This window comes from Sinohyriopsis cumingii, chromosome 8 (genome assembly GCF_028554795.1).
Source record: "Sinohyriopsis cumingii isolate HCF-2022 chromosome 8, ASM2855479v2, whole genome shotgun sequence".
NCBI classification, from domain to species: Eukaryota; Metazoa; Mollusca; class Bivalvia; order Unionida; family Unionidae; genus Sinohyriopsis; species Sinohyriopsis cumingii.
The window spans coordinates 35,182,667-35,471,024 of record NC_142968.1 but is presented as its reverse complement, the minus strand read 5'-3'; the positions used below and the strand labels follow the sequence as shown (position 1 = coordinate 35,471,024).

Here is a 288,358-nt window from a genome sequence, read left to right as displayed (position 1 = left end):
TTCACATGAAGGCATCAAAGACCGCTGTAAACTCAGCGCATGATCAATTACTTACATATATCAGACCTGCCTACTTATATGAATTTCGAGCCCAAAATTACAAAGCTACACATTTGCATGTCAAATTAAATATTGAGAATAATATTAGAATAATCTAGGTGTGTCCCGGTCTTCGAGCCATAAAATGCTAGGTCTAATTTCAACCGATTCCGCTTAACCTTAACTTCAGATCCTCGTGGCTTCTTGGTCCATTTGAGTAGGTCCTTTAGCCTTTACTTCATGCATGAATATCCCTTTATTGCGCATCCTTGTTCTTATGGATAACAGTCCCCCGAAAAAAACGAGTGAAGCATTCAGAAAGTAATACAGTGATGAGTGGCCATTTTAAGGAATGTAAACTGGAATCTTACATTCACTGCATGATAGGCAATACCTACTTAGGCTGAAACGATGATTCTTTTGTCATACGTTTGAGCAATTTCGCCATTGTTCTCTCCCACTTTATAAACGGCCTATTATTTTCATTGACCATATAACCGGTCTCCGTTTTCATAACTATAGAACACGGGTCGGCAACGTACGGCACGCGCTTCACAAGGTGGCACATCAAGGTGCTTTTTATTGCACGCGAAGGCCATCCAAATTATTTTATTTAATCTGGAAAAATGTGGCACGATATATAAAATAGGTTGCCGACCCATGCTATAAAACAAGTTTATCGAATGGTTGCACGTATTACGCACCGTGTTATTGTCAGGGATCTAAATAGAACAAAAACCATTCCTTCCTTATGCACACCACTAAGTATACTTTTCTCTTAATCTGCAGCGATTACATAGAACCAAGTTCTATATATAGTTGAATCAGACGTACAATAACAATGATATAGAAGTCTCTAACATGCATATACACACACACACATACATACATACATACATACATACATACATACATATTGACTGTGTGTGTCTGTGTGTAAGCAAGCGATCACTTGTATCCAGGATTTAATTGTTTTGGTTTTGTGGCGTTTAACGACATTTTTGAGCATATGATAGGCTGTACATGGCGGCAGGAATATGGTTGGTGGAGGAAGACCCCAGGTCCTGATGTCGACCCACGGGAAGCTGTTGGCAAAGTTTCTCACACAACCATATGAGTAATCTGTCAAATCTAGTTTGTCTTCAACCACTCGACTATACAGAGCCACGGTGAAGGATTGGTTAACATTAATCAAGAAAGGAAACAAAATTACAAAGAAGGCATTTAATTACACAAAAGAAACCTACAAGACAAACCAAGTTGCGTTCGCAAAAGGACATTTTAATGACAGTAAGTCAAACATTTGTTTTAAAAGATGTAATTTTCCATTTTCTAAATATGTTTCTCTAACATATTGATAATTTTGCACATGTAAAATGTATTAGGCTCGTCTTCTGAAAGAGACAATATATTCGTATCTAAATTAATTCTACTTTGCACTGTTTATTGACAGAAGACAAAGAACGTTATAGACAATATAAGAAATACCTAGCAAGCAATTAACCGCTATACTAGACTAAACGCATGGAAATGTTGCAATAAAATGTTGCAGTAGTCCTTTTTGTTAAGTTATATCTCAGATTACAAGGATATATCATGAAATTAATGTTCAATTCGAGACTTGTTAATAGTTTCATATGTCACTTGCTTTAAATGTGAATATTGGTGCATAAAGAATTGGCGCCGCTCGAAACCTGCAAATTAGATATGATAATGGCAGTATGTTAAAATCTATTTTACTAAACAAAAGTATTATTTATTTAATTTATTGCTCAGATAGATAGGCAGACAGACAGACAGACAGATAGATAGATAGATAGATAGATAGATAGATAGATAATAGATAGATAGAGGTAGATAGATAGATAGACAGACAAGCAGACAGATGGATAGATACATAGATAGATAGATGGAAGGATGGATAGATAGATAGATAGATAGATAGATAGGTAGATAGATAGATAGTTACATATATACATACATACATAGATACATACATAGATACATAGATACATACATACATACATACATACATACATAGATGAGTGACTTTATTAGATATCATTTGTAAATTCTTCTATTCAAAATGTATCGACTTGGTGAAGTATTTCGCAATAATATAAAATGATAGCCTCTTTCCATATATTTGAATGTAAACAAATACTCCATAATCTGTTAATAATCATGTCGTTTATTTACGTTTGAACTATTCTGAATTCAATTCATAGCAGGATGGTTTGAACCATACAGAAAATGAACGTTGATTTTTTATTATTAAAAAAAATAATTTTTTTTTTTACTTACCATTGAAACTATAGAATTCATTCACGATTAATCAATAATCGTCATTTCTGCATCCTGTCAATTCCTTTGTACTTTTAGCAACTCTGTCATTTGGTTGCAAACACACATACAATATTCTTGGATATCAAACAATACAGCCAGCATCACAAATCTGCTTATGTTATTACAATAGAAGCTGCAAGACCTTATTGTGCTCTAGCAATTCGTTGCTGGGGCACCATTTTCCAAGCAAGTTCTAAGTCTAAGCCCAATCGTAGCGATAATATCGTGAATCAGATCATTGGAGAAGACCATCCTCAAGCAGTTATATGTCTCTTCCTTCTGGTAGAGTAGTAGCAATTGTGAAAACCTAACAACAGCTCAATTTAATTATTAAGAACACAACAAAGTGATTCTTGGATCTGGTGATTGTGGTTAAATAGATTTACATCCATTTTATCCAGATAGAGGACTGAAGCGTATATTTCCTGGTTTGTCGTCAGTTAAAATCATATTATTAACATATCACCTAGACGACAAAGCGAATGAAAGATGATAAAAACATTAAGCATGTTCAGTGACACGAACTTTCTAAACACAGTTTCAGCTCCTTAAGCGTTTCCACTCCCAGATTACAAATTTCTTTCATTGATGAATTGCAGCCATTATATGATAGGAGGACACGGTATTTAATAGTGGTTTATGGGAAACTTCGGACATCCGCATTGAAAGATAAATTTAGACTTTCACATACTTAAACAGTTTCTTCAAGCAGTTCACTTCAAAATCCTTCTGTTTCACAAAGTGGAAATCGACACACTTGACAAGAATATGCTCCCATTTCCTTGGACACTGGCAGGTAAATGTTCTGCGTTGGCACTACATAGCCACTTTCATACTAAGTTGACATTAACTGATACTTCAAAATTCGACCTTGTATGTTTCTTGCTATCCTAGTATCGTCTTAAAAACTGAGTTATCCATTTCAGCCTGGATGCATATCTACAACAAATTTAAACATTGATTGATGATTTTCTCCAGTTATCATTGTTTGCTGTGAAATACAGCTCGAAAAGTAAGTTGATGCTCTATTAGTTAAGGAAACAAATCCAAATATTATAGATCTCGTGTGTCTTAAACGTTAAACAAAACATGATTCCCTGCTATTCACTACTTTCGTAAATGTTATTGATTTTCCCTAACGTTGATTATCCTCACTAATTGAATTTCATTTGTTGTATTTTACACGCTTTACCATAAAAACTTTGATAGTCCAGATCTAAATTTGTTTGAAAATCTTCTTCCCCGCACTGAATGCATTTTCAATGAATGCGTAATTGCATCTGCGTTGGAGAGGGTTCCTAGTTTCATTCTTCATGAGAGTAAAACAATCTAATGGCGAACGTGACCGATATTTAGCTTCTATATCATTCAACTGAAAACAATTTGTATGGATCGTTGATGATGTTATAGTTCATGTTTTGTTATATAGTCACCTTAAATAGTATCCAAAGATATTTTAGTTTAATCAGAAAACAAAGTATTCCAGTTAAATTGTGATTTCGAAAATAAACAATAAAACATCGATGTTCCGTAATTGTAAAGAAAATATGTGATGGAGATGAAGTCAAATAAAATTTGTCCCAAATAAAATTCACTCAATAAAATTGTTCCCATACCTAACGTCCACTCAATAAAATTTGTCCCATACCTAACGTCCACTGAATAAAATTTGTCCCATACCTAATGTCCACTCTGGTTCTTCTAATATATTTTAAAGGTCTTATTCCTGGTTAACTCTTAATCTCAATTCGGTTTGTCCCATTGAAGGAATACAGTAAACGATGATAATATTAATTATGTAAAGCAATACAGGGTTTGCTGGGCTATATTAATATTAAGTTTGAAAAAATATAAGATATGTTCGTTTGGCTCTTGTACCCCTACCTGAGAAGGTAATATTAATTTTATATAGTAGAAGGTGTGTTCGGGTCTTCTTGTACCATTTAACGAAATGGTGATATTAATTGCGGAAAATAATGCATGGCGTGCTAACTGTCTAGCATATCTTTAACTCTCTTTTTACACCCGTGTTCCTCCTGCTATCTGTTTTTCTTCATATTCGTCTCACATCATTACTAGTATGGTGATGATGATGACCATAATTGTGCCTGCTGTTGTTTGTAGCATTTATGACGCATGCTTTGCATAATATAAACAGTCAAGCCTGACATTCTCTTTATTTTGAAATGTCTCAAATGGACTAAATGAACGTGTTCAAAAAGAGGAATATAAGGCACTGCAAATTCGACTCATTGTCAATTTTTCTTAAATGCCAAGTTTAGTTTCATAAGGTTTTTTATTCAATCTACAATGCATCTGTTTGTCCCATTTGTTCAGTACCCTCTACTATATTTAGTGATGTTTCTCATGATTTACATGTTGCTCTTGGCTCTCTCTCTCTCTCTCTCGATCGATCGATCGATCGATCGAATAAACAGTAACACAAGAACGAGTGAAAACAACAAGCTTTGAAAAAAAAATAATTTATTTCCCTTGGAAAATTCTGTAAAAATGAAAAAAATTTATGAACATACGGTATTAGGAAACAGATCCAAAAACAATCCAAGAATAATCCATGAATAAATTTTTTGAAGTCCTAATAATAAAATTTTCTAATGATTTAAGGTTCGAGTCCCGACGAAGAATCCAAGATGGGAGACGATGACGAATGCTGTAATATGCAGTGTTGAAGTCTACAGTTCCTTGTAGAAACAAGAAATTTCACTCCGCTTTTGGAAATCTAAATAAATTTTTATAAAAGCTGTCCTTGTTCAACAATTTCACATGACAAACGTATTTTCCAGGAAAAAAATTAATCCTTTTGAATCCAAGTAATTTGAAATAACTTCAAACAGCACAACATACAACTTCCAGAGTAAAGAAATGATGTACTTGTTTAAGATCACGTGCACCCAGTGTGGCCCTGAAGAAAACCAATCATTTTATTCTAAAAAATAAAAAAATTTAAAATAATTGTATACATCTTTAATCAGTAGTCACATCATGACCTCGACAACAACCAATCAATTTAAAATAAAAAAAAGAACTTATTTACGTGTTAGCTACTAATTTTGAATTAAGGTCAGGATCTCTGTCAAAACCAAATGTTTACTTAAACAGTCAATTTCAAACTATTTTATGGTAAAAGTAGCATTTCCAGTGAATAAATTTACATTACAATAGCATGTAATTAAAAATATAAAAAAAATTATAACTGACAAACAATTAATTTGAAATACATATATATTAAATCAGATATAATTAAATCAAATATATATATATATATATATATATATATATATATATATATATATATATATATATATATATATATATATATATAATCCTCATTCTCTGTTAATGGTGATACATGAATGTGTTCAAGTAAACGTTCTATCCTGCATGTTAATATTGAGAGAACATAATGCACAGATATGGCTTGTGTTCATACTCAAGCAATACAATGCACTCCTGTTTCTGGCTTACATCAGAAATAATTTGAATCTTCACCTTTTGCAAAGTCACTTAACTCGCTAATTTGGCAGTTTTGTTAATTTGGACATCTTCCATCTTTTGGACAGAATTTTTTTATTGTGCCAAGATGTGACTATTATCTGCATTACTTGTGTGGCTCTGATTGTGTGTGTTTACGTCCTTCATTGTTCACAAAGGAAGAAGACCTAATCCGAAACGTTATGAAACATTTTCACACGCCGTACACACACACCATTACATTTTCGTACATGTGCGAAATTTTCAATTTGAATTTAAGAGTTATGTTTACAAACTTTTTACATGCCTTTTATACATAAATTGTTTGAGTGATCCTGAACACAAACCTGCATGATTTGTCATCTTCGGCACAGATACGCTGATTAACAAAGTAATAAAATAAAATATGCACTCAGTAACAAGAGAAGGAAACTGTTAGATCTAGAAACAGCTTAAAATAGGTTAGTGACATTGGACAGTTAGCAGAAGGGCCTGAAATATACTTACGATTAACTGCTTATATTCTGTAACTATTCAGATATACAAAAGACTTCAGTTTAATTCCAGTTCATGCTATACCGTATGCAAAATGACAACTTGAGAGTGATATGTGATTGAACCTTTCTATTAAACCCTTTGATAATACCGTACGTTTGAACACAATTTTCATTTTCTGAGTCAATATATTTCATATACTTCTCAACCCCGAATCAACAGCCACAACATAGATAACTCTATGAAGGAGTTTCCCTACTTGCACAAGAATATGGTTCCTTTCTATGCTATTTAAACACCCCAAAGCCATTAATGCAAACAAACTTTAGGAGAGAATGTTTAGTATGTGCAGCTGCAGATGATATGAAATGTGAAAATATTGCAACTATGTGGATTTTTTAAACACATGAAAACACTTTTACGTCCGCAAAGCCTGGTAGTTATTAATATTGATTCCTATGTTCTCGGATTGAAATCCTGTTTTGAGAAAATCATGTAACAAAATAGCATGCCTTCCACAACAATGACATATTACTTGATTGAGGGAAAGCAGAAAATGTGGCAAAAGTATTAAGTTTGCTGGATTTTCGCTTCATTTATCAAAAGACCGCGAGCTAATAAAAATGAAACAATATTTTAGCTGATCCCCAACAATATAATGTTGATGTTTATTTGCACTATCGTCATAGATGTGTTTATTTAGAATACATGTGAGTGAATTTTCACCAAAATGAGTTCATAACATGTAGATATCTGTAACTGTTTGAACCATCAAAAGAAATTTTCCCAACGTTGCCTACGTACACAGCGGGCAATTGGTTAATGATGGAATATAAATACTTTTTTCATATTTTTAAACGTCGTAATCCTGTATATTGCATACATTTTCTGCGATATCAGATTGCGAATGAGTAAACAAATAATTAGAAAATTTTATAATGAATTTGACATCAACTTTCATCTCTCGATAATTCTGGGGAAGACATTTTAAGTTGTTAGAGCAGATCAATGATGATCCCTGTCACGTTTTGTGTGTCGACGGGCGCACGGTAATAAAACTGCTCTAGGCAAATCCTTTCATAATATAAGTAGCTGAAACTCATTTCTGGAAAAGTATAAAATTTCCAAGAGACGAATATCTCTCTCAGGCTATACACAACACATTCAAACTGCGATAAATGCACCACGTTTGATGTTCACTGAGTGCAGCTTAGATACTAAATTTTGAATTTACATTCAAATTGAGATCTCATTTTGTATTCAAGCCACGTTCTAAATATTTTGCATCAGTAATAGAACAATCACTATAACAAATTTTTGGCTACTCTGTAATGCCATGTTAACAACGATGCTATACGAGAACATCGCTAAATGTCTGTTTGATTAATTCACTTTCAGCTAGCTTTCCTTTGATCATGCAGAAAGTGGGAAAAAAACATGCAGTACTATAGAAACGAAACGGTTCTCGAAATTTCAACTGAAATAGAATTACCTACCAATCGCTCAGGACAAGCGTATCGGTACATGTTTGGTCGGCTTCGTACTGTTTCTGCGAAACTTGCCTTGCTTTTGTGTGACATTGCAACAAACGAAATTTAAGGTAAATATTCACAAAACACAATTGCAGATAATCAATCAGTCTTTGGTTTTACTCCCTGCGACATTAGTTAAATACTTTACTATATCCCTACTGATGAAGGTGACATTTCGAAAGGATATATGCCGTCAGGCCTTTATTACGCAATCAATCATTTATATGTGAATAGAGTGTAAATATGTTCCATGCCAACAATGTATTACGTGTTGACTTTACTTGCTAACTACCAAACCGTCGAACAATTGTGGCGGGTATCTATTGATTGATTCGGCTTGATATGTTAAATTTATGTTGGAATTCTCATTAACAATTTATCCTTAGGTCTTGCCCGCAAATTTCAAAGGATCGCTGTGTACTATTGTTTTGTCCATGCTAAGGCAACATGTTATGTAGAAACTATCATGACAAAATTGAAATTCGTGCAAGCACCTAAATATTATTTGCTATTGAAGGACACAAAATTAGCTTTCACGCTGATCCCTGGTGGTTGCAGTGTACTATTAAAGCCCTTGTATGACTGCCGAAGAAAGTAATGGGTTAATCTTCCTCCAGACATTCAGATTACGATCTGGCATGTAGAGGAGAAACAGCAGAAGTCTTTTAGATTCTCCTTACGTTAACATATTGACCGAAGATTTACATCGTACTTAAAGACATGCAAAAATTCAGTTCAGTTCCATTAGAAGATTTTACTTATGTGCTATGAAACTGTGAACAATATTTGTGTTCCCTCTTCAAGATCAAGGTCACTGCTTTATATCGGAAGGTTCTTTGTTCTTTCATACTTTTGTGTCCACTCTAAAACTGTAACACAGTTTTATATTAGGTCTGTTTCTTTCGAACTACCATTGTAGTGATATATCCTCCTTTAAGGATGAGCACTACGTTGGGAATAAGATTTCCTTTTACACTCTATTTTATTCTTTATCACTGTGTTTCTTGCTTATATTGTTTTATTTGATAAACGAATATATCATATTAGAAATAGAATTGTCATGCATTATGACCTATTCTCTTCAAATAAGGCTGTTGTATAGAAGGCACATACCATTCCAAGTTTTGTCTAATGTTTCAAAATAACACATTTTGCGGGGATCTCTTTCCTAATTTTATTTTTAATAGATGTAAGAAACACGTGAATCAGCTTACCACACTTGACTTTCTGTAAATACATAATTCACAGGTTATGGGATGGAATATACTTAAATACGAGAAACTAAGGAAAAATGAAAACTTGTAAGCGCTGTTGTTTTCTTTGCATGATTCGAAATTGGTAATTACGAATCACACTAACTAGCATCAGGTGATATGAAAATTGAAAGAAAGAGCAATTGCATGATAAAATGTATCTCTGCCATACAAAATATTCTTGCTTTAGTATAACATTTTGCTGATACTGTCAACATAAAACTTTATTTACATTTTGTTATTTAATCAAACTTTCCTGAGGGCACAACAAAGATAACTGAAACATCAGTGGTATAATAGATATTTATCAGCGATGTAAAAGTACACTCCTTTACACGTCATTTAATTAAAACGACGGTTGAAAAACAATGTGTCGTGTATCAGTAAGCATGTATATATGAGTAATGTAATGACTATTCGAGTTCTTATTATCCTTGCAGATGGACCGAGATGGTAAGCAGATGTATAGTTTGCGTGGGCACTGTCTCGTTACGGGCTGTCTTTTACTGCGAAGAAAGAAAACAATTTTACCTGGAACATTAGCTTTTGTTTAAAGCTCGGTCGTTTTATAGTCAAGGAAGGAGAGACAGTTAATTTGGTAGAACGTCAGACTCGTAAAACCAGTGACCTATACTCAAATCCATTCAAATTTGACAATAGGATCTAAAGGTCACTCAAACATGTATACCAACACAGAATGTCTTTCTCTTATAGAACAAATCCAGAATGGACAAAATGTAATATTTAACTATTTAATAATTTTCATTTCTAAATGACTTTTACAAACTATAACCATGAAAAGTAACACGCTATACATACATACATACATATATATATATATATATATATATATATATATATATATATATATATATATATATATGTATGTGTGTGTGTGTGTGTGTTGGAACGTTAAAGGACTGATTAATGTGAAGATCGGTTGCAGTGGGTTGATTGTATATGAAAGTGATGAATAAAATGCATGCATATGCTGCGTATAAAGAGCTCGGTAAATATTACATTGCCATACCAGTGTAGATAAAGTAAATAAAATTCAATATTATTTGAATACAAAATAAAATCTGGAAGCGGTATATAAAAAACAAACGATGCTGGAGGTACAAGCAAGGGCAGCGGGGTCAGGTGTGTTGCAGTAAATTGTGGGAATACAAATGCTGATTGGTTTTCCATGCATTCCTTCCCGAAAGACCCAGTACTTCGTCGTAGGTTGGCAGATTTTGTAAAAATCAAAAGAGCAAGCTGGGATGGTCTGACTGAGTTTTCTGCCCTCTGCTTTCATTTCACACCAGAATGCTTCCCATTTATGTATATATTTGAGGTTGAGCATATGGGTAGGGCACCAAAGAAAGTCAAACTCAGTGATGATGCTGTCCAGTCTTTCCACTGTGTGAAGGAAACTGACAACCAAGCCAAGGTAACTGTAAATGTATCAGAAACTTCAACACCAAAGCATCAGCTGTGTAGGCTTGAAATGTTGTCACCATCAGAGGAAGTAACTTGTCAAGTGTCACCGCCAAAGAAAATAAAAAGGGGTTATTGGAAGAGAGAAGCAGCAAGGGTGAGATTTTAATGACAAGTACCAAATTATTATATATATGATATTCAACAGATCAGTCACCACATCATTCCATTTATACCCTGTAGAGCGTTCTTTCTTAGTTTTCAAAACAAATGCAGTAAATATATAATCAATCAGGAACTGAGATACAAACATTTGATAAACATTGTCATAATTTTCATGTTGTCTTCAACTTTGTTTGACCATGTGAATAAAAAAAATCATTCTTCTGGTAGATTTATAAGGCATACATATAAATTTCATTGCCGGACTAATGTGTGAATCAGATTACATATATTTACAAACATGATGAGGTTCATTCCCAACCCCAATTGATACAAATCTCTGTAAAACAATATGTAGTAGAAATAATAACATATTGTGTTACGATTTTTTGGTGGTGGTGGTGATGTCATCTTCAACAATTTTTTAAGTCGTATCTTGGCAACAGTTGTGTAGGTCCATCTAGTTTGTTCAATTAGTAGATCTGTTTCTTACTGATCAGTGATATTTGGTATGCAAAAGCATCTTATTGAGTACATGTCATACAGGTATGTGACTTTGACTTACTGTGTTTGTCTAGTAATTTATTGAATTTAGATACATTTTTGTGAGTGCACACTTTAATTTTCATGCAAGATATCATAAAACCAAGCTTTGATGATATATTTTATAACTTATAGGATCTATAGTATTTGAAAAGCTTGAAGAGATTGTGACAGCAGACAAATGAGAAAATATGTACCAATACTGACATCTTGACAACAAGCTTCAGCACTGGCGGGATACAACTCCATGATCAATCATTTTGCACCAAAGATGATTGGTTTATCCTATGATGGAATGCTTTCAAGGTTAACCTTAAATTATTGCACACAAATTATACTGAATCAATTTTTTCAGTTTTATATTTATAGTCAAATTTATTCATATTCAAATTAAAACATATATATCAAGATCTGATCTTTTTACATCCTGCAATGTAAAATTGTATAACAGTTTTTAGTGTTTTGGAATATTTGCAAATAAAGTATCTATCAAATTAAATTATCTGGTTTTTGATATAATTATATACTGTATTTTGCATCTTTATTTACTTTGAAATAGGCCTTGGCTAGCTCCGTTGAATTTTAATGAAAACAGCCAAAGTGAGCAAGCATGTACTAAGCATGGGTGATTCAGATATAAAATAGTGTATACAAAGTACAAGAAAGGAGAATACACTGTCAGGAAAATCCTTGTTGACTCAACATATGGCAAGAATATACATTAGTAATTAATGAACAGAAAGGAATATATCACTTAAAGATATAAATACTTGTACTGTTGTACCAAGTGTAAGTACCTATATTATTTTTGTTTAGTATATTCAAACGGTAAAGGCAAAATATTTGTTAAAGTTTACGTTTAAAGGTCATGATTTTGCCCTGTGGTGTGTGTGTGTGTGTGTGTGTGTGTGTGTGAAATATTTGTTAAAGTTTACGTTTAAAGGTCATGGTTTTGCCCTGTGGTGTGTGTGTGTGTGTGATTTGGATTTTTAACGTAGCTTTAACAATTTTTCAGTCATATAGCTACGATGTCTGCAGTGTGACAGTTTATAGTGATGTCTTGCACTGGGGCATCATGCCGCAGACATGTAGCATGACGTCCCACCCAGCCACATTATCCTCACACCGGGCCGACCAGTCCTAGCACAAACCTCTTAATGCTGAGCGCCAAGCGAGGCAGCTGTTAGTACCATTTTTGTAAGTCTTTGGTATGTCTCGACCGGGGATCAAACACAAAACCTCCCGCATCCGAGGCGGACGATCTAAACACTAGGCCACCTGAGCGGTTTGCCCTGTGGTAAAATAAAATAAAATATGCAAAGAATTGTAAAGACAAATACTTTTAGTTTATGTATTAACTTCAACAAAATGTAGCAGTGATGGCTTGTACAATACAATGCATATTAAATTTACTTTAATTTACAGATTATGTTGAATGTCTGATGAAAACAGCATTCACAATTAGACAGGTGTCTCACGTGAATGATAAAGGAGTAAAACTTCTGCTAGATGTTCCACCACCATTATGTAGTCTGTGTGAGAGGCCTGATAAGGATATTGCTACTCAAAATCTTCTTAGCAGGTCTAATAGCTGTCAGCCTCATGAAAGCCAGTGTAGTTCAGGTTTTGATCAGGAAAGGCAGTGTGAATCCTCTGAACAACATATGATGGAATGATGACCCTCACTTTCTTGCCCAAGAAGTGTCAACACAAGCAAGCAAATTGTCTATATGCTGTATACCGATGTATTCTGAAATAATAATTTGAAAATTAAATTGAAATAAAATATGCTTTATGCATTAGATCAAATTAGAAAATCAAACGTTTTAGTAGATATTATTAGTAATGGCGAAGTGTGATTGATCTTTATTTTGTATATCAATAAAATTAAATGATTCTAATATAATATGTGCATATAAGGATATATATATATATATATATATATATATATATATATATATATATATATATATATATATATATATATATAAATCTATGTTATGGTTTGCACCGAGACAAGGAAATCCCAGTCAATAGGTTACATTATTTGTCTGTGTAACCCCACAACTTGGATTTCCTTCTCTCTGTGCAAACCCCAACGTAAATTCTTTTTCTTACCCAATCATTTCCTTTAAAGTGAAAACGAACTTCTCACTTGTGCAATATAGTTCACGCGCAAATGTTTAGATGAGGTGCATTAATACAAATAATTTAATGAGGACATTGGAGTGACCGTGTCATCCGAAGTACACAGATTTTATACGTGAGCCAAATAAATAACAACATAAAATGTTGCATATTAATGTGGTATTATCACATTTAATGTATGGATGTTATATGAAATTAACAATAAATAGTTAATATTTATTACTATAAATGTTTCATTTTCATCAGTTCCAGTTTAGAAAATGATATTGTAAATAATGAAACGATACTGGGCCCACAACCATGTTGTAGTGTGTAAGCTATTATTATAACGAAAAGTAACATGTAGCACGAGTGTCCATGCTTGGGTTATTCCCGGGTAATTAGTGATCTGTGTCGCTATCGTATATAACTCTTCTTTTCATTGGAGGAGGTGAACCTGTTTGTGACATACTTGTGTCATCCTTAATATTGATTGTAAAATTACCACCGTGTATAAAATACCATCCAAATACGGACCCTAGCGGATAACCATGTACTAAACTTTCAAGTTCACGGATTCTTTGAAAAATTATTTTTCTGTCTTGGAAATATGGCAAGTTCTACAGTGAAATTTGGTTATGGATTCATGTGTTGATGGATAAATGATTTCTTCTGGCTGGTAAGTGCATTATTTGTCCTTAAATATTGTAGGTATAATTTGTATTCAACTGGTGCACAATGGACGTGCTTAATAAAATTAGAATAGAGCATGTTTGACATAACACATTTCTGGATCTTACTAAGTTTCCGTAGTTGTTAAGAGAGTTGGGAGGCTACGACGTGTATAGGACTATAGTCTATGTGCATGGATCAGTGTTTTCTGTCATAGTTCATTTCACATAGCATTGAAAATTTTATCCTACCTGTAGCACAGTCAATTTTCACGTCAGCGTCATTAAATGTAGCTAACAGTATATAATGTGTTTCACACGAAGCATTTAAAACTAGTTAGGTAGCTTAAGCTACTTTAAATGACACTGACATTGACCTGAAAATATACTAAGCTAGGCCTGCATATAGGATAAAATTGACCATGCTGTGTGGAACGAACTAGCATAATACCAAAAGCTCGATATCGTATGCATGTGTCTTTGTCTCTCTCGAAATGTTTTGTATGGTGTGTTCTCAAAGATGGATTGTCCATAAGTTAATATGTTTTTGTTATATATTTATTTTTTTTGACTTTAGAACAACTACGTCAGGCACAGCAGAAGACAACAAGGGTTTCGTTTTTTTGAAAGTAGTTCTGAGCACGTGGACACCTTGACTGAAACGACTGGTCTGAGATGACTAGACTGAGATACGAAAAGTAAGGTTAGCAAAACAGCTAGATTTCTCTGTCGCATGGGTGAGAAATATATAACCATTTTATTTTCTGTCACAAAAAAAAAGAAATTAAACAATATTTGTACATGTATATGTGTTGCTTTTTGGCATGATTTATTAGTATCACTGTGTTATACAGGTTAGACACTGTAGGCCTCCAGAACTGTGGTTCAATCCAAGAAGGTGTCATAAAATTTAATAACCCCAATACTTTGCGGTCATGCATAGATCGTGAAAGCAAAAGAACATTATAAATTACTCAGACATTTTACTTATTCATTTCCTTGTTCTGGACATTCTCTAAATTGTTGTCTATACTGGTAGCATGCAACTTTTAAAACATGGATGTCAAGACAAAGTGACTGAACCCTGGATGGTGTGTTATGCATTGTATCTCCTGGTTTTCATTGTGGTCACTTGTGACCTTCTTTATGTCACAACAACATACACATTCCCTTGCTGTGGCCATTTCCAAACAATGTCCACGATTACGCCTAAAACAGAGTTTTATTCTGTAATGCTTAGTGGTGTGCTGTGTATGATATTAAGTAAAACGTTTGACAGGGATACACAGTCGAATGCTTGAGCTTAATATCGGTACCAAATTTATTAAGCTACGCGAAAGCGTAGCTTGAAATATCAGCGTTTATTTTTAAATAGGTCGCGCAAGCAAGGAGAAGTGTCGTCTCTTGTAGCTATTATATAGTACATGTATGACAGGTCAAATTTAAACAACAACACGAGCCCCTGTGGTTCAAACTGGTACGGATTAATTTGGGTGCCGACAGCCGCTTCTACACCATTATCAGAATTTTCCGAGCTTATTACCTCCCAATCTTCGAATGGCGAAGACCCGCAGGACAGTGACAATTCACTTCCTAAAGAATCGCAGCTGTCATGTTGAGTTTCTGAAGACTTTTCCATAATATGACAATACCAACTGGGCATTTGTTCACAACAAGGGTTCAAAATGTGACGTCACACTTTGTTTTCACTAAATACCGGAAGTGGTCGGCGGTTGCATTCGGTTATTATCGTAAACAGGTGCGAACGCAATAATAGGTAGAAATAGAAAACAATTAATTTTAATATATGTTCTCTGCATTTGTTTCTCAATACTGGCTTTTCCACTGTGTGACAATCAATACAAATCATATGTTAATCTAAAATACCATCAAAGATGAATTCACGGTGAAGTTCTTGTCAAAGGTTGACCTGCATTTTTATTAGAGGCTGGACTGTCAACAGAGCAGCATGTAAACAGAACACAGATTTCACTTAAGGATAAATCACCAAGGTCTTATTACTCACTGTGCATTGTCGCCGAAATACACACGAAACACCACACCCTGAGCTTATATTCTCAAGAATAAACAGTTACTTTTAAATCCCTACCAAAAATGCATTAATATAACTCTTCTATCACCACCAAAATGAGAGAGGAAAAAATGTTCGAAAAATAGACTAGAACTACAGTTGCGGGTACTGAACTGGAAGTACTAATTGTGGCCTGATTCCAGGCAGGCTCCTATGCAGTTATTACTGAAAATTTTTCAATCGGATTTTTTACATTCGTGTTTTGAAATAAAATGAATAAATGTAGATACACTGTTATGGCACATTAAAATTTTTGTTCGATGCCTCATGTTCCCTGATAACTGTACTTGCAACAGATATTGTACCTTTTACTGCAAAGAAATTGTCACAGTCACTTTGCGGAAGTGTACGTATATCTCTTTTCCTTTTTGTTTATTGATAGACAACCCGCTGAGTTGTATAACATTCTTTCACGTTAACACAGAAGAGATCATCGTGATTATCTAATTTTAGCAGCAACTGGCTCTCCCTTGTATCTTGTTTTGATTATTAACAAATTAGATTATCTTTCAGACACAAAGATGGTGAGTGTAGTTAGCGTAATTATATTGGTTTCCTACGATATTTATATAAAATACATTTACCATCATTTTTGCTGTGAACTTTCTTGTTTTAATTTTACACTACTACTATTAGTGCTAATGCAACTTCTACTACTACTACTACTACTACTACTACTATAACTACTACTACTATTAGTGCTAATGCAACTACTACTACTACTACTATTGCTACTTCTACGGCGTCCGCCTCGGATGCGGGAGGTCGTGGGTTCGATCCCGGGCCGAGTCATACGAAAGACTTACAAAAATGGTACTAACAGCTACCTCGCTTGGCGCTCAGCATTAAGAGGTTAGTGTTAGGACTAGTCGGCCTGGTGTCAGGATAATGTGACGGGGGGGGGGGGACATCATGCTAAATGTCTGCGGCATGATGCCCCAGTGCTAGACATCACTATAAACTGTCACACTGCAGACATCGTAGCGATATGACTGAAAAATTGTTAAAGCTACGTTAAAAAATACAAATCGCACACACACTACTTCTACGACTGCTAATAATAATAATAATAATAATGATAATAATAATAATACTAATAACATTATTATTATTTTTATTATGATAATAGTAAAATCTACCTAACTTAATTAGTAACTTAACAGAACTGATTTACTTAAGGCCCCTCTAGCTATATGTAATGACACAGAGAGTGCAATACACACTTTCTCGCGCAGTTCTGCACACACTCAAGCACATGCGCGCGCACAGCCTTTTACACATGTTACGAACCCAAACTAATTACTACATATGTAAAATTAAAAACGATACTACTGCTATCAAACTCCACCGTCAATGATTACATCGGGCATAAAATCTACTAACATTTGCTAACCAATAGATATATAGCATGACTAGGTAGAAAGGCCCTGTGTCATTAAGCAGCAGGACGAGATAGAAAGGCCCTGTAATATTAAGGACAAAAGGAGGTAGAAAGGCCCTGTGCTATTGAGGGGCAAAAGTTGTTGGAACGGCCCTGTATTATTAAGAAACAGGAGGAGACAGAAAGGCCTTATACTGTTAATGAGCAGGAGGAGGTAGAAAGGCATCATGCTGTTATGGAGCAGGAGTATGTAGAAAGGCCGCATGTTACTTTGGAATAGGAGGAGGTAGAAAGACCCCGTACTATTATGGAGCAGGATGAGATAGAAAGGATTCATGTTATTAAGGAGCAGGAGGAGGTAGAAAGGCCCCATGCTTTTAAGGAGTAGGAGGAGGTAGAAAGACCCCATACTATTATGGAGCAGGAGGAGGTAAAAAGATCCCATGCTGTTAAGGAAAAGGAGGAGGTAGAAAGGCCCATGCTTTTAAGGAGCAGGAGGAGGTAGAAAGGCCCCATGCATTTAAGGAGTAGAAGGAGGTAGAAAGACCCCACACTATTATGGAGCAGGAGGTGGTAGAAATGGCCAATGTAGTTAATAGCAGAGGCGATAGACACTCACTGTGTTATTAAGGAGCAGGAAGCTTTATATAGACTCTATGCTATTACGTAAGGATCACACATTTAATATATCTTATGTGCAAAAGTGAATTACCAAAAGATATTTGTGCTATATAATATTAATTTGGTGTTGGCATTCGAACGTTGTTGGATATCATTAATGTAACAATTTGAGGCGTGTGTGAAATTTCCATGTTGAAAAGCATTTTTGTATTGAAAATAGTAAACGACTTTAGAGAAGGTTCATACAACATTTTGGCTTTTAGATTGTAAAAATCGTTCTTGAAAAATACACTCTTTCAAGCAGCCGTTACCTCTTCAACGTTTCCAGTTTGCTAATCGAGCATCATTTTACTTGCAAGCAAACACTTTTTCTGAATATTTGCATTCGACATATGATCTCGTATTATAATACAATATCCAAAAGATGTGGAATATATCACTTGCAGACTGTGCTGCGATATTGATTTGGAAATGAAATGCTTTATGGCGCTTGTACTGAATTCAACTATTTGCTAAAAAATAGACCATAACATCACTGTGCCCGGCTGCCGCCACGTTGTTTTCGGACAAAGCACCGAAAGATGCTTAGAAAAACTTCGTAATTCATGACATATAGGCGAAAATAAAGTTGTTTTATTTGTTCCTCCCTCACTATGTAATGTATTGATATATTCTACCATACTATATGAGTGTATACAATAATAATTTTGTACATTTTATTTCTTTGTCATCCTTTTAAATTGTTTTCAAATCTACGTCGAGTAAAGCTGTTGTATGTACACATTAAAGGAATATATATATACATATATATATATATATATATATATATATATATATATATATATATATATATATATATATATATATATATATATATATATATATATATATATATATATATATATATATATATATATTGTTATGTATGTTTGATTTAATTATATCTGATTTAATATATATTTCAGTTTAATTGTTTGTCAGGGTTTTTTATTACATACTATTGTAATGTAAATTTGTTCTCTAGAGGTGATACTTCTTTCAGAAAATAGTTTGTCCTTGACTGTTTGTTTTATAAACACCAGCTGTTGATCTAAATCCTGGCCTTTTTTCAAAATTTGTAGTGACCACGTAAACAAGTTCTATCTTTATTTTAAAATGTCGAGGTCATGATGGACTTCATGTTTCAGATGTAAACATTTTTGTAATCTTTTATTTCTTAGAATAAAATGATTGGTTTTCCTCAGGGTCACACTGGGTGTTCGTGACCTTTAACAAGTACTAATTTCTATAAGCTTCCAGAACATGATCACGTGACCCCATGTTTACGTTTAGAATACGATATAACCTATGTTTTGGAGAAGTATTATCAGTAGATGCTGCGCTGTTACACTGGACGTTGAATGTTGTGCTGTTTGGAGTTATTTCAAATTACTTTGATTGGAGTTATTTCGAATTAATTACTTGGATTCTAAAGGATTAATTCTGTGTTATTTTCTGGAAAATACGTGTGCTCATGTAAAATTGTTGAACAAGGACAGTTTTTTTTTATAAAAAATGTATTCAGCTGTCAGAAACCGGAGTGATAATTCTTGTTTCTACAAGGAACTGTAGAATTCAACACTACAGATTAAACAACACGTCATCATCTTCCATCTTGGATTCTTCGTCGGGATTCGAACTTGAAATCGGTAGAACATTTTGTTATTAGGACTACTAAAATTTTATTCTTGGAATATTCTTGGATTATTTTTGGATTTGATTCTATAAAACCGTAAGTTTGAAGTTAGGAATTTGTTTTCTTCGCATTGAAACTTCTATGATCAGGTAAAGGTGAATGTATGTGAAATAAATTCCAATAATGTTGTCCTTAGAAACCACTTTATGTTTCATTATTATTATTATTAGAAATAGTAGTAGTAGTAGTTGTTGTTGTTGTTGTTTTAGTAGTAACAGTAACAGTAGTAGTATGTAAATGATTGAAGTATTCTGTTTATAGTTTAATTCACTTTTGCTGTGTTGATGCTAATTAAACCTCTGTTTTATCTACATTTGCATCCACGTCATTACGCTGATATTACATTTAAAGCCTCTTTATTGCCATATAATTCATTTTCTTGTTCGGTTTTGCGGTTGCGATCGTCATAGAGATTAATATCATCAGCACAGATATCAGTTGATGATACGATATTTCCTGTCTCATGGAGAAAGTCTTCGATAAAAGTAACAAAAAAGGATATAGTATTTAAATTCAGTCTCGTGGCACACCAAATTATCCAATACCTTTTAGATGCATGCCCATTTAGAAACACCCTTTAAAACCAGTTATTTTAATATAACACCAACTGTTTGCGACGTTTGTCACTACACTGATAGAACTTGGGTCTTTCAATGAGAATTTATTAATATTTAAGATCAAACGCATCTCGAACTCCAACATTTAAAGTTCTGTAATATTCTTTCGGCATTTAAATCTTGCAGCCAAGAATGAACCATTGATAACAATACATAAATGCCTTCGCTCAAGACTACATTAGTTATCATAAAGTAATTTGTAGTCACTGAAAAACGTCATAATGTTTTCCTTCACATCCTTTTCTAAAACATAAATAAATAACAAGTGTTCGAGAACATATAAATTTTGCGAATATTGTTTATGTCATCTTACGCTGTTATGTTTTCCATAAAAGAAGTTAGCCAGTCTTTACATACTTGCTGCATATGGATGTGATGTTTTTATGTCTTGTCATATCATGTCAGGTCCTATTTTAGTTATTCTAAGACGCCACATTTACCAAACAAAGTTGTTAGAATATTTGTCAATTGTACCTGTACATCGGTGTTTGGTAGACCAGTTATGCTCTTGTATTGTCCAGATGCTCAGTCATTAGTACTATCTGGTAATCTCTCATATGTTAGCTTTTATTCGTGTTGTTACTTTTTTCTCCACTTCTCAATGTATGTGAGCTGAGGATGACCATTTTCTATAGGCAATTAGAAATGGTTTGGAATTTTTTGGCGTTATTGTATCGACTCTTTTTATATTCATGATCTTCACATCTTCTTGCGACGATACCGTTTCTCGCATAAACTAAGGAACCGCCGCCTTTTGTTCTCCTGTCAATACGGAAAGGTAGATAATAATTATTTGCGATACAATTCTTTTTCAACAATGTTTCAAAAATTCTTTATCCAATAGGCTTGTTTTCTAGTGGCTTTCAGTATACGTCTAAATTCATATATTTGATCTCTTATATATTAATATGTCCAATATTAAATCTCTGTAAATTAATTTCTAAGTTTAAGCTACCAGTTCTAAACATGATCTGTAAATTGACGTTGATGATGATTATTATCCTCGCCATTTTTCTCATTGTAGAACATGTCAACATTGCCGTTCTCATAAATGAACACTTTTGTAATTTTCATCAGTATTATCAGTTACCTCATTCTTCAACACATGCACACTGATAGCCATATTTATAATGTTGTCATTACAGTCATTAACACAGTATAGACAGTCTGTCCAATATTTACAGAACGTGAGCCTTTGGTATATTAGCGATCATTCGTGTCGTGATATTCATTTTTTACATTCTCAAGTAATATTAATAAATGCATAACAGATGTATGACAGAAGATTATTAAAATTTCCAGAAAAGGTATTTGTTCTCTCTTGGTCATTAATTATTCATTTTCTTGCACGAGCCTAGAGACACATCACCATCAACAGTAGTGACATTAATGTTTTTCATAGAGACATTTACATTTCTGTAATTGCCATCACTACCGAACCCCTCTTGTTTATTATTAAAATAGAATTTAGTCTTATTGCTCAAACCATGACATACTAATTATTAAAATTTCCTATCAGGGTCTTAATTGGAGTCAGGTTAATTAGCCTCACTGCAGATGCTGTACCCTTAATAGTAATGTATCTATCCATTCAAATAGTCTATTGGGGGATTGCTTTTACGTGAACAGATGTAATAGCTCTTCTACATGTCGTATGGCTGTAGATTTCAACCATGTTTAAAACTCTTTCAATGGTTCTCACAAGTGTTGTTTTTTTTTTTCTCCTCTGCCCAGGTATTATAGATGGATGATTGCGGCCGTACAGTTGTTAGAAATTGCCGATAGTATAAAACGTTGCAATGTCACTGCTTTATCAAATGAAGGATTCACTAATCTATTATACAACACAATCTAGAACCGCTGTGGTTAATTGGTTAGCGTGCGAAAATTGTTACCGAACGGTTGTGTTGGTTTGAATGATACAATCGGATCAGCTCTCATCTGCTACCTTAGTGTGTATTGAGCATAGCACCTCGTTTCATTGTGTCGTTGTGCAGCAAAACATCAAAATATACTTTTCGTATCAAAACACATGTTCTTTTCAAAATAGTTGAGCCATAAATTTGCGTGCATTTTAAAAGTAATTTTAGTTCTTTTTTATTTATGCGTGCTGTACTCAGTCTGATTAAAATCGGATCCTCGCTGTCCTATGTAAAAATCTGACGACGGCCGCTTTGGGGTCACGTTCTAGTGACCTTTGAATTAGCAAGTGGAAATGCAGCTTTAAAAAATCTGAAAGTGAATCAAATCGTTTGGTACACATTGATGCTCTTCATCCACGCTGCTAAGTCTCCAAGCACTGAGATATAAGACTTCATCTGATTGGTTGATAAAATTAGCGATTATGGTAATAACATAGGTTACCAGAACATGACCACTAAGTGGTTGCTGTCAGGTCTTCAAGTAGGACAGTGGATATCTTATTTTAATCACATTGTGTTGAACTGAGCTCTCATTCAGTATAATATTATCTTCCGTTTACGTTTCATCTCAGAACCCTCTCCTTAACAAATTAGGGTTTGTAGAATAGTCCAGATGTGCCCTCGCTGCATCTCTAACAGGTGATTAAATAGAGGCAACCTGTTTGCCCTGAGTTGCGTCCCATGTCGTTGGATGAGATAATTCTAGAAGTTGGGTAAAGGAGAGGACGACGGCTGCAACACCTGAACTTCACACCGTTTCGGCCTCCACTTCAGACAGCCATTTATTCTGACGGAACTGATCAGATCAATCGGCTAGTTACGTCAAGCTTCAAGGGCTATGTTTACAACATTCAGTTTCACTGTTCTCCATAATTCTCAAAACCCATAATTGTATTCAAACAAACATTGTTGTTCTTAGCATCTCGCAAGAACTAATTACCTCTGCAAACAGTGGAAAAGGTCAATTAATTTCTTCCTACGTTGTATATTTATTGCTCTGAGCAACTCTGATATGAGAGGCTCAATAAATTAGCGTAAATTTATCGTGCCTTGTTTGGGCTCAGACATGGATAGGGAGCACAAGCAACAGATAATTAAATATGCCACTATGGGAATAAAGATAAAATATTTAACAATAGTATGAGACCTGGCCTGAAAAAAGACTACGCATAATTCACCCATTGCCTATGAAGAACAGAAGAAACCTTCCATAAATAGTGCATGTACCCAAACGATTTGCACTAATATAATCCCAGTCAAATCCAGACTAAGAAATCATGTTTCGACTCTATGGTCTTAAAATAAGTAATAAGAAAAAGCAAAAGCCAACAAGGTTTGTGTAATTGAAAAATAAACTATATTTCCTTAAAGTCAAAGACAAAGATTTAAAATATTAACTTACAGTATGGCGAATGAAATCCTAAAGCCATAAATGTTCTATCAATTCCAAACGTATATAGTAATCCGAATCAGTTGAAAAGGTTTTCCGAATGGCCAATAATGAATCAACAGTACAGAATAATCACTATGATATAATTCCAAAATGTCTTTAATTGAATTCACAGTAATTACTTTCAATAATTATGCATGCATACATAGTATGTAAGCCGTATCATTGATATACCACGAGATCTTTAAATTTATCACTGAAAGAAAACGAGGCTTGCCGAATTTCATTTTAAGGAAAAATTTATACAACAAGATTCATTCATACAGCGTACATACTATACATATATTTTATTTATACCACATTCAAGTTTTCATTGCATATGGGAGATAAAACTGATAAACAGTGCTCTTTAGGGGAGTGAACTCCTCACAACCCCTCGCATGTATGTACGCTCAAAAAATAAGTTATGTAGTGATTCATAACTTCCTGAACACTTTATTCATATTTAATTGCTGTGTTTCCTTAAGCAATATTAAATGAAATGAAAACACAAGGCTGTTAGCTAACATTCAAATTTTGTTAATAATGTGCGTGCAAACATTGTATTTTCAGCGTTCGTTTTCATGAACAGTTAGTAATAGGGTGGATATTTGCATCTAGAGCAATACTTCGATTCGAGCCAGAAACATCAAAATAATGAAGGAACAAGAGGTAATTAAACAATTTAACCCTAACTACATTTCATTGATATCGTTTTTGTCCATATTTCTCTATTCCTACTGACTATTAGTGTCACTTTCAATAATTATCCTACGTTTCGGCTGTGGGCCCCGTTTGAGTATTCGTCTGTTGAAAGAAGTTGACCCAGTTATGGATCTCATTCAAGGCTCATAACAAGCATATTTTGTAGGATGATGTTTGATCCGTAGAATGGGTTGCTGATGATATCAGTCTGTTTAATACTACACGTTTGGGAACTTGATATACTACAGTCTGTTTCTGTGCGGTTTGAAATATCTTTGTTGTAGTGGTGGGTGTTGACAGCATCATTACTTGGGTGGCCGGTGTTGCTCAGGTAAATGGAGTACGTCTGTTGTTGTTTGTCACTAATGTTTGAGTAGCTGTTTATGGACTGTACATTTTTGTAGCCTGAAATTTGCACGATATCAGTTGGGGGAATGTTTTTGTCTCTTGACTTCTGAATTAGGTACTTTCGGCTACTAGTGTTTGTTAATTTCTTTCTTTCTGTAATATTTGCCTTTTCTTTGTTTTTTTTTTTTTTTTTTTTTTTTCATGATGCTTCCAAGTTTGCTAATTCCAACGACTTGTTTCCTGAACTATTTTGGGTTTGTCGCTGAGATTGGCATAGTGTTGGGCGCAATATAGAAAGGATCTTAACGTTGCCAAAAGTCTGCTAGTCTTAGCTCAGCATGCCGTTTATAGATAGCAAGTGGATCTCTCTCTTTGTTGTTTTTGTTTTCATACATCTTAGGATTAATATCATTGATGTCCTTGACATTGTCTCCTGTTCTTGTTTTTATCTGCCTTTGATTGAGTTCAAGATACTCGAGGTCATTCACGTCATTCTTTAGTGTAACATACCCCCATTTCAGATTGTAATGTTCAGTCACTCCCCTCAAACCAAAATGCACAGAGTTGTTAAACCACAATGTGTTAACAATGGATTCAGGTGTTTCCATCCCCATTAATGTTTTGCTATACAAGGCATTTTTTTCTTCGTCCGTGATCGTTTGACTCCGATTGGGTTTATTTCCTATTCCTTTAGACTTTAAATCATTTTGTTTAGCCCGAAGAGCTTCCCTTGTTAGTGCAAGATTTGTGTCTGTTCCTCTAATGATTGTACTTGCATATTTCTTGATTTTAAGGTGGCAATCAATGAAGATGATGATGTTTCTTAAGCTGTTCGGTTCGAACTCAGATCCATCTTTTCTCCTAGTATTGGGTATAAAACCAGCCAGATGCTGATCCAATTCAGATGGGTGTATCTCGTGTAAATTTCTGAATTCATTTTTTGACTGCAAGAATTCTGTCACTAGCTTACATCAAAACGTGTCTTTTTAAAGTGTTTGCATCCTGTTTACTTTCTATAAATTTCAGTATATCATCAGGGTAATTGTGTACAAATCTGTCTTCCCTAACAAGGTCATACGTGGACACAAAATAATCATTTTCATTTACAAATGACTCAGCCATGTCTCTATCAAACTCTCCAATTAACTCACAGTTTAGTAGATTAAATGTTGCTTCATCATCTTGCTCCTTATCTGATGTCATTGTTTTCTGTTTTCCAGAGTTGCAAAGGGGAAGAGGCTGGAAACAGCAGTGTTGACAGAGATGACAGCAGTGTTGACAGAGATGACAGCAGAGCTCAATAATATGTATTTCCTTGACTGAGTATGGTTGTTTTGATTTTTGTAAAAAATGTTAGTTTCTATATATATAAAAAAATATTTTACATGAAAATCATTTTCTTGTTATTTTCTCCTTTTTAAATGTAATATTCCAAGAAATTCATATCCATGTTTAGAGAGTATAATAGCTATAAAAACATGATCATTATGCGTATTCATAAGCCATGGGCAAATCACAATAATATTGGTATATCGAGTTGCTTTATACCAACACTTCAAACCATGTTATTTTTAATGTATGTGTATATATGGATAAATATTCACCATTGGGTGTTTTCTAGAGCACACTCGATTGCAAATCATACAAATATATTAAATAATGCTCATGGTGACTTAGTTATTGGTTTCTTTAGAATTTGATGATCGCAGTCAGAAAGGTTTAATCATCCGTGTGAATTGGAATTTTGCCTTTAAAGTGTCCTCTAACAACTAGATCACAAAGAAGCCCAAAATGACCCGTCACTGCTTTATGATCATGACACTCGTGTGTTTTCTAGCAGTGTAATTAAAAAGATGTCTGTAACATTTTATATTGTCCATTCATTCAATTATCGATACAAAACAATGCTAGAATTGAATAGATTTTACATTACAGGTTTTGTATCAATTACGTTCCAGATACTGGCACAAACACGCGCTTGATTATGTCTAGCGCCTCTTCATTGTCGCTATTAAACATGTTATACATACATATAATTCCAGCATATGTCACTGCGAGAAATAATTTCGCAGGATGCTATCACTGGCCTAGACTTGAAAATAGAATACTAGTATGCCAAATGAACTATTTTACTGCGTGCAAGATGTGAAGTCTATATATTCCACCTTTATAGCTACATAAAGGAAGCAATGTTTATTTCATCTGTCTTGATAATAGTTGGTATCAGCACTGAAATAAATAATAGATGTGATTTGTAGGTTTCGTTAGCAAACCTGAATTGTCATAGACAAAGATAAGCTTTTCATAATTTATGAAATACAAGAATCGTAAATGCTTTCAAAAATTTTCCACCACGTTATTTGCTAATTGTTAATTATTCACTAAATCGGCTCATTACTTACAGCTTCGAAACTTTATGTGACTTTATCCTTATATATGCAGTGTCATTTTTTTAAAAAGCTAAGACTGATTATGCGCTGGGCTTATTAATGTAGCAAATGTTTTCCTCCTCTTATTATGATTTTAATCAAACAAGCCACCTTATATACCATTGCGTTATATGATGGCATATCGGGATCTGTGTCGCATTTATTCATTAGAGCGTTATAAATGGATAAATATGTAGCTGATTTAACTATTGTTGATTATCTTGTTGATATATGAAACTTTACTGTTCAGAGGCAGTTGGATTGAAGTGCTTGCTTTGCGACACACCACGATGGCTGACCGTGACTGACCTGATAGTAGATTTCTAACCTGTACCATTCTTGTAGAACGACCGACACCTTGACAACTCGGCCACGGTGGCTCTTGACTTAACTGAGTTTTTGTACAAGCTAAAACTTACAGGTGTACATTTATTTTCATTTCTCACTTTTTCAAGACTTCTACATATCGCCATCTGATTTATATGATGGAATATTCAATTTAGATGTACAACAATAAAGTTCAAAACTTTCAAAAACTTTTTAAGATCTAAAATTGTATGCACCTCTGCCAAATCCAAAATTCTATCTTGACGGTTTTCTTTTCAGTATTATAAAGAAACCAACATGTTTATGACTTGGATTTGAACGAAAATTAGAAAATAAGCTTTTCTTGTATTTCATATTTCAAGGACATCATTCAAAATCCCTATATCAATAGGATGTTGTAAACACAGATTGGGGAGCAGACTAGAACGTCGTACTGTAGTTATACATGACTTGGTGACGTCTCGATTGGCTCGACTGTCTACGGACCAGCTTGTTAATTTTGTTGATGTTCAGACTGGTTCGATTATGTACGGACCAGCCTGTAAATCTTGGTGATGTCTAGACTGGCTCCATTGTGTACGGACCAGCTTGTTTATCTTGGTGATGTCTAGACTGAATCCATTGTGTACGGACCAGCTTGTTTATCTTGGTGATGTCTAGACTGGCTCCATTGTATCCGGAGCAGTTTGTTAATCTTGGTGATGTCTAGACTGGCACAACTGAGCATGGATCAGCCTGAAATCGTGCCAGCTGTTTTGATTCACTACACAATGAGGGGCTTCGATTTTGCCTGGAAACGTTTATAACTTGCACTTCATAAAGAGGAAAATAAACCGTAACTTTATCTCGGACTAAGGAAATTGGCTATTCGGTGAACGACCAAACTGTTTTCTCACTAAGGAAATTGGCTATTTAGTGAACGACCAAACTGTTTTCACACTAAGGAAAATGGCTATTCAGTGAACAAACAATCTGTTTTCTCACTAAGGAAATTGGCTATTCATTGAACGACCAAACTGTTTTCTCATCCGCCTAACCCAGCATATGATGTAACATTTAGGTCCAAATAGCAAAATTTATAAGCTTGGAATCCAAAATTTCATTTCTTCTTTAGACATAGGAATTCGTTCTCATCTCAAAGTTGCAAATCTCACTCTTGCCAAAAGTACAAATGTTTCAATAAAAAAAATACTACTTTGGTTATTAAACACCCCAAAGTAAATTGGCATTTGCTTTACACAAAACGGTATCAACCAATCTCCTTGTGTTTGGAATACATACAAGGGAATCAGATCTACCGTAGCCATGATCCCTGTATAGAAAAGGTTCGAACGACGGAAACAATGTTGCTGCTGCTGTTACAACATCTGCTGTCACCCTCTCAAGACGTATAAAGCCTTTCAACCTACCACATAAATTAAATACGAACAGATTTATTTGCACTTGAAGCTATCTCTCTCTATCTCTCTCTCTCTCTCTCTCTCTCTCTCTCACACACACACACACACACACACGCACACACACAAACAAACAAACACACACACTGTATGTGTTTAATTTTCCATTTTTGCATTGAAACCCTTATAAAGGCATTACATTTAAAAACCGGCGAATATCCAAAATCTTGTGGCAACACGATTTATTTATATCCCATTCGAATCAAATACAAGAGTTAAACGTTTTAAAAAGCGTATTAGACCTAATAGTATTTTTTATAACAAAAAACGCTCAGTGTTTTTGTTTTGGATACAATACAAAAAATACATTCGCGATTAAAAAATCATGCCAGCAATCAACGTCTTCAGAATGCTTGAAAAGACCCAAAAAAGGGCGGAAAAGGGTGTTAAACAATTTCAGCACCAGCTGCAAATCTGAATAAATACCAGTTATGCAGAACTAAAGTGTGTCGGTCTGTCAACGAGAGGGAAAAATGAATATACAATATAATTAGATAATACTCTTGCGTTTACCTTAAAACAATATCGAATATAATTTCTTTTAAAAACAAGCCATTGACGAAATCATTATCTCAGTTTCAGATCAGCTATTGATGAAGAGTACAATAAAAGTTTCACTGCCAGATAGCTAGAAGGCTGACTTGTTTAAGCCCATGACACGTCAGCAACTCCAGATTTTATCCACAATCAAGTTTTGGAATACTTACCTGATTCATCATCCAATATACTTCAACGCATTGTCCCAAAAATTGATAAACCGGTGACTTATCGTACTCTTGGTTAGACGCAATGGTTATAACGTATGTAATCCTGGAAAGGACCAAACCGTCGCTTTCAACTATCGTTCCATATAATTAACATGCTGCAAGACAAGTGCATGGACTGTAATGTCAGCTATAGCTTTTCATAAACAGAGTTTAAAAATAAGCAGGGGAAAACAGGTCAAAGTTTTCTAAATCTAACACTCTGTCACTCTGTATATGAACTTCTACCGATTACAGACAATTAATGAGGAACCATAATCTGCAGAGCGACTGCATTTCATTCCGCCTACTAATTTGTCCCAACTAGAAGCAACAAACGACAATTTTGCAATATTGCAAAATCTTGTATTCCCAAGTCACCGCTGTGGCTACAAAACCTCCCAAGAAAATCTCTGATCTTCGCAAATTTAACGTTTTCTACATATCATCTGATATCTCTAATTTCAAGAAAATCAGATTATAATATTGTGACTGTAAGTCCATGTATACAGTGGCTTCGAAAGATGGAAACAGCACTGGAACACATTTGTTTAATACTTTTTGCAATGCTTCTACATCGATATGTTTTATTTTTCATCTTGTAATACTTGAAGTCAATATTGATTTCGACCGGAATGTCTTCCAAAAGGTTTAAGGCAATTCATATTCGTATTTTTATAACTTTGCTTTTAATCAAAACCATATTGCTATTATTGTTTTTAGATGCCACACTAATACATACATACAGCAAGGCGAGTTTGCGAGCCTCGTGTACTTCCAGAAGAACATTGATACCCAAAAGTACGAACACTGGAATGTGCTATTTACACCCATTTGTTATGTATTATGGACAACCATTTGTAATTTAATAACATATTCTTCACAAAATTAAACTGAATATAAATGCGTTGAAAGAAATTTTAAAACCTTCGTGTAACCGAAACGCTCAAAAATATGTATTATAAAATGGCGAATTTTTCGTGCTTCTCCGCTATGATAGGGATGACGTGAGGTCTTATTTTCTCACCAATGCGACAGTGAAATCTAGCTGTTTTGCTAACGCGCTCAGAACTACTTTTAAAGAAAAGAAACCCTTTTTATTTTCTGCTGTGCCTGACGTAGTTGTTCTAAAATCAAACAACATCAAATATATAACACAAACATAGTAACTTAAGGAAAATCCATCTTTGAGAACACGCCATACAAAAACATTTCGAGAGAGACAAAGACACACATGCATACGATGTCGAGCTTTTTGGTATTATGCTAGTTCGTTCCACGCAGCATAATCAATTTTATCCTATATGCAGGCCTAGCTCAATACATTTTTAGGTCAACGTCATTAAATGTAGCTAAAGCTACGTAACTAGTTTTAAATACTTCGTGTGAAACAAATTATATACTGTTAGCTACATTTAATGACGCTGACCTGAAAAATGACTGCTACAGCTAGGATAAAAAATCTCAATGCTTTGTGAAATGAGCTATGACAGAAAACGCTGATCCATGCACATAGACTATAGACCTATACACTTCATAGCCTCCCAACTCTCTTAACAACAAAACAAAACATAGAACAGCCAGAAAATGTGTCAAACATGCTTTATTATGATTTTGTTAAGTATCTCCATTGTGCCCCAGCTGAATAAAAAAAAAAACCTACAATATTTAATGACAAATAATGCACTTACCAGCCAGAAGGAATCATTTATCCGTCAACACATTAATCCATAAGCAAATTTCACGGTAGCTTTTGCAATATTTCGAAGACATAAAAATAAATTTTCAAAGAATCCGTGAACTTGGAAGTTTAGCACATGGTTGTCCGCCAGGGTCCGTATTTGGAGGGTCTTTTATACACGGGGGTAATAATTACAATCAATATAGATGACAACACAAGTATGTCACAAACAGTTACACCTCCTCCAAAGAAAAGGAGTTATACACGATAGTGACACAGATCACTAAATACCCGTGAATAACCCAAGCACGGACACTCATGCTACATGTAACTTTTCGTTATAATAATAGCCTATACACTACAACAGAGGTGTGAGCCAAGTATCGCTTCATTATTTACCAGACAATTTTCTAAATTGGAACTGATGAAAATGAAGCATTTTCTTGTAAAATATATTAACTATTTATTGTTAATTTCATATAACAGTCATATATTAAATATGATAATACCTCAATACTATGCAACGTTTTATGTTGTTATTTTGTTTGGTTCACGCATAAAATCTGTATACTTTGGATGACACGGTCACGCCACAGTCCTCATTAACTTAGTTATATTAATGCACCTCATCTAAACATTGGCGCGTGAACTATATTGCACAAGTGAGAAGTTCGTTTTTACTTTAAAATTATTGGGTGAGAAAAAGAATCAACGTTGGGGTTTGGACCGAGGCAAGAAAATCCCAGTCGTGGAGTTACATTATATGTCTTCCCCCCCCCTCCCCCGGCAAGCCTCGTGGGGAGACAAATAATGTAACCCCTTGACTTGGATTTCCTTGTTTCGGTCCAAACCCAAACATAAATTCTGTATGCGTCATTGTACGTTATCCATTTAAAAAGAAATTCACAATCTGGAGAAATTATTGCCTCGGTAAACATATATTATTATCACACTAATAAGATCAGGTAGACACGAAGATACAGACTTGATTATAACTCATTAAACAGCTGATATGTGCATGTGGATTAGTTTTGTCACCAATTTTCACTATCACCGTTAATAACACGTACTTTTCGTCGCATGGGGGCAGCAGACCCATATAGACGATTTACAGCTATCATGCAGTTGCCTAAGTCTCAATCACTTAAGGTACCATCAGCTGAATTAGATATGTATGTCTCCGAGTACGTTTGAGCTATTGGTGGGAGGACAATGTGAGAGGTTCCGACAGGGGACTTGGCATGGTAATGGCATTATTTGGGATTGAACAAACTGTTGGAACTTGATAATACGCTTTGTTAAAGAGAATGTTACTCATTTCCGTTGTCAAGTGATGCTACGCTAGTTCATTTGGAACCAAGAAACCTGGAGGAAAAGGTTGATAGTATGGTAATACTGAATCAGAAAATGAGAGTATCGTTTTCCTACTTTTGGAGATTTTACTGCAAAATACTGACTTTCTTGGGTAGCAAATTAATAGGCATGTAGTAAGTAGAGTTATGGCACATTACGTAATACCTGGTCAAGTTTTGAAAATAAAAAACAAAAACAAAAACCATGTGGTTTATGTTATATAGATCATTTAGTGTGCACAAGCTTTGCGGAATTTTGGTTTAGGAGTCACCAAATCAACACCAAAAAAAATGGTAGCATCAAAGCCAGTTCACATAACATATTTTCGGTGTGTGCACGTTTTATAATCTCTTCCTTCCTAGCTTATCTTTTCAACACATGGACCATGCAATTAATGTTAATACTCACCGACGAAACACTGGGAGATATTGTCTCCTAGAAAACACGCACTTAAGATAAAGTGGATACATTGTATGCCATAGTTAAACAGAACGTAAGAATCGTTTGATAGCAATATCATCTTGAAAGTAACAGAAGTAGTACGCAATTATTGTTTAAAAATTAAACGTGTGTGGATATAAGCGATAAAATCTAAAAAGGTGAATAAAACAGCTATAACTTGATTTATTACAAATATTGAGATAACTACTTCCGATGCCTACACATAATGTTTAGTTTGTTTTTTTCGATGGGCGGGACAAGATATCTTGTTCAGAAAAAAGCTTTCAGAAATACAAATTCATTCAATGTATTCTGTACCTTATTCCACCATACTAAGTATAAAAACGAATGGTTTGAAAGCAGTAAAGTTTTGCATAGTGTTATATAACGTGTACTTGTTGAATAAGTTAGCACCTTTTCTTGGAAACTGTGCTAATACTAGCAATTTTAATTTTGTAACTGCTGGAAAGCAAATTAAGTGTTTGTCTTGTTATTTATTTTGTTCATAAATAGGTCAAAGATGAATGGAGTGATATATATATATATATATATATATATATATATATATATATATATATATATATATATATATATATATATATATTCCCCATTACTGTCAAACACCGTCAATTAGCGAAGTTGCTTTGATGTACCGAGTTAATTGTCTTTGCTTTGCTGACGAAATTAGTGTTTTTACAATCAAGTAAATTAAATTGATGGACTTTCGTGCTTTTGAAATACTTTTTTCTATCATGATCTATGATATATAGTCTATAATTATCAGTCTACCCAATAAAGGCTATTGGCCATCAACTAGTTGAATGTCATTGGTGTTAATAGCGCAGTGTTTATCTGTGGTCAGACCATCGTTAAAGTTAGTATATTACATAGATACACTTCGACAAGCTAATCTCGATTCAAAATTTCAAACGTGAAACTATTATAAGACGTGACAGCGTCATTAGAGATTATTGCACATCAAAATGTAACAGCACTTGCAACAAGGCATAGCGAAAAGATAAACTCTTATTTAGATCTGAACTACTTCATTGCGTACTGACCTGGAAGTATTTTGCACTGGTCTAATCCCATCTTGAGGAAATGTTAACTGATACATTATGTCAACTGAAAATGTGCGGAATTGCACCCAGTATTTGATTGATTGTATATCTAAACAAAAATGTTTCATGCTTTAATATTTCACTGTTGGTTTTATATATATATGAATTGATAATATCGTGATAGCATTCATATGACATAACGTATGTGTATTTGATAAAGTGGGAATAAATATAGCATTCTAAAGTTGTATCTGCACTACAGAAGATGCAGCCAGATCGATGAGACTTTCATCAATGCCCATTAATCATCACAACCATATTAAGCAATCTTTTGGTCGTAACACGAAGGCTAATTGGAAGCTGATGAAAGGAAACCTTTAGACGTAGAGTCCATAACTGACAAACATTTATTGGAGTGTTCTGGGCCTCAAGACATATCCAGCTTTTCTGCTGAGGACTGACTCGATAAAGGACGAATTACTGGAACCGAGACAACCACTCCTATTTATCTCCATACTATTTTCTTTTGAAGATGTTGTTTTATAAGAGATATATTTTCGGTTGTATAAGAGATATATTTTCGGTTGATAGTGAAATTTTCATGGAATTTAAATGAAACATAATGTAGTTATTAATTTTTTAGATTTTATATAATTAAATCTGTCCAGTGCATCCGTTAGGGCGGTATACATACAGAGAGGCATGGCACAGAAGTTGTCATTATCAAACTGATCGCACGTTTTGGCCGGGACAAGATTGGATAGCTGCCTGTCGGAATGTGAGATAAAGAACAATGAATTGACACCTCGTTGTATATATGTGAAGTTTGTGGATACGGCACTCAGTTAAGGAGTTGATGACCGTATTTCGAAAGATATTACTTGGGAAGACATTTCCGAGAGCGGAACCAGCCAATAGAATTTGGTAATCATGGGTTTTATCTAGAAATTAGTCTGTGTCTGGATTTTCTTGGCTGTCACTATTTTAGTCTGACTGTCGTTATGTCGCTGTTCGGGTTTCGCACCTGCACCCGGAAATGACTAGGCTAATAACATATTGTGCTATAATTATCTGCCTTATTATGGCTCATTGAAAGCAATGATTTTGCACGATAATGCAAAAACCCAATAGACTTTTCTATTACAAACAAAACGAGGGTGAATCAGGAGTGCTTATTGTCCGGTTTAAAAGCATTTACAACTTTACAAATTGATTTCCTTCAAATATAGTGCGATAGAGGAGCACCTCATGCGGTGTGGTAGTAATGTCACTTCATATGTTGCTCAGTAGCTAGCAATCGGAAGCATAGTAATCAAAAACTGCAACCAAAATCACAATAACAGTTATATGAATGAACTGTTTGGATGGATACCTACAGAGATGGATGGACGGGCGAGCGGATAAACAGATATATGCATACACGTACACATACATACAAACGTAGGTCGGTACGAAATAATATACGCGATTAGATATTGTGTCGAAGAACTTCATTATAAAATGTAATCAATATTAAATATTTGCTTTGTAATTAACTTTATGCAGTTTAGAAGGAATAATTTTGTTTAACGCGCGCGTGCTTGTGTGTGTGTGTGTGTGTGTGTGTGTGATTTTGGACTTTTAACGTAGCTTTAACAATTGTTTCCATATCCAAGGCGGATGCGCTAGCCACTAGGCAATCCGGATCGGACTTTGGTTAATTTTTTCTTTTATTCACTCGATACTAATTGCATCGTCTTTTTGTGTACCCTCAAAGCAAAGATTAGTTTATCAGTACCCCCATCAACCCCCTCCCATGTTGCTGGACCACATTCAGTACTTCAGCATGGGAACAGAAAGAAAAACACTGCAGTCCCTGAACCATAGCAGTATTTAAAGAATTGCACCGCCAGCAAAATGAAAATGTACCCTCCCCTTCCTAAATCACGTTGTTTTTTATTGTGCAAAATCACAACAAAGTTTTTAAATTCTTTATGGAAGGTAAATGATGGAAGAAAGCTCCATTGTGGCAAACTTATTAGTCTTAATATATGAGGTAAAGATAGTGTGACTTGAGTTTAACATGAATGCAACATTCTTGGTATCAAGGGATAATACACTTTTCTTTACAGGTTTGGATAGGATAAAATATGGTAAGAGTGAGTTGTGATACAAAACAAGGATCAAGCGAATGTAAATGCTGATTTCTCTAATTTACATTTATAAAAAAAATTCTGTAATGTTTCCGAAAAGATGCAGTTTACTTAGTGAATTAAATTATGTCTGCTTATCAACCAGATGTGTCAAAAAACTAAACGGGAATAAAGAAAAGAAATTGTTCTATCTTGAAAGTATTAAGTCTCTTTGGTATAAAACTATGTAATAGAAAAGAGCAAAAAAAAACACGTTTAGTAAAATTCAACTAATAATCTATTTCCATTGAATACAAAAGTGAACAGATAAAATTAATTTACACGATTGCTAATTTAATCCCACATAGTCATACAAGATGTATCACAAGTCCAGATGTATAAAGTTCCTACTGAATTCAAGTGGTATTCCAAATACGTTTCAATATCGAACACGATGTGCCTGTAGCCTAAACTGTGGCGGAGTGCTAACAGCCTTTTGATGTGTCACAATAATATAATTCAAAAATGCTCTTGTCTGAAATCGCTATAATTCCATGGTAATTTTCCAGTCCAGGAATATTTTTGATGAGTACTCTATATTTCCAGTGAATAATAATTTGAATAAATAATTCATTCCAAATGAAAAACTCATCACAACAATAAGATTGATTCTGCCGCAGATGTTGAATGCAAAACAAATGAGTAATTTCTCAAGCAAACCATATTATAAACCCCGCTACTTGACCTAGCTCGCAATTACTTTTTTCTGGTAATACTCTGTCATTTAATATAATTTTCCATTCTAGAACATTCTATGCTTTTATAAGATAAAATATGTAATACAATTATAATCATTAATTTGGTAAACATCATGTACACCATGTTATTTTATGGGGAATTCCAATGTCCCAGACTAAGACTAAGAGAAGCATGTTTACATTAATAATAATAATCTGAATAATTAATCCACAGTCATGGGAAAACTATTAAATATGCATTCTGTTGTCCACAAGTCAAGATGTTACCGGTCAGGTAAATGAACTTTATTTTGGACAAGGCCAACCCCAAAAATACAATCAAAGATAACAAATAGTCATGGAGAAAAAATTTAACAAGCAATACAAATTAAAAAGAACAAATTACTGAAACTGCTGTTAAAACGGTGCAAGAAGATATAGGAAAAGGAGAAAAAAGATATGTGTTTAGAATGGTCTATGTAGCATATGAGGATATCATGGAATATTTGCAGAAATGCGGTTTATACAGCAAAATTTAGTCTTGTTGCTACTGTCAAGCTTTCTCACATACACACATCGGCCGAACTCGAGACTCGAACCCACGCAGACAGAGGTTAGATGGCAGTTGAGCGCTTTAGACCGAGTGCCACTCGGGACCCCTTGTTATCTCTGCCAAATGCAGTTCCGAATACCTTTATACGCGTATTCAAAGATCTTTATACACGTATTCAAAGATACTTTCTAAGCATTAAATGGAAAACGCGTTATCCTTAGAAACACAAAAATCATGTTTGGATAATTCTAATTACAGATTGTCGTTGCAGACAGCTGAAAACAATCAAGCTAAAATTAAAATTCAATTTGATTTTAAATTCCTTTAAATTTATCTTGTATTGTCTATATTATATATTGTCAACATCGAACATCTTCCTACCCCAACCCACATTTTGGCAAACAAAGGTTTCCAGTATCAGCAGATCAATCAAGAGTGACATAAGCAACGGATAGCTATGTCATCCTATGAAAACATGAATTTAAATTTCACCAAATTTGCTAGAAAAGTGTCTGAAATATATGATTAGATAGGCCATGAAAATATATGTATATGACAATGTTTTGTTAAGTGAATTCGATTTAAAAACATAAAATATTTTATGCAGAACACAATTAATATGACTAACCTATATTTGAATCGTGCTTTGCAACCTGAATGCTCCTTTCTGATTTCTTCAAACAATTAATATGACTAATCTATATTTTAATCATGCTTTGCAACCTGATTGCTCCTTTCTGACTTCTTCAAACAATTATTTGCAATGTTTGTAAAAGCTGCAAATATCATAGAAGGATTACAGAAACCAAAACTAGCTGTGGTATCAAAAGCCTTCATCTCTCAGAGAGGAAGCTTGAAGTTCGTGGCAGTTTAATGTGTGTGTGTGTGTGTGTGTGTGTGTGTGTGTGTGTGTGTGGTGTATGGTTTGGAATTTTACGTAGCTGTAACAATTTGTAGTCATATCTCTACAATGTCTGCAGCGTGGCAGCGGATAGTGATGTCTAGTACTGGTTCATCATGCCGTAGACATGAAGGATAATGTCCCACCCATTCACATTATTCTGGCACCAGGTCGAGCAGTCCAAAACAGTAATCTCTTAATGCTGTTCGCCCAGCGCGGCAGCTGCTAGTACCATTTTTATAAGTCCTTGGTATGACTCGGCCGGGTTTCGAACCCACGATCTCCCGTGGACGCTCTAACCACTTAGGCCACCGGGGCGGTCAGGCGGTTTTATGTAAAAGAAATATGTAACAATTTGTGTTGATCAACACATTCGACCTACTGATACCAAAGAAAGTTAGCCTCGAAGAGTGTTTGTAGTACCGTTTTTGTATTAATTTTGTCTCACAATACACACATATTCAGGCTTGAGTACTCCTAGCGTCTCGTATTGATCGTGATTAACATTTGCTATTTGTAAACGATTCAATCAGCTATCAAACCAAATCTTGCTTCTCTAATTACTATCACTTGCGATAAATCTTAAATTTTAATAATGGAACGTAATATGTATCCCTTTTGTCAAGCATGCTTGTCCGTGTCGTGGGCAACGGCGAGTCATCTGATTAATTCCCAGTCACCAAATGAGTCAAGCAGGGCAGTGCATTGACCCCACCTCTTCATTCAGAATATTGTTCTCTGTCAAGTATACTTATGCCTTCCGGGACTACGATACTGGGACTGACATTAGATACCGGACTGAGGGAAAGCTCTTCAATCTGAAAAGAATAAAGGCGAAGACGAAGTTACAGGAAGTGACTGTTTGTGATTTTTTCTTGACGGCTGTGTCCTGAATGCCAAATCTGAGCCTGACATGCAACGCAGCATGGACCTTTTCTCTTCCGTCAAGATATTTTTGTTCTCACAATCAGTATCAAGAAGACAGGGGTTGCGGCAACATGAACCACTGAGCCAACCGTCACAGAAAATTACAAAACCCTCCTCGTAGTAGATAAGTTCACCTATATCGGCAACACACTTTTACGCACATTCCCCATAGATGATCATCTCAACATTAGAATTGCTGATGCACATATGGCGATTGGAAGACTATGTGTAAAAGTATTTGAGCACACAGGGATCAGTCTACAGACAAAACATAGGATCAACATAGCCAGTGTTCCCCATCCTGCTGTATGCTTGAGAAACTTAGACGGTGTACAGACGAAAAATCTGAGTAGTTCTGGAAAAGGATAAGGTTCTCACGCGGACAGGCATTCCAAGCATCCACTCTCTACTGATGGAATCACGTGTGAGATGGGCGGGTCATTTCGCCAGAATGTCAGAAGTGTGACTACATATCTTCCACTGCGAGATGAATGATTGAAAACAATCTCATGGTCATTAGAAGAAACTCTTCAAACATTCACTCATGTCATCCCTGAAACACTTCAACAGGTAGAAACAGGACATGTGCGCATGGAAGGAATCCCGACCTTAACAAGGCGGCTAGCCACTCTATCATACCTGCTTCTATACCAGGTGGGAAATATGGTCACCTACACCCGATACAGACGCCCATAAAAATACAGCTACCCAGACAAAAAATCAGCAGGGAAGGGGAAAGAAACCAAAGGATGTAGCGACGCAATTTTAAATTACCAACACAGATGCCACTACCATCACTGAGATACCGCTAGATATAGAAAGAGAAGAGCACTCAGAAGATATAGCAACGGAAGAAAAAGAAACAGCGGAAGAAGAAATGACTGGCGAATATAATATAGTTACAGTTAAGGAGCAAGCAGTAAGACTAGGTTTGCAGACAACTCTAAGTGACCCCCCAAAAGCCAATAACTTTATAAGCTATGGAAAGTATATGGCATGGCGGTCACTTAGAAAGAAGAGGAAACCCACCCCCCAGCAATGGCTGTTCGCTCAACGGATACTGTCATAGTACTACCCAGCGGCTTATGAGGAAACCACGCTCACTGTATTGGTGGACTAGGCCAAAGCAATGACTGTAATACATGGAGTAGCAGAAGAGAGTCACAGACCTTAATTTCCAACGAAATTAAAACCTTCTATGGAGATAATTTCCTAGGAGACCTTTATTTTCACTTTTAAGGGCTGCTACTGGGGCTTATTTTCGTCATTTTCAGACCATATGCTTTGGGTATGTATACAAAAAAACATCTGTGCGCGGGCAAATTGTTTTTGAAGATAAATTAAAATCACTTGTGCATAAATAATAATGAGCGTCGGACAGCCACATTCTGCTAGATTAGCACTTGAAAGATTAGCTGCATTAAAAACATATATTCCTGTGAGAGAATCTCTCAAGAGAAAAATTCGAGCATATGAGGACGCGAAACGTGGATTTGGCGAATTATCTGCGGAATTATTCAAGCCTGTCACCGAAACAACAGAGAAAGTTTTACTCGGTGATGTTAAAGATCCTGAGGTAAGAAAACGTGGAATTCTTCCCGTACTAAAGCGAATTGAGGAACAAACTCGACCGGTACCCAGACCAGTGGCGGCAGAAATGGCTGTGCAAGCGGAAGCAGAAGAAGAAGAAGGTGCTGTCGGTGGAATTCGTGAAATTGATAAATTTACCGATGATGGTGTAACTAATATTAGGCGATTTAAAAATTACAGAGCTTTGGCTACTGTTGCTTTGACGACTTATAAATCACGACATGCTGTTTTAAAACCTGAATATGCCGATAATCCTGTATCTAGTAATACCTGGCTAAAATGGATATTTTATGTTCATCACGACATTGATAGAATCAAAAATGACGACCCTAATTTTGTTGAATATCTCAGCGAAGTTGATTAACTTGAAGAGGACATAAGACTTGGTAAAAGAACGCTTCCACCTCTGGTGGTGCAACCTCCACCTAAACAAATTCCTCCACCCGTAAAAATTCAACGAAAACAGATGTTAATTGAGCCCGAAGGAAAAACATCTCAACCTTTTCCTCACAAATATTTTCTTGAAGATGCTCTCGAGGCCCTCAAAGATGAGGATAAATTAATTAATTTTGCCAGGTTTGGTTTTGAGCATAAAGACGATCTTCTAAAACCAGAACACGCCGGTAAAGTAAGAGAAGACAATTGGATTCCGGTTTTATATTTTGCCTCCAGGAGAGAATCTATCAATACCAAGAATCCAGATCATATAAATTTTAGAAAAAAAATATCTCGAATAGAGAAACAAGAAGAAGAAGCTGGGAGGCAGCGAGAAGAAGAAGAATCTAGGCAACAGCAAGAAGAAGAAGTTAGGCAACAGCAAAAAAGGAAGAAAAAGCTAGACAACAGCAAGAAAAAGCCAGGCGACTGCAAGAAGTAAAAGAAGAAAAAGCTAGGCAACAGCAAGAAGAAGCTAGGCAACAGCAAAAAAAAGAAAAAGCCAGGCAACAGCAAGAAGAAGAAGAAGATTTACCTGTAGACAACTCGACGATACATGGAGCTGATGCCCATAAATTTTTCAATAAAAATACTATCAAATCTATCAAAGATCCTGGAAATTTAGAATCCATTGCTGTGTATGGATATCAAGAAAAAACAAAATACCTAAAGGAAGGACAAAATATCGGCGATGATGACTGGATTTCTGTGTTATATTTTGCCTCTAAGAATCGAAAAGTTAATCTTGAAGATGCGGGATATAAAGAATTTAGAAAAAATATACTCAGAACGAGGAAATTAATTACCCCAAAGACCGGCAGCGGCTATAACACAGTCTGCCCAGATAGTGTTGTCAACGACGTATCTCGACTGGAGGTACTTGTTGGGGGGAAACGAGCGGGAAATAACTCACGTGAAATAATAAATGAAGCCTCGGATATTTGTCAGCGATTATTTCGTGGTGGTATCATAAACGTTCATGAATATAGAGAACTCGTTGAACTCGTTGACGAACTCATTGATTAGATCATAGCAAATAAATAATGATAGTTCACAAATATCAACGCAGACCAGCTCAGGTTCGCGTAGTGAATTCTCGATTGCCCGTATATAAATACATTCACGGCGACGGATTAGGCAGTTTTGTTAAGAGCCTCGTTACAAGAATAGCTCCTAAAATTGGGCCAGCCGCTAAGCAACTCGCGATGAAAGCCATAGGAAAAATTGGTGAGACAATTGTCTCTAAGATCGGTGATTTGGCTGGTAAAGGATTTGATTTTGTCAGAGGTAAAATATCAAAATTATTGAGCTAGGGAAGAAAAAACCGCCACCTGCGCCGGTCAAATTGCCAAGCACAGATGTGATGCCTAGCGATATTGGTAGGATAATAAACGGCGCAGCAAATAAGAAATTGGCGGAATTAGCAGATCAGGAAGTCAGTAAGGAGGTTAATAAAGAGATTAAAAAAGAGATAACGCGTCAAGAATTAGCAAATCAAATAGTAAGTCAAGAATCAGCGCGTCAAGAACCAGCAAATACAAGCTTTATATTAGGTAGTGGTCTTCGTTTTAGAAGATGATCTTTATAATAATGTTTGCACGGGCATCTAACGAAGCATTCGACATGGACGAACCCGTAAGTAGGGACACTTCTGTGCGCGATTATCAATATTATTCGTACGACACGGTAACTCCAAATTCAGCGGGTCGTATTGAAATTCAGGTTCATGATACAACAAGATATTTTCTTCCATCTGAGGCGTTTATTGAATTTGTTGGAGAAATAATAAAAGTGGACAATACCCTCTACGGAGATGGTTTTAATGTCGGATTTGTCAACAACGGTATTATGGCGTTATTCAGCGGTATCAAATATATGATCGATGGAAAAGAGATTGAGACAATTAATACTGATATTGATATTGCGACGACAATTATTGGTCTAGCTAGATACTCAGATGATTTTACCAGATCAGCCGGTCCCAGTACGATGTTCTCCAAAGATAATACTAATAGCGCAATATAGGACGACCGAGGAATCACGCTGGTAACGATAACGCTGATATTGCGCCAGTGACGATGAGCGTCAATCCCAATTATAATCCAGGATTCGCCGTACGAAAAGCTATGTTAACAGGAGGCCATAGAAGATTCTCCTGCGCAATTCCGTTATCACATATATCTGGATTTTGCAGACATTTTAGAAAAGTAATTTTTGGAGCGAAACATACGATCGTTTTTGCTAGAAAAGATAACAGCAATGACGCTATCTGGCGAGAAGGTGAAGCTGATGACGCCAATGATTTAGCCGCCGGTAATAGCGGTAAAGTAAAATTGAACAAATTTACACTCTGGATGCCAGCGATAACTCCATCAGTATTCGAAGATCAAAAATTACTATCATTTATGGAACAAGGCGGTAAATCGATTATGTCATGGCTAACGACTACCACTGATTCTATCATCACTAATATTAACGGCGAATTTACTTGGCGTATTGCATCCCAACAAGGCGTCTCTGCACCAAGACATATTTTTATTGCCCTCCAAAATAATACCAGATATCATCAGAAGCGTAGTCATATGATATTTGATCGAATCAACGCAACAAATATATCACTGAGGATAAACGGACAGCAAGAACCATCCGAGGAAATATCGATAGATTTTGGTAACAATTCTACAGCTCGCGCATATCATCGATTATTAAGCTATATGGGACGAGATCAAAATATCGATACAGGATTGCAAATATCACAGTTAGATTTCAACACTAATTACCCTATCTATTATTTTTCATTAGAACATCTTGATTTGATAAAACAATCCGTCGTCGATATACACTTCAAGGCTAGAATTGATACGCATGGAATCGATCACAGAGCTATCGCGGTGATACTCAGCGACAGAACGATGATTCTAGAAGGAATTAGCGGTCGAATGAGAGTCATTGACGCACCAGTGGAGAAAATGTAATCTAAATTTAGATCAACGAATCAATATAATGCCATACGATTATGTTAGTGTGACTTTGACTCCGGGTCAAATAAAAAAACTTCAATCGCCGACGACGAGAAAAAACGGCGTGAAATTAACGTTAAAAAAAACAATCAAATTCACGGCGGATCAAATAAATTATCGTTGACCAAAACGCAACATACACGATTCACCAAGGCCAAATCGGTAAATTCGGGCGTCCATGTTAATCTTAGCCCCGGTGCCATCAGAGATATGATTAAAATTGGTGGATTTCTTGGTTCTTTGTTGATGAACGTACTTCCAGCCGCTATAGGCGCAATTTCGAGTTTATTCTAGGCGGCGACGTAAATTTAGATCAGCGAATTAATATAGAATGCCATACGATCATGTTAGTCTGACTTTGAATCCGGGTCAAATAAAAAAAAACTCCAATCGTCGATGACAAAAAAATGTGGCATGAAATTGACGTTGAAAAACAATCAAATTCACGGTGGGCCAAATAAATTATCGTTAACTAAGACGCAACACGGACATTTTACCGCGGCTAAATCAGCAAATTCAGGCGTCCATGTTAATCTCAGCCCTGGCGCAGTCAGAGATATGATTAAATTCGGAGTTGGAATTTGGGGTTCTCTCGGCAGCTTCGCTAAAAGCGCATTACCGGGCATCGGTAGAAGTTTACTAGGAGGAGCGGCGGAACGCGCAGGTAGTAAATTGATAGATTTAATAACAGGAGGACAATATGGAAAAAAAGGCGGCAAAATAGATCCGAGGATATTAAAGACGATGGCAGTTCGTTCGCCAGGTCCTCAACGGGCCGCCGCCGAAAGATTGTTGGCGAGATATCAAGGTTCAGTTCCGCTAGCGATGTCGGAGTATATCAAAAAAATAACAGAGAAACAGGGAAGCGGCGTCTACCTGGGACGACCGAAATACGGACGCGCCGTCTACCTGGGACGACCGAAATACGGACGCGGTCTAAGGTTAGCATGATTCCGATGTCAAATTTAGATCTATCTAACGAGGCAGCGCGTAAAAAAATAAAATTCTTCAGAGGCGTATTTATGCGAGATCAACTTCCTGACAAACCAAATATTAACGAAACCGGAATAATAAACCTCGATTCAAGTATCGGCCCAGGAACACATTGGGTCGCTTACGCAATAAATCCGCGAGAAGCCATTTATTTTGATTCATACGGATTAGCGCCGCCAAAAGAATTTCTCAAGTACACATCAAAGTTAAAAATTCCCGTTTATTATTCAACGTTGCCAACACAAACATTAACCGATCCACCGATATGTGGGCCAGAATCAATTAGTGTTCTTGATGCAATTTCACGCGCGGTCGATCCATATCGAAAAACATTACTTAAATATACTTCTAATAAATATGGTTGACATTTATGGCAGATCCGTGCTTAAAAAAGGCGCAACTGATATTGATCTATCCAAATACGCAACCAGAAATGACCTTAATAATCTCCTATCGATAGCAGGAATAGATCCCGACGATGTTGTTATCTTTCAAGATCAACACGGGAAATTGCGAACTAGCAACGTTAAAATAGGCGATATAATCAAACGAGCTGAGTATGACGCTCACGTAAATGAATTTAACGCCATCAAGAAAGTCAGCGAGGACGTTCCCGTGCTGAATGATTTGATAACTAATATCAACACGTTGATACGTAACAAAGTTGATATGTCATTGTATGACGGAGAAATTCGTGATTTTAACGCAAAATTTAACGAAATTAACACAAAAATAGCCGAAATAAAAACATCCGCTGATTTAGTTGGTGAAATTAACGTATTAATCCTCGAAATTATGACTAAGACAAATCTTATTAAATTTCCGCCAGCAACCACGCCGAATCAATTTATAAATTTAACATTCACAACAATGTCGGGATTAGCAATATGGACGCCAGAAAATAATACATTCACATGCAAGGCGCCAATTACAGGTCTATATCAAATATATGTATTATCCAAGGTGAGATTTAGACTAATATCTAAAAAATACAAATGGCGTCACATCAGTGATAGATACCTCGGATTTTTAAATATTCCGCTAGAAAAAGATATCGAAGAAACACTGAGTTGGAGTCGGTTGATCGCGCAACAACAACGCCGGTCGATTATTGGTGGTGCGCGGAATTCATCGCCGAAATACCTTCATCATTTAGTTGGACGTAAAATTAATAATGAGCGATTATAGATATAATCAGGCGCGCTCATGGCAAGATTCGCTGAAATTATCCGTAGATATATATTCGGCAAAGGTAAAAAAATATCAACGCAGATTGATCGCTATCGACGTGGCTGTGTATACGGCAAGGGCAGTCATCGTCGGTATTGGAATAATATTATCCGCGGTAACAATGATGGCTCCGGTCGTCGTAACTATCGCTGTTTCTGTATGAACAACTATAGCTGGTGTTGCTAGCATTATTGCAAGGAAAATATCTTCGTGCGCGAATGTAAAATTGACCTCGTACGTGAATAAACTAAATACAGCAACGATCGCGTATACAAAATTATCATCGTTGCTTTCTGAAAGTCTCAATGACGGAATTATATCCGATCATGAATTTTCATTAATGTTAAAGATTGTCGATATTAATAATGTCGGAGTTATCTCAGATTGCAACAAATACAACTCCGCCAACAACAACAATGATATCGGCGAGCTCGACTAAGCCGGAATTTAACGTTAATTTTCCAACACCAATTCCCGTCAACGAAATTGCGTTATCACAGTTGCGTGTTTATTATAGTTGGCCTAATATCAGATCGGAATCATTCGGCGGATTATTATCGAATAATATGCTCGTTTTCGCCAATAAACATAAACCCGACGGCACTCCAGACTGGATCACAGTTGGATTACCAACAGGCAGTTATGAGATCGAACAAATAAATACGGAATTTACCTACAAAATAACAAATATAACCGGCGATAAAGAACCTGGCATAAAAATATCCATACACGAACCAGCACTAACTTCGATAATTGAATTAAAATCACCATACATCGTCGATGTTTATAAATCTTCGATCAGATCCATATTAGGTTGGCCTGAAAATATGCCGCCAGCTCCACCAGCTCCACCAGAACCTAAAAAATCTGATTACGTCAGCGACAAAGAAAATTATCACGGAATTATTCCAACGTACGAGAAAGATTTAGATAAGCTTAAAAAATTAATAGTCGTAAGAGCTGAATATCTTATAGATTTTGATAATACTGTAGAAAATTGGATTTTCCGTGATAAAATCGGTTATGGACCGTTTGCCGGCGTTAATTTTACATATAGGGGTATTGTGAAAATTTTCAGGGAAATTAATGATAAACATCGGGAACAATTGCAGCGATTGCGGCAATATCTTCAAGAATGTATTTTTAATGTGTTAATTTCATGTGGCGAAATTATTAAGATTACGGAGATATTGAATCAGCTTGCATCCGATATGGAATATTTGCACGGAATATTACTTCAGGCAATAATTGATGATAAAGACCTTTCACTAGGGATGATGGATCATTATAAATTAACCAGGGAAACGTTACCAAATTTTAAAATCGCCGACTATAACGCGCCGGAATTAAGAAAATCCGTCACTGACGCCGTTGATGAATTATTTACGCAATTACACAACGCGTGGAGAAAAAAATTACCGCCAGCGTCAATACTCAGACACGACAATAATCCGGATGGACAAGGAAGGCATATTTCACCAGGCATCGTGAATATAAATAATGTTGTCGCGGTTAATCTTCACGCGGATATAATCGACGGTAGCTATAATATTGACGCAGATATATCGGAGCGAGCACAGCAAGGATTTGTCCTATATTCATTCTTGCCTCGTGTTTCTCCGGGCTACCTAATCATAAAAGAACCGGTCAACTTATTTTACCTGCGATGTCATAATCGATTATTGTCTAGAATTAATTTCAGACCGACAGATCAACACGGACGATTACTCGATATTCGCGGAGAAACATTAAGCATAAATTTGTTAGTGAAATCGTATCCTCTCTACCGGGAAAAAATAACACAAAAAAATAAATAAAATACGGCAAAAAATAAATAAATTTAATTTTTTTTAATTCTCAAGAAATTTCTATTTTTGACGGGTAAGTTGGTACTCAAAATCGAAGAAATTTGCACAATTTCAATAATTTGAGGGGTAGATTGGTAGTCAAAATCGAGGAAATTTGTACAATTTTCTTATTTTTGAGGGGTAGATTGGTACTCAAAATCAAGAAATCAATTTGTACAATTTCGTTGTATTTTATAAAAAAAAATAAAAATTCAATGAAAATATTATTTTAGTAAATAAAATTAATTTATCAAAAATAAGAATAATTTGGCAAAGTGAAGAATTTCTTGATTTTGACTACCAATATACCCCTTAAAAACAAGAAATTTGTACATTTTTCTTGTATTTTGTGAAATAAATGTTGATTTTTTTTCTTGTTTTTAAGGGGTAGATTGGTACTCAAAATCAGGAAATTCTTCACTTTACCAAATTATTCTTATTTTTATTTATTTACTAAAATAATATTTTCACTGAATTTTTATTTTTTTTACTAAAATCAAAGAAATTTGCACAATTTTCTTATTTTTGAGGGGTAGATTGGTAGTCAAAATCAAAGAAATTTGCACAATTTTCTTATTTTTGAGGGGTAGATTGGTAGTCAAAATCAGGAAATTTGTACAATTTTCTTCGATTTTATAAAAAAAAAAGAAAATTCAGTGAAAATATTATTTTAGTAAATAAAATTAATTTATAAAAAATAGGAATAATTTGGCAAAGTGAAGAATTTCTTGATTTTCACGGGTAGATTGGTACTCAAAACGAAGAAATTTGTGCAATTTTCTTGTATTTTGTAAAAAAAATATCGATTTTTTCTTATTTTTGACGGGGTAGTTGGTAGTCAAAATCAAGAAATTTGTACATTTACCAATTTTTTTAGTTGCCTGGCGCGCGTACTAATTATTTTTCTTGATTCATATTCTTCAGATAACTCTGATCTGATTTTTTCGACGGCCGTAGATAACGCAACAAAGTCTTTGATCTGCGCCTCGTCGACGGATGCCAATGATTGATACATCGCAGATTGAATATTTTTTATGAATTTATATTCGGACGGTAAAACGTATCTATGGTCGATTTTATTCTGAGCGATAAGTTCGTATTCAGAGATAATTTTATCTGCATCTAGATCCGCGTTCAAATTTATATTTTTATTTTTCAAATCTTCTATAGCGTCGATCATAATTGTAATATTTTTCTCGTTCATATTATAATAATATGTATTCAATAAGTAAAAAAAATATTGTTTTTGTGAATAAAATTATTGTTTTTGTATTTTTTAATCGTCAAGTATTAACGGAACGTAGTAAAACTCAATCCAGTTATCAAATTCATATGAATATGCCAAATTACGTATTTTATTTACAACTCTATGTATCGACCCCCGATTAATGTTGAAATATCTCGAAGCGGCAGTTAGTGATTGAAAATATATTTTCTCGCCAGTTTCGACATTTATTGATTTGACGGCTTTAGCGTGTTTGGGATGTTTACCAGTATTGCCACGTGATTAATTTTCACTATGAGTAATTGCCTGAAGGTTTTCTATGGAATTATTTAAAATATCTCCGTCGATGTGATCAATTACAAGTTTATCTTTGTTGAGGCCGTGAAAACATTCGTAAATAAATCTATGATTCAGATAACATTTTCTATCTTTTCTGACTCCAAATTGTATATAGCCACAACTACCAACGGTACCAACAGGATTTTTTGTCTTGATATATCTAACAATACCATCTCGTGACGCCTCGTAGCCGCTAATCGTTGGGTGAGTCTTGAATTCCTTCTCCATATATAATATTCTGTTTGTTTAAATCATATTTTGTTTGAAATCTATTAAGATAATCTTCTTCGCAGGTTATTACGTCATTGATAGATTTTTTATCATAATGTCGCTTTAGTTCTCGATAGCGCTTACCGCCACATCTTAGACACAGTCGAGTTTTTCCTCGCGTGCCAACCTGACATTTCATGCAACGCTGTGGTCCCGAACTTACTTCCATCTCGAACAGATTGCATATGATATCCACAATATTCCCTCCTACATAATTTATCACAATAAATTGCTGAGCCAACTGGTAACCATTTGCAGTGATTCATTATTATTTAGATATTTGTCTAAAATATAATATGAAACTATTTGACCTTGATGAAGCTGAATACGAGATTTCTGAAGCTAATCAAGCCAAAGATGAATTTTTGAAGGACGGAGCGATTCATGCATGGTCGACTTGGAAAACAAATTTGATCGATAATGCGATGACGAATGAACGAGCCAAGAAAATAATTGATTATATCAAGAAAAATCATCCTAATGAGAAATTTATCTTTGGAATAAAGTTTATTGTGCAAATGCCAGATGGCGTATGGATTATTCGTGATAAACGAGATCCTGTGATTGGAGGGAAAAAAATGTTATTATTGATGCAAATAGTCGGCCTGGATTATTATTAGGCATTGATAAACCGTATTATGTTAAGGCTTATCCAGTTAGCGCCGTTGTTTATGGAATTTATTTGCTGAATGATAAACCGGATGTAAAAAAAAATTACCTCCGATGAAGAAATCTTCGGTGATAAATTGCGTTGCCGAGCGTGTAATAGAACATATGAAAAATTCAAAACGCGGGTCGGGATTGACCGAATTAAGATTAGCGAAAATAAATACATGGGCAAAGACCGTCGTTGATGGCGCATCGGTAAATGACGTAGCTGCGTTGTCAAGAAATTTAAAATTTCCAATCGCGGTCAAGACATTATCGGGTGAAATTTTATATGATTCACCATATAAATCTCGCGGATCGTCGATAGTGATTGTCGATCATAATTCACATGCGTGGTCGAGCGTGATAACGATATTTCCACGACAACGTGAAGTTAAATTTTTTACTGAGGACATATTTAAATTTACTAACTAATTAAGTAAATCAGATCCAATTTCAGTTTGGTTATTCTCGAGTGAAGATAAATATGACCAATTTGTGTTACCACGCGGCGATATTTACAGAAATAAATCTCTCCATCATTCGATGAGTGAATTAGCGCATAAATACTCAACAAATCCCGAACAATTATTAACGACTTGTTTTACTATTCCGTCCGTTGCTGCTCACGCCGCTAACGAGAGAAATTCGTGGAGGCCAGTACGAGGTGAATTTCTCAAAGATATCCAGATGAGTTGCGTTGAATATGGCCACGGAGGATTATGGAATACTAAATATGATTTTACAAGTAATATGATATCTATCGATATGTCGGCGTGTTACCCAGGAAGTTTCTTAGGATATGGTGATTGTGCCGAATATTTTGCTAAATACGGCCATCCTTGCAGTGAAATGACGCGAGTTGCAATAAACGGACCATTACCTAGTTTTCCTTTGACGGGATTCGCACGTGTTACATCATTCAAATTTGCGGATAATTTACATAAAATCTGCTATATTTGGTTCGGCAGACATTTCTCACAACGACGTTGGGTTCATATAGCGCTATTGCAATATATGCTAGATTCAGCGATGTTGACAAAATTAACAGTCAGCTACCGACGGATTGTGATAACGCTAAAGATATAGGAAGAAAAATAATAGGTAAATTTACTCAAGGTGGCTCTGTTGATCATAAACGACGTCACGCTAGATTGTTTACGAACGGTGCGGAATTAGATTTTATTCTCAATGACACAACATCGAGAGGTGTATTTTGTGGCAGAGAAAATATTTTCGTAGATGGAGCGAAGTTAGGCACTGTAGTTAGTTATCTCGACGGAGAATCCCCCCAATATACGCATTTAAGATCGTCGATGTTAGCTTATGTAAGTATCAACTTGCTTTCGATGATAAATAAATTCTCCGATATTGCAGTACGAGTAGCGACAGATTCATTCTATATCGAAGGTAAATATCTGAATTTGGTAGAAAAATATCTCACCGAAGATGGTCCATGGGGAACTTGGAGAAAAAAAGACGAAGATATTCTTGATTATTGTGAAGACGCGGACGTTGAAGATCGTGATGAATTTCATCATGGAGATATCGAGGAAATATCTGCAGAAGTTTCTGTGAGCGATCCAATTTCAAGACATAAATTTGTGTATCTGAACGGTCCTGGAGGCAGCGGTAAAACTTCGAGAGCAATAAAATTATTTTCAAATTCAGATATGATCGTATTAACGCCAACACATAGATTAGCGTGAGAAATGAAACAACGCGGCGTTAAATCTTGCACATATCACAGTTATTTCAAATACAACGGTGGTGCATGGGATCCTGTACGGATGGGCGACAAATATATAAATAAAATCATAATCATCGATGAAGTTTGCACAATAAATTTACCTACGTTAAAATTATTTTTATTATGGCTATCGCAGAAAAATACCGCAGTAATAACGTGCGGAGATCATGGCCAACCAAATCCGATAGAAGGTGAATCGCCACATAATTGGCTTAAAAACGCCGTTGATTATTATGAAGAAATTGACGCAGATTATAGATCTACGGATAGATTATTGACGGAATTCAAGAAATTAATTCGACTGCAGTCAAATGAAATTCAATGTACCGTCATGAGAAAAATAATCAACGAAACCTCGATGAGTAATTTTCTTGATTTATGGCGTCCTGATCATCTCATCGTAGCTAGCAGAAAAATAATTCGTGATGATCTTCAGGCGAAATTATTTAAGTTGCATCGTGAGAAATTTCTAACGTTGTCGGTACCGTTATGTTATAGGCCTGCGGATACTCGAAAACAAAATATTGACGTGATTGTTTGTGGAGAAGAAAAGAATTTAGTGCTAAATGATATTGTTAATGTTTATATTAATTTCGTCAATGATATGCTAAATGCAGAAAAATCTCCATGGAAATTAGGATATGCAACGACGATACATTCTTCTCAAGGATTAACTATAGAAGGTCAAGTTTGGATCGTCGATGATAGATTAATGTGGTCAAATTTAGTTTATTTAGCCGTATCTAGGGTTAGAAAACTATCTCAGTTAGGACGAATTTTACTTAAGTGATTTTGGCGGAAATTGAGTATCGGCGGGAAATATTTGTAATTCTTCTCTAGTAAATCCGCGTTGAGGAGCAAATTGATCTAACGTGTACATAGCTGGCCTTCCGGACGATCTTAACACGGAAGATATTTTATGTGAAGTGACGCTCCAAGTTGGATCCGTCGCTCTTTTTCGGCCACCTTCAGCCTCGCCTTGTTTATACAAATATCTGACTATGATACTACCCAATACGGGCTGTATCGAGAAATCTCGTCGTGTTGGTATATTTGTTTTTGTAATAGCAACGGCCGGTCTCATTTTTATTGGTCGAGTTATTTCGTTATTTATCGCGCTAATTATGCCTGGCAATCTCGATACCCACTCGTGAGATCGTTCATCGGTAATAAATTCTCGTGCATATTGGTATCCAAATAATCGCTCGGCTAGTGTTTTGTTAAATCGCTCAACGATAGCCTGATCTCGATGAATTCCTGCGTGACCACGTCGAATATTAACGTTATTTTTTTTTTCATAAGTGATAATACCGCACCAAGAAATTCCTTGCCTGGATCAACCTGAAGTAAATTTGGCCATGTTAACGGCGATCGTGAATAGATGTTATTAAATGCGTTAGCAATTTCTTTGGCTGTTTAGTCGCTAATGGTTCCGCTTCTTTATATCTGCTAGCAATATCGACGACGGTTAGTACATATTTGTATGTAACTCTGTCAACGGCATCGTGCGGAAGAAACATAATATCGGCCTGATGAACCTCGTTGGGAACACTAACTTCGAAATGCGCGTAGGGAATTTTCTTAGGCGGAGGAAGATAAATTTGCCAGACAGCTTGTTTTGATAACCAAGAAGCAGCGACAGGTATTTTTACTTTAGCGGCCTTAGCATGTTTAGCAATTGCAGATTTTCCTCGCCAAAATCCTCGTGGTGAATAATATATTTCCTCCATTATTTATAATTCGCACCGAACATTAATTTACCCTTCATCGCGCCTTTAATTATCCATGTTGCTAATTTTGGTCTAAAAGTTTTATTAGGGACGGCGTTTATGGCATGAATCAATTTTACATCAGCGAGATGCCTTTGTTCTAAATCTTTGCTGCGATACGCGAGGTCATGAATGTAACATGCATGATCGATAGCGTTTATTGGATCTTCGTCGGGTTTTCGTTGATCATCTTCGTCAAGTCTGATATCTAATCGCGTCCCTGGCCCACAGTAATTATATCCGGGGACGTGTTTTTCTCCAGGATATTTTGCCCAGGGTAATCCGGGGAGATTTCCAAGGGTTGCGGCGATGTCACCTCCGTATCTTTTCTTTTAAAAATCTGAATTTCTTCGTGCCACATTTGACGCACGTGCCAGTAATTGCATTTTTATTGTTGCGCGTTTTGAACTCAGATAGATTCTCCGTGCCGGTACGCGTACGACATTTCACACAATATAGATCCATAGTACATTATAACATGGATGTAATTGATTTTTCGGCCACGAAAAAACGCGAACAAGTAAAACATCACGCGTCATTACCAAATTCAATCAGAATGATAATAATTGGCCCATCCGGATCAGGTAAAACACAGTTACTGCTAAATTTGATAATGAGATGGTTGAAATGGGACAAGTTATATTTGGTTGCACCATCGGTTGACGATCAACGTTGTTATCAGGTTTTGAAAGATTTTAGTGATAATACGTCAGAAATTAGGGAAAACATTATAGAATTCATAACAGATATAGATGAAGCGCCATCCGTGTACGATCTTGATGGAGATGAAAATAATTTGGTCGTATACGATGATGTAATGCTGGACAAGCAGGCAAATCCAGCTAGAATATTTTCTCGCGGCCGGCATAAAAATACCGACATTATTTATGTTACTCAGCGATATACACAAATTCCAAAAGTAATAAGAGATAATTGCAATATTTTAGCGGTATTCAACGGCGTAGACACGCACACGTTACGTAATATTCATCAAACTTGGTGTAACGGCGACATGGATATAACAGCGTTCAAGAATCTATTTAGTCGTGCTCAGTCAACTCCACGTGGTTTTATTACGATAAATTTACACGATCCACGATGGAGATATCGAATCGGTCTTGATAAAATATTTTAATTTATCTTCAAAAACAATTTGCCCGCGCACAGATGTTTTTTGTATACATACCCAAAGCATATGGTCTGAAAATGACGAAAATAAGCCCCAGTAGCAGCCCTTAAAAGTGAAAATAAAGGTCTCCTAGGAAATTATCTCCATAGAAGGTTTTAATTTCGTTGGAAATTAAGGTCTGTGACTCTCTTCTGCTGCTTACATGGGTTCGAGGCAATACCCACGGACACGTATGAGGAGCTACATACAGCAGCTCAAACTTGGGACTGAAAACAGACCGAACACCTTCGAACTGCTGACATAACAGACTTCTTAGGGCTATCAAATTGCCTTTTTATTTAACATTCAGTTATCATTTTGGCTTGATAACTGTTTTGGAAAAATCTGTATCATTGTGTGACTTAATCTGATCATTTCAGCTGCCGTCAATTTTTTAAATACTTAATTAAAACATCTTTCTATGCGTGATACAAACCTCTTGAGTCATTCTGACTTACTCTGATTGGTATTAATAATTTAAGAAAGTGAAGTACACCTTGTACACTAAATTCAAACTTTTATTAAGTAGGAAAATTAACAACTTATTGCTTTGGCTAACTGCACAGTGGCATACACATTATTGATGTTAGGGAATGTCTAATAAAATAACTGGATTTAAATTTGACTATTCCCTAGTTTTGCCCGCCCGGACATTGTATTGTGTTCCATTGTTATATAGGCGGTGATAGGAACAATTTCCACCATCCAGAATTAGGTGTCCCAGTGTGACATCATAGTCGCCGGCCAGTCGCGACTGACGTTGTATACTGCTTTGGTTGACACCCCACTGATTGGTAAACTAGAATTTCCTTAAGAAAATGAGTGCGTGGGTCTAGTCCCAGTCACGAAAGCCCTCCATTCTGACCGTTAGTGTCCAATTTGGACTCACAGCTGAGGCTAATTAACAGCGTACTTTGTGCACATAAACGCCTGGGGGATGAGGCACTAATTCCTTCCCGCAGGATTAATTAACAGCTGCTGTGCAGTCATAAACCCGTGGTGCATGTACAACAGTACGAAAACCACGTTAATTCAACTAACAAACTAACTTCAACAATGATCCTAAGTCGTTGGAAGATCTCGTAAAGGGTCTCTCCACCTGGAGGAGCCTCGTCCATACTGGAGCTGCAGACTTTGAAAGGAGAAGAATTGCAGAGGTGGTGCAAAGCGTGAGCAGAGTAAATCTAAGAACTGCAACACGTCTTATGTTATTCAAGCCAACCAAAGCGGCATCTCATGTCAAGTGTGCCACAAGCAATTCAGAGCACAAATTGGATTGATCAGCTATTCACATGCTCAGTGAAGTCACAAACGTTAGTGATATCATGGTCATTTTTTAACTCAAAGGACTAAAAACAACCAAAACAAAGTTTGTTGGAGATCCCTCTGAGAAATCCTACACCTCCGCCGCTGTCATAAGTATATATCAAACCAAAATGCAATGCAATTGCTCTAGTTGAAAGATGACTGTTATGCGGAGCGAACATGAGCCAGCAGCTATCTGGTTTCTTTAAACAAACAAAACGAACGATAACGTTAGTCTAACATGTTTCATATCCTACAACAACAAATAATGATAAGGCCTCTGGGGGATCATCCATCATCTTAAATAATAAAAATTGTCACAGCCAAATTAATACGAATTAATACTTTTGCCATCTGTGTATCACACACGGAACTCTAGCACAATAATCTGTATAATTATTAAGCACTTTAGTCAAAAAATCTGATCTTGGATAGCATACTGAACCAGCTCCTTTTATTTTACCTGGCGATTTTACCTTGAGTGAACCAAATACTGGATCCACGTGTTTCTGTGGCTTTATCCATTGGGAAGATAACTCGATGACATAACTCATTCCTAAACATATCAACAAATAATGGTTGGTAGATACATGCAAAGACAGAAATCTTGAAAGAAGGTCAGTCCTACAGCATAAAAGCTAATAAATAGAATATGTCCCAAATTGACTTTCTCACGATTTTTATAATTTTACCGTTATGGTTCATATTCTATATATGTTACAGAATTTTAAGATAGTTATATTTTGTCTTGTGGTATATTATGTTTGTATGTTTTCGTAAGGTATTATTTTCTAAACGTTTTTATGCAACATTCTCAAGTAGAGCCAGATACCACTTTTACCCCTGAAATTACAGGTAAGCTTAATTCTTTAGAACTACACTAAAACCGCTCAATAAACAAATTTTATATTTACTGATTCCTTTCCACACAAAAATAACATTATAAAATTTGAAATTTGATAACCTTTTAATATCCAAAATATTTTCTCTAAGTGCAAATCTAATCAAATTCACAAGGAGGATCAGAGAAATAAATACAGATTAGTTAAACCTTCGGTTGAATTCTCAAACTTGTTTTCTACCCAGTTTAGCTTACACAGAAAATTTGTTTCTTTACAATAATAGGTGGAGGTGGGCGGGATAATAAAGATACATGTATACAATTATTCCAGTGTGAACTGTGCTTAACTGTTCTTTTAAACGGTGTTAATTGTTTATGTTCTCATCCGTCTGTTTTTGGTTAGGTCTGAGATCGTGTCAGCTACTACATTACTACATAGCTCTAAAGATATTAGCTAATTCTCAAGGAGCAGCGAAGCTGGTAGAGCCTCGGATTAGTAATCCATGGGTGTCTGGTTCGATATTCACTCATTCCAGTCCAAATCAACTGCCTCAGTGTGTCCTTAGGAAACGGTGCTTAGCTTAGATTTCCTCTAACTGATATAACCTGCTCGAAAGTGACCTTAAAACCAGCAAAACCAAAAATATAACTCACGTCTGTGTACAAACAATATTGTGCTTACATATATTATTGTAAAATCTGGAAACTTCTTTTTATCGATGTAGTAATGCAAGTATTAATTGCATTGACATGGAATGGAGAAATCTCAGGCAAATCGACAACTTTTGCCGTTAAAAATATGTCATGGAAAGAACATGTAAGGTTTTGAGTTGACATATGCCACTAGTAACAATATAAAGTTTCGACTTCGCTCGTGAACTATTTCCGTATATCTACTCCTAAATTGTAGAAATCTTCTAAAAGCATATATAGCATTATAGTTAAGTGACATAAGGCCGTATGAAGAATTTGTTTTCTTCATTTCAGCATTGTTAAAAACAAAAGAACAGACGCCATCAAAATCATGTTTAAGATTTTTTAAATATGTCAGAGGGACAGAATGTGCGCTTTCTATATTTTTTAAAATCATATAACTCAAAATTTGATTTAAATAAACATTTTAAAGCTAACAGAATACAAAACTGAAACTCACTAGGCAATGAAAATGATAACTATATGTCATTATAACAATCTCCATTCTCATTTACGGGAACTTCAAATGTAAACTATAGATGAAAAGACTGGATTTTAACTTCCAGCATGACATAAATAACTGAAGAAAAAAAATACATACATTTTAAAGGGATTAGTTACATTACTATTAATCAAGAATGGTTGATATCCATGATAATTTTTAGTCATTTCAGTCTCCATAAGAATGAATAATTATTCATTGAAATACCAGAATAATTAAATTCCTTCAAATTAAATTCCTTCTTAATCCACGAAAGCGAGAAGCAGTCAAAATTTTTAAGTGAGAACCGAATAGGATTAAAATAGAGGCCCTTCGTTTCAATCGTCTGTTTCACTGGTTCAAAATGTAAATTTTTAAGATCATCTATCAATGACTGAAATAAGCCGAGCAAGTTATGACAGCATTCTTTCCGATTAGACGCTTGTTGTGTTTCGTTTGTGTCTATAAGAAGACTGAGTTCAAAACAATTGTATTTTCGCATTTACTCCTTCGCGTAAATTGTGGCGAGGTGTGAAGGATATATAATGAAGGACCTGATTTAATTAGACTGGCTGTAAACGATGACACGAAATTTATGTCTGTGGAATTGACCAGTGAGATGTGTATAGAATGGTGACACGATGTTGATGTCTGCCGGGTTGACCAATGAGATGTGTATAGAACGTCTCTCGGGTTGACCAATGAGATGTCTATATAATGGTGACACGATCTTTATGTCTGTCGGGTTGACCAATGAGATGTGTATAGATTGGTGACACAATATGTGTGTCTGTCGGGTTGACCGATGAGATGTGTATAGAATGGTGACACGATATTTATGTCTGACAGGTAGACCAATGGAATGTGTACAGACTTGGATTTTAGGCGGATGAGGAAATACATAACAGTACGAAATTTATAAATTAGGCAGAGAATTTTCTTGACAGAAAAAAGATGTCGGATGGAGATTTAAAAGGGGATAAGAATTGGTTTTCGTATCTAGCCAAATGTGCCAGTAAGCGATGATTTTTTTTATACCTGTTGGCATCTGTCTGTACTTGATACAGTAATGTACGAAAAAAAAATCACCCTAAATACCTAGTTTTGCTTCGTTACATAATGTGAACTTTGTATTGCACATAATTTTCCGAGAAAGCGTACTTGCAAATTGCAGTTGTTTGCCTATACCCAATAAGGTGGTGATTTGCAATGTTGTGTGTTCTATAGTACGAATTATAGTGAGGTTTCCTTTACGCGTTCGGCTTCTATAAAAAAAAAAAAAAAAAAAAAAAAAAATGTCGTGTCACTCCTCTTGTAAAGAGCTCTACTGTTAGGTTCAAGTTTGAAGTCACATTAAGTTCAAACATGAATAGGACTCATAAATGTTTATATAGTATGCTTTTTATCCAATATTGTAATCTCAAAGAATCTGCTCTTACAAGGGAGGATACTCTCTAACTCCTTAATACATTTGATACAATTGACGTCCCTTGGAAACACAAAAGTACTTCAGGTGCGTTGACTTCGCGTGAATTGTTAAGATCAAACACAGTAGCTTAATAACAGGAATATAACATTCCACGTCCGTGTGCTGAGCGCCACCAAAGATTTATCGAACTTTAGGTCAGAATTACTTGTACAATAATTGTATGTGCCTACATAGTTTCATTTAGACCACCACTATAAACAATGTACTTATTATTATTATTATTATTATTGCAACATTATTAGTATCATGCAAAATTTTTCATTATCATCATGGACCTATTTAAGTATAGTTTGTTGTTTTGTTATTATTATTATTATTATTACGAAGAATTATATGTTACTGCATTTGTATGGGAAAATATGAATACGTTTTTCCGAGTAATACTGCATGACCTTCCGAGTGCAATATTAGCCCGAGAAAGAAAAAAAACTGGTTCATAATTTCCCATGCAAATGCAGTAACCTTTTTATTATATACTCATTTCGTTTTTCTACCTAAGGCTTAAAAATAAATGAATTCATTACATGAAACAAAGTAATTGAAAGTATGCTGTATTCCAAAATAATTACACAGCCAAAGATTCATCAATACATAATAACAGTATTAATTCACATAGCAACGCCCAGCGACCTTTGAGGTTCGTCGCGCGCTCGACACTGGTTTTAAAACAAATACTCGTTTTGGTCTAATGAAAATTGGAATTTAGAGTCAAATCGTGAAGCAGTGCTCACTGAAACCAATTTTGCAAATGGTCTGGAATGGATGAATTTTGTTTTCCTGTTGATTCAACTCAATTTTGCTTTTCTGCTTGTGATTGGATTTATTAAAAGGGTCAGTTCCGTGCGAAGCACATGTGATCTGGGCAGTTGTCTGGCACTGAATCAACTGCACCTCTGTTCCGTCAATGATTGATTGGAATCATAATGTGCGAAAAATAATACTTTTTTTGCTTGAAATTATGAAAATACGCTCTGGAATATCACATTCATTTCGTTTTGAGTGCAGTAAGGAGAATGTAATTTTTGTTGGAAATATGGTTGAAATTATAGTACAATTTTGGAGTGTTTATCAAGACTTGGAACCCATCACATGGGCCATGTGAATCGGATTTGCAGATCTAACTAAGAAAGTGCATTATCAGGAAATATAAATTGAAAAAATTAAGTATAGCTTGTTACTATTTTCATTACCGCTTTGGAAGACATGTTTATGTCCTGTTACTTACATGCTCTCTGTTAGAGGGACTCCATCTTATTACCACTAAAAAAATGTCATGTTCATGCCTGTCCGATAAATCAACCCCACAAATCTGTGTTGATACTTATGGACGATTTTGTGTGTCTGATGTCATCTGTTCATTAAAATATGCAATTTTGCTGCATGCAAATCATTCCTGAACAAATCCGCGTACGCGTTAGACACATACCGCGCGAAATTCAAAATGGCCACTGGACAGATGGTTTTGCTATTCCAGGTGGGTTTACAAGTCACAAAACACATGATTTGCTCAGAAAATATAATCTACATGTCACCAAAAGAACCCTTCAGCGAACGGTAGCTGCACAGCCACGAGAAATACCGGTAAGTGTATAAATATACACAGTGGTGTCGCTGGGGGGGGGGGGGGTGAGGACTGCACCGGATGACACCATCTCAAAGGGGTGACACCAAAATGAAAAATTGCAAATTTTACAGAGCACACACTGCTCGGTCTAGTCGGATTTCATAAGCGGATAACCGATCATAGTTAAATACATGACTAGCAGGCACAGGGTGCCACCATGCAGTCTGCAGAGCGTCTGGTACTTATTTGAATGAGATTCAGAGCTGGTCGGAGCAAATATGGAGTTATTTTAAGAAGAAGAAATCCATGGTGGAAGTCAGGAGGGGTGACACCATGAGGTTACCGCACTGGGTGACACCAACCCAAGCGACGCCGCTGAATATACACCGATGTATGCAGTCAAATTTAGATGGAGATGATTGCAGCTTTTAATGAATACGTGATATCAACCCCTCACCCAAAAATCAATGTCATCACGGGTGAAGGGCTGATTTATCGACCTAGTTCATGCCATGTTACTTGCCTGCTCTCTGTCACAGGGACTCGTATCGTTCCTTAAAATCGACCTGTCATACATGTACTATATAATAACTACATGGGAGGACACTTCTCTCCTTTCTCGCGCGACCCATTTAAGAATAAATGCTGTTATTTCAAGCCAAATTTCGCGTAGCGTAATAAATTTGGTACCGATATTTAGCTCATGCATTCGAATGTGTATCCCTATCAAAAGTTTGACTTAATATCATACCTTTAAGGAATGCCAAATCATTTTCCCACGGTACCGCTCGACATGTACTTGACCGCGCCCACATAATATGCAAAAACAACGCCCTGAATGGAATAATGCCTTCTCATTGGCCAACTGAAAATAAGTTATAAATAAACACAAGACGTCATTTTCTTTTAACCAATGAGAGGACAGTATTCAATTCAGCGCTTTGTTCTGTGCTCTCTGTCGGAGGGACCCCATCTTATTACCGATGAAGAAGATATGTTTATGCCCTGTTACTTGCATGTTCTCTGTTGGAGGATCCCAGCTATGTACATGACCTATATGGCGTCCATCGCTACTCTAAATCAAAACAATTGTATCCCAAAAAAATAAACAGGGAAATTGCGTGAAGGATAGCGGACAAAAGACTTCATCGTCATGGTTTATTGGCTCTGAGGCTCTTACTTTTCTACCAAAACCTTCGTTCATCTTTTTCTCGAATTTAGTGTTTTAGCTGACTTGTAAAATGGTGCGTATCTGATAGATATGCAATAGCCCTTGGCCTCAATGTGCTTTTCTATTCTATTATTGTAGAAGACTGGTCATAGTTTGAATCATTCTGTTTGCGGAAAGTTAAGAACATTTGTCTTAAATAAGTGATCAGAATGGCATTTTCAATTACTGTGTCCCTCACGTTTGTTGTGGACATTGCGAATATCACGTTCATTCGTCTGTTTGTATGCAGGGGATTCACTTGGGGGGGGGGGGGCGCGTGGAATGCGTACCGCATCGGGTGACACCATCGGGGGGGGGGGGTGACACCAAAATGACTGTCTATAAAAACTGTGTGCAGTGTTTAAGGAGAATTTTTTTTAAAAATATCCCTGTCGTTAGTTATAACTAATAAACATTTTGCCATTACATTCAGTGATATACGGGAATTACGATTTACGAGTATCATTAGTATAAAAAAAAACATTACTGAGGATTATGTATGGTCTGTTACGGAATATGGTCCGTGAGGGTGACAACATGAGTTACCGTACTGGGTGACACCAACCCTACTGACGCCGCTTGTATGAAAGTTTAATTTGTGACACGGTGAACTCGTCCACATCGTTAACTTTATCATCTCTGCTTTCAAATAGACGAAACAGGTTGCTAAGTTCATTCAAAAACAAATCTAATCAACCAAAATCTAAAGTATCTACTACATGAGCGTACATTACAAAGTAGTTCCTATTACACAATAATATTCTTAGACAAACGCGTCGTGCAATATATGAACCCGTGCAGTACACGATTCTCGCAATGTAAAGTTAACGGAGAAAAATATAGCATAAAATAATAGGTTACTGCATTTGTCTGGGGAAAATATGAATGAGTTTATGCACGACAGTCCAATAAAGAAGTTCTCTTTTACTTCATAAAACAACAACCCCAAACACCGGTTCTCTAACAAATGCTCTCGACCAGCGGAGAGCAATCTGTAGAAAGCGTTATGTTTAGTTGGCCAGGGTTAAAACTAAAATCTATCTAATTAAAAAATAACTTTATCTTGACATAAGATATTAATAGCACAATTAAATTTTCATTTGTATTTGCCAATATTTTTTTATTTTGCTATAAAACTTTATTTCATAATTCAGTCCGATTTCAAGAGTACAGAACATAATATCATAATATACATCTATTTCTTTCTCTCAATCTCCACTGTCCTTCGTGAGGACAGGGAAGGTCGAGGAAGAATCAGGATGACCGGAAACTACTCATTAAAGTTTGCTAGGCTGAGAGCACCCGATGTATCTATATTATACAGCTAAAAATGCACGGTTTAGATGACATGTGGCCTTTTGTAACAGACGAACTTTCACTATATGAGCAAACACCTCGTTTAATGAATTACATTTTTGTTAGTTTGAAGCAGGTGTGTTTAATGCAGTTCTGTAGTTTGTAGTTCATGCAATTTAACAGATATTTTGTGTTACACATTTTCGCTTGCCAAGGTTCCAATATGATAACCCTATCTACACCTTGGCTGATCGAACATATATATATATATATATATATATATATATATATATATATATATATATATATATATATATATATATATATATATATATTGGTACTTAGTTCTAGCAACATCTGTTGGATTTCATGAGTTGCCTCCCCTAGTTTGTAATGCCAAACAGCAAATAGCTTGGTGCATTGTACATCGGACTAAAATGGTGGAGGCAATTCAACTAAAAAGGATACTTTGTACGTTTAGCATCGAAAATATGACTATGTATCATAGGGAAGCCATTATAGATCAATTTGATTGAAATAGGTGTCATTTATTATTGTTACACTGCCGGGTTTTAAATGGTTTCTTTCGTGGTTTTGTAGTTTTATCCATACTGTAGAATTTCAAATGGTAAAATGTATAATATGAAGTACAAAAAAAAAACCCTATCATGGAAATCCTGCTGATTTTCCAGAAAATCGGACGAGAATAACTGTCCGCACAGCATGTATATTTTCCCTAACTACGTGGAAAGGAGTGACGTCATAACAGGTGTCTGTCTCGCACCACCTTTAAAGGTAGAGTATTGTAGAAAGCGTTATGTATAGTTGGCCAGGGTTAAAACTAAAATCTATCTAATTAAAAAAGAACTTTATCTTGACATAAGATATTAATAGTACAATTAAATTTTCATTTGTATTTGCCGATATTTTATTTTGCTATAAAACTTTATTTCATAATTCAGTCCGATTTCAAGAGTACAGAACATAATATCATAATATACATCTATTTCTTTCTCTTTATGTGGAACAACGTTAACGACAGTAGCAATCTGTATCCGACTACCGTAACAACTTTACAATCAAGAATGTACACAATCTGAGCATTTCTTAGAATTATGTGGAGGAGACAGTACAAGAACTAATTTGACTTTTTTGTTTAAGGGTTGGGGTTGGGTGTTGGGTGGTGCGTTGTACATTTTATCTGGGTATGAGTAATTTACTTTGATTGAATCTGGATTGAGATTGGCTCTAAATGAACTGCTCGTGTTACTGTACAAGACCAAACCAAACCAAACCAGGTGGTGACTTGAACATTACCGTATAATCAGATCAGAAACACTTAGGATTAGCCATTTGTGCATTTGGCTCTATCACTGGTCCAGTTGGATATGCAGTTAACATTAATTAGTAAACTTTCTTGCTCGTACCATCAGTGATAAATCGTTTTGCTTTCCTTACAAAATAACGGTATGTGATTTGCTAACAACATAACTCCCTGGATAATAGTCTTCCGTATCATTTACTGATCTGGATTTTGACGTAAGTAGTCCATGTTGTTTATATAACCCAAGGTTGTGTTTTACTAAACATGCTTTCCAAAAACTCCTGCTTTGTTCTTATTACATGTATTTTATTATGTTCTTCTTACTATCAGTAAGTTTTTACGGTAATTTTCATATATATCCTTGACTATCTTTGTAACACAATTTGCTCGTACCTTATATTTCAACCATATAATTAAAAAAACAGAGTTTCAGTAAAAAGGATTTGTTGAGCTAGTCTCCACTCCAAATAGAATCAACAAGAAAGACAACAAAATTTTTGTTTTGAAAAGAAATATTTTGTTGGGTTTTTTTCATTATTATTTTGGTGGTGTTGGTTGTTGGTGTGTGTGTGTGTGTGTGTCGGGGAGGTGAGGTACAAATATCTGGCACAAGTCTTTAATGTTGCCATGTTTACAAATATATTTATTTTACTGTGATAACAACTGTATGCCTGAAACAGCGCATAGATTCAAGCATTGCAGAATATCACCAACCTTTAATTAGCACACGTTAATATTTCTTTAAAACCCTTAACATTAGCTCTAACAGCCTTCTTCATACTGAGTTAGCTGATAGTTCATTCAAGTGAACGATTAATTTATTTTGATTAGAGACCCTTACTTCAGTGTACTTAATGCATTTGTACAAAGCGATCCACATTTTTCAACACACACACACACACTAAATGAGATTTTGTAAGGTAAAAAACCATTCTGATAAAGCAAAAATGTGTTTTGGTAGGCCGACCCTCCCTATTTTCGATGCCGACACTAGCATTTGTTCCTCCAGGGTAAAAAAAATTAAACACATTTTTAAAATACTTCCCGAAATTGATTTTTTGGCACCTAAAATTTACATGTGCATATATATATATATATATATATATATATATATATATATATATATATATATATATATATATATATATATATATATATATATAAATGAATGATGTTTCAAGTCAAAGCCTAGTCTAATTTTACAACCAGTGCAATAAGAAATACGACACTTGGGGGGGGGGGGGTAAGTATTCTAGGTGTAAGTCAACTTATTCATGAGCGACCCAGTTTGACAATTAGATACTGATTATGATGGCGCTCTACAGTTTCGTATTTTCATTGGTTAGAAATTTAAAGAAAAAGAATTTTCACTGGTTATACTGGCTATTTGCAAAAGACTTTGTATATCTTAGGTATTGTTCAAAGAACTTTTAATGCCTTTATTTTGGTGTACGATTAATGTGTGTAATATGGGTCAAATAGTATACGGCTTGGCTTTACTCCAGATGTGCACCTCTTCAAAAAACCGTTAGCTCTACCTAGTCTTTTTCACTTCTGGACTTCTGAGTGAAATTGTACCACCACCACCACCAAACGAGTCGATAACTGTACGTTTTATAAATTTGATAATTCATTCACTGCACTTTCAGCAGCTAGTATTTTCTAGTCTGGCAAAATTCATTTTTCTTATGTTAATAACTGCTAAAAATAGTGTTCTTTAGACTAATTTAGACGTATTCTTTTAGCACGAAGGATGTCATTTAAGTTAGCTGTGTGTTTGAATCATGTACAATTTCCACAAGTACGAAATGCAAAGAACATTTTAGCCACCGTACGTGAAAGTAACAATGAGGTATACCAATATTCTCGCCATTTTGCATGTTGCAAATGTAAGTACCTTACATGCAACACTCTCAGAAATTCATTATGTATCTAGAGCGCCACCTATGTCATAAACGACCCAGCTGGAGATACTGACTGATGTTAAAGTTAAAACAATCAACAAAACAACTTTCACACTGATGACAGACAATTCAGTGTAAAGGTCTCGTCGTAGACTACCTTAGGTTGGGGTGGGGTGCTCCCAGTGTTATCTTTAATTATTACAGTAGACTCACCCTGGCTCGTTTTTGTTGGAAATTGACGTAGTGATAGAGATGCAAAGCTCCGAGCCCCCAGTCAGCGATGCCGACAGTTAAATTACTGAATACACAAAGGTGAAATTCAAATAAACAACACATTTAATGCCATTCAATTACAGATAGTCCTTCCCCAAATGAAATTCAATATTCAAAACCCTATCACTCGTCTTTCACTCGACCAAGTGACGGCCTATTTCATCATCTGACTTAGTATGATAGATTTTCCTCCTGTCCTGTGTTTCTACTCATCTGTAGACTTTCTTGACTGGTACCCAGTACCCTTCATTCCAACAACCACGTCCTTCACCCTTCCACTTCCTCCACTTCCGTTCTCTCCTTTACTTGTTTCCCAGAGACTCGGGACCAGCTGTACCAGGGTATTTACATTCTCTGTCTCCTACTGCTCCTCCGGTCCCTAAAAGCTTCCTGTCCGAACTCACACAAAGACATTAGTATATTCTATCTAGTCTCACACTAAACAACAATATATCATCAGATAAGCCATTACCTTCTTTGGTCACACATTCGTGCACATCGAAATACCCATACTTTCGGGTATGGTATACCCGGTATCAACTGCTTATCATGCATATATCAATAGATTTCATCACATCGGTATGTATAGATTCTCAATCTTATTATACAGAACAATATCACATAATCAGACGCATTTCTGTACATTGCACTTCTACAAAGTGTACACAGATAGTCAAATACCCCTATTAACTGATGTTGCACACTGCAACCATTATACAAAGTTATAATTCAATTCACCATTTGTAAATCTTGAATATCACACGAATAATTGCACGAGGTTACTACGAATTAACCAAATAGCGAATTACAATATTAATTCTTTACATAAACATTGCTCATGTCTCAAAATATGCATGTAGATCAAACACTACAAATGAATCAAACCCTACAAATCGTAATTATACGTACTAACAATTCTAGTAATGAAGTATACATACTGCACATAATTAAAGTACAATTATCTTGCCGTAATAGATTGCGACAATCGAGCAAATAAGTCACTGACCTTTCCGAAGTTCCTTTGTAATTCCCAGAATAACAATGTTTCCCGCCAATTTCGAATGACGTCGGAGTAGCTTATAACTTCCTGATGTAATTCCCGCAAGATGGTTTAGCGACTACTGACGTTTAGTTTCAAAACACTAGATTTAAACTTGCGATTCCAATGGTGGCCACGCTTTGCTCAATTCCGAGAGGATGTCGATTCACCCATGGTCTACATAATTAGCAGACATTGAACACTCACCGGCAGTATGTCAAGTGTGGATTTACGACCCCCACCTGATATTCCTTTGAGTCGAACACCGGTAATTCATGCCACTTACCTGTGAATCGCACGCAGCCAAATAAGGCGCCAGTAACAAGTTCCTATGGCCTTGTTATATACAACTGGATTCTCACCCGTCTTTTTGATGTCGGCTTACACTCGCAACATTTATGAAGCGAATAATTAGCCTCAGGGTCTAGCATATACATGTTGCAATCTGGCTCTTGTTCCTTACTTATAACGTGACATTCAGCAACTTGAATATTTGAGAAAGTTAGGAGATGCAGTTGCTCAGTGGTTAGCTTGTTTGATTCCCCACCGAAAAACCACGGTTTCGAATCCTACTATCGGATCAGCCTGGGTCGGCTAGCAGCAGAGAGGGCGATCAGACCACTTGTTTTTAGACAAAAAAAAAACAGTGACCCTTCATAGAGGTCAATACCACATCTACGATTATTGTTTGTCCCAAACAGAATTGTAGTCGGGCCCTCTCTGCTGCTCAATAATTCTGGGAATCTTCATCTGAATCCTGGGAATCTTCATCTGAATCCTGGGAATTTGTTCTATGTTTCAAGTAATATTCAAGTTCTGATGGTGGTTTTTCTATTTTTGGATTTATGTTCTTTCTTTTTCTGTAATATATCATCAAACTTCTGTATCAATCTCCACCGCAATTTTTGCAAATCTGATATAGTCCTCTAACGCCGTTGTTACATCCAACACAACTTCGTGGACCAGCAAGAGGATTTTTCTTTATAAGATAATTATGTTTTTTTACAATATTCTCCACGGCATTTTTTATCACATTTGTTAGTGGTTCCTTGACGCAGCCACGCACAATTGTTCATTATATGAATGATATCTTTTTAATTAAATTTACACCCCTTCTGCTGATATTAATTAAAAGATTTTATCAAGACCCACACGATATCTTGTTCTTGGATCATGTAGATTTATTGTTATAAATCCATGTGGAGTAGCTTGCGCTCGTGAGAAGAAATTTCTGAATTTAATTATATCCATGTCACCACCACACCAAGTTTGATGAATATTTCTAAGTGTGTGTGTGTGTGTCTACGCCATTAAACACAACTAAAATGTTGCAGTTGTCTCTAATCACCTTCGGAATTGTGTATATCGTTGAGTAACATAGATCACGTCTGTATTTTTATGTCTGCCGCGAGAAAATATTCTGGCTGGATTTGATTGGTTATCTAGCATCACATCGTCGTATACAACTAAATTATTAATAAATCCGTCTAAAACATCTACGGACGGTGCTTCATCAATATCGGTTATAAACTCTATAACATCATTACCTTCATCCAGTAATCGCGCGTTTTCATTGAAATCTTTAAGTACATCATAACATCGTTGATCATCAGCGGATGGTGCTACTAAATATAATTTATCCCATTTCAACCATCTCATTATCAGATTAAGTAATAACTGCGTCTTACCCGATCCAGATGGTCCTATGATAATCATTCTGATGGAATTTGGTAACTCAGGGTGGTGTTTAACTGGCTCTCGTTTTCTTGTTGCTGAGAAATCAATTATATCCATATATATTATGTCATGAATGTATATTGCTTACGCTGTAGATTTAAAACTCCAACTACTGATTTTGCTACGGTTACAACAAAAAATAAAAAAATAGCGTATGGTGGAAAATGTTCTGTGTGCGGTAGAAAGAAATTTTCGTTTTTACCTAATAAGCGCGGTGGTGATATTGCTAATTTGATGTCAAAGTTTCCAGGTACTCCATGGGCTAAATACAGCGGAGAAAAACATCTACCAGGATATAATTATTGCGGTCCTGGTACCAGACTTGATATCAGGCTCGATAATCAAGATCAACCAAAACCAGGCGAGGAACCAGTAAACGCTATTGATCGAGCTTGTCACGCTCATGATGTAGCTTATAAAAGTAAAAATCTACAAGATAGACATATTGCAGATGTGAAATTAATTCACGCACTAGATTCTATAAAAAAAAATAAAAATATCAAAGAAAAATTAGCTAATTGGTTAGTAAGATCCGCGATGAAAGGTAAATTAGCGTTTGGGGCTGGTAATTAATAATGGAACCGATTTATTATTCACCAATTGGATATTGGAGAGGCAAAGCAGCAATTGGTAAACTTGCTGATGCAGCAGCGGTTAAACATTCTACTGCTAAAAACGTGGTTATCCAAACAAGCAATATGGCAAATTTATCTACCACCACCGAAACGAATTCAGTACGCGTATTTCGATGCCAGTGTTCCTAATGAAGTTCATCAAGTTGATATTCTGTTTTTATCGCATGATACTGTACGTAGAAAAACACGCGTTAACCGTAGTTGATGTTGCAAGTAGATATAAAGAAGCAGAGCCGCTATCAACAAAAACATCATCTGAAGTAGCCGATGCGTTTGAACGAATTTATCAACGAGGTGGTCTGCGATGGCCACAATTATTACAGGTTGATCCTGGTAAGGAATTTCTTGGTCCAGTATCATCGTTGATGAAACAACATAATATCAAAATACGACGAGGTCATACTGCAATTCATCGTGATCAGGCAATTGTTGAGCGATTTAATCGAACACTCGCTGAGCGATTATTTGGATATCAATACGCGAAGGAATTTATTCAGGATAAAAGATCTCGCGAGTGGGTTGCAAGATTACCAAGCGTGATAGCTGCATTAAATAATGAGATTACACGAACAACCAACATGAAACCCATTAATGCAATTACAAAAAAAAATATACCAACACAACGAAAAGATGTTGAAAAACAGAAAATATTGGGTGATGTTACAGTTAGATATTTATATGAGCCTGGTGAACTTGAAGGTGTAAAAAAAAGAGCGACTGATCCTATTTGGAGTGTTACCACACACAAAATATCCACTGTGACAAGATCCTCAGGTAGACCTGCAATCTACAGATTAGATTCTGCTGCTCCTCAACGTGGATTTGTACGTGAACAACTACAAATAATTCCCAAGGATACACAACTACCACCGCGATCACTTAACTAGCGCCAAGGGTGCCAGCACCCCGACGTCGATTACACTCAAGACAGGTCAACATGGTATTTTCTCGTGTATGACCGCGGCTATTATCTTTTCTATCTACGGTAAATTGTCTTGAATCATTACTCGAATACCTCCACAGCATTATACAATTGCAACTTGCGCAATGATTATTCTGCTGCTGTTTTAACTCAATAATAAATTCAACATCAAGATCAAAGTCACGTTTATTTTTTTTATCAGATTGTTTGTATCCGATTAATTTTTTTCTTATTATATCATCATCGATGATGTTAAATTTATCAACGATTTCAGGAATTATAATTCTACGTAATTGAGATATTTTTCTGACCCTCGATACCGCTAAATAAACTAAATTTGACCACTCGATACGATCGTCTACAGTCCAGACTCGTGTGTCAGAAATAGTTAATCCTTGAGACGAGTGGATCGTCATGGCGTATCCCAACACCCATGGAGATTTGTCAGCGCGTAATGCATCTTCGACCACACTGATATCAACGGCGACAATATCATTTAATACAAGATTCTGTTTTTCAGTCTGTCCTGGAATATCAACATTAATATTCTGTTTTCGTGTATCTGATGGTCTATAACACAACGGTATGGGTAATTCTGAGTATTTTTCTTTATGTAGTTGAAATAACTGCTGTTGTAAATCGTCTCTGATTATTTTTCTGCTTGCTACTATCAAATCGTTGGGTCTCCATTAATTTAAAAAATCACTCATTGAGGTCTGAGATCACTCCACGTATTATTTCACACTGAATTTTGTTTGATTGTAATCTGATTAATTTTTTAAACTCCTTTAAATTTGCATCGAGAGCTCTATGATCATCATCTATTTATTCGTAATAATCAACGAAATTTTCTAACCAATCATGTGGAGATGGTCCAAGAAAAGGCGGCTGTTGACCATGATCGCCACACATTATTATAGCGGTATTTTTCGTCAACAACCAATCAAGAAACGTTTTTAATGTATCCAATGACACCGTACATATCTCGTCCCAAATAATTATTTTAGGTATATATTTTTCTCCCATTCGTTCAGGAGTCCATGTATCCCCGCGCCACCGAAAGAAACTATGATACGTGCACGATTGTACTTGCCATTGTTTCATCTCGCGTGAAAGTCTATGTGTGGGTGTCAGCACGATCATATCTGAATTTCTAAAAACATTAATTGCTCGAGTCGTTTTGCCGCATCCACCAGGTCCATTGAGATATACTGTCTTATATCTAGTTATTGGATCACTCAATGATGGCGCTTTCGACATTTCTGATATTTTATTACCCTTACGATAAAAATCTCTCATTGGAACATCTGCTGATTCTGTGTAATTGTGTAATATTTCTTTTTTTATCCTCCACGAACTCCATCGTTCATCATTACTTGTAAATTTCATAACAGATTCTAAATATTTATTTGAAATATAAAACGAATCTGTTGCAACTCTGACTGCGGTCTCAGGAAATCTATTAATCATCGATAATAAATTTATGGAAACATAAGCCAACATGGAAGATCTTAGATGAGTATACTGTGGGGAGACGTCATTTATGTAACTAACGATCGTACCCAATTTTGTTCCGTCGGATAAATAAACACTTTCTCGATTTACAAATATATTTCTCGATGTTGTATCAGCGATTATAAAATCGTACTCGGCATCATCTAAAATTAATCGTGCGTGATGTCTTCTATGATCATATGCACCACCTTGAGTAAATTTACCTATAATTTTTCTGCCGAGATCTTTTGCGGTTTTGAGTTTAATCTCGAGAATTTTAGGAATATCATCTTCGGAAACATCAGGATATTTTTCCTTAAACTCGCTAATAACTTCATCGAGATTGATAGAATCTGACATGGGCAACCAAACTTTGGTCTGTGCATGATATGATATAATCGCCTCACTGACTACCAACGATGTCAGTATCGCACAATCTAGCATATATCGTAATAAAACTATAGGTACCCAACGTTGTTTACAAAAATGTCTACCAAACCAAACATAACAAATCCTGTGAAGATTTTCATTAAACTCGAATGATTCAATACAGGCGAATCCAGTCAGATCAAAATCAGGTAATGGTCCATTAATTGCCACTCGCGTCATCTCGTTTGTAGGGTGACTAAATCTTTTAAAGTACACAGAACAATCTCCGTATCCTAGAAAACTTCCTGGATAACATGCAACCATATCAACCGAAATAACATCATTGTAATTATATTTGGTATTCCATAATCCACCGTGTCCGTATTCGACGCAACTTGCGCGTACGTCCTCGAGTAAATCAAATCGTGTTGGTTTCCATGAATTTCTTTCTCTAGCGAAATGACCCGCAACAGATGGAACAGTAAAGCAATTAGTTAGTAATTTGTCAGTATTTTCCGCGTGCTTGCACTCTAAAAACTTCTCCGCGAGATTTTTCATCTCGTCATGGAGGGATTCTGTTCGATATATTTCACCATTTGGTCTAACAAACTGATCAAATTCACCTTCCTCATCACTTTTAAATAACCATACCGATACAGGATCGTTTTTACTTATTTCGTTGATAAAATCAAACAAATCTAACAGTTCGATCACGTGGAAATATTGTTACTGCGCTGGTCCATGCGTGCGCGTTATGATCAATAATATTTATTGGAGCTCCTTTCGATTTATATTCCGATTCGTACAGTACTTCTCCCTTTATTGTCGCTACGGTTATTGGAAATTTTAATATTTTTCCTAATTCAGCAACATCTTTTATTGTAGCACCGGTATCCTTAACTGAATCAGCCCACGAGTTTATTTTTTCACGCCTTAAATCAGTTAATCCATTTCCACGCATCGCGTTTGTAAAGTGTTCTATTACTCGTTCGGCTACACAATTTAACCTTGAAAATTTCATTGGTGCCAGTTTATCAACGTTGGGTTTTTTATTTACCTCATAGATTCCATAAATAACCGCTGTTACAGGATACGCTCGCTCATAATACGGTTTATCAATACCCGTCAATAGACCCGGTCTGGAAATTTTACTTAATATGACAGTTTTATTATTACCAAGGACAGGATCATATTTGTCACGGATAATCCAACTACCTGTTTCTGTTAATACAATAAATTTTACTTTGAAGAAATATTTTTGATTGCCCTCGTATTCAGTGATGTAGTTAATGATAGTTGCCGCTCGCTTGTCATTCATTGTGGCGTCCTTGACAGTATTGCGTATTATCTTGAACGTTGACCATGTATGAGATGCACCATCCGTGTAAAAAACTTTCTTGGCGTCGTGAATTTTCGAGATCAAACTTTTATTTTTCGAATCAACCAAATCTCGCACTGGCAAGTCTGGATATAATCTGTCGAGGTTGAATTTATATTTAACAGGCCTAGTTTGGGATAATCTCTCAAACTCATTCATATAATTAAAACAAATATTTAAATAAAGAAAATCATATATATACAATGTCTCAATGCAAATGGTTGATGATCGGCTCAGTAAATCGATGCAACAAATCCTGCAGAAAGGAAATTTGTTGGATGCACTTATAAAGTATACGACGAGGAAGTCTAGGACCAATACCGTGTCTGCGATGTGGTATTGGAGTGCGAGGAAAAACAGGATTATGTGGAAAGTGCGGTGGAAAACGGTTCAGAGAATTTAAAAGATATTATGACAAAAAAATAATAATGGTGAAAACGCTATAAAATCCATGGAGGATTATATATCAAGATTTCAGACAAACAATGATTTAAACAAATAATATTATTGTATAAATGGAGCAAAATAAATTTGTCCCACATTCCACAATAACAAACTATGCATCAGATATTAATGGTGTGATCAGACACTGCAGGTTAAAAAAACAGTTGGTTATATTAATAATCATGGTTATCTAATGTTCACATACGAGGGAGGAAAGAAACATTATCTGTGTCATCGATTCACGTATGAGTGTTTCTTCAGAGTGACCAATGACGGTCTAGTGGTCGATCACATTGATGGGGATCCTCAAAACAATAATTTATCCAACCTTCGTGTTGTCACGCAAAGCGTGAACTCTGCATGTGGTAATACAGGAAGATGTAAGACAGTTTCTAGAAGGGCGGTAAATTCCACAAACAGAGAAACTAGCGAAGTAATTATATTTCGTTCAATATGTTCTGCTGCGAAATATTTTGATATTCACCCGCATTCAGTACAAAAAGTAGCAGAAAATATATATAAAACCACTTTCTCGAAAAAATATAAACAGAGAATCACCTTCCGATATCAATAATTATCATCTCTACCTCGAATTATATTTATTAACTATCATCACCACCTTGAATTAATTTTTTTAATTTATGTCACAGTATTTCCCCCATACACTACTGAATTTTTGATTATATAAAGGGGAGATTACTTTGTAATATATAGTTTTCTTCGTAGATTTTTGATTTTTTATGATCGTAATTAGTCAGTTTAACTAATTACGTCGTGATTAATTACTCGTAGAAGTATATTTATGGTTTTAAATATTTCCCATCATACAACATTACGAGAAATCAGGGCAATTTTACAACCGCTGTTATTGATCCGCAGGTAGCTGTATATGCTGCATTTACAATCAGCTTAGAAACCGTTGTTATGGTGTACAGGTGTATTTCACAATCCATTATTGATTTCACAGGTTTGTATTTGCAGTCTGTTTTATAATACAATATATTCAGAAACCGTTATTTTAATGCAGAAATAGTTATTGAAATGTAGAAAGTATTATTATTCAGAAACCGTTGTTTTAGTGCAAATATATTTGAAATTAGTTCCTTAGCTATATATTAACTTCCGAAACATATGTTTGTAACAGGATTCGATGGCTCAATCGGTATCGTATTGGACTGTGACGCTCGCGGTCCAGGATCGAATCCCCATGGCTGACAACTTGTCGGTGGTGTACGCATAATTGCAATTTTTATAACAATTGGGGAACTGAAAAACCCCCGCTCAGCAAAATTCAACCACCATATCGACCGGTGGTTGATACATATTTTCGTATCACCCACGGGATTGATTATTGTGGGTGGGATTTTGCTGAGCGTATATGTTTGTACTGTCCTTCATTCATTGTATATATCCATTTCATTGTATATATACATTTCCTTAATTAAGTTATATGTTTGTGCTGTCCTGAGCTCGCTAAGATACTCGAATAGGGGCTCGTCATTCATTGTATATATCCATAATCTGAGCTCGCTAAGACACTCGAATAGGAGCTCTTCATTCATTGAATGTTATGTGCATATTCTCTAAACTTAGTAGAATGTGATGGCAATCTGCGAGTTTAATGAGGATTGTGTGTCTTCACCAAACATACCTTCTTGGGCCTCTAGACCATTGCTTGGCGGGTTAGGGGCTCTCATAGAGGGTAGTGTTTCGTGTATCCTCTAAACTTAGTAGAATACGGTGGTAATCTGCGAGTTTAATGAGGATAAATATGTTGTGCCGTCCTTGAAACATCCCGACGAACTCGCTAAAGACTCGATAGGGGTTCTATAGGGATAATTCTTTTTTATTTTAAAGATTTATATATTATATAATGAACCATGAAAATATCAAAGACATTATTTCTGCTATCAAAAAACTAGAAGAAAACGGAATTAATATATCTGATGAACTAAATCCTGAAAAAATAATATCTGATTTTGAAACGTTAGAAGAACTTAAGAATGAAAATAAGTATGTTCTATCATCTCAATATAAGTTCATAAAGCGGATTCAGGCAGCTATGTTTCAATCACTAGCTATGGTGAGCGATGATCAAGTAAATAAATTTGTTCCTCTTTCTGTTGCCGTAGAAAAGGTCAGATTGGGATTATCCAGCGAGTACGAAACGAATAAAACAATCAGTACCCGCATAAGATACTTAAGAAAAATGATGTCAGCAGGTAACGACCAAAGCAACCCTGTCTGAGATTATATTTATTCTGAGATTATATTTATTTATTCTGAGATTATATTTATTTATTCTGAAATATTTTATTTATTCTGAAATATTTCATTTATTCTGAGATTATATTTATTTATTCTGAAATATTTTATTTATTCTGAGATTATATTTATTCTGAAATTTTATTTTTTCTGAAACTGATGGGTTAGTTGGTACTCAGATTTATGTAAATCAATCAAATTTATAACTCTGATGGGTTAGTTGGTACTCAGATTTATTATTTTATTTTATTTTCTGAATTATCCATCAGATCGTCGGGTAAAATACCCCTAAAAAAACACGAAATTTGTTGATTTTTCACTGAAATTCAGAAAAAAATAAAATATTTCTGATAAAATAAAATAAAATAAAATATTTCTGATAAAATAAAATAAAATAAAATATTTCTTAATCCGCTCCTTATTTTATTCATTCTGGAATATTATTTTTTTAAGTTGATCGACTTTAATACAGGAGTGTGCATAATTTAGGATCTGATCTCTGCTACAAATGATCTCGATAATACGTTTTTGACAGAGCTCATCTAACTGTTCTTGTGTTAATAAGAAATCCTCGTTTCCGTATTTATCAATAACTAAATTAACGTTAAATTGTTCTGTATTTTGTGAAAACGCTGTTCTGATGGCGTTTTCAAGTACTTCTTTGTCATGTATAAAAACCCTCACGTGCTGGTACATTATATAATATTTAAGATTTCACATACAGATTTATCACAAGTTCTTCTCCACGTATGTCAATTAAGCGATTAAGATGATCTGTGAGCTTAAAATTTATTCGTGTTAAGATATTATTGTGACACCGCAGATACACAGGATTAGTTGGTTCTTGCACGATTAAACTTCCGGGGGAAACTTGTGGTGTAAATGTATATAAAATATATCCTTGTTGAGATTGATTTGATTTTCCGAGATCTATTTGATAGCTGCCATCGACTACGTCACAAACCAGATTGACCACGATTGTCGATGTTATATTAACGATTCCCGGAGAAACGTGTCTGCCGCCGCCATGTGGATCATTATTATATCTAAGAACAGTTGCTGGTAGTGCTATTTTTTTCCACGCATCGAGTATTTTAGGAAAATATTCATCAATGACATCATTGACAGATTTTCTTAATTTATCTGGATTATAATCAGGAAACTTAAACGTTACAATGTCAGCTTCGGGTATTTTGTATTTGGTTGCGAAAATTCTTCTATGATCTCCCGATGATTCAAAAACCAGGTTTATGATTCTATTATGAAAATATTTAATAGTATCAGCTATATTATTTAAAATTTCTACTCGTTTAATAATTTCTTCACGCGTAGATGTCAAATCAGACAAATATTCTCGAAAACTATCACGTAAATTGTCTAGTTGTTCTTCGTGATCTGAATTTATGATATGAATGACATTACTGATATTTATATCATAAAATGAATTACCACCATCAACGTTGTGCAAGAGCCAGTAGTACTCACCAGTTCGCTCGACACGAAATTGATCCCGTTTATCCCATACACGTTTTTCTATGTTCCACCAGAAACTTGTATAATTCATTTTAATATTATGATGAAAACTTTTCGATGATGTAAAATCATCCCGAGTTGGTTCTGGTGATCCACGATATTCTGGCGCAATATCAGGCCAGCCTAGTACGGATCTGATTGAAGATTGATAAATATCAACGACGTAATCAGGAGAGTTTATTTTAATCGTCGAGGACAGGGTCGGCTCATGAACATTAATTGATATTTTTGCTTCTTTTCCTGTTATTGATTTTATTCTACGAGCAAATTCATCATTGATTTGTTCGACCTCATAACTGCCAGTTGGTATTCCAACAACAACCCAGTCAGGTGTTCCATCGGGTTTATTTTTATTAGCAAATACAAGCGAATTATTTGCTGGTGTACCATGAAATGATTTTGATCTGATATTTGGCCAGCTGTAATATACCCGTAATTGTGCTAGTGCTATTTCTTTTACCGGAATTTCAGTAGGAAAATTAACACTAAATTCAGGATCAGATGAACTTACCGAGATCATCGTTATCTTTGGCGGAGTTGTGTTGGTCACGATCTGCTGAAGTAATTCTGTCATTATTAATACTTGTATCTTTAATACCGATACCTTCGTCGTATATTTTAGTTATCATTGAAAACTCGAAATCAGATATAATTCCATCACTGAGACTCGCTGATAACAACGAGGATAATTTCGAGTATGCTACCGTCGCTGTGTGTAATTTTATTATGTAATCTGATAATTTTTCGTTCGTGCAAGTACATATTTTTTTGCGATGATATTAAGCACACCTGCAATAGTTGTTGCTGCTGAAATACAAATAGTTACAGCTACTGGTGCCATCATTGTCACCGCTGATAATATGACACCGGTTCCAGCAACAACAGCGGATACTGAATAAACAATCACATCAACGATAACTAATCTTCGTCGATATTTTTTTACTTTTACTGTATATTGATCGACTTGATCTTTTAGCGCCGCCTGCCATTCACGCGCTTGATTGTACCTGTATTGTGCACCATCCATATATTTTTATGCAGTAACCAATTGAGGTGTTTCAGCTACAAATTCCAAACACCACCAGTAAGATGTTGCGGTTAATTTCTTATCAGCTGCTTCCAGAATAAATATTTCTTCGGTTCCGCTTTTTAATATAACAGATACAACCCCCGAAAACCTATCGGTTGAATGACGCCATGGAAATGTTGTAAATATCTCAAATCGCGCAGCACTGAACACGGACAACCTGTACACACCAGTGACTGTTGCGGTATATTTGATAGTTTTATTTTGCTGCGACCATGTTGCAAATCCCGATGATACCGTGTATACGATGTTTGTGATATGTCCGGGAGTTATTCCAGCTGAAATTTTAATTAAATTGGTTTTGTTAACGATCTCAGGAATCCCCGCTACGATGTCTTGCTGTGTTCGTTTGATCGTGTCTAGGTTAGTTTTGATATCAACGAGTTTTATGTCAATGGTGTGCGGAGTGCCGAAGAATTCTTCTGCGGTTCTTTGATGGTTTCTGCGAAATCTTGCAAAAGCGCCCACGTGAACATCACACTCGGCCCGCAGCGTGGATAGTTTTCCATCCACTTTGTCGACGTATTTTTTTGTTGCTGCGTCTTCGTCAGATGTTGGATCTCTTAAAACTACTATTTTATTTCCGTTCATGCTGAGTTCACCCGTCATTGTGTCGCCGGTGTTTTTCACGCGATTAATACGCTTCTTGCAATTTCATCTCTAATTGTTGTAAACGATATACTTGAATCTCTGATTTTGCCGCTGTCAGTAAACACGGGAATATTATCCGTAACTGCACCGAGTACTCGTCGAACTATATCATTCCATCTGATGTTGCTCGTTTTTAGTTTACCATATCGATCTTGAAAAATAACAACCTCATCTGGGTCAACTCCAGCCAGGTTCATGATATCAGCAAGTTCATCTTTAGTCGCATACTTCGACAGATCAACATCGCCGGATGTTCTCCTAACGCGTGAGGATCTTCTTCCGTAAATATCAACCATTATAATAAGAACTGTTGTTTAAAACGCTTTACGCGCAACGAATCGGTTACTTGTATAATCATGCACAACTTTATGTGGTGGTTTGGATGATTTTGATATAGCGTCGAGTACATTAATTACTTCACGGCCACATATTGGCGGATCTGTCATTGTTTGTGTGGGTAGCGTTGAATACCAAACTTTATAACCAGAGGTTCTTGCGTGAAGTGGTGCGACATACTTGATAAATTCAACGGGTGGAACTAACCCGTACGAATCAAAATAAACGATTCCACGTGGATCAACCGCGTATGATACCCAATGAGTACCGGGTCCTGAATTCGAGTCTAGATTAATAATACCTGTTTCGAGTTTGTTTGGTTGTTTCGGTAATTGATCTCGCATAAAAACACCTCTAAAGGCTTTTATTTTAAATTTTTTAGCAGCATCAAGTAAATCAAAATTTGATGCTGGAACGTCTAACGTGGAAGCCTTAGACCTCTCCCCCAACGAGATCCTGGAAATCTTAATCCGCATCCCTTTTTTGTATCCATTTCCTGTTGCTTTCTTTAGAGCCATTCCAGCAGCTGTTCCAACAGCACCTAACGCGGCTGCTTTTGCTACGGCTGGAGCAGCAGAAGCTATTAACGCTGAAATAGCCGCAAGAAGTGGAAATATACCACCTATTTTAACCATGTCTTTGATGGCGCTCGGGGAAAGATGAAATTGAACTCCAGTTTTTGATTCCAGGGCTTTATTGAAATGTTTAATCTGATTATTTGTCAACGATAATTTGTTTGGACCACCACTAATCTGATCTCGTTTCAGTGATATTTTAGTTCCGCATTTGTTGGCGGTTTTTGATTGAAGCTTTTTCACCTGACCAGGAGTCAGAGTAACATTAACATGACTATACGACATTTTTATATAAATAATATTTTTTCTGAATAATTAAAGATTTTCCACTGGTGCATCAACGACTCTCATTCGACTACTACCACCTTCAAGTAACATGGCTTTATCGCTAAGTATGACCGCGATTGCTCTATAATTAACATTACCCGTATCTAATGTTGCTTTAAGATGTATATCAACGACAGATTGTTTTGATAGATCAAGATGCTCCAGTGAGAAATAATAAATCGGATACAATTTTTTGAAATCATATTGTGATATTTGCAACCCAGTATCAACATTTTGATCATGTCCCATAAATGACGTCAAACGATGATATGCACGTCCTATATGATTTTGTGCATAATTTAGTTGTATATTCTCTGTTGGTTCTTGTTGTCCGTTTATCCGTAAGGAAATATTTGTGAGATCTAGTTGGTCAAATATCATATGAGAGTGAGTTTGTGAGTTTAAACGATTAGTTTCCTGAAACGCAATAAAAATATGCCGTGGTGCAGAAACACCTTGTTGTGATGCTATATGCCATGTAAACTGACCGTTAACGTTGGTTTGCATACTACCTGTGCTTGTTATTAACCATGACAACAAGGATTTACCACCTGTGTCCATGAAAGAAATCAATTTTTGTTCTTCTGCGATCGTTGGAGTCATTACCGGCATCCACAGTGAAAGTTTAGACAATATTACTTTACCAGCATCACCTGCAGGTCTCCACAGAGCATCGTTATCATTAGCCTTTCTTACAAGAACAACCGTGTGTCTAGCTCCAAAAATAACCTTTTTAATGTTCCTGCAAAATCCAAAAATGTGCGATAGTGGAATTGCACATGAAAAACCTCTATTGCCTCCTAGCAACATATTTCTACGTGCTGCAAATCCCAAGTTGAAATTTTCATTAGAACCATGAACCACCGGCCACACAGGAGCATCAGCGGTATTGGTATCGTTTCTTGGTCGTCTTATATTATACGGATCGCTTTCAGGGTTATCAGAATTATCTTTCACAAACATCATTGTGGGACCTGCTGATCTTGTATAATCATCAGAATATCTTGCCAACCCTATTATTGTTGTAGCAACGTCGACATCTTTCTCAATCGATTCGATATTTTTTCCATCAATCATATACGTGGCGCTATCAAATAATGCCATGATCCCGTTGTTGACAAAACCAATTTTTACTGGATCTAATTAATTAGTATCATCCGTTTTTATAATTGTACCTTCTACCTCAATAAAAGCCTCAGCGGGTAGAAAATATCTACTTGTGTCATGAACTTGTAGTTCAGTTCTTCAACGTTGATCTGGTACTCGTGCTTCATAAGAATAAAATTGATAATCACGTACCGATTCATCCTTAAGGACGGGTGCTTCCATGTCAAATGCTGTGTCGGATACGCGGTTGAACATTTTATTATAATTATTTTCGTCTAACACGTTGATTACCGCGTTCGGAAAATTCCACCTCGGGAAATTCCACTTCCGGATATCAAACTTGAGATATTATTTCCCGATTCACCGAGTCCTTGATCTGCTAACGCTGCTAGTTTATGATTTGCAGCTTGATTTATTATTTTGCTAACATCCGCGGGCATAATATCAGTACTTGGCAATTTTACTGGTGGTTGTCGTTTTCGTCGCAATAATCGTGCTAGTCTTTCTTTGATCGCCGAGAACGTCTTACCAGCAACATTGACAATTGCACTAGGAGCTTTATCACGAACAATATCAATGGCTCTCATCGATAATTGTTTTGCAACGGGTGCTACTTTTGGAGCTATCCTTGTAAATAATCCCTGAATAACATCACCAAGTCCATCTCCGTAAGTAGCTCTGTAGATTGGTAATCGTGAGTTTACCGCTCTGACCTATACAGGTTTGCGATGATTATTATGTATTATCATCTTATTTTTATTTACCATTTATTTAACAACTAGTCATCAACAAGTTCATCGATAAGTTCTCGGTAAACGCCGATATCCATGATACCACCTTGAAATAATCGCCGACAAATATCAGATGCTTCATTAATTAATTCTGGTGAATTATTTCCGGCACGTTTTCCCCCTATGAGAACCTCTAACCGTGACACATCATTAATGATATTATCAGGACAAACAAAATTATTTTCTCCTGGTACTGCAGTCAGAAAACCACTTCCTACAGCGCCCGGAGGATCATCATCATCCTTTTCTGCCAACATCTGTTCTCTTTTTTCTGTTGTTTTCTTAAATAGTCTTAAGGGTGATTTTTTTTTCTTTTTTAAGTATCTTCTCAGACTTCTCAAGTTCCAACATCAACCTTTGCTGCGGTGAAGGTTCTTCCTGCTGCGGTGGAGGAAGCCGATACTGGGAGAGTTGTTCTTGTTCTAGTTGTTCCAGTCTCTCTCTATAAAGTCTTTTTACTTCTCTACCAAGACTTTCGTATTCTGAACCTCAAGCTTGTTTTTTGTTGCGATATACGCGATATATATATTTAATAAGATTATCATCATTTACTTTTTCATAATGGGTTTTAAAATACTAGATTTATTAAATAGTATATTTAATATTGCTTCGGGTAATTGTTCTTCTTTACTATTTCTAATTTCTTCAACAACCCCTTTCCTAAATTTTGCAATTAATTCTACATTTTTTTCTACTAGTTCGGTTTCAGGTGTAAGTTCTTTTCTCACGTCGGCGACTTCAGTATGAAGCTTTCCAATATCTTCAAGTATTTCCTCACCAACAGGTGGAGGTTGAGCCGCAGCTATATTAGTTGGAAGATCTCGTAAAATCTTCCTTGTCTGTTTAGTTCTTCTTGCTATATTTTCAGCTTGTGCCGCAGTTTGTTCTAATACCGGAAAAATACCCTTTTTCCTCTTCTCATCTTCCTCCGCAATATCTCCCCATATAGTTTTTTCAACAGCCGCTGAAACTTTCTTAGTAGCTGCAGTGACAGGTTTAAACAGTTTTTTAGTATCTTCTTCGTACTCAACTTGTGCTTCTTGCTGCGCTTTTAGATTTTTTCTGAATGAATCTCGCACGGGAAGAAATTTTTTAATTGCTTCTAGTCTCTCTCGTGCTATTCTTGCAGTATGAGATTCTGGATGTACCATTATTTTTAATATAGCAATTTTTTAATTAACATAGCAGCAGAGAGGGCCCGTCTACAATTCTGTTTGGGACAAACAATAATCGTAGATGTGGTATTGACCTCTATGAAGGGTCACTGTTTTTTTTTTGGTTTTTTTTGTCTAAAAACAAGGGTGACCATTCCCTAAAGTGGTCTGATCGCCCTCTCTGCTGCTCGGCTACCATGGTGCGTCTCCAGGCAAGATATATTAATCCAATTGCCTGGGCACTAAGTAGCCTACTTGTCTCGATGTACTTGTAGACACAAATCAAATCCAAACAACTGCTAATTTGACAAGCAAATATAAATCAAAATGTTGTATACGCATATGTCTGTCCCTTTACCAGTTATGTCGTAAACTTTCATTTTTCAATATTCACACATGAGAAACATCAACGATTACCTAGTGCAGTTTTTAAAATCTTAGTACAATCTGACATGAGCCCCCGTACACAGGTGCGGCGTGGCGCCTAGATTTCACGTATACATATATTTTGGCCAAAGTAAAACATAATATGTAACTACTAAATTATGTCCCCCCCCCCCCCATAAAAACAAAATCATGCGGGCGCCCCTGCAATCTGAATAAAATCGGGATCTACTTGTAAAAAGTACATCCGACAGGCGCCGATAAAGGTTCGTGTTTAGCCGAATATGTGTTTATGTTTAGAAAACTAGCACAATAAACGTTGCATTTCGTGTTGCACGGAGTTATCTTTGGAAACGATACGTTCCGAAAGATGTTTTTCACTTGCAAAAATTTGAAAGCTATAACTAGATTGCTGATTAAAGGTTAACAAAGCATGATTTTGTATCGGTGTATGTTAGGTCTGCACTATGACGAAGATCTCGATTTATTCAGATTATGCGGGTATAATAATGAGCTTTCATCCACACTAATTTGATTTCATTCACACTAATTTGATTTTATCCAAAGTAATCAAGATTGTTTACCTTAAAAAGCAAATGTTCAAAAATATGTCGATATTGCATTTTTTTTAAAAATTTTGAATTTGAACATTTATGTAATGAACAAAAATAGACGTTATATGGGATTAGTTATATCAGACTTGTCAATAAAGCTGTGTATGTATCTAGTGGCTTGTTAAACTTTAATAGTATCATGCGTAAATTCATTGTTTTGTTGAACTTGTATAGTGGAATGCGTATATTTCAGTGACTTGCCAGATGTTATATAATATGATCGCACATTTAGTGGCTTGTTTTTATTACATACTATTATGTGCATATTCAGCGACTAGTTACGCTTTTATGGTGCCAAGGGTATATTCAGGGACGTAGTGACTTGTTATAATGTTGTAGTATGTCAGTACTAAAGCTGATATTCAGTTCTCCCATTAGTAGCTGTTTCAACTTACTGGGTTAAACAAATTAGTATTAAGGCACGGGTTGAAGTAATTGGTCTAAACATCTGAATACCCCAGGGTTGTCGTTTGGATCACGTGACTGTGCGATGATTTCCTCCCAAGGCAAACATAATCAGTTAGCTCCATCAAAGTAAAGTGCAATTTTATGGAGTCAATCAAACTGGTAGCAAGAAATAGAACGTAAAGCATTTCGTTAAAACATTAAGCACCTCTGTATTCCAGATTCCCAAAGTGCTCTGAAACAAATATTGCATTTATGTATTAAAGCTAACGGTCTATCAACGTAGTAATGATTATTACGGTACAAAATCAAAGTGAAGTTCTAAATATACATTAAAATGAAGAATTTACCAAACACTTTTAAGTACACTATGATAAAAGATAAAATGTCAACATGTTTTAATTATGTAAATTTTTACTGAAAATTTGTAATCAAAGACTTTTCGTTATTCTACTATATGACTACATGACGGTATGCAAAAGACATTAATTTTGTCCAATGGTGTTTTCTGCTGTGGGGCATATATATATATATATATATATATATATATATATATATATATATATATATATATATATATATATATATATATATATATATCTTCTGAATGAAGTAATTAAGTAATCAGTAAATGTTTACCTTATTTTGAAACGTGTTTAAACATCGTGATCTGGTCCGCTAATTTCTGGACTAAAATTATTCTTTTATAAAACAAAACACTGACTGGCTATTTTATATTATTGTCCTTTGTTTAGTCAACACATATTACTAAGTTTACTATATTTTGTTGCTACTTTACGTGTATTGTTCTTTTGTTCACAACAGGAACTAGTTACCCCACTGCTTCACGGTATCATTCCCTTATGAAATATGGGGTAAAAATATTCAGAAATGAACTGGAGGACTGCAACTTTTTGTTCAGTACGAGTTTTCCAAACAGCTATTTCAATGAAGTTCATGTAACCTCGTGAAATCCACTTCCGAATACAAAGGGAGATAAATCGGTCCATTTTACAGAACTCCTACAAGAACCTTCTCGCCAAGTTTAAAAACTACAAAAGAATTTGCATACTGAAAAGACGGGAAAAGGCGCTTGCGGCCTTCGTTAATGGAAATCACAATTTAAACGTTCGAATGCCAGATGAAGCATCAGTATTTTCCGGAGAAATCAAGGAATAAATCTCTCTCAAAAATGTTTCGAAACCAAACATATTTTAAAGTCTGTCATCTTCCATTCACTGTCATTAATTTAGTCACAACAATAGGAAGTTGGAAAATCAAATATTGACAAATATTCTCATCAAACATACCTCTCACAATATATTATGCTGTTGGTTACCCAGCCATTTCGGTATTGAACGTAATTAGATAGCAGACCGCGGTGCCAAAACAGGTCAATCTCTACAACCATTTGATTTTAAAATATCATACAGTTATTGTAAACCTAGCATTAAAAAAAATCCGTATCTAGAAAGTGGAATGATTCTGTCAATAACATGCTCCATGTGATCAAATCTACCTTTGTCGAAAGGCCTCCTTTCTAAAAAAAAACATCCGTAGAGACGAGGTATTCTTCGCAAGAATTAGAATCGGTCATACCTATATAACCCTCCCCTACATATTAAATGGTAATGACCCAATTGAGTGTGATTCTTGCAATTTATCCTTTGTCGTGAAGCGCTTCATGATAGATTGTTTAGAGCTATTATCTACATGCTATCGTTACAAGAATGTTCAACACATGAAGGAACTAATTGATACAGTAAACATCTCTTGTATTTAAAGTTCTTGAATGAAGTTAACATTTATTCTAAATTATAGTTTGCAACCCTATTTCCTTTGAGTTTTTTTAACCAACATGTATACTAATCACCCTAAATTTATCTTTTATTATCTAATTACCCTTTATACATCCCACGTTGATCTGGAACCTTCATGTACTATGTTCACAATCTCTTCCTTGGATTTCTGTACCTTTATCGCTCGCAAGTGAAAAAAACTTTTTGATACACATATTTTCTATGGCTGTAAAAAAAGATAACATACAGTGCTGGTTCGCAGTAAAATCCACGATCAACCAACCAATACTACTGCTACAAGTAGCCGTTGTTAACAATGGGCTAGATGACAACGTCTGCTTTTTAAGTGAACAAACTATTTTTTTAAAAATAATTTAAAACTGCTCTCTGGGGAAATATTGTATTTGTTTATATATTTTGGGTGCAATTAGTAGATGCTATTAGTAGATGCTCCCTTAGGAAGTGTTTGTTGGACTCTGGAAATCGTTTCAGAAATACTTCAGAGATAAATTCATACCAACGTTTCATCAGTGCATGGTTTTTGATTATTTTAAGAAAGTTACAACCGTAAACTACTTCATGCATTACTGATTGTTTTTGGAGAAGTTTATATTGGCGCTTAAAAAGTTAAACTTATATACTATTCGTAGTAGGGATAGTATTTTAAATATGCTGTACGGTTGCTGTACAAGTACGTTTTTACAAGTGAAGCTTTTACAAAGTTGTCATTTAAGATGATACTTTTCAGACCATATCATGTAGCGAGTATATTAATATAGTGTTGTACACTTTAAAATATTGCAAATGACTGCTAAACAATGTAGTTTTAATATTTTCTTATTAGAAACGTTTATCAAACGCTTCGTAACACGCATTTGAATTGGTTAAAAAAGTGCATCAAGTGTCGCAGAAAATTATACATTACTCGTTCGAGAGGAAATGCTGTCACTACTGATTTTCCAAGTTTCTATATCAAATAATCGAATGCTCGAAATGGTTTCAGGTTATCCAAAATGATGTATTTTTGCAAACATTTAAAAATGTTAGGTTACTAGATTCCCCTGACGATCTAAGGAAGTATAACCATGCGCACTGTTTGTGTGCTTTGACAATTTTAGGAAACCAGCTTATGGTATAGTTCTGTTGTTTATTTATTGAGTTTCGGATGTTCACACGACATGTAATCGATTTTCAAGTTTCCTAACTTCATGCATTTTGTAAAAAATGAAGTTTAATGCTTACATTTTTTTTGGGGGGGGGGGGTTGGGTTCATCCGGTGACTTAAATAACAACGATCAGCAGACTTTCTCCATGAGAAGAACATTGGTAATTATATACTCTCTCTCTCTCTCTCTCTCTCTCTCTCTCAGACGCCTACACTACATTTACTACACTCAGACCTCTGTCCATCAGGATCAACATCGATCTCTTTCCAATCACACAAGGGGGCCTCGAGTGGCAGAGTGGTCTAAAGCGCTCTCCGTTACGGATCACTGCCATCTCACCTCTGTCTGCGTGGGTTCGAGTCTCGGATTCGGCTAATGTGGGTATGTGAGAAAGCTTGCCAGTAGCTTCTCGTGGGTAGGTGGTTCTTTCCGGGGTTTTCCCGGGTTCTTCCTCCATGGCCGCCATGTATAGCCTATCGTGTGCTGAAAAATGGCGTTAAACCCTACAACAACAACAACAACAACCAATCACATGAGTGAAGTTTCTAAAATGGAACCTTGATTGCTTGAACAAAATGGACGTAATGAGGGTTATATATGTAAGTATTGCTTCTGATACTGAACTGGAATCGAAATACGTTTCCATTTCACAAAAGGGATTAACTATCAGTCTTCGATAACATTATCTTGGCTACTCTTTCACCAACACTGATTTTTTTTTTTTGAAATTTTATTTATTTATTTATTTATTTATTTATTTATTTATTAGGGTTCAGGTCTATCACGTAATAAATAATTTGAAGTGGCAAGGATATAATAGACATTTATTGTTATTATTAGAAGTTTATTTCGTTGGTTAGATCGTTCAATAAATTCAATTTGTACAGACCAAGATTCGCACTGAAATGTGTCGAAAGCAAACCGATTTTATACTCCGTCATCTTCTCCGATTCACTAACAGTACTTCAGTCTCTTTACAAAAGAAAGTTGGAAAATCCATTATTGACTGACATTCTTCTGAAACACTCTAAGCTGTGTACCTCCCACAATATAGTATAATGTTGGTTATCCAGCCTTGTTTTACCATACCACACACTGATTTTAAACCTAGTATCCAAAAGTCTTTAAGCGGTATGTGGCAGGCATCACATAATGATGCAGTAAGTAGCAAACTTCATGCTATCAAACCAACTCTAGGCGACTGGGCTTCTTCCTACAAACCCATCCGTAAGGACGAGGTAGTCAATGCAAGAATTAGAATTGGTCACACTTATATAACTCACTTCTGCATACTAAAAGGCGACGACCCACCCGAGTATGTTTCTTGCAATGAACCATTCACTGTGAATCAATTAATAATAGATTGTTTCGATCTCCATCCTACACCCGATCATTGCTACAATGGTCAACATATGAAGGAAATTTCTGATAAAGTAAACATAACTTGTATCTTAAATTTCTTGAAAGAAATAAACATTCTAAAACATAACTCTTAGCATTTTACATATACACTGTCGTTCATTTGATTCAAAATACATTTTTTATCTAAGTATTCATTGACAGTTATATTCAACGTTTATCGGTAAGCCTCATATGTTACCTTCATCATCTCGTCGCTTTCCTTTCCCCGAAGGATCTAAAACTGATTGTGCTGTCCATGAATTGTTTTTTTTCTGTCGTTGAGTGTGACATAGCTTTCTTCATCGCAAAGAGAGAAAAAATGCATAGAAAGAACCTTGGCATCCTCATTTTAGGCTACTCTTCAATACTCCAAATTTCAAGCAATACTCATTGACATCATAAACATTTTGTCCCATCTCATTCAGTGCAGTGTTACTTTTGCTTGTTCGTAGACTGATTGCTTTGTTTATTTCTTTATTCGTAATACTGTAAAAACTCTTAAAAACAATCGGATTACGACGCACCAAAGCTGATGGGGCTGTAAATTTTGAAAAAGTGGATCATAAGATGAGTATGATGCCAATGAATAGGAAACTGGGAGGACAAAAGTTGGGTACCCAATCAGCGGAACTGAAATTCAAATGCCAACACTCCCACCGCATCTTAGACCGATAAATATAAAAACAAGAATGTAAAGATATGTTATTACTATGATTTATAATATGTAAATGCTGGCATCAAATTATTACTTGATGACACTTTTGCATTTCTTATGACTAGCCGGTCAAACACCAGAAGTCGACAACGCCATTTTATTGGAATATTTCAGCAAGTGTGTTGCCTCCCACTTCGACAAGAAGAGACCGTTTGTCTCTATTCACGCAAATTGACCACAGTGTTCCCTCCAGTTGAACATTTATATCACCGAGTACTGCACCCTGTTTAGAAAACGTTACTATCCTCCTCTCCCTGTTATCTGTAACATACAGTATTCCACGATGAATGTCAAGGCTCCACGGGTCATAGTACTCATTGGAGTACCGCCAAATTATCTCCCTTTTCTTCATATTTAATGCTACAGTCTCGCGACCGTTAATGATGTAAGCGACATGTTCGTCCTCCATAGCGATGCTGGATACAGGACCCATCATATCAAGCTCTACTGAATATTCCTTTTTCAACCCATCCAATCGATATACCGCTACTTCGCCATCTTCTGTACCAACAAAAATGCACTCCTTTAAAAAACATAAAGATGCGATAGACGATTCTGTATTAAATGTCTGAACGTGTCTGAAGCCATCTTTCGTAATTTCAATCTCAGATACAAGACAATTTTTGCTTAGAGCAACGAGAATACTATTGTTACGTGATTTGCAAATGGCGTCGGGAGCCTGGTCAAATTTATGCGTTGCTAAATAGCTGTAATTTCTACTGTATAGAAGAATACAGTGTCCAGTTAAATCTCCAACAACTAATCTTCCATCGTGCAAAATCACTAATCCCTTTGCCTCCTTACAGTGCTCCATACTGTGAATTTTAATAAGGACAGGTGGGTCGTGACATTTATCTATATTGTTTGTTTGGGACAGTGACAAATCGTCTAATTGCACCTGTGGTAATAAATCCTCATTTATAGATATTTTGCCGTCTATATTGACCGGTATTTCTATTTTCCGATCATTGCTCATACTGGCATTTGTTTGCTTTCCTTTAATGTCGTATTGGTTATCGTGTATGTATCTCGTTGTCCTTGGGATTGTTGGCAACATTCTGCGATCTTTTCGTTCTTGTGACAAGTGGAGTGAAGCCATGCATTGATTTTCTATCGTGTTATTTTTATCTTCCGATAAACTTGCTGTTTTTGTTGCAAAGTTTCTGTTATGTAAATGAAGTTGATCATTTTGTAAGGCTGGTGTTTTAATAGTCTCATCTGCATCGGTCATAAATTTATCAATAGCTTCATTTGATTTATTTTCCACTGAACTTTCACAAACTCTTTTGTATTTATTTATTGAATCTGTGGCTATCTCTTGCCTTGGATTACTGTGTTCGCTTTGAACTGACTGTAATAATAAATTTTCGCACTTGGTATCAAGGCTAACTTCTCCCAATTTAAAATTACTTGTTAGAAAGTTCAGAATTTCTTCAGACGGCGTAAACACTAGCTTTGAATACATCAAGCTTTTTCCAATAGTTTCTACGACATTCTGTGCCTTTAATACAGCTGACCTCATGCCCTCGTTTTCCTTTCCTTTGCAGCCATTATCAGCCTTTACCTGCCTTGAGTTAGTGATAACAAAATCTTGAAGTCTGAAATTATTCAACAAAATAAAGTTAAACAATTAGAACAGATATATTATTCATAAATAACATCTCTCATTCAAGTGCAGATGACGTATTATAGATCTGTACAAATATGATAATATGAATTCAATTCAATATTTTAATTGTACATATTAAGTAACTTGAAACAATCTAATTTTCTTCTTACTGTCTACTTTCCTGTTCCAACTCCTTGATCTTCATTTCAATTGTGTCCTCAATGACAGAAGCTTTTTCTCTGACGAATCCTATTGCAGATTGTTCGAGGTCTTTCACTTTGGCTGTGATTCTCGAGCACACAGATCGGACTTCTCGCTGAACTTCATTCTCAGATACGTGAAGAATTTTCAGGTGGTGCAGAAGCTCCCGGATGATGGAGCTACATGTCGTTTGTATGTCTTGTTGGCTGGATAGCAAATCGTTTAGATTCGACAACGGGCCAGATTCGGTGCTCATCTGAAGAAATAATAATAATAATAATAATACCCTTGCAGTGGCGCCCGCACATAGAGGCAACTGGGGAGCACTTGCCCCCAACCACCACCAACATCACTGCCCGGATTTCACCCCTTAAAGATATTTTGGCCTACATACGTAAAACTTAATAGCTGACCACTGCATGTTTGCCCCCATCCCCATGAAATAATTATGTTGGCGCCCCTGTACCCTTGTTATGGTTTTAGTGCTAGAAGTATTGGACCAACTGAGTGGCATTGCCCAAGGATGGAAGGTAAATTTGGATCAGTGTTCAACGGGGATGAATATTTATACGTAATGTCACACGCACACATTTACGTATGTATAGGTCAGTGCAATTCACACACGTGGATAGGTCACGGCATCAAAAAGAAAACAATTCCTTTTTCACAAATCATTGGAATTCATCGACTCCTAGTTGTGAATACGGCCGTCTTCACATCATGGCCAATTATGACATGAACACGGCCATCTTCACATCATGACCATTTATGACATAAACACGGCCGTCTTCACATCATGGCCAATTATGACATAAACACGGCCGTCTTCACATCACGGCCATTTATGACATAAACACGGCCATCTTCACATCATGGCCAATTATGACATAAACACGGCCATCTTCACATCATGGCCAATTATGACATGAACACGGCCATCTTCACATCATGGCCAATTATGACATAAACACGGCCATCTTCACATCATGGCCAATTATGACATGAACACGGCCATCTTCACATCATGGCCAATTATGACATGAGCACGGCCATCTTCACATCATGGCCAATTATGACATAAACACGGCCATCTTCACATCATGGCCATTTATGACATAAATACGCCATTTTTGGGACAGTGTGAATGAGATCGATAGATAGATATTAAACGTTGCAACTCTTTCGAATGGAACCACTATGGCTGATATGAACATGGTTATTAAAAGATAGGTTTTCCAACCAACACATAAGCAAGATAAAAGGAGCTGTCCGAGCCTAATACATGTTTGCATATTAACGATCCCTAAATCCAATCGATACCAAATGTAAATTATTGTCTGTAACATAACCCTTAAAATGCAACGTTCAGAAATCGATGAATATATACCCTGGTTATCTTCGCTCTCCAATGGTCCATCCACCTCTTTCCACCAAAATCCTTGGCATATTTAACTTGCTGAAACGGTACCAACTGCTCTGCTATCTGCTTGAATGCAGATGGAGAAGAAACAGCCCCCTCCCCCCGCGGATCTAATGTAGCGTTTAAATTGGCAGATTCTTAGGAATAACCATAACAGCCTCCATACACTACGACACGTGTCGTACGTATTTAAAAGTTTAGGTGTCTTCTGAGTGACATGTTATGCGAAGTTTGAGATGTTTTATACATTACTATTTTTGTTCCAGTGTAGATTCTCTCTCTCTCTCTTGGACTTGTGAACTTTTCAGACATGAAGATCGTGCCATTCTTTACAACATGGACTGTATAAAGTACATTGCAGGATTAGGGTACCAAGATTAGGCGTGTAGATTTTTGGCATCTTCTATGTGAAACAATATTTTTAAATAAATTCAAATTTTCAGAACTTTTTTCAGCGTGCTTAACTATATTATCAACTCTGTTAGGAAATTAACCGTCATTATCAAGCAGGATTTACTTTTAATTTTTTTAGAAACATTTCCAGAGAACTTAACTACTTTAAGATATGTTCGTATCAATATCAATCAGTCGCCGTCTTTCTGTATGTCTGCTTCATTTATCCCCGATCACTGATTCTAACCATTATCTCATGACATTAATGATTAATGATATATCCATCTATAAATTTGTATATATTCCAGTCTTCTCTTAGTCATTGCTGTTATCAGTCATGACTATTTAGTTGTACATCTCCCAGTCTTCTCTCAGTCATCCATGCTTTCAGTCTATAACTATTCAGTTGTATGTCTATCAGTATTCTCACAGTCATTGTTACCATCAATATATGACTATTTAGTTGTATATCCCCCAATCATCTCTCAGTCATCCTTGCTATCAATAAATGAAGTTTTAATTGTATATCTCCCAATCTACTCTCAGTCATCCTTGCTATCAGTAAATGGCTACTTTATATCTCCCAGTCTTCTCTCGGCCATTGTTGCTATCAATATATGACTATTTAGTTGTATATCCCCCCAATCATCTCTCAGTCATCTTTTTGATTGATGAATCAATGACTATTTAGTTGTATATCTCCCAGTCTTCACTCTCTCATCATTGCTATCAATCTATTACGGTTTAGTTGTTTATCTACCAGTCATCTCTCAGTCATCCTTACTATCAAACGATGACTATTTAGTTGTATATCTCCAAGTTGTATATCTTCTCTCAGTCATCCTTGCTATCAAACAATGACTATTTAGTTGTATATCCCCAAGTCTTCTCTCAGTCATTGTTGCCATCAATTTATGACTAATTAGTTGAATATTCCCAAGTTTTCTCTCAGTAGTCCTTGATATCAATCAATGATTTTTATTTGTTTATCCTCCATTCTTCTCACAGTCATCCATGCTATCAGTCTATGATTGTTTAGTTGTTTATATTCCATTCTTCTCTCAGTCATCCATGCTATCAGTCTATGATTGTTTAGTTGTTTATATTCCATTCTTCTCTCAGCCATAGCCGATCAATAATTATTTAGTTGTATATCCCCTCCCCCCCCCCCGTCATCTCTCAATTATCATTCCTATCAGTATATGACTATTTAGTTGTATACCCCCTCCAGTCATTTCTGAGTCAACCTTATTATCAGTCTATTTTTATCCACTTGTCCCTTTCTGATATTAGAATGTTGAAGTAAAGATCAAAAATGAATAACACACTGCTATAAAAATTAAAGTTATTCAAACGTGTTTTATCATCTCACTTTGAAGTAGAGAACTATTTTTAAATTTTCGTTTGCACTACAATACATTACATTACTGGGCATACATTTTAGCAAACACTGTGGAAAAAAACTTGCAAACTTAAATTTGAAAATAATAACAAAAGAAAGCACAACACATGAAATCAGTTAAATAATTTTAGTAAAAAGAGTCTATATTATACTAATGCGACTATTTTGTATTTATTTATTCGGTTATTCCTTTAATAATCGGATTTAAAAACTTAGTATGTTAGTTTGAACATATATTTCTTTCATCATAGACTATTCTCTCTCTCTCTCTCTCTCTCTCTCTCTCTCTCTCTCTCTCTCTCAGAGCTTGTTCCTTTACAGCTTCCCATTAACAATTTCTGACTTGTTCACTACTAACACTCCTAATGTACACTTATTACATATGATGCAGTGTGAGTCCCGCTAAGATCGGCAGATTGGATTAGGCAGGTAAAGACAGATTTGCAACTACTCATGTCTGATTATAGAGCCATAGTGTCAATATGGATGCGCAAAATCTTCATTAAAAATGTAAAATTTCCAATGAAAAATGGGTAACGACCAAGAAGCATGTAACTATCTTCCTGAATCATGTGCCATAACATGTCGATTCAAACCTGCTACGAAAACAATTTACTCCTTCGCGAAAAAGTTACTTTTTAACGTGAAAAAAGTTCATTTTTAATGAAGAATGTAACTTTTTCATGAATAAGGGCGTATACAAGTCGTTGCAACTTTTTCACGATGAAAAGTTAATTTTCGTGAAAGATTGATCCTTGTCACGAAAAAAGTAACAATCTTCATGAAAATATGCAATTTTAAAAAGATAACTGATTGAAACAAGTTTCTTCAGGAAAATTCATTTTTGTCTTCATGTTTAGTCAGGGTACACATCATTGACGTGAAAAACATTATTATTTCGTGAATATTTTGATAGCGTTAGCTAAAAATAAATTCGTGAACAAAAACGTTTATTCAACATAAGAGTTGGATTTTTCGCAAGTAAGATACATTATTCAGAAGAATAAATATTAATCGTGAGAATTTTTCTTTGCAAAAAGAAAAACGAAACATTATGTTAATGACACGAAAGGCCTTTGATAATGACATTCCCTACTTTGCTTTGTTATATCGCTTGCTTTGTTCTTTGATACACCAGATTATGTCGCCAAAGGACCGCTCCTGTGGCATAGTGGTTAGAGCGTCCGCCTCGGAAGCGGGAGATCGTGGGTTCGAACTCGGGTCGAGTCATACCAAAGACTTACAAAAATGGTACTAACAGTTGCCTTGCTAGGCGTTCAGCATTAAGAGGCTAATGTTAGGACTGGTCGGCCTGGTGTCAGGATAATGTGACTGGGTGGGACATCATGTTACATGTTTGCGGCTTGATGACCCAGTGCTAGACATCACTTTAACTGCCGCACTGCAGACATCGTAGCGATATGATTGAAAAAATTGTTAAAGCTACGTTAAAAATCCTAATCACACACACACTACCGCCAAAGCCAGCTTGACTTGTGTGCTAGGTATATGAGAGATTTTTGCATTTTATCGAACACAGTGCTGTAGCCAGATATTGCGTGCTATCAATGCTTCTCTAATCTGTGATTGATCAACCTCGAGACACCATATAGGTAAGGATTAAAGAATGCGTATTACCAGAGATTATAAATATACAAATATTTAAATACATTTCCTAACACCACGTGATCATGGGCCTATAGGATACGGATTATCTTCTTTAATCGGGCGTGAGGGTGGGGAAGAAGATGACTAATGCATTTTGTCGTCACGAGTTAAAACTGCATTACAATAATAGATTTTAGATTTATAATTAGCTAGCTTTAGATTTGTAGTATTGAAGATGAAGACACCCCTTGAGTTGTGATCCTTCTGTAGTACTGAAGATGAAGACACACCTTGAGTTGTGTTCCGTTTGTAGTATTGAAGATGAAGACACCCCATGAGTTATGTTCCGTTTGTAGTATTGAAGATGAAGATACCCCTTGAGTTGTGTTCCGTTTGTAGTACTGAAGATGAAGACACCCCTTGAGTTGTGATCCGTTTGTAATATTGAAGATGAAGACACCCCTTGAGTTGTGTTCCATTTGTAGCATTGAAGATGAAGACACCCCTTGAGTTGTGTTCCGTTTGTAGTATTGAAGATGAAGACACCCTTGAGTTGTATTCCATTTGTAGTATTGAAGATGAAGGCACCCCTTGAGTTGTGATCCGTTTGTAGTATTGAAGATGAAGACACCCTTGAGTTGTGTTCCATTTGTAGTATTGAAGATGAAGACACCCCTTGAGTTGTGTTCCATTTGTAGTATTGAAAATGAAGGCACCCCTTGAGTTGTGTTCTGTTTGTAGTATTGAAGATGAAGACACCCCTTGAGTTGTGTTCCATTTGTAGTATTGAAGATGAAGACACCCCTTGAGTTGTGTTCCATTTGTAGTATTGAAGATGAAGACACCCCTTGAGTTGTGTTCCGTTTGTAGTATTGAAGATGAAGACACCCCTTGAGTTGTGTTCCATTTGTAGTATTGAAGATGAAGACACCCCTTGAGTTGTGTTCCGTTTGTAGCATTGAAGATGAAGACACCCCTTGAGTTGTGTTCCGTTTGTAGCATTGAAGATGAAGACACCCCTTGAGTTGTGTTCCGTTTGTAGCATTGAAGATGAAGACACCCCTTGAGTTGTGTTCCGTTTGTAGCATTGAAGATGAAGACACCCCTTGAGTTGTGTTGCGTTTGTTTCATTTGACCTTTCTTAAATAATAAAATAAAAACGGAAATTCTTATCCGTCTCATTTGTGTCTTTATTGCGCTTTAAACCACCGTTTGTTTGTTTGTTTGTTTGTCTGAATTTCAACTACACCGCTATGAATGAAGCAATATTCTCCAGCGAATATTATGAAAAACTTAACGAAAATGGGATGAAAAATGTAGAAATTATCAATGACTGAATATGTATATGTTATATCGTATTTTTTATGTTTTCCCTGCTCAATTTGGAAACCTTTTGTCCGGCCATCCTACTGGATAACGACTCTTATCTAACTTGCAATCGAAGCTGGTCAGCTGTCCGTTGGAATGTCTGTTATGCATTAGTTGATTGACAGATACCGCGCGGTCCAGTGGTTTACAAGGGCTCACAAATAACCAGACTGAGCTGTATAGAATTTACTGCATAACAAGTTTGCATAAAGTCTCATTTACTGAATGCAAGGAGCGGTACTTACAGCAAATATTTGCTGTAGGAAATCTATAATGTATCACTGCCTTTCGTAAAACACCAAAAGAAAATCATGATAGTGTAAATAATTTCTGGCCATTTCTAATAGTTATCTTTTCAAAAACATGTTTTAAAAAAACTACATCAATAAACGATACATTTGCAGCGATGCAGAACATATCAACGTTCTTTCATCGGTATTGAATCAATAATGCCTGAACGTGACAGATTGTTCTTAGGGGTATTTTCGTATGAAATTGTTGGTTAGATGGTTGGTGTTTAACGGCACAACATCATATAAACATGCAGAGTCATTTGGCTTTTACTGTTTCCAGCGACACACCACAACAGTGATCCGGTCTGGTCTGAGCAGCAGTCGAACACGCGACGTTTGTGATATAAATATGGCACTCTGCCCTGGTCATCACACATCCCCGTTCCAACAGAGCTCTTAATTTCCATATGGTTTTCATTATGATTTGTGTTGAGGACACCACGTTACACTTGTCAGCACAGAGGTACGACATGCTTTAGATAGCTTTTTGGTTATCCTCGAAAAATGTTGACACAGTTATATCGAAATTGTATTTTTCTAACATAAATATTTTGTTTTCTACTGATACATTTTCATGTTACTCATTTAAGTGCTCCCGATATGCTATCGAAATTTACTTTATATTTGGCCAGATATTATTATGAAGTGGTGTAAAACGCTGCTGCGAAATAACACATGCATACAAGACAGGGGCCCCGAGTGGCCGAGTGGTCTAAAGCGCTCACCGTTACGGATCACTGCCATCTCACCTCTGTCTGCGTAGGTTCGAGTCTCGGATTCGGCTAATGTGGTTATGTGAGAAAGCTTGCCAGTAGCTTCTCGTGGGTCGGTGGTTCTTTCCGGGGGTTTTCCGGGTTCTTCCTCCACCATTAATACTGGCCGCCATGTATAGCCTATCTTGTGCTGAAAAATGGCGTTAAGCCCTACAACAACAACAACAACAACAGCATACAAGACACGCACGCACAGATTAACAACAAGCATTTAGGTGTAATTTATGGCACACAGATTATAGTTTATAGCATGGCGTGAATGTATTGAGTTACCTAACTGAAGGACGAGATAAATATGTAAAATAATCAGATATAAATGTGCATGTACTTACCTTGCCTGCTTTTGACCCACTCGACAAAGACGAATCCTTCAAATAACATTAGGAACTGCAAAATTTGTAACTAAATTGAACCATGGGTAATTCTGACTCCGGCATATGTTGGCAAATTGCTGGCAGCCTTTTGAATAAAAAGCAGACAGAGCCAGTGACCTATGTGTCGAATACGGTTTATGTAAAAATGAAACTTAAACAAATAAAAGACACTCTAACTAAATAACTGATCAGACTGGTGTTAGGATCACTGCACCATGCACGCTTTAATAGATGAAGATAGAGTTGTCAAAATTTTCCGTATTTTCTTCGCCTTTTTTTTAAATTATTCAATATCCCGTCCATGTACCCCGGAGAGACAATGGACCTTTGATGTATACTATGCATCTATTGTTGGATGGGCACATATCATTAAAGACAGTTCTTAAAACGCGATCACCATTATTCAGCTTTTGTTCCAGCATACTAGGTCATGACACATGGTTGATCGAATTTCTACCAACGTGTACATTTGTCATTCTCATTTGGGGTCAAGAGAGTCAAATTCTTTACGTAGGTCTGGATAGATCAACAGAGTTATATTTACCGTACGTAAGTAGATCCAACTGCATAGTGCATATAACGAGATATGTTGGTGCTTAATGAGAAGTCATGTCTGAGTCTATGAGAACGGGGTGGTGGTCTTACTTTCAAAAACAAATATCATTACATTATATTAAAACTAGTAACTGATAAAGTCGCACAATAAACATCAATGGAAATAAAACAGCTCGGGCTAAATTTAAATGAGCGCAAGAACTGATCATTGTTCCCGATTGCTCATGGTATCAATGTGCCAATAATGTGATTTTACTCACTGAATTCGGGTATAATTCAGATTTTGGTTGTGCTTAAAAATGTCAAAAGAGTTTCTATTATGCCTGACGTGACCAAGATTGTAATTATAGTTAGTGTTATGAAATCCTTGGTTGGATGTTTGATATTTAACGGACCAAAAGCACACCAATCTAAAGAGGGCGAGGTAACGGGGCTGTATTGCCTTGCCCAGCGACAGATCACAACAGCTGAAATGGTCTGGGTAGGATTCGAACAAGCTACGCTTGTGATATAAACCACTGGGCCGCTGCGGTTCTCTTCATATTAAATCTGGTCAACAAATGTTCATGATGTTTTATAATCACCATGATGTTGTCATGACTTATAACGTTCAGAGAGACACTTTGTTTAAGCAAACTCTGTATCTTTGCCCAAAGTTGATAAACATGTGTGAATTTTACTGAGCAAAGAAATTTATAGTGTTATGTATATCTGATTTAATTCATATTTTTTTAAAAATTTTATTGTTTGTTTATCAGCTTTAAAAATTTATTTTTATTGTATATGCTATTATAATATAATGTTGTTTACGTGATTTGGAAAATTTTTTGACCTTGACTGATTCACTTGTAAACAGCTAAGGCTGACCTAGTTCCCGACCTTACGTCAAAATTAGCAACAGTTACGTGAACAAGTTTTTTTTTTTTAAATTTATTTTTATTGTGGGAATAATAAGGCTGAGATCGAGGCTGTGCTGGGTACGTGACCCTCGACTTGTAAATAGTTTTATTGAAGTAAACAACTTTTTTTATTTTATTCTTAGAGTAAAATAATAGGTTTTCTTCAGGGCCATGTTTTGAGTACCTGATGTAAACATGATCATGTGACCCTCATACGGGCACCCATTCTGCGCCTCAGAATGACTGTATAACCATTCTTTAAGAGAAATAATCTCAGTCTGGGCTTATAACACTTGATGTCAATGTGTTCTTTTGTTGTGTCAGTTTGGAGTTACTTTAATGCTTATTCGAATTATTTTGATTCAAAAGGATTCATTCTTTTTTCCAGGAAATATATGTGCTCATGCAGAATTCTTGAACGAAGACATTTGTTAAACATTTTATTCGGATTTCCAACACCGGAGGGTTATTTTTTGTGTTTCTACAAGGAACTGCAGACTTCAACACTGTACAGGATACAGCATACGTCATCGCCTTTCGTCTCAAACTTTATCTCATTAGGACATTTCAGTATTAGGACTTCTAAAATTTTATTCGTTGATTATTCTTGGATTACTTTTGGATTTGATTCTTAAAACCGTAAGTTCCTATTTTTTCATTTTTGCATTATTTTTCCAGGGAAATAAATAATTTGTTACATTTTTCAACGCTTGTTGTTTTCACTCTTTCTTGTGTTACTGTTTATTCGAGCCTAAATACGTAATGTAAGAATAGCCCAATATCAAACGGAACTTAGTATTCATCTAACATGAGGATTATACCTCTATATGACCAGTATTGCTCTATCAATGTATCTGTAGATACAACATAATCAAATTACATCAGGAGTTTCAAAAGTGTTATTCCATGAAGTTAACCTAATATTGACAATATTTATAATCAGGGAAGCCCCCAAAGAGAGAGAGAGAGTGTGTGTGGGGGGGGGGGTGGGAGTAACGGGGGGGGGGGGGAGAATTGTCCCTGGTGGGTGTCCCGCCAGATTTGGTTTTCGTTATCTAGGGGTTGACCGCCCTCGATGTTATTGCCCGGTTCGAGTAAATATAAATATGTGGTGAAACTTATATGTGAAATAGATAGAGATCTGAGCAGGTATATAGAACAAACCAACACGAGCCCCCGTACATGTAAACAAACAATTTAATCAATTACATAAAAACACTGTGAAAATTCATTACATCAGCAATATACTCTGCTTTTAGAAATTTAACTTTCACCGAAATACAAAGAAAACGCAATTAGATTTAAATAAAATAGCCGATGTGTTTACTGATAGATTTAGTTCATCATAGGATCGAGTGAACAATCGAACTCAACGTCTTGTACGATTGCATAACCTGTTCGTCTTCAGTTTGTTCTGCTGCCACTGTAGCTGTTCAGACCCTTGGATCACAGGATGATACTTTCCACCATCGGTCTCGGGATACTCTCATAATACGTTTCAGAAATTAATACGTCGCATGATTGCGTCACAGGATTATACGTCTCAGGATTATACGTCTCAGGAGCTATTTTCTCCCTTTTAAATAAATATAAATAGAGACAACCTAAATTTCCCGTTATTTATGAAACAGTTAATTCTTCATTCTTCTCCCTCGTTATCGGATTTTACTATCAGTGCTAAACCGATGCTAATGCTATCAATCGACTCCACATGTTCTATAATGACCCTAGTTAGTCAAATGGCTAATTCGTTACGCCTTGACCTTACACATTAACACATACGCGAGGACTGGGGTTCTGAGCCAGCCTCAATTTACACAGGGAATAAATAGGATACATCACATCAATCGATTACTAGATCATTTCAGTCAATACACACTTATTCTTAATCATACGTGAAATCTTCTAAATTCGGCGAATTCACACGGATTCTCGTAATCCTATTAACTAATGTAATGTATTAAATTCGTAGAACATAATTCTTATGCAAACAAGACTATAAATTCAAACAGTTTGTCAAACTTATCTAAAGAAGATTGATGTACGACTTCCTATGCATAAACTCAACACAGTTATACTTCATAAAGCAAATTATTACACGAATGTAGAAAAAAGATTCATGCAACTACAAGTAAATAACCTCAGCAAAGCATTATATATGGCATCAACAAATTACATGGAATTGTCACACTACCTTTGCTTTCAACGTTCCTCCCTCTAATCGGCAAATTATTTCGTCGGTTCCTTTCAACAATAGTCCCCTTTGGACAACAGTTCTTTTTTATTACGAGGAATTTCTTGCAAATCCCTCGGAGCATACTCTATTTTCTCTCGTAGAAAAGCTTAGACTGATTAAAATTTCCGACGTGCCAATTTTTAAAACCTAGAAAATTTTGTGTGGGAAACACGCCCCTTATTTAACGTAACCAATCAGAATCAAATATCTCTGCCGCCTTTTTCCAGAGGCCCAAAGTTAGGTTCAGCTTGACCTGGTAGTTTGAGTAACAGAGTTTCTGCGATTTCTCAACTGTGACAGCTTTACCATGAAAAATGAAGTTTTCCTTGTCCCTAATAGTCCGCCTGGCTGATGTATAAATAAATGCTTAATAAGGAACAAAATTCTCCCTCTAAAGGACATTACCGTACACGGTAGTATGGCGGTATGATACGCGCCTGCCTCCATAAATCTAATTAATGGTTCTCTGGTCTCAACTAATGTATTCTTGTTAGATCACCAGAAATTTGCCACTTCACATATTTCAGGGACCTACCAGGTCCATCGCCACCCTCGAGAAAGGTTCGTCAATCAGTGGGGTGGTTCCTAGTGGCACCGGGCGATGGCAGGTCTTGGGTGCCACCCGCTGACACTTGTCGCACGACAAACAATACCTCCGAACATCCCCATACACACCTGGCCAGTAGAACTCCCTCACTAACCTATCTCTGGTCTTCGCCACGCCCATGCGGCTTCCAAGTAGACCCTCATGTGCCAGCCTAAGCACTTCCGTTCGCTTCGCTCTGGGCACAACAACTCGCTTGAACGTATCGGTCCCTTTCTTGGCGTACCGATACAAAATACCGCGTTTCGTCGCGAACTTCACCTCGCCGTCTGGCATTCTCCGTATAGACCCATCCTTTGAATACATGCGTACCTTGTTGAGGGACAAATCTTCCTCTTGAAGTTTCCTCAACTCGCCAGGTAGCAAACTGTCTATGGGCGAAGTCGTGGGTCGTAGCGGCTTTGACCAGGACCTTCGCTTCATAGCCCTCGTCTCAACAGACCCGACGTATACAGGTGTACACGTCATAGGGTTAGGTTGCGGCAACACATACCTACACCCTGATATTACATCATGAGACAGTCCCGACAAACACGCTGCTTGAATTCGTCCCTTTACATACGGCGAATCAAGATCAATGCTGACGACCGGAAGCGAATCCTTCGTCCGGTTAGCAAACTGGACCTCAACCGTCTAGCCTGTATAATCCCCAGGCTTGACATACTTACTATCCACCAAGCAGGATAACTGCAGCCAGTATCATACAGTACGGTTGTCCTCTCACCGTTGACCGTAGCTACCGCTGTATTAGTCAACTCCACTGTTTCTTGTCTCTTAACAGTATTCGGAATTACCGAATTAATCGTTGTCGGACGATACTTCCTACAATCCTTAACGACATGGCCTCGTCTGTTGCAGCCGTAACACGCCGGCTCACCTTTCCTCCCCGTGGCATCTTTCTCTACCCCCTGAGTCTTCCCCGACCCACGGAAATGTTCTCGGCTGAGATTTCCGGCCCCTGGCCTCCCACCATTCTATACATTCCGTCTTTGGGGTGCCACCTCAGTGGTCTTTCTATGCTCGCCGATTCCAGGTCGGTCCCTGCCACCCCAGGTGGTTGGACGCGAGTGCACGCTCTCATAGCGCTCGACCATCACGCTTATATCATCCAAGGTCGAGAACTCACGCTCCGCTAAGAACACTATTAAGTTCTTCTTGTAATTGCTTAAGACGTGCTCTTTCAAAATTTCTTCGCGTATGCCTTCATACGTTAGCACGGTACCAGATATTTTCATCCATTTATAAAAAATTACGCGTACTCGGTTATGGAACTGCGCGTGCGTTTCGGTAGCTCGCTTCGACGATTCTCTAAAGAGTTTCCGGAACGTTTCTGCCGACAGCTTATAGTGCCGAAGTAGCGCTTTCTTCAGAGCGTCGTAGTCGTCTATCTCCTCCGGTGTCATATTGTGGTAGACGTCTTTCGCGGCTCCTTGTAAGAATGCTGAATAATTGATAGCCCACTGGTCTCTGGGTAGCTGATGAACCAGTGCCAACTTTTCGAACTGTGTCAAAAAGTTGTCAACAGTTTCGTCCTTGTCATTGAACATGGGCATGGTGATCTGTATTGGTCGTCTGTCTTCAGATCGTCTACATGCGGACCCTGGACGTTCGTTCAGATCTTCACCCCTCATGAACTCGGCTTCGATCCTCAGTCTCTCCATGGCTAACATATGTTCGCGTTCTTTAGATTTCTCCTCGGCCTGCAATCTGGCTAATTCGAGCTCTCGTTCAGCTGCTTGTCTTTCTCCCGTTTCCTTTCCTCGGCCTGCAATCTGGCTAACTCGAGCTCTCGCTCACGCCCAGCTGCTTCTCTGTCTTTCTCTCGTTCCGGGGCTAATTGCTTCTTGTGTTCCCTAACACTTCGTTCGACAAATTCAGCTAACTGGGTCCTATCGTAATCTAACTCTTCTTTTCCTATTGACTTAAATTCCCTAACTAATTGTCTGTCTGTCGCCATCCTGGTCTACTTGTAAGGTGACACAAGAATTAAATCTTTTACCTAAAACTTAAGTTTTACTGCCCTATTTGAAAATAGCCCCTCACGTATTTATCGTATGCCTGACTCAGTTAAACCAGACGGTCCCTGTACCAATCAATCAATAAATAAAAGGGCAGTACGCAGCTGCAATGCCTCCCCAAATCAGTGCAGCTGGAATGCCTCCCCAAAAAGGCGTAATTTATTACTGCGTGTTTTACCTAAATATCTCTTCTCACAAGAGAATCCAAAGGAAATTTCCCACTTCACTCCACAAATTTAGAATACGACTTGATAGCAAAGGTATGTGTTTCAATTCTTACAATATTCTCATCACGATATGAAAAGAAATAGCAAGAAATTAGCATGCACTATATATATATATATATATATATATATATATATATATATATATATATATATATATATATATATATATATATATATATATATATACATGTATAAACAAAAATGCAGACAAAGACTCGATTCACTCTGATCCTTATTTCTTATAGTAAAAATGGAATTATTACTATCTAGATACTGATTTTGTTCTATATTTGCTCAGACTCTTTTACTCGAATAAAAATGTTCTGATATCCCGGACGAAAGCTCCCAACTTGTAATTGGGGGGGGGGGGGAATTGTCCCTGGTGGGTGTTCCGCCAAATTTGGTTTTCGTTATCTAGGGGTTGACCGCCCTCGATGTTATTGCCCGGTTCGAGTAAATATAAATATGTGGTGAAACTTATATGTGAAATAGATAGAGATCTGAGCAGGTATAGAGAACAAACCAACACAAGCCCCCGTACATGTAAACAAACAATTTAATCAATTACATAAAAACAATGTGAACCTTCATTACATCAGAAATATACTCTGCTTTTAGAAATTTAACTTTCACCGAAATACAAAGAAAACGCAATTAGATTTAAATAAAATAGCCGATGTGTTTACTGATAGATTTAGTTCATCATAGGATCGAGTGAACAATCGAAGTCAACGTCTTGTACGATTGCATAACCTGTTCGTCCTCAGTTGTTTTACTGCCACTGTAGCTGTTCAGACCCTTGGATCACAGGATGATACTTTCCACCATCGGTCTCAGGATACTCTCAGAATACGTTTCAGAAATTAATGCGTCGCAGGATTGCGTCACAGGATTATACGTCTCAGGATTATACGTCTCAGGAGCTATTTTCTCCCTTTTAAATAAATATAAATAGAGACAACCTAAATTTCCCGTTATTTATGAAACAGTTAATTCTTTATTCTTCTCCCTCGTTATCAGATTTTACTATCAGTGCTAAACCGATGCTAAGGCTATCAATCGACTCCACATGTTCTATAATGACCCTAATTAGTCAAATGGCTAATTCGTTACGCCTTGACCTTACACATTAACACATACGCGAGGACTGGGGTTCTGAGCCAGCCTCAATTTACACAGGAAATAAATAGGATACATCACATCAATCGATTACTAGATCATTTCAGTCAATACACACTTATTCTTAATCATACGTGAAATCTTCTAAATTCGGCGAATTCACACGGATTCTCGTAATCCTATTAACTAATGTAATGTATTAAATGTACGACTTCCTATGCATAAACTCAACACAGTTATACTTCATAAAGCAAATTATTGCACGAATGTAGAAAAAAGATTCATGCAACTACAAGTAAATAACCTCAGCAAAGCATTATATACGGCATCAACAAATTACATGGAATTGTCACACTACCTTTGCTTTCATCGTTCCTCCCGCTAATCGACAAATTATTTCGTCGGTTCCTTTCGACAATAGTCCCCTTTGGACAACAGTTCTTTTTTATTACGAGGAATTTCTTGCAAATCCCTCGGAGCATACTGTTTTCTCTCGTAGAAAAGCTTAGACCGATTAAAATTTCCGATGTGGCAATTTTTAAAACCTAGAAAATATTGTGTGGGAAACACGCCCCTTATTTAACGTAACCAATCAGAATCAAATATCTCTGCCGCCATTTTCCAGAGGCGCCAAAGTCAGGGTCAGCTTGACCTGGTAGTTTGAGTAACAGAGTTTCTGCGATTTCTCAACTGTGACAGCTTTACCATGAAAAATGAAGTTTTCCTTGTCCCTAATAGTACGCCTGGCTGCTGTATAAACAAATGCTTAATTAGGAACAAAATTCTCCCTCTAAAGGACATTACCGTACACGGTAGTATGGCGGTATGATACGCGCCTGTCTCCATAAATTAATGGTTCTCTGGTCTCAACTAATGTATTCTTGTTAGATCACCAGAAATTTGCCACTTCACAGTGGGTGTGTGCTTGCGTGCGAGGGTGTGTCCTTCTTTACTTTGCTTATTAACTTGCAAGCTTTGCCACAAGATTTTAGAAGCCTGTCGTCAATGTTAAGGTGTACTGACGTCAAGGTATTTTAAGTTATATCTTGGTTTATCACTTCATTCACATTCATATGTAAAGAACACCTCGCACCCTCATCGGCATGTCATTAGAGGCGACTAACGGACCGACCATTTAAAAAAAAAAAATTGAGGCGGGGGGAATAATTCTGGTCGATAAAGACGTAACAAACAAGCACACACACACACCTTCCACTCTCGAAAATTAATTAAATAGTCAGTTCCACAATTTAAGTAGGACCTCGTGTGTCTCAGTAGTTAGCGTATGGGACTCGCAACCAAAATATGCCAGCTCAAATCTTACTATGAGATCAACCAGGGTCAGCTACTGCTTTGTCTCCTTGGCAAGATACTTAACTGCAATTGCCTCTGCACTAAATAATCTAACTGTGTTGATATGCCGCATTCAGACTGTTTCTGAGAAACCAAAATATGTCGGCGAAGCAGTTTACAGAAATATATATATTTTGTTCGCCAGAAATGTCTTCCAAAAATTGAATCGCAATTTATTTCATCAAAATAGATCCATCGTATGATGGACCGAGGTAATGCTAATGAAAAAAAACTTTTGTAAATAATCGAGATGGTCGAAATGGCAACTAGCTGCATACATTCAAGGTTCGATCCGTATGACTGACCTCGAAGTTTCAATGGCTACGCTGTAGAACACCCAACTAAATTACACCTTGCATCGTAATAGGTATCCTCCTTTAACCATGGCAAAGCATCATATTATGTGTATCTATTTTGTAAGTTTAACTTTTGTCCATGATTATAGATTGAAATGATCATTTGTAAACAACATATTACATAGCTAACTTTTTCCATGATTGCGGATTAAACTTCAACATAATCATCATTTATATACAACATGTTTATTTGGGTTTGAGTTTAGTATATTGATATATCCTTTGGAAAATCATGGTCTACCTGATCTTTGTCAGGTAGTTTGCTAAAATGTAAGTATATAGTACATGATTTCGTTTACGAGTGTTTTGGAAATTTCCATCCTAAATGGCCCAAGTCCAGGGCAGTTTTGATGTGCCGTAGATCAGGTGATTGCATGTAAGATTCTAAAGTAGAGAGACATCTTCAGTCCTAAAATTGTTGTGTTCAGGTATGATTTGAGAGGAATAATTTATATAACAATCAGTCATTGGAATTACAAATTGCTCATGAACATATTGTCTTAAATCACTATTTTGGGATTATTATGAATTTATTACTTGGCAATGTGGATTATATCATTGTGATACATCAAGACTTTTGGTACATCAGTTGAGCCAAGACTATTTGCACACCATCACATTCAGTACTGAAATTCATTCGAAACGCAATAGTCTTTGATTTGTGATAGATCTTTTAGGATTTTTCGGATTTAATTGAGAATATTCTATGTTGCCTTTCAATTTATATGTATGATAGATAGACAGATAGATAGATAGATAGATAGATAGATAGATAGATAGATAGATAGATAGATAGACAGATAGATAGATAGATGTTGTTGTTGTAGGGTTCAACGCCATTTTTCAGCACACGATAGGCTATACATGGTGGCCAGTATTAATGGTGTAGGAAGAACCCGGGAAAACCCCCGGAAAGAATCACCGACCCACGAGAAGCTACTGGCAAGCTTTCTCACATACCCACGTTGGCTGAATCCGAGACTCGAACCCACGCAGACAGAAGTGAGATGGCAGTGATCCGTAACGGAGAGCGCTTTAGACCAATAGGCCACTCGGATAGATAGATAGATAGATAGATAGATAGATAGATAGATAGATAGATAGATAGATAGATAGATAGATAGATACAGAGAGAGATAGATAGATAGATAGATAGATAGATAGATAGATAGATAGAGAGATAGATAGAGAGATAAATTGGTAGGCATGTAGGGAGAGAGAGAGAGATGGATGATTATATATATATGCAAATATAAGTATTAGAATACTGTACCTCATGTGACAATTTATCAATAATTACTCAATCAATTAACGACAATGGACAGGACCACAACTTCAGCCAAATGTGGAGCAACGGTAGTTCAGTTGGTAGAGCGTCATATTCACAATCCAATGGCCGCGGGTTCGATACATGCCCAAGCCAGCCCTGATCGTTTGACTCAGCATGTCCTTGGGAAAAGCTTTTATCCCCCATTTCCTCGGAGTTTTAAGGCCTATTATGCGTTTAAAGTGCCGGTGAAGGTGATAATAACCCAAATGTATACGAACGTTTAGCATTCAAAGGCACTAATTGTTCCAAATAGAAATGAATGTGATTTTCCCTAAAAAATGACTATTTTTAATGGCTGCTATGGACTTAATAACGTAAAGCAGGTTAAAAATATAAAAAAAAATTACATTGTCAAAAAAACTCTTGGCAACCACACAATGATGACTCCCATAACTGTGGATCATCTTTTCGGTAAATTAATATTTCATTTGTGGAGCAAATGTCCGTTAGGAGGATCAAGTGTTAATCGAACGCGGTTTTACTGGATGGAAACAGCTTTCGTTTTACTGCCTTAAGTATGTTCGGTTTATGCTCCTGCAAAGCTAGCAGTAGTGACCTCGGTTTCTTCTAACAAAACAGCAAATATGCATGTAGAGATTCATACAGCGGGCGAGAGAGGTTATCGTAATGATTCCTGATACAGCTAGCTCTGTTTCATCCACACCCCTTAAGAGGATGAGAGATGCCCCGGGCCACTTCGTGAATTTGAGGCCCCATGGCCCTGGTTATAGTGCATTGTGTGTGTGTGTGTGTGTGTGTGTGTGTGTGTGTGTGTGTGCGCGAGAGAGAGAGAGAGAGAGAGAGAGAGTGATCTGGATTATTCCGTACCTTTAACAATTTTCAAATCACATCAAACGCTTCGATCGATTATGTAGATTTAGCCCATTTAGTTCGTTAGCGACTGTCTTCGTTCCAAGAGATCGGTGTAAGGAATAAGCAGACTCCGTTCCAGCTGCAAGCCAAAAAGAAAAGTCGAAGCCAAGAAGTAGCAAATGCCCTGCTGAGTGAAATCCTTTAAAGCTCAATCAGCAGGCGTAATCTGCTTGGTAGCACGAATTGACAATCGCAAATGAGGTCGCTAAACTAACATCTTATCGACAATATGACCCACTTGATGTCTTGAAAGCGCATTATCTCCAATAGTTCGAACACAGTAAAAGACACTGAAAGGTCCATACGCATTTTTTGACAACGTATACAACTACGAAACAAAGAATGTTCCGTTCTCTTGTTTAAAAATACATCAGATATCATTATATTATGACTGTAGCAAACGCTAAATATGGTAAAGTCAATCGAACACCCTGTACAATTCACATGACACCATGCATATGTCTAAATTTCTTTACAATTCTATAATGGCATATAATTGCCGGATGATTCCGGTTTTTTTTTCGATAATGAAATAAAGTTAAAAATGTAATTAGAAAAATGAATGCATACAATTAATGTCCAAAAACTTTGAAAAAGGACTTTAATAATGTTAATAATGTGACTGACGTGAGTAACAAGGGCATTTAGAGTGAAAATATTGAAAACTGTTAATAAGATATCAAGAGAAAAATGTACATACAATATCATAATATCTAATATATATTTATAAGCATATATAGCAGAATCATGCTAATGTATGCACGAAATACCACCCACCCACCCACCCAAAAAAAGAAGAAGAGAAAATAAAATATAAAGAGGGCCTTCATAGTTTATTACATGACGATATTTTCAAACACCATTTGTTATTTAGTAATAAGTTTTCTTGGCAAACCAAAGATCATTTTATCTTAGACTGTACACAATATCTTACTATCATAAACCGAACAGAAGGAATTTAGGTCGATAATAATAAATAAAATTTAAACATTACTGGATAAATTTTTGCAGTAGCTTGAGGTCGAGGAGGACATTTCAGGGTGGTTCAAAATTACATAATTGGAACTAAGAGATGTGTTTTATCATTACTAATGTTTTCAAACTAAGCTGGTATATACCTGATACGTATTTAGTCACTACATATATATCACCTGAGATGAATCTCTATGCATATCCACCCACCCAACCACCAGCCCACCCCCATTCCACTCTGCATCATCGCCACAAAGGAAGCATATCTCCATTCTGGGGAGTTACTGTCTAGATCTGGGTATTATCCCTACGCCAACTTCATCGAGCGGAGAAAATGGGAGCCAAGTGTCTTTTCTAAGGGCAAACTAAGGCAACCGGCCCCGGTCCGGGCATGTATCGAATCCACGTCCCCTGGATTACGAGTCTGCTAGTGACCTTATCGGGAAGCATCTTAAAGAACGAGTATTTGTTTCCATGAGTGTGTATTAGAGGTCACAGTATATCCCTTCTATCTCTTTCATTTGTTTCAAGGATCCAATAATTTGCGTTGTGTTCGTTGTTTGATTCATCATCAGTCTTCATCATCATCAGTCCCGTAGTCTGGAAGACCATTGAGGCACCGCACAAGACCTAACAACCAGCTTCCTCTTTGATTCATTTTTTTTTCTTCATATATTCATTCACTCCTATATAACACAGGGATATTGTGGGCCATGCTTACATTCTCTTTTATCCCCAGATAAGGACACACATATTCATCCTTTTTACAAGCACAGACACGCCAATAGCAGTTTACCACAGTTGGTAGAGAATAGGACTCGTAATCCTCCGTGGCGTGTTCGATACCCTTGTAAGCCAGCCCGAGGCGACTGCGTGTCACTGGGAAATGCACTTATCTCATATTACCTTGGCATTATATATACAATAAATGTCCTTTCATTTTTCTCCGAGAATAAAAGCTGTTTACTTCATTAAAAACTATTTACAAGTCGAGGGTCACGTATCCAACAAAGCCTCGACCTCAACCTTATTATTCCCACAATAAAAGTAAATAAAAAAAGAACTTGTTCACGTGATTGTTACTAATTTTGAATTAAGTCAGGAACCAGGTCAGCCTTATGTGTTTACAAAATGAATAGTCAAGGTCAAACTATTTTCTGGAAAAGTATCAAGTTCCTCAGAAAATAAAACTAAATTAATTAAAAAATAAAAAGATTTTAAAACTCACAAACAATTTAATCAAACATAAATTAAATCAAATATACATACCAATATATGTAGAAGCTTTTTACAGCATCGTGTCAGCACAATAGTGGCTATATAGTGCCAATTAAAGATAACGTCCAAAAAAGGCATAAATTAATCTTACAAACGTTTACATGGATAAACCATTCCAAATAAATGAAAAAAATGATTACAAGGTCACATACAAATCATCAAGCTGTGTATGTGACACTATTTTCATTTAGGATCAATCAGGCATCATAAGAAATGTTCTGATCACAGCTGTATGCTGAGGTGGCATTCTACAGTTTTGCATTTTGCATAGGGTTAGAATTTTAAAGAAAAAGAATTTCCCCGGCTTTCCTCACTGGTTATACTGGCTATTTAAAAAAGACCTTGTATACCTTATTATGCTCACAATAAAAGTAAATATAAAAGAACTTGTTCACGTGGCTGTTACTAATTTTGAATTAAGGTCGGGAACCAAGTCAGCCTTATGTTTACAAAAATGAACAGTCAAAGTCAAACTATTTTCTGCAAAAAAGTATGAGTTCCTCGTAAACAGAACAACATTATTTTGACAAATAATGAAATTAAAAAATAAAAATATTTTAAATCAGATATAAATTAAATCAAATATACGTTATGAATATTGCTAATTCGCTGTATACTACATTACGACATGTTGATAATTCAGCTATACATGGAAGATCAAATTTCTATTAAATTAAATGGACATAATAACGTATAAATCTTACAACACCTAGTTAGGAAGTGAGACAGATTCGGGCGAAGATATTTTTACCTCAGAAGTTCCTAGACTAACTTCCCACTCTTTTAAGGAGCGCACAATTTCGGCACTATGAACGCGGTCTAGTGTCTCCAACTTCCATACGATCTGCTCTCGTCAATGTCCAGACGTGCACTGATTCTTTCACAGTGGATTAAACAAAATGATGTTTGGCTGCGTGAGACGGATGGAATATTTACCCGACTTTGTATATATATATATATATATATATATATATATATATATATATATATATATATATATATATATATATATATTCCAATTAATAAATTGGTAGTGAGGAATCTGGCATTGATTTTTAACGTAAAGATTTATACATTTTAGCTGTATGACTTGTAAGCATAATAATAATAAAACCCCACGTTGGAATGGATTTGAATCATTTAACCCAGTTTGTGGTTGTATCTCTGGAATATCTTGAATTATATCCCTTTAATAACCTTTCGCAAACAAATATTGACCAAACATAGTATGTAGGTATATCTTAACACTTTATGAAACAAACTCAGTGATCTTCTATGAATGATACAAGGTAAAGATTAAGACAACACATGTTGGACTACACATACAAATATCTTGTGAACATATTAAATCAAATACCAATTTCGATATGCTATAGTTTTTCAAGAATTTTAGAGACGGTTTCACTACTTACAATTAAGAAGAAAAAGACTCCTCATACATTCCTGGAAATTCTCTTCGGTCAGTAGATCGCCATTTCCTTTGACAGAATCTCAGGGTCGGGTAGGAGGGGGTCCAGTGTTGTGTCCGGAACCCCCCCCCCCCCCGCTATAAAAAAGTAAAAAAGGTACATACAAACATGCAGTCACTATTCACTTAAAATTTGACCATCGTAACATTCTTCTGCGCTTTTCTTGGGTAGTATACACATTTTGAATAAACAGACACATATACTTTTGCTTTGGTGCTCTTTCGAGGAAAGTGAGAGCCTTTTTAAATTTTTGTATAAAAAAAAGAACAACACTTTACCTGACCCAGCCCTGGATTATTGTTGTTTGATCGGCACTAAAGAGGCTTTCGTTTAAAAATAAAAACAAAACAAAAAAAAACAAATGTCTAGCCTGAAATCTCTTTCGATCATCTATATATGGAGGTCTCTGCAGTTCAGATGGTAGAACGTCTGACCGGTAATCCAAGGGTTGCGGGTTTAATACTCATTTTGACCATCCTCGGTCAGGTGCACTCAACTCCGATTTCCTCGGCACGACATAACAACTAATGTCTAGAAAGCGCCGTTAAAAACTAAAGACAAAAATCTAGCATCTGTCAGTATAAGCATATTAAATAAATTCCATAAGATGATTAGTTAGTGAAAATGGTGAAATATTGTCATTTTGACGTACATTACAAGAAGTAAAACAAGTTTGTCCTTGGTACTTTAATTTATTCTTGCCTCCAGGACCAATTAATATCTTACTTAAAAACATTTCTTAGACTTATGAAGTTTTCCAACGGACATATTTGTGAAAAGCAATTAAGTAATTACGTAAGATTTTATTACTCTCGCAAATTACGAAAATTGTGTGCGTTAACTTACTGTAATCGGCTTGAGAAATATCTCGGTGCAGTTTTAATTTGGTGTTGATTGGAAAAACGGCCCTAAGAAATTGAAAAGCCAATCTGAAAAAGTCCGATCTTTACTGCCCATCACAATGTACATTGGAGATCTGATTTTAGTCGGATTGCAGAAGAGCATGAGACTGACGGCATGGTGTGTTGCGTCGTATTGATTCGAATTTACTACGAACCAAATCGTATTGAAACGTACTCACCTCGTTTTAATTTCCAGCGCAAACTCACTTACAGTTAGAGATTTACTTCCTGTTTCTGGACTTCAGCAATCCTTAAAATGAAATCTTTAATTGGTCGCAAAGTTATGATGTACCGGTAATGTAAAGATAGACGTCTGATAGCAGATGAAATCCCCGTAGAATTATGGCTTGTTACATTAGCTACTTATATGTGAAGAAACTATACAGCTATCCAAGATTATCGAAAACGTAAACTATGAATTTGAAAAAAATAGGGGATTTATTCTAATCTTCAACTGTCAATAAATAAATTGATATAAAAGAATGTACATATTCTATTATTATGTTCCCTCTATTTCATCACATGTATATATATAACCAACAGTCTACAAAAATTGTATTGAATAACAATACTGATCAAATGAAATTTACTATTAAGATTTAACAATATTCATAGGGTTAACATTCAAATCCCAATGACAAACGAATGCAAATAAATATAAGTATCATTCGAAATGGATGACCAGTTCTTACAATAAAAATACAGTCACACAAATGTACTGAAATAAATCATTGGCTTTTATTTTAGTTATTACCGAAATTTACAATATTTAAATTGCAGAAAAAACAATGTATTCTAATATGATTTCTTTGAATTCATTTCTATTTAGAGAATGATGGCATTCCCAATTACTTTTGGAAACCGATTGTATAGTATGTGACGCGTTCCTTTGTTGACACCTCTTAGCCTCATCCCAACATATGTAATTGGTTAAGACTTAGAAGTGACACCCTCGTTTCCACAAAGTGTTGTGTGCTATGGGTTTCCCTGTCTACCCACTATTGGGTTATAAATGGTATGCGTCCCCAAAAAGAATCCCATACCAATGCCGGATGAAGGGAAACTAACGGTGTGCCCGACCCACGTATGTATAACCTTCTGTTGTATTACTCAATGTAACAAACCGCCAAATAGTACATATTGTTAACAAGCATTTAAGACAAAATAAATACTAAACATCGTTAAAATATCGAGATTCAAGATAAATGCTGAATGTAAAATATATTATTGCACTTTTAATTAAAAATGTATAACAAAACATTTAATTTAGTCAGACGTATGACAGTTAACATTGGCCTCGAAATGAGTTGGTGGAGCGGGAAAATAAGAACAAAAAGTATGCTGATTGATATCAATGCAGGAGATGGTAAGGGCATTACTTTATTTTTAAGTATAATTTATTCAACGTAAAACCCGTTATATAACTCTTCGTTTGTGTTCAGTTATGATTGTAAATACAGAATAGTGAAAATCTGATGTGCCTTCAATACATAAAATTTATGTATTATAATAAATTTCCTCCAAAACAAAGATGTCAACATCGTAAAATGCATTGAAAGTTGATTTGTACATAGTTTCAGTCATACAGAATATTCTTTGGCAAAACATCGTACTTGGCATAGTCTCAGAATACTCATCTGCACATGAAACTATTATCTTTGTAATATACAGCATTCAAACAATGTAAACAAACGATGTGAAACACTGGAGGCGCATCCAATACATAAATCTGCGTCCGGATCAAAGATGGCGGACATCGAAAAATATATCGATCGTTGTACATAATATCAATAATACAGATCATACTTTGGAAAACATCTTACTTAACATAGTCTCAAATTGCCCATCTGGACATGAAATTAGTATATTTGTAATTTATAGTATTCAAATAATATAAACAAACGATGTAAAACGAAATTCTTTCTATGCTTTACATATACACCGCTGATCGTGCTATTCTGCGCACGTAAGGTTTCCATTACCAATATTGACGCAAAACGCATACCGAATTCGGCATATTGACAAAAATAAAACACTGAAATGCTTACCATTTCAAAAGACGTAATTCTCACCAGAATATTCTGTTCAAAATAATATTCATTTTGGACACACGGGATACCAGCACTGTGTTTTCATTACTCGCAATGTCGGCCTATTCTACGCACAGCTTTGAAAAGATGTACTGTACTGGTGGGCGTAATGTTTATGCATTGGGCTATGGAAATTAAATATATTTCTTTGGACTCTTTCTGTCAGCATTTCAGTCGAGTAATTATGTAAGGTTTATAGCAGGTTTTACAAAATTCAACTTAACAATGCCGAATGGCAAGAGATATTAAGCAAACCAAACCGATCTTACAATGTTTGGTGACTTGTAAATCCACGTGGAATAGCACAGCCATCTGTGACCATTTTAAAATTCGCGCTAGATATGGCTCTTACCAATTACCGGTAAATGTCTAAAGAGTACGCAGATTTGTTCCGGAAAGATTTGCATGGGGCAAAATTCCACATTTTAATGAAGAGGTCAGCTGTTATCAGACCTACATATTGTACATCAACATAGATTGATGGTTTGGTTGATTTATCGGGCTAGTTGGATAGCAGACGATAAACCAAGTGTGGGACGTTTCTCAAAAATTAGAAACTTGCAATAAGATGCAGTATTTTTCTAAGGTAAACATGTCCATATTTAAATAATGTATTAAGTTGTATGATTCTAATAGGTAAACATTAGGTAAGTTTTTTCTGGATTACAAGTTCAAGGACATGGAAATCGTCTTCATGTCTACATTTAGAAATCACATTTTCATATGCATTTAGCCTAGAAATGTGGGTTATCTTGTACACTATGAATATCACTTTCCTTAATTAAAGGACGATCGTTCTTTCTTGATACAAATTTGATTTTCGACCCAAAATAACACGAGATCCAATATTTATAGAAATGTCGTATCGTTGCGCACAATTACCTGACGCGTAGAATTGGCCGACATCTGAGACGAGAGAATGGTACATAGCAATAAATCTCTCCCAAAACCTTAAATAGTTTATATTTATATAAGACTTGTAACGGTATAATACAATTAAAACAAATTACCTTTGATTAAGTTAAATGAAGGCTGTTTTGTTCTGCTTGAATTAATGATAATGCGCAGTTTTTGTTTTGTTCATCTGATATCATATGGTCTCCCTCCCAACCCCTACTCACCAAGAAACAAACCAAAAAATGCCCCAAAAAACAATGACAACAACAAACAACAAACAATGACCAAAGTGTGGTCATAACCATGAAACAATTATGGGGGGAGGGGTAAATATTTGTTTAACCTTTTGGATTGGACTTTTGACAAAAGTATAATATATATATATATATATATATATATATATATATATATATATATATATATATATATATATATATATATATATATATATATATAACAACACATTCTCCGCCAGCCCTAAAAATACAAATATACAAATCTCGCGAGGTTGACAAATAAAATCTCATAAGCATATTTGTATTAATATGTAAATGAACATTGAACTGATTACAAAATCAGGCCATTAAATAACATTTGAAATTTTATGAAGTTTTGAATTTGCTGGACGTTTGTTTCTTTTTCTTTTCTTCTTTAAGACCTTATTAGCACAAATAATTAAAGACCACTCCAGACAGATACATGACATTCGGTATCGTTCATATAATGTTGATGACGTGGTTACATTTTTAGATCATTATACCAGTTTCATTTTTGTCAAACGTTTAGAACAGCTTGAACTTTTTGGACTGCAGCGATGGCATACGTGTTTTACAAACGTAAATCTAGTTTGTCCTACATCGACCTGAAATATGCACAAATGCGTTTTCATGGTAATAAACTTTATTCCGGCGTCCATACTTATTTATAACCTATTATAGTAATCATTCATGGTAAGTTTATTGGTGACATTAGTACAGTTTCTTAGATGTCTTTCTATCATAGGTTACAAATTATCTAAGAGTTTAACATCATCGGATAAATCTTCATAGATATTTCCTCGTCTTTGCACTTTTTCGGTTTCAATCGTATTTTTCCGAGCAAAAATCTTTATAATACATAATAAAGCACACGTCGACATGCTAAAAACAATCTTTATATTTTTAAACTAATAAACTTTTATGGATTTTATGGTGACTCCTCAGTGACATAAAGCACACATTCTGCAAAATTCATACAGGTCATATATGCGATTATAGTGCCGACCGTTTCAGTAACTTTTTTATACTTTTATTTTTTAAATTTTAAATAGAATTTGATTTCACGATTTGGCGATTATTCACTTTATTTGGATCCTCCTACATCCATATTCCTTTGGAAGTTCATTACTTACACGCCCCGATAAACACATCCGGCAAAACTCAAATGTTAAATTTTTGAATGAAGTCAACCGAAAGATGCGATCCAGTACAGATCGGTTTAATATCGCGGGCCGTGACGTCAGAATGAAAGATATGCATCTTGAATATAAAATTCGCAGTATCGTATACTGTTATGATTAGACCCGATGTTTTCGTTTCTTCACCCAAGTTAGTACCTGGCTACCACTGAAAAAAGGCCATAGCGATGAAAAGTTCCTTTTGAAAGTTTCTTGATGGCAGTTGCGGTGCAAAGCCTTAAATAATCAGGATTGAATATACTTTGTTTAAACTATATTCGTATTGGAGTTTTAAGCAATAATTAATATTTAAGACAAGTAAATGCGCCTGCAGGACCACTTTGACATACAATGTACGTACATTGTTAGCTTCCTGCGTTTTCGTTGGTTTTATGGTATCATGGTATTTGAAGTTGTATTTTTTCTGCATAGCATCACCTATCGTGGATATATCTTATACAGGGTCGGCCTTAGGCCGATTAGACTGACGCGCCTTAGTAATTTGTAAAAATATATCAACAGAGAGAAAGTAATTCTAAAGCTGTGGAAGAAAAGTTTAAGTTTAATATCATATCAAACTTGTTTACAAGATTATTTCCAAATGCCGTGCTCACAGGGGGGCCTGCCAAAATGATCCAAATCGCGCCTCGCGTTTCAAAGCTGTTACTGATGTTATATTCACTACACGAGGATAAGGTACTAGTTCTGCATCACCACTTGATTTCGAGAAAATGTCGAGATTGTTGACGATTACACCATTTTAAATCTACACACATAAATATCACTTGTTTCCAAATAATGATCGTACATTATGCTTTCAAATATATTCTATATCTTCTTAAAATCGCCATCGCAGTAAGAATCGGTTAATCAGTTTGTCGTCTTATGTCCAGTGATGATATGCAAGAGTTACATAACATGATTACCGTATTTGTCAAGAACCAAGCGATCGCATCCATGGTAGTAAATAAGAGTCAAAATGCGAAGTATGGACGGTTGTTGTTTTCTGATGGCTTTCGCAGTTGGAAGGTATTGACTTTAAAATTTTGTTGTACACGATTTATTACATTTCATTGGAACACTGGTAATTGTTTAAACAGGCCAACATGTACTTTCATGCTCATGTTGGTCGCCCATTGTCAACGACAATCCTGGCGCTATTCCCTCAGTCACAGGTGGTTATAATTGCATTTCTTAATTGTCTCTGATACGTTTCTGCTGGATGGCGCTCGTGGCAGAACGAGTGCCATGGAAGTAGAATGCATATTTCAAGGTGATTTACACCTTGTGCAAGATATACACCAAGTTTCCAACATTAAGACAAACATATGCCGTCGTAAAAGTATTTTTTTTTTCCTCCGGTATTACCTCGGTATCAGAATAACTCCCTTAGCTTAACCATGAATCTACATGACGTCTTTGCATCGATAGTTTCTCGCAGTCATCTGACTTAAAGTAGAAATTAAATGCATTTTAATACAGAGCAAAGAACAACAAATATACATATTATATCTTGAAAGTTATTTTTTTTTATTTCCTTATTGGCGGAGAGCAAACTTTTAACCCGCGATACCATAGCACTCCGGTATACTGAATGCTTCATATAAATGAACAAGGGAAATGCACCCCTAAACCATCTAATTTGCAATAATTTCAACAGTTATTTACGTATTTTCATACCTGTATAAACTCACTGGCCATATTCATGAAATTAAATATTGTGTCGCATTACATTAAAGCTGCTACAGAATAGGATGTATGAGGACTTTGATGAGCACGAAATATTGTCCGCGTAAGAGGTAGGTTATAGTTCGTGATGAGGTTTAGGACAGTACACTACACATAAATTTGTGACGTATTACGTGGCAGAGCAGACGAAGGAAAGATGAAAAAAAGATGTTGAATTCAGCGATATACCTCCTTTGGATGGAGTACTGGTAAAACATGTGCAAAGAATAGGGATGCAGAAAAATTATGTGCAGTTAAAGTCTTATGATGTCAAATCATCGCAGCGAGATGTACACATGCGCTATGTTTAGTTAAATGTTTTGTGAAGCTGGACCTTCACCGACTCGTCAGGAATCCACCGTGCTGCTTCTCTTATCAGGCGTCTCCTGTTTCAGAGCATACTCGGTTCTGTGTCAGGACTGGAGATGATGGTGAGTCCACTTTGCATCTTTCCCCCCAGTATTTGGTCTGTCATACATATTATGTGATTGTGAGACAGTTTGCTGCAGGGAAAGGTGTGTCATGTACTAATATTGTAAGTGGCATGTTCTTACCATTATTATGGGACACAGTCATTGAGAGAAAATACGTCACATGTTTTCAATTTATTTATAAAACTTCAAAATGACACCGAGATTGACACTGTAGGTGAAATTCGTATGAAAATTTTCAGGAAATAATCTAGAATAAATTTGATCATACTTTGAGTGTTTTGCATTTGGGTCAGTTAAACAAACTTAAGGTACCAAGTGGAAGGTTTTGTACTGAGGGATTTGAAATACGATGCAATACTGTCCCTTGTACTAAAAATATTATGCATGAGATTGAACCATTTTTGCTGTAAACAGGCTAAGAATTAACAAAATTTTCAACACTCACAGTTTGTAGACTTCTGAGCAGTTGGGGCATACACGTCTTCTTTTGCAGACTTTGTATACTTTCAGGTTAATGTACAATCTGTACAGGTTATATTTCAACATATTCTTTGCAGGTAAGTAATTAGCAGCCTTGGAGTTGTGTCTTTTTCCAAAAAGCTGCAAAATTTGCACTGTTTCTCAAAGTTGAAAACCAATGATGTTGGAGAGGCATTGGTCCATTCTTTATATCAAGAAATAAAAGGAGTTACTTTAAGTTCTGTACTTAGTTAATGTGATAGTACTGAGTGTGTCATCATTACAGAAAATATTCAGTCTGTGTCAAAACAAGTTTTGGCTACCAACACTTTGAACTAAATGCATTCAAATATAAGCTAATTATCTCAGTTCATTGAAAACCTTGTACTGGGGGCTTTTATAAGTTGGTAATCCCCTAGCTTGGCTTAATTATTATGCAGGTACTGATTACATTACTTGCCTAACTATGCTTTGCCAAGTCATTGTGGCAAGGGATAGCTTGCTTATTATTATTTATGCAGTACAAGTGGGTGCTACAGGGGTCAAAAGCTATACTTGAGTTTTAGGGAGAAGTGACTTCTCCTTTTTGGACAGAACAGGACGTTAGAGCCCAACAGGGAGAATTGGATGTGAAGAAAGAAATGTGTTCTTTTGTTTGAATTAAGCCTCTATTTCCCAGTATGCATATTTGCATTTAACATTAGATTTAAGCCATACTTTATTTTCAAGTCGAAAATTATCTGAGTTATTTTGGTCATATGACTCAAAAGAATAGAAACTACACTGTAACAAATTTTAACAGTAACCAGATTATTTTATTGCAATTGTAAGTTGGTAAAAATGCATAATCACCTTCCCTTTATCAATTTAAAAAAATGTCTTTATTTTTTTTAAACATATTTTCTCATTGACACATTAAAACCCTGGCAACTAGTTTATGTGGCAGGAGGTAGTAGCCTACTGTCGAGCTCTGTAGCGTCAAAGTCATGTATGATACACTAAAGTGGGTGGTATTATAGAAAGGTAGACAGATGGAACTCTACAATGATACCAAATAATCTGGAGGTGCACTACAGAGGTAAAAACCTCATATTTTGGACCCGATTTTTTTCCACCCAAAATTCGCCCTTGGTCGGAATCCGAATTTGTGTTAGGGTTTTAGTCTCGGATCTAAGGCAGACATGTATGAACTGCAAACAGACAGATGAACCTTTGCAAAATGTAGGATAAGATGGGCATTTGGAATAAAGAGTGGTCTCGATACAAAAATAATAGGTCAGTTAAGCACACAAAAAGAAAGAACTCCCAACTTGCTCATGCATGAGCCAAATAGCCAATGAAAAACAATGTTTCTAACACAACTAGGCATTAGGTTATTGGAAAATCACCTGGAAGTTAATGCATTAGGATGTATTCAGAAATAGCTTTCAAAATGCGTTTCCTACTCTTAATTTCAGGTGAAAATGACAAAATCATCCAGTGGTTAATGTGTTAATGGGTGCATTTTGATGACATCACTAAATTTGAATATTCCTTGCGTATTTAATCACTTGTGCATCAACATTGCACATAAATTACAAATTTAGCCATTCCTTGATGATTTGTAAAAAAATTAAAAAATCCTTGTTAACACATTAACCCCTGGCGATGAGTTTACATAGCAGGAGGTAGTAGCCTACTGCCGAGCTCTGTAGCATCAAGGTCATGTATGATACACTAAAGTGGTGGTATTATAGAAAGGTAGACAGATGTAGCTCTACAATGATACCAAATAATCTGGAATTTCTAGTTGCACTACAAAATACAGAGGGAAAAACTTAATTTTTTGGACATGATTTTTTTCCACCAAAAATTCGCCTGTGGTCAGAATTTTATTTTTTGTTTGGATTTTAGACTTTTTGGACTCAGATCTAAGGCAGACTGGTATGAACTGCAAACAGAACCTTTGCATAAAGTAGGATAAAATCGGCATTTGGAATAAAGAGTAGTCTCAATACGAAAATTATGGGTCCGTTAACCCTTTACCTCATGGAAGCAATTTGGATGCCTCTGCTCCATTCGCATGGAAGCGCCTTTAGACGCCTCTACTCCATTCACATGGAAGCGCCTTTTGATGCCTTTACTCCATTCACATGGAAGCACCTTTTGACACCTGCTGTGAATATTGGCCATTTTTTGCAGGTTTTCGTATCGCCACCTTCAGGGAAAACCCCTATTAGATACCTCAGTCATTGTTGTGAATGACAGATCATGAGGTCGCTGGTTATGCTCTGATCGAAATGTGCTATTTAAACTAACTGCGTCATATTCTCCACTCTCCAAAATGGAGGTTGCGGATTTCGTTCAGTACTTTTCACGATTACAAGCACAACTATGAAAGCTTCAATAACTTAGGTAAAGGCTCTGATATTGATGTAGGTAGCAATTAGTTTTTATAAATTATCAAATTCAGATGACTTAGTGATACAGATGCAGACAAAGAACTTGTAAATTTTGAGTATGAGAAATGGCAACTATCGCGGCTTCACTGACTTGATGGTGAATACGTTATGTCCAGATTTTAAAGCACATAAAAAATTCTTTCATGAAAAATAATTACACAGCAATAACATTCAGACTTTACTCTTAAATTTTTCCATACATAATAGATGTGTACCAAAAATGTAAAGTGGTTAAAATTGCTGTTAAACGTAACATACACTACACTGCTTTACAGTTAACAGGCAGGCCGATGTGTATGGAGTCGAATAGGTAACGTGTTCTTTTTATAGCACACTGTACTGGGTAACTTAGCTACATGTGTATCAGAGGGCTAAAAAGACATACACTCTATGTTTCTTTGAGGTAAAGGATTAAGCAAGAAAAAAAAAACTCCAACTTTTACCCTTTTGCTCATATGCAAGCCAAATATCCAATGAAAAGCGATGTTTCTAACACAACTAGGCATTATGTTATTGGAAAATCACCTGGAAGTTGATGTATTAGGATGTATTCAAAAATAGCTTTCAAAATGTGTTTCCTACTCAAATTTCAGGTGAAAACGACAAAAACCTCCAGGGGTTAATGTGTTAATGGCACTTTCAGAGATTTCTAAATGTGTTTGAAACAATCCCTGTACCATGTATATGAGGGCTAATGCAAAAATGTCTTAAATCATACTGTTCTTCCTAATAAAACATTACCTTATTATTCGTACATAACACACTAAAGTGCACAAAATTCCAGACATGGCTCTTTTATAGTCAGTTTGTGAACTAAACTCTTCTTTCCAACTGAATCAACACAGATGTGAGTGCATTTATTTTTTGAAGGAGGGGTTTTTGTAATGTGTAATCACTCACTTTGTTTCATTACAACGGTCCATTGATAGGATTGCAATTTTATGATTTAGTTTTTTGTCTACCTACTTGTAGTAGTTTTAGGCATTGGTTAAATAGTTTCTCCTTTGCTTCTTTTTCAGTATTTTCACAAATACGAGAACAGCTTTGACCTTACAACACTTTTTCTGTTCTCATGTCCCATATGCTTCTGACTGACATAGTTGCGTTTTGTTAAATCTTAAATAACATAATACCTAGACTTTGCTTTCAGTGAATTGTATATTTTTCTGAATACATTTGCCTGATGATTTACGTAAACACACAGTCTAATAAACTGGTACTTCCCAGACATAGTGGTATCCATCATCATTTCCCTGTTACTCATAGTTTCAAACTAATTTTATCATGAAATAGTGTACAAGAGGCAGTTAAAATATCCAGATCACCTATTCTGAACTTAAAACTTAAAACACAAATTTCTATTTACGTACTACTGTTAAAGCTTCAGAACACAAGTTTGTATGTTTTATCATCGAGGGATAACTTGTGGAAATCAGGCAGTGATACTGCTGCTGACTTACTCAGGGGAAGGGTAAATGGTAAATCAGCTATCAAAACACATGCCTGTGAATGTGCAAGAGTATGTTTGTCAGCGTAATTGATATGAAAACTAGGCCTAGCTACAGTTGGCTTGATGAATACGTTTCGCTAAAACGCAACACTAGAACTAACCTGCCTAAGATGATGGAGCATCTCAAAAAGTATGGTCAGTCAATGTACCTCTTAAAACAATCACTGGGCAAAGTCGGTTTTGCTTTCCAAACAGATGAATGTGAAGTTGACATTTTCTGGCGACTTAGTCGCCCACTTTGCCTGGTAGCGAGACTCCTGGTGCTCCTTATATGTAACCAGTGCATTACAGAGAATAGAAGTTACACTGTTCCCCATTGATACGTCATGTACTTCACATACACAGAGTTTTTAGCTTTTGATACAGTTAAGAAATTGTTCATGAGGTGGAGTGACTTGTAAATGGAGCCCCAGCAGGGGAATCAGGGTTTGACACTACTACGGGTCTGCTGGCCTGAGGCCACCTAATTTTCAGGAGGACCACCAAAGCTGGATGGTCCATTGGGCCTGCTATTCTAAGTTGTGGATATTAAAATTATATCTGACCCATGTTATAGGATTGTATAAATCTTTCTTTTAATTATAAACATGTCAAACACAATGAAAATCAAAAGCTAAGCGAAGTCAAAACGAAAAAAAGATCATACTGCCATTTAAACCGAATTAGCATTGTCATTTGGTCACTGACCATAAATTGTCGTTTGGGCACATACTTCGTTTATCATATAAGAACATCAAAGACTTTCTCATTCACATCATTTACCTAAGCAATAAATATCAGCAACACCAACATTAAATTCACACAATCAGTACAAAACCTAGATGTTACTCTGGACAGTACTGTCACATTGCACCAACATGTCATGAATGTATGCAAGGCTGCATATCTTGAGCTGAGACGCATCAGCTCCTTTCGCAAATATCTTTCAGTTGATGCCACTAAAACACTTGTGTGTTCATTAGCACTTTCAAGACTGGACTATTGTAACTCAATTATGTCTGGTTCATCTCAATATCTACTCCAGAAACTTAAAAAATTTCAAAACACAGCTGCTCGGATCATACTTAGAGTACCACGATCAGAGCACACCTCCCTGCTGCTCTGTACCCTACACTGGCTATCCATTTGATCCAGAATCAAACACAAAATTTGTTCTCTGTGCTACTTTTCACTATCGAACTCTAGTCCAACATACCTATTTGACCTCACCCATGTGTACACACCAGCAGGATACTTACGCTCCTCTTCTGACAATCATATACTCGTTATTCCCACTATGAAAACAAAGTCGTATGGACAGCGTTCTTTTGCATACCAGGGCCAAGCAATGTGGAATGAATTGCCCACTGAACTTAGACACAAAGACACAGTGATCCCATTCAAGAGTGCTCTCAAAATTCACTTATTTTGACTGCAAGAACAAACTTAAAGACCTACTAATGTTTCCTACCTTAAATATTCTCAGCATGTTTTTTTCCTTCTATGTTTTCTAATTTCATGGTGTTTGTGTTTGTAATCATATCATTATATGCTTTTTATCTTATAGGTGTTGTCTGTTGTTGTAAAGCGCTTAGAGCTTCTAAAGATTAGGCACTATACAAAGTCCTCATTATTATTATTATTTTTATTATTTAGGCTATTGATCTTTTGTTATGTGTTTTCATGTGTTTGAAAAATGTGGAGATTTCTTGATAATGTCTCTCCACTGTCCAAAAACAAAACAAAAATGGACCAGAAACTTGAAGTACTTACTATATGTACAATAAAACCAATCAGTTTGGCCCTGCATATCATATACTTCAAAACCATATATAGCCATATCAGGGTTAAAATAAACTGAAATAAGGATGTTAAAAATGAAATTAAGAAGTAAAGATATTTATTTGACTACCTCTGTCTGCACAAGCAGACTGGCATTGATGAACTAAAAACCCTAATACAGCAATATGGAACAGATAAGAAATCTGGCATAGTAGTCAGTAAACTACTGAATCATGAAAGTAAGTTTATGTTAGTGAAAAATCCTATTTTGGAGCAGATGTATCTTAAAGTTATTTCTGAGCTCAGGGAAATTGTACAGCCATAAAGATCAGTTTCCTTACATATTCAAGCTGGCTACATGGTATGTATATGCCCCTTCAGAAGGAAGCACAAACACTATTCATACACAGATAAGGAACACTATGCTCATAAATAATTAAATGATTAATGCATATTAAACAAGATGTGACAGCTTTTAAAGATTTTGTTTTTCAGTAGAGATCAAAGAAAGTGGAGCAGGAAAAAAAAGATGTTGAAGTGTTAGGTGAATATTGAACTATGGCCTGTTCCTCCTCCTCTCCTTTTTCTACACCCCCCTCCATTTATTTCGGTGATGAAGGGGGAGGTCCCCATTTGGGTAAATCCTGGCAGCATATCTCCTTAAATTGTACATGGGGAATAAATTGGAATTTCTCTTTATGTGGAGATATTTAACCTGTGAATGAAGATGTTGAAGGAATAAATAAAATTAGCAAAGAATCAGCGAGAGGGCAGATCTCAAACCACTGAAGTGTATCACCTTGTGTAGATTTTTTTTAAAAGTATGGAATAGGGCTGGGTGTTTGTCAGTAGTTTTCCTTCTTCACTAACAAATACGGGGGCCCAGAGTGGTCTAAAGCGCTCTCCGTTAAGGATCACTGCCATTTCACCTCTGTCTGTATGGGTTCGAGTCCAGGATTTGGCTAATGTGGGTATGTGAGAAAGCTTGCCAGTAGCTTATCGTGGGTCGGTGATTCTTCGGGGGGTTTTCCCGGGTTCTTCCTCCACCATTAATACTGGCCACCATGCATAGCCTATCATGTGCTGAAAAATGGTGTTAAATCTCACAACAACAACAACTAAAAAATACAAGTACCTGTGGCCACAACAGTCCTTTGCATCTGCAGGAAGTACATTGTGATAGATTTTGATGGTATTATTGTTGTGACGAAATAATTTTTTTACTATAAAGAATTTGCTTCTTTACTAAGTAACTAAATAGAATGTTAAGTTAAACATTATTCACGTAAATTAATGATTTTATTTACCACTACAATAACACAAAAATTAAAAAAAATAAACCACAACAAAAAAATAAACCATAACAATAAAATCGTCCACAATTAATTTCAGTCCCAAGAATGATCACTACGAATGCTGTAACTCCATATACTGTATCTCTATTCCCATGAAAGAAACTTACACAAGTGAACACCTGGCATTTTTATACCATATATACCAATGGAATAAAAGGCAATTACACATCAATGTATTGGTATAGTTACCTGTCAAAATTCCCTCTTACCACTAGCCAGTTTCAGGGTTTTAATGATTAACTGGCCTGTACTGCTGTAACAAAACGAATTTGCCGACTATCAACATCGGAGACACCGAAACATCAAGCTTGTGTGGAAAGTTATGTTTGTTCAGCTAAAACACAAAACTAAAATTGATTGATCTTGATCTTAGTTGATCTCTGTGAGAATTTTAGGCTTTATTATTACCACTCTTCGTGAACATGTAAATTATGATGGTTATGTGCCTTGTACAAATAAACATGCGTAACTTTTTTAAAATATTACCTCAGTTTGCAGGATCGCTTATATCATTGAAAATGAGTAAATCGTGAGCGCGTGATACAGTGTAAATGAAACAGCTATTAAGGACTAGATGAAATGCTATCTGGAAGAATGCAATTTGTTCGAAACAATGAATAAAGTAAAATCTGCATCTATGTTTGGGAATAATTAAGTTTTTAAGTGACACTGTGCACGCTTGTCATTGTGCAAGTACTGTACGTTATAGTTCAGCATGGTCTCCCTATTAAGCTCAACTGGCCCATGAATTATATTTACCTTTATTTAACTTTGTGGTGGAGAAATCAGAAAATATGCACAAATCATAGTACTTTATAACAGTTTAATAATTGTCGGGTCATCGAAAGTAACTTTTTCTTTACATGCATATGTCTTAGGACATGGAAAAAATTATTGTTTCGTGTCCCAAGATTTACAGCCATTACAGTAGTCAACAAAAAGACCTAAAAGCTGTCAAGTTTACACATTGATCTGCGGATAAGCTGATCCCCCTTCTTCCAGGCCTTTATTTTTTCCTAAATTGTTTGGCTTATATGCGATTATATACGGTAATAATCAAGCATTTGTAGTTAATTGTATTGAGATGTTCTTTATTTATCAACTAACTTCAAGTCATTTTCTATAGGTTGGAGGCATATACCTCCATTAAATCTGCTGCTGTATTTTCTGCTATTTATTCTTAGAGCATCTCCTTCATGAAACTAATCCTATCAGTCCAGACAGTTTTCCCACAAAGCATATTTCCTCTTCTAGGATGTGGGTCTTCAGTTCGCTAATGTTTACATGGAGTCATCAACTTCTTTGGCAACAGCCACAGTTGTCTGAATATGTATACGTGCATTCCAGTGCACTGTATAAAAAGCTCGATGCTTTTCAAAATCTGAAAGTTTGACTTTGATTATCTATGCATACCCAAATGTTTCACAATACTTTATGGGTCAGAAACGTTTTGCAAGGACTACAATTCCCAAAAGTTGAATGAAATTTAGATTTTTTTTGTTTTCTTCTTCATATTATGTAGTAGTTTTTTTTAAATATTATCTAAGCTCAGTTCTGTCATAAAGCTCCTGGCTTTTAGATCAGCTGCCATAATTAGGTTGTTACGAGGTGATTATTTCCATCTGAGCATGAGATTATTTCATAGATTATCTAATTATGAAAAGTGTTCTAATGGCTACACCTGGCAATGTTGTATAGTTGCCGACATCCAGGTTCTGGTATTCAGTGATAATGTCTCTGCTGTTACATGCATATAATGTAGTGCCATTGTTGTAACGCATGATCATTGCTGCTCTGAGGGCAGTGAAGATAAGTGGCTTTAGTTCAGTCTTATTCATAAAAGCTATTTATCATGTGTTTGTTGGAACACACAATAAGGGGTCTATCCGTAGATACTTTTCATATGTGAAAGCTGACACACTTAAAGCTGAAAATGCCCCAATACTAACGTAGCAACTCTACTTCAACAATTACTAATAACAACACTTTTTTTGTGTCATTGCAACTCATTAGCAAAATATTGGCTGATCTTCCATTATGCCTTGCATGGCATATTAATTTTATCATTGTACACACATTTTATAAATGCAAAGAATGATTGTATTAACTGTAGGTTAATTTGACATGAATGTTTAACTTGTGGGCTGTGCATACATTTTCATTATTTTACAGTTTTAGAGATTACTGAGAAAGCATGACTACATACACACTTGGAATCGTGCAGAGATCCTCAGAAGGAAATAAAAAATGAAATTGTTCTTCACCATGTTTGGAATTCACATTCAAATCATAAGTATTATGTTCTAAAATCAGATAAATTTTATGCCAATCTCATGTTTCCCACTGTGTTTGAGTTTGCAATCAAAGTACATGTCCATCCATGTGTTGACCTGACTCAGGATACATGTCCTAATAAGGTAGCACTAGTAGAATTTCTGGTGCAGTTTTCAGAATTTGTTTATTTGCTTTAGCATCAGAATGATACAGCTCAGAATCTTAAATAATTATAGCAGTGACTGGAAAAATTAGCTGACTACAGCAATCTGTGCTTATTTTTTCAACTGTCTGTGCTAACTATTAGTCATGGTATGATGTCATATGAAATCCATGGTTTTTGTTGATATTCAGACAGAAGTCTATTACACCTTGTTTCTTGCCAATGTTGCTTATTTGCAGTTGGCAATATGTGTTTGAATTTTTGCACCAAAAAGATGGAAAAATAGTTACAAGTGTGGCGAATGAGTTCAATATATATGGTATTTTGCGTTCAAATGTCATTACTGGCTTCCAAGAATTTTAGTTCCTGCTGGATAACCATTTTCATTGATGTCCAACACATTATACATGTTCTCGAAACAGGTAATATTGGAAGATTATATCTGATCCTTTTTCTTGCCAGCAAAGAGAAATGAGAAATTAATAGGCACTAACTTAGGTTTACTGATCAAACTACCTTTCTCTTACTTATACTATGTAAATGTAAGAGCAGATGCAATTTTCAATCCACATAATATTTTTCTGAAAATGAACAATGATGACAACAATCACAACTTTGACTACTGTTGCTACTATAAGAAATAAAAATATGATATTGTAATATTGCCTGAGTAATTGTCCCCACCCCGACCATCTCACCTATTCATAACTAAGTAAATGTAGATCTGCACCCATATTTAGCAGTATGTGAACTTTACAATATGACCAGCAATTTTAACCCAAGGATTTGAAGTCTTCCTTTCAATGTTGAATCCTGTCCTTCATTTATCAAACTGTCTGCCTTGGAAGCAGGAGGTTGTGGGTTCGAACCCCAGCCAAGTCATATCAGAGACTTACAAAAATGGTACATGTACTAACAGGTGCCTCGCATGGCACTCATCATTAAGAGGTTAGTGTTAGGACTGGTCATCCTGGTGTCAGGATAATGTGACTGGGTGGGACATCATGCTACATAATATTAATAATGTGGACTTTGTATAACGCCTAATCTTTAGAAGCTCTAAGCGCTTTAAATATTAGACAACACCTATAAGATAAAAAACATAATAATATGATTACAAAAACAAACACCATGAAATTAGAAAGCATAAAAAACATGCTGAGAATATTTAAGGTAGGAAACATTATTAGGTCTTTAAGTTTGTTATTGCAGTCAAAAATAAGTGAGTTTTGAGAGCACTCTTGAATGGGATCACTGTGTCTTTGTGTCTAAGTTCAATGGGCAATTCATTCCACATTGCTGGGCCCTGGTATGCAAAAGAACGCTGTCCATATGACTTTGTTTTTATAGTGGGAATAATGAGTATATGATTGTCAGAAGAGGAACGTAAGTATCTTGCTGGTGTGTACACATGGGTGAGATCGGATAGGTATGTTGGACTAGAATCCGACAGTGAAACGTAGCACTGAGAACAGATTTTGTGTTTGATTCTGGATCGAATGGATAGCCAGTATAGGGTACAGAGCAGCGGGGAGGTGTGCTCTGATCATGGTACTCTAAGTATGATCCGAGCAGCTGTGTTTTGAACTTTTTGAAGTCTGCAGCATGACACCCCAATGCTAGACATCAGTATAAACTGCCACACTGAAATTGTTAAAAGCTACATTAAAAATGCTAATCACACACACACACACACATTTGTTAAGCTCTCTTTGGTGAGTTCAAGCTACTTAAATCAGAATCACCAATCTCTGATCTTGTTAGCTCAGCCAAAATGGGCTAGCTGTGTGCTGGGTAATTTTATATTTTTTTATGATGATGTACCCATCTTTCACATGAATTTGCATGACTTTAAATGTGTTATTTTTTTATAGCTGGTAGTGGAAATGAACACACACACAAAACCAGTAGATTCCATCAGTACTGGCCAGTCATGTGACTTTTTCAGTGCAAGGATGAAACATGCATCAAGGTCATGCGCTGGCTGACAGGCAAGCTAGGTACAAAAGATATTTTCTGAATGAGAGAATAAGTATCCTGGATTACCTTAATTAAATTCTCAAAAAGACAGTGATGGGGCTTTGAATTAGGCAACAGGATGTTTTTTTAAAAGATTTATTTTATATGGATAGCAGGAAATAATAACATAGTGGCACAAGCTTATAGCATAGCAGCAAGGTCTCAAGTGTAGCAGGCTGAAATGATAGCATATTGGAATTCCTACAGTAAAAAACCTGGGGGGGAGGGAACACTGGCGGATCCAGTATACTCTATATAAATGACTCTTTCAATGCATTAGTTCATGAATTTGTTAGTTTTAAACATAGGTTTCATGCTGTTCTTACAGAAGACATAGAGGTAGTATTTCTGGTTTGGACAAGCTTATCATTCAGGTAAAACGATCTAAATTAAGCAAGTGTTTACTGTTTATAAACCAAAGTTTGTCTATAATATATAAAAAAAATTCTGTGTTATTTGGATTTTTATTGTAGCTTTAACAATTTATCAGTCATATTGCTACAATGTCTGCATTGTGGCAGTTTATAGAGATGTCTAGTCCTGGGGCATCATGCTGCAGATATATATAATCCCACCCAGTCACATGATGCTGACACCAGGCCGACCAGTCCTAACACTAACCTCTTAATGCTGAGCACCATTGCAAGGCAGGTGCTAGTACCATTTTAATGTCTTTTTTATGACTTGGCCGGGGCTTGAACCCGTGGACTCCTGCATGTGAGGCAGATGCTCAACCCACTTAGGCTACCGGAGCAATGATGTTTTTTTTCTCTCTCTCTCAAAATGAAGCCATTATAAAAATATCAGTATTTCAGAAGATGACGCCATTTGACTGCCATCAAGGAGAATCCTAGCTGCATGCATTTGAAGCTTGATTATATGATTACCAGTTAATATTGGGGTCCTGAGTGGCCAAGTGGTCTAAAGCCCTCACCATTATGGATCATTGCTATCTCACGTCAGTCTGCATGGGTTTGAGTTTCAGGTTCGGCCAATGCGAGTATGTGAGAAAGCTTGCCAGTAGCTTCTCGTGGGCCGTTGGTTCTTTCTGGGGTTTTCGCAGGTTCTACCTCCACCATTTATACTGGCCACCATATATAGCCTATCTTGTGCTGAAAATGGCATTAAACCTTACAACAATAACAACAACCAGTTAATATTAGTTTGTGTACATGCATACTGTGCAGCAGTAGTGCATGCATGAACCATATAGTGCAGAAGTAGTCCATGCATCCAGTTTGATTAATGTCAGATCTCCACTGTCCTAGTGAAGATCTGACAATGACAGCTTAGGGGTTATGTTTTGGCGACCTTTTAATTAGCCAATGGAAATGCAGCTTTTAAAAATCTGAAGTGAATCAAATTATTCAGCACACACTGAAGCTCTTCAGCCACACTTCTGAGTATCCCAAATGTGGAGATACAAGACTTCATCTGATTGTATGATACAATCAGCTATTATGGTAATAACAGTGGTCACCAGAACATGACCCCCTAAGTGGTTGCTGTCAGATCTTTATGTAAAGCTGTACCAATGTCACTTTTTGCCAATTATGCCGATAACGTGTATAGCCGATTATTAAAATTGCCGATACCGTTTACGAGACCGATTATTTCGTTTTAATTTGTTTTATAACAATGACTGGTTCAGAAACATAAAACTATTAGTGTAATGCAAGCAGGTATTTTGCCGTGTGAGTTAAAACAAGGTTGTTTATGCGTCAAGTGAATTTGAACTTCTATACAAAAACAAACAGAAACCGGATAAGAAGTACATTGCTCTTTATAGAAAACAATGATCACACAAACATAAAGCTTGAAAAACTTTAAAACTAACACTGATAAAACTTATGGTTTGCCAATTCAAGATATAAATGAATGAAAATATGTTAAGCTAGTCTTTTAACTTACGTTCAGTGATACATTTCGCCATTACTAGATTTCAGTAAATGACCTAAAAAATGTTAATAACGATAGCCCAATAATAATTAAAATTAAAAATATGTATGCTTTAAGATTAAAGTTAGACATCACTGTACGCTGGCTGCAGCTAATACTGAAAGCCTAGTTGAGGTAGGTTGTATTTAAGCAGCACTAACATTTCTCCTTTCTCACCAAGTAACGATCCATGACAATCCGAAAAAAAATCTGGTCTGCTCCACTAAACAGCTGCTCGCTCGAAATGCATGAAGCTGGTGCAGACCAATAGTATCCAGCTAATTTGGCCAAGTAGGGGAACTGAAACCTGTGAGCGTTCCACCAGCTGTATATGTCTTCTTCTCATGGCAACAGAGGGCTGGCCAGATACAGTTCAAGCATCACATCAACAGCGTCATTCACATGGGTTGTTTCATTGACGGTATGGACAGGTTCGTCACAGAAAACAAATCCCAGAGATGTGACGTTGGTCCAGTGGTGTTTCTTTCAGTTTCAGTTCTTTTTTTGGTCGGGGGTTCCTACTGCTTGGTAGCTGATAAAACTATGATGCATTATGCTCTAAGCCATTCTTCGTATCTGGTCACAAGTAATTCTTCGCTGAATAGGCAATGTTTGAATCGTGGATTCAAGATGGTGGCCAAGAGAAGCTTCTTGTTGCTGGCAACATTAGCAAAGTGTGTGTTCAGTGATGTCAGCATATCACAGTGCATTGTCTGAATACCTTGACTTTATGCTCTCGAGCCAGTACATTTGGAGCATTTTCAGCATAGGAAGAATGACGGATACTGATATTTGGCTATCACTTATTTGTCCACAATATTGTTAATCAAGACCCACTGTTGGGTTGCTAGGCTAGGCAGGTCACAGAGTTTAGCTATAACGAAATGAACATATTGTATGTAGAATTCCAGCGTGTCTGGACATCCTGGACGAGTTACTTTTGGGCAACGCCAAATTTTTCCTGCTGCCCTTTGAGCTGCTATTGTGCCAGGATGGAGTGCCAGAACTTGCTGACTCTGGATTGCAAGATTGCCAAAACATCTTTGACAGCTTGTTGCAACAGAATGCCATCACTGACAATGAGCTGCAGCATGCGTGTAAAACAGCTGCTGCTGTTGATTTTCAGCCAGATGCATTGCTTTAACCATGTTTGCTGCTCCATCATGGAAAAGAACATGGATATGAGTTTTGGGAATGTTGTATTCCTAGCATAATTTGTCCAGTTTGCTTGCCAAATATTCTCCTGTGTGATTCATTGAGAGGCATTGCTGCTAAAATCACCTGTTTCTGCTGAAAGTCTTCCGTCAGCCAGTGTGCCGTAAGACTCAACAAGGCTATGCTGACACATCAGAAGTCAAACTGAGGTCAGATTGGGCAGAAACTAAGTCATGCACATTGCTTTGTATCGCCTTATGCATATCAGGTATTAAAGCTGTGGAAAAGTACTTCCAACATGGAATTTTATAGCGTGGTTCTGCCTTGGCCATTAGTTGTCGAAATTCAACGTCTTCAACAACGGAAAATGGTTACACGTCTACTGCCATGAACTCTGCAATAGCTTTGTGCCAACTAATAGTTCTTGGGTAATCAGATGCAAATGGCAGCTTTTGGTCCAGCGTGGCGTCAATAGCCAGAGTATGAGGAGTTGCTGCAGCTGTTGAGGTTAACTGCGCAGCATTCTTTTCTTTTTTTATCTGCAAGAAACAGGCCATGTTCGATGATGTGCTTGCAGTGCAAATGCTGGACAAGATTTGATGTTGAATAGTTTTTGGAATCCTTTCCACTTCTGGAAATGCATACTTTGCAAAGTGTGCAATTTGCTTTGGACTTGTTGACTGCATTTACTTTGAACTAATTCCAGACTAAACTTGAGTGTTTCAAGTTTGACATTATGCATAGGCTTGGTTTATATTTAATAGTGTACAATCGCTAGTCAATATTAATAAGCCAGTCGATTCACGCTCTTGAAACAATGTTTTAAATCAAGTAAGTTACTGCTAAGTTGTCCACGTGGCTGGCTGGTTGCACGCACCATGCTGCAAATCGCGCGCTGAAGCAGCTCAGCAGCTGGGGTATCCTGGGGTAACATTGCTGGTGCTGGCATTCCAGTATCAATGCTGGATAATACTTGTATGTTAGCATTCAGCTGCTTCAGCATGTGACCACTATTCATTGATTATCAGCATTGCTAAAGAACAGATTAACTATAGTAAGTCATAGTTTCGTAGTAGTTGGAAATTTCGCTAGCTATCTAATCTGCCTAGCTATCTGCTAATGTGTATGCTGGAAGTTCAACAGCCACATGAGGCCTCATTGGCTGGTTGGCTGCTGTGATTGGGATGTGGAGGGTTCATGAAGAGAGGGAAAAGTGCCTCTCTCTTCATGTATTTAATATGTGCTATGCACGTTTATTAATTTAATGACCGGTGGTAGTGAGGAGGAAGGCACCTTGGTTTATCTAGGGTATACATTGTTTTACTCCCTTGCCAAAAGGTTAATGAATTGTTGTCTTGACGGATTTGTGGAGATATATTCTGTGCCATTTTTATTAAAGATAGTACCTCACCAGTGACTGCTTAGTGATAGTTTGTAGCGTTATTTAAACTTTATCTACTGCGTCTGATTTGGGTAGGGTGGTTCTTGGTTTGGTTTCACGCTTTTATGTATGGTTATTTAAACTTTCCTAGGCTTAATGGTGCGCCGCTTTGTTCAGCTGGGCCTGATGATCCTTGGGGTTTGGACCACCTCATATATTCTTAAGTTTTGGGTCCTAACTAGTTTCCCTAGGTCTTGCAGTGGTCTTCTTGGTAAATATTTATATACATTCCATTATCTTGACACCAATTACTGATCCATTTACTGATATGATTAAGATCTGGCTGCAGCTGTTCTAGGATTGTGTTGCTGTCTTGACCCAGTGTGTGGAATGTTGCATCATTAACAAATACTGATATGTCAGTTTCAGTCTTCTTTGTATACAGTGGCAGGTTATTAATGTACAAGAGAAACCAGATAGGTTCTAGGATTGAGCCCTGAAACACACAATTTATTATGTGATAAAGTAATATTGAATTGGCATTTGCTTGGTTATGTCACTAAGATGAGATAGTATTCAGAAAAGATTTTTTTCTCCACATAAATTGTAATAATAGAGTTTATCAATATGTTATGGTGAGCAAAATCACATTCCTTTTTTTAAATTGACAAAGATGTATCCTTTTACACTGCCCTGAGTTGTTCAATCATATCACTTATAACTGCCCTTATTTATGCCCTCAACTCGTTTATAATTGCCCTTATTTATGCCCTCAGGTTGTTTATAAATTATTTTTATCAGTGCAGTATGACAGGAATGATTTAATGGAAATGTCAGTGTAGGATAGTTGATTTGTTTTAATAGATTTTTCTCAGTTAATTTGGGGCTGTAATTTTCTGGCAGATTTACCCAATCCCTTTTTTGTTGATCCAGCTAGACAGTTTTTAAGAGGAAATTAAGGGGTTCTGCCCCTCCTTCATATTTTGCCCTCCCCACTGCCCTGCAAATTCACAACATTGATACCACCAACACCCATGCTAGCAGCCAGCCATACTGAAAACAAAGTGGACAACTCTGACAATGTATGACTTTAGAAACCTAATGCTGCAAAAGGAAAAAAAAAAAAACCACTTAGTCCAGCCCATGAAAAGAGCAACAAACATCTGGCCATCATTAGTGGTTATAGCATCCACCTCAGATGCAGGAGGTCAAGGGTTTGAACCCCAGCTGAGTCATACCAAAGACTTATAAAAATGGTACTAATAGCTACCTCGCTGGGTGCTAGGTATTAAGAGGTTAGTGTTAGGACTGGTCGGGCTGGTGTCAGGATAATTTGACTGGGTGGGACATCATGCTACATGTCTGCTGCATGATGCCTGAGTGCTAGAATCAGTATAAACAGCCACACTGAAGACATCTTAGCCATATGACTGAAAAATTGCTAAAGCTGTCTTAAAAATCCAAACAACGCACATACACTTCTCATCGGAAGCAGGAGACAACTGAAAATGGCAATGATCACTTTCCAATATACAAGATGTGACACCAGAATATTTCTTTTGACCCAGATTTGGATCAGCTTGTAATTGTTTATACCTCCAGATGTTTGATTTAATATACAAGCAGAGACTTTGGGTATATTTAGAACTTCCCTTCAGAAATCCTCTTTGTTTAGGCAAATTAACCATCACTTTTTTCTCAGATGAATGAAATTGGCTCTTCATTATGCTACCAAGCCATCTAATCCTGCATATGATGTAGCCTTTACACTCCAATAATAAACCTTGTATGTTAACAACCTAAACCTTATTCCACATACAAATTTGTCCTCATTTAGAAATGACAAAAACCATAGTTGTAAATGCTGCAAAATTCTGCGTTTCAGTGTTATCACTTTGGTTATTAACTCCCCATGATAATATTTGATCTTTGCTGGTCAGAAAAGCCCACATAAAAAAATAAGTTCTACGTGAATTCAGTGACATCAGAGCCTAAAATTGTAGCTCTATTTCCTGATATACAGACCATCAGAAGATTGAGAGAAAACTGGAGCTATCTTAAAGGTTTACCACATGTTATCTTGAGCCAGTTTTTGAAAAAAGCTGAATTTTTTTGCCATACTCGAGTCAGTGAGTCATATTGAAAGCTCAAAGAAATCAAGTTTCATCAACTTTTTATTTTCATATACCCTTTGTAGATTGAAAGCCTTGCAGAATCTTAAATCCGATAACCCAATAATATCACAGATATTATAAAAACATGATGTGCTTATGCAGTCTGGGAAAAATATTCTGTAATGTTGGCTGCCTGATTAAAATATAGGAAAGGGTAATGATAGGGCAGGTAAGAAAGCTAAAGCAGTCCTTCACTCTCCTATTTATGATTGGAAGACAGACTTGAGATATTATTTAAATCAGCATGTGTGTCATACTTGGTAAAACATGTAGAATGAAAAATTCTCAAACTTAAGAACATCAAACACTGTTGGAAAATGGCATCCCTTGTCTAGAATAAATTGGAGAGATGAGGTGGTATTGTGCTGATTGCAATATCAGACACATACCCTACTTGTGAACACCTCCTGAATGCATACCATTACAGTATCTACTGACAGTGGATCAAATTCTTGTAGAGTGTGTCAATTTCCATCTTGTCAGTCTGGTTGATTTCCATCCTGTCAGTATAATTGATTTCCATACTGTCATTTGGGTCAATTTCCCTATCAGTTGGGTTGGTTACCACCCAAGAAAATTGTAAGAGAGTATAATAGTTTTGCAACAAATTGTTATGCTTTAAGGATTTTATGTTACCTTTATCTGTAAGTTTATGTACATTTTACACAATTTCAACACCTGTACATTTTATGTTTTATTATGTAGTACATGTTTACATTTGTTTAGAAGTGTTTATCATTTTTATGCAGTGCATATAAATATATATATATATATATATATATATATATATATATATATATACACATATATATTAAAATTTACATTTAGCTGGCACTACTTTTGTGCTGAGGTGCCATCAAACACGACTACCAGTACATATATGTATATCATGCCCTCATTAAAGCACAAAGAAGTTTATTGCATTTTAAGCTTAAGTTTATTAGGTTTGCTTTTGTCTTTGGTATTATGTTAGCACCTACTTTGAACAATTTAGGGCTATATCATCAATCCCTGTTGTTTTTTTTATGCTCAGTATTAAGGTTTGTGAGATGGTGCCATGCAGCACTAGTTGTTTCATTACTCTGCACAAATATCCAGATGCAAAAAATGATGACTTTTATTTCTGAAAAATTTGTGTACTAATGAAAATGGTCAATTTTTCCAAATATTTTGTCCAGAAAATTAATATCATCCGGAAAATATGATGATAGCTGTAAATGGTCAAGGTAGGTAAACTAAGTTGCATTATATCAATAAAGAACACCTGTATGATTTTGTTTCAGTGTTTTATTTTCTGAATATAATTTTGTTTTACATTTTTAGTGTTTTTCTGTTCATTGTGGACATACGTACAGCCATTGATGCTTGTCATGTGCCCCATACAGAATTATTACAAACCCTGGACAAGGATGGACAATTTAAAGGATAATTAGCTCCAAGCCCCCAGTCAGCAAAGCCAACTGTCTAGCTGTTCAAATATAAAATTAATAAGGTGAAAGGTAAAACAATTTAATAAACTATATCACATTATTCCACAATTACTGGACAATGTTCAATGCAATTGGTTCCAATCAATACACGACCTATTCAAATTGCCAATTATTTCATCCCGTGAAATTAAAGGTAGCTTATTTCCTTCCTGTGTCCCTTCTATGTTACTCAATTACACTTCTGCCTTGTATACCTTTCTGTACTTCCAGTACCCTTGTTTCCGTTCTCTCAGCACTTCTTGTTGGTACTTCCAGTGCCCTTGTTTCCGTCTATGCCCCTCCTTCCGCGCACAACTGCCTATTGTTATGTAATCACTGCATCTTCTCTCTAATCTTTGGGTGGCATGCGATCCTACCCGTAAAGTTTCCTATGGATTAGAAGGGATGTACAATGGTGCCTCCTTGTTCTAACACAGGAGAATTAATACACTCTCACAGATCTTTCATCAGCATAATGGCAATTAAATTATTAGGTCAACTCATACACTAACATCGAAATATTCCATACACGCTTGTTCTGTAATAAAGGCTATAACAACAACAGTAATATCACAACTTCTGATACATACATACACATCCCTAATTCTCTATATTTTAAACTATCAACAATATTCCTACGCATTTCCTACCTTACAAATGATAAAAGACACATACAAACATAAATGCCTAATTTATATACATGCATAAGGCCAGCAGGGCCTAACTCTGCACAATCCACGGCTGTATATTCAAATACAAACAAGTATTAGGTCTAACTACTCACTGTTAAATTCACTTCTGTACCATGATGCAAAATCATAGCAGATTACACCATCCGTTTCAGTTTTATCCTAACAACTACATACATTAATCTTGATTATTACTAATTCACTGTATACTACATTACGACATGTTGATAATTCAGCTATACATGGAAGATCAAATTTCTATTAAATTAAATGGACATAATAACGTATAAATCTTACAACACCTCGTTAGGAAGTGAGACAGATTCAGGCAAGATATTTTATCTCAGAAGCCTTTGTTCCATTCTCATCCTAAGTTCCTAGAACTAACTTCATGCCCTTTCAACAAGCACACATCTTCAGCACTCAGAGCGCAGTCTAGTGTCTCCAACTTCCCTATGATCTGCTCTCGCCAATGTCCAGACGTGCACTGGTTCTTTCACAATGGATTAAACAGAATAATGTCTGGCTGTGTGAGAAACCCACCCAAAATTTGACTATCTTAGTTCTGAATGGATACAGGTTGTCTCTTAGAAAATGGTATGGGGTGGTATCAATGAGGTGTTATAATGTTGGGTTTCTGGCCTCCAAGCCTAAGCTGACCAGTGACATCAATGCTAATTGCAACAGAATTTCTTGCCCCATGGCAAATTTCTTCAAAGGAAGTTACGGCAAATTTGAAGTTAACACAATGGCTAATTCATGGACAGGTATTTTTTTGTTTCAGAATTGGTCTAAAGTTGTAATATTATATAACATTACCCAAAGTACTTTGAATTACGAGTTCTATCAGAAGACATTTATAAATATGAGCAAGAATTGTTAACAAATTTTCTCACACAACATGACAATTCTATGGTTTGGTCTCTAGAAACTCATGTACAAATGTGACCCAGTACTTATATTTCTTCTTAATGTAAAGATTGTTTTTGACGACAGAATGTATCACTGAAATATATGGTGCATGTACCTGTATTCATATTATTTTTTGTATGAAAAGCTGAAAGATAATCCATATTTTCCTTCAAAATTGCTTGAAGATATGGTGATAATTTCCTTAAATAGCCAGATCATTTAGACTGGTTCAGGAATTTAATTGTGGATTACTATTTCTTGTATTGGTTTTATCTGATTATAGCCATAACATCAAAATGATTATGTCCAATATTGAAGATATGCAGTTGAATAATACTGATGGCAAGAAATATGTGAAAATCACCTGCCAGAGATGTTGACTGCTTTATCCCAATTAAATGTTAACCCATTTACTGGAAAAAGGAGAACAAAGACAACTTGAATGTATATTTAAACACATTATATTACACCAATTAATTCACTTTAATGAGAATAGAAATTTTCTACATCAAGTTCTGGGATTCAGAACCTTTAAACCATTGTTTATCACTGGAATCAGCATCAAAAAGTGATTTTAAAATGTTATAATTTCTGAATACATGTATATGGTTCTCACTCCCATTAAGGGCACTGATAATATTATACACATCTTGAAATGTGACCTCATGGTGGTGGTGAACTTTCTAACTCATGCTGGTCATAAATTATTCAATCTTTCATCTGCTGCTTGGATGGAAGAGGGATCCTCTTGGGGGGTGGGGTGTCCTCACCTTTTTCTTCATCATTGATAAGCTTCTTTATCTTGTCTTGCATATGAGACAGCTATTTGTGCATGAGGATAGAGTTAAATGGCTTATTGATATAAATGTCAATAGGCTGGTTTACTTGTGCTGCCTCCTGGTATAAAAGCCATGTGGGTTCTTACTTTTCTCATTTCACTCTATGACATTAGCTCATTCAGCCCCGATCCCGTCTGTAGGCAGGCTCCGGTTTCTGCATTAAATGACCAATCACGCCTGTAATCGTGGTTTGTTTACTGCATTCAGTGGCTGATCCCGCCTGCAGTCATGATGAATGTGTGTTAGATACAACGTCTCTGATTGGTTACAAATAGTTTTTTTCCAAGAACTAAACAATTATTAAATCAATCAGAAATGATTTTACTTACATTTGTGTAAATTTCAATTGTTCAGAAGCCAAGGGTTACTGTTTGAGAGCAGTTTCACTACACGTTTTGTTCATGAATGGTGGACGTAAGAGTGATTTTTGATGAGAGCAAAATGAGGAGTTTCTTGGGTTTGATCTCGAAAATATTGAGCAAGCTGAGGAAAGATATGTTTGGCAGTTGGATATTTTGCGAGATTTAAGATTCAGACATAGAAGTTTCTGAGACTGACTCATCAGAAGATGAGGATGCTGACAGCGATGATGATAGAGTTCTTGCGGATAAATGTTGCACATAATTTTGTAAATAGTGTATAAATAAGTTGTGAAAGACTTGGACAAATAGGGAAAAAATATTACATCACTGTGTAGACAATTTCATTTGGAATAATTGCTGAAAATTTCATGGATTTCAATTTGATTTAAGAAGAGAAATTAATGTAAGAGTGGATACATGTGCATGATGTTTTCAAAATTTTTCAAATGGGTGAAAACTCGGGGGCACATGCAGCTAGACACAGCTTAGTGCTTCTGGGGCATAGCAGCAGAGATACCGATAACAGTGCTGGGGCTGAATAAGTTAATACATTGCCCACACAAGTCTAACACAAGCAACGAGGGGATTATCTTCATGTGTCTCTTCCTTGTTTCTGACATTTTTAGTTTCTTAAAGTCCTTGTTCTTCCAGCTTTACTTTAGGTATTACTTTTTTAAGATATTTCACCCATGGGCCTTTTTTCTTTTCTTTTAAAGATAATAATGGGAGGAAGAAGATTGTTTCTTGCTGTAATGTCAAAATTATGTTTCTTGTTGTAATGTCAAAATTACCATCAAGTGTTGCTTTTCTCCACCTAAGTATCAAATTTGGACCTACTCTGACAGAACCATTTTTTTTTTACCAGTAACTAAGTCAAAATAAACTTGTGTCATCCCCTATGTAATGATCATGAATAATTCATGAACTGTTCTTGAAAGTTCCTCAAAAGATTCATGAACTATTCGTGAATGTGCATGAACTGAAAATGGCCAGTTCATGAATTTATTAATTCATGAACTGTTCATGAACTAACACTTTCACACTGTTATTGATTCATGAACTGAATTCATGAACAGTTCACAAAAGTTCACATATTGGGTCATCATTATGCATAAACATATTATTATGTACATTTGATTTAATTTATATTTGATTTAATTTATTTGTTTGTTTGTTAGTTTAAATTTTTTAAAATTCCATTACATGCTATTGTAATGTAACTTTATTTATTGGATTTGATACATGTATTGTTCAGTTCAGGATGGTTTTAATGTAAACAACTAATAATAGAAACTTTGTATCAAATTGTGACCTTGATTCAGATAGTTTTTAGTAAACAGCTTTTTAAAAATATTCTTTCTCAGTGTAAGATTCATAAAGTGGAATCGAGGCCATACTTGGTGTATGTGACAATAACATGTATCAGTTAGGTTTTTCCATGTGAGATTAAGGGACCAAGCTTTGTATAGTTGTATATCATTGTTAACACATTAACCCCTGGAGGTTTTAGTAGCTTACTGCTGAGCTCTGTAGCATCAAGGTCATGTATGATACACTAAAGTGGGTGGTATTTTAGAAAGGTTGACAGATGTAGCTCTACAGTGTTACCAAATAATATGGAATTTCTAGTTGCACTACAAAATACAGAGGGAACAACTCATTTTTTGGACCCGATTTTTTTTTCTCCCAGAATTCGCCTGTGGTCGGAATCCGATTTTGTGTTTGGACTTTAGACTTTTTGGTCTCAGATCTAAGGCAGTCTGGTATGAACTGCAAACATACAGATGAACCTTTGCAAAAAGTAGGATAAGATGGGCATATGGAGTAAAGAGACATCTCGATATGAAAATAATGGGTCCGTTAAGCAAAAAAAAACAGAAAAAAAGAACTCCAACTTTTACCCTTCTGTTCATGTGCGAGCCAAATAGCCAATGAAAAACGATGTTTCTAACATAACTAGGCATTATGTTATTGGAAGATCACCTGGAAGTTGATTTATTAGGATGTATTCAGAAATAGCTTTCAGGCGAAAACAACAAAAACCTCCATAGCAAGCTAATTTAATTAGAAAACTGTTTATACACGTTTTTTATGGTTTTGTTGTTTTCAGTGGTGCATGAAATTTTTTTTTATTGGATATGTCATGCTGAGGAATATTGTGGGCTCTAAATGCCTTTTTGAATAATAATAATGATAATAATAGTGAGGACTTTGTATAGCGCCTAATCTTTAGAAGCTCTAAGAGCTTTACAACATTAGGCAACACCTATAAGATAAAAACATAATAACATTATTACAAAAACAAACACCATGAAATTAGAAAGACATTAAAAAATAAAAAACATGCTGAGGTATCTTAAAACCAGACTGGCCTGGGCAGGTATCCAGCCCACAAAGTTGGAATTCACTGCTCTTCAATGTGAGCTACTGCCACTCATGCACTTTAGGCACTAACCATTAGGGATAGGGGAGGGGCTGGGATTTTTTTTTGTTGACAAGAACTTATGGCTTGCTCAGAAATAGCTTGAAAATATTCTTGTTCTCTCCTTTTGCAGACCAAAATTCTGTTATATCCATAATATTAGCTGAATACCCCCCCCCCAATTATTATGAGGTAGAAGAACTATCCCAGCTTGAGAAAAAAAAACTCAGGTTACCATATTTACCGTATACGCTAGGACACCATGTCTGTTGCAACATCATAAATTAAATTTTTAAGTACTTTTTTTCTGCACTGAATGTTATGTGACATATCAGTTTTTTTTAGTCATGAGTTGTGGGACACCTTTTAAATCATTCAAATATTACATCGGAAAATGCACTTCGACTGAAAGTTTATTTTAAAAAACAAAACTTTGTACTAGAGATAAACTCTTTAATCCACTGCAGCAGCATCTCATCAATCCAACCCTTCTCAAGCACATTTATGATCCAGTCTTTCGGTGCATGAATATTTTTTCAGCTCTCTCATGCCCTGAAAAGTTATTATTGGAGGCAACATATATAATCGCCTGAAGTGGAAACTGCAAGGACTAAAGGCAAATTTTTTTAATTTGTACCAATTGTGCTAATTCGTACACTGTTAACCCCCAACTTATCGACAGTCTGTTCAGTAATGAGATCAAATTACAATGGAATTTCATTGATGTTAATGATTGTATTGTCCGTGAAATCATCTTCTCTCCTGGTCTTCATGAATTTATCAAATGATTTTATTTTCTCCAAATCTTCTGGGTGACACTTTAAGTCATTATGTCCCATGCATGAAGCATTACATTGTTTCACTTTAAAAATTGTTCCATTGTTTTAATTTGTTTTCAAAATTCCCGGAATAATGGTGAAAAGACCCAAAGATAGCTTCCCTATGTTGGCCCACTCTGTATATTCAGTTTTTAAAAAAATCAGCACACTTAAAAGAATCCTAAAGTATGCTTTCATGGTCAGCTTGCTTTGTAATAAAATAACCTTTTCATTGATGTCCTTATTTAAAAAAAAACTTTGTCTTTGATATCCTATTGGTAAGTTTAAACAGTGAGTTTATTTCTCACTACCAGTTGTGCTTTTTCACCATCCGAGCTTTTATTTGCTTGGCATTTATAGTCATAATTAATACAAAGGGGCATTATCAACTGCAGGTAAATAGTATACACAACAGTAACTTGCTTTAATAATACTTTTTGTAATCCATGCTAGCGATAAGGTTGTCATTTGCACTGAAGTGAATGTATTTTCAAAACTGTAAACATCAGCCATTTTGAGCCAGTTTTCGTAGCGCCACCTTCGGGGAAAACCCCCTATTAGATACTACATTCATTTCTGCGAATGACAATTACATCAGATCACGTGGTCACTTTTTATGCACTGGTCAATATCTGCTATTTAACTCTTTACCTTCTGCAAGTACTTGCTGCCCTGGCTACTAAGGCTGATTAGCAGCCTGCCTTCTAGCAGCAGTTTGTAGGCTGAACCCCAGAGCATCATAACAGCTGCCTGAGTGAGAACTTCTTGAGTTATTTACATGCTGTCTACATTTTCTGTATCAATTTTGTCCCATGCAAACTATGTAATTTAATGGAAAATAAAATTTTAAACACTTACCAATGTTTTGTGCCACTCATTTCCACCAACAAGTACATATAATCCACAGGAATCAATATTTATAATAAAAAATTATATCTCAATATGTGTTTAAAATGTATATTAGATTACTTTTCTTACCACTATTTTGCACACCAATGTGTTCACTATTTTATTGCAGATTTGGTAATTTTTTATGATACTGTCTGAAGCACGTAAAAAGAAATTATCTCCCTTGCATTTTCTTCTAAAATAAATGCTGGCCCTGAAACTGCTGTGAAGTCGTCCACATTTACCGGTCTCACGTGTTCCGACCAGATATGATTGTCTCGCGTTTCAGATAAATCTGAAATGTCAGGTGTCAAAACAGGACTTACACTAATGTCCAATCCTTCATCTTGAATCTGGTTAAAATCAATATCATCACTTTCAAATCCTTCAAAACTTCCATCAGAATCGTCGTCGGAATACATGAATGTTAACATTTTGTTTTACTGTCACCATTGACCTCGTTTTCAATAGAATTTTCCGCTTATATGGTGTAAAACTATTAATAGAATACGTTCATCATTTTATATAAGGATTATTTTTATTGGCTAAATATTATAAAAGAGAATGGATGTTTGTAATTTCATCCAATACAAAGCTTTAATATGAAATGTGTATATGCGTATCTGGGGTTTCCCAACCCTTGGCCGGAAACGCATGTATGAGCTAGCCAGGACAGAGAGAGTATTATTAGCAGCTTGTATATGCGTCTCTGGGGTTACAAGGCTATTTTTATGGTCGCATATATGCATTAGCAGAAGGTAAAGAGTTAAAGTAACTGGGTCGTAGTCTCCACTCTCCAAAATGGCTGTTGCGGATTTTATTCAGTACTTACAAAGTTGTCACGATTAGAATCACCACTATGAAAGCTTCAATAACTTAGGTAAAGGCTCTGATATTGATGTAGACAGCAATTAGTTTTTTTTAACAATTATCAAATTCAGATGACTTAGTCATGTAGACGCAGATGAAAAAATTTTAAATTTCGAGTATGAGAAATGGCAGCTATGGTTGGTCATGCGGCCTCACTGACATGACGGTGAGTGAGTTCTCTCAAGATTTTAAAGTACATAAAAAAATTCTTCTGTGAAAAATAATTACACAGCTGTAACAATCCGACTTTACTGTTTTAAATTTTTCCACACGTAATAGATGTGTACCAAAAATGTAAAATGGTTAAAATTGCTGTTAAACGTAACATACACTACATTGCTTAACATGCAGCTAACAGGCAGGCCTACGTATATGGAGTCGAATAGGTAACAAGTGTTCTATTTATAGAGTGCTGCACTTTGTAACTATGCTCTATGAGGTAAAGGGTTAATAAGAAAAGCATTATTCTGTTTAGGCCTCCGCGGAGTTGACTATACTTCCTTAATCTGGAAATTTCAGATTTTAAGAATTTTGACTAAGGTTGTCACTTTAAAATCTGATTGTTTCTAAAGTGTATGCCTTAATTTATTCTACCCAATCTTAGACAGTGGTCCCTAATTTTTCCCAAAGAAATAATTCCTTTCGTCATATTTAGACAGCTCGGAATCTGTGAACAACAGTGTGTAACAATTTCCCTTTGAAAAAATGATAAGTGGACATAGGTTCCTACCAAGCGGTTATGGGTTGGTAGCTCAAATGTTTGCTTTCTAAAGACCGTGTTAAGATACCCCAGTCAATTTCACTGAGTTGGAATGCTGCCCCTTTTGAAGTTACACTGACATGGGAGGGGACGAATGAAGAAAGGTCAAAGTGACCCTTCGCAAAGAATTTTCTGGCTTAAATGCCATAAAATTTTAATGCTCAATGCATTCAACTTAAAAGTTCACTGCAATTCAAAATTCGACACTTCACAATAAAGTTAGTTTCTTTCATTTTACTATCAAATAAGGGTTTTGTTTATCTATTTTATTGTAGATTGCAGTGGGAGGGGGGCAGATTCAACACAAATTTATTTCATTTCTTAAGTTATAGGACAGGAATTATTTTTGTTATGTCTCAATATATACAGTAAATACAGTACCACACAGACACAAACACACACACATGGGTGCCCATACATAGGAGCAAAAGGGTTTCTTGTCTCCCTTCACCGTTCATTTCGCTCGTTTGATTTCTAAACATGTTTTGGCCCACATCTGTAATACGTGTACATGTACTTAATAGCTGACCACTTCATGTTTGCTCCCCCGCCCACCTCCTCTGCATACAAACAAATGGTTGGTCTCTTACAATAGGACTATGATGACTTGTCCACCTAGCTTGATTCAAAAGAAAATCATGCCTATGAAGAATTTAAATTGGAGAAACCTACAGGTAACGTGTATCAGTAGCATGGGCTGGACTGATTGTTCTAAATTGTCTTGTTATGAAAATGTAATGAGCAATCGGATTGTATCAGTTTTATTAAGCTGCATCCAGTCAGATAATTGTACCTGAGGTCAATGTTTACCAAGTAGATCAATGATCCTTGTATAGATTTGATGGCTTAGTGAGAGACAAAAATTCAGTGAATTTTCTTTTTGACCAATTTTTAGCCAGATCCTCTAGACTTGTCATGTGATAAATACTGTAATAAATGTGATAATAATAAAACTTAAAGCAGTATATGATATCATCAGTGCTCTGGTATGTCAACCAAGATGTGGCTCAAACCTGCAAACTTCAAAGCCTTGCAGAACCAAATACTCAGGAAGGGAAAATTATTACCGGTAGTCGTCAAGACTGTGGAAACTAGACTGAAAGCAAACAAATCATGCAAATGATTTAGGGTTAAAATTCTGATGAAGAATGAGGCCACAGTAGAGGTATGTCAAAATACTGTGTGCAAGAGGCACATGATGCCTTTCTGAAATGAAAAAGGTATACTAAATTGGATCAATAAAAAGATAATAAATTTGTCATATTCTCCAATTACAATGAACCTTAATATATGAACACATCTGAGGCATTTAATTGAATCACCCATTTTGCTTTGGTATAATATAGTCAGAAGCTAACTGGTGAGTATGTACAATAGAAACTGTAAGATGATCCATTTTGAACTGAAACAGTATCATGTTATTCATTGAATGAAACCTTTTTGTACTAAAAGACACTATACCTTATCATTATAACATGTCCTTTGCATTCATTTTTCTTGAACAGTCTTGTCACAAGCAATCTGTTATGACTTGATCAGGAAATGTCCTTAATTCATCTTGTCATTGAAAGGCAGTAAGGGTTATTTTATGACAGAATATTTTCATAGCTTGCTGTTATGTGTATTTTGGGAATGTGAGTTCTTAACAAATTTGATGTTGTTTTCTAAACTCCAGGTATTTGGTCGCAGAAAAGTCTATTTAAATTTTGAAGCATTGTTCTGTAGCATAGAATTTATTTTTTACAGAGGGGAGGGCAAGAAGTGCAACATGAGGAAGAAAGTAATAATTTGTGCTAAAGAACTTGGTACAGCTTATAAAATATAGGATTTCATCTCTTTGGATGTAGAAACAGATAAAAACTCCTTCTTGTGTTGTAGTACAAAAAAATAAGTAGAAAAGAGTAAAACAGAAAATGATACAGTTTAAAGGAGGCTTTTTTATAGAGCTCTGGTGAGAGGCAAAGGGAGGCTCAAGAAGGGCTGAGGGATGGGCTGAAAGGGCACTGAGGGCAAGGTGGGGAAGGGCCACACATTATTGTGCTAGATAAATTTTGACTCTTGTAAATACATGTACATGGAATAAGCATGCCACAAACTTAAGTTCATCAGAGCAACTATTGGAAAGTGGCATTTCTTGTATAAAATAATTCAGAGAGATGAGGTGGTATTGGGCCAGTTGCATAGTGGACATATATGCCTGACTCTTGCAAACATCCTCAAGCGTGAAGCTTATCCAGAAATGCATGCCCTGGCTGTGTCCAGTAAAAGTTGTGCATATTGTTGTCTGTTTCCATATTTGAGATATAAATATTTTGAAAGTAAACTGGACTTTTTTGGTAAATGTGGTGTATATAACAAATTTAAATTGATGTTTTATGTTTTTACAGGTTATCTTTATCTGTTATTTTATTTACATTTTACAGATTTTAACATTTTGACATTTTTTATTTTATCTTGTTGTACATACTTAATGTTTGCATTTATTTGGAAGGGTTTATCTTCTTCCTAAATATAATTTTTAAAATTTTTTTTATAACTTTAACTTTTTTTGGAACTACATATGTCAGACACTTTTGTACTTAGATGCTGAAAAACACTACTACCTTATATACTCACGTATAAGCCGAAAAATTTAGGAAAAAAAAAAGGCCTGGAAGAAGGGGGGGGTCGGCTTATCTGCGGGCCAATGTCCAAGTATGTTTTTTTTTTTACTCTTTTTTTTCCTCGATTTCCAGTATTTATTGTTTCTGTCGATCGCCAAAGATGAGATCACATGCCTAATGATGCCACATGGCTCATAAGATTTGTGCTGTCGTGAAGTGAAACAAATATTTTTTTCTAACTTAAGTGGTAGGATAATGAATGAAAAACGTGTTTTAACGTACTTGACGTCTATTTGACAGATGTCCATCCGCCAGAAAATGCAGCCATACGTGTTATTTAAGCCACGGTGGTATGTGTATTTTCCAAAAGAACTGCCATATTATAAATCTCCAGTCAAGTATTTAACCCTCAGCTAATCAGTAATCATTAAACTCTACGGTATCGTACAAATGTACGCTAGCTTATTTCAGTGTAAATATGAAAATAATCTACATAAAAAGATAAAAGAATTACGATACTGAAGGTATATACAACAAACATTTTGATCGAGAGTAGAAATACATGTACAATAGTCTTAACCCTTTAAGCCCCGATCCCGTCTGTAGGCGTGATCCGGTTTCTGCATTCAATGGCCGATCCCACCTGTAGTCGTGATTTTTTTACTGCATTCAATGGCCAATCCCGTCTCCAAGCGTGATGAATGTGTGTTAGATTCAACGTCTCTGATTGGTTAGAAATGGGTTTATTCCAAGAACTAACAACTATTAAACCAATCAGAAATGATTTTACTTTCATTTGCGGAAATTTGAATTGTTCAGAAGCTAAGGGCTCCTGTTTTGAAAGCGGTTTAACTACACGTGTTCTGGTCATGAAAAATCGTAAATGATGGCGGACATAAGAGTGATTTTTTTATGAGAGCAAAAATGAGGAGTTTCTCGGGTTTGATCTTGAAAATACTGAACAAGCTGAGGAAAGATATGTTTGGCAGTTGGATATTTTGTTAGATTTCGATTCGGACATAGAAGTTTCTGAGATTGAATCGTCCGAAGATGAGGATGCTGACAGCGATGATGATCGAGTTCTTGCGGATAAATGTTGCACATAATTTTGTAAATTCTGTATAAATAAGTCGTGAAAGACTTGGACAAATAGGGAAAAAAAATACATCACTGTGTAGACAAATTCATTTGCAATAAATGGTGAAACTTTCTTGGATTTTAATTGGATATAAGCAGAGAAATTAAGGTAAGAGTGAATGCATGTGCACGATGTTTACAAAATTTTTCAAACAAGTAAAAACTCTGGGGCACACGCAGCTAGACACAGCTTAGCGCTGCTGGGGCATAGCAGCAGTGATACTGATAATGGGTCTGGGGCTGAATGAGTTAAAGGAACAATAGCGAGAGGCTCCATAGGGGTTTGTTGCGCACACACTTAGAAAGGGTAAATAACAGGGCAATATACGAGTCAGCGTGAATAATTGTAAAACAATATAATTTGTGGGATTTCTTTGACAGGTGTTTTAGAAGTAATCGGCAGCCACAGTTTATATACTACTGTTGTTTAGTTGTTTGTTAAGCAAAGTGGTTTGTATGCAGTAGAGTGTTGTACAATAACTACCATATGCTTAATCTGTGGTAAATGCCTTGGGGTTAATAGGCTTGTTTTGTTGCACAATGCCAATGACTTTACTAATACATGCCGACTCTCAGATGTATTGTTAGTGAGACATGGTTGTGGACATGGTTTCTGCTCAAAGTTATAAATTGTCACAATGCTTGAATAATGTCCACGCTGAAACCAATCATATTTTGTTCAATTGAATCACACCTTCCAGAAGTTTAAAAAAAGCACACAAATAAACAACAATGATAAATAATTATCAAATACAAATTGATAATCAACCACACATGGAAATAATTACAGGATAAGGTATATAAATAGTATACTACCACTATAAGAAATTATTTCAGTTTAATCTCTCTAGAAGTTTATATTCAATTCAATCAGATAAAATGAATAGTGTTGGAAGTAAAAGAAAGCGTTCTGCTTATGATGCAGCATTCAAACTTAAAATTATTGAATATGCAGAAAGCAAACGACAAAAGGCAGGAATTTAATGAGGCTGGACATCGATATGGTCGCCAAGTGGGTAAAAGAAGTGTGGGACTCATTTCCATCGGAAATGATTGCAAAATCATTCAGGAAGTGCTGTATCAGCAATGCCATGGATGGAACAGAGGCTGATGCTATATTTCAATCCGACAATGATGAGGAGAGCGAGAAGGAGAACAACACACTATCGGATGACCATGATGACAATGACGACACATATGATGAAAGCACACCCGTAACAGAAGCCGAGTTTCGTGAACTGTTTGGAAAGTCTGATACAGAGCCAGATTTTGAAGGATTCTAAAGTGATAGAACTTTTATAATTCATGATTTTAGAATGAGGATTAATTAAATTTCCATTAAGACTTAACACTTTAGAATTGTTTTTATTTCAACATATAAATTAGGTTTCTTACTTTCATTTTATTTAATAATGTGATTTGCCTAAATAAACATATTTAGAACTCACTTTGTGCATCTTGTGATGTACCGGTAGTCTAGAAATTATGGGTCGGCTTATATGCGGATCATGCACTTTATAACAGTTTTACCAATTCAGTTGGTGGGGGGGGGGGTTGGCTTATACGCGAACGGGCTTATACGTGAGTATATACGATACATCAATGCAAGAACAAGATGTTCTAAAGAATACTTTAGTTGATTTTGTGTAGCTTATCAGTGGCATTGTTCTATTACATTCATCATGTATCACTTAGTTTTATTGATTGATTGATTGATTCATACCAGTGCCTTTCCATGTCAAGGATCATCCATTATTCTGGAAGTAGAAAGAGCATATTGACAATATTTATGTATTCACACCATAAATTCGCCTGCATTTGCACAGGTTTTATGGCAAACAACATGCCTTTAGGCCAGAATATATTATTAAGTCTTTCCTGTGACATTTATATATATATATGTAAATGAATATACCACATGTAAACTGTTAACTACTTATCATGCATAGCTTATACGTGTTTCTTGCAAACATTGCTGCAGCTGATGTTTTGCTACAGAACTTGTTAAGGATCCACTGTCTCTAGTGAAAGAGTAGTCATGTGCAGACAAATGGATAAGTATGAATTAATTATTACATGTTAATATCGTGACTTCCAGTACCATGCAGCATAGTTGGACCACATATTGGTTATGTGTTTGATCCCCAGGTGCAAGATTTATATACATATTCTTTTAGTCACATTCACCTTGATGGAAGCTTGACTTAGCACTCACTTTAGAGTGCATGGTGATCCATCTATGTGCAGACTCCTTCACACCCTAGATGAAACTCAGTGTCAAGTTTACCAGATTAAACTAGGTAGTTTTTACTTTTTTACCAACTGTATGTACTCTTTGATATGTCAAGTCCAACTGCAAACAAGCGAGACCGCAATCTGCTGTCTCATAATTTGCTGTCAGATCAGGATTTGTGCTGTGTGTTCTGCTGATTACTCCCAACAAACTGTAGTCAGGTCTGCTTGTGCATGATGCAACAGTAGATCTGGGTTTGTGCACTTTGCAGCGAGATTTGATTAGGCCAAACAAAAAACATGTTTCTGGCCAGCTGATCATCCCATTGTCTTGTGGTAAAAAAATCACATTACATGTAAATATATATGTTTTTTTTCACAAAAAGAAACTGACCTGACCTTATTATGAAACTAGTGCAGCCAGCAACACATTTATTTTTTGCCTTACATGTACTGCAGATAAGAGACAGGTTCAAAGGGGGTTTCTTTTGAATGTACTGGTTATGCAGACAACTACTGTATATACTTGGCTAAAAGTCAGATACAAACTACACAGACCCAGATAAGCCATATAATGTGACTGGAGAAATGGATCTATGCAGTTAGGAACAATCAGTTAAAAAAACAAAACAACATAGACCCTGATCAGTTGGTGTATTATGTGACAGCAGATTAGTGTCTGTGTTGTTCACAGTTGGACTTATAAGTGAGCGTAAATATTATTTTAGCTGATGAAATAAATATTCAGGCCATATAATGGGCATTGTACATTTTGTGTCTTTGGCAGGAGGGATTTCTATGATTCAGCATTCTATTCCTCTTTGTGACATGGTCCCACCTATATCTATGGAGGTAGTATATATATATATATATATATATATATATATGGTGTTGAACCCTGAGCTCATATACATGCTTTTTGATTAGCTTCATGAAAAGTTCTCCCAGGTGGAATTCGTGATGGTCTAGAGAACCATTATTAATATCAAAGATCCTCATTTGCAAAGGTAGCTCTTCCTCTAGTGGAATATTTATGTGATAACGGTTGGACATATTTACAGTATACAAGGGAAGAAATTGCCACAATTTGGGTTGTCCCTCAGACCTGCAATTGATAGGTTAATAAAATGGATGTCATTTAGGTGCATTAAATAAAATACATCTGGCTAAAATAAATTTTATATCGAGTGTATGTAACTAAATAAAAGTAATGAATAGGAATAGAGGAAGCAGTAACTGCCTTGTATTTGAAGATTCAGGATTAGTAATGGTTTTGCTGCAGCAAATTGTATTTATAAATTTAGCACTGACATACTAGAAGTCCTAGAATTTAGCATAAATATCTTTGTAGCCAGAAGTTAGATTCAGAAATGTATTTGTCCTTCTGATTCTTCATTAATACTTTCTGCAAAATAATGTCACACACATAATAAAGATCAACTAGCTTTCATTCTATTGTAATTATGGAAACTGCCTGTCAGGTCAGCAGCATACCATTAATTTCAAGTATTTAATGGCTATTGCAGCCAATAACTGGATTTTTGTGACAGTAAAAAGGTAAAGTCAATATTATCGTTCTTAAATCTTTGCATATAGGTTTATTGCCTCCATTCAAATTTTTGCCTAGTTTTTTCCCACCAAAATGGACATTCATATAAACTTAATTCCACAGTGTAGGATTTCTCTTGATCATAGTCCATGACCAAAGTATGTTGAAAACTTATTTCCATTTCCCACTTCTTTTTTTTAATGTGGCATATAGGTAACATTGAGACTTCCATGGGAAACCAGTTTTGAAGCCATAAGAAAATTTCTGTCTGATGTGACAATGGCCTCTCTGTTCCTATTACATTTTTGTGTAGATTTTATGCTGCAGTTTTCATGTTTAGCCAACAGAGGTAGTGTGTTGCATTAACATACATGTTATAATGAAAATTACAGCTATGTATGTCTTTATAATGTAATTCTGAAGGCTTTGAACATAAGTATACAGTACATGCAGCTATAAAATGAGATATCTGTGATTATTTTTATTTCTCATCATTATCTCCCCCTGCCATGAAAATATTTACTTCTTTAGTGAAGAATTTAATAATTATATGTAAACAAGTCAGCACTTCATCTGTCAGTAGCCATGTACTTTGCTGAAAAGAAGTAAATGGAGAAAATATTACATCCTTTTTCCATCCGGTTTCTGGGTATACAGGTTTCTCAGCAGTTGTTGAAGTAAAACCTTGATTCCATAATGTTTCTTGAAGAAATCAACTCGGTCCACAGCACAGTTTGGGAACTGCATGTTTAAGTAATACCTCAAAAGCTAGAATAAAATTGTTTTAGAGGTCAAAATACCACCTACAATAAAACCTGTCTTGAGAGACCACTGTTATGGAAGACAATCTGCCTTGATAGTCCAGGTTCTCCTTGAACAGATTTATTGAATATATAGTGTTATGACCTGTCATGAGAGACCATCTGTCTTGAGAGACAATTATTTTTTGGCAGAAAGGGTGGTCTTTCACGATAGGTTCTACTGTAATGTGTTCATGTACCTCGTCTCTAGTTTATGACTCTTGTCGTTACAGTGTCTCATAAATTTAGAAAATGGGTATCAATAGAAGAAGAGTACTTGTTAGTAGTCTTGTCCTTGTTTGTTAATATCTTAAAAACTGTTGACTGATGTACAAGTACATTTTTAACGATATATCCTGGGAGTTAACTTGATCAAACCTAAAGCAACTGTGACCCATTTTTGTATGCTTAAGTGATGTTTTTAGTTGTTGAGTAATTTCACCCATGCCTCCAGGCTGTATGGGCCAAAATTGGTCTTCATTATCAGTCTGTTTACTTTGATAGATCAATATTTGATGATGCTTTTAAGTTATATGGGTGAGGTTGGATGAACAACTCCAGTCATTCCTGTGCCATATCATCAAATGATATGGACAAATATTCAGCAGTTGTAATATTTGTTTTATTGAAGTGGAATCAACCAGATTGACTACCTTAATTGTATTTCTTTGGAATGAACCCAACTAGTTCACTTTAGTTTAAGAACTTCTGTGCACAAGACAGTTTATAAAAATGTATCCCATAACTTGTTCACTGGTATGGAACAACATTCCCACTGACATAGCATTTCATTTTTTCATAATCAGTGTATTAAATGGATGAAATCTGTAGAAAATTGAACAGTTCTAGTACCAAAAATACTGCCTGCTTTTCTGTAATTTTGCATCATTTTCTTAGCTGAATTTGTCAATGCAGGATGATATTTTATGTTTTATATATGTTTATGTTTTCAGTGATGCCTGTGTATGTGTTCCATGCTTGATACTTTGAATTTTAAAATTACTTAATTATTTAGTGTCAAGTCAGACTCTTCACATCAACGATTATGTACTGTGTACATTGTACATAACAGATAGAAGGCCTCAAAGTAGATTAGTTCTGTAACTGAGTTACTTTCTCTAAATAAAGTCTTTATTATTATTATTATTATTATTACTTCAATACCTTATGTATGAAAGTGACCATGTGACCATGTAATTGACTGGTCTCTTGTTAAAATGGAAAGCCTTTCGAAACCTTAAATTTAGCAGCTGGTTATTATTCCACTTTTCATTCAGAATCTTTTGTAAACATTAGAAAAATTATTCAGAAATATTGGTGGTCTTTTCACATGGGTATTAATGATAAAGAACATATAAGGCAGGCAAAGAATTTTTACAGCTTTAGCTTTCATCTTTCTTCTAATTTCTTTTAAACCATAGATATAATGGTGCCAACATTGGGTAGCCTTGAACTGAGTGTTTAATAGAAACTGCATATTGAAAATCACATATATTGTAAATTGTAAGATCAATAAATTTTGCTTATACCTTTTGTCTTAAATTTTAAGGAAGACAGCAGAATAATGAAAGAAATGAAAGAAAAAGAAAACAGATATTTAATTGTTAAAAATAATATTTATACATTTATCAGATATCTATAAAGATACATGCATGTTTAAATCAAATCCTGTTTCTGTACATTCATGCATCCATGCAACATACATACATAGATGCATGCAATGTACATACGTACATGCATATATGTAAAGCTGTACCGATTAATTGGCCATACTCATAATCGGACCGATTATTGGAACAATCGGTATCAGCAGAAATAATCAGTGCCAACAAATTTCCAAAATATAAGTTTGATTATGACATTCATCTTGACATGGCTTGAATTTTAAATCAGAATTAAATAGTGGAAATTAAGGAATAAACATTTGATTTGGGGGTTGATTGAAAGACAGTATATTCTTAAAAGTAAATACTTTTTAGCACACTTGCTGTGAACTACTGCTGCTTGTCTGCTCACAACAAATTATCAATACCATGCATGCACTCATCCCAATCACAGCAGCCAACCAGCCAATGAGGCCTCTTGTGGCCGTTGAACTTCCAGCATACACATTACAGGGATGGTCCTGGCTTTTAAAAAGTTGTCGCCATAAAAAAATTGCCAATCTCAATATTTTGTTGCCAATTTTCAAAAAATGTCATCAGAATAAGTAGTGAATATTTTTCCAAGACTATTAATGTAATAGGCAGTGAAAATTGAAAGAGATGGAATAATTATTACTTTATTGACAACAAGCAATACAGCCATAATATTACAAAATAAATCATTACATGACTGTTTTGCACAACTTCCATGGTCTTTGCATTGTGCATCACCCAACTGTTGTCACCTGAATTGAATGCATTATCAAATGTAAAATATCTACTTTCCTACCGTCTCTCTTTTTTTAATAGAAACATCAGGTATTAAGCAAACCTATATTATGTATATTATTTTCCAAATAACAGTTTTGTAAGAAACTTTATTTCGATAATTACATTTTAATACTAAAACCCTACGATCATACTTTGCAATGTAAGATAAGTGATGTATAATGCAACTGTCGATTTCACGCATTCAGGAATTAAATGCCCCGAACCCATTTATGGCTAGCTTCACAAAGTACATCTCCATCAACCAGGAGTTCAGAAATTTATTTTTGACATGTTTTACATGCTTTGCTTGTAGTGAATTGCTTCTTAAATCCCAAGAATGATCACTGAATGCTGTAGATATTTTCTCGACAAGCAAAGTATGATCTCCATTTCCACCAATGAAACTTTCACAAGTCAACTTGACCTGTACCATATATATATATATATATATATATATATATATATATATATATATATATATAAGCATTGATTACCATCATTAAGTTAAAAGAAGGAATGAAGAAACATATCACAGCTTATGTGCCCCCCGAAAACTAATTTGGAATAAATATGTTATTTAGTAAAGAGTTTTATTTGCATATATATGAGTTAACAAAAGAAATAAGGTGGGATATAAAATGTGGGAAATAGTTATCTCATGTATGGTAGCTTGAGACCACATTTTAACTGTTAAAATAAATCCGCACCCATTTTAGGCATTGTTAGTTATAACAAAAATTAGGGTATGGTTTTACTTGTAAATCAAATCCTAGTACTTTTCCTAATTGTAGAACAGGCGGTTTCTTTAAATACTCGGTATCGGCAATTTTAATAATCGGCTATACATGGTATTGGCATAATCGGCAAAAAGTGACATTGGTACAGCTTTACATGCATGCACACACACACACACACAGGACCAAGAAAACATCATAAGAACTTTTTGATGAAAACTGGATGTCAATATGGCTTTGCCTTTAAAAGGAGTAGCGAAAACAAGATTTTGAGGATGGTCACATATTGGATGTCAGACTATAGTACCATTTATGTGATAAGATGAACAAAACTTTATACAAAATCTTTTGGAAAAACCCCATGATGCTATGATTATTTATTCAGGAGAAGTGATGACATTAGACCCCATTCAGCACTATTGTCATTTTCGACTAAATTAATGGAGATCACAAGAAGTCTTATATGAAAACCCCAAGTCAGTATGACTAATGCCATTCTAGAGGGCTGCTGTAGCAGTCAGATTAAATGTCAACTTGTTATCATAGGAAGTCTTTTAGTTAAACTTTCTTTTTGATATGACCAATACTGTAGGAGGAATAGCAGTAACAAGATTTTCAATGTGGGTTGTGTGGTTGCCATATCTGAACCAGCACCATTTTCATTTACGACCAAGCAGACATTGTTACGTATATTGGATTTAATTTATATTTGATTTAATTTAATTGTTTGTAAGTTTTAATTTTTTTGTATTTTCTTTACATGTCAAAATAATGTAGTTTTGTTTACTAGGAACTTGATATTTTTTCAGAAAAAAGTTTGACCTTGACTCTTCAGTTGTGAACATCTAAAACTGACCTAGTTCTTGACCTAGGTTTAGAAATCAGTGAGAGAAGTAAACAACTTTTTATTTTTTATCTTATTCTTAGAGTAAACTGATTGGTTTTTGTCAGGGTGATAGTGGGACTACATGCTTTAGATGTAAATACTTCTCGAAGATTCTGGAAAGTTGACCCTCATCCGGGAATTTGTTTAGCGTTTCAGGTTACTGTATGATCTTTGTTTATATAGATATTTCATCAGATGGGCTTCTAAACGCTGGAACTTAAGGGTTTTTTTTCTTCCAGTGAAATAAATTATTTGTTACATTTTTTAAAGTTTGTTGTTTTTACTCATTCTTTTGTTACTGTTTATTTGAGCCATAACGTGTAACATAAGAACATCACAATAAGTCTGTTTTTTGAAAACCCCATGATGATATGACCGTCCTTCATTCAGGAGTTGAGTAGTGTTGAAAACATTTTCAAGAAGGCTGTTGTGACACCAGATTGGCACCAGGTTTGTTCAGGACCAACAAGACACCATAAGAAGTCTTTTAGTGAAAACTGCATGATTATCCATTCATCATGACTATTTTTTATCATGGAACAAATAGACCATGAGATGAATGAATGTGTGTGTGAAGTTTTTTAGTAATCCTCCAAGGACAGTGGTTTAAGAGGAGTGGTGATAAGAATGATAATGGATAAACAGTCATTAGACAGTTGACAACAGCATCCAATAAGCTCTTATGGTCTATGGTTGAGCTAAAAATCTTGTTATCATTGAAGTATTTTTGAGATAGTTTTAACCCACAACAGTTTAAAGGAAGAAATAGTCTTGTCTAGAATTCATGGAAATTCTTTACCCACCAGTAGAGCATCAGACTCACTTCAGGTGACTGGTTTTAAAAGGTTGATATCTTTAATAAGCTTAGTAATTGTTCTGATTGGCCTTGTCATCTTTTCCTGTATGATGAACATCATAGCATTATCTCATATGTCCAAACAAATGATTTAATTAAACAACTGATAATTAATAGAAAACTGAACTGAGAATCTGGTACAATTTTATTATCTGAGACCATTTTCAGACAGATTTATTGACATTTATAGTTTCAGAGTATCTCTCTAACTACAGAGACAAATTTTTGATACATAAAGAGGTAATAAATGTTGACATTTATTGTCTTCTTTTTTGTGTATAGTTCGCTGAGAATAGTTAGCTTTATATCTTGTTCTGTAATAATATACATGTATAAGATTTAGTCACAAATATAAAAGTTTGTTCTGGTTAAAGAAAAAAAATCAAATCAAGCCTAACTAATTGAGTTGGTTGTTATCCATTGGTCTATTTGAGTATCACATTCTCTCCAGATATCAGCCGGGTCATATTCTTCATATGGATCAAGAACTGTCTCTGTTGCACTGGGATTGCTTATTGTTGTTTGATTGCATCATAAAGTATATTATCTATATCAAGATCAATAGCCAAATTTAAAAAATCATCCTCAGTAATTGTGTTATCATTATTAAATTAAACTTTACCATATTTTGTTTCTATATTTAAACCCAAACTTTGTTGCATCCATACAGTATTTATTGATTTTTCTGTAATTATGAGTTCTGAATTCATATATCAATAATAATTTTATTTCCTATATCTTTCTTTTCAGTAACCTGAAAATTATTGTTAGGTAGTACATATACGAGTTCTCCCAGTATATCTGTTATTGTGTATGGTGCCTTGTTATTGCTTATTTTGAAAGATTTTGTTTTTTACATGTTTTGCAGCTTTTTTATCTTGTGTTGTTATGAGCATAACTTTTGATTGGCACTGTTATAATCAGTAATATGCTGATAAACCCTTTTCACACACAGTAGTCTTATTTTTGATTGATTTTAGCATGTATATGATTAATTGGCCATCATTTACCTGCATCAGCTTGATTTCACACTCGATTTACGACCATATTTCGCAAGCACATAAAATTAATATGTATACACATGAAAATTGTTATGTGAATCCGTGCATCTCACCCAGTCTCACCGAGAAAAGCTTGACTGTATAAAAGATTAATTACTGCAGACTAAAGTGCTTACTTGTTCTTGATGACTTTTCTATTTTTAGCTGTTTATTCATTTCACCATTAATATTGTTAAATCTATTTTACCAACATGATGAAAATTTATATTGGCATCTTAATGAGAGTAATTTGGCTCAGTCAAAAACAAGTCATGCAGCTATAACTAAACTTGGTCACCATGATATAATTTGCATGCATACGAGTGACGTATTTTCAACAAAATGTTTATTGCATCATCTGTACCTTTGTCCCTATTTTACCTGTATTTGGTTGATTCTCAATGAGAGTAATGCACAGGGACCTAATTTGCATTAAAGAATGATAATTATTTTCAGTCATTTGTTAATCCTTCTTTGTTATCTTATACCCTGTTACAGCTAGCCTAAGGCACATAGCCAAGGACGTCATTTCAACTTTTTTCATGGGGGTGGGGGACTTGATGGGCTTGTTAATTTTCGTATTTAGGCAACAGCAATTTACATTTTACAGCACATGCACATGCACCCCAATGATGTTCCTCAATACAGCATTTAATTTTCTGGATATTTTTTTGTTTTTGTTAAATAATTATGGCTTCCAAAATAGATTTGAAAGAAACTTGTTTTGATCTTGACAAAAATAAAGATATTTAAAAAATTATCTCAGATAAAAGCAACAAAGAATATCCTGGTCAGAAAGTATCCCCCTCCCCCTTATGAAAATGGAATGGTTTTTGGGGTCCTAATCACACCATTGTTTTCACTGTACTCTGATGATGATAATTGGGGGGGGGGACACATCTTAGCAAGTAGTATATTGGAATAATATTTCTTTTCTCCATGTGGTGACTTAGTCATTTGTTTGACTTACTGGTGCAGTAATTAGTTAAGACTGACATTACCAGTGCAGTAACAGCTTAAGCCTGTATCAGCCCTCATGGCATAGATCTCTTCACAAGGCTGTTAAATCCCACTCCCTTGACATCAGTTCTCTAAACATGTCATGTATATTGTCAAGTACACCAAATGTCTTCTTGACAAAGAGATTGATGTTTATGATACAGTACCTTGTTATATAACATTTCATCATGGCTAGGCACATATTTACAACTATCTACAATCTGTGCAACTGACCAATTTGCATCACATACAAGCAGCCACATGTCTGTAACTTTGTATGGGTATGAACCCATAACTTGTGGAGTTGTACTTGCTGGTGTTGAAATAACACTTTAGACCACTGGCATTTACAATCTGTGATTTTACTTGCATTGTGGCAGAAGGTGCTGAACACGTGTGTTGCTACTGTTGCTGTTGGGTTTAACACCATTTCACAGAGCTAAATAGGCCATACATAGCAGCCAGTATATTTGGTGGAGGAAGAACATGGGAACTTCACCCAAGTAAAATCCACTGGGCAGAGTCTGTCATGCCCACATTGGCCAAGCTGGAGACTAGAACCCATGGGACAGAGGTGAGATGACAGTGATTGGTAAAGGTGAGCACTTTAGACCACTCTGCCACCCTGGACCCCTGCTCACCTGTGTGTGAATTTGATACATGTTAGATCTAGAAGTCTAATGTCAACTGTTGTTGTTTACACAGTGACAGTCTCACTTCATATCTAGAATGCTAAAGAGGTAAAGTGTGTGTGTGTATATATATATATATATATATATATATATATATATATATATATATATATATATATATATATATATTACAATTTCAGTTTTAGAAGAAACAAACCACAATTTACAGGAAGTAGACATGTAGTGTTTGATAGTGGGCATCCTATTTTATCACCAGGTACTTCTGTCCTGTTCAGGATCTCAGGACCCAGCATGCCTTTAGCCAGTACAACCATGTGTCCATGCAAAATGACTGAGATATATTAGAATACATACTGGCTTAGGCAAATATGCATGTTGCAGAGTGCATCGTGATATACTGGTTGACATGTGCATCTCTTTGTATCAAATGAAGATGAAGGTGATAACTTAATGACTTTGTATTTTATTTGAAGATGAAGCTCATAACTTAATGAATTTGTGTTTTATTTGAGGAACAGACATGTCAGAATTACAATGGACTTCTATAATTTTGTTGCAAAAGTGTTTGAATTGATACAAGTTAGATTTGATTCCCATGGAAAATTATTTATTTCAAAACAGTTTCCATTGTAGATACTGTACTTTGACTTGTCTAATTCACCAGCCTACCAACATAATACTGTAGTAAAGTATGACATTTGTTTATTTCATGAAGTGCTTGAATTTGTGTTTCTTTTTTCAGGTAAATTGAAGACCTAAAACAGATGAAGCGGATATGAAATTAGCTTTTGGTAAGGATATTCAGTTTTCAGTATTTGGCTCACCTGGAAATAATGTCAAGTGAGCTTATGGATTGGTTCTGCTATGTAGACACAAACTTTGTGGATGGCTTTGCACATGGGGTAAAAAAAAAGAACCCTATCACTATCAGGGGAAAGGTCAAAGCCACTGACTGAAAGGAAAACTGTTTTTTTACAATAATTAAAGTTCTCTACTAGCTATAGATACAAAACTTTGTCATTTGTGTTCACTGGGGGTAAGGTGGAACACATCTGTTTAACTGTGAGAATGTCACTGGTCATTGTGCTCGAATGAATAAAAAGTTTCCACACACTAAACTGAGTTCTCTATCATTGACAGCTATCAGCCTTTGTGAATGGCTTGTACACTTGGGGTAAGGAAGAAGCCTGTTGACAAAAGGTGAAAGATCTAGGTCACTGGCTGGAAGAATACAATAGCTGCATGGTAACTTTAATTCTAATCTCATACCTAGACCAAACTTAGTTGATGGCTTGGACTTGCTGTGAGCAAGAAGCCTTTTGATTTGTGGATCAGAATGGTCAGTGGCCAAGGTCACTATGACCAAAAGAAGAAAATAGGTGTCTGCACAGAAACATTAATTCTGCATTATAGATCTGGACCAAATTGTGTGGATGCAGAGGTCAAATATGATGGTCACTGACGAAAAGAAGAAAAGTGGTATTTGTGCAAACATTTCAGTTTTATACATTGAGGACAGTTCAGGATAGGGTGGGTATATTCTTATTTGGTGTTTCTCTTTATTATCTTTATTTCATTCAAGTCACTACTGTATTATTCTTCTATGCATGTTTAAAGACCACTCCATTTTCAGGTGATGAAAGTTCCAAAAGTTCTCCATTGTACTAAATGAGGAAACTCCTCCTCCCATTGATACTCCTCGTTTTCCGTAAACCACAATTGAATGTATATATTGGGATGATCTAAATGGTGACACAAGCTTAATTGTTTTCAGAAATAATTTTTTCATGGTTTGTTAAATTTGGGATATGAAAACATTATTGTATCCCTACTGGTTACACTGGTCAACAGTGAAATCATTACTGACTTGAAAAGGCCCTAATCTGTAGTATTTTGGTGTGCCGAACACGAATATAACCGTGAAAAATTTGTATTGGCTCTCGTTTTGAAGATATTCATATACCTCATTTTCTATGTTTCACTGTGTAAATTTCTCCAGTAGGACTGCAGCAACATCCGGAATAATGATGTAACATTGCATAATACCATCATGCTCACATCATCCACAGTTGATTGCATCATTTTCTGATGCAATGCAATACTAATGCCATGCGGCTGCTGAAGTAAGTTGACGTCAGCAGTGTACTATACATGTGTAGGCCTATTATACTAATGCCAGGCGGCTGCTGAAGCTGACGTAAGCAGTGTACTATATAAAGCCCAATCAGATAGGTTCAGCATTTAAAATATTTTAGACGTTGTGCGAGACAGTTCAAGCTACTGTTACATAAAACTTATTATTTTATCCATTTACGTACAATAAAGAACAGTAATGCCTCGAAAGTGTGTTAATACCGCGGACAATTTTTGCTATATTTGTGGGGAAGTGACATTTGCCAACCAGAAGAAAAGTATCAATTCTCAAGTGAAGAAGGCATATCATCTTTACTTCAGATGCAAGGTTGGTGACCAAGACAAGCCTTGGGCTCCGCATATATGCTGTGCTACATGTACAACACAGCTTTCACAGTGGTTGAATTGCAAAAGGTCATCAGTGCCATTTGCAGTCCCAATGGTGTGGAGAGAGCCAAGCAACCACCTAAATGACTGTTACTTCTGCTTGGTTCCTCCTCTTTCCGGCGGAATAACGAAGCGAAAGAAGTCGAGAATAGTCTACCCAAACATTCCGTCTGCATTGAGACCAGTTCCACATGGTGAGGGACTTCCTATTCCAGAACCTCCAGCAGAATATTCTCTTGATTCATCTGACGAAGACAAAGGTGAGTCGACCTGTTCTTCTCCTGGTCCATCAGCATGCAGTGATCCAGATTTTCACTGTGGTGCATCATCAACCCCACACAGAATAACAGAGGAAGAACTAAATGACCTGATTCGTGATTTGGACTTATCAAAGAACAAGGCAGAATTGCTAGGATCAAGACTCCAACAATGGAATCTTCTAGAAGAAGATGTCACAATTACTGCATATCGAAAGCGCCACCAGCAATTGGAGCCTTTCTTCAGAAAGGAAAGTAATCTGATATTCTGTTCCGATATTGAGGGCCTCATGAATGCTTTAAAAATCACTCATGACCCACAAGAATGGAGACTATTTGTGGACTCTTCGAAACTGAGTCTCAAGGCTGTGCTTTTGCACAATGGAAACATTCTTCCATCTATTCCAGTAGCGTATGCTGTCCACATGAAAGAGACATACGATAACTTAAGGCAGCTACTGAATTCCATTGAGTATAACAAGTACAGCTGGCACCTCTGTGGTGATTTGAAGGTAGTTGCCCTTTTAATGGGACTGCAGCAAGGATATACAAAATACATGTGTTTCTTATGCGAGTGGGATAGCCGAGCAAGGGAAATGCACTACATGAGGAAGGAATGGACTCACAGGCAGAATGTAGCCATTGGAGAGAAGAATATCCAACACCCAGCTCTGGTTGAGGCTCAGAAAATCTTGCTACCACCCCTTCACATCAAACTAGGTTTGATGAAGAACTTCGTGAAAGCCATTGACCGGACTTTGCCAGCATTCCGATACCTGCATGAAAAATTCCCTCGACTCAGCGAAGCAAAGATTAAAGAGGGAGTTTTTGTGGGTCCTCAGATTCGAGAGCTTTTCAAAGATGACCGGTTCAACAACTTGCTGGAAGGTGACGCGAAACAAGCATGGAATGCTTTTCGCCTAGTTTCTACAAACTTCCTCGGAAATGTTAGGGCAGAAAACTATAAGGAACTAGTAGAAGACATGTTGATGAAGTATAAGAAACTTGGCTGCAATATGTCTCTAAAGATTCACTTCCTTCATTCCCATTTGGATTTCTTTCCTAGCAACTGTGGTATTGTTAGTGATGAACACGGCGAACGTTTTCATCAAGATATCGCAACAATGGAACAAAGATACCAGGGAAAATGGTCCACTACAATGCTGGCTGACTACTGCTGGACACTCCTCAGAGATGCTCCCGAACAGCTGTACAAGAGACAGGCGAAGAAATCTAAGATGTAGTCAATGACTTGATTTTTTTATAGGTAGGCTATTACAGTTGACCTTTTACTATTGGAATGCATTTCGTTATGTAAACATTAATTTCTTGCAGATTACAAAAAAACTAGAGCCAATTTTGCAATTTGACTGTCATATTCGTGTTCAGCACATAAAAATTGATAAGAATTGACTAATTTTATTTCAGTAACATGACTTTTGTAAAAATTTGTTGTCCAGTGTTATAAACCAGAAGAGTTTATGGGATGACCTGTATTACAACATTAGTCATCCATCCCCATCCATCCATCCATTAGCACAAGTTTATTTTCTCTGCTGCTTCTAAACTTTTTGAAGGATTGCCATGAATCTTTAATCACAAGGTCTAGTTACTTCGAAATGAAAATGCTGCTTCCATGACATCTATTATTGCTATGTTACAGCTATCTTGAAAATCTTGGTTATAATTGCTGCTCCTCCTGAATGGCTGGCCATATCAGGGGACACTCACCATTTATTATGTACTTTTGAGAGAGTGACATAAGTAAGGTGAAGTTGTTTGCATTTAAAACATGCACAATGGAGAGAATGTTGGCATACCTGTATGCTACATTAATGTAATGTGGATGATATTTCTTTGGATATTGTACTTTTGGAAATTGTACATGATCTGAGCACACTGCTAACTAGAATGACTGCTCCCTTGTGCTAAAAAATCAGGCTGAATTAGTCTAAAGTACACTTTCCATAGCAGCCATTAAAACAGGGAAAATGAATTTTGCCAGACTAGACAATACCAGCTTCTGAAAGTGCAGTGAATGAATTAACAAATACTGTATATAAAATGTAAAAAACGTTGTTGGCTCTTTTTAATACAATTTACCTCTGAAGTTCGGGAAGTGAAAATGACCAAGTGGAGCTAGCACCTTTTTGAAAGGTACACATCTGGAGCAAGGCCAAGCTGTATACTCTATAACCCATATTACACCCATCAATCACACACGAAAATAAAGGGAATTAAAGGTTCTTTGAATTATACCTAAGGTATACAAGGTCTTTTTTAAATACCCAGTATAACCAGTGAGGAAAGCCAGGGAAATTCTTTTTCTTTAAAATTCTAACCCTATGCAAAATGCGAAACTGTAGAACGCCACCTTAGCAAATAGCTGTCATCAGAACATTTCTTGTGATGCCTGATTGATCCTAAATGAAAATAGTGTCACATATATATCTACCTGAGAAAATCTCAGATTTGTGAGGAAATGCAGTTTATATACAAGATTTGGACCATAACATGTTTTAAGGATTTTATGTTACCCTTGTCTTTTATTTTTTTTATACATTTTCAGAATTTTGATAGCTTGATGATTTGTATGTGACCTTGTAATCAATTTTTTCATTTGTTTCGAAGGGTTTATCCATGTAAACTTTTGTAAGATTAATTTATGCCTTTTTTGGACGTTATCTTTAATTGGCACTATATAGCCACTATTGTGCTGACACGATGCTGTAAAAAGCTTCTACATATATTGGTATGTGTATTTGATTTAATTTATATTTGATTTAATTGTTTGAGTTTTAAAATCTTTTTAGTTTTTAATTTAATTTAGTTTTGTTTACTGAGGAACTTGATACTTTTCCAGAAAATAGTTTGACCTTGACTGTTCATTTTGTAAACACATAAGGCTGACCTGGTTCCTGACTTAATTCAAAATTAGTAACAGTCATGTGAACAAGTTCTTTTCTTATTTACTTTTATTGTGGGAATAATAAAACTGAGATCGAGCCTGTGTTGGTTATGTCACCCTCGACTTGTAAATAGTTTTTTGCAATTCAGGCATTTCAGAAATTGTGCATAGTTTAATAATGATGCTTAGAGAGAGAGAGAGAGATCTGTCTGGGCCTAAAACACTTGATGTCAAGTCATTTCCTTCTGTTGTAGCCAGTTTTTGAGTTATATGTTAATTTTTCTTCAGATTATATGAATTCTAAAAGATTAATTCGTTTCTCTGGAAATATTTTGAGTGCTCATACAGAATTTTTGAACAAAGACATTTCTTAAAATTTTTATTTGGATTTGCAACACCAGATTATTGTTTGTAAATAACACAGAACTGTAGACATTCCATCACCATCAAGGATACAGTATACGTCATCACCTTGGATTTGATTCTAAAAATAAGTTCTTATGTTTTAAATTTTTTACAGTATTTTTCCAAGGAAATAAATTATTTTTTAAATTTTTCAAAACTTGTTATTTTCACTCTTTCTTGTGTTCCTGTTTATTCGAGCCTAAACACATAACATAAAATTGGGTGCTCGTCCTCGGATAATTCTGAATTCTGTCTAGAATATTTGAGAAAATGTTGGTTTTTGAAATTTGAATTCCCCATGTTTTTGAAATCTTAGTGAAATCATCAAGTTTTTTCTAAAATGTCATAAAAAGTGGAAATCTCACTTTCAAATCCTACCCAGGAACAATTAGATCTTTTCAAAAAAGATTAATTGATTTAACTTGCCAGAAAGTACAATCTTTCTGAGGTAAAGGCTTCCTTAACGAAACAAGAAATAAATATTTTGGTTCAGTATTTGGTAGAAAAGAATGTTTTGAATAAAAGTGCTTTAGTTTGGATCAGTAAGTCTGTATCAATCTCTGACATAAAAATGAAGGAATTAAAAGTAAAATACAAGATGGAATTGGAGTTGAGGAAGCTGGAACTTCAGAAAGAAGAAAGAGGAAAACAAGTGCATTTACAAGCACAAGAAAAAGAGAAAGAAAGACAAATGCAGTTACAGGAAAAACATGCAAACACAGCTAAATAAGGAAGAAAAAGAGAATAAGACGAATGTAGTTACAGAAAGAACAAATACAGCTACAGAAAGAGCAAATGCATTTACAGTTGGAGAAGCAAGAGAGGGAATATCAGTGTAGAATGAAAGAAATGGAACTGGCAGGTGAAAAGCACATTCATACTTCAAATCCAAATTTAAGTTTTGATCTTGCAAAGAATATTAGGGTAGTGCCCAATTTCAGAGAAAAAGAAGTAGACAAATATTTTATTCATTTTGAAAAAGTTGCTGAAAATTTGAAATGGCCTAGGGAGCATTGGACTCAATTATTACAATGTGTACTCACTGGTAAGGCTAGTGATATTTACAATTCGTTGTCATTTCACCATTATGGTAACAATGACGTGGTTAAGGAATGCATCCTAAGGAGTTATGAGTTAGACACTGAAGCCTATCTGCAAAAATTCAGAAACTATAGAAAGGAAGCTGGACAAATTCATGTTGAATTTGCTTGAGAAAAGGACCAGTTATTTGATAGATGGTGCTTAGCCAAGTAAATTGAATGAGATTATGAAAGTCTCAAACAACTTATATTACTTGAAGATTTCAAAAACTGTGTCCATCGTGACATTTAGTCTTATCTTGACGAGCATCAGATTGAAACCTTGGAAAATGCTGCTCGTGCTGCTGATGAGTATTCTTGAACTCATAAAGTTCCTTTTGTAAATAAGACTTTTACTCAACAGTCTTCTGGCTGAAAAGTATTTCAGCCTAATACAAGCACTTCTAAAACTCAAACTGGCACAACTTTTAAAAATCAAGCTTCTGATAAGCTTGATTCAAGATCCTTGGCTCTTCCTACATGTACCTATTGCAAGAAAAAAGGACATGTTATTTCTGATTGCGACATATTGAAAATAAGCATATGAATCAAGACAGACCTATTCCAAATGCTCTTTTTTTCCAAAAGGTCAAGGCCACTTACTGAAAGCAATACATTTGTTGGGTCTAACAAACCCCCATCTGATTTTATTATGGAAAATTATGAACCAGTCATATAGAAGGATTCTATATCACTCTTGGATGATTCAGCCAATCCTATCCCTATTAAAATTTTAACGGACACATGAGCTTTTCAGTCTTTTATTGTCAGGTACTTTGCCATTTTTTGAGAAGTCTTCTTCTAATGAGAGTGTTCTTATTCAGGGATTAGTGTGTGGCTTTGTTAATGTTTCTCTCCATTGTGTAAATTTTTCATTAGACTTAGTCTCAGGACCTGTGACAGTCGGCACAGTGTCTGTTTTACCCGTTGAGGGCATTCATTTATTACTAGGCAACAACCTAGATGGAAACAAGGTTGTGGTTAATCCACTTGTAACTGACAATCTTTGCTTGGATCAGAAAGTTGATTCTATTGAAGAAGAACTCCCTGATTTATTTCCAGCTTATGCAGTTACCAGTTCTATAGCAAAGAAAGCTCATGAGAATGATGTTGATAAGGAAAGTATTCCTTTAGCTGATACATGTTTTGGTCAGGCTTTTGATGAGGTCATTTTTTCACTCCTTGTTTGGATCAGTCAGAGGGTATTGATCACAGTGATCCTTGTTTAACGGCTCATTCTCTTTATTCTAATCAGGGTGACAAGCGACAATCAATTGTCATCAAACAGGAAAAAAGATCCTGAGATGTCCTGTTTGTTTCAAAGGGCCATTACTGAAACTGCAGCTACTGAAGTTCCTGTCTGTTATTTTATTAAAAATGAAATTGTTATGAGAAAATGGAGACCTCCCGAGGTACCTGCTGGTGATGAGTGGTCAGTGAACTATCAGATTGTAGTTCCAAAACCTTACAGACAGGAAATGCTTAGTCTGGCCCATGAAACTCTTTTGGCTGGTCATTTAGGAATTAAAAAAACTTACCACAAGATCTTGACTCGCTTTATTGGCCAAAAATCAAATATTGTAGATCTTGTCATGCTTGTCAAATGGTAGGAAAACGCAATCAGAAGATACATAAGGCTCATCTACAACCTATTCCTGCCACTGACGAACCATTCAGTAGAATTATGGTAATTGTGTTGGTCCCTAACCTAAGACCAAGTCAGGTAACCAATACCTATTGACTGTGCGTCCACAAGGTTTCCAGAAGCAATTCCTTTGATGAATATTAAAGCTTTGATAAAGTCTTTTTACTCAGTTTGGCCTTCCCAAATCTGTCCAATCAGGTCAAGGGTCAAATTTTAGGACTGGAGCTTTCCAGCCTATTATGCTTGAATTTGGCATTCAGCAATTGACCTATCGCCAGTTGTCAATCATTCTGCTCGATTAACCAATCAGCAAGCGCTATTATCCACACCTCCAGGCACTTTTTACGTCCGCCATTTTCCTCCGACAAGCTGCTTCTGTCGATATCGACTCGGCTGTTGTATATATTTACAAATTTCGCAACAGTTCGGAGAAGTCGCCCCACTTCGCCAGCAGAAGTTGCCCCAAGGATCATATATAGTAATTCTGAGATGTCGCCACATGGTTAAGGCTTTATTTATTGTTGTTTTTCTTTAACTTAATAACTTATTAAATTTATAAAATGTGCAATTTTTCAACTTTTCCATGTGATCAACTCCGCTTCTGTACTTAATGTAAAATAAGTGTTATCTGTCCCTTTTGCTCTGCTCTTCAAATCATTAGATGCATTTTAATAATATTTGTAGAGATAGTGTTCTCAATATTTTTTATTACATTTATATCTAAAAATGAAACGTGTACTAGATGCAATATAAGTAAATTTAATCGTCGGGTGAAAATGATTTAGGCGATCAGTAATTTTTTTCAGTTCTTCATTTGAATTCTTCCACATCATAAATATGTCATCTAAAAATCTGAACCAAAGAGATGGATTAAACTTTTCGTTTTGAATAGAATCCTTTTCTAATTCACCCATGAAAGGGAAGAGTATATAGGAGCCATATTAATACCCATTATCTGTATGTAATTTGTATTATTAAATTGATAAAAAATTATTTTCCAAGATAAGTTTTTATTATTTTACAAATATCTTCACTAGATAGTGGGCTATTATTAGGATTGTTATCAAGAAAATATTTGCACGCTTCAATACCATCTGCATGCGGAATGTTGTTATATAGTGGTGTTACATCTAATGATACCAGGATTGAAATTATCAGATAGATGTGGAATAGACTTTTTAATGAAAGTAGTTGTATCTTTAATGTATGAAGGAAGTGATTTCATTAAAGGTTGTAAAACACTATCAGTAAATTTGGATAGGTTTTCAGTATATGAATTACAATCTGATATAATGGGTTGTCCTGGAAAATTTAAAGGTAAATTATGGTCAGGATTTGTATGAGTTTTGGGTAATATGTAGAATTGAGGTGTACGTATGTTAAGAGGGAAAGTATCAAATTCCTCATATATGGAATTATTATTTTTGAGGTGTATGTATGTTAAGAGGGAAAGTATCAAATTCCTCACATATGGAATTATTATTTTTAGCGATCTCATTAATGCATGTTGAATTTTTTTTTAAAATTTCTAATTGACGTTCAACTTCTTTAACACAATCATCTTGATTCACAATAATAATAGTGTTTGACTTATCATCCTTTTTAATCACAATACTGTCGTCATTCATTAGATTATATACAGACTTAATTTCGTCCTTGTAAATATTACTGTGATATTGCTTTAATTTAGTTAATATCTCTTTTGTGATCGCGTATATATAAAATATAAATATGAATCATGTAAAAGATGACTTAATTCTGTTATAAAAAGGTTATTTGGGTGACAAGTTTTGGGATGAGTTCTCCAACCAATTGGGGCGACTTCTCCAACCACTCTGGGGCGACTTCTCCAGATACGTGGGGGCGAGTTTTCCATGGGCGAGTTCTCTGCATACCGATGTAACTTACAGAAGTGCAAGCAATGGATAAATGCTCTCGCTTTCTGTCTCTGTCTTAATGTTGTTTCATATGGCAAATATTGCTCACCAATATCGTTTGGTATATCTTTTAATGTTATCACGCCCACAAGTTTCACAGAATGTTTGTCGGAGGTTTAGAGGTTGTCAAGTCACGTGTTCGGTAGGCGGAGCAATCTACCTTCTGGCATAAAGTCATTTCAAGTGAAAAGTGAAATTATGGTTAGACAGAACTACAATGGAGAGAAATGTTGAGTTTGGTAATAATGGAGTTCTGTCTGTCTTCAGATCAGGTTTTACGGCCTTTACAAAGTAAAGAAGAAGATGAATAAGTGAAATTATAATATTAGTACTCCTAGGAACTAAATAAATTAACGGAGTATCAGTTTATTGAAAGAGATAGCCAGGTTAAACATGCAGATAATCTAGTTGTACTTGTCCAACTCAGTGAAGATTTAAGTGAAGGATTCTACTGATATTGGAGTGACAAATCTTGGGAATTCAGAAATTATAAAAGATCTGGACCAGAAGTACTTTCACGTTTGCAAGAACAAGAAATTAACTTAAACAGTTATTATTTTAATATGAGCACATATTTCCAGATGTTTCTACAAGAACGAACAAAATTTTCCATGACTTTGAAATTGTAAATTCCAAATATGTGAAACAACACCCATACAAGATGAACCCTCTCAATCAGGAATACTTGAAAAAAGAAATTCAGTATTGGCTGGAGAATGATTTTATAGAGCTCAGTAAAAGTGACTGGAGTTCACCATGCATACTTGTTCCAAAACCAGATAAAAATTTCCGTATGTGTACTGATTATAGGAAGGTGAATAGTGTGACAAAAACAGATTCATTCTCATTACCATGAATCGATAACTGTATTGATAAGATTGGGAATGCCGAGTATGTCACCAAATTTGACCTTCTTAAAGGATTTTGGCAAATTCCGCTAATGGAAAGAACAAATGAAATTGCGGCATTCGTGACTCCAGATGGACTATGACAATATAAAGTAATTCCATTTGGGATGAAAGGGTCGACAAGTACATTTCAACATCTCATGTATATGATTACCTCAGGTCTAGACAATTGTGATGTTTACATCGATGATGTCATCATCTACAACAACACCTGGAAAGAACATTTAGCAACAATTTGGAAATTCTTTGACAGATTCACCGATGCAAGTTTGACAATTAATTTGTCCAAATGTGAGTTCTGCCATTCTAGTGTAACTTTTTCTAGGACATATCGTGGGACATGGACAGGTTAAACCAATAAATGCTAAGGTCAGGGTTATCTCTGAATTCCCTGTGCCTGTAAATAAAAAGCAACTGATGCGATTTTTAGGTATGGCCAGATGCTATCAAAAATTTTGTTCCAATTTTTCAATAATTGCCATACCCATGACAAATTTATTGAGTAAGAAAAACAAGTTCATTTGGACTGAAAATTGTCCGGAGGCTTTTGACAAGTTAAATGCCATACTTAAAAGTGTGCCAGTTATTACAGCACCAAATTTTAGCCAATCATTTAAATTTTCTGTTGATGCAAGTGATGTTGGGGTTGGAGCAGTTTTGATTCAAGAAGATGAAAACAGGGTTAACACGCTACAGAGAAACCAGGAAAAGTCAGGAGAAATGATAATTTTTTTCCCCACCATGAAAAGACCTTGAATTTTGAAAATATTGACAAAAGTCAGGAAAACCCCAGGAATTGTCCTCCACAACTTAACACCTGAAACAATTACGTAATAGAGTCATAACTGAACTAATCACGAGTTAAATTTATCGAGTTCTAACCATATTATTAGGAGGTTGCAGTATGGATCATTTGGGTGCTTGACATAAACATATTTGTTGAGACAATCCAAACGCTCAGTGGATTAGATTCATCTAGTAGACTTTTTGGTTCACAGACAGCTCGATATCCGTACTTTTTTTATGGAAAGTATGAAAACCAGTCTAGCAGCACAGGAGGCCATCATGGTGGCATTAAAGCATAGCCGCTTAGTGGATTGGCTAGTAAAATTAAACATTGTTAAATTGAGTTACCTGCGTGTTATCTATATGAAAATTATTTATTTTCTCAGAAATGGTGATAGTATTAAAATCTTTATGTCTTCAATCTGCTGAAAGAAGATGAAACTAATACGTTAATAAAATTTGAGCTGGTACTAGCGATTTCTATAGCATGTTGCACGAGCACACACAATCTCACATCATTTTCAAATATTGTAGAAAAAAATTTAAAGTCATATACTGGTTGTAATAAGACAAAAACAAAAAAGCACAACATTATATTTATTCTGAGATCATTTTCGGAGTTTTGTTGTATCACATGACTACCACATTGACATGTGCTCTCTGATGTAGGTAGCATACGAAGCAGGGAACCAGACTATGGTTGATGAATCAGACTGGCTTAGTTTCTTGTAGTTGTTCTCAAAATAAATATGTTGAGAATTATACGTTCTTTCTGGTTTTTACGAAAGGTATTAGATTTTCATTTAATATAATTGAAATCTTGTACAACAACATTAAAAAGGATTATGTTGTTGATATCACGTGACTATTGGACTTCTGATGTCGTTGTTTGAGATTTGTGAAGTAATGTGACTATTAACGCAAATGGGGAGTACCGGGTCAGGTTTCATCTATGCTGAGTTTCATCTAGTCTGTCAGCGGAATAAAGACATAACATTTATAATACTTGCCATTTTTGAGAAAATAAATAATTTTCCTATTGATTTCATGCAGGTATAAGTCGATATAACCTAGCTTAAATTTGCTAGGCCTGCTGGTAAGCTATCTTACGGTGGCAGCAGATTCCAATTATTTTATATTAATTGCTCTGAACCCACACTCCATCCAGAATGTCCAAATGTGAAAAATGGGGTTGGAATATTCTGCGGAAACCCGGATTAGAAATATTATGAATCTCTGAGCTGAACTTTGGTGTGAAACTATTACACAGGTACATGTAGCTTGAAGCATTGGTTTCAGATCTTAAATAGATCGCAGGAGAAATGGGAAATGTTTGTATCTTTTATTATATATTAAGAAACAATAAGAGCTCATGTATCAATACAGGTTTGGGAACTGGTTTATTGAACTACAAGAAGACAAGTTGATTTTAGAGAAAATTCAGTCCTTGTTTATACAAGAATATACAATTTTGAAGGCCTTTTGTCAAAATTTAAATCAGCCCGTTTGTAAATGTTTTTAACCCTTTACCTCATAGGACATAGTGACAAAGTGCAGCACACTATCAATAGAACACCTGTTGCCTAGTCAACAGCATACGCATAAGCCTGCCTGTGAACTGTTAATGCAATGTAGTGTGTTACATTTAACAGCAATTTTAACCATTTTACATTTTTGGTACACATCTATTATATGTGGAAAAATATATGAGTAAAGTCTGATTGTTATAGCAGTGTAATTATTTTTCACAGAATAATTTTTTCATGTGCTTTAAAATCTTGAGAGAACTCGTTCACCGTCATGTCAGTGAGGCCGCATGACCAACCATAGCTGCCATTTTCCATGCTCGAAATTTACAAGGTTTTCACCTGCGTCTACATCACTAAGTCATCATAATTTGATAATTTTTAAAAACTAATTGCTGCCTACATCAATATCAGAGCCGTTAACTAAGTTATTGAATCTTTCATAGTTGTGATTCTAATCTTGAAAACTTCGTATGTACTGAATGAAATCTGTGACCGCCATTTTGGTGCATGGAGATTACGACCCAGTTACTTTAAATAGCAGATATCAACCAGTGTATAAACAGTGACCATGTGATCTGATGTAATTCGCAGAAATGAATGTAGTATCTAATAGGTGGGTTTTCCCCGAAGGTGGTACTGCGAAAACGGGTTCAAAATGGCTGATGTTTACAGCAGGCGTCAAAAGACGCTTCCATGCAAATGGAGTAGAAGGTGTCCAATGGCGCTGGCATGTGAATGGAGTAGAGGCGTACAAAGACACTTGCATGATGTAAAGGGTTAAATGATGGAATTTTTAACCAAATCATCTTAAGGAGTTAGGGTTGGTTGAAAAATCGTGTTTGAGATTCTATTGGCACACATAATTTCATGGTTAAACTGTTTTTGTAACAAGATAAGATTCTAAAACTTTGCCTTTATTGGGTTTTTTCATACTGTAATAGGAAATGTTTACTTTGTATAACATGCACACATATTGCTCTAGAATTCATTGGGGAAAAAGCCTGGAAATTTATATTTAGAAAAGCGTGGGAACCATGTGAAAATGGTATTGATCATTCTTTGTGTTATTTTTCTAAAAAATTAAATAAGCATCAAAAAATCATTCAGCAATCGAGAAGGAATGTTTGGCTTTAATATTGGCATTACAACATTTTGTAGTTTACCTTAGTTCAGCTCCTTCATTTATTGTGTTCAGTGACACTACACCCTTACTTTCATCGGCAAGATGAAAAATAAAAATCAAAGACTACTAATTTAGAGTTATTGTCACAGGAATATAAGGCACATCAAGGAATATACAGGCACATCAAGGGAAAAGATGGATGCCTTAAAAATGTCTTATTTCCAATTTTGTGTCTTCACTTTTAAATTTGGAAGGCATTATAGTGTTATTTTCAAAACAGAAGAAATAGTGCAAGGTAAATCTTGTCTAGAGCAAGTCCAGGTGCAGTGGTGATGACTAACATCCAGATACCTCATACTGTTCTACCTGTAGACGGATGACATACTAATGTCATGACGGTCACTCGTTTCTGTCAGTGAAAAATGAAAACTACTAAGTGATCTTCCTTGAAATTTTTAATAGCATCAGGCATCATAAAATGTTTTTAAAAAATTCATATTATGATCATAAAGGTGGAAAAAAAATAATATCACTGACAAATATAAAAGAAGTGCATAAGATTTACAAAGTTGCTGGAATTATAATTTCTTAATTTCTTTAGTTATAACATGGCTTAATGTTGAACTCATTTGTCTTTGAATTAAAATAAATGATATCCATCATTTCTTTGCAGTCCCCATATATTTTGATTGCCACATTCAAATTAAAGACTTTCAGGGAAAGTCCTTCTATACCATTGTATGGTAATTCAGTACTCTCTGCATCAACCAGTGTTCCATAACAGACTCTTTGTTATGTTTATCACGATGAGCTTTCATTCTCAGGAAAAAATTTAACATAAAATATTTTTATGGATATACCCACAAAGATACAAAACATGATGAATCATGATAAATTGAATTACAAGTGACAAATTCTTCAATTCAAGAGTCAAGACAGTGATGTGTTTTCAGCTGATAATGACAGAATGGAATAATAGACATTCCTTTTCGTTTACAATAATATATCAGTGTTTTTTTTTATTGTTTGTACATTGAATCAATGTAAATTTGCTTAAATTTTGTGCATTTTTTTTCTTCACCAGTCCATGTTTAAAGGACATTGACTCTTTGACATACTATATATTTAAAAAAAGAGTAACTCATATACAATGCAACTTTTGTTCCTTGTCACATTTTGCAGAATAAAAATGACAGTTGCTTCTGCAACTACTGCTATAAACAGAAAAATATTGGATTGTAATAGTACCTGAGGAATTGGACCACCTCAATCCCCGTCTCACCAGTTTGTAACAAAGACAATCTGAACCATAATTTAGCAATATTATGATCCCGCAAATTCCACTGAAGTGTTCCATTCAGTTTTGGGTGCGGTCCTTTGTTTCCTAAGCTCTTTCCCTGAGGTAATCACTCTATGTAAATCAAAGATTTGCTCAACTTCCCCTCTGATATTTTAACATCAGTTACTGCTTCAGGTATTCATATGTAGCACTTTTAGTTTTAAAAAGCAATAGACTCTCAAAACACTTTGTACCAGCTGAGACTACAAATGTTTTGCACACCAGTAAAGCACAAAGTGCTGGGTTACTGAGCCTGGATCTGAATTCAGTTTTATTTTTGTTAACAATACTGAACAGTCTCTCACAGTCAGCATTAGAATGGTAAAGAGCCAGTACTCCTTTGCATTTATAAAATTCATGTCCACATTTGAGTTCTGTTGTAAAATGGAAGTTACCTTAGTACTGGAAATTAGTAAAAAAAACTAATTCAAGGTTTCTTTCTTTTACCACCATGACCAAAATTAAAATCCTTCCAAACAGCCTGCATTGGGTGTGAAGCTGCCCTAAAATGGAACACTGTATTATGTAATTCATGTATTCATCTTTGAATTGGTTTTGCATCTTTTTTTAATCCATCTGTGAAATTATTTGAAAAACATTTTTGCTCTAACACACGCATTGACTATAATAAATCCGACAACTTTTAGTGCCAAATACCTCCAGACTGGTTCAGTACCAGATATGAATTAGAACAAAGAATCTGCAAGCAAAGATTAAAAATTAGAAAACCAGTCTGTTCTCCTAAGGCCATACAGCTGCTATAAAAAGAAACCAAGGTCAAAAGTTTGAAAGTAGAAACCAGCATGTTTCTTGGATACAAGGCAGCTGCTATAAATGAACATAAAACTGTTAGGAAAGTGCATGCAATCTAAGAACAAGCACACTCATATGTCATAGTTACATAGAAGCCGTCTTTTCTAGAATACGGTCTGTGGGATTAATGGGATGTTAATAAAAATTGAGAAAACAAATTATAAATTCTTTTGGGAGGGGGACATACCCCAAAATGCATAGTCCGAATATGTTTACACGTAATGCATAACTTTTTTTTTGAGGATAGAGTTCAGACATACTTGATTTTTTTATGATTGGTTTTTTACAGATGTATATGAAAAGTTGAGTTTAGTATCTGGTTTGCCCCGAGGAAATGTTATTGCATTTTAGGTTTGGTGAAATTGGAATAGAGTTTGTACCAAAACATTACTTTGGGGTTAGTGTGAATTTATTCAAAGACATTCTGGATTATATTATTGTGATATAGCAAGACCATTGGTACATCAGCAAATTCAAGACTATTGGCATATCAGTAAATTCAAGACTATTGGTATATCAGAGCATTCAATATTATTGGCATTTATTTGGAAGAATATGTACTTTTGGCACTAAATGAAAATGGTGCAAATATCATGTGAAACTGACCAACAAAGGCAGCAATCCCACAGAACCAGTAACCTGAAATTGCTACTTGTCCTGTCCATAACCAACTGTTCCAGCATTTTGTCATACAAGAAGACAAAATGTCATGATGTCACAATCATAGCATGTAGGCTTAAATATCAGCTCAGAGTAAGGTTATTTATACAATGAAACAATCAACGTAAAGATATTTATTAAATTTTATTAAATTGAGCATAACACTATTTACTGACCAGGACAGCGATGCTTGCTGTCAAGTTGATCCAGACCCAAACATAACAGAAGTAGGAATGAGATACTGTCACTGCTATTGATGGTCAGTCTGAATACAAATTCAGGATCCTCATCCATTGATTTGCCATCGATGATAATATCAGAACTACACCCAGCTTCCAGAGATGAGGCTATGGTATCTATAGATGCCCATGAAATACGGTTTGTTGGATGATGAGTATCAGCAGTGTATTGCTAGAATTGGATCACATGCAGTTAGCACCATTGTCATGGTCTTGGCATGAATCCTGTGTTTATATTCCAAGTGCATTCTGTAACCAAGCTATTTTTAAACATCATTTTTGTTTAATAGAAACATATTTCTGTAGTTCATTGATCCTTGGCTGTGTTGGCTTTTGAGCCTCTGGTGGCTTCCAGGACTCAATGTAAGAAGAATGGAATAATTTATATGGAAGAATGGGTGTGATGTGACTTTGATTTTTAACGTAGCTTTTAACACTGTTTCAGTCATATCGCTACGATGTCTGCAATGTGCCAATTTATAGTGATGTCTAGCACTGGGGAATCATGCTGCAGACATGTAGCATGATGTCCTACCCAGTCACATTATCCTGACACCAGGCCGACCAGTCCTAACACTAACCTTTTAATGCTGAACGCCAAGCGAGGCAGCTGTTAGTACCATTTTTGTAAGTCTCTGGTATGACTCGGCTGGGGATCGAACCCACGACATCCCGCATCCGAGGCGGACGCTCTAACTACTAGGCCACAGGAGCGGAAGAATGGGAACCAGTCTAGAAGAATACAGGTACAGATAGAATAGAGTACATATAGTTTGGCTGGCTATAATTGGATGATAGTGAAAAGTAAAATTTTATTTAAACAAATCTTTGTAGAGCTTATCTTCTTTGAAATGGAACCAATAGAGACAGTACAATTGATGCAATTTCAGTCCGTTCAAAGACACCCAGGGGTGGTGGGTGGTGGGGAAGTGCTAGGGTTTGGCAAAGGCATTCATTTAAATTCAACATTAGAGAAATATTTCACAAGTTATAGAACCTTTTATATGTGTTATACACAAACTGGCCATACTTTAAAAAGGTCCTAAATTTTAGTTTTACCATCCATTTTGAAAGAGATATGCCAACTGCCAAATGATTGGTACTTTACAACTTTATACAGAAGAAAGCAATGAAATTACTCAGTTGATGTTTTGAAATCTTTGAAATAAAGTCTCTACCATCTTTTTCAAAAATTAAAAATTAAAAAGAAAAATAGATCTCTGAACCTGTCTCAATTGAAGTTATATGCAAGCGGGTAGTTGCCAAATTTGATATGCGAGAAAAATAAAGTCCCTAAGAAAAACGGAAATGAGATTAAGATGCTTGCATGTAATTTCATAATTCGTCAACCAGTTTTTGATAACTGACAAAACTGCATCAAAATCTGCAGTCTGACAGGCGCTGCAGTAAATAATAATGATCTGCAAAGTTGTTGTCTCAATGATTATGTGCAGAAAGTCACCTTTTGACATATAATGTATTGTAAGCAAACACTGCGCAGCAATAATATTTTATAATAATACAGTATAATCAGCAGCCAAACTGCAGTGCAGTAAATGGGCAGAATGCAAAATAATCCTCGATTTAACTCACCAACATGATAACTCCATGATTTTAAATTATCTCTGGAATTCCATGATCAGTTGCTGTACATGTATTGGTACTGCTTGGAATGAAATTTCCTCAATTAACGAGATAAATTTTGACAGTCCAGTTTTGAAAATGGAGCTCTTTGAAACCAAGGCTGCTATTTGTTTTTGGGACTTAGGTATGTTATGTATATTTGATTTAATTATATCTGATTTAATATATATTTATTTCAATTTAATTGTTTGTCAGTTTTAAATGTTTTTATTTTTCATTACATGATATTGTAATGTAAATTTATTCACTAGAGGTGATGCTTTTTTTAAATATAGTTTGACCTTGACTGTTAGTTTATAAACACCAGGTGTTGATTTAAATCCTGACCTTGTTTCAGAATTTGTAGCAACCTTCGTAAACAGGTTCTATTTTATTTTAAAATGAATGGTTGTTTCTAAGGTCGTGATGGGACCTTGTCTTTAACCCTTTACCTCATGCAAGCGTCTTTGGATGCCTCTAATCCATTCGCATGGAAGCGCGTTTTGATGCCTGCTGTAAACATCAGCTATTTTGAGCCGGTTTTTGTAGCACCACCTTCAGTGAAAACCCCCTATTAGATACTACATTCATTTCTGCGAATGACAATTACGTCAGATCACGTGGTCACTCTTTATGCACTGGGTGATATCTGCTATTTGAAGTAACTGGGTCGTAATCTCCACTCTCCAAAATGGCGGTTGCGGATTTTATTCAGTACTTACGAAGTTTTCACGATTAGAATCACAACTATGAAAGATTCAGTAACATAGTTAAAGGCTCTGATATTGATGTACGCAGCAATTAGTTTTTATAAATTATCAAATTCAGATGACTTAGTGATGTAGATGCAGATGAAAACCTTGTAAATTTCGAGTATGGGAAATGGCATCTACGGTTGGTCACGCGGCCTCACTGTCATGACGGTGAACGAGTTCTCTCAAGATTTTAAAGCATATAAAAAATTCTTCCGTGAAAAATAATTACACAGCTATAACAATTGCTTAATAGTTCACAGGCAGGCCTATGTGTATGGAGTCAAATAGGTATTCTATTTATAGCGCGCTGCACTTTGTAACTATGCTCTATGAGGTAAAGAGTTCAGATAAAAACAATTTTTTATACTTTTTTATTTTTTAGAGTAAAAATGATTGGTTTTCGTCAGGGTCACACTGGGTAAACATGGTCACATGGCCCTGTGTTTCGCAATTCTGGTTTTTCCATTACTGCACATTTGTTAGTTTTAATAGAGATGCATAGATTTTATTGTAGCCAGATTTTGAGTTATAATTTTCTTCAGATCAGTTGGATTTCAAAAGGATTAATTCTTAATTTTTTCTCTGGAAATATTTTGAGGAGTGCTCACACAGAGATTTTGGAAAGACATTGCTTACAAATTTAATTTGGATTTCCCACACCGGAGTGTCATTATTTGTATTTCTACAAGGAACTTTAGATAAGCACAGTACTAACTATATCATACGTCATCGTCATCCATCTTGGAATTTCCATCAGGATTCAAACTTGAAATTATTAGAACATTTATTACTAGGACTTTTTCAATTTAATTCTTGGATTATTTTTTGGATTTGATTCTTGAAACCATAAGTTCTTCTCCTCTTTTCATTTTAACAGAATTTTTCCAGGGAAATAAATTATGTTAAATTTTAAAAAGCTTGTTGTTTTCACTCTTTCTGTGTTGCTGTTTGTTTGTCAGGTATGTTATATATAGATTTCAATTTGTAAACCAGTATCAGGATCGAAAACAAGGGAAGTAACCATTGACGTCTCGATGCCAAATTATGCCTCTGTCACGGAAAACCCCATTTCATCTTGCTTGATTTTATTATTTGATTTCTTTTTGTTTATGAACCTTAATTAGTTATAGAATGCTGGCAGAATGGGATGGGTCTCTCTCTCTCCCAGAAAACAATAATTATATTCATTTAAGCTTTTATTTAGTATTTTAAGCTTTTATTTAGTATGAAAAGAAATGCCAATGATTTGTTTCTTCTGCCAGCAGATAATAATAATAATAATAATAATACTATTTCATACTAGTCATAACAACACTTACTATATTAACAACAGGGGCACATATAATATACATGATGATAAGCAAAAGTTTCAGAGCAATATAATTTTATCAGTAATTTTCCCCCCTTTGTGTTAAAAAAATTCACATTATTTGAGTATTGATATTGTATGGAAATGTATAATAACAGGAAATCATATTCATTTACTTATTTTGCGTCTGATTAGTTCTCCAGAATTGGTGACTGCTATGATGGACTGATGTCAGAAATTGAAATTATAATGTTGTTGTTGAATTTATGTTTATTAGAAGGCCCAATGTACATAGAATTTCATATAGAAACAGAAAGTCAGTGAGTGAATTCGTTTTCACATATTTGCGACTTGAAAAAAATGGGTTCTAGGGTGGCTTTGTTGTTGTTGTTGTTGTTGTAGGGTTTAACGCCATTTTTCAGCACACGAAAGGCTATACATGGCGGCCAGTATTAATGGTGGAGAAAGAACCCGGGAAAAACCCCCAGAAAGACCCACCGACCCATGAGAAGCTACTGGCAAGCTTTCTCACATACCCACATTAGCCGAATCCTAGACTCGAACCCACGCAGACAGAGGTGAGATGGCAGTGATCCATAACGGAGAGCGCTTTAGACCACTCGGCCACTCGGGGCCCCCTCTAGGGTGGCATGTGTGTTACAGTGTGACATAAAGTACCTTGAACTTACAAAGCTGCTGAAGACCACAGTTTAAGACCTTTGCTATAAATTCAAAGAAAGAAAGATTTAAAAGCAAAATTGTCAAAATCTGTGTTGATCATTTCAGATGATCATAGTCAAAACATTGTCACACTGTAACACACAGGACATCAGTGTTAAAGGAGACTAGAAATCAAACTTTTCCTTTTACATATGTAATTCTCTACAGATTGTAATTCGACTGCAATGTTTATAAATTAAATATTGTAAGCGGGTAGTGGTTATATTGCCTGGAAGATACAACTATTCCGTAAATTGCCGAGTTTTGATGAGACGACAGATCACGTGGTACCATGACGCAATACTAGCCAGTCCTCGAATACAAACATAAACATTGGCGAGCGAGGCAGACAGGAGGAGACCACATTTGGTTTGCATATTCAAAAGTTGAATCTGCAGTCTGATATAATAGTTTATGTACTGTAATAATTTTTTTAGGCACAGACCCCGGGCTGGTGACTTAAATAAACTCAAGCCCTGACTGAAATTCCACAAGCCCGGGCAGTTCATACCTGGCAACTCTCTAGCCAGGAGAAAAACCTCCCGATTTGGGGGATATTTTCTCATCTACCTCCCGATCTCGTAATATCTCTCAATTTTTCGCAGCGAAGTCCCTATTATTACATTATGTCTGTCAATTTTCATTTGTCAGAAGAAAAAACCCCAACCCCAAACCATTTATAAATAGATATAACATATGCAATCCACAGTCTAAACTGCCACACTGCAGACATTGTAGCGATATGATTGAAAAATTGTTAAAGCTACGTTAAAAATTAAATCACCCACACACACGTCTAAATCCGGCACTGGACGAAATAATTAATATCACACAACAGTTTTTTTCTTCTTATTTTTTCTTCTTCAGTAAATAGAACGTGAAGATTAAACATTATTCAAGTAAATTTTAGATGTTTTTAAACAACTACAACAGTACTATAGTAACAAAAAATTAAAAGAATAAAATTGTCACCAATTAGCTTAAATGAATGATCACTGTGAAATTTTCTCTGCAAACAAAATCGCATCTCCATTTCTGCCAAAGAATTTCGGCCAGTTTAACACCTGACATTCCTCTGCCCTATATGTAAAGTTTAATTACCATGATTAAATTACTAGGAATAAAACAAAATATACCATGCAGTATATGTGGCTCTAAAGAACTAATTCTGAATAAATATTTTATTCAGCAAACAGTGTTACATGCATTAAGACTTAAACCTAAGGAAATAAGGTGGGGCATAAAACGTGAGAAAAACAGTTGCCACATGTACGGTAACTTGTGACTGCAGATTTGAACTGTTAAAATGAAGTCCACGGCATCGTAAGTAACAACAAAATAGGCATCGTTTATTTGGTAATCAATTGCTGGTGCTTACACATACACACACTGTCGAACATGTCTCTTTTTTTTTTTTTTTTTTTTTAAGTATGTCTGAAAGGCAGTCCTTTTTACAAGATCAATGCAAGGATAAAGATTATGTTCATTAGTCACACCGGCTTTATTGTTTGCGTACTTAGATAAAAACTTTAGCTATTTTGCAATTTAGCCAAAGCTGACAAGAATATGCAAATGGGGCTTGTCCTGGGGGAATAATAAGGCGTATCACAGGGAGAAAAGGCACGTCCCATGGGCGCTCGCACATTGGGATGAGGGGGGGGGTCTGGGTCAATATTCTCCCCCCCCCCCCAGTTTCTATTGTCAGCCAGTTAATGTGAAACTTAGACCTCTTTTCTTTTAATCGCTGCTATTTAAACTGCCCAAGGAACAGTTTTGTATCAGTTCCAATCATTACAGATTACCGTTTATACATACTACATGTATACAATGAATTTTTTAAAAAATTTTATAAGATTACTGAAAATTGTGTTTTCTTGAAACACGACAAGTTTAGAATCTTATTTTTAGCAAAGCTTCCATTTGATTAAAATCAAATCTAAATTTCAACTAGGACAGTCGTGATTTGATTTAGATTGTGCCGTGTTAAGGCATGTATGTCAACATCTTGAAAATACATTTACTCATTTCACCAGCGCGATCAAAGTTTCCTCAAGCAAACAATTTTTTTTCGACAAGCCTGACGGGCACCTCACTTTGAATACAGGATGGGCCGGAACTAAAACCAGAGGGGCCCAGGGTGTCGGGCTATCAGATTTGTTTTTAGCACTGATGGTGTAGATAAAAGATTTGTGAATTGATTCTTGCATTTTGTGGTCACTTACTCAGCCTTCTGCCTATTTTCATAACTCACATGTTTAACACTTTTCCCAGGATTTAAAATGACCAAAGGTATGTCTGGAACAGCGCCAACTTTTAGTCTAGGCCTAGCATTTGCATATCCTTGAGCTGCCATTTTTTCATGATCCCTCTAGTAACATTCATTTGAGAAATATAACGAGCACAGAGTGCTGTATGGTGTTGCTTTGAAATTGACTCGTTTATAATAATGTATTCATTCTTTCATTATGCCTTTATCTTTTGGAAAAGAAAAAGAAAAAACGTTGTCCACAGGCTTTTCTTAATGTTCTATTACACCCGTAAGCAACGCAAAACGGTATTGTCTTTTACTCTGGCAACTCCCACTTGGGCTGCTGGAGTCGCTACTATGACGTCACATCCCGAAAGTAACCGAATAGGTGCGGAAATTTTGCATACGAGGTCACGGACATTCAGCTCCTAGAAGATAGGCCAATATTTAAATATTGGTATTACGGTCGCAGATGATATTTCAGAATAAGGTTTTCTGCTATAGTACTTTTATTATTATTCTATATTTTCATTGGTTTCTGGTCTCCTTTAAGCCTTGATGATAGAGCCTTATTTGGATGAAAAGATGTTACTATTACCCATGTAATTTGTTGTGTGTGTGTGTGTGTGTGTGTGTGAATCATATTTTCAAGCCACATTCAATTTGATGGATGATGTTATGATGTTACATGTACAGGCAGACTAAACAAAGAAGGTGACAGAAAAACATATACTGTTAGCAGCTGTGTAATTTCAAACATATTTTATTTTTTCAAACTCAATGGAAGACTGTACTGGCCATCTGGGCCATATGAAGATGGCCAACAATGTCAGCACGTTCAATCCAGGCATCAACATCTGTGTCAGGGAAATGATATTTCCCATCCTTCTGGCAGAGGTGCCACACTTCAAGGTCATCTTTCTAGACTTGAAGTACCTGCAGTATGCAGCACAAGCTGTTATAAGCTTTGAAAATTAATTACAATTGCTGCATATAAAATATTTTCCTAAGAGCTTTACCATCATTTTAAACTAAAGCATATAAAGTGCCTATATCGATGTATACCAACTAGCCTATTTATTTGATAAACTATCTGTTCAGACATCAGTTTTGAGAACACATGTACAAGTTATCACAACACAGAATTTGATAAAAGTGCAATTAAAATTGTGCAGATGTTTTACCATAGACAATGGGTCAGTCACAGAGATTTTCGTCATTATACAGACTTGTTCAAATAAAGGCAAAGAAAATGATCTGGAACACTGACCATTAGAAACTGACCAGCTCTGAAACATTGAACAAAACTTTTAAGGAAACAGGTTAACCTACCAGCAATAAATAAGTTAGAAAAAATGCTCATTATCAAAATGGTGGAAGCATCAATTTAAATTATGCACCCATAGTCCCAACAGTGTACATAGCTATGAACAATTTTGCTCAGTCTCAGTTTTAAGTCCAGAATGTCAGAGTTACCACTTGTACCAATTATTTTCTTGCAAATGTTTACCTGGTTGAATGGGCCTGAAGCACATCCCATACAGTTTCTGAGACTGCAATGACGCTGGCTGGCACTGGTGGTGTGTTTGTGGCTGTGGCAGGATCTTCTTCATTAGCAAATGCTGTTGTTGAGATTTCTTTTGGCTATGGTAAAAAAAGATGACAACATTTTAATTATGTATTTATGCATGTCAAACCGAATGTACAAAACAGATTTTTAAAGGAAATAGAATTTACAGTGGGTTCTGATAACACTGCATACTTTGTGTAATGTAGCGAAAATTGCTGCATTCATGAAATTTTGCTGTACAAAAATAAGAACCAGTAAATATAATGATAATACTTTTACCCTGTAATAATAATGATATGGACTTAGTACAGTACCTAATCTTTGTAATGCCTAAGTGCATTACAAGTGAAGTAATTATTAAGTCTTTTGACTGAAGAGTTAAGGACTTAAAAGTCGTCTATGGGGCTGGAGGTGTTGGTGGGGTTGATTGCTGGATTGTACCTTCTTACAAGGTGTCCACTTTATTTGATTATCGTTATCTAGAGGGTGATCGCCCTCTGTGTTGTTGCCCAAATAGAGTAAATGTTAATATAAAGTGTGAAACTTACAGATGGAATTTATAGAGATCTGAGCAGATATATATAGAACGGAATGACATGAGCCCCAATACATGAAATACAGCAATTTAATCAATTACATAAATAACTGTAATAATACGTTACATTCGAAAGATACACTTCTCATTTGAAATAAATCATTCACCGAATTTCAAACACAAATATACTTATGTTAATAGCTGATCTGTTTTAAATGATAGAATTGGTGCAGCATGGAATCAAGTGAACAGTCAAAGTTATTGCCTTGTACAACTTCACAACCTGCTTATTTCTGGTTCACTCCAACTTCACTGTGGCTGTTCTTGGTCCTTTCGCTTTTTTCTTCAAACTCTCTATTGTCTCTCCTCTCTTGGCCCTCAAACTTTGTGTGGGTAGGTGGATACATAAGTATCTAGAAACCTGGATAAGTAGGTACGTGGATTCATCAGTGAAGCTATTTCCTGATTCAAAATAAACAGAGATGCAACCTAAATCTTCTGTCAGATATCCTACTGGGAATAGATCATTACTCCCCTCACATGTTTAATATCATCCTATCAGAATTCAAACAGATACCAAAGGTCAATCCAAGCATGGCAGACCATGAACAAACCTAGTTTCTTAAGAATAATGTACTTCCTAAAAACTATTTCATCACTGACTCACATTAACATCAGACGAGACATAACAGTTCTGTTCTCATCTCAATTACACAAATGAATGAATGAAATTCATTACTTGCCTTCACTATGTTATATTCAGCAAAAACTCACATTCAAGTCTTTAGCATACATGAAATCTCACTTCATGGCTTAACAACGTTAATTTCAGTCAATACGCACTCAAGTCTTTATCAAAGTTGAAATCATCTAAGATCAGAGAATTCACAAGGACTCTCTTAACTCGTATCAACTAAAGTAATGAATGAAATTCTTAGAATACCTGAAGAGATATGATGAGCATATATGTGCTTCTAATAGATCATGGAATTTAGTTTTTTAATACTAAACTTGTTAAAATAAACAGTAATTATTGCTATCTTCATATAATGTGCATTGTTATACTCTCCTTAAGAGGGCCTCAAGCGATAATAGTCCTTGACTAATGAGTCACCCTCTACAAATCTATAAATAAAGCATTATTATTATTATTATCATTATTATTATTATTATTATTATTATTATTATTATTATTCATATAACAATCAAGATGACAAATTGAAACAATTCATCAAACTTATATAAAGATCACTCTACGAGTTCAGATAGATGAACTTGTATCAAGAAAATCGATCTGCAGATTTAAACAAATAAATTCATGCAAATATTAGTAAAAATTTTAAAGCAAATCACTATACTGGTATCAACGAATTACATAAGATTGACACAAATACCTTGTGCTTTCAAGCTTTGCTCGCTTCAGCTGTTGAAACTTCAGCCTCCCAAGCTTTGACGGCAGTTGAAACCACCTCTTAACAACACCAATCTCTGCATCACAAGGGCCCTTTCCATGGCGACTGCCTAAAAGGTGTTTTCCTATCGGTACACCAATATCCTCTTCCCCGTATGAGGTGTCAACAAAACTTGTTTTCCGCTTGTACTGTGAGGCACATTCATCTGAGAAATGAATTATCTTTGTGAATTGGAGTCCTCTGGATTGTAGCTCATGCATGGCAATAATCTGGAAATGCTGAACAGCATGCATGTTGTGCAGCAGGTCATTTGATATGAAGATCAGAGATTCTGTGATTGTGTCATGATGTTGTGAACAGTGGTAATGGGCAATTGTTACTTGTTGGTGAGTCCAGTGAACCCCTTTTGCCTCATCCTGGTAGAAATGCCCAAAGTTTTCTGCAAAATCCATGCAAAGTAGCACCCAGTTTTCTTTTAAGTTGGCAAAAGCTTTATGCTGCCAATCCACATTTGTTAGGTGGCATGAAAGGAAAGCAGTACTTCATCCAGTTCTGAGAGAACTTGGTCCAGTGTGCCCTGCATTGTAGTAAGTTGCCGTTTATATACTGTTTTGTTGATTCCATTACGGTCACTTATGTTTTCTTTGATGAGTGCCCACTTTCTCCACTTTACTATAGCACCTGTATGCATTTGCATTGCTGGCTGTAGCTTAGACCTGACTATTTTAACTCCACCGTTGGAACATTTTCTGTCTGCAGCTCTTATGACCTTGAATATTTAGTTCCTTGTCACACAATGTCAGATCACTCATGGCAACTTTTAAAGGCAGTAAGAGGCAATGGAGTCCCTTTACTGCCAGAAAGTTATTGATGGCATCCCTTTTCTGTGTGATATTTGCACAGTATTCACAGTAGCAGGTGTTTTTTTTTTTAGCACATTTGACTCCTTTTATCTCCTTGGGCAAACATTTTGCAAATGTTAAAAATGGTATCTCTATCTTCATCTCCTCCACAAACTGCCTGTATGAAACTTTTCATGTTTTTTCCATTTATCTTCTTGGAGCATGGGTCTTCTTGCTGGAAAGGGATCACATCTGGAAATGTCACCTTGTTTGAAAAACTCGACAACTTTCTGGACTGTTTCCTTTGGCATAGCACTGCTTGACATTTTGTGCTCGAATTTCTGTGTCTGACACCTTTTTATGTAGTGGGAACTGAGACCATACTTCTTTTGTATGTATTTAATGTTTAATCCTTTGTTCACCTTCAACAAAATATTTGCCAAGGCAGCTCGTTTAACATTGTGAGTAGACATCTTAAACTTATTCATTTGTTGGTAGCTATCACTAACTTCATCCAGGACTGCAGTTGATAAAGTAATTTCATGTCTTGCTGATCTTGGAATATGTTTTGTAACTGAAGAGCCAGTTTTTTGCATGGAGAAGTAAACTGCGCTGTCTCGACAACTTCTTCTATCACTTCTACAAACAGCTGTTTCCTTATTAACTTCAGAGTCTTTTTTGATTTTAGTGATGGTGTGCCGGCTGGAGACTTTTTAGAATCAGTATGCTTTTCTGTTGAGGAGGGTTCCAACATCACTACCTGTTTTAAAGCCCATTTTTTAGTTTCTGCCTCCTGATGTTTCTTCCTAGAGATCCACCATCTTTCCTGCAGTCGCTGAGCGATCAAGCCCTATATCTCTGTTGCCTGAGCCTGTCTTTCTCTCTTTCTTCTACACGTGCTTTCTTCTGAGGCTTTGGATTCTGTAGTGGTCTTTCCAGTTCTTTTTGTTTTTTCCTCCATTCAGCTACCCTAATCCATGTTTTCTGTCTTTCAAGCTCCTTTTGTTCAAGTGTCAAACTTGCCTTGTAGTTTTTCCGACGCTGTGTCTCCTTTTCCTGGTAAGCATTGTATTGAAGGGGATCTTCTTTTAAATGTTGCCTGTACCTTTGATTCTTTTTCGCTTTAGCTGACAACTTGGGTTTCTTTGCAGATTCACATGTTGTTAAACTTGGTTCAGTTTGTATCAGCTCAGGAAGCTTTCTTTTTTCAGCAAGTCGATCTAATATCCTTATCATGTTAATAACTATCCTGAAACTGTGACAATATATTGTGACATATTTTTATATAAAAAAATACAAATTATGCACTTAAGTAACACTATTTGGTGAATTTATTTAGGTCTGTGTCAATTCCATTTCCATGTCCTTTTCAAATTTAAAAATCATTTCAATATTCCATTTTTAGAAATTCATTTGTACTGTATTGATGAAATTCCAAGAGAATTTATTTTTTTAGTATATAATTTCCTGTTTCAGGAACAAAATATAAGCACATGACAATGCAAGAGTAACAAGTATTTTATGAAAATTACAAATATTACAATGCTGTTTCAATGCACTGAACATATCAGTCTTGTACAAGAGTTTATTATGTGATTCAAAATTATTTGAATATGAAATGGGGCAACCACTACTGGACCAGAAATGACTAAGTTTGCTTAAAAACATGCTGCTACTGGGAGGAAAAATTTCAGGCTGTTGCCAATGACTATAGTCCAAAGTTGTCTCAAGTAACACACGTGACATCAACCTCAGTAAATCCAACAGATAATAAAATAAACAAAGAATAAACAGTACAGTGATCAGTTTTATAAACAGAACTTAAATGTTCATGCTGATCTGTCAAATTAAACAATATTGAGAAACATTAGCAGTTGTACTAACTGCATCCATCCTGTCCATTACATGTGACAAATGTGTACAAGATAACCGGAAAAGAAAATGGTAAAACATCTATTAAGCCTCAGATCATTATTTATAAAAGAAGTTTAAAAAAATAACTGCATTTGAATTTTATATGTGTGCTACATGCAATCATTTACTTATGTTCTTTATCTTTAAAAATGCAGCTCAACCCATGGCGTTCATTAGATGTGACAAGATTTCAAAATCAGATTTGTTGGTCACAGTAATGAATAGGATGTTTTCACTCTGGCTCTGTATTTGACTGAAAAATAACAGTGTCAGAACTAATTCATAAATTCAATAAAATTAATACAAAAAAAAGCAGTACTGCATTTATAGACAATTTTGACCATCTCGTTCCATACAAGTGACATTCATAAAACCAGGCAATACCAAATTTCACAGAGTGCATTCAAAAAGGCAGATGATGGTATTTTAGCTGTAAAGTATCGTTTGTTTATATAAGAAACATTCTAAATTAATATTTTACTTACCTCAGTCAAGAAGAGTACTCCAAAGGCTGATTTTTGGATAAATTAGTGAGTAATGATTCAATCTCCCGCCCAGTGTCTCATCTGTACATAAAATGGATATGGGTGATATGTCATACTTTTTTGTTAAACATCTCACTTCATGTGATGTAATTCTGATATAAATGTTTCATTTTTATGTTTCCGTATTTAGTTTATTTTCAAACAGTATCTGCAGTACCAATACAGCCCACTATACCACACTAGGGGATTGAAATTTGGCCATCATGTTACGTTACAAGGTCAGACACGTTTGGTTAAAATTGATCAAATTTTGAGGGGTTTTGACCAGTTTTTATAAAATAAACTTAAATAAATGAAACTTTGTTTAATTTTATGTTTGTATAAAATGACAAATTGCAGGATCCTGTTTCTGAGCTGCAGGCAAGTAAATACACCCAGACATGTACTAATGAAATGGTTTATTCCGAGTTGCAAAATATAATAAAAACACCCCCAAAAATTGTGTTTTGAAGTCATTTATATTTTTTATTGGCATTGTTTTATAAACTGAAACACAAATAAGAACTGCAGTCTGTACATGTGGCATTGCCAGCATTAAGCTGTTTGTCATCAGCTGTTGTAAGTAAATTTTGGTTGCCATTTTCTGCTGATTTCATCAATCAGAATTGCTGCCAGAGTGCACAAGTGTTCATATTGTACTGGCTGCCAATAACAAAGATGCTGCCAGAGTGCTCAAGTGTTCATACTGTACTTGGCTGCAATTAAGAGAGATGCTGCCAGTGTTTAAGTGTTCATACTGTGTTCAGCTGCCAATAACAGAGATGCTGCCAGTGTGCACAAATGCAAGTCTTGCACAAACTTTGAACATAATAGCTCACTTGGAGAACAGTGATGTGCAAGGCCTCAGCAAATTAGTTTATGTTGCATATATAAAAATATGCTTTGTGCAGTATACATATTTTTACATTTAACTAAAGTGCTTGTTGCAACATATTGTAAACAACTGTTTACACATCTGAGTACTTCGGCTTGACATTAATTGTAGTTAAACTAAGTTTGGTCGGCACAATGTACCCTAGAACATGCATTTTATCATAGTCTTTACCTCAGATTCCTCAAGGAAGTATTACAAATGCATGTTTCAAATTCTTGCTTTTTTTGAAAACTGAAAATAGCTTACTCCCATCATGATTCATCTTCTGATGACAATTTCATTCAGTAAATACTGGCTGATGATTGTGATGATTAGAATGATTTTTAATGTTTTGAAATATATCAGTTTGTTGGAACTGGAAAAGCATTACTGAAAATTGCAGTGTATGATTTTAAACCCAAAAATGATGTTGAAAGTGAGTCCTATGTGAGATGGACAAAAACAAATGGCATGATGGTCAACCCATTGAGCAGTGTTTTGAAATTAAATGTAGAAAAGACAGAATACCATGCCTAATTATAATACAGACAATCTATCAGTCGAGTAAAATTTTCATTTCTTTTCTTGAACAATTCTACACTGAAGGATCTTGTATTATGTAACTCACTAACATTCTGTGGGTTAAGATCAGTTGGATAAATAAGGATGTGCATTTGATTAAATACCTCAGTATGAATAAGTGGACTATGGCAGTGATGAACTTAAAACCCTAATACAGAATTATGGAATAGATAAGAAATTTGGCAGAGTGAAATCAGCAATGGGTTGATTCAAGAAAGTGAAACTTTGGCAAAGTGCATGTTAGTTAATAAATCGTATTTTGGAGCTGAGATATCCAGGAAACAATACCTATGAGCTGTTGAAAATTGTACATAAGAGTCACAAAGAAGTTTCCCAACTTGTTCAGGATGACTAAGCCAGTTATTCAAATGCCCCTTCATACAGCAGACTGTGAAAGGGTTTCTCAGCAAAGAACACTATTACTATACAGATAAGGAACAGATTAATCTCTAGAACTATCTAAGGATTATAATGGGTTAAACAACTTGAGGAAACATCTTATGAAGATTTTGAACTAAATAGAGATGTAGCACATGGAGCAGACAGAACAAGAGACAGAATTTGGAGTGTTAAGTAAATACTGAACTATAGACATTCCCCCCCCCTTTTTTTTTTCTCCAGCTACTTACCCCATATTTTGTTGAAGGGGGGTACCCCCCCCCCCCATTTTTCATAAAAATGTTGTTGTTGTTGTTGTGGGGTTTAACGCCATTTTTCAGCACAAGATAGGCTATGTATGGCGGCCAGTATTAATGGTGGAGGAAGAACCCGAGAAAACCCCGGGAAGAACCACCGACCCACGAGAAGCTACTGGCAAGCTTTCTCACATACCCACATTGGCCGAATCCTAGACGCGAACCCACGCAGACAGAGGTGAGATGGCAATGTTCTGTAACGGAGAGCACTTTAGACCACTCGGCCACTCGGGGTCCCTTTCATAAAAAACTTGACATCTCTGCAGTAATTGGTTGATTTAGTATTGATTTTTTTTTCTTCTGGTCAATAATGAAATATCTCTTATTGATGTAAATCCTCTTCAGATTTTAAACAGCTAAATTAAAGCCTGACAAAATCCACTCCTTCTAGCTATTTTCAGACAGTAAACCATATAATTGATTTGGAATGATATTTTGAAACAAAAGACAGATCCATTACCTCACTGCCTGATAGATCCAGCAATCATAATCAGAACAAATCACAGAAACAACCAACTTTAATGTAACAGTTGAATGAAATGCATGTTGAAATAACATTACAATTCTTTTAAGACTACTGGTACATGATGGTTATATTCCTAATTTGTTCATTAATTATTGACTGAACTATCATGACTTTTTATATGAATTAACAATGTTGTAGGACCACTTAAATCAATGAAAAATAAACATAAGATTCCTTGACAACTTCAAACAATCATAGGAAAAGAAATTACAGTAAGTTATTTATGCTCATATATGTTCATAATTCACAAATATATAGGTGATGCTAAGCATGATATACCCTGGGGAAGCAGTGTAAGCTTATTTTATGATTTTGTTTTTTTTTTTTTGCTTAACACAAGCACCTTTGACCACTCTGCCACACCAGTCCCATTTTATATCGCAAAGAATCCATGGACTATGTTACGATGTCTTAAATTGCCATTATTTTAATTTTATTGTTGGAAAAGTAAGCAAATATCCACAGAAAACAACAATAAAAAAGCAGTCATGGTAGTACATAGCAGTTTATTTTTATTTACTAGATCACTACTTGTGTAATGTGTGGTACAAAAGCAAGTGCCATTTACATGTCAATTTTTTGTTGCATCTCTGCATGTTGATACTCAGAAATTGTTGTTTTCAACTAAATGCATAACTATGGACATGAAAAATAATAATTTGTTCCTGTCCCAAGATAATACATTCATTATTGATGTCTTGTGTTGGTACTGTTGAAATTATGTTTTCATTTCTCTATTGTCATGTGCTTCCTCTGTATATTATAAGCTAAAATTTGATTGGTTGAGCTGCATTGATAGTAGTATATGGTTGGTATAAACCAGTGGAGTGTGCCTTATTAACTTGTGATAAAGGACTACACTAATACAGTTATAGGCTGGGGACAGGGAGTTAAGCAATATTTTTTTCAAGAAATGTTTGAAAGTCAAAAAAGTATCAGCATAATACATTCCAGTCCATTTTGCACCAACTTTGTGGAGATTATTAGTTGGAAATAAAGTGTTTGCATATACTCCCCACTCGAATTAAATGACTATAAGAAGAGAACTTTTAAAACTTACCAAGCATTCACAGTCACCATCACCATTCTGTATTCCATAAATTGCAACACAGGAATTGAGTAGTCCATAATGATAATTTTAACAAAATCCCATTGTCATGTAACTTTTTGTAAGATTCATATACAACTGCATGACATTATTGATGCCTTTCAGAAACCTTACACTGTGGTACGTCATAAATTCATTGTAAATTCATATAGTGACTGAATTTAGTGGCAGAAGGATCATCTGATTTACATGTTGTCATTATAAGAGTACATCAAAAGAACAACTACAGCTTTCATTATTGTGCTGTAAGAAAATCCCTGTATAATAATGCTTTATGAATGTTCAAGGGGTACGTAAAGTATCAAATTTTGAATAGTATTGAACCTTAAAGTTGAATGATTGAGGATTAAAATTTTATCACATTTAAGCCAGAAAAGTCTTATTGAAGAGTCACTTTGACCTTTCTACTTTTCTCTCCCCCTCCCCATGTCAGTGTTAAACTTGAAAGGCCAACATATACGACTCATTGAGATTTGACCAGGGCATTGCAACACTGTCCTGAGAAAGTAAACATTTGAACTACCAACCATAACCACTTGATAGGAACCCAAAATTGTCAAATTATCATTTTCAAAGGGAAATTGATATGCGACATAGTTCAGAGATTCTATGCTGTCCAAAATCTGATGGAAGAAATGATTATCTTGGGGCAAAATTTAGGAAATGCTGCGTACGATTGGTCAGAGTAAATTAAGGTGTACACTTTGGAAGTAATATGAATTTAAAGTGATGACCTGGGTCAAAATTCTTTAGTGCAAAATCCAGAGAGAGGAAACGTTTGGCTCTGAGGATTAGCCTAAAAAGGATAGTGCTTTCCTCGTTAAACAAGAAAAGGGGACCAGGTTGCTGTCTTGTAAGAAAAGACAGGGTTTAGTCATAGGACGCTCAGTTTCTGAAAGAGAACAGCATTAAGGAAACGGCTTTCTGGGTATCTGGGAGAGATAGGACAGTCCAAAGATGGAAGTCAGAGTCTGGAAATAGATGACTTATTCAGAATAAAAAACTTAGAAGTGCAGAAGAGATGAAGCGTTCAGAATAGGAAGTCTAGAGAATAGGAAGACTTGATACATGGGTCATGAGAGGAAGGTGATGTAATCAGTCATGGACATTGAGCTCTTGCCACCACTCATTATGATGAAATAAATCCAAATTAGATACTGCTTTTAAATTCTGTTGACATAACTTAGGTTGAATTGGACTTGCTGCCATTAATTGTTATTGATTCAACTTTGTTAGTTTTCTTGTGTAAGGGGGCTCTTATTGTATTCTTTCTTCCAAATAGTCTTGCTCAGTTCTCTGTTGATATTCCATCTATCTACTCCCACTGGGCTATAAAATCGAGGGAGGTCATTCCTAGATAACGCCACAGCCAAATCCAATTAACCACCCCACTTACTAACAGGACGACGTTACAGGGTACATAAGGTTGTTGTTGTTGTTATAGGATTTAGCACCATTTTTCAGCACAAGATAGGCTATAACACTGGACAACAAATTTTTACAAAAGTCATGTTACTGAAATAAAATTAGTCAATTCTTATCAATTTTTATGTGCTGAACACGAATATGACAGTCAAATTGCAAAATTGGCTCTAGTTTTTTTGTAATCTGCAAGAAATTAATGTTTACATAACGAAATGCATTCCAATAGTAAAAGGTCAACTGTAATAGCCTACCTATAAAAAATCAAGTCATTGACTACATCTTAGATTTCTTCGCCTGTCTCTTGTACAGCTGTTCGGGAGCATCTCTGAGGAGTGTCCAGCAGTAGTCAGCCAGCATTGTAGTGGACCATTTTCCCTGGTATCTTTGTTCCATTGTTGCGATATCTTGATGAAAACGTTCGCCGTGTTCATCACTAACAATACCACAGTTGCTAGGAAAGAAATCCAAATGGGAATGAAGGAAGTGAATCTTTAGAGACATATTGCAGCCAAGTTTCTTATACTTCATCAACATGTCTTCTACTAGTTCCTTATAGTTTTCTGCCCTAACATTTCCGAGGAAGTTTGTAGAAACTAGGCGAAAAGCATTCCATGCTTGTTTCGCGTCACCTTCCAGCAAGTTGTTGAACCGGTCATCTTTGAAAAGCTCTCGAATCTGAGGACCCACAAAAACTCCCTCTTTAACCTTTGCTTCGCTGAGTCGAGGGAATTTTTCATGCAGGTATCGGAATGCTGGCAAAGTCCGGTCAATGGCTTTCACGAAGTTCTTCATCAAACCTAGTTTGATGTGAAGGGGTGGTAGCAAGATTTTCTGAGCCTCAACCAGAGCTGGGTGTTGGATATTCTTCTCTCCAATGGCTACATTCTGCCTGTGAGTCCATTCCTTCCTCATGTAGTGCATTTCCCTTGCTCGGCTATCCCACTCGCATAAGAAACACATGTATTTTGTATATCCTTGCTGCAGTCCCATTAAAAGGGCAACTACCTTCAAATCACCACAGAGGTGCCAGCTGTACTTGTTATACTCAATGGAATTCAGTAGCTGCCTTAAGTTATCGTATGTCTCTTTCATGTGGACAGCATACGCTACTGGAATAGATGGAAGAATGTTTCCATTGTGCAAAAGCACAGCCTTGAGACTCAGTTTCGAAGAGTCCACAAATAGTCTCCATTCTTGTGGGTCATGAGTGATTTTTAAAGCATTCATGAGGCCCTCAATATCGGAACAGAATATCAGATTACTTTCCTTTCTGAAGAAAGGCTCCAATTGCTGGTGGCGCTTTCGATATGCAGTAATTGTGACATCTTCTAGAAGATTCCATTGTTGGAGTCTTGATCCTAGCAATTCTGCCTTGTTCTTTGATAAGTCCAAATCACGAATCAGGTCATTTAGTTCTTCCTCTGTTATTCTGTGTGGGGTTGATGATGCACCACAGTGAAAATCTGGATCACTGCATGCTGATGGACCAGGAGAAGAACAGGTCGACTCACCTTTGTCTTCGTCAGATGAATCAAGAGAATATTCTGCTGGAGGTTCTGGAATAGGAAGTCCCTCACCATGTGGAACTGGTTTCAATGCAGACGGAATGTTTGGGTAGACTATTGTCGACTTCTTTCGCTTCGTTATTCCGCCGGAAAGAGGAGGAACCAAGCAGAAGTAACAGTCATTTAGGTGGTTGCTTGGCTCTCTCCACACCATTGGGACTGCAAACGGCATTGATGACCTTTTGCAATTCAACCACTGTGAAAGCTGTGTTGTACATGTAGCACAGCATATATGCGGAGCCCAAGGCTTGTCTTGGTCACCAACCTTGCATCCGAAGTAAAGATGATATGCCTTCTTCACTTGAGAATTAATACTTTTCTTCTGGTTGGCAAATGTCACTTCCCCACAAATATAGCAAAAATTGTCCGCGGTATTAACACACTTTCGAGGCATTACTGTTCTTTATTGTACGTAAATGGATAAAATAATAAGTTTTATGTAACAGTAGCTTGAACTGTCTCGCACAACGTCTAAAATATTTTAAATGCTGAACCTATCTGATTGGGCTTTATATAGTACACTGCTTACGTCAGCTTCAGCAGCCGCCTGGCATTAGTATAATAGGCCTACACATGTATAGTACACTGCTGACGTCAACTTACTTCAGCAGCCGCATGGCATTAGTATTGCATTGCATCAGAAAATGATGCAATCAACTGTGGATGATGTGAGCATGATGGTATTATGCAATGTTACATCATTATTCCGGATGTTGCTGCAGTCCTACTGGAGAAATTTACACAGTGAAACATAGAAAATGAGGTATATGAATATCTTCAAAACGAGAGCCAATACAAATTTTTCACGGTTATATTCGTGTTCGGCACACCAAAATACTACAGATTAGGGCCTTTTCAAGTCAGTAATGATTTCACTGTTGACCAGTGTAAATGGTGGCCCGTATAAATGGTGGAGGAAGAACTAGGGAAAATCCCGGAAAGAACCACCTAACCACAAAAAGCTACAGGCAAGTGTTCTCATGTACCCACATTGGCCAAGCCTAAGACTCGAACCCATACATACAGAGGTGAGATGGCAGTGATCTTTAACAGTGAGCACTTTAACCCACTTGGCCACTCTCCTCCCCCATGGCCAGTACGCAAGGTCTTGCACATTTGACTGAGAAGTAGAAGTCTTTGATTAATTGCAACATTTTCCACCTAAAATAGTTCACTGTAACCTAAATCTTGTGCCTAAACTGTTTTAAGATTTTGCTGTGCATTTTTGATTTGAGGGACACTTACACTTTCATGTGTGTACATGTCTTCATACATGCAGTGTTCTATTAAAATTTGGTCACCGTGACCTATATGTCATGCTTTATTTACTTCAGGTTCCATATTTAAGTCAAGTTTGAAGCAAATTTAAAATTTGCAAACACAATGCACAGGTGATTTATGAATAGATTTTAAGTGCATATTATTGAAGGAAATGCGCACATACCCCCCCCCCCCAATAATGATTTAGGGGTGTTTTGTGGGCTATATTTTCAGTCATTGATATAGGAGATTGTTGTTATCTTTGGTTATAAATGTTGCATTGAATGAAAAAAGCACTTTACATTACATGGTTATCATTAGATGCCAAAGTAGATGGTGGTGGTGGTGGGGTTTGGGACCTCCAACAAAGGGGATACAAGTTCGTTTTTGTTTTTAACTAGCCAGAGGTAAAGTAAAAGTAGCCAGGTAAATTATATGGTTCTTGGCTGTTAAAGAAATCCCCGTATCAGTAGTTAAGGCACACAGAAGAGGAATATGTTTCTGGCGTCTGACCATCCCTGTTTCTTACTGCAGACAAGCACTTTCTTCGCCATTGGTTAAAAAACACACACAAAATCACATTAAACAATTACATAATGTTTTTTAAAACAAATAGACCTGTCTACCCTAATTTTAAGACAATAGCAAGAGAAACAAATTTTTTTGTGGCCTAATTATGAAAACGTTCCATTAACATCTGTATGCATCTTAAATCAAAAGTCAGGTTTGTCAGATTGTATACATGTTAGGTAAACTTGACTGATTCCCATTATGGTATATGTAGTCACGTAAACTTTAAGATAACTATGCTGTACAAGTCAATATCCTGATGACAGATATATGTGGAAAGGTTATCACAATGTTTGAGTGATCTTGGTCATTGATGTTTTTAAGGAAAACTTGTTATGCAAATATGCAATGTAATTCAAAAGTAGAATATGCTTTAGACCCAAAGAAATTCAGATAAGATAATTATGCTAATTTATTAATGGGAAACTCTTTATTATGACCTTTAGATGAATACAATTATTTAAGAATCAACATCTGCACCTTTTACAAAACACATCCCCCCTTTTTGAGTAGTAAAATGAGGGGTAGGGATGATAGAACACGAGGGATGGGGTAAATAACCTAGAAAAGTGTGTCAGATATTTTATTCAGAAATTTCAAACACCAGAATATTGTTTGTGAATCAACAAAGAACTGTAGACATATCCGTAATATAAAGGCTACAGTATATGTCATCACCTTCAATTTTGGATATTGGAATTTCCATAATGATATTAATTTGAATTCATTAGAACATTTCATTACTAGGACTTCTAAAATTTAATTCATGGATTATTCTTGGATTATTTTTGGATTTGTCTTCTTAAAACCGTTAGTTCTTATTTTTTCATTTTTACAGTATTTTTCCAGTGAAATAAATTATTTGTTAAACTTTTCAAAGCTTGTTGCGTTCACTCTTTCTTTTGTTACTGTTTATTAGAGCCTAAACATGTAACACAAGAATAACGGTATATCAGATGTCATTATACAGTGGAATGGTAGCTATTTAAAGGCAAATATTGATGACATTAGTATTCTACATAACATGATTCTGCAACTGTCAGCCTGGAAGAGAACTTAAGAAAAGTTTGATTTATTGGTTGTGATTTTATGGCACACCATCACTGTAAGGTGGTATTGCACTACAATAAAGGTTCTATGAAAGATGATTTTATTATGAAATATGGTTCTTTATCAGCAAGTGATAATCAGGCAGAAACAAAATAATGAAACGATAAGGATAATATATGAAGGTTTCCAATTGATGGGGAGGCGTAACTGATATGTACACTATAAAGGGTAATCGGACAGTAAGAAATGATTTATGGTGATTGATAGTACATGTGTTTGCTTAAAAATACTCAAAGAAAATAGGTTGCACACAAACTATATTTTAGAATAAATATTAACTTCTTTATATTTTAGAATAAATATTAACTTCTTTGAAGAAATTAAAAATGTCAAATACAAGACACATTGATTGTATCACAAAGGTCCCTAATGTACTAAAACATTGTAGTAACAATCCTGTGTAGGTTGGAGATAAAAACAATCCATTAGAAAGTGCTTTATGGTAAAGAGTTCATTGTAAGAAATGCACTCAGGTGGATTGTCACCTTTCATATGAACCGCTACGGTGGCCTAGTGGTTAGAGCGTCCACCTCAGATGTGGGAGGTCATGGGTTCGATCCCTGGCCGAGTCGTACCAAAGACTTATAAAAATGGTTCTAACAGCTGCCTCGCTTGGCACTCAGTATTAAGAGGTTAGGGTTGCGACTCGTCAGCCTGGTATCAGGATAATGTGACTGGGTGGGACATCATGCTACATATCTGTGGCATGATGCCCCAGTGCTAGACATCACTATAAACTGCCACACTGCAGACATCATAGCAATTTGACTTAAAAATTGTTAAAGCTACATTAAAAATCCAAATCACACACACAGACCTTTCATATGAAGGAGTGGGTTATTTAAGTACAATGGCTTTCTTGTCCTATAATGGATGCTTTTGTTAAAGGTCATTTGCCTCGGGTGGTTTTAACATAATGGTGTTGTTGTTGTTGACATCATCATTCCATGAGGTCATCCACTTATTAAATACAGATTTTTTTAATGCCAGGTTTAAAATCAATTTATGGCATTTTAAAATAGTTGTAGAGATAGGGGTTTTTTGACAGCATGGTCTGCTCTGTCATTACTTTTTATTAGCTCATTAACCCCTGAGCCAAAGAGCTAGAAATTCCCCTACAGCAATTACTAGCAGAGGGATCACCTACAGGTATAACGGTACCAATTGCGCAAGTCCAGGTGGGCGGAGCTTAAGGTGTATGGAACATTGTATTCAGAATTAAAGAACAACACTAGCTGCGATTGGTGCATTATGTAAGAGTTGTACTTTCTGTTTGGCTTAAAAAAATGTTGAGCCTCTTGGCAACATGTGAGTTTGTGTTAATTTCTATCTAGATCATATTTTGTATTTTTTATGATTTTTTTAAAATATGGTACACATGGCTGAAAATGTGCTTGTTGTGACTAGATAACTCTTACCCCTGTCTAGTTCCAGTAGAGTTATCTCTCTTAAATGCAATGGAGTACCTGGTTATGTCATTGTCAAATTGACAATCTAGCATTGTTCTATATGACAGTGTGTGACATGCATGCCCAAGTAGGACAGAAAGTATATTTATTTCACAAAACATTAGCATTGAGGTATATGGAAAAACAATTGGTACCGTGATACCTACAGCATCAGTGTTAGCCTTACCAGTGCCTGTATCCCTGGGACTTGCTGACAGCACTTGGCTTGCAGCTTTTTACAGAGGGGGCTACTTGCAATAAATTTGTTATTCTTTTATTTATATTCCTTTAATTAAGCTGAAATTTGGCACAACAGTTCTCAATAAAATTACTACATAATGGTATAAATTTCTTACTGTACATGCAGAAATCAAACTTGTGTATAAAGGTGAAAATAAATGATGTACTTACCAGTTTGCTTCTCTTAGTCTGCCATGAATAATCCATAAAATCCATTATGAATTAAAACTGAATAATTAACACCATTAATCACATGAAATACTTCTATTTTATGTACACAGAAATTCCACTTGTCATCTCTCTTGTAAACTTAACTTCCTGTGAATACTGTACACAGATGGGCATATTTTCCATGCTCTTTACTTACCTTTCTTCCTTAGAATTCTCACTGAAATGTAAAAACTAACAAAACACTTAACAAACTTTGAATTATGAACACTCATACTAGCAAAAGAAATTCCCAAACAATTAAACAATTCTTCAAAAGATTTACATGATAATATCATTGATATATTTTAAAACTATCCACACAAATGAATATTACACTGAATACACATATTCAGAACATCTTAACTATTCAGAACTTTTGTTTGCTGCATTATCGGCATCTTCCCATAATTTCTTAGGATAGTAGCCTCCTGTGTTTGTAGCTAGTACTGCTATATCATTGTCCAGGTAGTCTCCAATAAGCAATTTTATCCAGATTCATCTTAAAATCAACAACTCCATTTGCTTTTATCCATCTGTTTTTGCTCCACCTGACATATTGTTCTGATTCCCTCATTAGTATGAATCCATTGGTGACTGCGATATCAAACAAAAACCAAAAAAGGTACAACCACCATTTTTTGGCTGCTCTGTATGTACTGTACTGTGTTCTCAGCTGGTCTGCAGTCTCCACTCGATCCATGTTATTGTTGTACTCTGGCATGATGGATGGTGCTCTGATTTACCTGACTTATCCATTTCAGGATTTGCACTGTACAGTCTTCTCTATGGCTGCTGGATCTTCCTTTTTTTATAGGGTGTAGACATGCTGCTTGTCCATCCAAACACAGGCTGTTAATTCCCCTCGCTGTACTGTTTTGAATTCCCATTGAACCCTCATGTCTCTCTTATAAAGATGCTGTAAAGGATATCCTCTTCTATTGGATCTTGCGGTTCTGCGCATATACATACCTTTCTGTAGAAACCTTTCAAATAAATCTGGACTGGTGAAATAATTGCCTACATTTACTATGTGGTTTCTTTCCCAAATCTTTTGTGTTAGGTCCATAATGACACAGGCTGCTAATCCCACCTCTCTCGTACCTGTGTCATCACCTGTATACACCTGAAATTCATTGGTGTAACCCATTCCATGGGTCAGCCCTCAATCCAGACCTTGATTCCACACTTTGTCGGCTTGGCTGGTAGATACTGGCAAAATGCTCATCTACCTCAGAATGTTATCATGGCTTCATCTACACTTATTTTGATGGGGATTGTAGTTTTCTAAGCGCTGTTTTCAATGGCATCATAAACTGGCCTCACATGATGCAGCTTGTCATGACCTGGTTGAATTCTGGGAAGATTATGGCAATTATCATTTATATAAAAATGTTGTTATATTATCAAACCATTCTCCTCATTATAATTCTCACACTTAGGTTTCCAGATAGGGCATCTGTTGACCAGTACATGGAAACACCAGTGAGTGATTTTGAGCCTGAAATTGTGTTAAATACGTGTCAGATGTATATGCTGGATGCACAGAACATAGCATTACCCTTTTAGTTATTCGAAATTATATGTACAAAGATCAGAATACTGAGCCTAATTAAAATATAGACAATTTAAAAAAATAATGCAAATTTCATTTTTTAATTAATCCAATTCGCCCTGTGGATCACATGCTACAAAACCATATACATGTATCTATATCCGGGTTAAGATAAACTAAATAAAATAAAGGTTAAACAAATGCAATTGTGAAGTACAGATATTTATTTTAATACCTCTGTTTGCACAGGCATTGATGGACTAAATACCATTATACAGCATTATGGAACAAAATAAGAAATTTGGCGTAGTAGTCAGTACACTGCTGATTTAACAAAGGAAGCTTATGGTAGTGAAAAATCCTATTTTTGAGAAGATATATCCAAAAGATAACATCTGTGATCTCTGATTATAATTGTACAAAACAGTCACAAAGATTAGTTTCCCAACATATTCAAGCTGACAAAGCTAACTATGTTTTTGCCCCTGAATCAGAAAGAAGCACAGAACAATATTGATGCAAAGAATAAGCTCAGAATTAATTAACTGATTCATGCTTTTACAACTAGAGGTGAAATCTGTCATAGATGTTGATTTCAGTAGAGCTATAAGAAAGTGGAGCAGGAAGAAAGACAGATAATGAAGTTTAGATAAATATTGACTTATGACCATTTCTTCCTCCCCTCTATTTTTCTTTGACAATTTTGGAATTTCCCTTTTTTTACGCAGAGATATTTGTCCAGTGAATGAAGGTGCTGATGGAATAAATGAAATTAACAGAATGAGCGATGAGGCATATATGAAACTGCTCAAGTTGATCACCCTGTGTAAGTTAAAAGAAAATTGTAGAATAGGACTGAGTGTTACAAAGTCAGTAGTTTTCCTTTTTCACTAACAAATACAAGTACCTGTGGCTGCAGCAGTCTTTTGCATCTGCAGGAAATGATATGAGATTAATTTTTTGGTTATTCAACCTTATTTCCATTATTTCCAATGCCCAGACTTGTTCCAGATGAGATTTTCTTTGCACAAGGAAAGTACATTATTTCTTCTGTTTTGAAGATAACATAATGTCTTCCAAGTGTAACTGAGACACGAAAGTCATTCATGTTGTACAAAATAAACGGAGTTAAATGGATCTGCCATTTAAAATGGCCTAAAACATTGGATAAAACTCATTGCAACCTGTTTGAGAGTGCTAATGATATCTTCTCATCAATGAGAATTGCATATAAATACATGCTAACTACATGTATGTCTATCTGTAGTCCGTATCCTGGAAATACAAACAAGAATGTCAATATACATGAAAGGGCACCACCATAACCTTCCGAAGATGGAAAGACCATCAAGTTCATATGTGTATCGATATATATCGTATTGCAGGCTGCATATCATGAATTGTATCAATACACAGCACAGGTGTATCGCTTCACCCCTACTTTTATACCAGCAGGACTGTGTAACCAGCTGTATTAGTAAATGTTTCAGTCCTCCAGCAAATCAGATTTAAAAGTAGGTTGATTTGACATTCTTATTTACTAACAGATACCCAGTACTTTTGTGATATCCTAAGAAATGTCAACAAACACAGTTTGAAGGTGGTTGCAAAAATGCCATTAAGGAACAGAAAGAATTTGGTGCCAATCCAACCACTAAAATTGTGAATACATACTGTGTATACTGAGCAAAAGCTTCTAACATTATAGAGCTTGGTTGAGCTTGCAGTTTCTATAATATATGATAAGGAGAATCGTGATAGCAAAAATAAAAACAACTGTATCAGACATTGATAGAAATCTCAACCAAAGATGAAACTTAGTTCCAGGTGATAGTTCTATCAAGCTGACTCAAGTACATGCCTATTTATTATGCAGCTCAATACACAATTGAACATTTTCAGTTCGATTTGGGAAAGTTGCAGCTTTGCACCATCATGATTGGAAGCAATATTAATACCAATACTCAAACATGGGAAGGGACCGCTCCAGTGGCCTAAGTGGTTAGGGCTTCCACCTCAGATGTGGGAGGTCGTGGGTTTGACCCTTGGTGGAGTCATACCAAAGACTTAAAAAATTGTACTCGCAGCTGCCTCACTTTGCACTCAGCATTAAGAGGTCAGTCAACCTAGACTATCAGGATAATGTCACTAACTGTGGGCGACATGTCTGCAGCATGATGCCTCAGTTCTAGGTGTCACTATACGCTGCCACACTGCACACATTTTAGTGAGATGACTGAAAATTTCTTAAAGCTACGTTCAAAATCCAAATCACACACACACACGGGAAGGACCGTGATAAAGACCCATCCAAGTGACATACCATAAAGCTTGCAAGCCATATTTACAAAATCGTGGAATGAATAATCAATTACAGACTCATCTGGTACATTGAATCCAACAAACTAGTAACAGAATAGCATTCTGGAGTCGGAATCTGTGCTTTAAATCAAATGTTTTGAATTTGACATAGGTACATGTGCTACCTATGTATTCCCAGTAACATTACAGCTGTTTTATATACAGAACCTTGTAGACTTTTAATTCATTCCACATTTTTACGTATGAATTCATCCTCACCTAGAAGCAGCAGTAATAAAATAAAAATAATTGAAATAATGCAAATCACTGTCTTAGTTATAACCTCCCACCTCCAAATAATATTTGATCTTTGCCAATTAAAAATGTTCTGAATAAATTAGTGGCAATACATGTACATCCCTGCACACAGACTGTTATTTATAATAGCCATACAAAGATTTTTGAGTGACATTAAAACCACACAAAAAATAAATTTGATCATCATTTCAGATTCACTTTCCATGTTGAAAGCTTTGCAAAAACCATAAATTTTGACAACCTGTTAATTTCCCTGATCGTACAGAATTATAATTTTCTCATATAACCTGGGAAGAAGTATTCTGTGCTGTCAAATTGCATTGATATTAAAATTAAGAAATGGGTTGCTAAAGTCGGCAAAGCTGCTTTGCTGTCTTCTGTTTCCCAATGGAAGATCACACATGTACCGTATTATATAAATTACATGCTGTTTATGCTTCACAGAATGTGTCGAATGAAGACTCCACAGACATGCTTCATAATTAATATTAAACCTGTAAATGAAGAGTGGCATTCCTTGTATAGAAAAAATCCCAGGGACAGGGTGGTATTGCCCAAATCTCATACATGACGTGCGTACACAACTCTTATATATATACTGAGGAATGATCCTCAGAGTGCACTCTCTATACTCTGCCAGTGTCCAGTGACATTGGAACACATTCATGTGGAATGTATTGATTTGAACAGTGAGACAGTTTTTGCTGTAAACTCAATTGAGGAAATTTACAATTATGTACCACCACCCAAATAAGTTCATGGCCTTCTTGAAGGAGTGCAGTCTATGCAATATCCATTTATTTGGAAGGGTTTTACACTTTTTACCATTATCTTTTGTAAAAAGAAATAAATTTGAAAGAATATTAACATTTTTACCTTTTTATTTTATGTTGAAGTGCTTCATGTTTTGACTAATATTTGGAAGAGCTATGCTTTTAAAATTTTGTGCAGTTGTTATTTTTATTGTTTTTTTATATAGAACTTATCTTTCAATGGACTTGATACCCACTATGATATGATATGCTGTTAAATGCTAATACATACACACACTACTTAATTCAAGGTCAGAGTAAGATGCCTTTATTATTAGTTTTTATGACCTTAACATGATGGATGGTATTTTTCTTTCCAACAGTTGGTGATCCACTTGACATCTGCAGCTACCCTAACCCGTATGAAATTTTCCAAGCAGACTTAAGGCGAATTTCAGACTGGTTTTTTTTATGCACTTTCTGTCTAAATCATAATAGCTCATATTAAGGGGGCATAGGCAAATTTCAAGCAGAATTCAGATGGATTCAGGGCAGAATTTTAGGTGAAATATGCACATTAGTTGTTCTAATATTATGCTTAAATAAAACGAATGCATTTCCGCCTGAAATCTTGTAAAAAAATCCAAGGCATACTTTAAACGGATTTCAGATCAGTTTCTTAAACATTTTCTGCCTAACCATTAACTTAAAGAAGTTTAGGCTAATTTCAAGTGGACTTTAGGTGGATTTCTGGTGGAATTTTAGGCAAAATATGCAGATTAGTTGTCCTAAGATTCAGCTTTAACAAGAAAATCCCTCTAAGATTTCTGCCTGAAATAAAATTCAACCTGAAAAAAACCCTGCCTGAAATTTCCAACTGAAATAAAAATCTGCCTAAAAAAGATTTCCATCTGTAAAAATGCTGCCGTAAATGTCTACATAAAAGTCATCCAATAAAAAAAATCTGCTTCAGGTTTCTATTAAACTGCCTAATGAGTCTTAGACATTATTGGGAATCAATGATGAATATTCACAATAATTTTTAAAATGGATCATAAATTTTATTTTGACAGACATTATCAAGTAAGGTTTAGGTTTTCTTGTCCTCATTTTCTTTCTTGCATACAAAACCTTATCCATAATGACTTTCAGTGAAATGAGATTTCACAAATATTTTGACCAAAACTTTGATTGAAATTTTGGCAAGATCTCACTAAAATTTCACTGAAATATTTGTGAGATTTCAAAAAAATTTCTGACCAAAACTTTCACCGAAATTCTGGTGAGGTTTCAAAAAAATTTGGCCAAAACTTTCAGTTAAGTTTTGGCAAGATCTCTATCATCTCATTGAAAGTTTTCCAAGAGTTTACTAAAACTTTGGTGAGATTACACTAAAATTTTGACCAATATGTTATATTTTACTGAAGTTTCAGTAGTTTTTCCGACATTTCAAAAGGTTTCAAATACATAATGGCTATGAGTTAAACAGGACTTTATTAACCAAGGTGATATTTCAGTGTACATGAAACAAAATTATACAGATGTTGTAATTATATGACATCCAAGGCAAGAGATATGGGAGTCAATAACATTTATAATAATAAAGACTGTCACCTTAGCCGTATTCCCAGTCTACCTAAAGTCCATCTGAAATTTGGGTTTTTAGGTGGAATACACCCTGAATCCACCAAAAATCCAGATCAGTTGATACACAGTACATGTTGTCAGCAGAGTCCACGCTGATTTACTCAAAATTATCGTGTTAGGTAAATATGATGAGCATTCTGATTGGATCAGTTTCTTCCAGCTGCATCCAATCAGGTCCTGTTTCAGCTAGCTACATATGTCGAGGCTTGATTTGCAAGTGAATCCATGAAGAATGGTTACCTGTAAAATGAGTAGTTTGGGATACAAATTTCATTGGTTGACAAATTTATTAGGCAGGCTTCCTGGTCTTATCGTGGAAAGAATATTGTAATAATAATAATAATCATAACTGAAAGAAAACCGGTGACAAAATCATTAATGCTGTAGAGACGGTCTCCAGCTAGACCAGGCTCATGTAAACACCTTGCTGTACCGAATGCCCTGGTTGGGATAATATGTTCATTTTTAAGATGGGCCATGGGTAGCAGTGTGGTCTAAGCATGTGCTTTTACAGATCACTCACACAACTCACCTCTGCCTGTCTGAGTTCAAATTTGTGCTTGACCTTCATCTGAAATCTTGTGAGTGGTTTCTCTTGAGTATATGATTCTTTCTGCAGCCTTCTTAGGTTCTTCCTCAACCAAATTAACATGTTCACTAGACAAGGTTCTTATATGTTATCTTATGTACATCTTGGTGGATTGATCAGATATTTCATTGCTTTGGTTCTGTGAATTTCATTGGATGCGGTGGCTAGTCACTTATCCAATCAAAATCAAGTTGTTCAGATTTGAACACTGTTCCTACATGATTGAAACAAGGGGAGTACAGCTGGAATGAACTCATAAAGTAGCAGTTTTCCACTGCCAATCTGTGTTTGCACAAATACATCCTTTCCCACAAATATAATGGATCCTGTCTGGTACTTAGTCATACTTTTGATGATAAACTTACAAAGTATCTTTTGAAGTCAGTTGCCTCCACCATTTTCAGCCATCATGAGCACTGCACCATTGTTACATGCTGTCTGTGAGTTGGCATTACATACTGAGGGAGGCAACTCATGAAATCATAAAGATGTTGCTAGATAAAGCACTGAAATATCTTATCGATCCACTAAGGTGCAGAACTTTGGCTAGTGAAGATGCCAAATTACTGGCTGCCATATACACTCTTTGATGTGTTGAAAAATGGTGTTTAAGCCCTGAAAATCTAACCTTTATTTCGAAGAGTGCTATAAAGACTCTTAGTTTACAGTTGCATGCTATGCAAATACCATTGTATGCACATTTTAACCTGAACTACTGTATTCATCCTAGTAGACTTCATAGCAAGGGTAATGTAGAGATAGCTTAGATTATGGTGAAAATAAGTGTGCAGTGCCTTTGTATTCATTGAATATCTCAATGCCTTTATACCTAAAACATGTTACAGGCCAGTGAACATGTTCTGTATGCAGGAAAAATTAATATTGCACTAGCATTTGATCATTGCCAAGCACACTGAAGAGACCTGAAAGCAAAGAATTCTTACTAGTGTGATTAATTTATGGGATTAATTTATGGTGAGTAGTCTCAGGAGTAACAAGGCAATATCAGGGCTAAGTCAACATGCTGTATGCAAGATGCCTGTAAATTTTACTCATCTTTACTGTGGATTTGTGTTCCAACCATGTAGCTGTATGCAAGATGCCTGTAAGTTGTACCATCTTTACTGTGGCTTTGGTGTTTTGACCATAGCTGTCTACAAGATGCCTGTAAGTTGTACCATCTTTACGGTGGATTTGTGTTTCAACCATGTAGCTGTATGCAGGATGCCTGTAAGTTGTACCATCTTTACTGTGGATTTGGTGTTTTGACCATAACTGTCTGCAAGATGCCTGTAAGTTGTACCATTTTTACCGTGGATTTGGTGTTTTGACCATAACTGTCTGCAAGACGTCTGTATGTTATACCCATCTTTACTGTGGATTTGTTTTTTTTTTTACTATAGCTGCATGCAGGATACCTGTAAGTTATACCCATCTTTACTGTAGAATCGTGTTTTGACCATAGATGTCTGCAAAACACTTTTAAATTATATCCATCTTCACTGTGGATTTGTGTTTTGACTGTAGCTGTATGCAAGAGGCCTCTAAGTTATTGTATACCCATCTTTACAGTGGATTTGTGTTTTGAACTTGGTTGTTATGCAAGAGGCCTCTAAGTTATTGTATACCCATATTTACAGTGGATTTGTGTTTTGAACTTGGTTGTTATGCAAAACGCCTGTAGGTTATACCCATCTTCTCTGCGGATGTTGTTTTTTTGACCATTGCAAGATGTCCCTAAGTTATACCCATCATTACAGTGAATTTGTGTTTTGACCATTGCAAGATGTCCCTAAGTTATACCTATCATTACAGTGAATTTGTGTTTTGACCATTGCAAGATGTCCCTAAGTTATACCTATCATTACATTGAATTTGTGTTTTGACCATTGCAAGATGTCCCTAAGTTATACCCATCATTACATTGAATTTGTGTTTTGACCATTGCAAGATGTCCCTAAGTTATACCTATCATTACATTGAATTTGTGTTTTGACCATTGCAAGATGTCCCTAAGTTATACCCATCATTACATTGAATTTGTGTTTTGACCATTGCAAGATGTCCCTAAGTTATACCTATCATTACATTGAATTTGTGTTTTGACCATTGCAAGATGTCCCTAAGTTATACCCATCATTACATTGAATTTGTGTTTTGACCATTGCAAGATGTCCCTAAGTTATACCCATCATTACATTGAATTTGTGTTTTGACCATTGCAAGATGTCCCTAAGTTATACCTATCATTACATTGAATTTGTGTTTTGACCATTGCAAGATGTCCCAAAGTTATACCCATCATTACAGTGAATTTGTGTTTTGACCATTGCAAGATGTCCCTAAGTTATACCCATCATTACAGTGAATTTGTGTTTTGACCAGAGCTGTATGCAAGATGCCTGCAAGTTATACCCATGTGTACATGTATACCCTCTAACTATACATTTTTGTTTCAAGGCACCCTCACATCATGAATTTGCAGGTGGAGGTGAGATGGTGATTGATTTAAAGTTGTTCTTTATTCATTTGGATAATGATCTATTCTACAATTATGCTATTATTCAGTTTTTTAGTTTGAACATTTCAATTTTTAAATTTTTTTATGTTTCATCTAGAATATTACGCAAATTTTATTTCTAAAACTGTACAAGTCTTAAGATGTCCTTGAATATGTCAATGAAAACAAAAGATAAATTGAATCAGATGCAGTAGAAGAGACAAGAAATATATCAGTATGTATATTTTTACAAAAAATCTCATTTGAAAATAAACTGTTTCACTTTTTTCCGATACAACAAGTATGTAAAATTTATTCAGAATGCTTGGTTTAATTTGGTTTGGTTTTGTCGGGTTTAACACTTATTCAGAATATCATATGCTATGCATGGTGGTGGAGCTTTCTTTATTAGCCATGAGCCAGGTGATTTATCTGGCTACTTTGACTTCAGGTTGCTTTATAAAAAAAACTGTATCCCCTTTGAGGTCTCTCTTCCACTTTGTCAGCTCACCCTCCAACTTTAAATCTAATGAAAAGCCATGAAGGTGGTCATTTAGTTTGATAGAGAAAGATCCTTGGAAGTTGCTGGCAAGTTTTGAATCATAAACATGTTGGTTGAATTGAGACTTGAACCCAGGTAGACATTGGTGAGATGTAAGTGATCTGTGAAGCCGAGCTTGGTAGATCACTCTGCCACCAGAGCCCCTAATATTACAAATCCTACTAGTTAGGTATACGTATTAAAGATTTGTGTAGCCCATTTCTAATTCAAACAGTTACATCTTATCTAACAAAACTGAACATAACCTTTTTTTGCTAAAACTAATATACATACATTGCCATGGCAAAATACCCTTGCTTTCATTCATTTTGATGTAGTCTAAATACAAAATGCTGTCTGATAGTTTTTGGAACCATATTATAGGCTGTAACATTTCCATAAAACCAAGTATCACAAAGGTTCATGAATTTAAAAGTTGGCATTATATTTTGTCTTTTAGAGTCCTATTCAGTAAGTCGGAAATAACAACAAAAGTGCTTTAGTTTTAGTAGCATTGATTAAATGGCTTTTGTTAATTGATGGTCATCCCATTCTTGTGTGCAGTGAAGTTGATTAAGAGAACACTGAGACAAAATATCAAACGGATGTTGGTAATACGATGTCTAATTATAACAGCATTAATGAGACAAGTTCTGCAAATTGTTGGTGATATCTTCTGACCTTTAAAGTTTGCGATTAAATTTATATCAGGCATACTGAATAAATGAATTATTCAACAGACAGTTGATATGTTTAATTCTAATGGCATCAATTATTTAATGTTCGTAATTGGCATCAAATTAAATGACACATGAATTCAGGGAACAAAATTACATTCAGTTCTGTAAGCAAATATTAGTAAAATATATTTCGTCTGTCAAAAATCGTAAAACATCACCAGTTTTATGATCTTTTTTTTTTTTATTGATGGTATATTGGATACGACGGCCACAAGAATAGCAGAATATACCGCTCTGGTGGCCATGTGGTTAGAGCGTCCACCTCTTATGCAGGATATCGCGAGTTCAATTCCCGGTCTAGTCATACCAAAGACTTAGACAAATGGTACTAACAGCTGCCTCGCTTGGTGCTCAGAATTAACCCTTTACCTTATGCAAGTGTCTTTGGATGCCTCTACTCCATTCGCATGGAAGCGCCTTTTAACGCCTCTACTTCATTCACATGGAAGCGCCTTTTGATGCCTACTGTAAACATCAGCCATTTTGAGCTGGTTTTCGTAGTACCATCTTCGGGGAAAACCCCCCTATTAGATACTACATTCATTTCAGCGAATGACAATTAAGTCAAATCACGTGGTCGCTATGTATGCACTGGTCGATATCTGCTATTTAAAGTAACTGGATCGTAATCTCCACGCTCCAAAATGGCGGTCGCGGATTTCATTCAGTACATACGAAGTTTTCATGATTAGAATCACAACCATGAAAGATTCAATAACTTAGATAAAGGCTCTGATATTGATGTAGGCAGCAATTAGTTTTTATAAATTATCAAATTCAGATGACTTAGTGATGTAGACGCAGACGAAAACCTTGTAAATATCGAGTATGAGAAATGGCAGCTATGGTTGGTCATGCGGCTTCACTGACATGACGGTGAACGAGTTCTCTCTTGATTCTAAAGCACATAAAAAATTCTTCCATGAAAAATAATTACACAGCTTTAACACTCGGACTTTACTCTTAAATTTTTCCACATATAATAGATGTGTACCAGAAATGTAAAATGGTTAAAATTGCTGTTAAACATAACATACACTACATTGCTTAACAGTTCACAGGCAGGCATATGCATATGCTGTCGACTAGGTAACAGGTGTTATATTTATAGTGTGCTGCACTTTGTCACTATGCTCTATGAGGTCAAGGGTTAAGAGGTTATTGTTTGGACTGGTCAGCCTCAGGTGTCAGGGTAATGTGATTGGGTGGGATATCATGATGCATGTCTGCGGCATGATGCTCAGTGCTAGACATCACTGTACATTGTCACACTGCAGACATCAGTGCGATATGACTGAAAAATTGTTAAAGCTATGTTAAAAATCCAAATCATGCACATACATTAGCAGAATATAGATGTATGATGATATATGATATATTGAATTAAAGCATAAATTTGACATTGAACAAAGTTTGGCTTTATAGTATATGTGTTATTTAGCATTATTAGTAGAGGTACATGAGTATATTACCAGTATACCAGTTTACCACAGTATTTTTTCGAGCAGTACATACCATGGTATTTTTTCACTGTATCTGTACTTCATTAGTTTCCATCAGAAAGTAAAGTACTGAAATTTTTCAGGTAGTCTCATTACGATTTGAATTATATTAGCAGCTGCTGTGAGTTTTCATAATTCATTACAAAATAAATTTTAAAAAATATCATTTTTATTACAAAGCTGGTTTTTTTAGGTTACAGATTGATGGTGAATATTACGAATATAATTATATTTATGATTCTTTAATGTCATGCTTGACACATGACATATGCCAACACTAGATAGCTGTGGAATTATCACTTTTGCAATATAGACCATCAGCCCCTTTCAGGGAGCATGGTAACTACATATTAAATCAGATGTAAAGTTCATGCTGGTATATCTAGGAAAATGCTTGCCACACCATCATCATATATATAGAAACAAACTTTGTCACAATTTATATTCTTTTATTCATATAAAAACCGTAAAGTATCACGCTTGCTTAAATAGGTATTGAAATACCATAATGAATTTTTGTTAAATATAACCAGAACCATTCAATACATTCGGGGAAATGTCCACGTTGATACATTTTCATGAAGTTACTACTTTGGTTTTGACTGCATGTATGCTCTTCATGATTTTGGCACCTTGTGAAAAGATATTGTATTCTCTTTCTTTGTGGGGTGTTAAATTTTGATGATTTTCTGCTGCCATGAAATTCACTATCATAAAATGAAACAAATTTCTCCATATTCAGTATTCTTATCCTACGTAAGACCAGTGTCAGGCATTTCAGGCACAAGCTGAACAAAGTACAAATGTCTCATTTGATTCAATTTTTCTTTGAGGTCAAATATGATGACATGGTAATTTGTATTACAACATTTCTAAACATGCCATAAAAGGCAAAAAAATATTATCTAGTAGAAGAAATACATATTCTTCAGAGGGAATTAGTTATCTCTTCTGACTACTCTCTATGCAAATAGAGCTATATTTCTTCAGGCAAAACTGTGACCTGCATTATTAATTAAGGCAACAGCTTTCAACAACATGACAACACTTCTACAATAGCAGAGAAGCATTTGTGTGGTAAACTCTTCAGTTTAAAAGGCCACAAAACTCATTATATTGTTGTTTTTTATAGAGAACCATCCAATCCTCTGTTACAGTTATGTGTTATTTAGGTTGCTATAGATGCAATTTATATGCATTTCATTCTATATTGTTGAGACTGTACCATTTCCCTTCTTGGAGGCATACTTTCAAAGGATCCTGAAAGTAACTTTTGGAATCAGCATTAAGGCTAACCTACAGGAACATCTTTTGCAGCATAGTGACTTTTGTTTCACATCTTGATTTTAGTTTTCCTAGCTGTATCAAGGACAGTGATTTGATATTTGTTATTCAGATGAGATTAAAAAAAATGTACATATACTTAAAATATTCTTGTTGAGCGATAATGTACATGCATTTGCTCGTTATCTAAAAAAGAATAATATATCAATGGAACCATTTTGTAAGGAATTACCAGGCAGATGTTAATGATGTCTGCATTTTACATGTTTTAAGTGTCATGATTTTTTTAAAACTCAAAAATGAGTTGTGGGCCCCAGATATTGTTGTTGTTGTTGTTGTAGGGTTTAACGCCATTTTTCAGCACACGATAGGCTATACATGGCGGCCAGTATTAATGGTGGAGGCAGAACCCGGAAATCCCCGGAAAGAACCACCGACCCTCGAGAAGCTATTGGCAAGCTTTCTCACATATCCACATTGGCCGAATCCGAGACTCAAACCCATGCAGACAGAGGTGAGATGGCAGTGATCCGTAACGGAGAGTGCTTTTGGCCACTCGGGGCCCTCGGGCCCCAGATAAATACTGTAATTATTATGCATAAAAGTGACAAAATGTTCAGTCCCAGTAATTCAATAAATGTACAGTAAGTCAATAAATGTCTTTTAGTCTTAATTAAATTACCTGCAATGACAGTGTTTGCTTGGGCACTTATACATTGTCCAATTAAATGAGTAGTCCTGCTCTTTTGCACTTAAAAATATTTTCTTTTTTTAGTTTTCAGACCTTAAAATTACTTTTTATGTATTCTATAATATGTAAACTTCTTACCATAGTGAACTTTCTACAACATAAAATTTGCCTTTTAATATTCACGAGCAAAATAATCTTTCAGAAATTATTTATTACATATTTCATATTAGAGACTGCTGTCATGGAAATTTGAACAAACAGACCAGTAATGCTTTTTCTGCTTGAACCTGGTACACTAGAAGCCATTGTTGGGAATTGCTTACTGAAGGATTTATACTTTTATTATCTTTGTTGGTGGAGAGCATGACAGGGACCTAATTTCAAGATGCACTTATTGAAGTGGGCTATAGTGAGCTAGTAAATGGTGGGATTCAGTATCAGCGCTACCTGTTTTTATTGATTAGCTCTCTAATATCAGCATGTTACCTTTCACAGTATTAGATATTGTGTAAGCTTAATCATCCCACTTTAGTTGCTATTTTTAGAGTACATTATTTACAACAGTTAACATACACATAGTGAAGTCATCTTCTGTAAGGTACTGACCATTTAATGGCAGGGATGTGCATGTGCAGTGATAATCTTTTGAGCTGAAATATTTTCTTTTTATCTTAAGATAATTAATTTAAAATTTAAAAAATTGGGTATAATGTGGGGTCATTTTGCTGTCAACTGTAGCAAGATATTGTTTTGTGCTATTCAATGATAACAATGGGAAAAAAAGTGTCAGGCCCTTGCCCCAGAAGAATGAATTGTTGGTCACTATTATAATATTGGTATATTGTGGTACATTAAGTACCATGGTACAAAACTTTTCAAGTTACCAAGCCCTAACTATTAGTATATTGTACAGTCTACAGGATCAAGATAAATTCTACATAAATCTGACAAAAGCATTAACATACTCAGAGAAATATATATATATATATATATATATATATATATATATATATATATATATATATATATATATATATATGCACACACATACACACACACACACACACACACACACATCTATGTATGTGTATATATGTGTATATGCATGATATTACTGGTATGGCATGTTATTTATTTCCTATGGTACTTCTACTTTGGTATTTTCTGTCAGCATGGAATGTATGGATATTCCCAAGTAATTTTATTATCAACAGCATATTTTCGTTTCTCTGTAAGACTGACAATTTATCCCAAGATTTTTAGGAAAGCATTTGTCTTTTGTTTGAATTTTTCATACTTTCTAAATTATGTGTGTTTGCATTGAACTCTTGAGTTACCCTGCCTGTTATGTCGATAGTGAAAACAGGAAATTGCTGGCTTCAGCATTAAGACTTTCTATTTTTGTGAATTAGCTCACTAATATCAGTGCTATGTCTCTCACAGGATGTCAGGCTCAGTCATCTCACTTTATTCAGTTTTTATTTACAATTAATACAACAATTAATTATGACATTTGGCAAATTCATCAACGTTAAGATACTGACAATCTAATTTTTGATGGTGATGGGTCTGCTATTTTCTTTAGGGTAGAAATATTTTATTTCTTTTTCTTTAGATAATATAATGGATATTATATAGTGTTAGTTTGCATTAAGTCAGAGTCTAATATTTTTTTCTGCTGTGGACGAATATAAATGTAAAAAAATGTGTCAGGCCCCAGCCCTAGAATATTAAATTGTTAGTCCCTAATATAAATGTGGTATACTGCAGTACATATCATGGTATGTTAAGAAAAAACCATGGTACAAAGTTGTTTGTGGTACCCAGCTCTCTCTCTCTCTCTCTCTCTCTCTCTCTCTCTCTCTCTCTATATATATATATATATATATACACACACACACATACACACAAACACACATATGAACAAAAGTTTATTAAATGGATGCTGTTTTAAATTTTTTATTCATTATTATTATATTATTTCTCAAACGTTTGAGTAGACTATTTCAATTTTGCACAGACATTAATGACTTGCTTTGAAAATATTTCACTATTAAATTGGCAGTACAAGGTAAATATTCTTAAATTATTTAATTGATTTATATATAAAAAAGATCATTTCCTTTCATGAAATTTAGGTTTTGTTTTGTTAAATGCAGGTTTGAAATGCTGAACATATATGGGAAATAATGAGAAGTATCATTTGAAACAATTATTAATGTCACATCCAAGTCCAAGTTAAAACTTTATAATGCTTCACATGGTCCGAATCAGCCTGGTTTTTGGTCTGAATTCGCCTGTAATTTATTCAAAATATACTTTAATTGACTTCATCCTGAATCAATCAGCAGTTTCAACACAAACCTTAATAACTTGGCTTAAATTTCATTGTTCTTGATGTTGTTTTGAAGAAAATGTTAGTTGATTTTGTGTAACTATTGCATGCCATTTTTGTACATATATTTATCATGTACCTTTTTAAAAAAAATGTATTCAAATAATGTTTCTCCTCAAGAATCTTCCTTGATGTTGAGGGAGAAAGAACACATTTGTGACATTCATGTATCCTGACCATAAATTTATCTGCATTTAGACAGGTCTGATGGCAACCAGGTCAAGGTTACTAATATACAATGTGTATTCTGTGGTCAGAACAAGTCTTTCCAAGGACATTTGAGCTGCTTATAAATAATGTGATGTAATACTTCCCTTAGGATGCACACACCTGTTACATGTCTTTCTTGCAGCTGGTGCCTTACATAAGACCACTTTTGAAGGATCTAAAATGTTTAATGAAGAAGTAGCCAGTATGCAGTACACAGGATTATTAATTATCATGGCTTCCAATACAATAGAGCATGAATTATCTTTGAATTGAGTATATATCTGTTTGATCTCCATGTACATTATTACTTGATTTGCATGTACTGATGTAGACTCTAAAATTTATCAAAGTTTACTAATTTATCTTATGCTGTACATGTACGAAGAGTGTGTGTACTACACATTCCATATACTGCTACCCTCATTTTTAGCTCTACTGGTTGTAGAACCAAAGAGTTTATAAGATGTCCTGTTGTGCATTGTCCATCTGTTTATTAGCTGAAAAATTTGTTTTTTCCATGATATTCATCCCAAGGTCTTGGTCTGACATTAATTTTTTCTTTCAGTGCTGTTACATGGACATCTGTTATAGCAATCATGCAGCCATCTTGAAAATCTTGTTATTGCTTTTCTTCCTGAATAGATAGATGGTCATATCAATGCCGGGCTTTCACTTATGATGTTTACTTTATCCTTATTTAAAATGGTGCTGATCTAAGAACATTCAGCATAGCCACCATGGTAGCCATCTTGAAGATTTTGTTATCTCTGCATAACCTGGACATGAAGCCATATTAATATAGGGTTTTCACCAGAAGTTTTCTTGTGAAATCTAGTTGACCCTAAATGAAATTGGTACCAATCTTACATCCAATATGGCAACTACAGCAAACATCATGAGTATCATGACAATCTAACCAGTGGCATTATCTTAATTCAGGTACCAGATAAAGTCCCATATTGTTACTAAGAAATTACAGCCATACTAAAAGCTTTGAACTGCATTGAAACCTTTCACAAAGCAATTACCATCATATTTTCAGACTCTCTTTCAATATTGAAAAACTTGCTCCTGTAAATCTCAAATATGACAGCCAATTAATATCCCTGATATTACAAAAACATGTTTTCACACAATCTGGAGAAATTATTTTGAACATTAGTACAAAGGGTAATGAAAAGGTAGATAATAACCAAATTTGCCTTGCATTCACCTATTTCAAAATGGAAGATTCCATATATTGACTTCAAATCTTGTATTAGTCATCATGTTTATCAAACTAGGCAAAATACACCCACCCACCCCTCGTTGGCTTATTCTCAGATAATTCATGAACCCGTTTATAACATTGAGGCAGGGTTGGATCCCACTTATTCCACAGAAGATGCCTGAAGTATTGACCATTAATTCATGTGCCAGGTCAGTTCATTTCAATTGATCATTTGAACACTTATAAATATTATTGTGTAAGCAACAATTAAAATATCTGAATTATCCCAGTCACTCACAAATGTAATTAAAGATAGCAAGGCAGCCAAGTGAACTGATTACCTGCTGAATTCAAAGCTTTCTTTGATAGATACTGTTCCTTATGGAGAAGCAAGTTCCAAACTTTGTAGTGAAATTAACATTCCAAAATTAGTGCCCAGAGATTTTCTTAAAGATGAGCAGAAGGCTTGCTATTTTTTCTTCTGAAATCATGGCCTCATTATTTCACTAAGAAAACAATTTTAAAAAATTGAGTTTCAGCGTTGATGGCATTTTCATATAAAATAATGCCTCTACTTTTTCAAAGAAAATGAATCTTTCTTTGTTGTGCAAAAAGTAGTGATTTAATAGTGTTTAGGAGGTACATGTACACTATGAAGCTCACATGTGCATGATGTATTGAAACCTCTTGGGGAAAAAATGAAATTTATACGGAAACCAAACAGTCCCATTAGAAAGGCTGTTTATTGATGATTATTCCCAACATGATTAAAAAATGAGTTTTAATCTATTGAATAGCAGTGCTATTTCCCACTCACCCTTCTGTGGTCTTCTCAATGTCTAGCGGGGATGACACCTTCTTCTTCATTTCTCAGAGGTCACTTAGGAACTCGCACACTGGCTTATAGTGTGGTGTATGTTTTGGACTCTGATGTGTGCGTGAGATTTTTAGGGTTAGGTGTATGTGGAATGAAAACTCAACAACCAAACTCCGGAACATCAAACCCACTTTTGGAGAGTAGTATTTCTCATTTAGAACAAAATTACAGAAATGAGGAAGTATTGTGTCAATCACATCATGAAAGTTAGAAACACATTATTGACTTGATCATTCATCCAAAAGGGTGAATTTGAAAATGTCATGCCACTCATGTGCTGAAGTGATGTAAAATACTATATACAGGCATACTGACATCCAACATGGCTACATTGGTGAATCGGGTTATTGCTTCTCCTCATGGATGGATGGTTATATCTACATGGTGCTTTACCAAAACACTTATGGTGTCTGTTGTTACGTATATTTATTTTGTGTGTTTGACCTTTGTCCATGATTGAGGATAGAGTTTTGGTGGTACCTGCTTTTTGACTTGTTATAATTAGATGTTTACTTGGGGTTTAGTTAAAGACTTAGCCTTGATTATGACCTTAGAAGGTTCTGGAAAAGAATTTGTTTAGAATTTGGGATAATTTTCTATTAAGATGATTTAGTTTTGTCAGGAAAGGTAATTGTGACATTGGTCAGGTGGAGGTGTAATCAAGGTTTAGATCAACAAGATTATTGTTACATGTTTAGGCTCTTACAAAAGTAACAAGAAAAAGTGAAGACAACAAGCTTTGTAAAATTTAACAAATACTTTATTTCCCTGGAAAAACAAGGTAAAAATGAGAAAAAGAACTTAATGTTTAAGAATCAAATCCAAAATAATCCAAGAATAACAAAAATAAAAGTCCTAGTAATTAAAGGTCCTAATGAAACTGAGTTTGAACCCCAATGCAATCCAAAATGGAAGGCGATGACATATGATGTGGTCATTGTTGTACTGATGTGTCAACAGTTCTCAGTTGAATCATAGAAAACAATATTCCTGTTTTTGAATTCTGTGTAAATTTCAATAAATGTCTTTGTCCAAGAATTAATTTCGAGCACTAAGATTTCCAGGGAAAACAATCTTGAAATCCAAATAATTTGAAGAAAATAAAATAATTAGCCCAAAACTGGTCAGAACATAAAACACTTTAACTTTTCTAGTGCTAAGGCAAGAATGACAATTCTTTCTCAAAACATTAGTAATAAATCTATCTACAAATTGCGAAACAGATGGATGGAGGTCAAGAGTTCATCCTTCTGGGAAAACTACTCGTTTGTAACAATAATCACATATTACATACTCCATGTATAGCCTTGATTCCACTATATGAATCTTATTCTGAGAAAGAATTTTTTAAAAATGTTGTTTACTACAATTCTTACTGGTTCTGAATCGAGGTCAGGAACTAGGTCAGCATTAGATACAAAGTTTCTATTAGTAGTTGTTTACTTAAAAAAACATAAAAACAGCCAGAACTGAACACTATTCCATTCAGTAAAGTTACAATAATACAGTAGTGTTTAATGAAATTAATTTTTATAAAAAAACTAACAAACAAACAATTAAATTTAATTAAATAAATTAAATCATATATACATAACATTATTCATTCCTGCTTTTGATGTCAGTCTGGAATCGTTTACTGTTATATTATTTAAGAGGAGTCATTAATTTAAATCGGATTTACAAAGTACTCATTGACTGAACTTAATTTTGTTGTGAATTTATTCCAAGATATTTTGGGTCATATTGTGATAAATCAAGACTGTTGGCACATCAGCTGATTCAAGACTATTGGTACATAATCACATTCAATTTTGGAATTAACTCTGAATACTCTCTACCTTTTGACTTGATTGAACTTTCAGAAATATTTGGGATTTAATTCACAATACTGCATGTTCCTTTTCAAATATGTGTTGAATTTTTATGAAGCATTTTGGCTTTGATTTTTCTGTTACTTAGTTTAAGAGCATGGAATCATAACACTGTTTGATTCTAAATAAAAGTGATGCAAATCTGACATCCAGTGTTGACACAATGAAAATTTTATCACTGCTCTTCCTGAATGGATGCTTATAATAACATCATCAAAAACTTCTCATGACATCTACAAATAGTTGGTCTTTAATAAACTTTAATAAATATGGTGCTTATCCAGTATGGTTGATATGATGGCCATCTTGAAATACTTATTACTCTTTTAAAATATCAGACTGGTTTCATTACTCAGCAGTTAACATGAAGAAATGGTCTCATTTTGGATTCCTGGAAATTTTGTATGGCTAACAGAGTGCCAGTCCCATTCAATATGTAGACTTTCGTCGAGTGCAAGATCAGGTTCAGACTTTTTCAAAAGTTATTTACTGTCTGACATTATGACCCCATGTGTTTGACTTGCTACATTGTCCTTGCATGCTATCAAGAATTTTTTGGAGTAATCAAAAATAGTTCCACATTCAGTGAAACTAATAATAATAATAATAATGCCAATGAGGACTTTGTATAGCGCCTACTCTTTAGAAGCTCAACATTAGACAACACATATAAGATAAAAACATATATAATGATATGATTACAAAAAACAAAGTCCATGAAATTAGAAAGCATTAAAAAACATGCTGAGAATATTTAACTAATAGGGTTAATATACTCACATGGAAGACTTGTACTAATACAGTTTGTAGCACTGTAGTGTACCAGTTTGTACTAGTATATTGATACAGAATTACATCACTGAGGTTGAAGTTCTTGTGAACCCTTAGAGACATATGGTAATAGTTTGAATGCTAAAGGCTTTGTTCTGGGTTTGAACATTTCACTGTTGTGGCAGTCAAATGTTTTAAAAGTGTATGATCTTTTTCATAATTTGTAAACACTTGACATTAGATATATCATCTCTGATTAGTACAGTTCAAAAACTGTTTTAGTTCATAGGTGAAACAGTGTATGATGGTTTAGTCGGCTATAAAGACTTTTATGTGCAAGGTGGTTCTTATTGGGGAATATTTAGAAAAATGTTTCTTATCCATATTTAAATATTTCCTGATTTACATCATTTTTATTAAACCCAAATTGGTGGAAAATCGAGATACATGTACATGTATTGGTCAGTTTGAACAAAGCCTGTTCCAGTATCAGCTGTAGCTTTGAGGCTTTCAGTCTTTGTTTTATAGTTCCGTAACCTATTCATGAACACTGTTGATACATGTGAGTGAAATAACAAAGCAGAGACAGGCATTCTGTTATACACTCATGCTCTCAGGCAGACTCATTTAATTAGACATTATCTTCAAGCATTTTAGTAGTTTTCAGTAGGGTTGGAGCAAAATCCTGCAATTCTTTGGCTGGACATTCAGGCTGTAGATAACTTATATTGACTATATACTTACTGTTCCTGACTCTACCTGCCTTTTCTTTCTTCTTCCCTCAACTATCTGAACTTACCTTTGAGTGTGATACTTTTACTGAATGGTCCACTGTATTGAGCAAATTATCATGCTATGTTTTTTTTCTTCTCTTTCCAGGATATACATTACAGTATATTTGACCCTTCCAATACAAAGGATGAGCTTAGCTGACTGATTTTCATGTTGTTTGAGGAGATCATGGTAACAAGAAGTGCAGTTCAAAATATACAAGGGAGGAAATATGGGTAGGCTTTCCAATATATAATTTATAATGAAAAATTTAGCTGTAGCTGTCAGTTTCAGTTTCTGTGTTATTCTGAAGGTGTTTAATATACAGAATGCAGTAAATGTAGCCATAGAAAAAATATACCTGTGCGATGACTTTTAGTTCACCTGTCTTAAAGTCAAGTGAGCTTGTGGTATGACCCTGCCTGTAGCATCTGTTGACCATGACTGTAAACATGTGTATGTTACCACTCTGGGGATTATATTTCTTGTCTGATTTCAGTAAAACTTGGGCTGTTCTCTTCAAAATCTTAGATAAATGCAATCGTTACTGAGATCCACAAATATTAATGAGTTGGTCTTGCATCAAATTAGATGACCTTGTTACCACTATAGATGCCATATTTCTGATGTAATTTTGATTGAATCTTGAATTGTATATTTATGTCATCAAGATCTCAGATTAGTTTGATGATGAATGATAATATGTTGTATATTAATGAGGTTATGTTACATCTGATTGGCTGAGCTTGTTATGACTAAATAGGCCTTGTCTCCGATCCCGTTTTGATCCATCTTGATACATATGTATGTCAAGCTCTTGGATGAGTATGAATAAGAGTGAAATACATGCATATTAACGAGGAGTTCTTGTATCAGACTGACAGGACTTGGAAGCCGTATTTCTTATCCACTTTTCATCCAGCTCGATCAATTACCCCGTAATTTGCTCAGAATATGAATGAAATCAAAAAGCTAAAATATTTTCATCCATTTTCCTACCAGATTTCTGGTATATAGGTTCATCAACAGTTCCAGTAAAATGTTTGATTCTTTAATGTCCCTGTAATATACTTTATTCAATCTACATTGCACATGGGGTGGTGGTACTTGTGTATTAATCTGACAATTGTCTGAAGACCCAAACAGGTCATTCTCAATATTAACCTCTCTGTGTACTAAATTAATGTAGTGTGTCAGATTACCCCATATTGTGTAGTGTGTCAATCACCTGGAGCGCAGTTTTTCAATAATCCAGTTACCCTATGCATTGTGACATACGTGTCCTAACAATCCATGATAAATTCAAATAAGTGTTTTGATAGAAGGTTACTTCTTTGTGGTCTTGTGTCCTGTTTATTCACGTAAGACAGCTGTAAAATTTTGAAAATGAATGACATCTATTACTGTGGCTTGATCAGATGTTATCATCAACAAAGATCTTGGAAATAATTTCACCTACACGAGAGCAAATTTGTTTGTGGTTCAGCATCTCAGGAGGGGTAACGTGGCCATATCAATACTAGGCCACTATTACCTCAGTATTCATGATTTACTTTGGTATTTTCAGCCATTTGTTTTTTGCTTTCAACATATTGTGTTCTTTTTTCACCTACTCATGGGAATTGATATGTGGATACCACTTGATGCAGCAGGATTGATTCAGCAATACCAGAGTAGGTCAGCTTGACTTAATTGGCATGTGTAAGCAAGGTTTCTATTTTCAGCTATTTGTTTGTTACATCTTTAATTCATCTTAACCCAATTAATATAGGCTAATGAAAATTGTTATGTGAATGCATCTCAACAGGATTAAGTCATCTATGTTACATGTATGTCACAGAGACTTAATTATTGCTCATTAATTGCTTTGAAATTTTCAGCCTTTGGTTCATTAAGCCATCATTATTTTCAACCAGTTTACCAGCATTCACAATTGTTGGTTTGTAGGTGCATCTCACTAAAAACCGATCCGGTGGCCTAGTGGATAGAACGTCCGCCTCGGCTGCGGGAGGTTGTGGGTACGATCCCCAGTCGAGTCATACCAATGACTTACAAATAATGTACTAACAGCTGCCTCGCTTGGCGCTCAGCATTAAGAGGTTAGTGTTAGGACTGGTCGGCCTGGTGTCAGGATAATGTGACTGGGTGGGACATCATGCTGCATGTCTGCGGCATAATGCCCCAGTGCTAGACATCACTATAAACTATCACACAGCAGACATCGTAGTGATATGACTGAAAAATTAAAGCTACATTAAAAATCCAAATCACACACACACACACACATGCAAAAGAAACTAAGTCATAGTAAAACGTGGTCACTATTTTCTAATTTATGTAATTTAGTGAAGAGTATTTTTAACCATTCATTTGTTACACCTTTTCCAGCTGTACTCGAGAAAAAAATGGATGCATTGCAAGAAATGTCCATATTCAGACTAGGTCACTTCTTATCCCACTGGAGTGTCATTTATATTTTCAGTCATTTGTTCATTCTGGCCACATTTTTTTTGGACACTTTTTCAAATTCACTCAGAAAAATTGGTACACTAATGTATCTCAGTAACAGTAACTTAGTCATATAAAATAAAAACTTGGTCACCCAATGTGCAAATGAGTGACATGTAATTTCTGCTACTTGTTTGTTACACCTGTAATATTTGTGTAATATTTGATCAGCACTTGTAAAAATTAGCTATTGGTGTAATTTAGGCTAAACTCGTTCATACCATGAGTATGTCCTTGTGACTCATTTTCACTCTTAAGTGACATGGGCTATATTTCACAACCACATGAAAATTGACATGTGATTGCATCAACATTAATAACTTGACCATACTGAAACTAGATCAGTCGGACCTAATTTACATACTTGGACAATGTTTTTGTTTTGCACTATCTGTTCCTTATGCTCTCAATATCTTTGACACTGTTTTACCTACATGTAAAACTTGGTAATTGGATGCACTAATACACCAAGATAACTCAGCCATAACAAGGTCAATTTGACTGCATTTGCTTGCTTGATTGAGGTTTGTATTTTGAGCCATTTGTTTGTTACACCATCTGTCTCTTTAAGCATATTACTTCTCAAGTGATAAAGCCTTATTTTTTTTAAAAGGTGTCATAATCAGTAAGATTTGGTGATGATAATAACTTTCTCCTCACAGGAGGGCCACAAAGGCTCAGTGGTTAGCATGCTGGACTTGGGACCGTAAGGGTGTGGTTTGAATCCTATCATCAGACCAACATGGGTCAGCTACTGTGGTATGTCCTTGGCACTTGTTTATATAGTCAGCTTTACCAAATGTGCTTCTTTGGTCCCCCGGTGGTAAAGGGGTCTGATCAATCATACATGTCAATGTTGCCTTCACAACTTCAGGTCTCAGCTCAAACAATGTGTGTATGTGAGAAAGCTTGCTAGTAGTTTCCTGTTGGCAGATGTTCTTACTTGGGTCTTCACAGTTTCTTCCTCCACCAGAAATATACTGGCTGTCATGTGTAGCCTATCATGTGCTGAAAAATGGCATTAAACCCCACAAAAAAAGCAAACAAAATTTGCTTCTTTATGTCAGGGGATTAATGTTTATGAGGAAATACCTTATGATGTCACATGCTTACAGTTAACCACAATCTATATAACTCAGTTTTTCACCTGTAGCCACATAGGTCGATGAGAAACTGGATTTGTTGTTCTTCTTGTTCTGTGTGTAGGAACTCATTTTCTTTGATGAAAGCTTTAACTACATGGGAATAAACTCGCAACTACTGGAGTTTGAAGCTGCTGGCATTAGACTAACTCTCAAGATTACTAACAGTTACACTGTGCAGGGAAGAATTTTTAAAAAATTTTCGCCTCTAGCTGGAGGTGCTCAACACTTCATGTAAACTTTATACTTTCTTCAAGTCTCTTGCTATCTGTTGACAGATATCATAGGGACAGTGACAGTTTATATGTTAGCCTGCTAAAGAGGAAATTAGGTCATTAAATTTTTTAACTTTAATAAAAAAGTTGGAAATGTGGAGAAGGTAATTTAGATTGTGAGATAGTGGACTCGATGTTTAATCACAGAACATTGCTATCTTAGAACTTAAAAAGCCAGCATGCTTATGGCCAATACAGGTACAACCATGTGTCCATGAAAGTTGACAGAGATGCATTGGAAACATACTGGCTTTGCCATACATGCATGTTGCATTATGTATCATAATATCTTTATGGACATGTGCATCTTTTTTTATTAAATGAAAAAATATTTTTGATGTCTTAAAGAATTTGTAGTTTTATTTGAGTCGCATGTCAGATTACACTGAACTTGTTTACATTTGTGACACAAGTGTACAATTTGATTCCATTGGAAAACACTATTCCAAAGCAGTTTCCATGGTAGGTACTGTATCTTGTCTGATTCCCCAGCCTTGCAAAAGATTACATAATACTGAATTATATATAATGTGGAATTTACTCCTTTCATGAATTGCTTAAATTTGACTTTTTTTTAACAGATAAATTGAAGACCTGAAGCAGACGAGTGGATATGAAATTAGTTTTTGGTAAGGAATGTGTGGTTTTCTTTTTTAGTTTACTGACCATACATTATGTGCATCATGGATTATGGACAATACACATTCCCACGGTGGAGGTTATTCCTTTCACACTCTTTATGTCATGGACCAGATTAATGTTTGTTATGGATTATCACCATTGTGGTTTGTAGTGGATAGATTAAGTTTTATTGACCCAGTTAGAAAGTCACAGCAGTATAATTATGTAATAATGGATGTCGGCTGCATCACATGGAAATTATACTGGTTGACTCAGCTACAGCACACAATCTGGAATACTCTTTTTAGGTTGTGCACAATGCCATTTAATATTGAAAGATGCACCAGTTGACACACATTTGCATATGTGTATTGTGAGAAATGAAAGATAAATTTCCGAGGAAAGAATCGTGAGAGTATTTAGGTGCTTTAAAAACTTCGACAAAGTTTAATCATAGTAATTTTAATGAGAGAGATAGACACTGCATTTAAACAAACAAAAGGGAAAAGAAATCACATGTAAGTATTAGTTGGTTTCATTCCATTATTTAAAACAAATGCAAGAAATGCTAATTATTTTTCTTCCACACTGTAACGTTTAAATTGTTTGCTTAACATGTTCCCACACAGTGAAATATACACAGCATTGTTAGTAGTACTTCATGTACTTGTCCAGCCACTGTTTGCTACTTGTGACCCAAATATACATATCTATGTGACACATTTTCTCAGGAACTAGATATATGTTTACTTTTATTGTAGACCTTCCATTTTATACTGATTCTTCAAAGCAGAATATGCTGCATTCTGCAACCAACAACTTAAAAAAATATACTTATTATTGCTGGTTTGCTCATCTGACGAGTTTAATATTACCAAATGGATGGGTAAAACTGATGAAAAATTGTTTATCAGTTTAACCTACGAAACAAAGATAGCAATCCTTTACATCACTTACAATGATTATTAAAGAACAAATTTTAGATCCTGTATTATCCCTACAACTTAAGTACTTTATATATAACTGTTATGGGTTATAAACTAGATATCAGAACTCGCTTACATACAAAACCCTATCATTATAAAATACTGTTGAACTGGTACTGTTTAATGTCAAAGTCACTTATATCAAGTTTTAATGTGACGTATATGATCTAAGTTGTTATCTGTATTCTGAGTATTATAGCATAATTGTGAATAGATTATTATGAATTCAGTCAAACTTAGCATTTAGATATATCTTCACAATGGCTGAGGAAAGTTCACTGTCTTCTTTCATGATAATTAAGGTCAGAGTCAAAAATTATGACAGAGATTTTTATGCTGCACTTTTATCTTGTGAGCATCTTAATTTGGTATGTTGGATTTTTTACCAGTAATTAAAACAGACCAGAAGCAAAAATGGACTTTATGAATTCCTATGAAATTCATTTTGACCATTAGATCATCAATTCCTTCAGTGGACTCATTTTGTTCTGATTCATTATAATACCTCATTTTGTTAGAACATCCCTTCGTGTAATGTGGTAACTTGTTATGGCTCCAATAAACAGTACCGTATATACTTGCTTATAAGATGAGTCCAATTGCAAACTGCACAGACCCAGATATGCCATTGCATAATGTGCCAGCAGATTTGGATCTGTGCAGTTTATTATGAGTAATCAATTTAACAAACCACATAGACCCTGAACTGCAGGTGCATTATGCTATGGCATATCAAGTTCTTTGTTGTTTGCAGTGTGACTTGCACAATTGTGTATCTAGGCACTTATTTTTATCACTAATTTTCACTGTATCAACATTCACTTTCAAATACTGGTTATCCAAACATGAAAATTAATAAATGTAAACGTTTTCAACCTAGTGAGACAGTCCATGTATTGATGATACTGCCTATACCATTTCTGATCATATTTGACATCAAAATTCATGTATTGCAAGATGTTTGATAAATATTACATGTAAATTGTTCTTAAGAAACTCAGAAGAATGAAATGATAATAATATTCAGGCAATACCAATGACACATAGAGATAGTTCCTGATTCCCAGCAATGCTCATATCATTTGCCTAGGTATTCCCACTTTCATGAAAGCTCGATATGTAAATAAGTAGAATTGTGACTATTGGTAAGACTATGAAGCAGTTCAAAGAAAAAACCATAAAACTGCAGTAGAACATGTCTAGAGACCAGTCCAGCTCAGAACGAGTGGTCTGTCGACAGAGGTTTCCCTTAAGAATCTGGTCTGAAATGACAGATTGACTCCCCAAACAGTGGTGTTCCAAGCTAGGTTTTGTTGTTACAGTACATATATGCATATACTAAAGTTAATTGAAATTCTTACGCAATTTAATTTTGTTTAATTTTATTTATTACTTTACTTTGGATTACTTTACATAAATTTCTCAAGCAAACTAAATTTACGGAGAAGATAATTCAAATAAATTTGTAATCCTTTGATTAAAATTGAGAATATGAATGGGAGATAATACATTTCTGGAACTGACAGAACATGCCTTCATAGGCATAATGCCTTGCACAAACAGTGTTTACATGTAGATCTGTGTAGCAAGAAGCTCTTGCAAATGGTTTAATATGGGAAAAATTTTGTCTAACGAATACACAACTAATCATTATCTTCCTTGTACAGTGTGTGTGTGTGTGTGTGTGTGTGTGTGTGTGTGTGTGTGTGTGTGTATATATACACACACACACATATTTTTTGCTAAGCATTTGAAGGTGAATTTCATTCCTTATTATATTAACGTAGAGATCACATTTTGTTTTTGAAGACACTGTATTTGATATTTTGCATAATTTTGCTTTTGTTATATAGTCATTTAAATTTTCTTGCAGAAGGCATAGCTGGACAGATTGAGGAGGAGTGAATCTGTATCATGAAGAATTCCTCAGTCCAAGTATTGATCCTTCTGATGGTTTTCTTTTTTCTGGTGCTACCTTTGTACCACAAGTTCTCCAACTATTTTGTGAGTGAGCCAGATAAAGTATGGAGAAGGACGATGCTACAGCAACAAGACCTGTACAAATACACAACTCAGCAGAGCTACAGAAAGCCACACATCCAGGATGAGTCAATGGACTTAAGGATCATTGTTATAGTCTTTAATCGTGCAGATTCTCTATTTAGACTACTTGGGTCATTAAATGTGGCATTTTATTTTGGTGAAAGGGTAGTGCTTGATATATGGATAGACAGATCAAAAGATGGTCAAATTGATGAGAATACCTTTAGAATTGCCAATGAATTTCAGTTTAAACATGGAGTTAAAATAGTTCATAATCATACTTTTCATGTTGGAATTTATGGCCAGTGGTTGAATACTTGGACCCCAAAATCAAACAGCTCAGAAATTGCTGTAATTTTGGAGGATGATCTAACAGTTTCTCCATATTTTTACAAATGGTTGAAGCTTGTGCATAAAAAATATGACAAACTTGTTGAAGTGAATGGCTATTCCCTTCAGGGTATCAGTATTAAGCATGGAATTGGTTCTGAGGGACTCCTAGAAGCACCATTTGGGAATCTTGTATTCCTTTATCCAGTAATTGGAACATGGGGATTTTCACCAAACCGGAGAAATTGGGTGAAGTTCAGAGATTGGTTTGAGGTTATGCTGCATGATGACAAATTTCAGCCATTAGTGCCAAACATTTTACCCACTAGCTGGTATCAGACATTTATTCAGACTGGTAAAACAGAAGGCATGTGGTCCATGTGGCACATATACCATGCATGGAAGAGTCGGGAATTTACATTATATCCAAACTTCTCAGGTAATTCATGTGACTGGTAGAACGAATATATATATATATATATATATATATATATATATATATATATATATATATATATACACACACACACACACACTCACACACAGTAGACCCCTATTGAATGGCCCCCCTGACCAGCGGTCACCTACTTCTTACGGCCTTGGCACGGATGAGTTTGTATTCAAAAGTACCCCTCAAAAACGGCCACCAATCTAACACGACCAGCGGCCAGCATATCAGTACAACAATGGAAAATGTTCCCTTCACGAGTGGCCACTTTTTTTCAAATATATCCAAAACCAATAATTAATTCATATCGTGACGTAAGGTAAGTAATCAGATTATCTGTATTGTTGATATATGTCTCCCAATTCTCAAGTTTCTGTTACTAAAAGAAGTGTTGACTAAACTACATGTAACACTAAATTATGTCAAAAAATGGGCTTAACAATGTTATGATAGAATTTTTGGGCTTCACACATTTGTCGAGTTCTTCTCTTTGATGATTACAACTGGACATAATTGTCAAGATCATAACAGGATCACATAGGCTAAAATTAGATTTTCTGCATTAACACACACACACACAGGGAAATTAACCTTGAACAAATAAGGGTACCAGACAAAGACTGATAAATCATGTGACAGCACATTTATCGCTTCCTTTACGAAGAAGGCATTTCGTCCACTCGTCTAAAGTTTCATCTGCGTAATTAAATCGCATACAGTTAGCAACATCTTTATAAATCATTACCAAACATTAACGTGTCATCACGTTTATGGAGATGTATTATTTTAGAAGAAAGGCGGTTATTCTACTCGATGACATCTGGTGAGGTGGGGAGGGGGCACTTGCTGAACAATTTTATGTAGAAAAGACTCGAATAAAACAATTTAAAATACAAAGTAGTATTGCATAATTTCAAAACACCACTAGCAACATAGTATCATTTGCAAATAAAATCTAATATAAGATGTTTTAGAACTAATTTTCACTTTAATCTAAGTTTAGAAACAACTATAACATCATATATTTCAACTTGTGTTAGAACTTTTAAGACTGTTTGGGATTTAACTCACAATACTGTAAGTTCTTTTTCAATTTCCACTTATATTTTAGGGAAATAAATTAATTCTGGAATTTTACAAAACTTATTGGATTTTGCTCTTTTCTGTTAGTTAGTTTAAGATCAAAGAGTCATAACAATATGTTTATTGATGTCACAGTTACTTAATGATGTGTCAACCCTGATAGTGTTGGAAAGAGACAAGAATGATCCAAATTATTAAGTTTAATGGCTAATAAATATTGAATTAATTGACATGTTTTATCAGACCTAATAAGATATTTAAAATGTTTTATTCTAAATATTTTATTAGGTCTGATAAAACATGTCAATTAATTCAATATTTATTAGCCATTAAATAAACATGCTTTGAGAAATCAGATAAGTTATAGAGGAATACTATGTAAAGAACATTTTGCAGAGATGTAGTATTATTTAGTTAACATATGACACACACTGGGCCTGGCCCATGATAATATCCTTCAGAGTAAACCTCCCCCAGTTTTTGTCCTATATCACCCTATCCTTGAAACTGCATGCCCCACTCAGTGCTCATTTTCATTGGGACATAATCATAAAGTACACACTAAGTTTTATTTAGTTGCTGCAATGCTAGGTCTTAAAATATATAAATACATAACAGAAAGAAGTGAAACCAACCATTTAAGTAAAATCATTCAGTTATTTATTTCTTTATAGTACAAAGTTAAAATTCAAGAGACACGGCAAGTAATGCGATCATAAATATATAGAATATTCCAAATGAATTGCAATAGTTCTGAATGTACGTCAGTGATGCAATCAAGACTGTTTTTGAATTAGTTCACAATAATCCAAACTGGTGTGCCAGTCCAATAGTCAGTGAGTCTTTTGTAATTCCAATGACTGTTAACTAATTACTCTTGAGTTATATCTGACAGACAGATCTAAAACAGGAATGTATCATTTCTTTATCGAATCCAGTTTATACTTGACCTATGACATATTAGAATCTGAAGATTTCCAAAGGAAAAATTTACTCTAAACAAGATTAGCCATAAACTCTTGCTGCATAAACAAGTTGTTTACAGCATGGACAAACTTAAGTTACATCAGCATTTCTTTACAGTTTAAAACCATTGATAAAATTTAGCTCATAATGCAAATTAAATGTACATGACAGTGGTTGTCCAATAGATAAACATCACAGTGGATATGAATCCATGTCTGTGTTGGCACTAGCAATGGTCAGAGTTGCTGAATGTGATAAAAATACTAAGCGATGACAGTGAGTATCCATATGAAAGCAATGTATGTATTGGACCACTAATTATTTTTCCGTCAGAGAACTGATCTACTGGTGGGCAAATAAAATAGTACTAAATATTTGGAGATGCACACAATGGCTGGTAAATGGATTGTTTGCATTGTTAATTTCATAAACTTCGATCTTTGGTGTTAGTCACCCTTTGGATATTGTATTGCGATAAAACTTCTTTGTCAGTACAAGAGTCTGAACCTTCTTTTTTTAAAAATATGATCATATCTTCTCGCAAAATGTCATTTACATTTTGTTTTTATGACATTCTTTTCTACTTTTCTGATCACTTGTTGCACCCTTGTTATGAGAAATATTTCCTGGTTTGCAATGAGTGTCTGATATTAAAATAACTGTTGGTTTTTCTTTTTTATTTCTGTCATTTTTGTTGCTGTAATATGACTAGTTTATGATTTTGAGTTTCTGAATGTGACTGCAGTATCTGTTTTATACTCTTTGAATTATAGTCTGTATTGAAATTATTTCTTTGTTTCAAGGGAGTTTGCATTATCTGACAGTCTAGACAGATCTACTTTTTGCCTTTGTTTGCAGACCCCTATGTTCATGCATTTCTCATGTGACACATGATACAAAGCCAGGGCCAAGAAAATTTCTTTCCAATAGAGTTACAACAGATACTCATCCCTGTCATCATGGAAATTGTGATAGTACAGTGCAGACAACAAAGATATGGTGGCAGAACAGTCGGAGCAAACAAGATTATCTCATTTGTTAGCACTACAGATGCATGATGTACTATAATTTTCCATTGCCCTGTTAAAATGTTTTGTATTCTCCAGATTTGGAAAGTGGGAAACACAGTGTCCCCTGCCCCTAGAATCCAAGGTGCAACACTATATTTGTATTTTTGGAATTTTGAGCTTGATTTGTGTTTAAACCGTTTTGAGAATAAGGGGATTGATCTAGTGACCCACTTGATTGATGGATCACTTGCCTACTGAGACCAACATTTTTCAGTCACCTCAGAATTCTTTGTGTAGTTGGCGTGAATTCAGTTACCATTGTTCAACACAACCAGTGGTTTCTGTGTTTAGGATTTCTGGACTGCATGTAGCAATCAGTGAATGTCTTCTTTGATATTCATATGAATGAAGGACCTACATTTAAAATGATATGTTTTTTCATGTACGCAGTTCTTCATGCCTTCAATCAACCCAACTTTGCACCTATATTAATATAAACTGCCACATTGCAGACATCATAGCGATATGACTGTAAAATTGTTAAAGCTATGTTACCCCTCCCCCCAAAAATATTGTAGGAAGCAGTAAGCCTGAAGGATAGAGAAAAAATATACAAAACATAATTATTAATTTATAAATTATAAACTGATTATATATATATATATATATATATATATATATATATATATATATATATATATATATATATAAAGAGAGAGAGAGAGAGGGTAAACATTTCATTGTCTGCACCCACTATTTTTAGGCTTGAGTTCATTACTAAGACTAAAAAATCTGTCTTGAAAATTAGGTTATCAAGACAGATTTATCAGTGTCCATTATTATAAGAACAGTGCCATTTATATACATGTATTTGCATTGTCATTGACAGTTTTTTGCTAGCATAAAACAATGTCTATCATGGTTTAGAAACAATTCAGCATTGTTTTGTATCATTTTATTTTGTAATCTGATTTAACTGTTATCCTATGTTATGACTTGATGACCTTAAATGAAGTAAAAAAAAAAGAGCAAAATCAATAAGTTGAGTAAAATTCAACAAATAATTTATTACCCAAGAATACAGAGTAAAAATTTGAAAAGAACTTGTAATTTTGTGAATTAAATCCCAAAATAGTCTTAGCAGTTCTGTCACAGTTCCAAATGAATTCCAGTCTTGAACATGCTGAAGTACTAACAGCCTTGAATAATGTTGACGTGTTAACAGTCTTGATGTATCACTGATATAATCCAGAATGTCTCTGTATGAATTCACAATAATCCCAAAATAGTTATTTAGCCTGAAAGTATTTTTGAGCACATTGTATTTCCAGTGATTTCTGGTGTATATTTATAATTCTGTATATTTAATAATATATGCCTCGATTTCTTTCATAGAAATCCTGAATGACTGTAGATAAATGAGAATTAATTACTGGGTCATCATGTGAGTGTGTCTGCTACACACAAGTGCATATAACACCGATTGAGGTGCATACTTTTCTGTTGTGTTTAGTCATGAGGAAATTTGGGCTCATGTATGCAGGCAAGGCATTGGGTGCCGTTTACCCACGGACCTAGGCTCTATTCTCCATAGAGTACGAATTAAAAATTCTCTAACCTGTATGATAGTATTATTTGTGTTATATATATATATGAACATACATAAATACATACACAAACACACACACACACACACATACATACTTGGGTTTGCAAGTGAAATTAATTTATGTAATCATCATGGCATTCTGTGTCTGATCTTTTTACTGACTTATTTGAATCGAACCCATCCATAACTGCACCACCTGAACAGAAATACATTAGGGCAAGGTTGAAGAAAGTGAGACAGAGTTATGTAGTAGCCTTGTTATTTATTGATTTACTAATTTGGTGTTTTGTTTCCTTTAGGCCACCTGGGTCTCACAGTAAACTGGAAAGAATCTGGACTACACTATGGACCAGGGTTAGCACGAGGAGGGAGAAACCCGTCGCACAATCTTCTAACAATATGGAGACCAGGGTATGAAGATCTTCCCGATTATCCTGTCCGTCTTGATGTCTATGGAAACATTGATACAGAGGATGAACCTTGACATAGAACTCGGTGTAATTTGATAATTTGGTCTGACAGGAAAGATTATTTCAAATACTTGCCAAATATCTTTCATATTTTTACATTTTTGTTCAATCAAGTAGATCTGTTTTTAGTATCAATATTTTTCTGTATTTTCTGTATTTACAATTAAATTTGTTGAGTACCATGGACATAGCTAAAAAAAATTAAGGGCCATTTCAGCACAAAGGTTGTAGGAAAACCACTAGACTCCATTTTTTAAATCTTATTTTCCATTACATTTCATGCATAATGAACACCAATACTTTTATTTACAGTCTAGAGCTATGTAACTTCACATGCAATGTTTAATAATGCTATCCATCCACTGATCCTCAAAATGTGTTGTTTTCTGATATATTCACAATTTAGACTAATGCTGAGGCTTATTGTAGTAAATGCTGGTATAATATAGTGTTTCTAAGCAGAGTATTTCATCCAGTGGCTTAGTCTGTGTGTGTGTGTGTGTGTGTGTGTGTATATATATATATATATATATATTTGGCCATAAGTTAACTTTCACTGTACAAATTCCCGTTGATTTTTCAAAAAGCCATAGAAATTTTAGAACGACATTAAAATCTGCAGTAAAGCTTATTTGTATTATTGAAGCACCTGTCTGCAACAGCCATTCTTTCGTTATATTTCCATTTATTACTGTAAAAAATAAATTCAGTTGGGCAACTACTTTTCATCAAGCCATTTTTCTCAGCCTTGTACACTTTTATTTATGTAAACTGTGCACAAAATAAATATCCAGCACTGTGAAGGTGTTTCCTTGAGTAAACTCATTAAAATTAACATGCTTTGGAATAGCAAACCTTTCACAACTGCTGATAAATTTTATTGTTATTTATTAAATTGAAGAAGACTCAGTGATTATGTTAAAATAAAGTTTTAGTTCCCTTAAGTAGCCAGTTCAATTATGAACAAAACCTAGTATTCCCAGATAGGTTCGGGTATGGCTTGCAAAAAGAGCAGCAAGCCCTTGAGCCCAGTGGTCACTGTAACAATGTGATAAATAAAAAAGCCAAAGACTATTTGTGGAAAACTGGTTAGATATAGCCCACATAAAGAGCAGCAAATCTGGCCATAGTGGTAATTCATGCTTAGCATCAGATAATGAAAGTCTTAAAGAATCTGCTAGGATTGAAAAATCATCTGATGGTTCTTTTGAGCTTTTCAATAAGTTTGTTGTCTACAAATTACAAAACTGGAGAGCCCCTAAATTATACACTAGGAGAATCTCCATGTCTTTTTTTACTCCCTCCAGTTGCAAAACGAAAATATGCCTGACACCAAATTGCAAAGAAATTGCTGCTATTTAAAGACAATATTTATGAAATATCTCTTTTTGTTTACAGAACTGGACCCAATAACTGTCTGCTGGAGAACCGTCCATCTTGATAAATAACACAATTCCTCCTCATTGCCAAATTATTCTACATTACAGGCTTTTAGTCATGTAAATAGACAAATTTCATACAATACACTTCACTAAAGAATATATTTTCCATATCGCCCTCTAGTCGGTGAGTCTGAGTTTGATCGTCACATTGCAGTTACTAGCACCTTTTGTTCTACATGTTTTTAGGGCTTATTCTAACTGTGAACTAAACTTTGCTTTCACATATTGGATGTATGAGGGAGAAGGGTCTGAAATCACTGGATTTTTTAAACTCTATATCAGCAGTGGCAAACAAAACTTGGTAAGCAGAATAGAAGGCTTTGTTCTGGTTATTGAGAACATCATATCTCCGCTTGACTATAGCTTGGTTGTGTATGGATCAGCTCACATCTTATCTGCAGATTCCTAATCATTTAAACAGTCAGGGATTTAGACTTTGGTAGCATTTAGAACTTCCCTTTCACAAAGTCCCAAAGTTTAAGCAAACATGCCATAAGCTTATCTCAGATGAACAAAACTGATTATACTTTGGGACTATGCCATCTGATCTCACATTGGACATAGTTTTTGGCCAAATTAAAATCTAATTTCATTGCAACTTTTGGCATTGAATTTGTCTCCATCTAGACCCATCATAAATCAGTTCTGTCAGTGCTATAAAATTATCAATTTCCAAAATACCACCTTGGTTATACACCCAACCAAAATATTTGATGTTTCTAATTGTAAAACGTCTAATACCAGGCTTCATTTTTCAGAGTTCATTCAGTGACATAAGAACTGTCTATTGTAGTCATACGTCCCTGTATATATACGATTCAAAAAGAGAAACAAGGATTCAGCAGCTGTAGCAACACCTCATGGCACCATTACGATCTGGTTACTGGTTAAGCCATCCCACTTTTGCTGCACAGACAGAAATCATACTTATATCTTTATATTACATCATAAACTTACAGAAAACAAATTCTTTAATTTGTTAAGATTATATTTACAAACTTTAAAAAAACTTAAATTTGATAACTCATTATTACCGTCAATCTTATAGAAATATTATCTGCTTAATAAAATCTGAAGAAGGTATTCAGTACTGTTGGCTGCCTAGTGACATTGTTTTATTAGGAGTAATGAAAGGGTAGATAAAGTAGCCAAAGCTGCATTGACCAAAGTCATACTCAGATCTTTAATTTACATCATAACCTAACAAAAAACAAATTCTTTGATCTTTTCATATTATATTTACAAACTTACAAAACTTTAAATTTTATAACCCACTAATATCCTCATTCTTAAATATTATCGGCTTATAAAATCTGTAAAAACATTATGTACTATTGTCTGCCTAGTCAAATTTAGTTATTAATGCAGACAAAGCAGCCAAAGCTACCCTGCAATCACCCTTTTCTGAATAGAAGATTCCATATACTGGCTCCAAATACTACAGCATTTACTGGGGGCCCCGAGTGGCCGAGTGGTCTAAAGCGCTCTTCGTTACGGATCACTGCCATCTCACCTCTGTCTGCGGCGGTTCGAGTCTAAGATTCAGCCAATGTGGGCATGTGAGAAAGCCTGCCAGTAGCTTCTCGTGGGTCGGTGGTTCTTTCCGGGGTTTTCCGGGTTCTTCCTCCATCATTAATACTGGCCGCCATGTATAGCCTATCGTGCTGAAAAATGGCGTTAAACCCCACAACAACAACAACAACAGCATTTACTGTACACTTGAAAAACATGTGGAATGCAAACTCCACAAGCAAGCTTTGGAACATTAAACCCATGTTTGGAGAGTAATGTCCACAATTTTGGTGGTTGGTGATCTCCCTAATGCATAACAAATGGCTGAAAGAAGGCAGTATATTGCCACTCGCATATGAGACAAAAATACCCAACCCATGCATACCCCCAGAAGGGTAAAGTTAAAACCAAGGTACATACCTTTAAAATGTCCAGTGACAGTGGAACACAGCCTTGTCAAGTGTAATGACTGCCACTGAGATGATATTTTAAAAAGTGAATTAAATTAGGAATCATTATGAAGATGTAGAGTCAGAAAAATGTACTGGACATTGTAATAGGATCTTTTAAGGATTTTTTTTGTGCCATCTATTATTTTATATACCTTGTTAAAGATTTTTTGACACTGTTACCTTTTATCTTTTATTTTGTAGGACCATATGTTTATGTTACTTTGTAATGGTTTGTCTTCCTTGTATTTATTTGCAATTTATTTTCATCTTTACATTTTTTTTCTGGAACATAGCTTTTATTTGGCACTATATGGTCAGGATTGTGTTGATGTGCTCTTAAATTAATATGTGCATACATGGATGCATAGATATAATTTTGTACAAAGAAGATTGGTTTAATTGTTACTTTCATTTTTATATGTCAAATGATGAATTTATAAGCTGTAATTTATACTAGAAGGCTGTGGAATTTCTAAAAGTGGGAAAATGTGTAAGGCCAAACACTGTAGATGCCAAACTTTATGTTTTGCAAAGATTTGCTAAACTGCTTTCCTTAATTGGTTCATATTTATGTGAATTTACCAAGTCCTGGTGAAACTAATGGATGGATAGTTGTTGTAAAACGGTTTATTAGTTATGAAAGGCTTTGTAAATACAAAAATATAATATGCAGATATCCATTTATGTCAAGAAATGGGACATGAGCATTTAACAGTTATTGGATTTTTCATAATAGCCTAATGTATGTGACATGGGTTTTTGTTGTAAGTAAATCATGCATGTCTGGCATGAATCAGCCAGTCTCAATAACAGTGAGTGTTCATAATGGATGCACACAACTTAAACCTCTACATTGGTAGGTTAGGCTACTCATAAATGTTTTAATGTTTCTATTAAATGTTTCAATGATTGGTCAAGCCATGAGTTCAGAAGGTTATCCAAACAACCTTGTGCTGTATCGTGTTAACACAATGCTTGATTAGTCATTTTTCAAAGATAAGTTTCTCAGTTGTGGAGCTTAAGCTTGGGTATTCAATCAAAAGTAACTTAACATTTTTATAAGGACTGCCTATTGGACCACAAATTGGTATTGATTATAATACTTGTTATCTTAAATAATCTTCTGTTATATAAACATCTTAGGACCAGCATGACATTTCTTTGTCCAGGCAGGGCATAACTTTTTAATTATTGGATAGCTTTTTATGAAACTTTGCTGAAGTATATATCAGAACTTGACAGTGTGTCACATACCATTTTCATGGTCAGGGCAAGGGACAATGTAGTCTTGTAATTTGTATAAATGTCTGCAGTATAACCTTGACTGATTAACTTATTTCAATGAATCTTTTCCCAAGTATATATCATGACTGGACAGAGTGCTGTGTACCATAACCCCCAATAATCACCACCACAAGGTCAAGGGCAAGGAAAGGGAATACATACTTCTGTGACTTGTATCATTGTGCAGAATTTAACATTTGAAGCAATGAAAACGTTGGCAATTGTATATCACATATAGACAGTGCATAGCATACTGTGGTCCTATCTCAATCTGATGGTCACAGCAAGGAAAATGTATCTTTGACATATGCTTGTCCTGAAAATAACTAGTGAACCACTGAAGATATTTAAATGAAGTTTTGACCTGTTATATAAAATGATACTAAGTTTGTTACATGCCAATGCCATGCCATTTACCTCATGATTAACATCACAGTGATGGAAAATATTAATCAGCAACTGTTATTCACATACAGGTACAACTTTTAAACCAGCAAAACTTTAGCCTGTTGTATATTTTGAGTTGATAGTGTATGCAGATTCAGTCATCTATCGTTCTAATGGTCAAAAATACTGCAAAGGAAAATACAAGTCATTGGTATGTTTCAGATTCCAGGTTGTCTCTTATTAATGGCTGCAGAAATTGTTATGGAACATTGTCCAGACCTGCATCTTACAATAGTCAAATCCCAGGATCAGTTGTCAGTGGTTTTTAGCAGGAAAAAAGGACATGAGATAGATTTGTAATGTGCCATTTGCAGTATTCCTGTTAATTGTTTGTTTGGAGGAGGACAAACAGAGAAAGGATTCTAAAAGAGGATCATTGTAATTATTTTTGTGGGGCTACACATTGCATCACACCATCCTACTTTGCACCTCATGCTTTTTCACTAAATTCCACTGGAGCTTGGCTTTAGATAAAATCAAATCAAAATATCTTTGCATTAAACATTCTTAGATGATTATTCTTACCCATACTGTATTGTTAATAAATAAGAAAACATTTTCACCGGCTACGGTCTTTATTCACATATGATAATATCAAACGGATCATCTACCACATTAAAGCTGCACTCGTATTCTTTGAAATGGACCCAACTAATGCACTCTGTTGTAATAATTGTTTATGTGCTGCTGAAAGTTTTATCAAAACTTGCCATCTGTATTCTCCATATCTGTGATATATCTGTGAAAGAGAGTTGGAGTGGAAGTTTGCAGCATGTTGGCTCCATTCCAGAAGTGAAGGAATTCCCTTTTCTGATTTTTTTCAAGTTCAAATGGTTCATGATTTCCAGGCTAGATTCAGCTCAAACTCAAGTTCAGATGGTTCATGATTTCCAGGCTAGATTCAACTCAAACTCAAGTTCAAATGATTCATGATTTCCAGGCTAAATTCAGCTCAAACTCAAGTTCAAATGATTCATGATTTCCAGGCTAGATCCAGCTCAAACTCAAGTTCAAATGGTTCATGATTTCCAGGCTAGATTCAGCTCAAACTCAAGTTCAAATGATTCATAATTTCCAGGCTAGATTCAGCTCAAACTCGAGTTGAAATGGTTCATAATTTCCAGGCTAGATTCAGAATTTTGAGTCCAGGTTTGAGAATCTTTTAAAAATCAGTCCCCCATAACTAACATAAAAATTTGGAAGCATTTATTAAATTTTAATCTTTTTTATTTTGCTTTGAACAAAGTTAGAATCTCATCATTGCCATTTTGTTGTGATTTATATCTGTATTTACTTTACATTTGAATTAATGTAAGAGACTAGAAATAGGTTTTTTGGACTTAGTCTGAATTCAATTTTGTTGTGCTTTTTTCTGGACTATTGGGCAGGTGATATCAATTTGGTTGTGGTATATAGTACATAAAACATTTTAGAAAGAGATATATTTTGTTAATAACAACTTTAGTCAAGTTTGTTGTAATAGTCACATTATTTAAGATAAAATGGTAGCCCATTTGGGCTACCAAGAAAAGAATTTGGTTCCCAGCCTGAGTCCAGTAGCCCAGGATAGGTGTTCTTTGTGATTATTTGTCTTTAAGGTTTTGTAAATTTTTTAGAGCCTGTTATTATATCCTATAGAAGCTTACTGTGCTACCTGAATTAAGCTTGCCCAGCTGTGGCATTTTGGTAGCCCTGGGCTCTGATCATTATACTTGTCAAACTGCATCTGTATAGAGCTGTACATATGTGTAATATAGAAAAAAGTACAATGTGCAGAATGTTTCTGTTTTTACTTCTGTCAAATTATTTGTCTGTATTGATATCCATTTCAGTATTATTGTTAGTATTAGTACAACCATCACAATATTGAACTTTATGTTGAAAATACTATTTATGTAAGATGTTGTGAGGTACATACATTTCCCATGACTACAGTAGCTTCTAATTTGTATACTCTGTTGATCGTCCTTTGCCTGTTGTTTTTTTTATCACCATCGTTAAAGCAGGTTAAAAGAAATGTTTACCCTGACTGGGTGCAGACAGTGGACTTAGTTTTATGACATAATGTAAATGTCGCCATGCTAGACCTTGCTCTGCAGTAATTTTTATAATACATTTTGCTGCCACTCTAATACATACTTATCAAGTTGAATTAAACAAAGTGTTACATTCTATTATGGTGTTAATATCTGCACAGACTTAATATATTACATCTCATTTGGATTATTTGTTCTTTACAAATTTTAATCTGCATGCAGTTTTTCCATAGACATCAAGATGGATAGGATATGGTTTTCTTGACCACTTATTTGTAGCAGTTTACTTAAAAGATATGATGATAAATTTATTTTGCAGATACACATTTCAGAGTGAACACATGAAATTGACCAAATAATTTCCACAAAATTAATTTTTTAAATCTAAGACTTGGCTGTGCAGTACAATTTTAATGTGTTTGCATCAGGGAGCTTTCAGTAAATTTTTACCATAGTGTCCATTATAAAATAATACTAACAGCAGCCTCGCTAGGTGCTCAGCATTAAGAAGTTAGCATTAGGACTGGTCAGCTTGGTGTCAGGATAATGTGACTGGGTGGGACATGATGCTACACATCTGTGGCATGATGCCCCAGTGCTAGACATCACTATAAACTGCCACTTTGCAGACATTGTAGGGATATGACTGCATAATTGTTAAACTACATTAAAAATACAAATCACACAAGACACACTCAATAGTGTCTTCATTCATTCATAGCAAAAGCAGTAATACCAGAGACAGTTTTACAAAAAAACTTTTTGGCAAGATTGTGGAATCCACTGCAATTGTGCAAACTAGGTAAAAACCCCATTGGCCATGATTAGCAAAATGCTGTACAAAAAGGTGTCTTAATGCTGTTTTATAGACAATGTCTGCTGAGAGAAACCTATGATACTTTGATATATTTTATTTCATCTAGTGTGAGTGACTGTAATTTCATTCATAATTTTTATGTGCTTGTATATCAGTCTTACAGCAAAGTAATGTTGAAGACATTGGATATTACCAAGCTGTTTTTCAGTAGTTCCTAAGTACCTTTCATTGTGTAAATTTGGTGTTTATTGACATCTCCTACCCCCTCTATCTCTTTCTCTCTCTCTCTCTCTCTCTGAAAGGTTATTAAAATGTAGTGATGAATGTAATTAGCTTCAGGATGAACAGTCTCAGTTTTACAATTTATATTAATAATAATAGTATATTAAAAGGTTTGTTACACTTTTTTTCATTCAGAGATTAGGCTTTGTCATGTGACTGAAATAATTTCAAGGCTGTTATAAATGATATGGTTGTGGATTATTATATGGCCATGGCAGTACTTCCAACATTAAAGCAGCATAATTTGAGATCTCCTTCAAACAACGTTTTCTGCCTTGAGGTTGAAACTTACTTCCTTATTGTTTATTATGGAAGTGTGATCCTTTACCCTCATTGTGAATATGAGAAGATGATATAAAACTTAACCTTTCTGAGCATTTACAGTTGCAATATTTTTACATTGGAATTAACATTACACTATCATTTGTATATCCTTTGAGCTCATGAAATGTTTCTAAAATGTACTTAAAAACAGGCTCTTAATTTGTAAGTTATTTCCCTTCCCCCTATCTCTCTCACACAAACACACACACATTCACAATTAAATTGATGCAGATATTGGTGGTAAATAAAATGAGAATTTTTTTATCAATGTTAGAAATATGTGGTTCATCACATAAACCAGGACATGTATAAAATTAACCACTGACTGCATCTGCTGGGAACATATTGATTAGGAAATATGTAAAGAAGTCATAGTGCTCCTTTCATTAGCATTCAGATTGGTAGGTAAAACTGTGTTGCATTAGCTGATCAGCAAGGTTGATTTCTAGGGTTTGCCAATATGTAACTGGAGTAGTCATGGGAAATATAAGGATGACACATTATACATTGTTAGTATCATCAGTTGCATGAGTTTGAGCATTTATTGCCATTGGTATATCTTTTTATCAACCAATATGTTTGTTTGTAATTATGACCCAGTATATATGATGATTACAAAACTTACCGTATGTACTTCTTTCTTCCTTATGACCCAGTATATATGATGATTACAAAACTTACATTATGTTACTTCTTTCTTCCTTTTTTTTATCTTTCCTCTTAGCATTTGCCACAAGCAGTATTAAAAATTCGCATTAGTCATAATTCAGTCCTGAAAAGACAACTGTTGGGGTATATATTTTGTCTTTCATTACATCTGCATAGTATATACGGGACATTTGAGGGAATTGACAACAAAAGCCAAACAAAGGTTTACCTGTAGTGAAATCTTTCCAAACTAGAAGCTCTTGGGAACCTCAGAAATTCATTTTTGAAAGGTTTTCAGTTTTATCACATGTGGAAAAAATATGGCATTTTTCTAAGTGTTGATGTGAGAAAAGAGATATTTTATATTACAGGGCTGAGATTTAAATGGTTTTGGTCCCTATCTTGACCTAACCATTGCTACTCATGATCGTTTAGTTTGTCCAATTTTGCAAGCAATGTTGAAGACGCTTGTTTGCACCATTCTTATTTTCAAATTGATTTTTTTAGAATTCAGTTTTATTAGATTTTAAACGGTATGTTTCTGTGCTAAACTGGTCTTAAATGTAAGTTTTCGCACAGTCATACTCATTTATCAGCCTTGTTTTATCTTGCAAGGATAATTCAGTCCTACAGTTCTTAGCTGGTCACTCTGAAATTATGACATCTGAGTGGAGACATGAGTCAAGGCTACTTAGAGATATGTATGTAACATATTTTTCCCATGGATTTTGAGTGAATCTGGCTTTTAGAATTCTTTTTTTGTCTCTCTTCATCACTTCATCAGCAAAGCATCAAAAGCAAGGATACATGCCTAGTTATAGTAAGGTTGTAAGATTAAATTTTGAAAAATGTACCATCATGGATAAATATACATGTATATAGCTTCTGCAGCAATCATATTAATATAATATTTCATATGTCCTACTACAAGCATTTTGCCTTAAAATGTAGCTCTTTTTTATGGTGCAAAGACTGACTTTATCTTTTGTCAGCATGTGTGTCAAGTGTAGTTTTTACCACATATGCCTGGCATTTTATGGGGTTTTGTCTCCCACAGTCCTAATGCAGTATTTGTTAACCATAATTAATATGTTCCAGTTTGAGTTGTGAATTTTACCAGCTAAATTGCATTTCCAAGTTTGAAGTGAGTTTCAGATTTTTTTATGGGGGTTGGGGGGCATAAAATTAAAACTGAAGATCAAAATTTGTTTTGGTATTTGGAGTTGAGTGATTTCAGTTTACAGGGAACAAATTAAATTATATTATGGACTTAGTTTAGGGGGAATTTCTGGTTTACTGAGGTTTTATATTGTATTATATAGTAATTTGTTCATCAGAAATGTTTTTGTAAGTATTATGAAGAAATTTTGAAGGACTTTAAAACTAGTGAATGACTGAAATCTATTAATTTTGAACAAAACAATCTGTACACAGAGAAGAACTTTTGAAGTACTATAATTGTTCATTTTAAAATGGTCATGGACTCGCTTGATGGATATAACACCATACCACAAAATTTAAGTCACTGCAAACATTGATTTCAGGTATGACTTTAAGTTGGGCGTGAGAGTAGGTGACTTTCTCAAGTACATTTGCATGAGTGTGCAGGAAGGAGCACTCCTGTTCAGTGAAGACATTTTTAGTTCCATTTGGCCAGTATTAACTGTACATATTGTTAATGTACATAAGTTGTGTCAGTGCTCTCAAATATATATTTGTTATACTGTGCTATGATTTCAAGTAATTTTTATTGCTGATCAAAACAAAGTCTTTTAAGTTTTGAACATTGCATTTAAGCCTTTCCCATTTGATATATTAACATTTAATATCATCATGGAATTAGCTGCATCAACAGAAAGTATACAGAACTGTTTTTTTCTCTCCCATAGAATAGTTTTTGGGGCTATATCCTAAGTTTTCAGCAGATTTTGTGTTGTTTAAAGTTACCGTAGCATTTTGGGTTTTGTTTTGTCTCTTGTATGTTTGCAGATGAAGGTATTATGTTCTTTTCATATGTTGTCTTTAGCTGGGTGTATCATGGCATGGTCTCTCTGTCCAGCTGTTAACATTTGCATTGGAGGTATGTTCATGGAATTTTGCCATTAACATTGACTTATCCAAGCCATATAATGGTTGGAGGGACTTTCATGGAATTTTGCCAGATTATATATGATGATTATATGGTTTGTTGGTTACCTTAGCCATGCATACATGCCTAAAGGTCAAGGCTCTGGCAAGGGGAAATTAATTCTGGGATTAATTCAGTGTCAAGTGTATGACATTTGAGGTGTATGTCATTTGAACCACTGAAGATATTATAATGAAACTTTGCACTATTATCTATAATGAATAGATGATGTACCACTTATATTGGCCACACCTTCTGCTATAGGGTCAAGGTCTTTGTGAAGGAAAATGTAATTTTGCAATGTGTATCATTTTTGGGAGATAACATTTGAACCACTAAATTTGCCAGGTATATGTCATGAAATGATGGTGTGACACATACCAGAGTCATGCCTGCTGCCTAAGAGTTGATATGGGAGGAGAAAACATAATTCATTGACTCGTGTCCTTGCTTGGAGTGTAACCTTTGAACCATTAAAGATATCTGAATGGTAATGGGCATAATATAAAGATGTCATTGATTTGGTGTTTTGTGTTGCAGCAGGTTATTTAGTGCTGAGGCGGTCGAGTATAGTGACTTGCCCAGTCATACACATGGCAGTCGAGTATAGTGACTTTCCCGGTCATACACATGGCAGTCGAGTATAGTGACTTACATACACATGGTAGCTAATCCTAGTTGATCCAATGGGATTCAAACCTGCCTCCTTTTCTTTTTAAGACCAGCAATGCTAATCATGGAGGCACTGTACCACAGCCTATTATATATCTTAGCAATGTAAAATGTATTCACAGTAGTACCTCCAGCCTAAAGGTCAAGGTCACTAGAGGGGATAATGCCTTTTATAAAACCCCTACAGATATTTTGATTAAACTTTACATAGGTCCACATTTTATCATACAGTAGTCAAATCCCCAGTTCAGATGTCAAGATCATTAGTAGGAAGGTCATAAGATGGGTGTATCATATGCCATTTGCAGTACAATTGTAAATTTCATGGCAAATAGGTTTAATATTGCCTAAGAAGTAAGCAAGGCTTGGTGTGCAGTCTAATGAAATGGCAACATCTTAGTAGATAAGCCACATTTCCTCAAGGCATTTTATGTATATAATGAAAATGATAATGACATCAGTTAAATTCAGTACTACACATGCCACTCGTCAGTTATCTTAATCCAGCAATACTGCCTTTACCTAAGTTTTTGGATACCCTAAATCATTTCTCTGTATGTTGTTTTGATTTACAAAATCTTCTAAGCTAGATAGAGAATTCCAAATAGACATACAAAAATATTTTACATCTTGGCCTCTTTTAGTGGGTTTTATGAACTTGTATGCTAAGTTAAAAACATTTTCTTGTCATCAGTTAATACAGTTTATATAGTCATTTTTTAAAAATAATTTTTGTATTCTTGATCCTGATTTTTGGGATGCATTAACATGAGATTTTTGCATGAAGAAATAAAAAAATAATTGCATTTAATACAGCACCTTGTATTAGAAAAACAAGAATAACAGTATCATGTACTGTACAGCAACTTGTATCAGAAACACAACAATAACAGTATCATGTACTGTACAGCACCTTGTATTAGAAAAGCAAGAACAGTATCATGTACTGTTCAGCACCTTGTATTAGAAAAACAACAATAACAGTATCATGTACTGTACAGCACTTTGTATCAGAAAAACAACAATAACAGTATCATGTACTGTACAGCACCTTGTATTAGAAAAACAACAATAACAGTATCATGTACTGTACAGCACCTTGTATCAGAAAAACAACAATAACAGTATCATGTACTGTACAGCACCTTGTATCAGAAAAACAATAACAGTATCATGTACTGTACAGCACCTTGTATTAGAAAAACAATAACAGTATCATGTACTGTACAGCACCTTGTATCAGAAAAACAACAATAACAGTATCATGTACTGTACAGCACCTTGTATCAGAAAAACAATAACAGTATCATGTACTATACAGCACCTTGTATTAGAAAAACAATAACAGTATCATGTACTGTACAGCACCTTGTATTAGAAAAACAATAACAGTATCATGTACTGTACAGCACCTTGTATTAGAAAAGCAATAACAGTATCATGTACTGTACAGCACCTTGTATCAGAAAAACAATAACAGTATCATGTACTGTACAGCACCTTGTATTAAAAAAACAACAATAACAGTATCATGTACTGTACAGCACCTTGTATTAGAAAAACAACAATAACAGTATCATGTACTGTACAGCACCTTGTATTAGAAAAACAATAACAGTATCATGTACTGTACAGCACCTTGTATCAGAAAAACAACAATAACAGTATCATGTACTGTACAGCACCTTGTATTAGAAAAACAATAACAGTATCATGTACTGTACAGCACCTTGTATTAGAAAAACAACAGTATCATGTACTGTACAGCACCTTGTATTAGAAAAACAATAACAGTATCATGTACTGTACAGCACCTTGTATTAGAAAAGCAATAACAGTATCATGTACTGTACAGCACCTTGTATCAGAAAAACAATAACAGTATCATGTACTGTACAGCACCTTGTATTAGAAAAACAACAATAACAGTATCATGTACTGTACAGCACCTTGTATTAGAAAAACAATAACAGTATCATGTACTGTACAGCACCTTGTATTAAAAAAAAAAACAGGATCATGTACTGCTTTTAAAAGACCTCAGTAGTTTGCCATTCTTTCACACATATATCATGTAGAGATATGTTTGAAAATGACAATTTTTAAATAAAAATTATTAGTATGCATAAACTTTAGTCATCACTGTTTACAGACACCAAAATGTTTTGACCAATATCATTTTCTCATGCTTTGTAATTTAGGCATTGTTTTAAAATAACTTTATTTAGTCACTGATGTTTTTGAACAAACTTTTAGTCCAGCAGTGATATGAGATAGACTAACAACACTTTCACAGGTTGAGAAATGCCTGCTTATCATCATAAATTGCATGCAGGATTAAAAAAAAATTGTAAAGAAAACAGTCATGCTTTGCTTTCTATCTGATCATTGACACTGGTATGTAATAAATAACATTGAAGGCCTAAAATTATTTACATTTACTCACATGTAGAGAAATAATTTGAGTTGTACAAAATTTAAAAAATATGTCATCCTTTGTTAAAAGAGAAAACCATTGAAGTCGAAGTCCTTGTCTTGAAAATTTGGAGTCTGTACTAAAACCCAGACACGTACAAGTCTCATATGTAAGAATCTGTTTCTGTGGATAATAATGTATAAAGAAAATCTAACAAATTTAAAAAAGCTAACATAAAAATATTATTTCATGTGGTTTTTTATGTTCTTATGAATTTTTAATTATTGCAGTCTGTTATCATTGGCTTTTAGACTTGTACAAATTTTGGCATCTTTCTTATCATGTATCTTATATGAGTGTGGGAAAACAACCAAACATATGAAAAATGTAAACCCAAGCAGACAAATCCACACATATAATATTGGGTCATCCTTTAAGCAAGGTGTCACATTATAACTTGTGTCTTTGAGTGAAATGCTGCATCTGCAATATTGTTTTTTAGTGCAGTTTTGCATTGGTGCATTGACATTGTGCTGCGCTATAACCCTGGATGTTGTTTTAGACCCCTGACATTGACAAAGTACTTTTTCTATGTACTACTTATGTTTCTTCCTTTAGAAACAACAGTGTTTTAAACAAAAGAAACATGTCAAAAATAGTCAGTATATAGGTTACAAAGGTTATGATATTATTGCATCTATTTTGCAAACACAGTTGTCAATCAGATGAATATAGAAATAAAAACAGTTTATTATTACCCTATGACACCCCAACACTAAGCTGTCAGAAAGTTCTGTTGTGAATTATTTGTTGTCCCATAGTTATTAGACATAAAATGTGGGGTTTGTTTTTACTGTCTGAAAATGTATGGTAAAGATGGTACCATTACACTTAATATACACTGTCTCTGCTATTATGGATATCATGTATTTGGAAACTTGTATTTGTTTGTGTAATTTTTCTTTTGTTGCATATCTGTGCTTGTTTCCCACCTATCCAGTTGTCTAAACTGAAAAAATAAGAAAAATACTTTTTTTTGGTGTGTTTATGCAGTATGCTTTATTTGTTCATCTTTTCTTGTATAAATGAAACAGAGGCATTAAAAAAATTGTGCAATTGAATGTTTTTATGAATCTCCAAGCATTAAGCACACATGTTCTGTTGAGGTTTTATTTGTCCTATGTTGTCATTAATTTATACTAGTCATAAAATGTCTTAATACACTAGTCAGGCCCTGTACAAATGAGCCTTAACAAGACGGTTCCAATACTAGTCATACAATGTCTTAATACACTAGTTGGGCCCTGTACAAATGAGCCTTAACAAGACAGTTCCAATACTAGTCATAAAATGTCTTAATACACTTGTCAGGCACTGTACAAATGAGCCTTAACAAGACAGTTCCAATACTAGTCATAAAATGTCTTAATACACTTGTCAGGCACTGTACAAATGAGCCTTAACAAGACAGTTCCAATACTAGTCATAAAATGTCTTAATACACTTGTCAGGCCCTGTACAAATGAGCCTTAACAAGACAGTTCCAATACTAGTCATAAAATGTCTTAATACACTTGTCAGGCCCTGTACAAATGAGCCTTAACAAGACAGTTCCAATACTAGTCATAAAATGTCTTAATACACTAGTTGGGCCCTGTACAAATGAGCCTTAACAAGACAGTTCCAATATGTTGCACATTTGTTAGACAAAACTAGATCTAACATGCATGTACTTGGTTGAAATATGTTTATGTTGTGTCTGTCTAGCAGGCAGGACTTGGCATAGATGGGAAATGCACTGGTTTGTATTGAAGCATTGTCATCATCTCTTCAGGTTCTCTTGCCAGACCCTTAAAGATATGCACTGACATCTAACCAAATTCAACATAATTTTAGAATAAGGTATTCCTCCAGTGGGACAAAGAACATTGCCAACTAATCTTGACCCTAAGGTGTCAGATTCAGTTATGTTTTAACCAACATCTTTTAATTTGCATTATGTTAGTTTTATGATATTTATGTTTTTATTTGGTATTGCTTTATATTTGTGTGACAGTGTTAGCAGTGTTTCATTATGGAATTACTTTCTTTATAACTATACCATGCAAAGGTACAATCGTTTACACATTTTTAATTTATATCACCTGTTAAATTAAGCCCTATCTGTTTCAGTGTTTGCCAAAGAATTGTTTCTGTTAAAGAAATCATTTTTTTTTTTATTTTCACAGTAATATTATTTTCATTCTTTTATAGATGTGATAAGTTTCTGTTGTTGCATTTGTTTGATATTTGGGAATATTAATTTGGCTTGGAACCATTATTTTCATTTTAGCTCTCTGTAGAAATTTCAGATACAGTATGTATCAAATCTTTGATCTGGGAAGTACCGGGTAATAAATTTGTTTTATAAAGTAATGTAAATTTTTAAAATTTAGTCTTTGTGTGAGTCCAGATACTCTACGTATGATCACTTTGATTTGTGGGGTATTAAGGAATATAACTTTCCTGCTGCAGCGGCAGTGACTGCAGCATCAACAAGTTTAGATTAGTTGCTAAAGTTTTTAAAAGGCATATCATTTCTGCATTGGTTTTTGTGTTATCTGTAACATTTTTGTAATATTTTCACGTGCCAGAAGTTTGTACTTTGATATGCAAGAATTTCCTGTCTTGCCTTCAGAAGCAGAATGCTGTGGCATCATAACATTATTCACAGATAATCTGCAGTCTTCTTTGGAAATAGTTGTGGATTTTGTGTTTGCTACACATGTTTGCATGAAATGTCAATCTAGGAAATGCCATTTTCTGTCATAAGTATATAAGCACCAAGCTCCAAAAATGTAACCCATGAAAATTAATGAATCTCTGGTATTCTGTTCATTTTTACAGTGACAGTTGTATTTTTGACATGTTGGTCTCCCACTGGAACTGCTGACAGACATTACCAGTTTGGTGTTTTGGAATAGATTGTATTGTTGATTGTTGCCCACTCAGTTGGTGAAATGTTTATGATCAAACGTCCATATTATATTTCAGTATTAATACCTTGATTAAATGATTACAAATATTCATTAATACAGTTTTTGTCTCATTAATTCATTCACTGACTGCAAAAAATTCCTTTTTACAGTGATATGGCATTTACATAAAGAAGAAGATAAATCTGTGTTACAGGAAGAGATGATACAACTGTTTGCTATTTTAAATGAAAATATGATAACTAATATATTGTTTCAACTGTTTTGCAATTTTAAACCAAATATGGTAATACTTTGGTATTCATTTGTATTCATACAAATATTTGCTCTTTGAAACAAAAATATAATACTGTCATATTTGATAGTTACTTGCTGTTTGAAACTTTATGATAATAATATTGAATTTGTTTTCAGGTTTCAGGATAAAATTTGTCAAACAAAACTTTGCCAAGATACCAACACATGTATTTGAAAATTTAATCTAAATTAGTGTTTAAGATTTGTACTTTTTTGCAGAATGCAAGTTGGGAAACTATCTTGACATTATGTGTATAGTTCTCCACTTTACAGTTCTGTATGAAAATTTAAAACATGGCCCTTCAGTTATATTTCTTTCACTGTATTATTTTGATCATTGAAATTATAGTTTTGGAGAACATTGTATTTGTTCATGACAAATTGCACATCAGTAATATAAAATTTACTTTGATATATTGATACTGGCAACAACCTAATAACATATATAATTAAACTTTTATGTAATATGTAAACACTCACTTATATACATTGATATTCATATGCATACACACACACATGCATCAGTAATATCACATACATTGTTTGGATTAAAGCTTGGTAACAAAAAGTAATATATATGCAATCTTGTGTTATGCAGTTTTAAAGCAAGATATTCAAAGCCAAAATGAGATTCAGCAAATTAACAACGATATTCATGTCAAATAAGAACGTTTCTTCTGATTTGAGACTATTATAAAATGAGAGACATTGATTTAAATAATGAGGATAAATAAATTGCTTTTTCTGTTCCGGTTATCACTAGTTTGAAATTCACGTTGAAATGGTGACTTTGAATATCATCTTTGTTTTATGGTTATTGTCTTGTTTACTTTTTAATCATGTACATGGATTCCGTTTTTAAATTTGTGTGTGTGTGTGTGTGTGTGTATATATATATATATATATATATATATATACTTACTCATTATAAGCAAACCAACAAATTAGGTTTGCAGGTTGTTAAATACATTCAAATTCTGTGACAGCGAAAACACATTTTTTACATGTACTATTAATTATTTTTGAAAGATAGAATTTTAATTATTAGATTTAGAATTTAATAAAATTATGTCGATGTATGGTATGGTGCTTTACAATTTATTTTGGAACATTTTAAGCTCTTTGAATTTCCTGCTATGGAGATGTATGTTTATCAGTCATGGCCCTTGGTGTGCCATTGAATATCATTCAGTTCTTGTAATTCAGACTTCATCTACACATTATGCAGACCTGCCAATCCTAACAATTTTGCTGCAATTGTTACTGAAATGATGCTAAAGTGTGATCACCCCTTGATACGGGGAATTTTGCAAAATCTTGTGATATCATTAATTATTACTAATAATCGTGCAGAGTAGCGCACTCTTTACAGCGAGGCCTCGGTCAATCCATCCAAGCAGTTTGGAAGTTTTATAGCTGGAAGATTGGAGGAGTTTTATCTTCAAAGGGAAGTGTACTCCAACTGTAAATTTAAAAAATTTTCTGTTCTTTCTATCATCGAAGACAAAGTTTCTAATTTTGCAGTGTTCACTTTGCCATTTTTACACCCGTAAGCGCATGTGGTACATAACCTGCACGGGTCAGACATGCATATTATGGACGGAAGTCAATGGGCAGTTGTATGGGTACTAAACGGAAAGCTCAGAAGTAGACCCTGAAGGACGAAAGCTGAGGCTGTATGCAGGGGTTCGAAACCATGTCATTTATTGCGGAGCAAGACGGAGAGCAACAGCAACCTCAGTTACAGTCTCTCATATCAGAATTATGGACTGGCTACATGATCACTATCCAGTCCCCCATCTCAACCTAAAGAACAAGGTGTCGTGGCAGCAAAGATGGCCATGTACCTTCACGACCGGACTCATTAATATAACTCGGATCACTATGGGTCATAACTACAATAGATCATACAGCATAATCCACCAAAAAAGGACTTTGTCCTGTTCAACAAATTGTGTACAGTGCCCACCTTAGTGCCTTAGTACCCAAGAAATCAGTTGTTGAGCACAGTTATACAGCAGTCTAACTGCTATAGTGTTGTTAAGCACTTCCTGCAAATGACCTCCAGTTTATACAGGCACTCTCATGATCAGTCTAACCTGCATAGTGCCACAAAGCACTTCCTTTGGAAGATGAACAGTTTATACAGGCACTTTTATCTAAACCGCATAGTAGCTCTAGACATTTCTGGCATTTGAGGTATACCTTGGTACCTCAGTTTCCAAGAGATGTCTCTTCATTTGTTCTCAAACCTTTGCCACCTAAACGGAGCCTCTGCTTAGCGACACCTTGGAAGTTACGGGATCGAGCTCATAATGTGCTGCAAGTGTAGTGAGCTGCCATCTTCAGAATTCTTCTCCAGCTAAATTGCAGGTACCACAAGAGGCATCGGCTTCGCTGACTTAGTCCAAAAATGATGGAAAACTGGCCCTCAAGTTACTTCATCATTGTTAAATATTACTGTGGTGAATGAAACTTATCTTTACAGTCTTGGACTGAAGAAGTTTTCCTCCAACCCCCATAGGAACCCAGTCCTCTCCCATTCCTTTACATCACCTGCCTGATCCACAGTTCTGACATGAGTTGATGAATGACTTCGGAAGAATCTAAAAACGTTTATGACTATTTGGGCTTCTTGCATCTTCAATTACAAGCCCTAAGCCTCTACATATTTTTTTTAATCTTCTCACAGACGCATTCCCTGGAATAGTGGGCTGATTTACAAGCCTGAAACAGTTTTCCATTTGGATACCAATTAGCTGATTTCGTAAGGTGTTGACCATAGTATCAACGTTGCATCTAATATATATGGCGATCTTTTAATAGGCGCAACACAGCCTACCTTCTTCTATTCCGAATCTCAACGGACATATGTCTAAGTTTGTTTTTAGAATGGTCCACTTTGTAAATGTAGAGGCCCAATGTACTATGGCCGTTACAGTAACTTTGGACTTGTAACAGGTGGAGAGAATTGCAGTGCCCTCTACCTTCTCCTTTCTTAAAGATCATGCTAAGCCAAGCTACAGTCGTAACCTTAATAATCTAATCTCCTTTTTAATGATGTTGACATAATTGCAACTAGCCACCAAGGATACACTCTTTGCATCCCTCAGTCTCAGCTACAGCTGAGGTTTTGGCAACCAACAGAAGGTTGCTGGGACGTCCCTATAGCACAGTCCACTAGGAAGCAGTCCTACCGAATTTAAAATCTTCGAAACCAAAGTTCTTCCGAGCTACGGTGGAAAAGTGGCAAAGGATTGTCGCAAGCGTTTCCACTAGACATTCCTTATCTGAAGTGACATACCTCCCACCCCTCCCGTATCACAGATCACCAGAGGGGGAAGGTTACAATGCTTCTTTGCCGAATGGGGATGATTTACTATGACGGCATATGCTCCCGACAAGGGGTCTCCCTAAACACAGTAATGGAGAATAATGGACAGTAATGTGAACAAAAAAACAACATTACGAAAGAAATTATCGTAATGTACACTAAATATCATACTTTATATTGTGCGGACTTAAATACATAAATCGTAAATAACAAATGTAGTTGTTATATTGTTTTATTAATGTTCATAATATCCTATATTTAAAATAATGACAAAAAATGGAACAACTCTCTCCCTTTCTCTCTCTCTCTCTCTCTCTCTCTCTCTCTCTATATATATATATATATTGTTCTCGTCTGACTCAGCTCACATTCTTTTTTTCTGGTGAGGTTTTTCTCTCCTGAAGGTGCTTTTGGTATAGTAATTTTACCATTTGTTGACCTTAATGTTAGCTTATTTGTACCCTGGTCTTTGAGAGACTTTCTAAATAATGCTTCTTGTGATACCCATCAAGTAATCACATTTGCCTCCTAGCGAATGACACTGGCAACAGATGTATCCCTCATCAACGAAAGACCGGGTTTTAAAGTCTTTGCTGGTTATCACTTCGCATGTAGAGTGGAACCAACAATCGTACCTGAATCAAAATGTATAGAGAGTCGCATGTAGAGTGGGACCAATAATCACATACCTGAATTAAAATGTATACAGAGTCTACATTTCTCATAAGATGCAAACTGCCTGTAGTCACAAATTGAAATGGGTAAACGAGTAATATTTATATGTATGTAAAATAATAATAATAATAATAATAATAATAATTTTATTTTATGATGATAATACAATTAGTTATAGGAAGGTGGTGAGTGTATCTAATTTAGGTATATCAGATTGTTTTAGATTTGACATAAACAGAATAAAGTAATTTGTAAAGTGGGCTCTTAAAAGAATCGAGTATGTTGAAAATAATGTACATAATCTAGATATACAAAAAGAAATAAAGAATAAATGGGAAGATAGATAACCTTTTCTTGTAATATTTCCAACAGATAATTTTGGGAGTTTAAATATAAGACTCTAGGAGAAAGATAAAATATGATTTATTTAACGGCCTGATTGAAAACAACAATTCAACGTTAGTTCTAGGGAGCTTATTACCAACATCATTAAAAGAAAAACTTGTCATTACAACATGTATGATTTTGCAAACAAAATACAGACTCAGCATAATACATTAGTACAGTAAAATACAGACACAGCATAATACATTAATACAGTAAAATATAGACACATCATAATACATTGATACAGTAATATATAGTCACGGCATAATACATTAATACAGTAAAATACAGACACATCATAATTATTAATACAGTAAAATACAGACAAATCATAATACATTAATACAGTAATATACTAATACAGTAATATACAGACACATCATAATACAGTAATATACAGACACATCATAATACAGTAAAATACAGACACAGCATAATACATTAATACAGTAAAATACAGACACATGATAATTATTAATACAGTAAAATACAGACAAATCATAATACATTAATACAGTAATATACTAATACAGTAATATACAGACACAATATAAGACATTAATACTGTAAAATACAGACACATCATAATACATTAATACAGTAATATACAGACACATCATAATACATTAATACAGTAAAATACAGACACATCATAATACATTAATACAGTAATATACAGACACATCATAATACATTAATACTGTAATATACAGACACATAATACATTAATACAGTAAAATACAGACACAACATAATACATTAATACTGTAAAATACAGACACAATACATTAATACAGTAAAATACAGACACAACATAATACATTAATACAGTAAAATACAGACACATAATACATTGATACAGTAATATATAGACACAGCATAATATATTAATACTGTAAAATACATACACATAATACATTAATACAGTAAAATACAGACACATCATAATACATTAATACAGTTAAATACAGACACATCATAATGCATTAATACAGTAAAATACAGACACAACATAATACATTAATACTGTAAAATACAGACAGACACATAATACATTAATACAGTAAAATACAGACACAACATAATACATTAATACAGTAAAATACAGACACATAATACATTGATACAGTAATATATAGACACAGCATAATATATTAATACTGTAAAATACATACACATAATACATTAATACAGTAAAATACAGACACATCATAATACATTAATACAGTAATATATAGACACAGCATAATGCATTAATACAGTAAAATAGACACATCATAATACATTAATACAGTAAAATACAGACACAGCATAATGCATTAATACAGTAAAATAGACACATCATAATACATTAATACAGTAAAATACAGACACCTCATAATGCATTAATACAGTAAAATAGACACATCATAATACATTAATACAGTAAAATACAGACACCTCATAATGCATTAATGCAGTAAAATACAGACAAATCATAATGCATTAATGCAGTAAAATACAGACAAATCATAATGCATTAATACTGTAAAATACAGACACATCATAATACATTAATACTGTAAAATACAGACATATCATAATACATTAATACAGTAATATACAGACACAGCATAATACATTAATACTGTAAAATACAGACACATCATAATACATTAATAAGTAATATACAGAGAAATCATAATGCATTAATACTGTAAAATACAGACATATCATAATGCATTAATACTGTAAAATACAGACATATCATAATGCATTAATACTGTAAAATACAGACAAATCATAATGCATTAATACAGTAAAATAGACACATCTTAATACATTAATACAGTAAAATACAGACACATCATAATACATTAATACAGTAAAATATAGACACATCATAATACATTAATACTGTAAAATACACATCATAATTAACACAGTAAAATACAGACACATCATAATACATTAATACAGTAAAATACAGACACATCATAATACATTGATACAGTAATATATAGACACAGCATAATGCATTAATACAGTAAAATAGACACATCATAATACATTAATACAGTAAAATACAGACACAGCATAATGCATTAATACAGTAAAATAGACACATCATAATACATTAATACAGTAAAATACAGACACCTCATAATGCATTAATACAGTAAAATAGACACATCATAATACATTAATACAGTAAAATACAGACACCTCATAATGCATTAATGCAGTAAAATACAGACAAATCATAATGCATTAATGCAGTAAAATACAGACAAATCATAATGCATTAATACTGTAAAATACAGACACATCATAATACATTAATACTGTAAAATACAGACATATCATAATACATTAATACAGTAATATACAGACACAGCATAATACATTAATACTGTAAAATACAGACACATCATAATACATTAATAAGTAATATACAGAGAAATCATAATGCATTAATACTGTAAAATACAGACATATCATAATGCATTAATACTGTAAAATACAGACATATCATAATGCATTAATACTGTAAAATACAGACAAATCATAATGCATTAATACAGTAAAATAGACACATCTTAATACATTAATACAGTAAAATACAGACACATCATAATACATTAATACAGTAAAATATAGACACATCATAATACATTAATACTGTAAAATACACATCATAATTAACACAGTAAAATACAGACACATCATAATACATTAATACAGTAAAATACAGACACAGCATAATACATTAATACAGTAAAATACAGACACAGCATAATGCATTAATACAGTAAAATACATACACATCATAATACATTAATACAGTAATATATAGACAAATCATAATGCATTAATACTGTAAAATACAGACATATCATAATGCATTAATACTGTAAAATACAGACATATCATAATGCATTAATACTGTAAAATACAGACATATCATAATACATTAATAAGTAATATACAGACAAATCATAATGCATTAATACTGTAAAATGCAGACATATCATAATGCATTAATACTGTAAAATACAGACACATCATAATACATTAATACAGTAAAATACAGACACATCATAATACATTAATACAGTAAAATACAGACACATCATAATACATTAATACTGTAAAATACACATCATAATTAACACAGTAAAATACAGACACATCATAATACATTAATACAGTAAAATACAGACACAGCATAATACATTAATACAGTAAAATACAGACACAGCATAATGCATTAATACAGTAAAATACATACACATCATAATACATTAATACAGTAATATATAGACAAATCATAATGCATTAATACTGTAAAATACAGACATATCATAATGCATTAATACTGTAAAATACAGACATATCATAATGCATTAATACTGTAAAATACAGACATATCATAATACATTAATAAGTAATATACAGACAAATCATAATGCATTAATACTGTAAAATGCAGACATATCATAATGCATTAATACTGTAAAATACAGACACATCATAATACATTAATACAGTAAAATACAGACACATCATAATACATTAATACAGTAAAATACAGACACATCATAATACATTAATACTGTAAAATACACATCATAATTAACACAGTAAAATACAGACACATCATAATACATTAATACAGTAAAATACAGACACAGCATAATACATTAATACAGTAAAATACAGACAAATCATAATGCATTAATACTGTAAAATACAGACATATCATAATGCATTAATACTGTAAAATACAGACACATCATAATACATTAATACAGTAAAATACATACACATCATAATACATTAATACAGTAAAATACAGACACATCATAATACATTAATACAGTAAAATGCAGACAGCATAATACATTAATACTGTAAAGTACATACACATCATAATACGTTAATACAGCAAAATACAGACACATTTAGTACGCTAATGATTAAGTCTATCAGCAAATTTCTAGCTAATGAGTAAGTAAAAAAGGCAATTATCATACTACATTAATACAGTAAAATACAGACACAGCATAATACATTAATACTGTAAAGTACAGACACATCATAATACATTAATACAGTAAAATACAGACACAGCATAATACATTAATACAGTAAAATACAGACACATCATAATGCATTAATACAGTAAAATACAGACACATCATAATACATTAATACAGTAAAATACAGACATCATAATACATTGATACAGTAATACATAGACACAGCATAATACATTAATACAGTAAAATACAGACACATCATAATACATTGATACAGTAATATATAGACACATCATAATACATTAATACAGTAAAATACAGACACATCATAATACATTAATACAGTAAAATACAGACACATCATGATACATTGATACAGTAATATATAGACACATCATAATGCATTAATACAGTAATATATAGACACATCATAATACATTAATACAGTAATATATAGACACATCATAATGCATTAATACAGTAATATATAGACACATCATAATACATTAATACAGTAAAATAGACACATCATAATACATTAATACAGTAAAATACAGACACATCATAATACATTAATACAGTAAAATACAGACACATCATAATACATTGATACAGTAATATATAGACACGACATAATACATTAATACAGTAAAATACAGACACATCATAATACATTGATACAGTAATATATAGACACATCAGAATACATTAACACAGTAAAATACAGACACATCATAATGCATTAATACAGTAAAATACAGACACAACATAGTACATTAATACAGTAAAATACAGACACATCATAATACATTGATACAGTAATATATAGACACATCATAATACATTAATACAGTAAAATACAGACACATCATAATACATTGTTACAGTAATATATAGACACAGCATAATACATTAATACAGTAAAATACAGACATAACATAATACATTAATACAGTAAAATACAGACATAACATAGTACATTAATACAGTAAAATACAGACATAACATTGTACATTAATACAGTAAAATACAGACACAGCATAATACATTAATACAGTAAAATACAGACACATCATAATACATTGATACAGTAATATATAGACACATCATAATACATTAATACAGTAAAATACAGACACATCATAATACATTAATACAGTAAAATACAGACACATCATAATACATTGATACAGTAATATATAGACACATCATAATACATTAATACAGTAAAATACAGACACATCATAATACATTAATACAGTAAAATACAGACACATCATAATACATTGATACAGTAATATATAGACACATCATAATGCATTAATACAGTAATATATAGACACATCATTATACATTAATACAGTAAAATAGACACATCATAATACATTAATACAGTAAAATACAGACACATCATAATACATTAATACAGTAAAATACAGACACATCATAATACATTGATACAGTAATATATAGACACGGCATAATACATTAATACAGTAAAATACAGACATAACATAATACATTAATACAGTAAAATACAGACATAACATAGTACATTAATACAGTAAAATACAGACATAACATTGTACATTAATACAGTAAAATACAGACACAGCATAATACATTAATACAGTAAAATACAGACACATCATAATACATTGATACAGTAATATATAGACACATCATAATACATTAATACAGTAAAATACAGACACATCATAATACATTAATACAGTAAAATACAGACACATCATAATACATTGATACAGTAATATATAGACACATCATAATACATTAATACAGTAAAATACAGACACATCATAATACATTAATACAGTAAAATACAGACACATCATAATACATTGATACAGTAATATATAGACACATCATAATGCATTAATACAGTAATATATAGACACATCATAATACATTAATACAGTAAAATAGACACATCATAATACATTAATACAGTAAAATACAGACACATCATAATACATTAATACAGTAAAATACAGACACATCATAATACATTAATACAGTAAAATACAGACACATAATAATACATTAATACAGTAAAATACAGACACATCATAATACATTGATACAGTAATATATAGACACATCATAATGCATTAATACAGTAATATATAGACACATCATAATACATTAATACAGTAATATATAGACACATCATAATACATTAATACAGTAAAATAGACACATCATAATACATTAATACAGTAAAATGCAGACACATCATAATACATTAATACAGTAAAATACAGACACATCATAATACATTGATACAGTAATATATAGACACGACATAATACATTAATACAGTAAAATACAGACACATCATAATACATTGATACAGTAATATATAGACACATCAGAATACATTAACACAGTAAAATACAGACACATCATAATGCATTAATACAGTAAAATACAGACACAACATAGTACATTAATACAGTAAAATACAGACACATCATAATACATTGATACAGTAATATATAGACACATCATAATACATTAATACAGTAAAATACAGACACATCATAATACATTGTTACAGTAATATATAGACACAGCATAATACATTAATACAGTAAAATACAGACAGAACATAATACATTAATACAGTAAAATACAGACATAACATAGTACATTAATATAGTAAAATACAGACATAACATTGTACATTAATACAGTAAAATACAGACACAGCATAATACATTAATACAGTAAAATACAGACACATCATAATACATTGATACAGTAATATATAGACACATCATAATACATTAATACAGTAAAATACAGACACATCATAATACATTGATACAGTAATATATAGACACATCATAATACATTAATACAGTAAAATACAGACACATCATAATACATTGTTACAGTAATATATAGACACAGCATAATACATTAATACAGTAAAATACAGACATAACATAATACATTAATACAGTAAAATACAGACATAACATAGTACATTAATACAGTAAAATACAGACACAGCATAATACATTAATACAGTAAAATACAGACACAGCATAGTATATTAATACAGTAAAATACAGACACAGCATAATACATTAATACAGTAAAATACACAGCATAGTACATTAATACAGTAAAATACAGACACAGCATAATACATTAATACAGTAAAATACAGACACAGCATAATACATTAATACAGTAAAACAACTAATATGCTTATCATATATCATCTGACAATAAAGTTGCTGAGATGTATGAATACCATTATGAGAGAGAGAGAACATGTATTATCGAGGTAATGAAATTCATCACCCAACATGTCATTATGATATTCAGTACATTTTCTTCCTTTAAATTGATTTTACTACATTTCAGTGACCATTTTCAAGATACATACCGGTATGCAATCGGCAGCAAATAACATCGAATTGGTCAAATTTTCTTATCAAAGACTCAGTCGTAAAAGATAGAATGCTAATTTAAAGACTAAAAATCCTCATTTTGTGATCAGTGACATACATTAATCAATCCGATAATAAAGCTAATGGTAAAATGCAATTAATATTGAAAAACATCTACTTTACCAAGTTTAACTGAATTTAAGAAAGGTACTGTTATTAATTATTTTTTTTACATGAGATATTGTTAACATTACACAAACAGGACATATATACGCTGGGGAACGTGTTTTTATTTATTATTCTATTAGCTTCTTTCATCTTTCCTTTTCACATTTGATAGCAAATTATTGAAGCACTGCTTTTTTTTTTAAAAATGGCAACAACTGATAAATTTTATTAGCAATTATTAATTTTATGTAGATACTGTTTAATGTTAAACACAGATAACATGAGGTTTGATATTTAAATGAATGATTGTACTGACAGCTCAAAGAATTTGCAGGAGAATATAATAATAATGATATAAATTAAAGATCGTTAAATAGAAACTTAACAATATATAAGCAATCCAAAAGAAGACAAACCTCACATAAAAGACAGCCCGACTCTCAAGCTTTCTTACAGTCACCGCAAGGAAACTGTTTCTTGCTCTTTCCTTTTACCATTCTGATATCACAAAAGTCCACAAAATTGAGAATGTTAAGACAGTGAATAGAAAATTATTTTTTGGTTTGACTACAACCTTCTTATATATATATATATATATATATATATATATATATATATATATATATATATATATATATACACACACACACACACACACATTATACATAGTCTATAATAGATAATATTGTTGATACCTCTATTCAATTCTATTAATGTTCATTGACCGTTAGATCTCGCATTATGTTGTTAAACGATAATTATGTTGTTAGGCAATATATGACACTGCCTGCTCAACTTACTGGATTCTATGTGCAGCTAAAGTGGACATCAAAGACATCAAAGATACTTGCGACAGGTGTGAATACGGCATTTAATGAAAGCATGCTATACTAGTTTTAGGTGGTTATTAGTCCTAAAATAGAAATCAGTTAATTATTTTTTTTAAATTTGAAACAACGAACACTTAAATTGAGTATCTTAAATGAAGACAGAAATAAAATGATAAATATATTAAGTTCTATAGCTATGCAACTCTATGTTATTATTTGATAACACAGATTAGTACATACCGTTCACAAGCACCAACATATATATTTTGTTTTCTTATACACATTATATTCCCCAGAAGATGACGTGTGTATACGGAGCAAAAGGATTGGACATAAGTTTTTCAACTTACAAGTTTTACTCCATTATAAATATAATTAATGAACACTTAGGCTTGAGGTCACGAACAAAGTCAAGACAGCTGACATACATACATATAATTAAATGAGAGAGATGAAAGAATGATAAAGTCAGAGGGATAGTGATTCATGTGGTCTGGAATGTAAAATTTTAAATAACAATCGTGATGGAACAAAACGTAAATATGTTTCTGAATCTTTTTCTGTTAATAATACATTTCTGCATATAAATCTTATAAAACTAGTTCCATGAATTTATTCCATTCCTGTAACTTCACTTACATCACAGTATTTGTGTCTACATTACTGTCCATTACTGTCCACTACAGCCCATTACTGTCCATTACTATACATTACTGTGTTTAGGGAGACCGCCGACAAGTGGTTTCTAGTGGATTCTGTTTCATGTTCAGCTCACCTCCTTCATTGCAAAAACGTGAGCTACAAACGCAGCACTCGTCACTTGGTCGTCACTCTAAGGGCAATCGGTCAACTCATTTTAGCTTTTGAGTTCACGATGGAATGCAACAACAGGTTCTAGATGTCATCGATTGGGTAGATTGCACAATCAGTGTTTACTTGCAAGAGAAGTGACTGCACGTCCCTATTTAAACGTTGCAGAAGTTCATCGATTCGCCTTAAAAAACGACAGGCTACAGAACAGCAGCCTAGTTATAGTTTGAAGCAAGACAGGATGTCACTTGTTACCCTCTTCCTCAACATCAGTTTCTATGTCAACAATGACATCTTCGACCTCATACCCTCTAAAGATTTTGGACAATTAGGTCTGAAACTCAACTTTCAAGTAAACAGGGTATGTCTCCCCCAGGAACAAGAATTGAATTAGCACCACCGTAGATTAATTGACTATTCGAAACAGTCTTTATGCTAGAGAATTCCTTCATCTGCTGACTATTGCTCAATGCGTGAACCTCCGGCGATCACGATCGGTATAGATGCGTTCACAGAGGACTGGATGGCTGGGGGCGGGGGGTGGGGGTTGGGGGACAAGTCAACTATATCGGAATGCTGGGGTGTGCTGAGGTTTGAGCAAATCTCCTACTATTTTAAGATGTTAGAGGGGTAAGAAGGCAATATAATATAATCTCAATAGTGCGCAAAAGAACACTTTATACCACTGCAGACATCCATACCTCAATAGCTGAATTCCTATGGCGATTCGACAAGAAACATCATCATTTCCAAATAAAACCTACCGTTCCACGATATCGGATGAACCAGAGAGCTTCGATCTTCTGCTCATTTTGGATTTAAACTGTCCAATGACACTGGTTCCAGGCCTAGGTGGAATTTATGATGGGTAATAACCTGAATGAACAAGACACCATTTGTATCGCTTTCAAGAGCTTCACTGGTTTACCTGTCATATAAGTCCTACCTCCTCACCGCATTAGCGAATGGGAGGCAGAATCTTCGTATACATGTCCTGTTGCTGAATCCATCTCCATGCAGTTCCGACAAGATGGATCATTATCACTCATGACGTCTCATGCTTTCGTTGCCAGGAACAGGCTACCTTTCATGGGTAATCAGACTTTGGTAATTCCTATCTAATTTGGAAACGTCTTCTCAAGACCAGCAAGAGAATTCTGTGAGACCTCTGAAGTGGTGCTTATGTAAGACCGAGACGTTGCGTCGAGGGAGATCACACCTCTTGCCTTTGGGAGAGAAAGGACGATATATCAACAGACAGTTTGTTCCAGGATAAAGTGGGCTATATGTTCCGTATATCGGAAACCCCCCCCCACCCCATTTAATTTTCATCGCATCTCAGTTCACGAAACTGCATTGTTATTATTTGTGCCGTGCGATGGAGATCCGAGTATACTTCACCAGCTTACATATAGGAGATCTTTCATTATAAAAGTCATAGTTCGATCTGGTGGGACCGGGTACAAAATGTTACCTTTCCTGTTCACTCGACTGCTTCAGAAGTACGCGGCTTCTCGACTTCCGCTGTATTTGGGGGATGAAAATTGTTCCCTGTTGAAACCGCTTCCGGATATATAGACTATTTTGCAGTTATCTTGAAACTCTCACATATTTTAGGGGACCGGAGACGGTCTCCCACGGGTAAGGGGATGGATCTCCCTCCACCTCTTACCTATCCTCGTAAAGTATTATGGTTGGGTAGCTTATTTAAAGAATAAACCAATTTTTTTCAAGTAAAATGTTTCTTCTATGGCCCCGCGTGGCTGAGTGGTCTAAAATGTTCACCTTTACAGATTACTTCCATCTCCCCTCTGTCCTCGTGAGATCGAGTCTTGGGCTCTGCGAATGTTGGTATGTCAGAAAGTTCTCTAGCTTCCCGTGGGTCGGTGGTTCTTCCCGGCAACATCTCGGTTTTTCCGCCACTAGTTGTACTTGCCGTCATGCATAGCATATTTTGCACTAAGTGGCGTTAAACCCGAAAACAACATGACTTTTGGGGGTGGGGGGTGGGGGATAAATCATAATACACACAAACACCATCCCAGCCTCCCCGAAGTAATATCGATATAGAGAGTGCGCCTTCCACCCCAGTTTTAACAGTCGATTTCTCAGGATTTGGGACCAATTCCTGTATCATTGGGAGACTACTCTAACTGCCACATAGGTAGGCAGATAACATTTAGCTTTTTAACTAAAATATTTTAATCTGATGGGGCTGGATTTGCTATTTTTAGTAGTTATGCTAATTTATTATGATCGGGTAAGTATTATCGAAGACACCTATCTTATTATAAATGTTTTTAATCAGATATTTGGTCATGGTTAGCAAAAGTTAGGAAAAGCCTCCAATACATTTATTGCACTTTATATAATGTAGACGTGAGCATTGCCCACGGTGGGCAAGATTATTGTCATCGATATGGGAATTAGATTAAAAGACAATGTTGCATTCAAATCGAGCTGTAAGTCACTGATCTCTGGATTTGGCTGTGTAGTGTCAGAAGCTGAAATGGAGGTCATAAAAGTCGAATGTCTAATTTGAAAACGTTTTAGTTGAGCATAATATTACAATTGCAGCAGTATACCATGCTTTTAAATTATTCAGAAGTATGTTTCCCAAATCATAAATAATAAACAGTTCCCATTGTGACAGGACACACGCTACTGCCATTGTAATACAATATGTAAGTCAATTCATGAAGACGTGAATATTATTTCATCCTAACCTTTCTGTACTGCAACGATTCTGAGGTGTACTCAGTAGTTTTTAGACATTTTAATCACACAGAGGGGATTGTACCTGGCGATCTTTTGTAATTCCAACATATGATTGGGCCTCTAAAGAGAAATGTAAGCTGGAATAACTCTATTCAGTATTTGAATTAGACAATGCTTCAGCAATGAGAGGTTGAAATGAAGGTGCCTTTGGACATTTAACTAAGGTAAATCCCTCAGTATACTTAGATGGATGTTAATGCCATGTCAGTCGGGCAGATAAACTACACGCGAGTTCCGATCTATTAGTTGACATATTTGGGTTAAAGTGTGAATAGATAAAAACAGCAGCAAAAACTATTGAAGCATCGTGTAACAACCTGTTTGTCTCGTGGTGAAGGTGCTATAATTATAGGAACATTTGCAAATGTATTTAGAGGGGAAAACAAGAAACAAGAGGTTAGATGCAAAAAGACTGAAGCTCAAAATAACATGTCAGGGTTAGTCTAGTACAAAGAAAAAGGTTTTTGTGCGTCCAGTAAAATAAAAGGAAAAATGCACGTAAAGCTTAAGTTATGTAATCCATAAGTCAAGCTACCATTCAGATCAGGCTGTTGTCAGCCCTAATCTGTGTCAGCCTGTGTGTCAAGTATTGTTTTAACTTCGTATACCTCTTCGTCTCTCACATAAACATGCCATAGTACTTTCTAACCGTAATTGACGTATTCCAGTGCATGTCAGGAATGTATCTGCCACATTGCAATTTCAAGATGGAAGTTGAGTTTCGGTTGCGTAAAATTGAAATTCGAGATCAAAATTTGTGTTCATATTCTGATTTCAATGTTTCATTTCGCTTGGGAAATATGATATTAAACAAAGAAAATGTAAACATTGCACTAAACCTAAAATCTGTCACAGAAAATAAGCCTGAAAAACATATCCCAAAGAAGGTGCAAAAGATTTAAAACAGGATCATCATTAGTAATTTCGTTTTCTCTCTTTGCCTTTGCACACAACTGTATAAGTCTTCCTTAATATCGTATTTGGAAGATAGAAAATTATAAATTGAATACACTCGCAAAATTTCCACAGTGTTGTAAAGCTGTCGTTAGTGCTCTTGGGAAAAACGGGTTCCTACATCCAATGCAAAATCAAGAAAAGCGTATTAAAAGCTCGCGTACACAAACATGACGTTACAATATATATATATATATATATATATATATATATATATATATATATATATATATATATATATATATATATATATATATATATAAAGAGAGAGAGAGATGTTCGTTTACGTGCATAATTGAATGTTACAAGTGACGGGATATATTTGTCTTTGTATTTTAAAGTATAAAAAATATCCAATGCACACACAAATAGTGTTGTTGAACATTTAGTTCACCGATACTGTTTTAAAATTACGTCTTTCTTTTGAGATCGTTCGTGTGAAAAAGAAAATGTCTTAACCTTGACTGCTTACTTGACATTATTTCTTATCTTAGAGCAGGCCTAATTCAAGCGTATCATAGAATTCAAACCGATACCTCTGGATGCATATTTACGCCTACTAGTGACTAGAAGAGGAAGACGGAAACAAAAACTGGTCCTATCCAATATTTTCTATAGGAAGACAGAAACAATAACTGGTCCCATCCAATATTGTTCAAGGAGGACAGAAACAATATCTGATCCCGTTCAATATTTTTCTTCGAAGACAGAACCAATAATTGTACCCATCCAATATTGTTCTAGGCAGAGACCTGAAAGAGACAAATACAAACTTTTGTTTTATTTTTCTTGGCAATGATACAGAGAATGGTCAAAACAATGGTTCATTGTGAAATAGGACATTAATCAATACATGGAGGCAGTGAGAGAAATATATCCAATTGAAAATAAGAGAATATTTATCAAAGTTAAAATGATTAATCAATGTAATAATTTTCTTACGTGTAAATGTAACATCTGGCAATTAATATGCATGTACATTTGCGAATGGCAAAACCGCATAATTGTATAATTGTGTTAATTAGATCGGTTGTGCAAGATATACACAAAAATGATTAATATTATTGTCACGGAATTGTGCATGAGTTATATCAATATGTATATGTTGTCAAAAACGTACAGCGTCACCCGAGGGTGGTATATTTTTTCGGCTCTAGTTATTTCGAAATACTGAGCAAAACTCAGACCATGCTGCACGTGCGAATTGCCTGCAGTGGGAAAACCTAAGTACCTAGCTGCGCATATCTGTCACAGCTAGTATACATATAGAGCAAATTCTCTATAACCAAATTACATTACGACGAGTCTTGTCAGAAAGCTTACCCCTTTACGGGAGCAAATCTCCAGCTGTAGAGCTGCCTTATACGTGCTGCCATGCCTTATACATGCTGCCATGCCTTATAATGGTTTGATGTGGAGTCACAGAACTGTGTGGTATCGTGTGACGTATACGCTGTGTTATGGTGACGTTGGATCGGAAGGGTGTACTGGTTTTCTCAACGTGAGGGACCAGGAATTCGCGACCATCGGGTCTGTGATTGATGTGAGGGCTCTCGAGGGATCCTTCAACAGACTGAGAGGGGCGGACCGTACGTGGGCGCTTCTCTGTCCATTGACTAGAGCGAGTGGAACCGGAGTTACATCTTGGACATCAAATGGGCGCCACGATAGTTATATATATTGTGTTCCATGTTGTTATTTTCACTATTGCTATCTGAGCAAATTTTCATTCATTCCTATTGTAATATCGTTATATGAACGATCGATAGGTTCATAATTTCATTCATTCCTATTGCAATATCGTTATATGAACGATCGATAGGTTCATAATTTCATTCATTCCTTTTTCAATATCGTTTTATGAACGATACATTCATAATTACAAGCTTTTCAATATCGTTATATGAACGATACATTCAAATTTACCTGCTTTTCAGAATCGTTATATGAACGGTACATTCAAATTTACATGCAATTCAATGTCGTTATATGAACGATACATTCAAATTTACATACAATTCAATGTCGTTATATGAACGATACATTCAAATTTACATGCAATTCAATGTCGTTATATGAACGATACATTCAAGACTTTCTTTATATTGGGGTGTAGATCATATGCTTTTATTGTGTTGATCGGTGAGAGGACTTAATTCACGTTTGTTTGAAATTCCATTTGTTAAATTCATGTTTGAGTTTTTTATCGTTGAGTTAATTATTGTTGATAATTTATAATTTTCCATATCTTTTTGTTTATAATGGTGTCAGATTTGTTAATATTGAATTTGCTTTTATAAATAAACATCTTATAAACGCAGATGCTTTTGGTGTCTTCCCTAATCCAGTCCTAACCAGGCTTCATATTGTGACAATTATATTGATTTTATTAAAAATAATGTTTTAATAATCATTTTGTTTTAAACAAAAGAGCTTTTCTGCATGATGTCTGTCAAGAGTAACTCTCTTTCTGATCATGGGAATGACGACAAATGAAGGATTTCTATTGTTAATTCTGCATTTTCAACATGACAAATACAATTTAATTACGCTGCATGACTTGCTCTTGACGCAGGACAGAATTTTATGCTGCATGTAATAATTGATATAGTTACCTTGATTTTCTCTCTCTCTCTCGGTAGGAAAGGAAACACAGTAACAACTGAAACGAAAACAGCAGCAGCAGAAAGGAAGAAGACTTCAGGCTTTACTATGTAGCTTTGGCTAAACCATCTCCGCGGATCTGATATTTTCAGGTTGAATTGGTTGATGGATGGATGGTATACGGATGAATAGATGGATATATATATATATATATATATATATATATATATATATATATATATATATATATATATATATATATATATATATATATGGATAATATAATCAATGTGCATGAATGCTATTTTTGCCATTATCTCTGACTGGCATTTAAGATGTTAAATATAAGAAAAAACCAGTGCATTTTATGTTACAAGTTTAACTCTGGGCACTTAATTCAACCTGTTTTCTTTTTACGTGTTGACCGATTCTCGTTTGAGATTGGAGTTTGAAGAAGAACCACTCGACATTAGTTTTGAGAAACATGTTCATTATTGTTCAAAAAGTTTAATTTCCTGTACAAAAACTAAGATGAAAGAGGTGTAATCTATATGACTATATGATGTTCTATATACTATATTAACTTAATAAGCAACTTAAGAGACGATTTGAACACTGCCGATCCTTTGTGTGCCTTTTGAAGCACGTTGCTATGAGTAATAAAAAACTGTTATAAATTTCAAATGAAGTAAGCATAAATTTAAGATGTTATTCACCTTGTCACAAAATCACAAATCATTTCGGAATATTTTAAAATCGTAAAATTTTCAGCTGGAAGTGTCTTTGGATATTAATAATACTGCATTTTACCTCTTGTGCTCTCACATGGTGAACATACCTTGAACAATGTTATAGTGTGACATTTCATTAATTAACTATGGAAACATGAAACAAATTAAAACAACTTCATACAGATAACATTTAGTGCGCTGTTGCACCAGGTCATCGATTTTTATAGACAGCCTCCGTGATTAGCTTTCGCACGGTACAGGAAAAAAAAGGTTGGATTCCATCGTCACACCTACTGTTCGATTTCTTGCAGTACAAGTGTATGCTCTAGGCATTCCTGAAACAAAGGGTTTGCTTCTGAGTCCTTTTTCCTCGACATTGCTGTAATAACTCGTCCACTAAAAAGTATATTTCGGGAAGCAATCGGCAGAACGCTTTGACTGTTACTGTTTAATTTCCCTAAGGTAAATAACTCTTACATTAATAATTCATTGTTATTGCAACACTGGGTTAATTCTCCGCAGTCCTGACCTCACATACGTTTATATTCAAATTTTTAAAAAGTATTTTCAGTTCATAAGCAGACAGCCTTTGAAGAAAGTGAACCATCTTGCACGGAGGATATTACCAATTTTGTTACTTGTGGTCATACAAGCTTTTATGCATCTGAAAAGAGGCTATATGCAAATATAGCGAAACGCAGTGAGCTCTGTTCACGGTCCAGTCACAGGTCAATTAACTTGCTAATCAGTATGATCAGACTTGTATCTTACATAGACGTCAATAACTAAACTGAACCAATATTAACAAATCGATTTTGCACACGAAGTATAAATGCTCTGTATCCTTGCGTGTGTCCCTTCCATATTTTAAAAATTTTGGTATAGAAAGGGTAAACTTTTCTAAAGTTTAGAAACCCTACCCTGGTAGCACAAATGCTCTGCAAGCTTAAATACACTACGTTGAGCATGCAAGGGCTAAAATCTAGTTACAATATGGATATGTTACGTTGCTGTCTGCACAACAGATTCACTCGTTACTTACTTCACATGAAAACGTGTTTGCCTCGTCAGTCATTTATACATTTTCAATAGGCATGGAAGATGATCTGGCACGTATGCTTCTTGTAGAGTTAAAATATGGCATATCTAATTTCCACCTTTAGCTAGTTCCCTCGTGTTTCCCGATAATATTACATGCTATATTCATCGGCTCATGAAGGACCGGCCTTTTGATTGTTGTATAGTTTGCGACGCGTCTG

At 35.1% G+C, this 288,358-nt stretch overlaps 2 protein-coding genes across 3 annotated transcripts; one reads left to right on the top strand and one right to left on the bottom strand.

Annotated features, from left to right (window-relative positions):
* Positions 1–91,370: 91,370 nt before the first annotated feature.
* On the bottom strand, positions 91,371–102,336 carry LOC149793286 (uncharacterized). Its single transcript, XM_089966345.1, has 3 exons — positions 102,045–102,336; positions 94,425–94,711; positions 91,371–94,243 (listed from the first exon to the last, which is right to left on the bottom strand). The coding sequence occupies exons 2-3, from the start codon at positions 94,709–94,711 to the stop codon at positions 92,743–92,745; spliced, it is 1,788 nt and encodes a 595-aa protein (XP_089822471.1). The 5' UTR covers positions 102,045–102,336; the 3' UTR covers positions 91,371–92,742.
* A 22,244-nt stretch (positions 102,337–124,580) lies between these two features.
* LOC149793285 (uncharacterized) lies at positions 124,581–248,733 on the top strand. Of its 2 annotated transcripts, XM_089966343.1 has the most exons (6): positions 124,581–124,858; positions 170,166–170,214; positions 235,267–235,394; positions 239,665–239,712; positions 242,564–243,502; positions 248,479–248,733. In XM_089966343.1, the coding sequence occupies exons 5-6, from the start codon at positions 242,605–242,607 to the stop codon at positions 248,661–248,663; spliced, it is 1,083 nt and encodes a 360-aa protein (XP_089822469.1). In that variant the 5' UTR covers positions 124,581–124,858; positions 170,166–170,214; positions 235,267–235,394; positions 239,665–239,712; positions 242,564–242,604; the 3' UTR covers positions 248,664–248,733. The 2 variants fall into 2 exon arrangements, with proteins under 2 accessions (XP_089822469.1, XP_089822470.1); XM_089966344.1 differs by lacking the exons at positions 124,581–124,858; positions 170,166–170,214 and adding an exon at positions 174,913–174,952.
* Positions 248,734–288,358: the final 39,625 nt, after the last annotated feature.

Excerpts from the sequence above, each read along its gene's own strand:
- LOC149793286 (XM_089966345.1), bottom strand. The coding sequence starts at position 94,711 with ATGAGCACCGAATCTGGCCCGTTGTCGAATCTAAACGATTTGCTATCC. Across the intron at positions 94,244-94,424 it reads TTGGAACAGGAAAGTAGACA|ACTTCAAGATTTTGTTATCA; the intron begins GTAAGAAGAAAA and ends GAATAATTTCAG.
- LOC149793285 (XM_089966343.1), top strand. The coding sequence starts at position 242,605 with ATGAAGAATTCCTCAGTCCAAGTATTGATCCTTCTGATGGTTTTCTTT. Across the intron at positions 243,503-248,478 it reads ATTATATCCAAACTTCTCAG|GCCACCTGGGTCTCACAGTA; the intron begins GTAATTCATGTG and ends TGTTTCCTTTAG.